This window comes from Ovis aries, chromosome 10, assembly GCF_016772045.2.
Source record: "Ovis aries strain OAR_USU_Benz2616 breed Rambouillet chromosome 10, ARS-UI_Ramb_v3.0, whole genome shotgun sequence".
In the NCBI taxonomy this organism is placed as follows: Eukaryota; Metazoa; Chordata; class Mammalia; order Artiodactyla; family Bovidae; genus Ovis; species Ovis aries.
The window spans coordinates 15,005,772-15,294,129 of NC_056063.1; the positions used below are offsets into that span (position 1 = coordinate 15,005,772).

The following is a 288,358-nucleotide window of genomic DNA, read 5'->3' on the forward strand; positions in this document are numbered from 1 at the left end:
CCAACGCAAACTGTTATATACAGAATGAATAAATGAGATCCTACTGTATAGCACAAGGAACTATATTCAATATCCTGTGACAAACCATAATGGGAAAAAATATGAAAAAGAACATATGTATATATATATATATATATATATATATATATAACTGAATCACTTTGCTATACAGCAGAAATCAATACAACACTGTATTAGTAAATCAACTAGGGACTTCCCTGGTAGGCCAGTGATTAAGAATTTATCTTGCAATGCCGAAGACTTGGGTTCGATTCCTGGTCAGGGAACTGAGATCCCACACGCCATGGAGCGACTAATCTGTATGACACAACCACTGAGCCCACGTGCTCCAGAGCCCACATGGTACAACTAAGACACTCTGCAGCCAAATAAGTAAATAAACTGTACTTCAGTAAAATAATTTTTTTCAAAAAGGTACATTCCTACCACGGTCCCCTCTTCCCCACTTGTAACCAGATTGTTGACCCTGAGGTCCTTTATTTCTGGGAATCTTGTCACAGCCACCATCTGCGTGCTCGCTTCTCAGCTATAAACCTGGGATAATGATGACGTTGACCTGGTGTGGGGGTTGACAGATCAAGCTTGGTAAAATATCTTGGAAAATAGACAAAAGAACAGGACCTACTTCCCAGGAAGAATTCAGTGTTTCCATGGGCCTGACCCGTACTGGATGCGGTGACACTTGTCACTCTTTGGCAGTATTTTGTCCTTCTTGGACAAAGGGCTCTGGAGTATAAGGCGGGGTTGAACCACACACCCTCTCAATATTATGCTCAGAGGAATTCCTGGGAATCAGTCTGGTGAGGAGGCTTGCCAACTGCTCTGAGTCACTTCCTTTCTTCCCATGGATTGGCTCTTTCCTGATTTCTGCTTCTACGTGAAAAGGGTGTTCAAGTGTGTTGGGGAGTGATACCATGGCTCTGGTCCAGGCGTGTGTTTCCAGGTGACGTGAGGGGACTGACGCTTCTAGGTGACCAGGAGGGGCTCCCTTCAAAGCTTCCTCTTCCTCTTCCCTCACCTATTTTTGCCTCATCCCGGCTCAGATTTCACTGTGATATTCAACAGCCTTGGGGCAGCCCCTGCCTAGTACTCAGTTCCACCCAGATGAATGTGGAAACCAGAATGGCCCAGAGCTTTCCACATGCAAAGTCACCCGGGGACGTTGTGTGATTCAAACGCTACTGTGGTTTCAGTGCAAACAGTTTCATCTGAATGCCTGAGCTTTCTGCGGATGGTTTACTAATCCATACCCATATCATTGCCAATAAGCTCTTAATGAAATCCTTTTTAGGTATATTAGATGTGACAAGTTTTCAGAAGCTGGGAATCTTGGTTGAATGTGCTGACATTCAGAAAGGCCGAGAGCATTCTTCATCATCCGCAAAGCTCCTCTGAAGCAACTGTGTGATGACATTATTGAAAGGACTGGATTTGGGGGGAAAAAAAAAATTCAATGTGACAGACAGATAAAAATAACAACTATAATAAGGAGTGAGTGACCCAAACCAGTAAAACATGTATATTATTCTAAATGGTGATATAACTTTGAATTTAAATCAAAGGAAACTAACATAAGCAATGAAAACAGGGGCTTACTGTTATCTATAGATGGCTGGGTTACAGTTTGGAGTATGAACTTGCTCTGCATATCTAACACAAGTTGACATGTATTCTGAACGAATGAAATACAAACTATATAATACACAAAATAGATATTTATTGTACTTAATATCCAAATCTCCCCAATTCTTTCTGTAGTCACTATTCTTTCATTCAGTATTCACTTAATCTGTCACCAGCACCCTCTGGGGATACCATCATGAACATCCATGGTCTGTGTCTTGAAGGCGCTCACAGTCTACTGAAAGCGATTTCTGTACAATACGGATTGTGCATAAATATAAGGCCTTTATCTCTAAATTGTTTAGAGCTCTGTACTAGATATAAACATGTCTTGTGACAGTGAAGCTTAAAAAAACAGAATAATGTTATTTTTAAAACATTTCCATTTTTTGATAATTCTCATCTGTTAGGAAGGGAGACTCTAAGGAAATCCAGAACTGGTCAGGAATATTGCCCATCTGTCCATCTTCTCCTCTGGTCCCTATCGTGACTCACTGACCAGGAAAGTACTAACCTTGATGAAGGGGACAACAAAGCTAACTGACTGCAGAGTGGACAAACTCATGACTGTGGCCTCATTACAGCACCCACTCTCACTAGGAAAGCCTGTAAAGCAACAAAAAGAAGTCATGCCACTCACCCAGACAACTAAGGAAAAAACACCCTGAACCCATTCACATACATTATGAAGGAAGTATACAAATTGATACAATGTCTTCTGAGGATAATTTGATAGTCTCCATACACTTCTCAACACATAACTTTTGGCCCAGTAATCACACTTCTGGGAAGTCCTCCAATAAATATATGCATGCATTTTCGCAAAAATATATCGGCAAAGCTATTCATTGATTTTTGTAGCAATAAACTGGAAACAATCTAAATATCTATCAATAGGAGATTGGTTAAATCAATTATGATTTCTTCACACCTGAAATATCATGCAATCATGTTAAAATGATAAAATGATGTGAATCAATCTCCATGATACATGAAGTGAAAAAAAATAATAAAATAAGGTACAGATCATGTTGAATAGCAGGATACTACTTGAGATTTTTTAAAGGGGAATTAAAAGGATTTTGTAACGAGTTTATTTAAATATATTATACATAAACAAGCATATATAATACATGTACACATGTTAAAATGTATTATGCATACATACTTGAGTATGCATAGACAGGTAGAAATTGTTTTCAACTTTTTGGAGTTAAAGGTAAGAAAGTGTGACTTTTCTCTATATCCCTTCAATATGGTAATGCTTGAATATTTTTTAGACTTTTGAAATAATTTAAAAGAAAAAATGACCGAGAAAGATTCTGTCTCTGAATGCAATGGCTCTTTGGGTTCATCTGGGCTTACAACGTTCAGGCCTGTTTAAGAACCTCCAGTAGACTCCAAAGTATGTGAGGGCAATGACCGTAGCTCATTGTCCTGACCTTCCTTAGGCAAGATACTTAACTTCTATAAAGCAATTTCCTCAGTGGTCCATGGAGATATTAGCAGAGGCTGACATTTACTAAGTAATGACCATGGGTCTATGCTCTGCGTTTAATGTTCTTAACATGAATAATTTCATCTAATCTCAAAAGAACTCTAATAAGCATTACTGCTATATCCCCGCTTTATAGATGAGGAGAGAGACTTATATCACCCACCTAATAAGTGGAGGGCCCAGGATTTGTCTGTTTCCAGAATCCACGTACTTAGAGGGTTGTGTAAGAAGTGAGAAGGCACAGGTAACGCAGTTAGCATTGTCTGGCCCTCAGGAAGTGCTTAGGAAATGTTAGGTATTACTGATGTTATTTCTTCCCTACCAGGAAACTCTTCCAGCCGTTAAAAACATGCACCCAACTGAACAGAAACAAGGCAGCTTTGTGCTAAATCGCGGTTGAAATCTTAGCAGGGCACGGGCAGAAGTGTGATACGCAGCACGGCTTGAGTGTTCAAACATGTGGAAAACACTTCACATCACTGCAGCCCTGAGTGCACTGCCATGGGAGGTCATTAGGGAAAATACTGTAATGGGGTACAATCCCTCCCCCCTCGGGATAGGATGGCTTTGCTGCTATTAATAACAGCTGTGAGCAGGCAATTACAGACTGGAGATGGGTAATCACGTCTTCCGTTTTAAAGCTTAATCTGATCACCTGTGGGGTCAGGGAATGACAGTTATCACAATGTTTAAAGTCTGTCTTGTGCCATCACTTAGGGCCCAAAGATCAAGGCTTCTCTGGAAGATAGTTTATCCTTGTCCTGCAGTGTGTGTGTGTGTGTGTGTGTGTGTGTGTGTGTGTGTGTGTGTGTGAAGGCTTGTCTGGAAGATAGTTTATCCTTGTCCTGCAGGGTGTGTGTGTGTGTGTGTGTGTGTGTGTGTGTGAAGGCTTGTCTGGAAGATAGTTTATCCTTGTCCTGCAGTGTGTGTGTGTGTGTGTGTGTGTGTGTGTGTGTGAAGGCTTGTCTGGAAGATAGTTTATCCTTGTCCTGCAGTGTGTGTGTGTGTGTGTGTGTGTGTGTGTGTGTGTGAAGGCTTGTCTGGAAGATAGTTTATCCTTGTTCTGCAGGGTGTGTGTGTGTGTGTGTGTGTGAAGGCTTGTCTGAAAGATAGTTTATCCTTGTCCTGCAGTGTGTGTGTGTGTGTGTGTGTGTGTGTGTGAAGGCTTGTCTGGAAGATAGTTTATCCTTGTCCTGCAGGGTGTGTGTGTGTGTGTATGTGTGTGAAGGCTTGTCTGGAAGATAGTTTATCCTTGTCCTGCAGGGTGTGTGTGTGTGTGTGTGAAGGCTTGTCTGGAAGATAGTTTATCCTTGTTCTGCAGGGTGTGTGTGTGTGTGTGTGTGTGAAGGCTTGTCTGAAAGATAGTTTATCCTTGTCCTGCAGTGTGTGTGTGTGTGTGTGTGTGTGTGTGTGAAGGCTTGTCTGGAAGATAGTTTATCCTTGTCCTGCAGGGTGTGTGTGTGTGTGTGTATGTGTGTGAAGGCTTGTCTGGAAGATAGTTTATCCTTGTCCTGCAGGGTGTGTGTGTGTGTGTGTGTGTGTGTGTGTGTGTGTGTGTGTGTGTGAAGGCTTGTCTGGAAGATAGTTTATCCTTGTCCTGCAGGGTATGTGTGTGTGTGTGTGTGTGTGTGTGCGAGCGCGCGTGTGTGTGATTCATTTCAGAGCATGTAGAGGCTACTCCAAATCTCTCGAATCTGCACGCTGGCTCCCACTCAGGTTGCCCAGTAAACGCTCCTTCTGAGAAAACAGGAGCCAAGAGGCCTCTTTGCTGCTTTCGGCTCTGCCACAACTCCCCCTGCAGTTCCAAGGCCCCTGCTCTTTTGGGAAATGAGCCTATCTCCTAGTGCTTGCTCTCTGTCTCTGCCATAAAACCTAGCGCTTTCTAAAGGCAGAAACTCTTGTATCTGTCATTTGAATCCTCAGTGTCTAAAATAGTGTCTGGCACATAGAAGACACTCAATAAACATGAAACAAATGACTGAGGTCCCTTCATGTTACAACATGATATGATTCTCTAAAATCATCATTGAAGGCGTTGATGCTAATACGTGCAGCCAACAGCGATGACTGTCAGTTCTCCTATTTTTCTTTGCCTACTGTTGACACATCATCATGAACATTCTTATCAGAACTTCACATGTGCAAAGGAGATGATGCTGAGATTTGCCAACTTTGCCTCTTCTCCAGCAGTACTGGAAACGGTGTGGAGGAAGAACAAACCAAAAACATTCATTTGAAGCATCCGCGATCTGCTAGTTTTACTTATGTAGGGGGTACCAGTCACCCTCACTCAATATCAAGAACTGGCCACCACAGCACCTGCCATCAAGATCTCTATGCCCAGGTCCCCTTGATGAGTTAGGCTGAGGGGAGGTCACTAGTTGTCAATGTCTGAAAACTTCAAGTGAGACGGCCATCATTCCAGATCTGGAAAGGGAGATGACCACGGAGGACATTCTGGGGTTTTGTCTGTTTTTGCATACATTCAGCAGGGTTTTTGGTTGTGAATCTTCTTGTTTAGTTGCTAAGTCATGTCCGACTCTTTTGCTAGCACATGGACTAAGCCCAACCTCTGTCCATGGGATTCTCCAGGCAAGAATACTGGAGGAGGTTGACATTTCCTTCTCCAGGGGATCTTCCCAATTCAGGGATCAAACTCACATCTCCTGCCTGGAAGGCAGATCCTTTGCCCATGAGCCACCTGGGAAGCCCTCTTGTTTGTGAACAACACGTATAAACTCTGGCCAATGGAAGCAGGAGAATTTATTATAAGGATTGCAGAATACATGAGATACCACCATTGGGTCCACCACCATCTTAACCATCACCCTCTCTACTAGATACTGCTGGTGTCTTAGACCTCACCGCCAAGGTGAGGTTGAACCTGGCCCTTTGTCCTTGCACTTTCTGCTCAAGCTTTAAAGTTCCAAACAGGAGCATCATTTGGCCAAGCTTGGTCACACACCCTACTGGGCTCCCATGGTGGGTGAGAAGATCCTGAGATTCACAGTGAGGAGTCCCCCCAAAAGACACTAGGTTTGCATGTTGTTCACAAAAAAATGACAGGTGTCCAGTACCTCACAGCTCAATAGAGTCACATCTGTAAGCTTTTATTATTTGTCGTTACTTAGTCACTAAGTTGCAGAGAAGGCAATGGCAGCCCACCCCAGCACTCTTGCCTGGAAAATCCCATGGACGGAGGAGCCTGGAAGGCTGCAGTCCATGGGGTCGCTGAGGTCGGACACAACTGAGCAACTTCACTTTCACTTTTCACTTTCATGCACTGGAGAAGGAAATGGCAACCCACTGCAGTGTTCTCTCCTGGAGAGTCCCAGGGATGGGGGAGCCTGGTGGGCTGTCGTCTATGGGGTCACACGGAGTTGGACACGACTGAAGTGACTTAGCAGCAGCAGCAGTCACTAAGTCGAGTCTGACTCTTTTGTGACCTCATGGATTGTAGCCCACCAGGCTCCTCCGTCCATGGGATTTTCCAGGCAACGGTACTGGAGTGGGTTGCCATTTCCTTTTTCAAGGGAATCTTCCTAAATCAGGGATCAAACCCGCATCTCCTGCATTGGCAGGTGGATTTTTTTTTACCACTGAGCCACCAGGGAAGCTGCAGCTTTGATTGTACATCATTCATAAAGATGGCTGAAACCCAGTCTCTCTAGTCTGAAACCCAGTGCCCTACATGGGGCAGCCTTAGTATTAATGGTCACAGGCTTGTGGTGAATTCTTGCTCAAAAGGTTGACAAACTTACCACCCAAAATTCAATTTTAATCAGTTAACATAACAGCTTCCTGCTTCTTTACCCAAGGCAATTCTAGAAGTCGCAGTTGAGCATTACGTACTACCGGTGTGTCATAAAACTCCTGCCACCAGCACGATTAACCCAAAGGAACTTTCTCCTCTTGATCGAGTTTCCATTCACCTCCTCAATCCTCCCACCTCATAAAAGCAAGATGACTCCAGGCCTCACTCCTTCTTAGCACAGTGGTTACTCTTGAACTCTAAGGACGCAGCTTCAGACATTGGACCCTGCTCCCCAGCAGAAGGGCTTCTGGCATGAGCCAGCTCGATCTCTGGTGTATGGCAGGCTGTGGGGCTAAGGGGGCTTCCCCAGTGGCTCAGTGGTAAAGAATCTGCCTACAATGTAGGGGATGCAAGAGATGTGAGTTCGATCCCAGGGTCAGGATGATCCCCTGGAGGAGGGCATGGCAGCCCACTTCAGTATACTTGCCTGGAGAATCCCATGGACAGAGGAGTCTAGCAGGTTGCAGTCCATGGGGTCGCAAAGAGTCAGACACAAACGAAGCAACTGAGCGTGCACGCATGCATGTGGGGCTAAGGAGAGGAAGGGACAAGACCCACGGTGAAAGGGAAAACTCTTCTTAGTAAATAATGGTTAATCCTCAGGACTTCCCTGGCAGTCCAGTGGTTAAGACTTCAACTTCCAATGGAGCGAGCTGTGGGTTTGATCCCTGGTGGGGCAGCTAAGATCCCACATGCCTCAAGGCCAAAAAAAAAAAAAAAAGACATAAAACTGAAGCAGTATTCAACAAACTCAATAAAGACTTTAAAAATGGTCCATATTAAAAAATATTTAAACAACAACAACGGTGATCCTCTAGGTCTAATAAAGGTCTGAGACTTGCAGACGGCAAAGAGGAGAATGGGCAGATATAGAGGAGGTCACGGTAGTAGTGGTGCTAGAGAAGACTCTTGAGAGTCCGTTGGGCTGCAAGGAGATCCAACGAGTTAATGCCAAAGGAAATTGGTCCTGAATAGACATTTGAAGGACTGATGCTGAAGCTCCAATACTTTGGCCACCTAATGCAAAGAACTGACTCCTTGGAAAAGACCCTGAAGCTGGGAAAGATTGAGAGCAGTAGGGGAAGGGGGAGACAGGATGAGATGGTTGGATGGCAGCACCGACTCAATGGACATGAGTTTGAGCAAGCTCCGGGAGCTGGTGATGGACAGGGAGGCCTGGCGTTCATGGAGTCACAGAGTCGAACACGACTTAGTGACAGAACAAGAAGAGACTGCCTCACCCCAAAAGAGGGCAGTAACTCCACTGAAGCCGTGAAAGGCACAGCAGCTCCAGCTCTAGCAATCTATCCCATACATACGCATGTGTCCTGCACAAGTACATAAAGATACACGTCCAGGGATGTTCCCTAAAGCATTGCTGGCAAACACACACATGTACACAAAATAACTGGAAATAACTGTCCACCTAGCAGTTCATTTCACTCAGTCGTGCCTGACTCTTTGGGACCCCATGGACTGCAGCACACCAGCCTTCCCTGTCCATCACCAACTCCTGAAGTTTACTCAAACTCATGCCCATTGAGTCGCTGATGCCATCCAACCATCTCTTGCTTTGTCGTCCCCATCTCTTCCCGCCTTCAATCTTTCCCAGCATCAGGGTCTTTTCCAATGAGTCAGCTGTTCCCATCAGGTGGCCAAACTATTGGAGTTTCAGCTTCAACATCAGTCCTTCCAATGAATATTCAGGACTGATTTCCTTTAGGATGGACTGGTTGGATCTCCTTGCAGTCCAAGGGACTCTCAAGAGTCTTCTCCAACACCACAGTTAGAAGGCATCAATTCTTCAGTGCTCAGCCTTCTTCACAGTCCAACTCTCACATCCATACATGACCACTGGAAAAACCATAGCCTTGACTAGACAGACCTTTGTTGGTAAAGTAATGTCCACCTATATTTCAATATATTACTATATAACCATAAATATGGAAGACTGTGTACCTATTAGAAAAAGAAGGGATATAAAAGTAGATGTAATCATTTGCAATAATCTGAGAAAAGCAAGTGGCAGAACAGTTGGCATATGTTGGCTTGTTTTTTAAAAGGGAGTATATAAGTAGCCTTCTATAGGAGTAAATCTTCTAGAAGGGTAACCTAGAAACAAAGGGAATTAGTGGGGAGGGCAGGGAATGAGACCTTTGCTCTATCACTTTATATCCTATTTCTGTTTGAATGTTTGCTGTGAGTATACAATCTATAATTAAAACAAACTAACTTAAAATATTGTGACATGAAGCATAGCGAGAAAAAGAGAGTAAAATTGGTCAGTGTCAAGCAGGCATGCGTGCGTGCTTAGTCGCTCCCGTAATGTCCCACTCCTTGTGACCCCTTGGACTGTGGCCCGCCAGGCTCCTCTGTCCATGGGATTCTCCAGGCAGGAACACTGGAGTGGGTTGCCATGCCCTGCTCCAGGGGATCTTCCCGACCATGGAACTGAATCCACACCTCTTGCGTTGGCGGGTGGGTTCTTTACCACTAGCCCCATATCAAGCAGGAGTCACGGGTCAAAACCCAATTATTTTCCTAAGCAAGGCAGCATACCTGAGCCTGACGGAAGGCAGGTCTCTGACCCTGAGGAATGCTTTTCTGCTCGCAGGCCCAAATGGAAGACCACCTCTGCCTGCATCTTTCCCTTCATGCTTCACGGAGCCAGGTCTGTGCCAGCTCAGGCGGGGCCCTGCCTCTCCAGGTACGTGGATGAGATCGGAGGAAGGCGAGGCATGGAGAGGCTGGCCCTGGGCCTCACACAGCCAAATCCAGCAAGTGTGACTGCGAGGGAGCAGACCTCTCACCCTTCCCCACCGAGAATCTTATTTGCAGAACAGAAACAGACACATACATAGAGAAGAAACGAATGGACACCGAGGGGGAGCCTTGGTGTGGGAGGGAGTGGGAGGAACTGCGAGCTTGCAATCCACACATATGCATTACTGATGCCATGAAGAAAACGGGGAACTAATGAGAGCCTACTCAGTGCTCGGGGAACTCTACTCAGAGCTCTGTGGTGACCTAAGTGGGAAGGAAATCCAAAAGGGAGGGGCTGTATGTGTACATACAGCTGATTCATTTTGCTGTATGGTAGAAATGAACACAATATTGCAAAGCAGCTGTTGTTGTTCAGTGGCTAAGTCATGTCCAGCTCTGGGACCCGACGGACCGCAGCACGCCAGGCCTCCCTGTCCTTCACTATCTGCCGGAGTTTGTTCAGACTCATGTCCATTGATTCAGTGGTGCCATCCAACCATCTCATTCTCTGTCGCCCCCTTCTCCTCCTGCCTTCAGTCTTGCCCAGCATCAGGGTCTTTTCCAATTAGCCAGCTCTTCACATCAGCTGGCAACGATACTCAATAAAAATTAAATTTTTAAAAAGAAAGAACTCAATTGTTACTAAAAGCGCAGCATGTGGTCATGTAATGGTGGTGGTGGTAATGGTTAAGCCAATGGAAACTAGTTTGGAAACTTAACTCATCTTCAGAGTAGAAAAAGAATGACCAGATTTTATTAATGATGCTAGATAACTTCTGGCTTCTAGGTTACCCAAAGCTGCCCCTAAACAGTCCATATTATCGTTTGATAGACAAGAAATGGTGAGAGGCATGAGGCTGAGCTCAGCCGAGGAGCCCCTGCCAGCTACGAGGGCACAAAGGGCCAGAAGGCGCCCTCCCTCTCCTCCCCTGGATACAGAGGAGTCTCACGCCGTAGAACCCGGTGGAAACCCGTCACAGATGCCCCAGAGGAAGGACTGGGGTGCATGAGCCAAAGCTGGTCTAACTCTTCTTCCCACCACTCCCCCCAGCCCCAGAACCTCCAGGCTGAGGTTTCCCCTCTTCTGATCTTCTAGGGGCTAACTCCAATCCATCCAGCAAGTGGGAAAGTGAAGGACTGGACCCCTCTTCCCATTCCCCCATCCCCCTCTTCCCCCTCCCCCACCCGTCTCCACACTAGACAGTTTGTAGGGCCTGGTACCAACGGCTGTGAGTCAGGAACGTTCCATTTGTACCCTTGAACCACAGGGAAGCCTCCAGTTCGGATGCCCCTGGACCCGGGGCGGTGGGGGGGGGGGGTTAGGGGGGGGGATTCTCTAGAGGAGAACCAAGTTGCCCCGGGTGGTCCAAGTTACCCACGTCCGGGCGGTGACCACCAAACTCCGCCTGGGCAGCAAGCCTAAGTCTTTCCTCCACGTTTCACTCAGATGCGGCGCTGTCCGTCTTCCGAGTAACCCCATAACCTCCCAGGCACGAAGGCCTCTCTCCGCTCCATCCTCACATCCCTTCTCTCCATCCTCGGGAAGATCCGGTCCTCTCTTCAGCACTTCAGAAAGCTCCTGCGGCGCCCTTCCCTGCGCAAGCCCTTCCCCAGACCCCCCGAAGGGGAGGCTCCTTCCCACGGTCCCCCCAGAAGCGCGGGCCCAGCCCCGTCCTCCCTCGTTCAACTTGTCTTTTGAAGACCGCGGGCCGCCGCCTCCAGCCCTGCCCTCGGCCAGCGGGCAGCGGTGCCCGGGAGACTGCGCGACCCCGGCTCGAAGCGCAGCCGCCCCAACCCCTTCCCCAGGGCCTCGGTGGGTCCCGGGCCGGGGAGCCCCGCCCGCTGTGAGCGCACAAAGCTCGCGGCCGCCTGAACCCTGGGCCTCGCCGCGTTCGGCCGCTGGATCGCGACTCCCCCGGGGACCCCCGACCGGAGCCGCTCGGCGCGCTGCGCTCCGGCCGCCGGGTGCGCAGAGGACGCGCCGCAGCGCCAGCCTCGCGGCTGCGCTGGTTAGGTAGCTGGGGGGACCGGAAGGATGGCGAGGAAGTAGGAGAGGGTTTCCTGAGATGAAAGATTACTTCCGTCCGGGCTCTGGCCTCTCTCTGGAGCCAGCTCGTTGGGGGTTGGGGAGCGGGGTGCCCGGGGCTCGGGGGCCGCGCCTTGCCACCTGCAGCGCCCGGGGCGGGCGGGACGAGCTCGGCCCGGTCGGGGGGCTCACGCGGGGGGCATCCTTGCAGGTGGGAGTCGAGAGCGTTTCCTGGCGCCCGAGCCATGGTGGCCAAACAGCGGATCCGGATGGCCAACGAGAAGCACAGCAAAAACATCACCCAGAGGGGGAACGTAGCCAAAACCCTGGTAAGGCGGGGGCGGCGTGGACCGAGAGGCGCGGGCCGGGCCGGGGCGGGGCGGGGCGGGCGTAGGGCTGCGGGCTCCGGGCTGCCCCCCACCCCGCCTCCTCCGCGCCCGGGGCCGTCCCTCCCGCGGGGTCCAGCACTCAGGGACGCTGAGGAATGGGCTCCGCCACGGCCGGGGCGCGCACTTGGCCTCGCGTGGGCGGAGAGGGCCCTGGTTGGCCGTGGCCCCTCTGGGAGTGGCTGCCACGGAGGCGCAGAAGGGCCTCCCGAACTGAGTCTTTGTCTCTGGGAAAGATCAAAGTCACATCCTTAAGGGAAGAGTTAAGCCCACTGCTTGACACAAGGGACAGGAACCTAGTAGATGCGAGATCGTTTGTTGAATGAATGAATGAATGAATGGGTAAAGGGAGGCCGTTTGCCATCTCTCCCTCCTAGGCTTCACCCCTGCCCGCCCTCCCCAACACACACACCCTGGTAAGGTTTTCTTTCCTGCGTTTTGTAATGCTCTCCTTGTGTACACTGGGAATTCAAAGTGTGATTCAACCTGAATTTCCTTCCATCTTCCTTCTTTGCCTTTTCTCCAGGGGCTTGTAGGCCAAATTCTAAAAGCAGCATTCCTCTTATTCATTCTGTGAATTCAGGTTCGTGTTGATAATATGTTCCAGAATTTTAGAGCCTAGTTTATTGCCAGGCATTCTCCACCTCCAAAAGTGTAGGTTAAAGCTTTATAACAATGTTTAAGTAAAATCTGTGCCTTATGCACAGGGGGGTGTGTGTGTGTGTGTGTGTGTGTGTGTGTGTGTGTGTGTGTGTGTGTGTGTTGTTCATTTGTTTTCAGTAAAGCAAATGATCTTCAGCAGAAATTGCCAGGCCTGTATTTCTGGACATTCAGTGGCAGGCCTCAGATGAGCTGTTGGATGGTGTTTGTCTCCAAGTGCATGAGCAAAGACACTTGGAATCTATCAATATTATCTCAGACACTTCAGTGGAAGTTTAGCTGAAGCTTGGAGTTTGGCTGAAAGAGTCTTCTGACTTGATGAGGCGATTGCTTTTAGCCAAAGACACAATGCTGGTTTGATTCACTAAGCAAAAAGCTAGATTTGCAATCACTAGACTAGAATTCTTGCAGAACCAAGCAGTACTATGTCAGAGAAGCCTTAGGATCAAAGCTGGATCTTTATACACAGCTACAGGCTTACGTAGGCTTCCCTGGTGGCTCAGACAGTCAAGAGTCCGCCCACAATGTGGGAGATCCGGGTTTGGTCCCTGGGTTGGGAAGATCCCCTGGAGAAGGGCATGACAACCCACTCCAGTATTCTTGCCTGGAGAATCCCCATGGACAGAGGAGCCTGGCGGGCTACACATCATGGGGTCGAAAAGAGTCAGACACGACTGAAGCAACTAAGCGCAGCACAGCTACAGGCTTAAGTTGTGCTGGAAATTCCCTCATTTGGGAGCTAGATCACTGAGTAGTTGTTGGGCAGCAAAATGGCAACATGCCATTGAATTGGAACTATTTTTCATATAGATCTGTGTTTTTCTTATTTTTACTCAGGAAAAAAAATCTTACTGTCCAAATTGATGCTGAAAAACAATTTTTAAGGATATTAAAGCATTCAGGGTTTATATCCCTAGAAGATCAGGTCTTCCAAGGATATCATACAGGCTAGTTAATTTACTGAAAATTTCTAGCTGTGTGGCTCTTTTTAATAAACTAAAAAAAAAAAAATCAGACTTCACTTGTTAATTCTCTCCAGTTGACAACTTATCTGACTGCAAAAGTAACACCAAAACAGAAACTTTTTGCAGAGCTGTGTTATCCATTTGTTTTTGTTAGGTTGCTCAGTCAGGTCCACTTTTTCACAACCCCATGGACTGTATTCCCCCAGGCTCCTCTGTCCATGGAACTTCCCAGGCAAGAATACCGGAGAGGGTAATCATTCCCTTCTCCATGGGATCTTCCTGACCCAGGGATCAAAACCATATCTTCTTCATTGGCAAGCAGATTCTTTACCACTGAGCCACCAGGGAAGTCTGTGTTATCTGTTAGGCTTGGTAAAGTCAGCATCTGCCACCTTGAGCTTTTCAAGACCACTCGAGAACAGTTGGGACCTGAAAAAAAAAATAATGATTGTCTCCAAAGTAAGAAAAGACAATGAAACAGCTGGAGAAAAAAACTGTTTAAATATCTAAGAAATGTAGTCAACTTGACTGCAGTTCAACTCAATTCAACTTTCAGAAATATTTTCAAATAATGTTTAATGTGTGGTGCGAGTAGATTTTTAATAGGTTCTGATATAGAGTGGGCCCTACAAAAGTGCCTGGCGCCTACGAGGGTATTTAAATGGTCCTACTAACTTTGTAATGAAAGATTTCCAAACCAAGCCACAAGGTATGTTTATTTTCCCTTGGTTAGAAAAGCTTTTTTGGTTAACTTTATTGTACATGGATCATCATCCAAAAAGAAAAATGAAATTCTCTTTCAAAAAAACAAAACAAAATGAAACACTTTAAATCCTAAATCTCATTTTCCTAATTACAGATCAAACATGATTATACTTAGAAAGAAGTAACTTGCAAGGGGTAACTGGTTCAGAATGAAATGCAGACACACAAACAGATTCTAAAGGAAAATCCAGACTAGTCATTTAGAAATAAACTCCTTTAATTGTACGCAGGTATTTCATTATTGGTGTACAACTATGGAGTGAATCAATATTGTTCTCCCAGATAACAGAGTAATGGGATGATCATTTCATAATTATACAGTAGTAACTTCTTCAGAATAAAGGGGCAATTTACATCTCAGAGTTCCCCTGCTGGTATCTTATCACAGGGAAATACATCCTCCAACAAAGTGAAAGTGTTAGTCGCTCAGTCGTGTCCAACTCTTGTGACCCCATGGACTGTAGCCCACCAGGCTCCTCTGTCCATGGGATTCTCCAGGCAAGAATGCTGGAGTGGTTGCCATTTCCTTCTCCAGGGGATCTTCTTGAGCCAGGGACTAAACTCGGGTCTCCTGTATTGCAGGCAGATTCTTTACTGTCTGAGCCTCCAGGGAGGCCCATTTTGGGGCCCACAGACTGTCAAACTCCTGCTGGAAATGAACCATGTCATTTGCAGGATTCTACTGCTTTTGTAAAAAAAAAAAAAAAAAAAAACACCTTTCCCAGCAGTAGACTCAGGCTTAGGTGAATTGTCCTGACAGATTTGCACTGGGCAATGTTTCCCAAAATGAAGTAACTCAAAGCTCTCAGAAAAGGATATATTGGGTTAGAGGGGTTTGTTTTCTTTCCCCCTGTGCTGCAAGTCATGTGGGATCCTAGTTCTGCTACCCAAGATCGAACCCATGTCCCTTGCACTGGCAGCATGGAGTCTTAAGAGCTGGACCACCAGGAATTCAAATCTAGAAAAACAGTATAGATGGACTTATTTGCAAAGCAGAAATAGAAACACATATAGAGAACAAACATATGGATACCAGTGGAAGAGAGGGGAATGGGATGGATTGGGAAATTGAGATTGATGCATACACACTACTGTGGGCTTCCCTGGTGACTCAGACAGTAAAGAATCTTCCTGCAATGCAGGAGACCTAGGTTTGATCCCTGGGTCGGGAAGATCCCCTGGAGGAGGGAATGGCAACCCACTCCAGTATTCTTGCCTGGAGAATCCCATGGACAGAGGAGCCCGACGCTACTGAGAGACTAATACTTTCACTTTCATGCATAAAATAGATAACTAACGAGAACAGGCTGTATAGCACAGGGAACTGGCAAGGAAATCCAAGGAAGAGGATACACACACACACACACACACACACACACACACGGTTGATTCACTTTGCTGTACAGCAGAAACTAACACAACATTGTAAAGCAACTGTACTCCAGTTTAAAAAAAAAAATATATATATATATATATATATATATATATAGGTATTATGACCAACCAAGTTGTTCTTGAGCTCTGAAAGTCCCGAAGTACTATTGATTCACTGTGAACTGTCATCAAAAAGATTTCTGTGTTATATGCTCCAAGCTCTGCATCCTGATAATTTGAGTGGAGTTTCCACAAAGGAAAAATAAAGGACTCCATTTGGTATCTGCCCTAGACCAATAATCTCATTTACAGGCTCCTGAATTCACTTGTTGACTTTGCTGGAGATAGAACTAAATGGATTTTTTAAAAAATATAGCATGAGTGGGATGACAGCAACAGACTTTGTTTCTGGTCAGCTGGGACAAGTGATTAGGAAGTTGGTGAATGGGGGAGGGGTAAATGTTACACTCTGTTCAAATAACTATTTATTTGCTCTCATATTGACTTAGTCTCAAGTGCCAAAGAATGACACAGTGAAAATGCTGATTAAAGAGTTATTCTGTGCAGTTGACTGATTTTGTCCTTGTTCTAGTCAAAAGAAACTGTCTATCCCCTTTCAGTGTGATTTGCCATCATACAAGTGTTGGTAGATACAAGTTTCTCAAAGTCAGAGAAGTGAGCTGTTTTAAACCTTAGTCAGATTCTATCTGCCCCTGACATTAATCTATACTTCTCTAGTAAGAGAAATCCTGGAATAACCCTATCACCAATTTGGAAGAATTAATAAAAGAGCCAATATCTTTTCTAGATCCTTCTTTAGGTGACCTACAGAGTAGTGAAAGTGAAAGTACAGCTCTTCGCAACTCTATGGGCTGTACCCCTCCAGGCTCCTCTGTCCGTGGGATTTCCCAGGCAAGAATACTAGAATGGGTAGCCATTCCCTTCTCCAAGGGATCTTCCTGAACCAGGGATTGAACCTGGGTCTCCTGCATTGCAGGTGGATTCTTTACCCCATCTGAGCCACCAGGGAAGCCCCTAGGTGACCTAAGATGTCATATTTAGTGAATCTTGCATGCTTATTCATTCTTTGATGAACATTTATCAAGCAACTACTATATTTAAGTTCTGGATCAGGCATTGGTATGCCCTGATACATGAAAGAGACACAGTGCCTGCCCTTGTGGGGCTTCCAGTCTAGTGGAGAGACAGACATTAAATAAAGCATCACAAGAATAAACATTGTCATACAAATCATGCTAAGTGCTATATAGAAAAAGTACTTGGTGATATAAGTGCCAAGTGAGCTCAACAGAAGTAGAAGAGAGAAGGTTCTCTAAGAATGGAACAAGTAAGCTGAGAACCAGAGAATTGTTGCCTTATCTATGATAAAAATAAGTTTGTTTTTTTTTTTAACCTCTGTTGACTACAGCCTATTTTTGGCTCACGCGAATGAGGAAATATTTACTGAGTTCTTTCTTTTTTTCACTCTACCTTCTCCCTTAGCATTTGAGAAATTCTCCACTTTCAGATGCCTCTCTCAGAAAATATTGGTTTTCCATTGATTGATTGGATTGTAAGGACCAAGCCCTACCAGCACACAGACCCAGAGGGGTTGCACAGGGACTTCCTGTTCTTTTGGTTTGAGATGAGCAAGAGGTTCGCAGGACTTATCTGTGTGGGAACCACAGGCCCCTTGTGCTTCCCAGAGAAGCAGAGATTTCTCCAAAGAGTCAGCTTCACTAAGGATTAGGAGATTTATTACAAAACGCTGCTCCTCTCACCTCCATACGTGGTTGCTGTCTACTGTTCCCCGGATTTGCACTGCAGTGACTTCCCAGGTTTTTAGCACTTAAAAATTTTTTCTTTTTTAAACCATTTTTTTATTTTGTAAAGAGTTCTCTTTATTTTTTTGGCCGCACCATGAGACACATGGACCTTAAGTCCCCAACCAGAGATAGACCCCTTTCTTCCCAGATGGCACAGTGGTAAAGAATCCACCTGCCAATGCAGGAGACACAGGAGACCTGGATTCTCTCCCTGAGTCGGGAAGATCCCCTGGAGGAGGAAATGGCAACCCGCTGCAGTGTTCTTGCCTGGACAATCCCATGGACAAAGGAGCCTGGTGGCTACAGTCCACGAGGTTGCAAAGAGTCAGACACGACTGAGTTTACAAGCACCCATGCTTTGAAGGGTAGAGTCTTACCCACTTGATCTTGGGGGAAGTCCTGGCGCTTGGAAAGTTTTGAGAATGGCTGTGCTTCGTGACCCAGCTTGGAAGCCACAGATGCAGGAATTCAAGGGGAGTCTGCTGGAGGCAAAACCCCTGGCTCTATAATGAGGCAAATCTAAACTTGAATCCCAGCTCTTGCTGAAGTTAACAAAGCCTGAGCCTCAGTTTCTCAGCTACAGAAGGGGGATAGTAAGACTGACTTCGTGTAGAGTTGTGAGTGCTGGAAATGGTAAATATCGGCTGCTTCCTAGAGTGCCTGGTATGAAGTGTGCTTTCAGCCAACAGAAACAATGATTAGTAATGGCATTTTTGGCTCCCAAATCACTGTAATGATTTATGTATTATACCTCATCTGTCTCCAGAATATTTAAGAACTACCAAGTTCATTGAGTTCAGTTCAGTTCAGTTCAGTCGCTCAGTCGTGTCCGACTCTTTGTGACCCCATGAATCGCAGCACTCCAGGCCTCCCTGTCCATCACCATCTCCCAGAGTTCACTCAGACTCACGTCCATTGAGTCCGTGATGCCATCCAGCCGTGTAAATAAGGTTGTTGACGAGTTTTTCCAAACCAGTCTTGATCCTTTAAATTGACTTTGTTCATCTGGTGAATAAAATCTGCTCACAATGTGGGCAATGCAGACTCAATCCCTGGGCCTGGCAGATCTCCTGGAGAAGGCAATGGCTACCCACCCCAGTATTCTTGCCTGGAGAATTCCATGGACAGAGGTGCCTGGCGGGCTACAGTCCATGGGATTGCAAAAGAGTTGGACATGACTGAGCAACTAACACTTTCCCTTTCATCTAGGTCTGCCCACTGGCATTAAGACTGGGTCTGTCTTGTTCACCGACGGGTCCCCAGCTGCTAGGACAGTGTCTAGCTGTACTCAGTAAATGTTTCTTGAATGAATGAACCTCATCTTACCTTCTCCCACTCACTTTCAGAGGCCGCAAGAAGAGAAATATCCTGTGGGACCATGGCTGTTGGCGCTGTTCGTTTTTGTTGTCTGCGGCTCAGGTATGGGTTTCTCCCTGTCCTTACTATCCCATGGTCTCCTCTGTCCCATAAAAACACATGTTTTATCCACAAGGTAAATATGCCAAAAATATATTGGTCTGGGATTCAAGTTAATCGCTGCCTGAAGCCTTCCTCTTAATGGGTTTTGATTTCATTTTCGTTCCAACAAACCAAATAGGAATAGAGACAGAACTGATATGTTATCAAATCATAATCATAAAGTGATTACACTGAGCAATTAAATTGGCTGGCTACACTTCAGAGTTCAGTTAAAGCTTTCTCTGAAGACCTGACCTAAAAAGGGGCATTTGGAACAGAAAGTGGAGCACCGATCTGCCTGAGATAAATTCACGTTCCAGAAAGAGAGAGAGGCCTTATGCCTTGAGAGAAGCTCTGCAGAGATTTGGGGGAGAACGGAACCTTGGACCTAAGCCTCACGGTACAATCACCTGATGCCGGAAGGTGGCAAGTTCAGAGAACAGTACTTATACTCACATTAGAACACATGCCTTCCCTGGTGGCTCAGCGGTAAAGAATCTGCCTATAATTCAGGAGACCCAGGTTCAGTCCCTGGGTGGGGAAGATCCTCTGGAGGAGAAAATGACAACTCACTCCAGTATTCTTACCTGGGAAATCCCATGGGCAGAGGAACCTAGTGGGCTAGTCTATGGGATCGCAAAGAATTTGACACTGCAAGCCTGCACGCACAAAGCTTCGTGAACATTTCTATTATAATTTCATTGTTGGTTATAAGCCATTTTTCTACAGAGTAGCCAGAAAGTCTGGAAGCATAGAAGAACATCTGTAATAAATGGCTTACTGATATTATGTGATAATGCACCATACGGTTAGTGACATTACATGATATATTCAGTGTGTTGCCCTGCGTTAGCAATGCATAGTTCAGAGCACTGGCGAAAAATTGCATTGAATACGGTGCACCGATGCAGCATTTCGCTCAGTGCCGCCTATACAGTCATCTGTGACACGTTGCCTCACATGATCTGCCTCTGATTCTCTCCCCAAAGCAAAACAAACCAAAAAAGGAAAAACACATGCTGTTAGCATGCCACAGAAAAAATCAAGAAGAAAAATCCATCTATATAAAAACTTATCTATGTTTTCAGGTTTTATAGTCAAACAAAGATTGAACCTTGAGCCTTTTATCTAATTATCTTTCTCTCCCAGCTTTATGGTTTCTTGAAAAAATATTATTCCTCCAAGTCACTGATAAAAGTCTAGCCTTGGAGAAGCCCACAGAATGTGATTAGAGACAAATCCCCTCAGGTTGATTTTGAACCTCTCAGCAAAACTCCTACAAGCAATCCCAGGAACTTGAGCGTCCCCAGTGTGCCTGGCACTGGGCAGGCTCTGGAAATAGAAACTCCTCCAGGAGGCAGCAGGCCGTGGGTAGGCAGATAAGGAAGCTGTCCGTTGTAGCCCAGGGGATGAGCACTGTGATAGCAGAGCGCTCAGAGGGCTTGGCAAGCGCGGATAAGGGACTGAGTCCATTCGGGCTGCTTTAGCAAAACACCGTGGACTGGGTGGCTTAGAAATGGCAAAATTTTATTGCTCATGGTTCAGGAGCCTGGAAGTCAGAATAGGGTACCAACATAGTCAGGTGAGGGCGCTTTGCCCAAACACAGACTTCTCCCTGTATCCTCACATGACATCTTCACACGGCAGATGAGGCTTGGGAGCTCAAGTGGGGTGTCCTTTACAAGAGCACTGATCCCATTTATGGGGCTTCCCTACTGCTCAGTGATAAGAACCCACCTGCCAAAGCAGGAGACCCAGGTTCGATCTCTAGGTCAGGTAGATCCCCTGGAGGAGGAAATGGCAACCCACTCCAGTGTTCTTGCCTGGGAAATCCCAAGGACAGAGGAGCCTGGAGGGCTGCAGTTCATGGAGGTCTCAAAAGAGTCAGACATGACTGAGAAACTAAATGAAACGACAAATCCCATTTATGAGACCTCCACCCTCAGGACCTAAGCACCTCCCCAGATCCCTACCTTCTACCTCCATCACATTGGGTACTAAGATTCCAACATGGGAATCGGATTGTGTAGCGGGGCTTCTAAATCATGCTGAGCAGAAGAGACATTTTCCCAGAGGAGCTGCCATTTGAGCTGAGTTTTGAAGGACAAACAGCCAGACAAAGGGAAGGTTAATCCGCATGAGGGAGCATCGTGTGACAAAGGCTTGGAGGCCTGAGATAATACACCAGGCTCAAGAATGGCCAAAGCCCAGTCACAGGGCTCTCTGAGAGTCGGTCACCATACAGCCTGTGTTGTTAGGAACTAAATAGATACAGAGCTGGGGTGGTTTTTTGTTTGTTTGTTTTGCTTTTTTTGTTTCAAGATACACAGTAACTGGAGCCCTTTCTGGCCTGTGCCCTTAGGTAGCATGTAGGGGGGTGTTCGTGCTTAGTTGCTCAGTCACTCCTGACTCTTGCGACTCCATGGATTGTAGCCCACCAGGCTCCTCTGTCCATGGGGTTCTCTAGGCGAGAATACTGGAGTGTGTTGCCATGCCCTCCTCCAGGGAATCTTCCTGACCCAGGGATTGAACCCAGGTCTCCTGCACTACAGGCCAGTTCTGTACCCAGTGAGCCATCAGGGAAGCTCATATAAGGGAGAGGGCAAGCCAATAGTCTGACTTATTTTTCTCCAACCCGTGCTAGTTTTCAATACCCATCCTTTTCAAAGGGATTAAAAACCTTCGTTAAACTACATCTTAGTTAACACTTTGCCAGGCTTATTGGTTCACATAGTAGGAACTGTATCTCCCCCTCCTGCCTGAGTACATTGTGATGTTTGCTGGCAATAATCTTTTGCAAACTTCCCAGTTTCCATTAGTTTTTTCAAGGATCAAGTACATTGTCTCTGCTGTCCTGTTTGTTGGTTTGTGCAGGGGCCTGAAATGGGAGCCTATAGGGCCTGGAGATTTGGACTTAAAATAGTTAACAGGACATACCACTCACGGCATGCCACATCCCCTGCCTGCATGCCTGGGGCTCTTCTAAGGATGCCTCTTTATTTTTTAAAATACTTTGGCCATGCCACATGGTAGGCCAGATCTTAGCTCCCCGGCCAGGGATCAAACCTATGCCCTGTGCATTGAAAGCACAGAGTCTTAACCACTGGACTGCCAGGGAAGTTCTTTTTTTTTTTTTTTTTTTAAATTTTTATTTATTTATTTGGCTGCTCTGGGTCTTAGTTGTAGCATGTGGGATCTAGCTCCCTGACCAGGGATCGAACCTGGGCCCCCTGCACTGGGAGCTCAGAGTCTTAGCCACTGAACCACCAGGGAATTCCCAGGGAAGTTCTATAAGGACACTTCTTTACCTCTTCCTAGTTAAGACCACTGGCTTCTATGGAAAGGCTAGACAGTGAACAGGGAGTTGGGTCATCTTAACTTCATTCTCTGTTAACATGCTGTTGTGATCCAAGCAAAGAACCTCATCCCTTTTTTAATCATAGCTAAAAATAATGTCCCTTTTAAATTTTTCTTTTCAAATTTCTTTTGCCAACTTTAGCTTTTTTTTTTTTTTTTTCCCCGCAAGCTTCATTTCAGGCCTAAGCGCTGTTCTCACAGAAATGTATCACTCTTCTCAATTCGTCCTTGGTGCTGTGCCGTTCCTTCTATCTCTGTCTGTGTCCTTTTCTAAACCAAACATGCCATGAGAAACACAATAGCTGCTTTAGCTCTGTCCCTCTTGCCGTCTCTCTGGGATTAGTCACGATTCGGTTCCTCTTGCAGCTCTCACTTTCCCTCCAAGTTCTTCACGTTCCAGAGTCACAAGCCATAGGCTCCTGCCTCTCTTTTTTCTCCTTGATTTTATTAGAGTTGATTTTACAACACTGTGTTAATTTCTGCCTCACAGCTAAGTGATTCCGTGATCTACCCACCTTTTCTCTACGTTTAAAAGAATTCGAGGGAGGGGACATATGTATACCTATGGCTGATTCATGTTGATGTATGGCAGAAACCAACACAACATCGTAAAGTAATTATCCTCCAATTAAAAATAAAATTAAATTTTAAAATAATGCAATTTCCTCAAATCTAGCCCTTCCCTTTATCATCAGTTCCTTGGTTTTATGTCATGAGCCATCTCAGTGCCTGGATGACTGAAGCCCGTCATCACTGCTCTCTCTCGCCTCTGTTCAGTTTTATGAAAGCAAAAGTGTTAGTCGCTCAGTCGTGTCCGACTCTTTGCTACCCCATGGACTGTAGCCCGCCAGGCTCCTCTGTCCACGGGGATTCTCCAGGCAAGAATACAGGAGTGGGTTGCTATGCCCTCCTCCAGGGGATCTTCCCAACCCAGAGGTCGAACTCGGGTCTCCTGCATTGCAGGCAGGTACTTTACCGTCTTTACCATACTTTACCCATTGTAGCGCAATGTAATAAAGACCCGCCACATCCCATGTCCTGCTGATCATCTGTGATGCACGCAGCAGCCCTCTCACCACTGCCTTGCCTGTCATGCTCACACAAAATACACTGGACTTTCCAGTGGGATTTCCATACCGCTGCAGACACGCCGCTTCCTGTCCCTGTCCAGCGGCTCCCTTTCCCGTGAACAGGATATACCGTAGGCCAACCTTAAGCTCCCTTTCACCAAGTCCCAGGGACGTTAAGGAGGTCATTCGCCCTCTCTGAGTTCGTATAATTAGTTATTCATATTTTGCAAAATTATTTTTGGCTACGCAGGCTCTTCATTGCGCGCACAGGCTTCTCTAGCTGTGGCGAGAGGACTCAGTAGTTTTGCGGGCTTAGTTGCCCCGAAGCATATGGGCTCCTGGTTCCTTGACCAAGTATCCACCCCAAGGGCCCTACATTAGAAGGCAAATTCTTAACCACTGGACCACCAGGGAAGTCCCTAGATTTTTATACAGAGAGGAAAAATGTGATCTGATTCTCTTATTTTCATGACCTTACTCTGATAATCCACTTTTCTGACTGATGGTTGGGCAAAGGGCTCTTTTTAGGAATAGTGTCACATAGAAAACAAACTTATGGCTACCAAAGGGGGGATGGGGGGAGGGGGAAGAGATAAATTAAGAATTAGGGATTAACAGATATTACTATACATAAAAGATGAACAACAAAGACCCACTGTATAGCATGGGAAACTATATTCAGCATCTTTATAAGAACATATAGTAGAAAAGAATCTGAAAAATTGTATATATATATGTTTGTATCCCTGAATCACTTTGCTATACGGCAGCCCACTCCAGTATTCTTGCTTGCCTGGAGAATCCCATGGACAGAGGAGCCTGGTGGGTGACAGCCCATAGGGTCACCAGGAGTCAGACAGGACTGAAGTGACTTACATACACACACATCTGTTTGTATCAATGAATCACTTTGCTGTACACCTGAAACGTTGTAAATCAACTGTACTTCAATTTAAAAAGTCACAGAAATACTGTCAGTGTACCAGGGTAAATCAATACTCAGGTCAGGCACATCATAAGCATTGCCTGTTTTATCTGTTTTCCTAGTATCTTCTGGGAAAGAATGAAGACTGGTAAAAATGTTGACACTTAAGTAAATGCTCGCTTGCTGGTCACCCTTACTCCATTTTATGTGGGAAAACAAGTTAACAAACCTCCGGGAGGTGCCGGGACCCCTCATCACGGGGAGTGACATGTCGCGGCACGCTCTTGACCCCTTCCTCCTCAGCTGCTTCCCTGTGGCCTTCCTCATTCTCCACACATGCCTTTCATGCCACCGGCGCTGGGCGCTGACAAGAGCCGGATGATGAGAAGGACGGGAGAGGACCCGGGGGAGTCAGGAGGCCACACAGCGCAGGCACTCAGAGAGACCCCTGGAGCCCAGGGGATGCCCACTCCTCACCAGGGAGGCCCCCGGGGTCCCGTCCAGCCCGGATCCATGGTTGTAACTAGTCAGAGGATGTTATCTAACACACCTCACTTCAGAGGAAGGAAATGTCCACTTTCCAGGATTGCAAAAGATCTCTCCGGCAAGACACTTCTTTGAAAACTGACCAGCTGGCCATAAAAGGATAAGAGGCTTCCGAGGGGAGGTTAGTTTGGGGTGCTGCCAGATGTGGGTTCAGAGCCTGGGTTCGCTAGGTATCCGCTGAAAACCGTTGGACCAGTTCCTCACTCTCTCTGTATTGATTTCCTTATGGATTAAACAGGGGTAGGAAGAGCCTTGCTGGAGGTTGTCCAGGCGCTGAACGGCTCCGGGGACGTACGTGCTGGCCCACAGCATGCTTGAAACCTGCAGCCTCAGCCACTGCCACCTCTGTCCCCATCACCCTCATGGGAAGTAGTGGTACCATGGATGGGACTTACATGCCAGGGGGGCTTACTCTCCCATCGTCCCCTACCCCCATCCTCCCAGGCTGTGCCTCTGCTTGGCAGACACAGCCACTCACAGTGGTCTGAACCTTCCAGAGAGCTGTAGACCTCACCTCTTCACTCCAAGGAGGAGGGGACGCTGTCTCGGTGATAACACTCCCAGTGTGTGAGACTTATGTTCCCACAAGAAAGCATCAGAGCCTTTCAGACAGACCCAGGCAGGAAAAAGGAACCACCCACAGGCAGGCCGAAATGAGTGCATAGGGGTTTGTACTTTGAAGTTGAATATCAGAAGTAACCGGTGAGTTTCATCCCTTTGCTTGTGTGTATGCTCACTCACTTAGTCGTGTCTGACTCTTTGCAATCCCGTGGACTATAGCCTGCCAGGCTCCACCATCCATGGGGATTTCCAGGCAGGAATACTGGAGTGGGTTGCCATTTCCTCCTCCAGGGGATCTTCCTGACCCTGGGTTTTTATTTTCTTAAAGCAACCGAAATACACCACTGTTTTGTTATTAAAAAAAAAAAAGTTTCCCTTGTAAGATACAAAAGCTTAGGGGAACAGCGTGTTCTAATGAGACACGGAATTGTCCACAGAGGCCATCTCAGGCCTGTGTCTTACTTGGTCAGGCTTAGTTTGGAAACTAGCCTTACTGTTGTTAATATTATATACCTTCCATCAGAAATCTATAACCTGTCTCTTAGTCACATCCCTCTTCTGAGTCCCTGCAGATGATTATTTCAAACAGGCCAGAAACTTTTCTTGTTCAGGTCTTGACCCAAAATTTTCCTGGGGCCTTTTTAACTGGGTTGCATTTGTCTTTGTTTGATTTCCTAGACCCTTAGATTGACATTGAAGTCCCAAGACTTTCAACACCCCTCTCTTAGAAACTCGGCTGTTTTATTCTCTCCCATTTTTATTAGAAAAAAAAAATTATCTTCCATTTCTGCAGGCTGGGGGTCCTCTTTCCAGATAAGCAGCTCATCCCGACTCTCAGTCCCCTGTTTTCAAAACCCTGCCTCTTTAGGGAACTGTCTGATAGCTTCTGTCTTTATCTTGAGACTCAGAGACAAGCGTGACCCGGAATGTCTGTCTGAGGCGGCAGAGATGCTGTCATACAGATACACCGAGCGCTATCTGCTCCAGACACTTGTCTGCGGGTGCTTCCCTGGACCATTGACGGAGTCCATACGCCGTTTGTGCCCACAGTTCTTGCCCCTGGGCTTCCCGCTCCCTTTTGTCTCGGGCTCTTTCAAGAACCTCGTGGAGGAGGGTTCTGAGCCACCCCCGGAGCTCTGTGGGGAGTGTGCTGCCGTGGGTCAGCAACGTCTGACCTGAACACAGCAGTGACGGCAGGGTGATCAGCCCTGACGTCTGTGTTACAGGGTTCACTGGACAACCATCTTCAGCAGTTTTACAGTAGTTTCTAGTGTACAAGTTCCACACATCTTTTGCTAAGTTTATGTCTAAACATCAACATTTATGTTTTTGACGCAATTGTACATGGAGTTGTTTGCTTGCTTGCTTGCTTGCTTTCTCTGGCTGCGTCTTAGTTGCGTCATTCGGGACCTTTCATTGTGCCGTGTGGGCTCGGCAGTCGTGGTGCACAGGCTTAGCTGCCCGTGTTCCCCCACCAGGGATCAAACCCGTGTCCCCTGCACTGCAAGGCAGACTCTCCACCACTGGACCACCAGGGAAGGCCCTGTCTTCAGCACCTTTTTACCCCTTTTCAGTCTTTTTTTTTTATATATGTAGGATCTTTCCATAAGCATTACTGTCTTCAGCATTTTTGACTGTCCTCTTGAACTAAAAGCTTCACCTGGACCTGGGAAAATGAGGTCTTTTTCCTCGCAGGCTAGCTGACCAGACAGTTGGGTAGTTCAGTCGGTGATTCCATGTTTCTTGGGACCCTGTGGTGTCGTTCACCTCTCCAGGGCCCTGGCATGTCCTTGAATGTGGGCAGGAAGCAGCAAGCTAAGAGCAGAGTCTGTCCTCTGCCCTCACTGAGCTTTCAGCCAGGTCTCTGGAGCCACCATTTTACCCCCATCGTGCTTACGACTCTCAGAAGGAAACTTACACACCAGCCAGCCCCGCTTCCTTCCCTCAGACTAATTCTCTCTCATCTGCCCCTCATTTCAATTTCATTTCTCTCTCTCTCTCTCTCTGGCTGAACCTGATACTCACTTCCTAATTAGAGATTATGCGCATTTTCGTGGTTCTTGAAGCCTGGGTTTTCTTGAAACTGATGAGTTTATATCCCCCATCAAAGGGAAACCTCCAGGGTAATAGGATTAACTAGTGACTTATTTCCTTCCTAATTTTCTATATTTTCCAATTTTGTCAATGAGCATCTATTACTTGTATAATCAGAAAAAAATAAGTGTATTTGGGGAACAAAATGTCTAGACTCTTGGTTTTAGCCTTTTCTTTCTTTCTGTTTTTTTTTTTTTTTTTAAGCAGTAGACCTCTTTGTTCAAATCTTAAAGGGAAACAAATGAAAGAAAAGCTCTTCTCACTGAGGCAGGATCTGCAGTGAGATCCTGTGTTATGTGTGTGTGTGTGCGTATGTGTTTATGTCTCTGTGTGTGTTTATGTCTGTGTCTGCGTATATTTGCACATGTCTGTATGTGTGTTCGTGTACATGTGCTTGTGTGTGTCTCTGTGTGTGTGCTTGTCTATGTGTGTTTATGTGTCTCTGTGTATTTGCATATATGTGTTTGTGTGTCTCTGTGGGTTTGTGTGTGTGTCTCTGTGTGTCTGTATGTGTCTGCCTGCTTTGTGTGTGTGTGTGTGTGCGTGTCTGACTGTGTGCATGTCTGTGTGTGTTTAGGGGATACCTCCTGTGTTGCTGGATATTCTGATTTTTTTTCATCCCCAGAGGGGAATGCACATCTGGACCCTCTTTGCCCATCAAATGGGGAATTATGTCTGGCCCAGCGCTGGCCTCTGTGATTACAGAGTTAATGCCTTTCCCACAGAGCCTGCACCATCAGTCGTGAGTAGCTGTGCTGTTTCTGGACAGGAACGTTCCCTTTGTCCGGCAGTTAACAGACTGTACTCTTCTCCTGTCTCCTGCAGGCACTCTGCCTGCTGGGGTGGAATGGAGTAGAGATAATGTATCACGGGCAGGACCGTTTTCTCAGGACACCCTATTCAGAACAGATAGGAAGAGTGATTCCCTGAGATGTTCTTGGCTGGGCTTGAAGTCTCCTGTCCTCCCAGCCTCGTTTCAGGGGGTCCAGCAGTCTCCCTTTATGGATATGCCTCTCCGTTTCTGGAAGGGCCAATTCCCCTTCCCTCGCTGGGACTGGTGGTTCTGTTAAGGATGGTGTGGACGAGCAAAAGGCCCAAGTCCCGCGTGTGCCAGCTCCAGGACCAGCCTCCTTGGGTTGAAAACATGGCTCTGCCATCTACTAACTCTGTGGCCTTGTCAGAGCTACTCACGTCTATACCCGCTCTAAGCCTCAGTTCTCCCACTGTTAAAAGCGATGATTCTATCTGAAAACTCCTAGGATCCTCATGAAAATGAATCCTGGGGATTATTAAATGAGGCCGTATGTGCACCGTGTTTAGTTGAGTCCTGGTGGTGGTTTTACAAATGCTTGTTGTTCCTGTCATTTTGATGATGCCCTTCGTCGTGCTGTGTCACCGTCTCTCAACACTCCTGGCAAGGTTCAAGCCAAGTTTCTGAATGTTTACAAGGAAAGAAAGGTAACGCTGTGACTCTGGTGAAGGTGAGAAGATTTGTAGTGGGGGAGCACAACTCTGTGATATTAGGGAAGTCAGGAGCCCCCGCTCCTACCTGGACAGGTAGAGCTCACGGTTCGCCAGCCAGAGGTCAGTGGTGTCATCTCTGCAGGGGCAGCTAGAGCTAGAGCCTCTTCTCTCCTTCCAGAAAGAACTCTTTGAAGACTAGCCCATGGGGTGAGCAGGATCTATTCATACAACTATTTTGACTACTGTTTCTTGAGCACTTACTATAATGCCAGGCCCTCCATTTATGGTTTCTTTTCATATCACACAGTGCCTACAAAGAAGCTTTGGTACTCATTTCTCCGAATCACAAAACAGGTCCATAGAGGAAATCAGCCAGCATCCCATAGCTAAAAAGAGAGCTAGTTCCCGAACCTAAACTCCAAACCCATCTGCTTTCATCACCCTACATCCTTTTCTCTTACCATTTCCCCTAAACGACCATGGAGGAAGTTTTCCACCAACTTCAAGCATTTAGCATATGACCAGGTATTGAAAAAAACTCCTGTTGAAACATCTCTTACTTTCCCTGCCAGAAAAGGTACACAGTGCAGAGTTCCATTTGGACAGACTGTCTGGGTTTGCTCCCCGGTGGGTAAAGCCCCGACCCAGCCATGGGCTGTTTCTTGACTGGGCCACCAGGCTTCTCTGTCACCTTGCTCTTTCCTGGACAGTTGCTTCAGGATAGATTTGAATTCACCATGTTTGCAGGTTGACCACATAAACACTGGCCTTTCCTGGAGACTGCCTGAACTATCTTGAAATTGTGATACCCAGAGGGTGTCACAGCCCCAAGACTGGAAAGTGGGATGTTTGAGGAGCTGAGCCGCCCCGGAGAACCCCTTCTGTTTCACCACAAAGGAAAGCTTGAGGACGTGCGTCTGCTCTGGAACTCCTGCCTCAGGATCTGAGAGGAACAGTCTGGAAAAAGATGTCTCATCACCCATTGGCTCCCTCAAGGTGATCTTCACACCCCCCTTGTCTATGCTTCCTTCTTGCCCATGCCCCTTGGGTCCTCTGGGTTTCTTTATGGGTTCCTTCTCAGAAGAATGCTTCTACTGTCTGCCATTTGACTCTAGAGAGCGAGCACCCCATTCTTTGCTAATCTGATCCCTTCTTCTAACATCATCCTCCCGCCCTCACCTGTCCCAGGCTTCCCTCTCTTTCCCTTCTTCTCCATCTCTTGAGAAGCCACTGGGAAATGGCATCTTGCCTTTGACCTTCTTTGTGCTGATTCTTTCAAAGAAAGAGCCACCTCACGATGTCTTGTCTTCTAACATTTCTGCTTGACTTTTGTGGAACCCATACTTTTCCTACCGGTGCTTTACTTTTCTAAATTTTTTAAATGAAAAAGAATAAAAGATGTGTGATTTCTAAAGCTGGCTTATCCTCCTAAAGGGGATTCCCTCTGGCCTCTCTGGATCCCGCTTCTCAGCAACTTCCTTGATATCTCTTGTTGTCAACCACTTACTTTCAATAAACATCATTTTTGGATGCCCCCGTTGTCTGGTAGGGTCCCAGCGTTCCGACAGTCTCCTAGGGGATCTACTTGTGTCATGCCTGTGTGCTTCGGCCACTTGCAGTTATCTGAGGTCAGACAGTCCCCAGGAGGCTAGTGCTTTGGACTGGCACAGCCCCCAACTTTAAGGAAGTTTATGTTCTTATGACTTGACTTCCCCTCAAGGACTAAGCTCTTGGACCAGTTGAATCTCAGGGTTGCCATATGATGCTGATTCTTTTGGTTGGCAGAGTAATCAACTGAAGTTTTTAAATGCATTTTCCTCTATGCTGTTCGCAATTTTTCATCTTTTGGTCCTTCAGTAAATTTGTACTGAGAACCTACTATGTTCCTGGTGCTGAGCTTAGACCCAGGGGTTGATCTGGCAACACAATCATCCCTGCTGTCCTAGAGCCTGTGGTCAAGTGGGGAAGAAGGATGAGTCAGTCAAATAATTATGCTGAAATGTGTAAAATTTCAGCCATGAATATGTTTGAAGGAAAGGCACGTGGGGCTTTGAAAGCATGTACAAGCAGACCTCAGAGATATTGCAGGTTTGGGTCCAGGCCACTGCAAGTAAAGTGAATATCTCAGTAAAGCAAGTCACATGAGTTTTTTGGTTTCCCAGTGCATATAAAAGTTATATTTGCACTGTACTATAGCTTAATAAGAATCCAATAACATTTTGTCTTTTTTAAAAAGTGTATATATGTTAATTTAAAAATGTTTTTTTTAATTGACGAAAAACACTAACCATCCTCGGAGCCTTTCTGCAAGCCACAATCTTTTCTGTAACAGTAATATCAAAGGTTACCGATCACAGATCACCATAGCCAGTATAATAATAATGAAAAAGTTTGAAATGTGAGAATTATCAAAATGTGACACAGAGGAAAGAAATGAGCAAATGCTGTTGGAAAAATGGCACCCTTAGACTTCAGCCATACTGGATTGCCACAATTTTTTTTTAAAAAAAAAGGCAATAAAACAAAGTATACCTGTGATGCAAAGGGATGGTGTGCGTTGGGTAAGTGGCTCTCCAGGCGTGGTCCCCGGACCATCAGCCTCAGCATCACCTAGGAACTTGTTAGAAATATACATTCCCAGTTCCCACCACAGACCCACTGGATTAGAAACTCTAGGGATGGGGTCCAGCACCTGTTTTCAGACACGTTCAGGACACTGTGATACACAAGTTAGAGAACTCTTGCTCCAGATGGTCAAAGTCAGCCTCTCTGAAGAAATAACTTTTGAATTATGAAAAAAAAACTAGGCAATAGGGTAGGATGGGGAAAGTATTTCAGATGGAAAGAATGGCATGTTTAGAAGTCCGATCGTGAGATCAGGGAGCTCCTGAAAACAGGAAGATGCGCCATAAAGGAGGAAGAGAGTGAAGAAGGTGGGTATTGACAAGACGCCCGGAGCCAGAAAATGCTCGTCATGAAGGCTTTGCAAAGGATTGGGCAATAGAGAGCTTCTGGAACCCTAGGAACCCAAGGATGCTGTGATCCCAGTTACTGGGCAATACAAAGCTTCTGGTATGCTAGGAACTCAAGGATGGCATTATCTCACTTATTTTTATCAGGAATAATTCTAGCTACAGTATGGAGAAAGGATTGAAGAGGAGCAAACCAGCTGGAGGTTGTCTCAGCAATCAGGGGAAAGATGATGGTAACTTGGACTAGGGTGGTTTCTGGAAGGATGAATGAAAGACGCAGAATCACAAGATTATTAGGTAATGCCCACAGGTCTCAGTCATCAACTAGACATGTCCAAGAATGACCCTGGTGCTTTGGGTTTACGTGCAAGATGGAGGGGGAGGATGCCAAGCTTGGCAGTGGGAAGAGGCCGTCAGGCGTTCCTCTTGAGTTCGATGAGCCTTTGAGCCATCTGTGTGCAGGTATCAATTAGACGGTGGAAGGCGTGGGTCTGGAGCTCCTAGGAGAGGTCAGGGCTGACAGCACATCTTGGTGAGTCATTGAAAGCTAAATGGCCATTGATGAGATCACCTGGGAGAAGGAATGTAATGAAGAGAGGAAAGCCAGAACACATAGTGGGGAGCTTCAGCATTCTTGTTGACTGGGCAGGAAGAGTCAGGATGACCCCCATACACCAGGTTTAGTGTAAAGAGTAGAGAGAAGGAAGAAGCCTGGAAACCCGGAGAATCGTGTCACAGAAGCCGAGGGAGAGCTCCCCCCAGGGAGCGCTCAGCAACGGTGAAGAGGGGTATACGGCCAGAGGCGGCTGAAGGATGCTTGTGGTTTAGGTGACTTGGAAGGCCATTTGTGGTTTCAGCAAGAGCTATTTCAATGGAGTTGAAGAGAGCAGAAGCAAGAGTGCAGTGGAATGAGAAATCGAAGGTAAGGAAATGGATAAAGTGAGGACTATAGACAGCTTTTTGGAAATGGTTGTGAAGAGGAGGGTATCTGTGGATGGGAGATGTAGAGTCAAGAGGATTGTCCTGGTTTGTTTGATTTTTGAGTTGCCAGTGCTTTTCGCATATTAAACCCTAAGGACTTCATTGAAAGGGAATAGTTGAATAAAAGAGATGGAGCCAGCTGAGGTTAACAAGAACCAGGGTCCTAAACAGATGGGAGAGCACGGAGGCGCTCGGATTCTGGAGTTCCTGCTCTGGCCTGGATTTTTCTAAACCTCTGTGGCCTTCCCAGGGCCGGATGCCCTGACCTCCAATGCCCGCCACCCCTCCCGTTCTTGGCATTCTCCTCCTGCTGACTCGCCTGCCCACAGCCCCTTTCCTGCAGCCCGCTCAACTGTTTTGTCTGCTTTGTTCACCCACTGTTAAGTTATTAACTTGTCAGGGTCTAGACTCCCCACTTCCTTTCCCACTTGGAACCCACTCTTGGCTACCTTCCCGTTCACCGCCTCGGAAAGTCAGCACTGGGGAAGCCTGGATTGCTCAGCGGGTTATTACTGGCGTGCACACAGAAGTACAGTTAATATAATTGGTATAAGATGGTAAAGCCTTTTTAAAGACCTTGATGCAACTGAAAAAACATCATAAAATACAACCATCTCTCCATTATCTTAACAGTGGAGGCAAATGCTGAACTTAAAGTAGACTTTATTCAAAGTAATTTCTCCAAGAGGCTTCAATTTTAAAGGGTCACCTGTAAACATATTAAAGACCATCAGAGTTTACATGTTAATTCATGGATTCAATAAGGGTCAAGAATGACCTTTCCTTAGTTTTTAAAGCAGACACAGAGATAGGTAAGTTTTAATAAAAGTGTTGCTACACTGAGGTAAGCAAACTTTGTCTAAGATTCTTAAGAGAAATTTGCAGCAGTTCCTTAAAAAGAATTCAGTGGTTTTATCATTACCCAGCACTTTTGAAATCATGGAATAACTTAAATGGGATCTGATGGACTAAGACACAGACTGCTTCCTAGTCACTGACCTACATATATACTGCTGATAACGATTTGTTGTCTAAGAATAAATCTCACAGAGAAACAACATTTTGGAGCATCTGTTATGAGCATCTTTTACTTACGTCATCATATTCATTCCTTGCAATTCTTTGGAGTACATATTATCTACAGTTTTATAAATTAGAGAAATCAGGGCTCAAAACTATTTTGTGAATTCCATAGATTCATACTCTGGCAGATGGTAAATAGCCCTTGAGCTCCGGTCTTCATGGGCATACCTAGAGAAGCCACAAGCATCATTGTAGTAATAGTAACTAGTAATTCCAATAGCTCCCATGCACCAAAACCTTGATATGTGAGGAGCCTCATCTATAGCATATGTTTAATCCCTATATTAATGCAGCAAGCAACATGGTCCTCATTTCACAGCAGAGGAGACGAGCGTGAAGAGGTTAAATTATTCATGCAGTCACACGGCTGGTCAGTGAAGAGCAGAGAGTCAATCTCAGTTCCCTCCGACCCTAACACTCTCTTCTAAAGTTAAGCCCATTTGTCCAAATTAGGGATATTTTCCGATCCCAAGAACAAAGCCTGAGGCATGGCGGATGTAAATATTTTTTCCCTAATGTGCTTGAATATACAGCTGCCTCCTAGGACTCCTATGTGAAGCCAGAACACAGAATGTTTATTTAATTTTTATTCCTTGTTAGCTTTGCTAGAGGAAGACGGAAACATCCGTATTCCAGCAAGCTTATACATTTGGGTGAGTACTTCCTCATCCATCTAGCAACTTCTCCTGTCAAAAGTCACCCCAAAATCAGAATAAGCCAAGAAAACCTCTGAGCACAGCCAGAGGTAAATATCATGACTTGTTGAATTAACTCCTTTATCTAGAAAAGAGTCCAACCTTCACATACAACCGATTGACTCTAGTTATACACGTAGTTCCAACAGTCTTTGTTTTTTACTTAGTCTGCAGCCCATAATAATAAGAAGAGGGCCCACTGCAGACTGGTGTAGTAACACCAGAGATGTGACCATGCACAAGAATCCTTGAGCCCAAATAACCACTGAGAAGCATAAAAGAGAGCCCAAGATGTATAGTTGACTGGAGGTGTTTGGGGATCAGATCCAACACTGCATCCGCTGTAACGGTATTACAGCAGAACCTAATCAGTTAGCACTTTGTATATGGTCACACTGAACATTCATGAAAACCTAATATTAAATCACGTTGGGTGTATATCCAATTTAGGAAAGTCATGATGATGTACACAGTGATTTTTTTTTTTTTTAGTTTATGAAAAACCATAAACTAAAGTCCTATACAGGGACTTCCCTGGCAGTCCAGTGGTTAAGACTATGCCTTCCATTGCAGGAGCTGTGGGTTCGATCCCCATTCGGGCAGCAGAGATCCCATGTGCCTCGTGGCCAAAAAACCAAAACATAAAATGGAAACAATACTTTAACAGATTCAATAAAGACTTTTAAAATAGTCCACATCAAAAACAAAAAAAATCGTGTAAAAAAAAAAAAAAAAAACCAACACCCAACTTCATTCGTACTTAATCTACCCTTCAAATCTAGCTGTCCAAGAAAGAGCCCCTGTGAATTATCTTTGGATCCCCAAACACAGTGCCCGGCCCATGGTATATGCTCACTAAAGTTAGATGATAAAATCAAACAGGTTGTTTTTTGAGGGTTCTGAGTCGCCTCTTTCACTCTGGTTACTTAGGATGCAGCATTCCTGGGTCTATTCCAGGAAGACTTTATGAAGGAGAGATGGGGTAAACCCCTGAAATGACCTCTGCTTGTTCTGTGTTTACAGATGATTACAGATGCTCCTCAAAAAAAAAAAAATCATTCCGTACATGTTCATTGCAGTTATCATCGTGATTGTCTTCACCACGATGAACCCATATTGTATATTTTACATCTGGGAAAGATGTGAAAGAGAAGTTGGACCTTCGTCTCCTGGGACACATTTAAACCCTTTCGACCAAACCAGACTGGGAACTATCCAATCAGCTCTAACCCAAATAAGGAGGGGATGGGCCCCAGGAATTGTTTGTTGGACATTCAGGCTATCCACCCCTTCGGTTTATCAGGAAGGAGCTCGTTCCACTTAGTGAGGACAGCGCCCTGAATAAATCAGTGTGGCTCTTGGTGTATTTCAAGTTGAATTTCAGAAAGTTCCAGGCCGCCTGAAGATGCATTTGTATAGAAAGGTTATCAGCAGCCGGGGGGCCCAGCTCTGCGTGTCTGCTCCCAGCACCTGGCCTTCCTTCCTGTTCAAGGGCAGCTTCTTTTCCAGGTCACAGCCCTTGGGAAGAGGCAGCGTCGATGACCTGTTAAACGAGCGCCCCGCCCGCACGCAAGCCCTGCTCCCCACTCCCCAGCAGCATCAGAACCTCCTGGGGACGGAGGGGGGGCGGGTGCAAATCTCTCAGCATCTGAGGGCTTGCTGGCCTCCACTCTCGGTAGAATTAGCAGGAGTTATCCATAAATCCCTGCGGCATCCATCAGCAGACAGAGCAAGACTGCCTTTTTAAAGAAGTTCACTGACCTCTTGTTAACTTAACTCCTTGTTAGGAAATCTCTAATCAGCTGTGTGCTAACAGGCCCAGGGCCCCGGGTCAGCAAAGCGGGGCTGGCGGTGGGGTTGGGTTTCCAGCTGTGTGCTGTCGGGTGTCTGAGCGACTGTTTTGTTTTCCTCGTCCAGCTATCTTCCAGATCATTCAGAGCATCAGAATGGGCATGTGAGCCGGCCCTGGGGGTTTGACACTGCCCCCTCCCGCTGGAGGGTGGAGGACCACTTCAGCTCTTAGCCGGGTATCTGTGGGAAGCCGACAAGTCACCCAGAAGAGGAAAAAACAAACAAACAAAGGCTCCCTCAGCTGTTCCCTGATCACTTCATCGTGGACGTCAGACCAAATTGCTTTCTCACAGGACATCTCGGTACATCCGTGTTCTTGAGCGGAAAGGACATTTTGCTTTGCAGTTGGCAAGATGGGGAGCTTTCTGGTGTCTGCAGCAGTGCTGTCTGTCTGGATTCGCCCTGGGTTTCACTAATGTCTGCATGTGGACCCCCCATGATCACTGCTTTACTTTCTATGGAGACAGTCTCTGCTCCATTGGGAATTGCTTTTACAAATAAATGTCTTTGTTCAACCTTATGTCCCGTGCATCTTCCAGTGAGAAAAGGTGTCAAGATAGCTCTGCAGGGGGATGGGTAGGGTGGGGGGACTTAATTATGTAATGGGGGAAAGTCAGGGAAATCTGTGGCCTTGGAACCAGGGCTAGATTTACCCACCCTCAAGGTCTACACCTGATAGGAAGGCCTGGGCAGTTCTTAAGGACTTTGTGTTTTCCACACATTTGACAATTTGCAGAGGGGATCTTTGGATCTGTCCCCTGGTTGGGACTTCTAATTTTGCCTAAAGAGGTCACAGATGCCCAGATCACCTGCAGGATAAAAGAGCCTTACCATGCAACTTTAAACAGGCCTTCGCTGGTTGTTTTTTTTTTTTTTTTTTAATTCCGTTTTTGCTTTCTTAGTTATTTATTTCATCCCTTAATAATTGGGTGTGTTAGTCACTTAGTCACTCTTTGCAACACCATGGACCGTAGCCCACCAGGCTCCTCTGTTCATGGAATTCTCCAGGCAAGAATACTGGAGTGGTTAAGCTATTCCCCTCTCCAGGGGATCTTCTGACCCAGGGATCAAATCAGGGTCTCCCACATTGCAGGCAGATTCTTTACCATCTGCACCATCAGAAAAACCCTAATAAGTGTGAGAGTTTTAAAAACAAAAATGGAGGAAACAGCCAGGACCTCTCATTACCACTTAAAGGGTCTTTGTTATAAGTGGCCCTTCGGAATAGAGGGCGGGGGCTTTTTGTCCACAAGAGTCCTTCACCCCAGACCTTTTAGTGATGTTCTTGAAAGCTTTCTTTTCTCCCATCTTCCGAGTTCCCCTCCTTCCTCTTTGTTTCCCACTGAGGAGAGGGTGTCAGGGCTGTTCTGAAATTAGCTGCTGCAGGGACAGGCTACCAATCTTGTGCCCACCTCCACCCCCACCCTAAGCCCCTCCAGAGCTGGAAAAAGACATTCTCCACCACTTGAGGGCTGTGCTTGGTAGGTGCTCTGCTAGCTGGCCCCTTCATTATCTGGGCTCTGTCTGGCCACCCTCTTCTTGGTGACTAAGATCAGTGTGAGATCAGACCCCATGGCTGCCTGCCAAGAAGCCGGCCGAAGGCCAGGGCCCTGTTGTAAGGGTTCCCTGGTCTGTGCTCCCATTTACACCCTCTCTGATTCCCATGGGGCCTAGACTTGATCTAAGAGGCTTCCTCCTCCCCGCCTTAATGCCAACAAAAGCACACCCATCAGACCATCGTGAAATCCGTGGCCGGTTCTGAGCTTTGAGGTTTATCCTTTACTGGAAAGAGTCTTTTCCCCGCCTCATTTGGTCTTTCCCACAACAATAATAATCAATAGGGTGATTATCCCCATTTCAAGGAAATGGAAACTGAAATTTGGCCAGACTGGGCTCTAGGTAAACCCAGCTGTCGCCAGGTGACAGGTGTGGCGGGCTGAGTCGTCTGCCATCCGTAAAACTTCCTGTGGTGGAGTTATCTCCCCGGGCTATGCAATTGGCTTTCTGTCAGTTTCCAGGGAACCTCCCAGAAGTTCTTGTATTTGACAATCTGCCCTCCCTGGTGACTTCTTACATGAGCCCTCTACTCGAGACCAGAGCTAAGGTAGGGTCATGGCTGTACAAGGGAGATTTATAAACATTTTTTTGCCATGACCCATGGTAGGGACCTCCCTGGTGGCCCAGTGATTAAGAATCCACCAGTTTCCAATGTAGAAGATGCAGGTTCGATCAAGGTTTGGGAACTAAGATCCCACATGCCACGGGGCAACTAAGCCCACGAAGCAACTACTGAGCCCTCACATTCTAGAATCCCTGCTCCTGCAGCAAGAGAAGCCCTCATATCAAAACTAGAGAAAGCCTGCTCACTGAAGTGAAGACCCAGTGCAGCCAAAATAAGTAAAATAGCAGAAAAAAAGAAACACATGGCAACTGGGTATGCAACACACCTACTAGAGCAATTATCACGGAACAACTCTTATCCTTAACACATATGATGCACTCTGGTTTTTATCTAGTCCTTTGTTTTAAGAAGCTGGTTGCACCCTCTTAAAAGGACGTTATAAACCATGAGTAGATTGCAACCCACAGTGTGAAAAACATTACTCTTCAGGAGAAAATCAAGCCCTTCACGGGAAACAGAGGAGCAGGGCTTGTGAGGTGAGAAAGTCAGAACCCTGAATCCTGATGAGAACCTGACCTCTCATCTCGGTCACCCCCAAGCAGTACCTCCAGGAGCACATTAAGCAGCTCTTCTCTGGAGATTTATGGTACAGATCCTACAGAGAGAGAACTGGCACCCCCTGAATCCACTGACACATTGGGGCATAAACACCAGATCCTGCTTGTCAGCATTCACTTGCTATGCAACACAGTTATTGTGGGGTGGGCTTGGGGGGGGGATGGGGTATTTTTAAAACAATATCCATATGATTGTAATGCTGCCCATCTACTCATTTAGCCTTTGGGAAACAATTCACCAGCAGACTTAGTTTAATTAAATCAAATGGGGACTCAGAAGCAATATTCCCAAACCTAACATGGCATCAACTTTGATGCATGAGAACGCCTCCCTCCTCTCACATTGGAAGCATCTGGGACCCTTTGCAGAGCTCAGCGACTCTAAGACTGTGTCTTATTTAGCTCCAGGTCCTGCGCATCTCTGTCGTTAAGAAGAACACAGACAGGGGCGCAGAGTGCTTACGACTTGACCCTCAAAAGCTCTGTAAGAGGGAAGCCATCTGCAGTGGAAATGCAAAGGGCTTTTTCCAGATTCTCACCTCCCAGGGCATCATGACAGATCAAACACTGTTTCTGGGAAGGCCATGCACAGAGTGTGCTCACAGCTTCAGACGGGAAGAAAGCACACAGAGAGACATGTGGGCTGCACAGGGCTGGAAGAGAGTTCTCATTCCTTCCAGACACAAGAGCGTCCTAGCAGCCTGCAGTTACTCCACTCTGGATCACATTTGCTTTGGAGGCAAAATATCATTTGAGTGATCTCCTTTATCATTCACAACTCATCATCAGGTTTCAGCTGCAAATTGTGAAGATAGAGCAGTAAGTCTCAGCTCCTTTCTTTGAAAATCATCCAGTCCTCAGGCTTCCATCTGCCACCTGTGGGTCCGCCTTCCTCCCTGGGGGTCAGCAGACTTTCTCGGCAGAGGCCAGAGAGCAAATATTTTAGTCTTTGTGGGCCATACAGCCTTGAGACTACTCAGCTACACATTTGCAGCTTGGAAGCAGCCATAGGTAACACATACATGAATGGACAGGCTTTGTTTCAATAAAACTTTATTTAACAAGCCAGTGAGTCTTACCAAGCCCTGCTCTTGAGTGGCAGTTCTCAGATTGTCATGTACAGATGTGAGAGTTGGACCATAAAGAAGGCTGAGTGTCGAAGAACTGATGCTTTCGATTTGTGGTGCTGGAGAAAACTCGGGAATTCCCTGGACTGCAAGGAAATCAAACCAGTCAATCCTAAAGGAAATCAACTCTGAATATTCATTGGAAGGACTGATGCTAAAGCTGAAGCAGAAGCTCCCATCATTCGGCCACCTGGTGCAAACAGCCAACTCACTGGAAAAGATCCTGAGGCTTGGAAAGATTTAAGGCAAAAAGTAGAATGGGGCAGCAGAGGATGGGATGGTTAGATAGCATCACTGGCGCAATGGACATGAATATGAGCAAACTTCAGGAGACAGTGGACAGAGGAGCCTGGAGGGCTACAGTCCATGGGGTATTAAAGAGTCAGACACCACTCAGCAACTGAACAACAACAAATCTCAGATTGTGGTACACAAGCCCTCATCCCCTGGAACACTGGATTATGTTGGAAGGTTTTGCATATCCACAAGCTTGTTGCTTATGACAGGAGGCAGATTCTCCGAAGAAGGAATTTAGAATTTAAATAATAAAAGTAATATAGGCAATTGATCTGCCTTGGCAGAGCTCTGAGGGCTCTCTCAGGATGAGCAGAAAGGATATTAATTCTATCAGTGCCAAGGTATGATTGGAGAGTTGGAGTGATAGGGTGAGACCTTGAAGGCAAAGCCAAATTTAAGATGGAGCCAGGGAGTCAAGCTGTTTCTGAGAAGTAACTGGAGATTCTCAGCCTTGAATGTTCAAAACAGAGACACAGACTATGTTTCGACATCTCGAAAGTCCCCAAGATAGAAGCCTGTACACAGAGACTTCTAGTTTATCTCACTGTGGCAGATACAAACTTTAAATATTGCATTAGGAGAACAAAGAGACCTGAGCAGAGCTGCATAGAGCTCCGGAAGAGAGTTCCAAATGAATGGCTTAAAAATTGGCCCTGGGGACTTCCCTCATCATGGTCCAGTGGTTAAGACTCCTTGCTTCCAATGCAGGGGATTCAGGTTGGATACCTGGTCAGGGAACTAAGATCCCACAGGCTGCTTGACATGGTCAAAAAATAAATTCATAAAACAAAACTACAAACATTGGTTGGTCCTATGTTTATAACCCATCCATTACTTCTTGATGGGAGCAAGATGGAGGTCAACTATGGCGGAGACAAAATATGTTACTACTAAGAAGAAAGTCCAGGATTTCCCTGCTGGTCCAGTGGTAAAGAATCTGCTCCCTTGTCCAGGAAGATTCCACATGCCTTGGGGTAACTAAGCCTGCCGGCCAAAACTACCCCAACTAGAGAATAGCCCCTGCTCTCTGCAACTAGAGAAAGCCTGCATGAAGACCCCACTCCGTTAAAAATAAATCAATAAATAAAATCTGAAAAAAAAAAAAAGAAGAAAGATCCAGAAAGAAATAAGCATTTGGAGTAATCACCCCAAATTTGCTGAAAAGCATTCTCTGTTTTTCTTTTTTTTTTCAATTTTTAATTGGAGGATCATTGTTTCGCAATGTTGTGCTGGCTTCTGCCACACAACCACAAGAATCAGCCGTAAGTACGCACATGTCCCCTCCGTGCTGAACCTCCCACCAACCCCCAGCCCATCACCCCCCCAGGCTGTCAGAGAGTACGCCGCTGAGCTCCCTGCGCTCTGCAGCCACTTCCCGTCCGCTATCTGTTTCACATATGGTGCTGTGTGTGTGTTTCCCTGCTGCCCTCTCAGTTCCTCCCACCCTCCTCTCCCTTCCCCCAACTCCCGCTCTGTCCACAGCCCATTCTCTATGTCTGTGTCTTTATTCCTGCCCTTCAAATAGGTCCATCAGTACCACTTTCCTAGACTCCATATATATACGATATTTGCTTTTCCCTTTCGCCATGACGCATTATTAAGCATTTCATAGTCTTGCACACACGTTTGTTGTCGCTGTGTTATTTCAGTCTCCCCATAAGGTAGGTTAGACTCATGACCAACACATATGGCTTACTGTGGGCCAGGTCCTATTCTGGTATCTATGAGTATCTGCTGTTTGAAGCCTCACAAAATGCCCCTTGGGTAAAAGCTATAATTACCCCTGTCTTACCCACCAAGTGAAAAATATGGCTTAAAACTCGATACTCCAAAAACTGAGATCATGGCATCTGGTCCCATCACTTCATGACAAATACATGGAGAAACAATGGAAACAGTGACAGATTTTATTTCTTTGGGCTCCAAAATCACTGCAGATGGTGACTGCAACCATGAAATTAAAAGACACTTGCTCCTTGAAAGAAAAGCTATGACCAACCTAGATAGCATATTCAAAAGCAGAGACAATACTTTGCCGACAAAGGTCCGTCTAGTTAAGGCTATGGTTTTTCCAATAGTCACGTATGGATGTGAGAGTTGGACCATAAAGAAAGTTGAGCACCAAAGAACTGATGCTTTTGAACTGCGGTGTTGGAGGAGATTCTTGAGAGTCCCTTGGACTACCAGGAGATCAAGCCAGCCAATCCTAAAGGAAATCAGTCCTGAGTATTCATTGGAAGGACTGACGCTGAAGCTGAAACTTCAATACTTCGGCCCCCTGATGCAAAGAACTGACTCATTAGAAAAGACCCTGATGCTGGGAAAGATTGAAAGCAGGAGGAGAAGGGGACGACAGAGGATGAGATGGCTGGATGGCATCACTGACTCAATGGACATGAGTTTGAGCAAGCTCTGGGAGTTGGTGAGGGACAGGGAAGCCTGGCGTGCTGCAGTCCAAGCTGTCGCCAAGAGTCGGACATGACTGTGCAACTGAACTGAACTGTACCCATGAAGAAACAGACCAGAAGGTTTGAAACACTTGCCAGAAGTCACGCTGCAAGTAAACAGATGACCTGGACTGCAGACCCAAGCAGGCCGCCCTGCATCTGCACTCTTCACCACTGCACTGACCTCACCCACCACCTGATTCTGCTCCACAGGAATGGCTGATTTTGTTTTGATTTTCAATACAAAAAAAAATTGTATTGACAATTTGTTGCTCAATATACATGTTCATGATGGAGAAGGAAATGGCAACCCACTGACGGAGCATATATGTTCATGAGGGGATTCCCTGGTGGTTCAGTGGTAAAGAATCTGCCTGCAGTGCAGGAGATGTAGGAGATGTGAGTTAGATCCTTGGGTTGGGAAGATCCCCTGGAGAGGGGAATAGTAAACCACTCCAGTATTCCTGCCTGGAGAATCCCATGGCCAGAGGAGCCTGGCGGGCTACAGTCCAAGGGGTCGCAAAGAGTCAGACACAACTCAGCAACTAAACAACAGATATGTTCATGAAATGAATGACTAAATAAGTCAGCAAACAATAGCTTCTTGGTGAGGGCATAGTTTCAGCGAGGCTGGAGCTGTAGAAGGCAGAACTGAAAGAGCCCAGGTCCAGAAATCAGGCCCCCGAGTTCCTGGCTTCTGTTTATCACTTTGTTCTCTGGTTTGATTTCCTCCTTCATCCATTTGAAGATCTCCTCCCCTCCCACATCACAGGGCTGTTGTGGGAAGCAAATGATATGATGTATGTGACACTGCTTTGAAAAAACTGTAGAATGCTATACAAATTATATATATAATTATATATACATATACGATTATATGTAATTATTGTTGGCAATCATATAATAATATAAGAGTAATTGCTACTCAGGACAGGTGGGGACTATACAGAGAAACGTTGCTACGTTTTCAAAATCCTACCTCTGCTGGGGCCCTATCTTAGAACAACATGCTCCAGCAGCAAGAATGCCCAGAAGGGGAGGCGTGGAATGGGTCAACACAATCTATCCAGGCTGTTGAAGAAAGAACTCAAAATGTATATGGTATTGTCTTTGCCCCTGTTTCCTCTATTACTACTGTTGCTCATAGTAATTCCTGGAGTTTTAGGCAAGATTCTAAATTTCTTCTGCCCTATGCTGCTGCTGCTGCTAAGTCACTTCAGTCGTGTCCGACTCTGTGTGACCCCATAGATGGCAGCCCACCAGGCTCCCCCATCCCTGGGATTCTCCAGGCAAGAACACTGCAGTGGGTTGCCATTTCCTTCTGCAATGCATGAAAGTAAAAAGCAAAAGGGAAGTCACTCAATCGTGTCCGACTCTTCGCGACCCCATGGACCGCAGCCTACAAGGCTCCTCTGTCCATGGGATTTTCCAGGCAAGAGTACTGGAGTGGGGCGCCCTCGCCTTCTCCGATGGCACCTGTGAAGAGGTTGACTTACTGCTTGTTTTGTTCTCATCATGCTTGTTATCTTCAAACCTCCTAATATGTCAGAATGGAGACAGGACACGCAATCAGTTCCCACAGCACTGGAAATTCCAAACAGACAGAGAATGGCTGGGGATGGGGGGGAGATGGAGGGAGGGGAGGAGGAAGGGAAAGAGGGAGGAAGGGAAGAGGGAAGGGAGGGAGGAGGAAAGGAAGGGAGGAAAGGACTTTCCTGACAGTTTAGTGAGTCACTTTATCATTTGCACAATATCTCCACATCTGTGGTGCCTGGGCTAGGTCACAGGGGCTCGAACATGACCCCCTTCCACACACTCAATCTCCACTCTCAGAACCACATCCCGCAGGGGTATGTTTCCAAGGAGGGATGGTAGAAATTTGTGCAGGCTTTCCTGGTGGCTCAAACGGTAAAAAATCTGCCTGCAGTACAGGAGACCCGGGTTCAACCCCTGGGTCAGGAAGATCTGGAGAAGGGAATGGCAACCCACTCCAGTATCCTTGCCTGGAGAATCCCATGGACCGAGGAGCCTGGTGGGCTGCAGTCCATAGGGTCACAAAGAGTCAGACACGACTGAGCAACTAACACACACAAGACCTGAGAAAGGGGCTTAATTTTTTCCCCTGTTTTTCTTCTGACTAGTGTTGTTTGGATAAACCATCTTCAGACTGGATAAGCTGGGGTTTGGCAGGGAACAAGTGAGAGTAAAATAAAGATACATTTTTGGTGCCAAGGTGTGAATAGGATTGTCAGGGAGCAAGACACACACAAAAGAAGCTTTCTTAGTCCCATGGACCAGGGCAATGTGTCTTGGGAACCCAGGAAGAGCAGAGACCGGGGTGGGTTGGGGGCTGCCACCCCCTGCTAGTCGCATGGGCTCCTGAAGGCTCCAGGGTACACAGTCACCTTGGGCATTCTCCATGCCCTTCCTTTCACTCAGCGGCTGGACGCATCATCTAATTTTCCTCCTGAGAATGCCAGGTGGCTGCCGGAATACAATGGCATCCACTACAAGGGTGACACGAAGCTCTGGGAGTTGGTGATGGACAGGGAAGCCTGGCATGCTGCGGTCCATGGGGTCGCAAAGAGTTGGACACGACTGAGCAACTGAACTGAACTGATGAGGGTAACCCAGAAAGTATCTACATATTAGACATACATCCACAAAACTGGCATTGTTGCTCTCTTCTGAAATGTGATTTGGGAAAATGAAAGAAGTGAGAAAGGTTGATGACATTGATCCATGGTCTGCATGTGGGAAAATGTGAGCTCTTTGCACAACAGGAAAGCACTTTATTTATTCCCTGCCTTTAGGGCAGGAGATGCTAGTTGGGTGTTTCTATTTTAGAGCAAATACTGCGAATAGGGAAAGGATGGCAGAGAAGCAGAAAGACTCCACCGTGAATTAAGGGCACTTGCTGTCAGAAGTCACCAAACCTGTATTTCCAGAGCCATCTCTACAACTCTGGGTCCCCAGATTGGGCCTGGGCCTCAGCCCTGAAAGGACCGGGCTTGGCTCCCACTCCTTTCAATCAAAACCTTTCACTCAAAACCCGCAAGGAGTCTCGCCCTGTTTTCTAATATCAGCGCTATTACCTGAGATCAACATTTATTGGTGTTGGAAAAGGTTCCTGCTGCTATCCAACCTGGCGGGGCTCCCAGGGAGACAAGGAAGGGAAAAGTCGCTGATGTAATAACTCCGCTTGGGTTCTGTTGCCCATGGTAACAGAGACTGGAGGAAGCCGGTGCATGGCCTGGCTGCTCGGCGGCGTTACTGCAGAGGGAGGCCGGGTGCAGGCCTCGGAGGACCAGCCTTGAAAATAGCCTTGAATCTTGGGCTTTTCCCTAGGAAGCTCTCCTTGACACCGCATCCCCAGTGGATGCCAGGCTGTCTCCTTATGCCTTGGTCTCTGTCTCTCTCTCAAAGGAGCAGCAATTTCTGCTCTCTTACAAGATGATGCATTCTCTGCCCTGGCTTTCGGGAATTTCACAGCATTGCCTCTGCATGCTCCTCCAGCCACTCCCCCAGCATCTTGCCCTCAGTCCTGCCCTGGGTTGCACCCTGTCCTCCTCCTGCGGGCCAGGCAGCCCTTGTGTTCTCTCACCAGGGATAGGGTTCTCTCTAGGAAGAGGGGAAATACATCCCCTCTAATACATCCCCTCTTCCTAGATGCTGCCCAGTGATCTCCTGCTGCCTGAGGAAAGTGAAAGTATTAGTCGCTCAGTCAAGTCCTACTCTTTGTGATCCCCTGGACTGTGTCCATGAGATTTCCCAGGCAAGAATACTGGAGTGGGTTGCCATTCCCCTCTCCAGGGGATCTTCCCAACCCAGAGATCAAACTCTGGTCTCCTGCAGTGCAGGCAGATTCTTTACCACTGAGCCACCAGGGAAGTCAGTTAAATGAGGTACCTAGAATTGTCAGATTCCTAGAGACAGAAAGTAGAGCGGTGTTTCTCAGGGGCTGGAGGGCAGGAGAAAACAGAGCATTGATTAATGGATATAGAGTTTCAGTTTTGCAAGATGGAAAGCACTCGAGATGGATAGTGGGGATGGTTGCACAACCGTGAATATACTTAATACCACTGAACTGGACACTTAAAAATGGTTAAGAGAGTTATATATAACATTTTGAGTTATATATGTATTACCACAATTAAAAACAATTTTTAAAATCCTTGAGTCTATTAGTTTTAAAATGGTGGCCAAGATTTGGTGTGGACTGGAGGGCAGAAGTTTTCCCTTAGTATTTCCTTGGCTCAAATCCACTCAGCTCTCTTCTCAAATAGCCCTCACTGATACCACTAAAGTGATGCTCCCATTTGCACGCGCACACACACACACACACACACACACACACAGCCTGGCACACACCTTAGCTAGATTTATGGAGAATCTCTATTCTCCATTACCACCATTTTTTATGCTGAGATCTATGCGTGCATGCATGCTCAGTCACTTCAGTCGTGTCCAACTCTTTGCGACCTCATGGACGATAGCCTGCCAGGTTTCCTGTCTATGGGATTCTCCAGGCAAGAATACAGGAGAGGGTTGCCATGCCCTCCTCCAGGAGATCTTCCTGACCCGGGGATCGAACCTGCATCTCTTTCATCTTCTGCACTGCAGGAAGACTCTTTACCACTGAGACACTGGGGAAGCCCATTGGTATCTATACATTGGTTTATTCGTTTCTTTTCTGATTCCCCTGCCAGGACATTGGCTCCACCAGGGCAGGGACTCTGTCCACGGTTCTCTCCCCGATGCCCAACATATTCCAGGCGCTGGTAGGAATTTTTGGAAAGAATGAAGACAAACAAATATATGACAGTTCGCCTGTATCACAGGCCAAGCCTCCACTTTGGAGCCCCATCTGGGCTTATCTTCTTGGCATTTTTCTCTCTCAAGAACCTCAAAGAGAGGTGATGCGGAAGATGGGGTTTGATGTGGAAGATGGGGTTTGAGGATTTGATACCAAATCACAGCTAAATAACATCTCTTACCATCTCTTAACAATAACATCTCTTCCACGAGTCCAAGTTGGTGTTACAGTCCAGAAACCAGGAGAATGACAGATGGTGAATTGAGAGGGGAGAGTCAATTTTAGAGAACATAAAACGTAGTTTTTAAAATGGAATCATACAATTTTTGAGGTGGAGGGGATCACAGACTTGGGCCGGGTTTGAAACAGGGAGACAATATCCAATTGCAAGTGGATGGCCTGTTGACTACCAGCACCTGATGGTCCGGGACTGGCTGATGGTGCCTTCTTAGTCAAGCTTTACATATGACCAAGCCTCTAAGCTGGGCTTCCCTGATGGCTCAGCAGGTAAAGAATCTGCCTGCCAACGCAGAAGACACAGAGTTGGATCTCTGGGTTGCAAAAAATCCCCTGGAGGAGGAAATGGCAACCCACTCCAGTATTCTTGCCTGAAAAATCCCAGTTACAGAAGAGCTGGTGGGTTACCGTCCATGGCGTCGCGAAGAGTGGGATACAAGTAAGCACAGCATAAGCCAGTAAGATGTGCTTTTGCTGAGAAGGAGACGGAGTTGCTGATGGCAGCAGGTGCCAGAGGAGAGGCCCAGGGACCCTAGACAAGCCTATAGGACTAGCTTTCCTTTTTACCTTTCTCTTGAGCTCCCAGGCCTGTGGTCCCCACACTGACTTTATGAGGACAGTGCTTACCATTGCTCACATACACCAGGCTGTTTTAAGAGCTCTCATCCACTCCTTCCTCCAAATTAGTCTAAACATTAAAAGGCTAACTTTGGGTAAGAATTCTTGAAAAACAAGATAAAATGGCAGTTTTGTTTGATTTTTCAAGGCAATGAAGCCAATTCTCACTAAATGCATTGTCCCTATGACGCTATTACATTGTCACCTGTTGTGCCTTAGAATTCTCCCTCTGGAATCCCAAAGTCTCCAGCAGGGAGTAAAAGTTAAATGTTACTGGAACAGTGCTTCTCAAGCCATGGTTGCAACCATTTGGGGGAAACATAAGACAGTTTAGCAGACCATAATTAGTCAATCCTAAAGAATATTCATTGGAAGAACTGATGCTGAAGCTGAAGCTCCAATACTTTGGCCACCTAATGTGAAGAACCAACTCACTGAAAAAGATACTGATACTAGAAAAAATTGAGGGCAGGAGAAGAAGGGGGCAACAGAGGATGAGATGGTTGGATGGCATCACCGACTCAATAGACATGAGGTTGAGCAAACTCCAGGAGACAGTGAAGGACAGGGAAGCCTGGCGTGCTGCAGTCCATGGGGTCACAAAGAGTCAGACACAACTGAGTGACTGAACAACAGCAAATGAGAATTTGAACTTGAAACAGAGAAGAATTAAATGGAAAATACCACAGTGCATTGCAAATCATAAAAGTAAGCATTGCTTCACAAAACTTCTCACTCAGCTAAACAAAAATATAGATGCGTCCACTGCACTCTAATCTGAGTTGAGTTTCTCTCTGAGTCTTGACCAAAAAATATTTGAAACCTATTCCCCTGATCCATTTTCAATATAGAACTCAACCCTCCTAGATCTAGCCAATGCTCAATCATTCCTTAATTCCTGAATTTATTAAGGGCCCATGGTGTGGAAGGCTCAATGCAGGGTCCTGGGGAAACAAAGATGAATGGAGCACTGTGTTAGGAATGGTCTGGCAGGAACCAGGTGTCATGCTTTAACTGGGTCATATGAGGAGAGTTTAATAAAGGAGCTATTTATCTGGTGTGGAAAGGGTATAGGGAAACCTAAATAGAGAGTGCAGAACCCGGGGCTGTGGACAACAGAACAAGAAGCCAGGGTGACAAATATCTCAGCCTCTTTCCTCTCCCCCCATCATCTCCTGCTGGTGAGATCCCCAGGCCAAACTAGGCCCAGGGGCCCAGTGATACAGTCCAGATGGGCAAGTGGGGTGAAGAGGGTGATGAGTGAGCATGGAGAGTAGACAGAAGATGGCCAGTGCAAACCAAAACCCTGCTCTCTCAGAATTTACATCTGATGAGTGAGAAGGTTATACAACCAAGAAAACCATAGTGATACAACCCTTGCTGAAACTGGTGTTCATGAGGACTTCTGAATGCACTTGGAAGAAACACTTGACTCTTCAAAGAAGGTGAGGGAAGAGAGAAGGCATAGTGGTCCATCTCCACTGCATCCCTTTCTTTGGGAACTCCTCCTCTGCTTCAGTCCCTGCAGAGGACTCTGGGTCCCAGACACTGTGCCCTGCCCCTCTCTGTTGCAGGAACCAATCAGAGTGAGTCCCCATCCCTTAAGCACAGTGATTGGCTCAGGGAAGGTCTAAAGCCCAGCCCCTCAGAGTTTTCCCGGGGTGAGGTCTTCTGCTAAGGAGGAAAACTGTCTCTCGCCTTTGAAATCAGGAGGCTGGGTGGTTGTAAAGTTAAAACTATCAGCTGCCATCTTTCCCTTCTCCCCAATAAATGTAAATATTCAACTGGAGGAAAAATTGAGTCAGAGCAGAGAATCTTCTTACTGGAAAATATTTTATATTATGGGTTACTTTATATTCAGACATATATTATATTCATGATACTTTCTCTTGTTTGTGAGCTAGAGTTGAGGTTCTGTCCCAGCTCACTATGGAGATGAAACAAGATGTGCAAAAGTGGGAGATGAGAAAGTGCATGGTCTACTGGAAGCCCTGCTGGGTCTGTGGCCTGGCCAGAGCTGAGGGTGCTTGTGACCTAGAGAGAGTAGGACGTGGCTAACAGTGTGCTTGAGTCAGGAGCTGAATGCAGGCGTGTTTATCAAGATTTTCAGCAGGGAGTGGCACAAACTGCTGTGCATTTTGGAAAGGTCGCCCTGAGAGTCAGGTGGAATACGGGCAGAGGCGAGCAGGCCCGGAGGATGGGAGCTGCCGCAGAGCCTCAGGAGACACAAGGGGCTCCAGAACTCAGCTAAGGACACTGGGGAACACAGAGCAATGCCAGAGTCCAAGAGGGGTTGAGGGAGGTGAAAAAGTCTCGATTAGTATGAAGGTTCCAGTTCGGATGAGTAGGGAAATGAAAGCATAAATGGAATCATCGTTTGGTTGTTTCTTACATTTCACAACTTGGAGCATCTTTTCTCTCCGGGCCATCATTTCCCGAATCTATTCTGGGTTTATCCATCTTCTATAGAAGACATGGGGCCCCGAACAGAATTATGCCAGCTGTGGTTTGACCAGTGGAGGGGAGGACCATACACACTTAATGAGTGCAGCCCACGGGTCCTTCAATTTCCTTGGAAGTCATTTCATAGTGATGACTCGCATGGAATATATTATTGTGTAAAATCCCTGAGTTGTTTTTCTTAAAATTGTTTTTTTTTTTTTAACGGAGGCTCTGGGTCATTTTTTTTTTTATGAGGGAGTGAACAATTATACAAATAAGTGATCCTTTGTAAGCCATCTAAAGTACAAGCCTATACTATTAAGCTTAGCACGACTTCCCTACATCTGCAAACCATGCCTTTCTAATACTTCTAATTCAGTTTAATTCAACAACCAAGTATGGTATGAAGATTCTAGGGCAGATATTGTGGGAAATGCACGAAATGGACATATTCTTACTCTTTTCAAATAACTTCGAACCCAATGATTGATACATACACACACATACGTATATATAATTTAAATAAGGCACCTACATAAACATATGCGTGTGCTCAGTTGCTCAGCCACGTCAGACTCTTTGCAACCCCATGGTCTACAGCCCACTAGACTCCTCTGTCCGTGGAATCCTCCAGGCAAGAATCCTGGAATGGGTTGCCATTTCCTGCTACAGGGGCTCTTCCCCATCCAAAGATCAAACTTGCATCTCCTGCATTGGCGGGTGGATTCTTTACCACTGTGCCACCTGGAAAGTCTATATATGCCTAAGATGAGGCACGTAGATATAAAATGATTAAATATCCAAATATCTCTGGACCAGCGTCTACTTGTGAAATGTTAGTGTGAACGGTTGCGAGTCTCTGATTGCTCCATGAAGTTCATCACAGCGTCCTCACAGCTCAGCAAGTCTGAAAGGTTTCACCACGTGAACTCATTGCCTGGATAATTCAGATTAGTCACTAGCCTTTCACCTCTGTGACCTTTGTCCTAGAATATGTCCCCTGGGGCTATGGGTTTGTACCATCCTCTGCTTTCTCTTTTCTGGGGTTGATCTTTTGTTTATTTTTAAAAAATCTCACTAATTTCTGCAGATCCACCTTCCAAGGAGTGGTCAGAGAAAGCAGGCTCCTTAAAATGGCCTCTGCAGGTTTTCTGTAAACAACCTTCAGCTCACTCTTTCCCCCTCGCCTTCCTTCCCCTGCAGGAAACTCCCACGTCAGTTCTCATCATCTGAGATTCCTACTGGAACCACCACCGTCAACCTCTTTCCATTTTTGGTAGCTCACCACTTACTGTACTCAGTCCAGCCAGCCAGGCTGTGAGTCATGCCACCAGGGTGTCCCCCACACCACAGGACATCCTCTTTCTGAAGATCCATGGGGGAGCCTGACACACAGATCTCAGGACTGGGAGCAGATCCATTCATTCTGCTGGTAATTACTAAGCATCCACTGTGTACCCAGTACTCTGGAGGGAGGGAGCCCAGGGGAAGGAGATGGGTTACCAAGAGCAGACAGACCAGCAAGTACAGAGAAGAGGTGCAGGATTCTAGGGGAGCAGACAGCAACACTCTCACCAGCCTTGGGGTCAGGGAAAGCTTCCTAGAGGAAGAGACGGTGAGCTGAGCCCAGAAAGAAAGACTATAAGAGCAGGAACACGGCTGGCCCAAGAAAGAGAGAAGGAGGGCTGCTCTTTGCCATAGAATGTGAGTGGCTGTTGGGAGCAGAGGAAGATGTGAGGTGATGGAGGAGCCTGGCTTCTACAGGCAGTAGGAGGCCACTGAAAAACTCTAACCGGAAGTGATGTGATCAGGCTGATCATATTTTCTGCTTCCCTGGTGGCTCAGAGGTTAAAGCGTCTGCCTGCAATGCGGGAGACCTGGGTTCGATCCCTGGGTTGGGAAGATCCCCTTGAGAAGGAAATAGCAACCCACTCCAGTGTTCTTTCCTGGAGAATCCTACAGATGGGGGAGCCCGGTAGGCTGCAGTCCGTGGGGTCGCAAAGAGTCGGACACAACCGAATGACTTCACTTCACTTCACTTTGATAGCTTTAGAAGCTCAGAACTGAATTTGCCGCCTACTGCTAGCAACCACAGAAGGCCATCCGTGTGCCATTTGAGATTAATTTACCTTTCTCTCATCTTATTATCCCTTCACTCCCATGTCTTTATTTGTTAGCTTCTGTTGTACTCTATACAGACTTCCCAGGTGATGCTAGTGGTAAGAACCTGCCTGCCAGTGCAGGAGACATAAAAGGCATGGCTTCGATCCCTGAGTTGGGAAGATCCCCTGGAAGAGGGCACAGCAACCCACTCCAGTATTTTTGCCTCGAGGAGAATCCCATGAACAGAGGAGCCTGACGGGCTACAGTCCATAGGGTCGCAAAGAGTCGGGCACAACTAAAGTGACTTAGCACAGCATACACATACTGTATGCATCTCTGCAAATCCCATCAAAAATCAAGGGAAAAACCCGTGTTGAGGCAGTTACTCTCATAACACCCCTTGAGTAAAATGGCTGTTTCCCCATCTTATGGAGAATCTTGAAGAGACTGAGGAATTTGCCTGTGGTCTTAGCATCATTTCATTCATTGTTGGGACTTGTTCACTATCTCACTTGCCTGACAGATTTTAAATACAACGGAGGCAGAGATAGTGTCTGTTGCGGGGGGTGGTGTCCACCTCCAGCACATACAGGGGCCGCAGCCTGAGTTGCTTCCCTTCCCAACTAGGGCTGCAGGATTCCCAGACCCCCAACCACTGTCCTCTCCCCAACTGCTTTGGCATCCTATCTGCTGTGGATAACCCCTCCCACCACATATAGATGTTTTTAAAGAAGATCCACCATTTAACTTTCAAGTACATCAAGTAACTTGTTGTTTAGTCTCTGAGTCGTGTCCAGCTCTTTTGTGACCCCATGGACCATACATAGCCCACCAGGCTTCTCTGTCCACGGGGTTTCCCAGGCAAGAATACTGGAGGGGGTGGCCATTTTCTCCTCCAATATCAAGTAACTACAACAAATAACTAGCTAGCTGCCTTTAGAACTAGACTTTTGGGACTGGAAGAAACTTGAGCGACCATTATCATCCGAGTGACTCATTTTACAGTAACTCAGATTCAGAGAGAGTGGATGTCTCCCCAAGGTCACGCTGCTGGTTAACAGCAAGTCTGGGATCAACAGCGGTTCCCACGTACCTTAGAAATGCCCTGTAAGGTATTTACAGTGTCACTTTGTTCTTCTTGCAATATAAAGAGTAAAGCTTTAATTTGGCTCGCTCATAAAACTAAATGGTTTGATATATTTAGAAGGTCCGATGAGAACTTGTTTTTAAAAGATTTTAAACCACAGCCCCATGATTTGTTCTGACCAGTATCCTGACTCAGAGACGCAGAAACAGTGGCGAAGTAAGAAAACATCCTTACGTGCTCAGGGCCACGCCGTCCTCAGCCTCACAGCACTCTCTCCCTGAGCCATCTCACCCATTCATAAGGCTTCAACCGTCTCTTAATATGCGAGGGGTCCCAGGCAGTCCGGGACACAGTAACCACCACGCTTTGGGTGTGTGTGCGCATCGCATGCGCGTGCGGCAGGCATTGTTCTACGCACAATATATAGGTTATATCATCACATTCGTACCACTACCCAATCCACTGGACAGAAGAGGAAGGCAAGGCCTGAGAGGAAAAGGACTCACCCAAGGTCACAGGTGGTAGCCCCAGCAGCCCCCTCACCAGCTCTGCAGCTGGTCTCATTGATCAGGACAGGACTGTCCGCCTCCTCCTCCCAGGGTTTCCGCCACTGCACGTGGCTGCAGGGTCCCGGGTGGACTCAGTGCCACAGAATCAATCCCAGCCCAGCCCTGCCCCCATAACCAGCCCTCCCTATGAACGTCACTCAGGATTCCTAAAGGCCAGTCTGAGTACATCAGGTTGGGCCCCAGCCCTTGGTGGCCCTGAACGTGACCTCGATTCTCTCTGCCAATCAGCTGGTCACCTCTGAGGCAAGCAGCCTGGCTCTGGCTGAACTACCTGGTTCCGGGCCAGGCAGTCTTGCTTCATGCTTCTCCGCTCCTGCTTCCTTGGAATCCCCTCTCCTCTCCTCCCTGCCCTTCCGGTAAAGCTGGTCACTTCCTCCTTTGCTCCAAGGCAGCCCCTCTGGCTGATGCTCACTCAGTCCTTTTCTAGGTTCCAATCACTGACTTCTCTGTCTTTCCTCTCAGGTGGCAGGGGCTTGTATCTGGCACTCAAGGCTGCATGGAACCTAAAGAAGGTATACAGGTAGAGAAGATATATCTCTTTAGATATATGTGGATGGATGGATCAGGGGAAGGAATGAATGGCAGAAAGCCTGCCAAACAGCGTTGCATGCAAACCAGTTCACTCCTGCAGGGCCACAGCCCGGCCCGCCCCCCACGAACCCTACATGAGCTCCTTGCCACTGTGCTCACATCAACCCTACGCACCACAGCCTCATCCACCCTGACACCCTCTCACCTCCCACAGGCCCCCAGTGAGGCTCCGTCAGCCCAGGGCTGGAATCTCTCCCCTCAACGCTCCTCATCCCCACTCTAAGGGCCTCCCTTAACCAAACTGGGAAGAATGGTTGGAATCTACCCACACGGTGACAGAGGCCCCACAGTCCTGGAGGGAGCATGGATGGTTTGCTCTTGCTGACGTGAGTACTTGGCAAATGTTTGTGGACCAAAGGCATGAGCTGTATGATAATAGTCATAAAGGGGACTATAAATATTTGTTACAAGGGAGATGCAATCAACCTCTGAAAGAAAACGCTTGTAAAGACAGAACAAAGCATCACAGATGTTCACATATTTCCAGAAGCCTAGGGTTTTGCAGAAGGAGTGTGTGTTCCTTGGCCAGAGTCAGTTGGGTCCCTGTCTCTTCGAGGTGAGAAGAGAAAGTGAGGGCTCAGGAGTAAGGAAGGGTCCATTGAGCCCAGGGGCCCCTAAGCCCCTGAGACACTCAGCACTCCCAACCCGCATGTCCATTTGCAGGTAACATGTTCACTTGTGGGTGGCCGAGGCAGCGTAGACCCTGTCTACCCATCAGCATTACTGCTTTCTGGTGAGGGGACCTCAAGGGGACGGTCATGATGCCACCTCCCTGCCAGAGAGTCCAACCATGGATGATGAGATTGGCAAACGCCTCAGACTTTTCCTTTCCCTTCTTTCCCCCATTCCTTTCCTTCTCTCTCTCCTCTCTCTTTTTTAAAGTTATGCTCATTGAATTCACACTGTTAGGAGATGTTGAGTTCCCATTTTGTCGAGAAATGCTTTTTGAAATAAATGCAGTGGTCATGAAAACAAACAAACCAGAAAGAATTAATCTATTCCCTTTCAAAGAATGTAAAATTATAAACAAAAAACAAAAACAAAACCTTGCTTTAAGAAGGGATCACTAGGCACCAAGCAGATCCAAGGCATAAAAAAGGATTAAGAGGCCTGGGAGATGAAGCTAAGATTTGGGTCCTCTGGATAAACGAAAACTTCTGTTTTATAATCCCAGAATTACTAAAGATGAAGCCCTTCCAAATCTTTTCTCAACAGTCTTTTCCATTTATTCCTTCATTCAATAGGCATTTATCTAACTTCCATAAAGTACCAGGCAAACTGGGGGAAAAAACAAAGCACCTGTTAAGAGTATCCCTGACCCTAGCAGGTGAAAGGATGAGGGCTGGGTAGACACAAAGAATCAAGGCTCTGAGAAAACACGGGTTCCAGGCCTTCCCTGCTGGCTCAGTGGTAAAGAATCTGCTTGCCAGTGTAGGAGACATGGGTTCGATTCCTGGTCTGGGAAGATCCCATGAGTCTCGGAGCTTGTGCTCGGAGCAGCAACTCCGAGCAGCACTCTAGAGTCCAGGAGCCGCAGCTACTCAGCCCACGTGCTGCAACAACTGAAACCCATGCACCCGTGCTCCGAAACAAGAGAAACCCCCGCAATGAAAAGCCCAAGCACCGCACCTAGAAAGCAGCCCCCACTCGCCAGCACTAGAGAAACGCCCGAGCATCAGTGAACACCCAGCACGGCCAAAAATAAATAAATAATTTACAGAAAACCCAGCTTCCAGCCAGTCATTGCTTTGAAATCCACGGCAGCTCCTCCCTAAGGTAGAGATTCCATCAGAGTCATTCGGAGTCCCCCACCACAGCCTCGTTTTCTCACTCTGTGACTCCCCATCCACTCTCTCAAACTCTTGCCCATGCCTCAGTATTCCTGGCTCTACAGCCCCTTTCAAGCTGGAGGTAGTCGCTCCTCCCCCAACGCTCTCTCCTGGATTTTAGCGCTGTCACCTTTTATTGGCTTTATTTATGAGTCCACCTCGCCTCCAGGATCCTGGCCCTCAGCCCGTTGTGTCTGGTGCCTGGCGGTGCCATGGAGCCGGTCCCGGAGCCCAGGGGTCTGCTCCCGAGCACCCGTTCTTAGCTGAGGGATGGAGGCAACTTACTCCCCGCTCCACTGGCCAGTGTGCGCTAACCAGGCCTCCGAGGGGCAAGGCTGTAACATGTGCTACCCTGAGAACGTTGCTCTCTGACCTTTCCTCCCAATTCCCCCGTCAATCAAAACATGATTTCCAAGGAGCGCTGGCTTTTCCAGCCCTAGGGCAGCCGTAGAACACAGCTTGCTTTCTGGCCGGGCGTCTGACACATCCTTTCCACTAGTCCACCTCATCCTGTAAGACTCAGTCCATTTGTTCCTTCTGGAAGCTTTTCGTGATACTCATCAACCACCCACTTCAACAACCCAGGCACACATGACTCCTCCTTCTGTCCCTCTGTATTCTGTGTGCTTGATTCCAAAAGCCATTGGCGGCCCCTCCCTGGCTAGAAGCTCCTTAGAGGCAGATACCAGGTTGTGTTCATATCTGTGGCCCCAGCATCTAACAGGCAATACTCATTTGTTGAATGAAAAAGTGGACAGATGAATGAATGAATGAATGCCCCTCCTGTCTTCCTCTTTCACCAAGTTTTCCCTTTCCTTTGCAATTACATGTGGGTCCAGGGTTGTTTTGTCCACTAACTGTGATCATAGAGAAGTGACTTCATGTCCCTGGGACTCAGTGTCCCCTCTGGAAGTGGAAAGGGGTTGGGTAGAGCCAGAGGCTATGTAGGAAGCCCCCTCCCCTCGATCCTGTGTAAGGTGATTCTGTTGTGTGACTCTGTAGGTGTCAGCACTGCTGGGTTAGAAGAACCTCCCAAGGCCACGCTCTCTGCCCTGAGATTCCTCCCAGGAACTCTGGTATCCAGTTGGTCACGTTGTCCTCTCAACTCTATAGCTTTCAAGCCCTCAAATCCTGTACACCTGCCCCAGAAGGGCTTCCCTGGTGGCTCAGATGGTACAGAAGCTGTCTGCAATGTGGGCAACCCAGGTTTGATCCCTGGGTCGTGAAGATCCCTTGGAGAAGAGAATGGCAACCCACTTCAGCATTCTGGCCTGGAGAATTCCACGGAAGAGGAGCCTGGCAGGCTACAGTCCAGAGGGTCACAAAGAGTCGGACACGACTGAGTGACAAACACTTTCACCCACCCCCCCTTCCACCTTTTCCTTAAACCACAGCTTGAATCCCTTCTCCACTTTCTCCCACGTGGACTCTAAGTCACTGCCCCCAGGACCTCCTGTCTCGTTCAAGTCCATCTTCTGGACAGCCCCAGACCACCAGCCCCAGAGCCTGGGCCCCAGGCCACCTGATCTGGGGGCAGAGGCTTCTTCAGGAGCCTGCAAGGTCTAGATTTCCTGTTGGAACCCAAAGTCCTCAACATCAACAATTTCCTTCCACAAGGCTGTGTGATTCTACCTCCCGTGTTTTTCTCAAACTCCCAGCATCTGCCGTTTGTACTTTCTGTTCAGACACCCTCTTCCTAATCCACAGGGGACAAATTTGGCTAGTAGGAGGGACTTTCAGCTTCTCAGCACCTGCGGATCCATCTGTATTTGCCTCCACCTTCACTCTTTCCTGCCCTTTCTCTGAGACCTGATTCCTCCCCCTGCGTTGTGGTCCAGAACAAACCTGACTCCATACTGGATCTGTTCTTTAGCTCTAACCTTTGTGCTCCGTTGCCTGTGCTTAGTCAGGCTGGACCTTTTGTCCAAAAGATGTTGCCGATAGCCTGAAATACACATGACAGCCCACTGTCAAGGCTCTGACCTTTAAAGGTATGACATTTTTCCATTCATACAGAGATAAGAAGTGGCAGAACAGAGAATACCATTTGTCTTGTTGGAGGTTTATAGGAACACAGTCACCAGACCTATATGGACAACTGTAAGAACAAAGGATTCAGGTACCAAGAAGTTTGCAATAACCAGCCACAACCCCTCCCCTTTTAGTATAAAAGAAGCCTGACTTCTAACTCAGGTAGCATGGTTCCTCGGACAGTAGCTCACCACCTTCTCCATTTGCTGGCTTTCTGAATAAAGCCGCCTTTCCTCGCCCTAACAGTTCATCTCTCGATTCATTGATCTGTGGGCAGCAGTACAGGCTTGGACTCGGTCACAAAACGACTCTTGCTCTCTTCAGCTGCAATGGACAAGGCGGGCTAAAGGCTGTAACGACTCCCCCACCCCTCTACGATGTCTGAGGCTCAGCACAGTTTGCAGTCCTCCCCACGCCCTCACCACCCTCCCCCTCCTCTTGAGGCTGCACACTCAGAGAGCGTGGAAGATCCCCTGGGGCCACACCTACAGGTGTCACACATCCCTTCTGCTTGCCGTCCATGGGCAAGACAAGGCGCATGATACAGCAGGGAGGTGGGAAGGTAGTCTGGCTGTGCCCTGAAAGAAGAGAAAAACGTGGGCATGATGAACACAAGCATCTCCACCAGCTAGCCCCCAGGCCATAGGCGAGGCTGGCTAGAGGAAATCTCCACCTGGATTCCCTACGAGTTCCCCACTCTACACATTCAAAACTGAACTCTGTAAGGTTCCCAGACTGGTTCTGCCTTCTTATTCCCATCCAGGGGGTGGTGCGATCACTCACCCATCCAATTCCCTGACCTCAAGGCTCCTACACTCTTCCCCCACCACTGGTGTGTTCCTTAGACTTCTCTCCTGCACCTGATCTATTTCAGCGGTTGAATAACAGATTTCTCTGTGTATAGGCCATCTCACCTCGATTTTTTTCTAAAAGGTACCTTACAGTGTGTTCCTTGCTGCTATTCCTTAGCGTGATTATGGGAGCCTCTCCCACAACTCAAAGGCTAGAGGAGACCTAGAGGCTAGAGCCCACCCTCTCCTGCCTCACACCCCACCAGCCTGCACTTCAGTTAGAGGAAATCAGCCTCAAGTTGCCACTCCTCTCAACATGCTCACAAGATGCCTCCAACACTGCTGCCCGCTCCCTCTTGGCAACTTGTCCCATTAATAGAAGGCACAGCTCAAGTATCACATTCCCAGGGAGCCCTCGAGGTCCTCCCCAGATGGAGTTGAGCACCACCTCCACGTAGATTATAGTTGGTCACTAACAGAGTGGACTCAACCACGTGGACCAGTTTAACATCGTGTCCTTCATCTACAGTCCAAGTAAAATTTTTACATGCTAATAAACTCAATTTGAAACCGTGGGAGGTGGTTCTTTCTTCCTTTTTCCTTCCTTTCTCTTTCTTTCTTTCCCTCCCTCCTTCCCTTCCATCTTTTATTGTGAGACAGATTTATCACTCCTATGGAATTTTAAGAATTCAAAGTATACAGCAATAATTATTTCTTCCAAAATTCAAAGTCAGTTCAGTTCAGTTCAGTCGCTCAGTCACGTCCGACTCTTTGCAACCCCATGAATCACAGCACGCCAGGACTCCCTGTCCATCACCAACTCCCACAGTTCACTCAGACTCACATCCATCGAGTTGGTGATGCCATCCAGCCATCTCATCCTCTGTCGTCCCCTTCTCCTCCTGCCCCCAATCCCTCCCAGCATCAGAGTCTTTTCCAATGAGTCAACTCTTTGCATGAGGTGGCCAAAGTACTGGAGTTTCAGCTTTAGCATCATTCCTTCCAAAGAACACCCAGGGCTGATCTCCTTTAGAATGGACTGGTTGGATCTCCTTGCAGTAAAGTATACTACAGTAATTATTCCTATGAGGAAAAGAAAAGTAAACAGAATTCCAAACTGTTGACAAGGAAACAGAGGAAAGATCTGTACTAGTTAGGGATCCTCTAGTTTTCCAAGTGGTGCTAGTGGTAAAGAATCCACCTGCCAATACAGGAGATGCAAGAGACCCGGGTTCGATCCCTGGGTCGAGAAGATCCTCTGGAGAAGGAAATGGCAACCCATTCCAGGATTCTTGCCTGGAGAATTCCACGGACAGAGGAGCCTGGGGCGGGGGGGGGGGGCGGCTACAGTCCATGGGGTTGCAGAGACTTGGACACGACTGAGCGACTGAACCCTTTGACTTTGACTTTCCCAATTTTTGTACCTTTTCTTCCCTTTCCTTTTTCTTGAAAAACTGGACTCATTCTTTCCTGAGCCCACCTTTTTCTTGAAAGCCTTCATCAAACATAGTAACAGGTTACTAACTTTCTGACTCCAGAAATACAGGCTCCCTGGGCACCTGGGTGGCTACGGGCACCAGCTTTACAAAATGCGTTACCACTTCCAGGATGGGTCTCCACCTCTCATGCCTCCAACGGTTTTATCACTGGCTGCCATCGATGCCACCGTCAACATTTCTGTTCTGACGGCAGCACCCGAGTTCAGCGTCATTTCTGTGTTAGCCTCGGGTCAGCCCCTGAGACAAGCAGATTCTCAGATGTCTGAAGGCTGACACACTCCAGGCTGGTTCCAGGTTAGTGGGGGAGGACACTCAGTCATTCACACACCCAGGCTGACAGAGGCTCTGTCTCACCCAAGGGCCCCAGATCTTCCCCACTGGGTCAGTGGAACAAGCATGGCAGATTGTGATTTTTTTTTTTTTTTTATGACACATCACGCAGGATCTTAATGCCCAGACCTGGAATCGGACCTGTACTCCTTGCTGGGGAAGGGCCAAATCTTAACCACTGGACCACCAGGGAAGTCCTCAGATTGGTTTTCTTATGGCTGAGTGTTCATCACTTCAGCTCTCAATCCATTGGCTAAGACTGAGTTCCAGGTGGCACCGAATTTCAAAGGGCTGGGAGGGATGATTCAGCTGTGTGTCCAAGTAGGGAGGAAATGGTTTCTAGGGAGCCCAGCTTCTACCAGCTTGCCTGGGACTTTCCTGGTCGTAGCACTGAAAGTCCCACTTCCAGGAATCACTCTCAATTCCCCAGCAAACCAGGACAGTGGGTCAGTCTGTCTCCATCTCTCTCTCCCCTTAAGGAGAGAAACACAGACTTCTGTTTTCTTGGTCCCCTAGTTTGCATTGCGGAGAAGGCAATGGCACCCACTCCAGTGCTCTTGCCTGGCAAATCCCATGGATGGAGGAGCCTGGTAGGCTGCAGTCCATGGGGTCGCTAAGAGTCGGACACGACTGAGCGACTTCACTTTCATTTTTCACTTTTCACTTTCATGCATTGGAGAAGGAAATGGCAACCCACTCTAGTGTTCTTGCCTGGAGAATCCCAGGGACGGGGGAGCCTGCTGGGCTGCCATCTATGGGGTCGCACGGAGTTGGACACGACCGAAGTGACTTAGCAGCAGCAGCAGCCTGCATTGACTGCAGACCACTACCCAGACATGCTTGAGTATACCTGACACAATAGGGCAGATTGTTTTACTGAAATACAAGTTATTCCTGGAAACTGTGAAGCATGTGTGATATAACGCTGTAGTACACACATCCACTAACATCTTTGTCCTTAAATGAGTCAGTTGTAAACTGTAGTGGAGGGGTCATACTCCCCTGAGGAATCGCTACCAATTTAACAAGTTCCTAAAAGAACTCCCAGAAGTATTTTTGCCGAAGGATTCATATGAAAAGAGAAGAGTGATTCAGGTATTTTGTCACATAAGGCAAATTTCTTCAGAAAACAAAGTACCTCATATCTCTAACAGGTGGATTTGGGCTGCCCTTTAGGGCTGAGACTCTGTACTCCTTTCCAGTATAAAGAACAAGTCACAGGGGACTTCCCTGGTAGTATAGCGGTTGAGACTTCATCCCTTAATGCAAGGGGTGAGAGTTTGATCCCTGGTGAGAGTTTGATCCCATGTGGAGCTAAGACCCCATATGTTTCATGGCCAAAACACCAAAACATAAAATAGAAGCAATATTAACAAATTCAATAAAGACTTTCAAAAATGGTCCACATTGGAAAAAAAAAAAAAAAAAAGCCAGGAGGGTACTCGGGAAAGGGTCTTTGAAGAAATTCACCCATAGCTCCCCAGACAGCCTGTGCCCATTTTCTCTACTCAAAAGAGAAGTTTTCTGCATTGTTTTGTGCTGAAGGGATGAGCTGCCATTTAGGGTAGGAGTCTGGTTCTTGCAGATCTAGAAAGCAGGGAGCGGACACTCGCAGCCCGTGGGCCAGATCAGCAGAGCAGCCGTGCTTCTGTTTGGTCTGCACGGTGTCTAAAATCAGGAATTTTCAGACAGACTGGATTTCTGGATCTTGAAAAACGTGAAGATCTGGCAACACAAAGCTTGAGTTCGCACACAGCAACGATTGCACTGAGTTGAGCAGCACAGGCTCCAGGCGTGTGTGGATGGAGTGTATTCTCGAGGCCACAGTCATCACCACTTCCCACTGTCTGGCCTCACTTCACTCAAGGGACTTCTCTGTCACATGCTACAGACATCTGGGTCCAAAATACCTGGATTAAAGCACAGATTTATGTTGCAATAGTGCAGTAATTTTTGCACAATTTAAAATGGCCACTAAACCTTTAAAACAGCTGTTGATAAAGCTTCATTACCGACCCCAGTGACTCTGGCCTGCCGGCCATCCATAGCACTGTTTTACCTAGAACTCCTTTCCATAAGGAAATCAATCATGTAAGACATACATTCCCCCTGTAATTGTGTATTTACTTCTACCAATGACTTTCAAACAATTCCCAATAAATTCTTTCTAATCGAATAGCTGCCTTAAGTATAATTTCTTAGATATAGAAGGATGGTATATTCCTGTCCCCATTCCAGAAAAGGCATTTTTTAGTGCATTTTTGTAATAAAATTTTAACAGCCACCACTGTTATCCCAATGCTAAATAAAAGCTAATAGAAAATAAAATGAAAGTCACTCAGTCATGTCTGACTCTTTGTGACCCCATGGATTATACAGTCCATGGAATTCTCCAGGCCAGAATACTGGATTAGGTAGCCTTTCCCTTCTCCAGCAGATCTTCCCAACCCAGGAATCAAACCGGGGTCTCCTGCCTTGCAGGCATATTTTTTACCAACTGAGCTATGAGGGAAGCTCAGAAAATAAAACTGCCACACCTCTATTCCTGCAAAAAAATACAAAATTAAATATACAAATAAATAAGGGGATGAATGACTCAAAAATAAGACAGAGGCTAACATTTCTTGACCCATTTGCTTTGAATCAATCTGTGTTTACAGCGTTCCCTTACAAAAGAAATAAAACCTATGGAGATAGCATGTCCTCATTTTAGCATGAGGAAACAGACCAGTATGTAAAGGAACCTGCCCAACGCCACCTTGCTAATAAACGGCAAAGTTAGGATTAACAACACATTAATTTAGCCCATGAAGTTAAACAAATAAATAAAACAGCACACTCTCCTCCCAAAAGTTCCAGTGAAATAAAGTCACTGGAAAAAGCGGAGGACTGTAGCATCTTGCGGCAGGACAGCATCTTCGTAATCTGATCCAGCTCCATATTTTACTGATGAGAAAGTGGGTAGAAGGTCCCATTCAAAAGGTTGAAGAGCTAGTTTCTGCAGTGCCAGGCCTGGAAGGTGGAGCTCTTCATCTCTGCTCTGTGGCAGGCGCTCTTATTTAAGAGGGAGGAAACTTCATTTTTCTCTGCCTCCATTTCTAATTTTTGGGCCATGATTGCTGTTGGAATGGTTGTGAAGTTGATGGCTAAAGGCTGCCAGGCCCCTGGTAGCTTCAGCTACTCATTTTACAAAAAGTAAGGGCAGAGCAGTGTTTGTGGAAATTAAGTTTTCATTTCTAATCTGTTTTGTGTGTTAGTCGCTCAGTCGTGTCTGACTCTTTGCAGTCCCAAAGACTGCAGCTGGCTGGGCTCTTCTGTCCACAGAATTCTCCAAGCAAAAACACTGGTTTGGGTAGTCATTCCCTTCTCCAGGGGATCTTCCCAAACCAGGGATCAAACCCAGGTCTCCTGCATTGCAGGCAAATTCTTTACCCATTTCAGTTATAATGAATATCTATACGTATCTTGTATCAATTTAAAATTGATCCCAGCATTATGTATTTATCACATAACGAAAAATAAATTTTTGTTTTTAAACTATGCAAAAAAAGAGGAACAGAATTAATGAGTTATAAGCATTGTGAATTTGAAACAGAAAGCAGACATTCATTAAAATCACATAAGACTCCTTCCCGAATGGTGGTTTCTCCTGCTACAATTGATGATGTCAGGCACACCCAAGGCTGGACAACATTCCGTCCCCCTAAAAAGTCTCTCCCGCTCCAGAGAAACTAAGTATGATATAATCAATTAAATAACAACCCACAAGCCAAGAAAGGCGTAATCAGGTCTGTAAGCAGACAGTAAAAATGCCCTTTAAAATTACTTAAAACATGTTTAGTAATAACTAAAATGAACATGCATGAAAACACATCTTTTGATTTTAATAATTCATTCTTATTTCATGTACAATATTCAGCTCCCAAACAGCATGGGAGTCTTGCATTTTTAATAAAAAAGGCCCCCAATTCCATTAAATAATGTAGAAAGTTCTGCCTTAATGATACATTGATATGAATTTTTTCAAATTTCCCACAATTACGACCTTTGCTATTGAAGAGCTTCATTAAAAATATAAAAGATGAAATGGTTAAGGATTTAGAATCAGCGTAGCTTTCTTTTTAAAGGAAATGGGATTATTACGAATATCCCTTTGTCAGTTATTAATATATAACCTTCACGTGAGTATGACAAGGATTGTTTTAAGCCCTCTCCAAGTTTCCCCAAACCATCCTCATGGCCACTAACCCCTCCCACGGCAGTTGGCAGTTCAGTGCTTCAATAGAAGCTAGGTGGCCCAGCGGGTCTCTTAGAGCCCCATCACACATGCACGCAGTCCAGTCCTTTCCGGGAACTCTGATGTTCCCTCCATCCGCCCATCAACCTCCCATCAGTTCTACATTAGAGAAGGATTCAGCAAAGTTGAGTCCTGTCCTGCAAGGGCCTGAGAAAACCTTGGAGCTGAGGATTGCTGCTTCTCTCTAGTGGAGGAGTAGTTACTGAGGTGTTGGGGCAGACTGCAGGGCTGAAAACTCACCCTGTTCATCTCTGCTCAGTGGCGTGGCTCCTGCAACAGAATGGGACCCTGCAGGCTCACTTCTCAGGTGCCAACTTGCTTTAGGATTCCATGTTTAGAACTTTGACTTCTTTTAGTCTTAAGGAAACAAGTGGGAGGGGACTCCCTTGTTCATCTGGTCCTTCCTCAAACTCAGTATAAAGGAAGCCACTGGAATTATCCTATCTTTTGTTTGGGCATCCCTAGGAGCTGGGAACTCAATCCACACTAGGAAAGGCATCCATTCTCAGAGTTCTTGAAGCGGAAATCAGATTCTCTCTCTAAGCCCCAACTTCTGATCCTAGAGCTGCTTGTTGGGATTATACATGGAGTAAGGTTCATTCCCCTCAGCCGGTAAACACTAGAAGATTAAGACTTCCACGGACTCCCAGAGTTTTAAAGCCACAGAGGCATTCAAGAGATTTCTCTCAGCTCCCTCGCATCAGCTGTGAATGGGGAACGCGGCTTGTCCAGGTCACACAACCAGTCTCAAGGACCAAGCTCTTGCCTCCTTGTCTCTTCCCTTACTCCCTGAAAGAACTCAATGTCAGATTCCTTATGTTTCTCCAGTCAAACCATGAGCATCACTACTTTGCCCAACCCTTTCACCCCCCTTCAGAATTTCACCAAATTGTTTTAACTTGGCCTGGAAAGAGTTGTGGAAATGACTACCATTACATTAACACTGTAACGTAGAAACACTTGTTTATCAACATTTTGTATGCTTTATTGAAAGTTGACAAGTGCAACAGTTAAATACAGTGACACCTTACAACTGTGTAGAGAACATGCACAGAAACATATGCAGGTAACTACTATACAGGTAATATGCAGAAACCCCTACTGGGAAATCCATTAGCTAGAACTCTGCATTTTTCAAAGTATTCAACCAGTTCAATCAAGGATTTCAGTGAACAGGGAGCGACTTCAAGATACTCAGCAGCTAGAAGATTGCAGATTACACAAAGTGACTAACTGTGCCAAATTCTTAAAATCTCTTTAGGGAGGTGTGTTTTGCTTCATGGGTTTTTCACGGAGATCGCTATATAAAAGACAATCCACACCTCTTCAGACAGCCAATGAAACATCTAAATTGCAATCTGTACAACCTAAATAGTAGTTACAGTCCTCTATTGTACAAAATAGTTACACTACATACACAAATATACAATAAGCAAAACAACCTTCATGGTAAGAGAGCTTAGGTCCCAGCTACCTGTCACCATTTAGTCACGCTAATAGTTTTGTGTCACTGTTTCGGAAAGAGGCACAGTACGATTTTTTTTTTTAATGGAGTCTGGTGACAGTCGTCGTTTGTACAATGAACTATGTTTTCCCCTCATCTTAGGTGAGACTAAGCTTCACTCTTGACCTTCACCCCCCTTTCCAGTTCCTCTCGGGGGAGGAGAGGAAAGTCCAGCGGCAAGCTCCTCTGCTTTGGAACCCCATGGAGTACACTACTGTGCAAGCAGGAAGAACTCTTGGAGGTGGGGGGGAGTGGGGAGCAGGGGCGGGGAGTGGAAAGGCACAACAGCTCCTCAGAATGAATGAAACCACTTCTCACGGTTCTGCCAAGCTGCATGAGGTCCCAGTATATCCATGCTAATTCTCTGATTAACCTTTAACTCACCCAACTAAGCAATTTCTTCAAGCCGAAAGCATATGAGTGTTTAATACTGGAAAAAAGAGAAAATGGCATATGTCAGTCTCACGTCTCTTTTGCAGCGAGCAATGAAATGGGTGACGGTGGGGGCGGACCCCTCCCCTAGTACATCTTCTCAGGTCTGTTCAGTTCAGACCACAGCAGCCAGTTCTTCGGGGGCCGGGATGGCTACGCAGTTGGTCCTGAGCCCTGGGATGCTGGCTGGGCCGGGGGCTGTGTGGTCCCCTGTGGCTGTGTGGTGGCAGGGGGCGAGCCAGTCTGCAGCTGGGCCTGGAACTGGGCAAGCTGCTCGGGACTGGCCAGTGTCTTCAGCAGATTGTTCTCCTGCTCCAGCTGGGAATTTTTCTCTATGAGTTCCTTGATCTGTTCCTTGAGGACCTCCACTTCCTCTCTAACTGCATACATCAAATGGCTTTTCACCAGATCCTGAAAGGGAGAGAAGGAAGCGGGGTGGGGGAGAAAGGTTTAACGTTCTATTGACTGTTTCCCGGACTCTAAATTGTTAAAACATTTTGCAAGTCTCTCCCTAACCACTGACATATCCTGCCTTTAGAGATTCATTTAACAGGCTCCAGGGGAAAAAGACGGAATACCACCCTAACTGTACAATACTTCAGTTTAACGTATAAGTGATCAAGGTTTTGCTTTCCTTGCAGCTGTTGGCCAGGAGTGCCTACGCTCAGGTTTCCTATTCGAGATGGCAAAACGCAGCCGGGCTCCAGCTCGGTGCAGAAAGAAGCCGGGCCCAGGGATGTCCAGCCCCGAGCAACGGGAGCCACGACCCCGCCCCCAAGCCCCTCCCTCCGCCCGCTGGACCGCCTCCCTCAGCACCGGCTGCAGCCAGTTCCTACAGAGCGTGTTGCCGCATTTTCCTCCCCCCACCCCCCCTTTTCGTGATTAAGCTGACATCACAGAAACCTGGGCAGCCGTCGCAGCCAATGGGCGCTCGAGTTATTTATAGCTCCGAATTAAAGGTTCGGAGTTTGCCTAGCAACAGTGGGCAGAGAATCCCGTGAGAAGAGCCACAGGCGCTGCTCCAATAACAAAGAACGGCCAAGGCGGAAATAAAAAATGGGAGAAATCCAGGCGCAGGCTGAGACGGCGAAACTTTTCTCCGGCTCTTCTTCATTGTGCAGGAGCCTCCACCACTGGGGATCCGTTTGGCCCTGTGGAGGAGGCTCCTTCCCGAGACCCCCCACTTCTGGGGCCCTCCCCGCTCCCGGCTCCGCGGTAAACCTTAGGATCCCTAGGAAAGCCACATCACTAGCGATGTGCCCGAGACCAAAGGACACGCTGGGCCAGCGCTTTCCCAGCAATTCCCCAGCAAAAAAGGGGCAGGCACCTCCGCCAAAATCGATGGTTGTTTGAAATCGGTCCTGGAAAGAACATCAAATACCCGCAGGGTCCCTTTCTCTCTCCTTAGCAGACCCGGTATGTGGCTTCATACTGGCAGAATAGACAGTGCCGGCATTTCTAAATGTATGGAGAGCAGTCATCATCTTCTATAGATGCGCTCCTTTCATCCCAAGACACCCTGCATTTTGTACTGTGCCCACATTTAGTACAAACGATTTTTAAAACAGTACATACCATAGCTTGCTCGATTTTGTTGTCAATAGCTACCACACTTGCACCAGATGAGCTGAAAAAGAGAAGGAAAAAAAAATCAATAAATGAGATATTTTTTTCCTATCCCAGACAAAAAGAATTCCTTAATTCTGTGGTGTTACTAACATCATTTTCTGAACATTCTTTAATGCTATGTAACATATCACCCTCCAGAAAACACCAGCCACTCTCTTCCTAACGAATATCCAGACATTTCCCTATTTTAGTGAGCCACAAAGGCTAAATTACATAATGTGGTTAAACACTGCTCTGGCCAGACCTGCAAAAACAAGGCTATTCGGAACATTTCAAAAAGCAACATCCATGTCACCGTAGCCTCTCAGCAATGGACAAAGGAATTCGCCGGGCTATCTTTCACCTGCATTATTACAAGGATCTCACGAGTAAATTTTTAAAAGTATCCCAGCCGACATTTACCTATTGTCAAGTCTCACAGAGGCGTTTTCGGTCCCGAGCAACGATGACAAGAAAGAAATTGAAAAATGTCTCAGTTGGTAAACTCCTAGATCCATCGCCACTGGTCTACACCATTGGGATTTCATGCAATTGCAGCCAAAAACACCCTCGCAGGAAAAAAAAAAAAAAAAAAAGAGGGAATACTAGCCGCCTGGTTGGGGCTAGATAAAAATCTTCTAGCTTTACTTAGCTCAGGGAGAAACAGAAACGGCGGCACTAATTGAAAGAAGCCCGGCTTCTGGGGCTTGGAGATTCCAGGAAGACGCAGATCCCACTGCTGGGCGGAGAACGCTCCCTGGTCAGCAGCCGGGCTCCACTAGGCTCTAGTCTAGGGCTCCCAGTCTCCGTGCAAAATATATGCAGGAAAGAGCAACGCCGATTGGCCAGTGCGCCGCTGGATCCGCCCCCTTCTCCCTTTCCCGCCCTCCTCCCGCTTCCCCGCCCCCTCCCCACCCCCCACCCCGCCCCCAGCTTCCCCACCGGCTCCTCGGGTGGGCTGGCACAGGCCGCAGCCTCAGGGGCTGAGAAGCGGGCCGCAGGGGCCTCCAAGATCAAGGAAAAACCGAGCAGTGCTCAGGCGGAAAACGCCGAGGGGTCCTGAAAATGCGATTAGGGCTCCGCACGTGCTTACGTTTAAGGGAGTCAGACCCCGTCCCTGGAGCTGCCTGTCCCCGTGGCTGCCGAACGGCGAAAGCTGCTTATTTGCAACCAGAACCGTCTGAGCTACTGGGCATGCCCAGTCCCAGCACTTAAAGACTCGCAGGAGCTGGAGTATCTCGATTTCAATTATCTCTTTGTAACAGGCAGCAGTAATTGGAGGACTTTAAGGGTGGTTTTATTTATAAAGATAACTATATTGTAATAATACTTTTTTTTAAGCTAGTGAATTTTAGAGGAAAAAAGTCTTATTTCCTTTTTGAGAGATTCTGCCTTTCTATGAGTTTATCAATTATGTGTAGAAACAAAAAACAGTATAGTCTTTGCTACACATATATAAATTGAGGCCAAAAGGAATCTACCAGATGAAATGAGATCTCAAAAGTTCCCATTGCCATAAACCTTAAAATTGCATTTCCTTCCGTGTATAGCTGGGGGGGGGAGGGGGGTGGGTAAAGAAAAACCCCACAGGTTGAATCCTTCCTGCTGCTGCTAAGTCACTTCAGTCGTGTCCAACTCTGTGCGACCCCATAGACAGCAGCCCAACAGGCTCCCCGTCCCTGGGATTCTCCAGGCAAGAACACTGGAGTGGGTTGCCATTTCCTTTTCCAATGCATGGAAGTGAAAAGTGAGAGTGAAGTCGCTCAGTCGTGTCCGAGACTCTTAGCGACCCCATGGACTGCAGCCCACCAGGCTCCTCCGCCCATGGGATTTTCCAGGCAAGAGGATTGGAGTGCTTCCTACATACATCTATTTTCACTTTTAAGTGAAAGTTTTTAGATGTTAAGTGCAATTTCTGTAAGAGTCAGTCCTTTGAGCCTTCTTACATCAGCAGAACTGAGATACTGTAAAGTCTGTATGTCAACGTTATAGCCACACTGACCAAATAATTCCCTTCTCTAAACCAAAATTAAAAGATCTGAGTGTGAAAAAGCTTAACCCGTTACATAATTTTCTTCTATTAACTTAAAATATTTGTAAGAATGTACCAACTGAGCTTAAAGTTTATACTATAAGTCTAAGGCCTTAGGGTCACTTGATTATTATAGGTTATAAACAGCTGGCAATTCAGTGTTTAAGAAGGTACATTTAAGCCTCTACAATACTGCCCTCTAATGGCATAATCCTATAAAAACAGAAACAAAAAACTTCAATACTAAAGACTTTCAAATAAGCAAATTGTATCATCACAAATAATTCCAACATAAAACTTGACCACAGAACATATATAGGTATGTATTCTATTTACACACACACACACACACACACACACACACATATGGTCTTTCCTCTCTCAAACATTCTCTCTTAAGCAGAATCCTTTAATTTAGCAAATTTTAAGTTGCTAGTGGAGCCTCTTAGTCTTCGTAGTTGACCCAATGTTGGCAGAGTGTGTTTGGTTTTAGACACTGTCCAAAATGGTTAGGTACCAAATCTGGTGAATGTGGAAGCTGATGAAAGGGCAATTAATTCTCCTTGGGGTTAAAACACCAAGGCAGTATCATTCTTTGTCATTGTAAGGTTTATATTGTTCTCTAAACTTTAAAGCTTTGCTTTTGAATAACAAATGATATTCAAGTGCTATTCAAATATGTGTTGGCATATTTATAATTTACAAAAATTATATATTATGATACAAATTTATTTTCAAAAGGAAAACAGTAAGTAGAAGCTCAAAAATCACTATTTGGGAAGCAGATATGTGGTCTGTATGTCTATGAATCTAGGCACAATTATTATTTACTACATTATAGTTTCTATATATTTTTAAAGTTACATACATACACACACAAACCCACATATGGTCTTTCCTCTCTCAAACATTCTCTCTTAAGCAGAATCCTTTACTTTAGGAAATTTTAAGTTGCTAAGTTGCTAGTTATCATTATGTGATTAAGTCACTTACAAATTTAAATGGAATGTCAACTACACAGGAAAAAGTAAAGCATCGCTTAAGTTGTAAAAAGAGCTTAAAAAAAACCAAAACTCTAAGATCATATATAGAAAAGAATTTTAAATTCCCACTTGTTTAAGAAGATTAATAAATTAACTGAATTTTATTTATTCGTGATGTTCTTGAAAATAGAAAGTTACAAGCTGGTCATGTTTTCATTTCATTCATTCCAACTGATCATCCACGTATTAACCTAATAGAAGCCAATATCCGAACTGCAGTCTGTTTACCCGATATCTCTACAGTGGGACATTACGGTCATCACCAACACTTCGCTATTTTAGACACACTTGCAAGAAACATCCTTGCACATATACCCTTGAACATCTGTAATATATTTCTGGAGAATCTGCTGGGAAAAAAGATAATTAGAAATCTATTTCTTTTCCTATCTTTTCTATAAATGTACTGCTGCTGCGAAGTCACTTCAGTCGTGTCCGACTCTGTGCGACCCCATAGATGGCAGCCTACCAAGCTCCTCCGTCCCTGGGATTCTCCAGGCAAGAATACTAGAGTGGGTTGCCATTTCCTTCTCCAATGAATGAAAGTGAAAAGGGAAAGTAAAGTCGCTCAGTCGTGCCTGACTCTCAGAGACCCCATGGACTGCAGCCTGCCAGGCTCCTCCGTCCATGGGATTTTTCAGGCAAGAGTACTGGAGTAGGGTGCCATTGCTTTCTCTGATAAATGTGCTAGGTTCCTTTAAGAAAGATTTTCTTTTTAATTAGAGAAAAAATGTTAATCTCTATGAATGTTATACCTTTTGTTAGATTTGTTAAGTCTGACTTTCTTTTTTTTGACTTTTTATTCTGTACACACACACACACGTGCAACTGATTGATGATGATGTGACAGTTTCAGGTGAATAGCAAAGAGACTAAGCCATACATAGACAAACAAGTATCCACTCTCCCTGGGGGAAAGGATGAGGGGAAGGGAGAGTTAGGGAGTTTGGAGTGAACATGTACACAGAGATATATTTAAAATGTATACCCTACAAGGACCTACTGTATAGAGCATGGAACTCTGCTCAATGTTATGTGGTAGCTTGGATAAGATAGATTTTAAATGGAAAACTAAAAAGACATAATTTCAAAAAGAAGGCAACGAGATTAGAGATCTCTCTAGAGGAGAGTCCACGGGTCAGGAATGTCTGAGGCCCAGAGGACTAAAATTACTTTCCAGCTATTACAGAAAGGTTCTTCCATTTGCAAAATAGAACATCTGTGAGTTTAGTGCCCTGAGTTTAACCAAGGACAGGATAAACACTCGCATGCCTCCAGGAGAGACCCCTGAAGGCATGGATGATACTGGTCCCCTTCAGACACTGGGCAGAGGTCAAGAGGTTTCACTCCAGTGGGGAATCCGATCACAGGAAAAGGCCCAGACCTTTAAGACTGGGTGGTTATCTGTTGTTGATTTTGTTCTGTTCTGTTTTGCCTAAGTGCTTTTTACCTGGATTCAAGTTCAATCACTTCTGCATATTAATAGCACATATGCTAATTCAGTGGCATGTGCTCTTCTTCCAAACTTGATAGGTACAATATAGGTAAAGACCCTGATGCTGGGAAAGATTGAGGGCTAGAGGAGAAGGGGGAGGCAGAGGATGAGATGGTTGGACGGCATCACTGACTCGATGGACATGAGTTTGAGTAAACCCCAGGAGTTGGCGATGGACAGGGAGGCCTGGCGTGCTGCAGTCCACGGGGTCACAGAGTCAAACAGGACTTAGTGACTAAACAACAGCAACAACAATATAGGTACAGTTGGTGACCCACCACTCACACAAGATAACCTGTTTGTCCCTCTATCCAAACTCCTTGCAAATCTAAACTGACTGCCGCAGAAGAGGCTAAAGCACAGAACCCCGAGCTTGACCAAACAGCTGTTGTCTATGGACTGCTCGCCACCTTCCCTTTCTGGTCCACTCTCACTAGGTGCTGGGGGTCATTTTACCAGGTTTAGCAAATGAAACTACAGGACTCCAAGTTAAAGCTGAATTGCAGATAAACCACGAATAATGTTTTATTGTTGGGGTCCTGCACACTGTTGGAACAAGAAAGAATGTCAAAAAAATTAAGAAAAATTCAACCGTACTTTAAATTTCCTTGATTTCCATTGAAAAGATAGAAGATAAAGCTGAGAAAATCTTCCCCAAAACAACAGAACAAAAGAAACAGAGATGGAAACATGAGATACAAGACACTAAACGGGTCCATCTAGGAGGAGGGCCAAGAGCAAAACAGAGTGAATTCCAAAAACAGAGACCAGAGGGATGGCAATTACCAAAGAAATAATTTGAGAGTATGTCCAGAACTGAAGGGTGCAAGTCTCCTGATTATATGAGATGACCAAATGGCGACCGCCATCAATGAAAAGAGCCCTACACCAAAGCACTCATGACAAAACTAAAGATCATTTGGGACAGAGAAAAATCCTAAAAGCTCCCAAACAGAATAAAGCAAGGTACAAACACAGGTACCAGTATCAGAATGGCTGTTCTGGCCACTGGGAAACAATGGAGAAACTGCTTATAAAATTCTAAGAGAGAAAGGTTTTTTACTTGGTGAAATCATTTAAATGTAAACGTATCACAAGAACATTTTCAGATATTTTAGAAACCGAAATGGAGGAGCAAATCAGGGAAAGGGGTTTAAAGCAAGAGGAATAAGTTCTAGAGACTGGCGGTACAACCTTGCACCTGAAATCAATAATACGATGTTGAAAATGTAAAACTTTGAGAGGGTGGGTCTCAGGTTAAGTCTTCTTACCACAATAAAATGAAATTAAAAAAAAAAAATACATTCCCCCAGAAAGAAAAGATGGCATGAGAAACATGAAGCAGGGACTCAAATGCTAGAGAGGAGGAAGGGAACCAACAGGATAATGAGGGATGCTCCTGGCTGTCCAGTGGTTATGGCTGCAGGCGGCATGGGCTCGATCCACGGTGCAGGAACTAAGATGCTGCATGATGTAATGAAAAAGCCCAAAAGAAGATGATGGGGAAGGAAATCTGGGGATGGCAGGTGCTAATAAGCAAACCTTAGCAGCAACAGGTATGTAATCGTGGGGGGAAGTGAGAGCCTTTGGGAGGCAGCACTTTGGTGCGAATAAACAGAGACATGATGTAATAGATCCGAGCATTTGTGGGGGGAGGGGGCTAAAGCCAGGTATGAACCAGATCTAATGGAACAACTAAGTAAGTTCAGAGACAGTTTTACAGTTTTGCAGAAATCAAAAGTAAAGGAAAAGAAAAGAATGCTCATAGATAAAACTTGACTATAATAATTCTTAAAATTGTTTTACTGGTTTAACTTTAAAAAGTTAAGGTTACTGGGAAGGTTGTGGGAAGAAGAAATGCATGGTAGGAAAAAACAATGTCTATTAAGAATGGTGTAAAAGTGCTAAATCCTCCTCTACTATGACTTGATTATATAATACCTACAATGCTCTTGACAGAGCAAGAAATAACAGTATAAATATATTATTACATGGACATGTGTGGGTAAATTTGAGAAATTAAAAGTGGCTGCCTGCTGAGGCATAAATTTATGGACTGAAAAAAGGAAATTGCTAACTTTTGTTTCTATTCACTCTATTTTTAGGTATGTACAGGTATTGCTTTGATTAAAAAATATTTTCAAGAGGGAGAATGGGGTCTTCCAGGAGCTGCTCTGCTCCCAGGTTTCAGGTGAGTACTTAGCACAGGTGAGGAAACTGCCTGAGGCTGGGGAAGAGCCAGCAACAGAAGCAGCAGAACAGCTTCTGGAAATCACACAGGGTTGGTGTTGCCACCAGCCTGGGTAAGAAAGAAAAATAAACTTGCAAACACAGGACGCCAGATATTTAGAAGGACAGTGCCGAAGTCATGATGAAAAGTTAGTTCTGGACTGACGGGTGTCTGCCAAGGGGAAAGGGGGTGGGAGAGGGTAAGAGTAGGAATTTGGGGTTAGCAGATGCAAACTATTATATATAGAAAGGGTGAGCAACAAGGTCCGCCTGGACGGCACCGGGAACTGTATTCAGTATCCTATGATAAACCACAATGGAGGAGAATATGAAAAAGAGTGTATATGTGAATAACTGAGTCACTTTGCTGCACAGCAATAATTAACAAAGCACTGTAATTCAACTAGACTTCAATGAAAAATAAAATAGATAAATATACAAGGAAGCTTTGAAAAGATCAAACTGTTTCCAAGTAACTTAATTTTTTCTCGAAATAAGGCTCGGAGATAAACCAATAATTCACGTCTGGCATCCAATGAAAAGTACCAGGCATACAAACAAGCAGGGAGATATGACTCATGATGGGGAGGAAAATCGATCAATCAATATGACCCAGATATGACAGAGATGATATAATTTGTAGACCAGGACACTGAAATTATTATAACCATGTTTTATATGTTCAAGAAAGTACAGGTAAACATTAGCATATTAACTGCTGAAAACCCAATTTACAGGATGAAACATATGATTTGGGAAAAAAGATGGGATTAACAGCAGATTAAACAGGGCAGAAATATTAGTGATATATTAGCAATAGAAACCAAAACAAAACAGAGACAAAACAAAAAAATTAATATTGTTCCATATCATTGAACCGTGGAGCAATTTCAAACAACCAAATAAATCTCTAGTGAAGTCCCTGAAGAAGAGAGGAAGGAAGGGGAAAAATATTTGAGGCAATTATGGCAATTTTCTCCATATTTTATGGAAAAAAATAGATCTAAGAAGCTAAACAAACCTCAAGCAAGAGAATTATGAAGAAAACTGCAGCAAGGTATATCATCATCAAATGGCTTGAAACCAGCGATAGAGACCATCCTAAAAGCTGCCCAGAGGAAAGAGCTAGATTATACACAGAGCTACAAAGATGAGACTGGAAGCGGACTTCTGGCGGACAGAAGAGTGTGGCAGCATCTTTCAAGGACTGAGAGGAAATTCTGAAAAGTCTACCAACTTACAAGCCTGTCCCCGATGAAAATATCTGTCAAAAATAAAGATGAGGGACATCCTTGGTGGTCCAGTGGCTGAGACCCTGTGCCCCCAACGCAGAGGCCTGGGTTCAATCCCTACTCAGGGAACTAGATCTTTCATGCGGTAACGAAAGATCCTGCGTGCTGCAATTGAGACCTGGCACAGCCAAATAAATAAGTATTTAAAAAAAAAAAAAAAAGAGGATGAAATTCTTTTTCAGAAAGCTGGAAGGACTCAATTACTGCCAGGGATAAGAAATTTATCACTATAAGAAATTTTGCACAAAAGAATGAAGAGTGTCAGAAGTGGGAACTATGTAGTTAAACACAAAAATATTTCCCTTAACTATTATTTCTCTTAAAAAAAAATTATATCTCTTTAAAAAAATAACTGACTGTTTAAAGCAAAATTAGTAACAGTATGTGAGTGAAGAGGGGCTATGTCATACATAGAAGTAAAATGTATGACAAAGTGGAACACAGACCAGGAGGGAAGAAGGAATGGATACTGCTGTACAGTTCTTAGATTACTAACAAGTAGATGTGGACCTTATAGGTGGACCCTACAAACTCTGAAGTAATACCTGAAATAACAATACAAAGAGTAATACCTATTAATACTAAGCCAAGAAAGAAGATAAAACGGAATCATTAGAGAAAATACAATCTAAAAGAAGGAGAAAGAAAGAAAAGAGGGCTGAACAAAAAGCAAACCATGAGACAGTACACTTAAACCCTGCAGCAATAATCACATTAAATGTAAATGTTCTCAATTAAGCACCTTACTTAAAAGGTAGAGACTGTTGGATTAGATAAAAAAGCAAGACACAACTACTGCTGGCTTTAAGAAATAATCCTTTAAATATAAAGGCATAAATGGGCAAAATAAGAGAATGGAAGAAGATCCTCTGTGTTAAAATAATCAGATGCTGAATGCTGAAAAGGCTACATTTTTCAGACCAAGTAGACTGCAAAGCTAAATCATTTCCTAATGAATAAAAGGATCAATTTATCAAGAGGTCATAAAAATCCTAAGTGTTTAAACACTGATAATAGAGCTTCAAACTGTATTAAGCAAAAACTGATAGAACTGTAAGGAGAAATTTAAAAAATCCAAAACTGTAGTTTTCAACAATCCTCAGTAACTGAAAGACAGTAAACAGAAAATAAGAATACTGAACACTTGAGTAACTGTCAAGCACTTGACCTAACTGGTTTTTGTAGAACATTCCATCCAGGAGCAGCAGACTACACATTCATTTCAAGCACACATGGCATTTTTACCAGGAGAGACCACATTCTGAGCCACAAAACAAGTCTCAATAAATTTAAAAGAATTCAAATCATACAAAGCATGCTGTATACACATATTGGAATTGAATTAGAAATCAATGACAGAAAATTAATTGGAGAATCTCCAAATATTTGGAAATAACGCATACCTAAATAACCTATGGAGGTCAAATAAAAGGGAAATTGGGAAATATTTTGAACTGAGGAAAAAAAACATAGCATATTACATTTATTTTAATAAATACAACAAGTTAGATATAACGAACAAATTCTTAGAAAAACAAAAACTACCAAAACTCACTTCAGGAGAGACAGCTAACCTAAATGGTCTCCTTTAAAACTTAATTTGTAATTTAAAATCTTCCTATGCCAAAACCCTCAGGCCCAGATGGTTTGTTTCACTGGTAAACATTTCAGGAAGAAATAATACCTATTCTATACAAACTCTCTTCCAGAACACTAAAGAGAAGAAAATACTTCCCAACTCATTCTACAAGGCCAGCATGACCCTAATACTAAAATCAGGCAATGATGCTATTAAAAAAAAGAGAAGATAGCTATAGACCAATAGCCCTACTGAACAGAGATACTAAAATTCTTCAAAAAGTTTTGGTGATAACCCTGTATGCGAGACAGCAAAAGAGACACAGATGTATACAACAGTCTTTTGGACTCTGTGGGAGAGGGAGAGGGTGGGATGATTTGGGAGAATGGCATTGAAACATGTATAATATCATATAAGAAATGAATTGCAAGTCCAGGTTCGGTGCAGGATACAGGATGCTTGGGGCTGGTGCACTGGGATGACCCAGAGGGATGGTATGGGGAGGGAGGAGGGAGGGGGGTTCAGGATGGGGAACACGTGTATACCTGTGGCGGATTCATGTTGATGTATGGCAAAACCAATACAATATTGTAAAGTAATTAGTCTCCAACTAAAATAAGTAAATTTAAATTTAAAAAGTTTTGGCAACTTGACACCAGTTATATAATCAGGACCAAATAGCATTTATTCTGAGAAGGCAAGGTAAACATCTGAAAATCAATACGATTCACTGTATGATTTAGTCAACAGACTAAAGAAAAATTACATGGCCATCTCAACTGAGGCAGGAAAAAGCAATCTGATAAAATTCAACATCCATTAATAATAATAAAAAAAAAACTCTCAGCAAAATAGGAACTGAAGTTCTTCAACCTAATAAAAACCATTCAGTTCACATCACACTTAACAATATAAGAATGAATGCTTTCCTCCTACGATTGGGAAAAAAGGCAAGAATGGCCAATCTCAGCAATACTATTCAATATGACACTGGAGGTAATAGTAACGGGCAGGCAATAAGGCAGGAAAAAAAAAAAGGAAGAAAGACCAAAAGAATGGATATCCAGATTAAAAAGAAAAAATAAAACTGTCCTATTAACAGATAATATGATTGTCTATGGGGCTTTTCAGGTGGTGCTAGAGGTGAAGAACCCGCCTGCCGACGCAAGAGACTAAGAGACTCAAGTTTGAACCCTGGGTCAGGAAGCTCCCCTGGAAGAGGGCATGGCAACCCACTCCAGTATTCTTGCCTGGAGAATCTCATGGACAGAGGAGCCTGGCGAGCTGCACAGTCCATAGGGTAGCAATGAGTTGGACATGACTAAGGCAACTTAGCACAACATTGCCTATACAGAAAATCCCTAAGAATGCATAAAAAAAAACTACAGGAACTAACAATAAGCATGTTTACCCAAGTCATGGGATATAAGTTCAATCAGAAAAATCAACTGTATTCCTACATACTAGCATAAACAATTAAACGCTGATATTTTTAAAATTCCATTTACAATAATAAAAACACATGAAATAGGTGTAAAATCTAACAAAATACGTATAAAATCTGTATGCTGAAAACTAAGAAATGCTGACAAAAGAAATCCAAGACTTTCTGTAAAGTTACTCTTGTCAGGATAGTATGGTGTTGGTAAAAGGACAGATGTTCAGAGCGATGGAATAGAACAGAAAGGTTAAGAGACAGTCTCATGCATCTATGGAAACTGATTTGACAAAGATGTAAAACTGACTCCGTGCAGAAAGATAATATTTTCAACAAACAGTACTGAAACAACTAGATGCATATGAAAAAACAAAACCCAATTTGACCCATTCCTCTTCACCACATGAAATATCGACTTAAAACGGACCACAGACTTAAATGTAAAATCTCAAACTACAATTCCTTGGGACCTTGGGTTAGGCAAAGATTTCTTACATATGGTACAAGAAGCACCATCCATAAAAGAGAAAAAAAAATCAATAAACTAGACTTTATTAACATGGAGAATTTTGGTTCTTTGAAAGACACGGTTACAAGAATGAAAATATAACTATAGACTGTAATTAAATATTGCCAGCCACACATCTGATAAAGGGCTTATATCTAGATATATAGAGAATTCTTAAAACTCAATAGCAAGGAAACAACCCAATTTTTTTAAAAAATGGACAACACTTTATCAAAGAAGATGAAGATTGGTAAATAGCACATGAAAAAATGTTAAACATTATTAATTATTACAGAAATGCAAACTAAATAATGAGATACAGCAACATAATTCCCTTCTCCAGGGGATCTTCCCGACCCAGGGATTGAATCCCAGGTCTCCTGCATTGCAGGCAGATTCTTTATCATCCGAGCCACCAGGGAAGCCCCAATGAGATATCAAAGGGGGGAAATCTTTTAAAAAGCTAACCTAAAAATATCAACTGCTGATGAGGCTGCAGAGCAGTTGGAATGCTCATGTATTGATGGCAGGAATGCAAAATGGTATAACCGCTTTGCAAAACAGTTCAGGAGTTGCTTATAAAGTTAGACTCATTCTCCATAAAACCCAATAATCCCAGTCTAAGTTAGTGAGTGCGTGCTAAGTCGCTTCAGTCATGTCCAGCTCTTTGCAACCATATGGACAGAGAAGCCTGCCGGGCTACAGTCTGCCAGGCTTCTCTGTCCATGGGTTTCTCCAGGCAAGAATACTGGAGTGGGTTGCCATGCCTTCCTCCAGGGGATCTTCCCAACCCAGGGATCAAACCTGTATCTCCTGTGGCTCTTTGCATTGCAGGCAGATTCCTTACTGCTAAGCCACCAAGGAAGCCCTTTGTCATAATCGCTCAAAAGTGGAAACAACCCAAATGTCATTCAACTGCAGAATGGATAAACAAATCATGGTACACCTATACCATGGAATACTACTCAGCCATAACAAGAAATTAAGTACTGATACACACAGGAACACGAATGAATCTCAAATATATTACGGTTAAGAAAAGACAAACCTATGGGGACAAAAAACAAACAGACAAACAAACAGACCAGATCAGAAGTTGCCAGAGCCTTGGGGTAAGAGAGGAGAGGTTTTTGTAGAAGATGGAACTGTTTCATTTCTTGATTGTGGTGATGGTATAACCACTGTTTGTGTTTGTCAAAACTTGTAGAACTGTGTACTAAAGAGAGAAACTTTACTGTATGTAAATCACACTTTAAAAAAATGAAAGAATAGTGGCTAGGTAGCAGCCAAGAGGATAAAAAGAAGGAACAGCTAATATTTTTCTCTATTAATTCTACCTGATCTTTATAAATGCATGTGTATTTTTTTATTGTGGTAAAACACATATAACCTAAAATTTATCAACTTAATCATCTTAAGTGTACAGTTCGGTATTGTTAAGAGTATATACCTTGTTGTAAAACAGATCTCTACAACTTTTTCTTCTAGCAAGTCTGAAACCATGCATATTAAATAATTCCCCACACCCATCCCCCACCCGGGCCCCAGTAATCATCATGCTACTGTTTCTATGAATTTACTTCTCTAGTTACCTATGCATGTATTTTGACTAAAAATATTTTAAAGTAAAAGCAAAGAGTTAAAAAAAAAAAGCTACTAAAAAGTTATAATACAAGGACTTGAATACTTTCACTGACCAGAACTAAAAAAAAATGTCTACTTCAGAACTAACTGCTCTATAATTATTTGAAATGTATTATTGGGCTTGAATTTTAAACTACAATTTTGCTTTGTCTTAAAGCTATCAAATTTGTTGGTAATTAACCTGCAGAAGAACAGAGGTATATTGATATTACAGGTTTCCTAAATCCCATATGAGGATTAGAAGACTCAACAAATTACTTGCTCAGAGGAAGAATTTCAAAAATCCTAACAAAATACTAGCAAATTTAAACTAACCTTTTATTTATTTATACACACACATAAGGCTCTCTATAAATATATTTTTCCTATCTCTTTCTGTATATTTTCTCTCTAAATATGTACAATTACTTTTAAATTAAAGTTCTAGAAGCAATCTCTGGTTCTTCCATACCTGTCTGCACATGCCTCTCTATATAATTTGTTTTATTTAATATAACTATCTTTTTAAGATTTTTTTTGACGTGGATCATTCTTAAAGTCTTTGTTGAATTTGTTACAACATTGCTTCTGTTCTGCATCTGTTTTTTGGCCCTAGGGCACATGGGATCTTGGCTCCCTGACCAGGAACTAGACCTGCACCCTCTGCACGGGAAGGCCTGCACTGGAAGGTGAAGTCTTAACCACTGGATTACCAGGGGAGTCCCTAACATAAGTATTAATTCCAAAATGATGCCCTTATGCTAAAAGAGTCAACAGGATTCAAATGATTAACATTCTCTTTTCTCCTTTTTATCGTCATAAAAATAAGCTCCTCAAAGCCAAGCTTCTTCATAAATCACTGCTTTTGCTAAACTGTGGTAGATTATGAAAATCAGAAGCCATGGGCAAAATGGGCATCAAAGATTTTGGAATCAAAAAACATAAAACTCTGAAGAAGTGAGAAGTTACCCTGACTATGATTTGCCATTTCAAGAACCTTGTGCAAGTCTATCAGGAATGAATACTATTTCTATTTTACCTTTGCACAGCTATGGAAAACAGATGCTTCAGGCTCTTCTTTAACTTTTTAAAAGTAACTAGTTACTTTAAGCTATTTTTTAATGTTAATTTCCCTATGATAACAACAATGATAAGCAGTAGAAAAAGAAGAGCCAGTGGGGAGTAATATTAACCATTATTCTGTACACAGAGAACCACCTAGGGCCATTAGAGTCGGTCCTTGGTGATCTTGAAACAAGTAGATGAAGCTCAATTGAGCAGTTTTATTTACAAAGGTGAAGATAAATACTAGAGGATCACATAGCTCCTGAATTTCAAATGCAGACTTAGGTAAACATTAGCAATTGGAAAAGATAATTCTGTGCTAGGGACACTATGTGTTTAATAAATACCTTCTGCTTTGATCAAGGGATGTATTTCCATATTACAGTCTCTCGGACTCCAACTCTGTGACTTCACTGGGCCTGAGGGTTTCTTTTACTGGTCTCTGCAGAATTTTAGAGCTGAAATGGCCCTTAGAGATCATCTAGTTCTAATTTCCTTCTTCTGTAGGTTTAGAAAGTGAAGTTCAAAGACACTGTGTGCTTTGTACAGCGTTTATCTCATCTACTGTAGGATGGGGCAGAGAACCACCTTCTGATTCAATAGAGATCTAAACCAAGGAATATTCATTTAGAGGGGTAGGATGGGGGAGGGCTGGGAGGGAGACACAGAGGGAGGGAATATATGTATGCTGCTGCTGCTGCTGCTGCTAAGTCGCTTCAGTCATGTTCGACTCTGTGCAACCCCATGGACAGCAAGCAGCCCACCAGGCTCCTCTGTCCACAGGATTCTCCAGGAAAGAATACTGGAGTGGGTTGCCATTTCCAAATATACGTATAGTGAAGTGAAGTTGCTCAGTTATGTCCGACTCTTTGCGACCCCATGGACTGTAGCCTACCAGGCTCCTCTGTCCATGGGATTTTCCAGGCAAGAATACTGGAGCGGGTTGCCATTTCCTTCTCCAGGGGATCTTCCCACCCAGGGATTGAACCCCGGTCTACTGCACTGTAGGCAGATGCTTTACCATCTGAGCTACCAGGGAAGACCAAATATATGTATCAGTTCAGTTCAGTTGCTCAGCTGTGTCTGACTCTTCGCGACCCCATGAATCGCAGCACGCCAGGCCTCCCTGTCCACCACCAACTCCCGGAGTTCACTCAGACTCACGTCCATCGAGTCAGTGATGCCATCCAGCCATCTCATCCTCAGTCGTCCCCTTCTCCTTCTGCCCCCAATCCCTCCCAGCATCAGAGTCTTTTCCAATGAGTCAACTCTTCGCATGAGGTGGCCAAAGTACTGGAGTTTCAGCTTTAGCATCATTCCTTCCAAAGAAATCCCAGGGCTGATCTCCTTCAGAATGGACTGGTTGGATCTCCTTGTAGTCCAAGGGACTCTCAGGAGTCTTCTCCAACACCACACTTCAAAAGCATCAATTCTTCGGCGCTCAGCCTTCTTCACAGTCCAACTCTCACATCCATACATGACCACAGGAAAAACCATAGCCTTGACTAGACGGACCTTAGTCGGCAAAGTAATGTCTCTGCTTTTGAATATGCTATCTAGGTTGATCATAACTTTTCTTCCAAGGAGTAAGTGTCTTTTAATTTCATGGTTGCAATCACCATCTACAGTGATTTTGGAGCCCCCCAAAAAATAAAGTCTGACACGGTTTCCACTGTTTCCCCATCTATTTTCCATGAAGTAACGGGACCGGATGCCATGATCTTCATTTTCTGAATGTTGAGCTTTAAACCAACTTTTTCACTCTCCTCTTCACTTTCATCAAGAGGCTTTTTAGTTCCTCTTCACTTTCTGCCATACACATAGCTAATTCAGTTTGTTGTACAGCAGAAACACAACACTGTAAATCAATTATACTTCAATAAAAATAAATTTTAAAAAATTTTAAGTTAAATAGTATAGGAGACAGTGATGATACTGAGGAGAAAAAGAATGGAAGTGGGAATGTCCACGATCAGAGAGGATAAATTTCAGATAAAGTCATCAAGAAAGCCCTCCATGAGAAAGTGACTCGAGTTAAAACCTGAAGGAAATGAAGGAATCAGTCATGGAAGAGGACATCAAAGAGACAGAACAGGAAGAGGCAATGCTCATCTGATATTCATGAATCCATACAACGTCAAGCCATCATGAAGCACCATGGGGTTGTGTGGTGAGTGGTACACAATGCAAGGGATGGCCCTGGCTTTCTTGGTACTCCGAAAGACTCCTTTCTTCTCTGGCAGAACCGTGGCTGAAATCAGCATTATGATACACAGTGCATTTAAGAAGCACTGCAGAACATTTAATAGCAATATAGCCATACATATTACATACCATTTGGTATGCTCCTAAACTAGTTTCTTCAGTGATTATTTAGGGGTGCTTTTCACCTTTCAATAAAAACTCAAAAACTTTTCCTGCCTGGAACTATACACAAGTGATGTCCTTTTGTGGAATTATCCGCCTACAAAGTTCCAGTACTAGAAATATAGTGACAGCTCTCTTCTCTGAATCTTCGTTTATATAGCTTCATGAAGCCATAAGAATCTCACAGAGTTTATTTCCTTCAGCTACAAAGCTGTTCAAAGCTACTTCCGAGTGAATATGGTAGACTGGACACAGTCAATTATATTATCCCTATTGCTGCCAACAAACCACTCTAAAGAGATGGGGAATCTGGTTTTAAATACAGAAGGATAGAGTAAACGTGAGAGATGTCGATTTCAACAGCCTGGAAAAAAGATGGCAATTCATCAAGCTGAAACCAAAGCAAGACATACAGAAGCAAGACAAAGTAAGACGTATCAGAAGATAGCTGATATGCATTGAAGAATCCAATACTTCTAAAGCACAGGCTTCTCAAAGTACAACGTACAGGCAAAATGAGAGTCTGTAAAGAAAAACAGACCCTTACCTATCCTTGCTGCTGCTGCTAAGTCACTTCAGTCGTGTCTGACTCTGTGCGACCCTACAGACGGCAGCCCACCAGGCTCCCCCGTCCCTGGGATTCTCCAAGCAAGAACACCGATAACTGAGCAAGGCCTAACTACTCTCTAATAGAACCACCACCCAAAGAAAAAGGAACCTGGGGGAAACCGAGAGAATGAAGAAGCTTTAAAGATGCTAAAAGATTACATGGATAAAATAATGGAGATGGAGAGGGGTGGAGTAGAAAACAAAAAAACACTACAAAAACTCATGGAAATTGAAAAACTGCTATTATAAAAGCACAAGTGAAAATTTCCTAGAATGTATGAAAAGTAAAGCTGAAGAAATATCTCAGAACCAGAACAAATACCAAAAAGGGAAAAATAGGAAAGAAGAGAAAAAACAGCAGTTTTTCAAAAGCTGGATTGCTTTCTTTTCTATTTTTATGTTTTGGCCATGCCACGCAGTATGTGGGATCTTCGTTCCCTAACCAGGGATCAAACCTGTGCCGCCCTCCCTGCCCCGCATCGGAAGTGAGGCGTCTTAACCACTGGACCACCAGGGAAGTCCCAGGACAGCAGTTTAGAAGGACTAACACCTGCAGCAAACGTTCAATAGAAACTCAAAATCTGTGCAAACCAAACAGAGAATATGAAGAAGAAAGTATCATAAAATAATGCAAGAAAATTTCCTAGAGCTACAGATCATGCTTTTTTAAATTAAAAGAGACTATCAAGCACAATCTGTTCTGTTGTAAAGCATATTGGGAAAACACAAATTGTTCCAATACAGCCTATACATTACAGAACAACTTGAGCATAATTCATATTTCACATTTTGCTTAGGCTTATGTGCTCAAGCAATATTAGCTGAACACAGGAAACCGCATCCAGCTGGATCAGGCTGCCTGGAAAAACAATCACACACACATCTCAAGCATATTAGCAGCTACTCATAGTTTGATATCTTACAAGACTGTTTGCTATTCTTTCGCAAATCTTAACTTTTCTAACTTTTGTATATTAAAGAAAAAAAAAAGCACTCATTCAAATCCCAAACATGTCTAACGACCCTGGTTCAAAAATACCAAGCAGTAGGTTGGGATTAACTGATACACAGCACTGTATACAAAGCAGATAAACAACAAGGACCTACTGCATACCACAGGCAATTGTATTCAATATCCTATAATAACCTAGAATCTGAAAAAGACTATAGTGTGTGTGTGTGTGTGTGTAACCGAACCAGCTTTGTAAATCAGCTATACATTAATTAAAAAAAAAAAAAATCAAGCAGTGCATGAAAAAGGAAAAACTTTTAACTAATGAGGAAGAAGCTAAGAATAGGATGTTTTCAAAGACATGAGAGTACGTGAAATCTCTCCAGAGCAACAAGCATAAAGGAACCCACATTGTGGGCCACCGAAGAGCACCTGAACATAAAAGAAACACTTACAGCTACAGCAGCTTCAAGTGATGTGAAGCCAGTAAGGACAAGCTCCTAATAAACAGAAGAAATGGAAACCTTCCTGACTTCCAAACAAAATGAAACAAAAAAAAACAAGAACAACCTTCCTCACAATCAAAGAGAAAGCACCGTCTCTACACAAAGATCTTAAATGGAAATCGCTAGATGCTGCAGAAGTTGCTTCTTTTATTAACAGTGCTACTAATGACTAGTAGTCTCAAAAATCTCTATAATTTTAATGTTTCCAGCTGTCATTCTCTGTGAAGCAGAGAATGAAGAGAAAACTGCTAAAGAATTTCCAGCAATGATATACAAGTTAATGGAAAAAGGAGTTTATATATATTATTATACGTGCACACATTTGATCTAAGTCTAAGAACTATGGCTACTGACACTGTTTTATACTATTGGATGGACTTAGAAAACTAACTTTCCAAGGATGTCCAAGTCTGTTTATATCAAAATAGAAGAATTCTAGGATCCAATTCCAATTATCAGATGGATTAGTGAAGACTGATTATTCCCAAGTCACTTCAGTTCACTTCAGTCGCTCAGTCATGTCCAATTCTTTGCCACCCCATGAATCGCAGCACGCCAGGCCTCCCTGTCCATCACCAACTCCCGCAGTTCACTCAGACTCGCGTCCATCAAGTCAGTGATGCCATCCAGCCATCTCATCCTCTGTCGTCCCCTTCTTCTCCTGCCCCCAATCCCTCCCAGCATCAGAGTCTTTTCCAATGAGTCAACTCTTCGCATGAGATGGCCAAAGTACTGTTTCAGCTTTAGCATCACTCCTTCCAAAGAAATCCCAGGGCTGTTCTCCTTCAGAATGGACTGGTTGGATCTCCTTGTAGTCCAAGGGACTCTCAAGAGTCTTCTCCAACACCACAGTTCAAACGCATCAATTCTTCGGTGCTCAGCTTTCTTCACAGTCCAACTCTCACATCCATACATGACCACTGGAAAAACCATAGCCTTGACTAGACTAGATTCTATCAAATATGAGCCTCTTTGTGTTTCTAAGGTTCTGATATCAATGAAAGTTCTCCTCATTCTCCTAATAGCATACACAATTCTATTCTTTTTAATTAACATTTTTTTATTGAAGGATAATTGCTTTACAGAATGTTGTTGTTTTCTGTCAAACCTCAACATGAATTAGCCATAGGTATACATATATCCCCTCTTTTGAAGTCCCCTCCCATCTCCTTCCTCACCCCTCTAGGTTGACACAGAGCCCCTGTTTGAGTTTCCTGAGCCATACAGCAAATTCCCACTGGCTATCTATTCTATATACGGTAATGTAAGTTTCCATGTTAGTCTTTCCATACATCTCACCAACTCCTCTTATGGCCTAAGAGAGAGACGCCAAAATGATGCTGACTTAGCCTTTTTAATTCCAATTAAAGTTATCACTTTCAAAAAACTCTTAAAAGCAACTATGATGTTATTTTAGTCCTTTGACTTCAGATATGTTATTGTAAAATTTCAAATCTACTTATTCCTTGATCGGTAATGTCTTTTTAAGGCTGCTTTAAAGATTTTATACTTTGAAATTTGTTGTTTTTGAGTTGCTAAGTTGTTCCATTCTTTGCGACCTCATGGACACACCAGGCTCACCAGGCTCCTCTGTCTTCCACTGTCTCTTGGGAGTTTGCTTAAGTTCATATCCATTGAATCAGTGATGCTATCTAACCCTACTTTGGAATTCAGTTCAGTTCAGTTCAGTTACTCGGTTGTGTATAACTCTTTATGACCCCATGGACTGCCGCCAGGCTTCCCTGTCCATCACCAACTCCTGGAGCTTGCTCAAACTCATGTCCATTGAGTCAGTGATGCCATCCAACCATCTCATCCTCTGTCATCCCCTTCTCCTCCTGCCTTCCATCTTTCCCAGCATCAGGGTCTTTTCCAGTGAGTCAATTCTTCACAGCAGGTGGCCACAGGATTGGGAGTTTCAGCTTCAGCATCAGTCCATCCAATGAATATTCAGGACTGATTTCCTTTAGGATGGACTGGTGGGATCTCCTTGCTGTCCAAGGAACTCTCAAGAGTCTTCTCCAACACCACAGTTTAAAAACATCAATTTTTCAGCGCTCAGCTTTCTTTATAGTCCAACTCTCACATCCATACATTACTACTGGAAAAACCATAGCTTTGACTAGAAAGATCTTTGTTGGCAAAGCAATGTCTCTGCTTTTTAAATATGCTGTCTTGGTTGGTCATAGCTTTTCTTCCAAAGAGCAAGCGTCTTTTAATTTCATGGCTGCAATTACCACCTGCAGTGATTTTGGAGCCCATGAAAATTCAAATTTCCAAAAATCACTTCTTTCTATATACAATGGGGAGGTAACACAAGGAAAGAACCTAGCATTTCTCACATCAATCAGGTTAATCAAGCAATTAAAGTCATGACCTCATGCTCTCAACTACTTGGTTTCAGACATAACTAGAGTTAATCGAAAGGTCAGTAAATTTCTCCATTTACTTTTTAAAACAGGAAGTTGCCTGAGAATAGCCTAATTAATAAATAGTATTGTTACAGATTATACCCAAAAGAAATTTTTTCAACTATGAGAATCCCTAACACATAAAAATTATCCCAAGAACCAATTCATAATCGTCATCCTAAAAAAGACTTCATTAAGTTGTTAAAAAGACAGCTAAAGTTTTGCCTTAATCTCTGTAATATGATGAAGCACTTCCCAGGTGGTTCAGTGGTAAAGAATCTGTCTACCAATGCACGAGATGTGGGTTTGATCCCTGGGTTGGGAAGATCCCCTGGAGGTGGGAACGGCAACCCACTCCAGTATTCTTGCCTGGAAAATCCCATGGACAGAGGAGCCTGGCAGGCTACAGTCCATGGGGTCACAAAAGAGTTGGACGTGACTGAGCATGCACATATGATGAATTAGTTCAGAGAGTGATTCCCAATACTTCTGTTTAATATCTTTAGAGAATCCTCTTTTTTTTTTTTCCCTCACCTATTTACTTGATGTCCCAAACTATGTTCCAGTCCTAATAGCCTCCTTCATAGAGCCCAGAAATAAACCCACAAATATACAGTCACTTAATCTACAATAAAGGAGGTACGAATATACAACGGGGATAAGACAGCAGCTTCTTCAGTAAGTGGTGTCGGGAAAACTGGACAACTACATGTGACCATTTTCTCATACCACATACAAAAATAAATCCAAAATGGATTAAAGACTTAAATATATAAGCTCTGAAGCCATAAAACTCCTAGAAGAAAATATCAGTAGTTCAATCTTTGAAATCAGTCTTCGCAATATTATTTTGGAACTATCTCCTCAGGCAAGGTCAACAAAAGCAAAACTAAACAGATAGAGCTAGATCACACTAAAAAGCTTTTGCATAGCAAAGAAACTATCAGCAAACAAAAAGACAACTTGAGATGACATGTGCAAATAACACATCCAATAAGGGGTTACTATCCAAACCATATCAAGAGCTCATACAATTCAGTATCAAAAACCAACTCAACTGAAAGATGGGCAGAGGGCCTGAACAGGCATTTTTCCAAAGCAAGCATACAGCTGGACAACAGGCACATGGAAAGATGCTCAGCATCACTAATCACCAGAGAAATGCAAATCAAAACCACAAGGGGATATCACCTCACACCTGTCAAAATGCGCTCATCAAAAGGACAAGAAATAACAAGTGGCAAAGATCTGGAGAAAAAGAAGGCCTTGTGTACTGCTGCTGGGAATGTAAATGGGTACAGTCACTATGGAAAATATTATGAAGGTTTCTCAAAAATTAAAAATACAACTACCAAACAATCCAGAGCACCATTTGGGTATTTATCTGAAGAAAGTGAAAATACTAACTCAAAAAGAAATATGTACCTGTGTTCACTGCAGCATCAGCTACCACAGCCAAGATACGGAAGCAATCTTAGTGCCCACTGACAGATGAACAGATAAAGGTGTGACACGCACATGGGGGGCTGGGGGAGGGAGGGCTATTACTCAGCCACAAAAAAGAAAAAATCTTGCCATCTGCAACAGCATGGATAGATCTGGAGTTATTACGCTTAGTGAAATAAGACAGAGAAGTACTGTATGTTTTCACTTATATGTAGAATCTAAAAACCAAAACAAATGAACAAATATAACAACATTAATTCACATATACAGAAAACAAACAAGTGGCTGCGGGCGGCTGGAGGGTGGTGAAGGGGTGGGGATGGGAACAATAGGAGAAGGGGTTTTAAAAGGTACAAAGCACAAGTTTAAAAATAAATAAGTCACAGAAATGTATAGAACAAGCAATATAGTCAACAATATTATAGCATGTGTAATCTGTAAAAATGCCAAATATTACTATGTGTATACTAAAAACTAATATTATAAGTCAACTATATTTCAATTAAAAAAAGATGGTGAATATTGTCAGGAAATATTTAAATACTATTTACTTATCTGTGAAAAGTAAAGCTTATATTAAAATACAAAATGTATAAAAATTAAGTTAATGTACATAACTATAAATAAGATTTTAGATGTATGTTATACACATTGAATGCTTAAGAAATTTGAAAAGTAATTCAAATTATGTCACTCTTTTCAACAAAAAAGATCCACTTAATAATTTCAGTCCATATCCCTGCTAATCTTAATTCTGAAAAAAAAAACAAAAGAAAATTGATTCTATAATTCTCAAGTGTTGATCAAAGGGTTCAATTTTACTTGATAAAGTAACAAAATTAGACATCATCATCTATGTATAAACATAAGGAAGAAAGTATAAATAACTATAAAAATTATGTATGATTTCCTAAAATTATGAAATTTCAGTTTAAAAGTCCATGGACATTTCTTTGGAGCTTCCCTGTAGCTCAGTGGTAAAGAATCTGCCTGCCAATGCAGGAGACACGGGTTGGATCCCTGGGTCAGTAAGATCCCCTGGAGAAGGAAATGGCAACCCAGTCCAGCATTCTCATCTGGGAAATCCCATGGACAAAGGAGCCTGGTAGGCTACAGTCCATGGGGTCACAAAAGAGCCGGACACGTAATAGCAATCAAATAACAACAACAGTAACCTAACATCTGTAAATCACTTTCAACTATGACACACTCACAGACTGCTCACATACCTGTATTAATCTTCATTCTACCCAGAATTACAGAAACAGTATCTTTGGCTAAACTGCAGCACTCTTGACTCTGAACTACAAGTTCAGCTGGTGACCAGCCCAAGGGTTTAACACTATGCACTTGAACTCAGAGATGGGTCAGTGGGAATTCAGATTAACTATCGAATTTCATATGGAAGTTGATATAAAGAGACTACTTCTCTCTTTGAAGATGGCCTTCTGAAAGAAATGTCTAAATCCTTAAATGTGTGGTATTTCATTCAAGGATTTCATTTAAAAAAATTATATTTGCAAATTTACATTCATTTGCTCTTAAGATTATAATAAAAGAGAAAAAGTTTAAAAGAATCCTTACCTGCAGTCCAATCACAGTAATTGTCAAAGAGCAATGCCAGGAAAGTAGGTCAATTCATGAAAGAAAAATGAAAAGAAAAATCAGTCATTTTCTGTACTGTTGACTGTGCCCATAATTGAGTTATTTTTAAATGTATGTACATGGCTTACATTTTCATATATTCAGGTATACAGTGGCAAATTTTAAATGCTTAACTAGGAAATGGCAACCCACTCTAGTGTTCTTGCCTGGAGAATCCCAGGGATGGGGGAGCCTGGTGGGCTGCTGTCTATGGGCTCGCACAGAGTCAGACATGACTGAAGCGACTTAGCAGCAGCAGCAGCATGTATACAGAAAGCACTCAATGTCTGCTGAATTGAATTTTAGAGAAAATTATGTATATTACATTTTATAATCTCATGTTTAGAAACTAAGGAGTTATAGATATCACAAATAATAGAAACTAAACGACATGAAAGTACTAAGTGAACAAAGATACAGACTGCACCTATTTACAATGACAGCTATCAACACGAATGCATACGTGTGGTACCCAGCCTTCCAGACGGCCTCCAGTGACCATCCCATCTTGATAATAACACCCTTGCTCAGCCCCCTTCCACAGTGAAGAGTGCTGACCTGGGAAAAATACTGTACAATGGTGTGTGATTTCTAAGACTCTTTGATCACTCTCTCTGGGAAAAGCCAGCTGTCATGTCATGAAGACCCTCACGTAGCCCTGTGTAGAAAAGGTCCACATGGCAAGGAACTAAGAGACATCTGGCTAACACCCAACATCGACCATCTGAGTGCCCCATCTTGACAGTGGATCCTCCAGCCCAGTGTTAAACCTTCAGATGACCGTAGCCTTGACTGATATCTTGACCATAACCTCCTGAGACCCTGAGCCAGAACCATCCAGTTAAGCTATTCCTGACCCTCAGAAACTGAACAGATAATAAATATTTATTGTTGGTTTAAGCCACTAAATTTCAGGGTAATTTGTTACAGCAATAGAAAACTGATAGAATGTATATTTCAAAAGGTCATGTAATAATAATACCACAACAATAGTAAGAGTACTCGAGTATGACTGCAGTAGAAGAGGATGGAGGATGATGTCTTCCTCAGCTTCCTAAACTTTCCATAAGGCTGTCACTTGCATTGTTCCATCTTTTCAAAGAGTATATGCAATGCTCCCATCTCTGACTGCTCCCATCACTTTCATTAGAGAAGTTCTAAGTCATTCATCCATTCAGCAAATGTCTCCCAGGATGGGAAGTCCAAATAGCCAGCATAGTCAGTCAATTACAACCTTTAGCAAGAAAACGAAGAGCTCCAGGGACTTCCCAGGTGGCCCAGTGGTAAAGAATCCACCTGCTAATACAGGAGATGTGGGTTTGATCCCTGGAAGATCTCCTGGAGCAGAAAATAGCAACCCACTCCAGTATTCCTGCCCGAAGAACCCCACAGACGGAGGAGCCTGGTGGGCTGCAGTCCACAGCGTTGCAGAGTCAGACACGACCAAGCGACTGAGCAGGCACACAAAGAGCCGCAGGCCCTGCTGCTGCATTTAACAAAACTTCAAAGCAAGTGCTTCCCCAGGAGAGCCAGCCCCCAGTTCTGTGTAGCTTTCAGCTTCTGCCAAGGAAGCTGCCTCTTGCACCCCACCCCACAGCAGCCTGCCTAGCTGAGAGCTCAATTTCCTTCTGTGTTATCTTAGCACCCACTGCCTCTGCGCTAATTAAAATGTTGCTGGCATTTCACCCTACTTGTGTGTGTGTGTGTTTAATATCTACCATGAGAAGTTCAGCTCTTGAGCTGGCACCAAATTTTTGTTTTCTCAGTGCTCTAGTTACAAAAGTTGCCTAAGTGTTGAGTGATCGGCTTGACTCGGTTTTCTCCAGAAGCAACCTTATTTTTGGCATGCAATTTTGCAAAGTGGGGTCTTTAGAAACATCCATGTCATAGTATAGAATAAATGCCTGCACCATTAAGGACAGTTCTTTCGGCTCTAGAGGACTTGGATCTAATATGGGAATACAAGTGTGAAGGCCTGAAGCACAGAGACAGGAAAACAAGGACAGCCCACCAGGAAAAACACAGGCTTCCAGAAGCTTTCTCTTTACCATCTCAAATTCTCTGCCAGACAGGAGAGCTGTTTTCACTTCACATGGCTGAGGCATTCCTTTGTCTAACAGAACTGTGCCAGGCAGGGTAGGGTGGGGTCTGTCTGTGATGAGACAGACTAATTCAATGCTTCTCAACCTTGGCTGAACCTTAGACTCAAGTGAGAGGCTTTTCACAAATACAGAGCCTCAAGTCCATCCTGATTTAATTGGCCCTGTATGAATCCTGAGCATCGGTAGGTTCTAAAAGTTCTTGCAAACTCATGGACTGTGGCCTACCAGGTTCCTCCGTCTATGGGATTCTCTAGGCAAGGATACTGGAGTGGGTCTCCATTTCCTTCTCCAGGAGATCTGAACCCAGGGACTGAACCCTGGTCTCCCTCATTGTAGGCAGACGCTTTACCCTCTGAGCTACCAGGGAAGTCCTAAAAGTTCCCCAGGTAATATCAAATGAGGCATGGGCTAAGAACCACTAGACCAGAGTAAGATACCAGCAACAATCAGAGGATCGGAGAAAAGGTATTAAGAATTTTTTTTTTTTTTACAAAAAACAAACCTGATATTATTTGATATAATTCAAAAAACTCTGCAGTTGTTAAGTGGGTTTCCCTGGTGGCTCAGATGGTAAAGGGTCCACCTGCAATGCAGGAGACCTGGGTTTGATCCATGCTGCTTTTACTCACAGTTCTTCAATTTTTGGCAGAATGTATAGCAAGATGTTCTTAACACAGCTAACCTCTTGCATCTTTCGGGTAATCTCAAAATTACAGTTAATTCCGCTCCAGCCTGTACAGTTACACAAAAACTGCCCATGGGTAACCGGAAGGGTTCTGGCTATTTCTTAGAGCATGAATCTTTTATATAATTCACAAAACCAGTTTGCAAATCTTGAACATCACTTTTACCTAAAAACGTATAATACCTTACCAGGAGGAAAGCATGTACAAGCTTAAACTACAAGGTAGGGAAGTTTATACATATATTTAGTCATGAAACTCCTACATCTACTATAGGTCGTGTCACTGAGGAGAACTGAGAAGAAAGGATTGAGAGTCTGTGCCCTGATACCTATTTCAGATAGAGCTAACTTAATGGTCATTTCCAGGGGCTTCTCTGCAGCCCTTTCAGAGTTCTCTCATTAACTCAGAAGGCAGGTCAAGGAACATTCCAGAAAGCCAGAGAAATAAATGGGTGCGGAAGGAAGCCACATCTTCTTCTTCAATGAGCTTCATCACGAGAGCTCAACAGTGCTTTCTTGGGGCTTATGGGAGGTTAAATGGATTTGTTTTGAAATTTGGTACCATGAATTTTACCCATATCTTTCCAAAGATTACAAAAAATATGCAAATAATTAGTGAAGGAAACAAATCCAAAAGAAAACCTATTTTTAGCCCAAACCTCTGCTGTAATAGATTCACGGAACAACTGGAAGTGTGTGGGAGGGGAGAAAAAGGTTCCGGCAAAAAATGAAGCCTTCAAGATACTGAAGATTTTACCCAACACTTGTTGTATCATCAGTAACGGCACAAACAGCCTTGAAACAGCTCTAGGACCAGAGCAAGAAAACAGTCACCATGGAAATACATCCATCTCTAAGTATATAATTAGAGATATCTTTTATAATCAGTATTATCTCTTTCATACACATTATGTACAACCCAGAATCTAAAACACAGGAAATACTTCTGAAAAGTTGTTCCACAAGCAGCTATACTAGTTTCTAATGTCCCTCGTAACTACAGAATCCTAGTCCTCATGGTCTGGGGTTGCTTTACCAGAGCGGTCTTTGATGAAGATTTTTTAAGGCTCATAGTTTATTTTCTTTCCTCCCCTCTGCTCTCCGCCCGACTCCTGGGAAAAAGGCACGGCTGTCTTCATTGCTGTTTAATTTTGCAGAAAGCAATTATGTTCTACTACACCAGAGTCTGGCACTCGACATGATTGACTTCACTTCGCCAGGAAAAAATGTAGATATGCAGAAAAGCAAGCTAACACAAATAGCACAAGTTTTTACAGTTCTAGCGTTTCTGCAGGGCCAAGTCCTCATTCCTCACACACCACCTTTATCTTGCACTTCATGTTAATCGCAATCCAATAACTGGTATTCAAAAGGCCTATTGATAAAGGCTAAGTATATTTTTCTGCTTAAGAATTCAGGAAAACAGGGAATGTACTTTAAAGGTTTTCCATTAGAAAAGTTAAAATTTAAAAGTTCTGGTATAGAAAATGCTTAACAGTTAACCATGGAAAACACTAATCTCAGATAACCAAGAATTTGCAGGCCATCAAAGCAAAAAGAATCTATGAAAACACACTCCTGCCACCTTGTGGTACCTATTCAAAAGACCTTCACCACTTCAAACTTTAAAACAAACTGTGACTTCTAAAACTGCTTATTTAGAAAAATATTAATCAAGATATTGTAAGACTTATTTTAAAATCTTAAATACTGATATTAATGTTCATAAAATTTGTGAAAATTATTAAATTGTCAATGTCTGATTTAATGAAGTTGTTTCTAAGGTCAAAACTAAATTGTTCTCTTCAAATACAAGATGTAGAAATTCAACTGTGAGCACCTGGAGCTCCCAACAAATTCATCACATCAATTAGGGATCACATTTTCCTTTCTGGTAATCAAATAACCATCCTGTTAAATACATGGAACTACAAATTTTTATTGCCCACTAGATAGCATTGTTTGATCAACTTTAAACAATGAAGTAGGCATAAATGAAGTATGGTAAATTTCTATAGTACCTTAACTACATACACTTTCTAATTCTTAAATTATTCAAACTCCTTAATGAGCCTAAATAATTATGAAATTTCTTAACATTATGTTGACATACAAAGACTAGTTTTAAAATAGTGGATAAAAATACAGAACCCCTGACATTTTCAGAGCACCATCTGTATTAATTCCATCTAAGAAAATTATTCAGTGAAGATTAAGTCACTTTTGAAATATAAAGGATTGGAAGTTTACTCTGTGAAAATATGACCACCAATTACAATCAGATTGCACTAAATGAAATTCTATATATGGAGGTCAAAATTATTAAATCCATAAAATTATTATTTAAAAAATAATTTATTTAATTAAATTTAAATAATTCATTTAGATTTAAATTCATAAAAATTTAAATTGTTTTTAATAATTTTAAAAATATTATTAAAGTGATAGCTCAACTGTAATTTAGTTTACTGTAATAAGTAACATTTATTGAGAGTTTCCTATAAATCTGTGCTATGTACTTCACCTTACCTCTCTCATCTAATAATCCTCATGTTAACTTAGTGAAGGAGGTAACCATTCTTATCCCCCTAAGATACTAAGAAGGTCATTGAGGCTTAGAGGTCAAATAACCTGCCCCAAGTGACAGAGCCTGTCTGCTTCCAGTTTCCAAGCACCATATCCAATAGAACAGATATTTACATAGTTAAAGCAGAATGTCTGCTTTAAATGTTTCTGAAAAGATAATGAGTATTTTTTTGGTTTTTGTTTTTCTGTTAATGATGACTTTAAATAGCATTTATGTTTCCTTTTAACAATTAAAACTCTCAGGAGAGAGGCAAACAGACTGTTGCATTTTTCAGTTCTGCTGCATCATTTGAAATTACTTAACAACAAACTGGTCATCTCTTATATCCTCACAGCCCGGAACTGTGCTTTCTCTTTTTTCCATGTAAACCAGTAGTTTCTACTTTGCATGCTGGTAGCAATGCCTCAGAAATTTAAAGCCACTGGCATTATCTGATTTCTCTCTCCATCCCACAAATATCTGAGACCCTGCTGTGTGTGCCAGGTACTGAGGAGGAGACATGAAAATGCAGTCTTTACCATCAAACAAATTACTGTTTAGTAGGACAGGCAAGGAGACAGTGTTAATGATAAGTATTTCAAGACCAGTGTGTAGAGAGAATAATGGAATTTAGCAAGAATGGCAGCTAATTTTGTTTTGAGGTATCTACTTTTGTCCACTCCTCCCATCCTCAAAGCCATTCTCCAGATAAGCTTCACATTTAATTGCACAGCTTTGCTAACTGCTTCTTTTTGTAACAGAAAGTTTTGTAGTATGTTAATCGAAAAAAGTACAAAACAAGTTGTATCAGGGATAATGATTATGCAGATAAATGTTTTCACAATCTTTTTATCTTTTCTGTTAAAGTTAAAATGTCCAAACAACCCACTGAATGGCTACAGGATACCAGTATTATATATAAATTCCATAAGCAAATTCAGAAAAATAGAAGATTAAAGAAAATTAAAGAAAGGTTTTTTAAATTTGCTTCAAATTCCTTTGAACCAAATGCCACTTTTTAAAGTTCTATCACAGTCCTTTTGCATTCTGTTTCCTCTGTTAGTTTTCTGGACAAAATAATACCTTTTCTTAACTTTCTCCCTAAATTTTCCTAAAATTGGAAATTTCCTAAAATTTCCTAAAATTCCTCTAGAAATGCTTCTTCACTGATACCAGGTCAACTATCAGATTTTAAATTGCCAATGAAGTATGATATCAGTTAAATACATATACGTACATAAGTGTATCGGAGAAGGCAACGGCACCCCACTCCAGTGTTCTTGACTGGAGAATCCCAGGGACAGGGGAGCCTGGTGGGCTGCCGTCTCTGGGGTCACACAGAGTCGGACATGACTGAAGCGACTTGGCAGCATATAAGTGTATATACCATACTATACACTATAATTATGTATTTTTAATATTTATATAGATATAGAATTATATTTTTATGTTATAATCACATACAAATAACATGTGAGATAATTTTTTTATCTTTCATCAAATGCACTGTAGATGAATTTAAAGATGACTTTTCCCTTCTAATTTCTTACATCATCCAAATTTCTTATTAAAGAAATTTCTAATTAAATCATGAATAAGTCTATTACTTTATAAAGAAATTATTTATGCGAACTCATTCAACAAACATTTATCAGGCATACTTTATTTGTACTACATACATATAAAAAGTACAAACTTAGCGGCTGAAAGACTAGGACTGGGTCTGACTGACTGGTAACGATCTCTTGACTTCAATTTCTTTACTTGTAAAATAAGGATAAGAGTATTTGTTTTAACTTCCTCACAAGTTATTCTAAGGACCCAAAAGAGACAGTTCATGCAGAAACACTTATGAAGCATTAAGCTATTTCTAAAGCCGAATCAGAGAAGCAAGTGATATGACCAAACAAGTGGGCAAAGAAGATCACTTAATGTTATAACTGAGATGAAATTCATCCTATATATCTAAAACATCTTCAATTAACCATTAATTTCAGTGAGCTATTCATTTGTAAATCATTAGTGCTATTTGGCTTAACAAAAGTATGCTTTTTTTTAAATCATCATAAACCAGTTCTAAAAAAAAATTACATCATAACAACTCTTGGTCATCTGTTTAATCAATAACTAAAATCTAAGTTATTCCAGTGATTTTTTAAAAACCGGCTTTTCGTTTGTATCTGGATTGTTATGAAAACAAGTATTATTTGACCATTAGCAGTCAGATCATGACTCTATTATAAAGTTTACACACACCTCAGGAATCCATAATCAAACAGAAATTAGAATTTTAAAAACTGGATTCATACGTTTTTCACTAAAAATATCTAGAAAAAATTGCCATCATATGTAAGAGTTAATTAAGGCAAAAAGATTGTTTCTCCTTTAAGATTCAAGGATTTTCATTTATGTTAAGCAGAAAATTTCCCTTTGTAATTTCAGCTCTGATGTGTAACTTTTCTTCAAACTTAGTACGGATGAAATCTATATATTTAATTTTAAAAGATTTAAAAGTTTCTTTGTCCATTATCTTTTTGGTTCACCTCTCTTTAAATAAAATTAACCACAATCTGTGTCTTTCTTTAGTAAAGTAGTGAAAGTCAAAGTGTTAATCGTTCAGTTGTGTCTGACTCTTGCAACCCCATGGACTTGCCCACCAAGCTCCTCTGTCTATGGAATTCTTAAGACAAGCATACTGGAGTGGGTAGCCACTCCCTTCTCCAGGACATCATCCCAACTCAGAGATGGAACCCAGCTCTCCTGCATCACAGGCAGATTCTTTACCATCTGAGTCACCTAAGCCAGCTGCAAATTTCCTATTAATTATTTCCTCTAATTTGAGGCTAGTGAACAACTTTTTTTTTGAAACTTACTTTTAAAATTAGAATTCTAAATTTTAAAAGTTAATACCAACTACTCTGAAGTACTTTAAATTTATGTAGAACTATACAATTGGATAAGGACTTTTGCCAGCATTCAAATCAGTTTAAGTTATAGAAACAGTAGAGATAGTGTGTGTGTATATATATATACACACATATACATACATACATATACTCATAAAATATACATAATACACAACATATATTTAAATTAAGCTAGAATTCACCAGCTCTAAGAAGCATTCACAACAATCTGAGCAACTCAAAAGAACCATGCAACTGACTGACATATAAATCTAAATATCTTTAATTTCAAAACATATTATAAAGTACAGCTAACATCATTTTTAAGTAGCTAAATGAAGGGATACTGACATTTTCTGATAGAAAAGCTCAATGTAAAGTCCTAAATCATCTACAATTTTAAGTCAATTCATTAGTGCTTTACCTGGGGAATCAAACAAATTAAAAGTTGTTATGCAACTAAGCTTTTAAAGATTTTAAACTAAAAAATGGACATTACAGAATTCACCTCAGTTAACAAGAGAAGGAAAAAATTATTTCCTTGATAATCTCCAAATAATCTGCCAAGTAGTTTAAAAATATATATATATCTTTTAAAATGTTCCAACCAGGACATAAAAATGGCTGAACTGAACCTCATTTCACCCTCCAATATGGGTATTTAGAAATCAACCCTCTTTCAAGGTAATAAAGAATAGGACCACTGAGGGGGCAATTCTTTACACAGTTATTTGACGACAGTTGAGTACTCACAGCAGGTCTACCGACAGACTACAGAAAAAGTTTCATGGTACACACACCACAGGGCTTTCCTAGGGCCTCTCTTTGCACTCAGGCCCAACTGACGCTCCCGGTGGACCCAGCCAAGTGTCCCGAGTTCCACCCCTCCCTCAAGGCAGTTTCTATTTAAAGGGACAGTGACCCAGTTTCTTTAGGATGACCCGGCTTCCCAGAGAACAGTAACACTATGCACACAGTGACTTGCTCTGCTTCAAGGATTTGAAAGGGCAAAGGAGACTTTCTTTATAGGTTTTCTTAGAGTGTAACAAGTCAATGCCATATGGCTCCTGTGGGAATTCTAGATCCAAAAATCAGGAGTATCGGGGGAGGGGGGGGCTTTCCAACTTTTGAAACGTGTTGGGGGGTAGGGGCAGCAATGAGGATGCAAGAATAGAAGGAAGATTTGAGGAAGGAAAAAGATGAAGGGAGGGATGAAGACAGGAGAGAAGCTGGGGAGGGAGGGAGGAAGAGGAATAAGTGGGGAGGAAGGGAGAGAGAGAAGGGCCAGAGGAGGGAAGGAAGAAGAAGGAGAGGGAAGAGAGGAACATTCAAGAGGCTTCAAAAGCAAAACTGAAACAAGCAGATAGGGAGGGCTGGGGAGAGGGAGGACTGAGGGAGAGACGAGAAAGACAGGAGAGAGGAGAAAGACAGGAGAGAGGAGAAACTTCCTGCCCAGCAGCTTCTCAATTCCCAAGAGGGCCCGGTACTTCCTACAACTTACATCCAAGATATTCTACTCTAGCCTTACAAATATACCATTTTACTGGAGCAGACATGGGGGTGGGGTGGGAAATAAAGAGGAAAACATAGTTCATTTGTTTTCTCCTACACAATGCTACTTCAGAAGGTAGAAAAGGACTGAGAAAATCAAACTGAAAGGATGTGATCATCAGCAAAACCCGGATGGTATCAATTATAAAACAGAAAATAACCAGTAAATGTCCAAGTTGGAGCTTTCAGAAAATAGATTAAACTTTAGAAAATTCAGGAACATTTGCAATAAAAAATACAAGCAAAGGGATCAACATCACAGATTTCCTATTAAATTATGAGATTAAAATGAATATAGTATATCTCAAAACTCGTAGGATGTAACCAAAGTAACAGTCTTGAACATTAGAATAAAGACTAAACTGATATGAGGCTTTATCACAGAGGAGAAAACTTGGCAAAATCAACCCAAATAAAAGAAAGGAGATAACAAAGGTAATAGCAAAACCAATTTCAACAGAAAACATATATGAGAAGATCAACACGGCCAAAAATTGGCCCTGTGAAAAAGACTCTAAAATGTCAAACCCCCAGTATGATTAAGAAAAAAAGAGAAGGCAGAAGAAAGCAAACTCAAGAGAGAAAAAAGAATACAGCCATCATTTAAAAAATACAGAACAGGCTAATTGCTAGAAAAACATTATTTACTGGAACAGACTGATGAAGAGATATGAAATCTGAACAGCCCATTATTGCCACTAAATAAAATTAAATCAACAGTGAAAAACCTTTTTATAAATAAAACTCCCAGGCTAGACAGCTTCACCATCAAGTCCTAGATATCATTCAGTGACCCAGCCCTGGGCGGTTCCTGCAACGGCCAAGGATCAGCAACAGAAACCACCAAAAGAGGCACTCCCTTGTGAACAGAACAGAACCTCAGTGGGTGGCCCAAAGAGATGGAGAAAATTAAAATTAATGCCATGTGGTTGACACTAGATAAGCCACAGGAGTCCCTGTGAGAAACTCTGTTGGAGAAGGGGGCATCAGTGGATGAAGGCATAAAAAAGTTGAAGTGTCACTGCTGACAGAATACATAAATTAGGTATCCTTCAAGATCTATTCAACTTTCTACTTCAGCAATTACATAAACTATAAACAAACTACACAACAACTGGTGCAGTTTATTTCTAGGAATACAAGTACAGAAAAAAAATACACTCAAAATATTATAAAACAGAATGGTTAGTTCTAAATCAGTCCAAAACATACATTATTTGTCACTTGAAATAAACTTTGAGTAACTGATGAAATGATCCTCCTTTTTTTGGTTACCAAATAATAATCGGTGCAATTTATAAAAACAGGGAAAAGGTGAAGTGAAAGTCACTCAGTCGTGTCCCACTCTTTGCAACCCCATGAACTACACAGCCCATGGAATTCTTCAGGCAGGAATACTGGAGTGGGTAGCCTGTCCCTTCTCCAGGGGATCTTCCCAACCCAGGGATCAAACTCAAGTCTTCCACATTGCAGGCAGATTCTTTACCAGCTGAGCCACCAGGGAAACTTCCCCAAAACAGGGATGATGTGCTCTATTTTAAAAATCAAAGTGATGAAAATTATTCATTAGCCACATGATCTGACCCCTGACATAATCAAGAATAAATTATCTTAAACTTAAATAATCTTTAATATTGAAGCACAGCTTATTTAATCAAATTTTATGACTATTTTCAATATTTAGTAATTACAAGTTACCTTAAAAACAATTTCTTTTTACATTTTCTTAAAGATTAAGAAAAGACTAGACTGTCGCAGTTATTGATTACAAATTTTAAGGCTGTTATAATACTTAGATCTTCCTAGACAGAATATATTTAACAGTAAAATACCACAACTGCAAAAAAATAAGAATTCATTACATTTAAGAACACACCTTTTTATAATGGCTCCCTTTCATCTCAAGCACATCACATCTGTGTAAAATGCATGCCCTGCCCTGTTCACTTCGTTTCTAGTTAATGATACTGATCAACCTCTGGACTTCATCTCTAAGTTCCTTCCTGAAGTGAGTCTTTTCCTGAACACTTAGATCAGGTGAGGTCTCCCTGTGAAATGCTCTCATAGACCTGAATCAGTTCAGTTGCTCAGCTGTGTCTGACTCTTTGTGACCCCATGAACCGCAGTATGCCAGGCCTCCCTGTCCATCATCAACTCCCGGAGTCTACCCAAACCTATGTTCATTGAGTCGGTGATGCCATCCAGCCACCTCATCCTCTGTTGTCCCCTTCTCCTCCTGCCCTCAGTCCTTCCCAGCAATAGACATGAATACATCTGCCTTACAGAATTTAATCGCCTGTGTAACTGAAGATAGGACCTGTATGCCCCCACGCACAGCGGACACGGAGCACAGGTGCTTTTCTCACTGCTGCGCCTGCAGCATCCAGCACGGGCGGGAGTCAGATGTGTGTGAAGCAGAGGGAAGAGGGGACTATGGAGAACACAGCAAGCGTCATTCCTGTTTTTAAATAAAGGCCTTATATAAAAGGTAAAAGAATTTCAACAGGTTCTTTGTGTAAGCTGGAACAGAACTTAAGATTGGAATTACTTTAAGTTGCTTAAATAGTTAAATCACAACATTCCCTCAGAGATGCCAGAAGTTTCCAGAATTCTTAAGTTTGAGGAAATTTTAAAATTTACATTTTAAATTTACATGAAAACATTTCACGTCTGCCACAGGAAAAATAATGTAAAAAATAATGCATGTACAAGCTGGATTTAGATATGGCAGAGGAACCAGAGGTCAAATTACTAATATCCGCTGGATCATACAGAAAGTTACAGAATTTCAGAAAAACATCTACTTCTGCTTCACAGACTACACGAAAGCCCTAGACTGTGTGGATCACAAGAAACAGTGGAAAATTCGTAAAGAGATGGGAATACCGGACCACCTTACCTGCCTCCTGAGAAATCTGTATGCAGGTCAGGAACAATTAGAACTGGACATGGAATAACAGACTGGTTCCAAATAGGAAAAGGAGTATATTAAGGCTGTATAGTGTCACCTTGCTTATTTAACTTATATGCAGAGTACATCACGTGAAATGCCAGGCTGGATAATCACAAGCTGGAATCAAGACTGCTGGGAGAAATATACAAACCTCAGATATGCAGATAATACCACCATTATGGCAGAAAGCAAAGAGGAACTAAAGAGCCTCTTGATGAAAGTGAGAGTGAAAAAGCTGGCCTGAAACTCAACATTCAAAAAACGAACATCATGACATCTGGTCCATCACTTCATGGCAAACAGAAGGGCAAAAAGTGGAAACAGTGACAGATTTTCTTTTCTTGGGCTCCAAAATCACTGTGGACAGTGACTGCAGCCATGAAATTAAAAGACACCTGCTACTTGGAAGAAAAGCTAGGACAAACCTAGTGTATTAAAAAACAAACATTTTTGCCTACAAAGATCTATATAGTCAAAGCTGTATTTCCAGTAGTCACATATGGGTGTAAGAAGAGTTGGACCATAGAGAAAGCGGAGCACCAAAGAACTGATGCTTTCTAATTGTGGTGCTAGAGAAAACTTGAGAGTCCCTTGGACTGCAAGGAGATCCAGCCAGTTAATTCTAAAGGAAATCAATCCTGAATATTCTTTGCAAGGACTGATGCTGAAGCGGAAGCTCCAATACTCTGGCCACCTGATGTGAAGAGCTGATTCGTTGGAAAAGACTCTGATACTGAGAAAGATTGAGGGCAGGAGGAGAAGGGGACAACGAAGGATGAGATGGTTAGATGGCATCATTGATTCAATAGACGTGAGTTTGAGCAAACTCCAGGAGATAGTAAAGGACAAGGAAGCCTGGTGTGCTGTAGTCCATGGAGTCACAAAGAGTCGGACGAAACTTAGCGACTGAAAAACAACAAAAGAAAATAATAAAAATAATATATAGACAATAATATTAGCACTATTGAGGAACTAGTATCCACACACTCTTCTCAGTACTTTATATATATATAGTATCTCATGTAATTCCCGTAAGAACTCTGTGCTGTGCTAAGTTGCTTCAGTCGTGTCTGACTCTTTGTGACCCCATGGACTGTAGCCCACCAGGCTGCTCTGTCCATGGGATTCTCCAGGCAAGAGTACTGGAGTGGGGTGCCTTTTCCTTCTTCAGGGGATCTTCCCGACCCGAGGACTGAATCTGCGTCTCTTATGTCTCCTGCAATGGCAGGTGGCTTCTTTACCACCAGCACCACCTGGGAAGCCTGTAAGAACTTAACTTTACCATTTCGTAGGCAGGAAAACTGAGGCACGGAACGACCGGGAAACATGCCCAAATTCATAGGCCTAAGCAGATAATTTTTTGAGTAAGGTTTAGCATCTGACTCCTAGGAAAGTCTCTGTTCCTTAGTTCTCGGCCTTCCCAGATGGTGCGGTGGTAAAGAACATACCTGCCAATACAGGAAACCAGGAGACATGGGTTTAATCCCTGGGTCGGGAAGATCCCCTAGAGGAGGAAATGACAACCCACTCCAGTATTCTTGCCTGGAAAAACCCCGGGGATACAGGAGCCTGACGGGCTACAGTCCATGGGCTCGCAAAGAGCTGTACACGACTGAGGGACTAAACCACCACCACCTTAGATCTTGTTTGAGAATTACTGACTCTTCTATCATACAGTTCTTAAAATCTGACTATCAGGCTTTCTGGGCTTCAAGAGATTAAAAAAATTAAATGAAAAGGGCAACCGGTTACCAGTTATACACAGTATCAAGAAGAGGTAACTTTTCTGTCTTGTTAGGCTAAGAGGTAAGTAGTCGCATCCATAAAGACAAGTCATGGCCCTGGACCTGAGCCTGAGTCATCCTCAAACAGTAACCATCTCAGAAGGTTAAAATAAGATTAGGCATCTCAAAGTTTGTCTCAGTTAGCCTGAATACTTCTCTTATGTCAAACACTAGAACGACTGGAAAACCTACATGAATAAGTTGTAACTGTTTATAGAGTTTGGAACATGCCATCTTCTCATGTTATTTATTTAGAACTAAAATGGGAAAAGTTTACACCTCCAAGGCTGGCCCTGAAAGGATAATGGGGACAGTTTACTTTAAAAATGGCAATAAATGGGAAGTACAGTATACATTTCACAAAAATGTAACTACTGAACTACTGCTGGAGAGCATCTAAGGAACAAAAATAATACTGAGTAATATTAAATGAGAAGAACTGGATAATAACATAAGACTCATAGGGAGTTTGAACTTCATTTTTTTAAACTGAAGCAATCAGAAGTGTGCAAGTTCTAGAAAGTATCGGCAACATAAAAACAACTCTTTTAGACTGAGAAACTACAAAAGAAAACAACCTTAAAGTATTTCACTTTAATATAATCTTAATATTTTTTAATATAACATTTGACCAAATCAAGATTAAAAGGCCTATTGTTTTATGGTACGTTAGTGTTCTTTAGTGGAGCTTCCCTGGTGGCTCAGCTGGTAAAGAATCCGCCTGCAATGCGGGAGACCTGGGTTCTTTGGTATAGGAGGGTGATGCTATTAAATAGTCCTTGGGATTTAGGGATTGTTGCTAAATGTATTTCTACATATAAAAATATTATCATGTGAAAATATGCAAGGGACTTGGGACATAAAAATTCTAGTGAAATAAACAGACATTGATCAAATAACTTTAACAAAGTAAATTCCACTGCTAAGGAAAAATACTAAAGCAGTAGTTACCCCAGGGCTGGCTGGTTACATACGATAAGAGCAGCAGCAGCTGAGTCTAGGATGATTAGGGGTTTGGCTCATCCACAGAGTTTATCTTGGTCCTGTTAACTGGCAGAATACAGGAGGAGCAGACCGTGTAAAGGGGTGATAACTGAGGAGCGCAGCCTGGATGGGACACGCAAGGAGATGCATTCACAGGGAAACTGAGGCCCCTCGAATGCAGCCCCAGAATTTCTACAGAGGAGTACATCAGCAGCAGAAAGGGTTAGAGACACTTTTGAGGCTGAGTTTCCACACCAAACACACTACTTGTCCATGTTTCCGTGGTTTTCAGTTGCTTGTCTCATACAGATTGTATGTTCACGCAGGGAAGCTTTCGTGCGTTGACAGGTGGTGGAGGGTTTCCTGGGCTAAAGCCCACCGCCCTCCGCCCCCTGCACTACCAGAGGTTGACCTAGGATCCCACAGATAAAACTCAAGTGGAGGCAGCCGATCATCACATCTGGGCAGGGTCCCCACAGTGCAAAGAAAATCTGCAGAGTAAGAGGAAGAGAACCTTAGGCAGAACCTAAGGAAACACCAACAGTTAAGAGGGCTGGGCGAGGAAAAATTTTAAAATAAATACATGAGACTCAAAACCAGAAGATGAAAAGAGGAGAACTAGGAACCAAGGGAGGAGAGTATCAGACAATGATGACAAAGACAAGAGACTGAAGGAGGTAAGACTGAAAAGCGTTTCTCAGGCTTCAGACTGGACAGTTAGGAAGTCACCGGTCATGTGTGCAAAACGAGTCTCAGGAACCTGTGCTGTAAGGGGGTGAGGAAGAGGGAAGAGTCGGCCCACAGCCACATTGATGATTGGGGATCAGGAAGACAAGGTCTGGGGTTCGGGGGTGGGCAGGGGGGTAGATTGCTGATCCACACAAGTTGCCAGTAAAGAGGAAAAGATGAAAGATATCATTATGAAGTAAAGACCCAGAGAACACAGGAGGGAATTAGCTGTTTATAATTATGCACAGAAATTTAAACTAGAGTGTGATAAGAACACTGGTTTCAGCTGATGTTACTATTGTGATGCAGAGGCTTTCGTTCATTTGTTCATGTATTTACAAGCACATACCCAGTAGAGCCGTACACACACACACACACAAACACACTCACTATGTTTTCAGCGTTCATCAGTAACCACCACATACAACCCCTGCCCTACCTTGAAGACTTGGTCCATAATGCTGCTAAACAACGAGCAATTGGTTACGTATTTCTATTAATCCATGAGTGGATTTTCTTGTTTATGTCCTCTTAGAATATCCAAGGGGCAACAATTACTAAAACAATGATGGTGACTGATGATGGTGACAATCACGATAATGGGAAGGGGGCAGGTCAGCTGGGTCCAGCAGAAAAAGGATTCCTCCTTTGAATTCCCCCCAAATATTTCCTGTATAATTTATTTAACAATGATGCACACATATTACATTATTCAAATTTAAAAGAAAACCTTCATATATTTAGATCCTATCTCAATTAGACACCTCAAAGATGTCACAATTTCTTTGTATCCCCTCAAACTCCATGTCTCTCAAACATAAAGATGCTTGAAGTGAAGTGAAGTTGCTCAGTCGTGTCCGACTCTTTGCAACCTCATGGACTGCAGCCTACCAGGTTCCTTGGTCCATGGGATTCTCCAGGCAAGAGTACTGGAGTGGGTTGCCATTACCCTCTCCAGGGGATCTTCCCGACCCAGGGATTGAACCCGGGTCTCCCGCATTGTAGGCAGACACTTTACCATCTGAGCTACCAGGGAAGCAAATCTCTTCTTATTTTAGCGTAAATAATGCAAAGAAAAATTAGAGAAATAGGTTCATGTTAGCAAACTTGTAGTAGGTTGTTTTTGAAAGGGAGAATGAACATTTATTGTCTGCTAGTCCACAAAAAGGAAATGAATAATGGTTCCATATACACACGGTGTCATTTAATCCTCATAACACCCACCCCCCATTTGTCAGAAGAAGAAGCTGAGTGTTTTAGAGAGGTTAAATAGTTTACTGCAGGCTGCACTGCTAGCAACTGAAGGTCCAGGACCAGAGACCCAAAAGGCCTTGTCACTTTCCACCCAACCACACAGCATCCTCCATTATAAGTGATGCGCAGAAGCAGTAAACATTTTGAACATTTGTATTCTTAGGCAGCAAGTTACATTCAAACATTACAGGTGTTTTTTTTAAAGGTATTAGTTACTAAGATAAAAAAAAATTTGTTGAAACTTTGTATTTACTTTAAATATATAATCAGTGATAAAAATACTAATGACAAATAATGATAACAACTAGTATTTATTATTATAAGGTGCCAGAAGCTATGCTTAGTGCTTTAGAAGGTATGTCTTATTTACGCTCTACAGTAATCTCAAGAGATAGGTAGTGTTACTGATATTCTCATTTACAAATGAGAAAATTGAGACTCAGAGACGTTAACTGTCTCAAGATCCTAAGTGGCAAAGTAAATAGTATTACAGGAACCTATTTTTGCAATGTGCTTTCCAGTAACAAACTCCAAGAAAATTAATATATTATTTAAACACAGCTTTTCCTCTAAATGACAAACACACTCAATACTGTGCTATGCAGATTTGGACATTCATTATAAAACAAACAACATATGGAAATATAGTATTCCATGGACAGTCCTTCAACTACAAATGGCACATTCAATTTAAAATCTGACTTTTAATCCTCCAGTCTTTTTATAGCAATGGCCAATCAATCAGTAAACTTTAAACCAAAGATGCTATATGGAAAGCTAGAATAACCAGCTAGTTTCCTTTTAAAATCCTTAACTGTTAAGAATATTATAGGAAATTTGCTACTGTTACTTTGATGAGAATTATGAGCAAGATCTCCAAAAACTGGTCAACTCTGAACAAAGAATATCATCTAAATATTTCCAAACATCCAGAGTTTACAGAGTGGTCAACTAAATGAGGATACCTACAGTAATAGGTAGGACTTAATAGGTAGGGGCTGGGAAAAACCCAAGTATACACAAAGAGATTATTCTTACTCAACAGTAGATGGCGCTAACACATCGTATTCTTTTTTTTTTCTTCAATAGCGTCCATTCCCTTCTAGGAGAATATTTTTAAATAGACAACCCAGGTTAATTTAAATTAAGTATGATTCTATATCATTTAATTTCTAATCTAATTATTTAAACCTGAACACACAGGCATCTTATACACAAATCTGGACAATTTTTTAAAATGTATTGATTTAATATACGATTAAAATTTATAAAATTTGTTAACAAATTTAACAGATACACTATCACAAAATTTGAAAAACTGAGAAAAAATGACAGATAAAAGAAACTCAAAAATAGTATGTGAATGTTTTGAGGTTAGAGTAGCCAGAAAGTGAAATTACTTTTACAGTCAACCAACCATAGGAATGTTCAAACAGCCCTCTAAAACCTCTAGTATTTGCAATAATCAGTTTTTCTATCTGTTCATGAAATCCTTTAAAACTCTGCAGAATATTCTAACTTCCTTGACAGGAAAGGGAATATAGTTCTTCCCCACCCCTTCATATACTAGCCTACCTTTTATACATCATAAAAGACAACAAAGGATGAGATGGTTGGATGGCATCACTGACTCAATGGACATGAGTCTGAGCAAACTCCAGAAGATAGTGAAGGACAAGGAAGCCTGGAATGCTGCAGTCCAAGGGGTCACAGAGAGTTAGACATGACTGAGCAACTGAACAATAATAGTGCCAACCCAATGGTAAATAATGTCTCTGAATGCTGGGCATACTTAGGTATGTAAAAAGTTATTTTAATTAGCCTGGAAGAGATAAAATGCACAGTTACTTATTATTACCCGCCATGTTAGTCTAGAATGGGAGCTGGGATAGGGGAAGACAGGGAATGACAGAAATTATTTTAAGTACAAATGATGCTCATGATAAATATATTAAATGATTTGTGGCGTAAGATAGCAGTCTCAAATCCTGCGAGGAAATCTAGTTATACACCCTGATGCAACACGAAACAGTACAGCTCTATTTTTAGTTGAGGGGCTCTGGCACATGAGCATCAAGCTACACAGGTGGTTACTCAGTCTGCCCACTGATCTGCATTAGGATGACTGATTATCGCAGGGTATCTTAAGTGAGACCAGAATTGCAGACAATACCTGAGTGCTTGTGTCTTGACTCCTAGTCCCAACATTTACATGCTGTGATACCCCAGGAAGTCATTTAAACAATTTTCAAACTCAATTTCCTCATTTATAAAATGGAAGTATATAAATCCCCTTTATAATATAAGTATAAAATGGGAGTATAATAAGAACTAAAAAATAAAAGCTATGTAGAATACACAGCATAAGTGACATACAAAGATACAGAGAACGTAAGACTGCATTTTCCTTCTAGCATATTACAGAACCAGTAAAGAGCAGGCAGAAATAATGATAAAATCACTTCATCAAGGCAATAATCAGAAAATAAGGCTTTAAAACACTGAAATCCAGACAACCTGCCCTCTTATCAGCAAAAACTAATAAAGTAGGAGTTTCTGAAAATGGGCACATAGTATAAGCAAATAAAGCCTTAAAGTCATAAATAATAATAGTATAACTAGTGACTCCAGCTACAAACCTAAGGGCAGTCCCCATACATATGTGTACAGAAATTCCTGTTAGTCATATTTTAATCTTTAAATGTATAGCAATCCTGTATATAACCTAATGCCAACTGTGTACATAGTTATTAAGATTATTTTTATTGAGTCCACACATATTAAATATTAGATTACATTTTTCATTAGAAAGACATTTCAAAAATGTCCTACTATTGCAGAAAGAACAAATGACTGGGATAGCTCTCAACCTAGAACTGGGTACCCAAGACCTTTCAAAAATTAGAGTTAAATAAAGTCCATTTCAGATAAACATAAAATAAAAATTTGTCACCATTTAACATTCACTAAAGAAACTCCCCAAAAATATTCCTTTAGGGAAAAGAAAAATGCTCCCTTTAAAAGGTCTGAGTTATAAGAAGGAACAGTAAGAAAAGAAGCTGGTAGACATGTACATAATACTAAAGAAACACTGTCTACTAGATAATAAATAATAATGTCAATGTCTGCATAAATAATAATGTCAAATTTATGGAACTTTAAAAAAATGAAATTAAAATTGGTCAATAACAATGTCTGACTAGTATAAACTAAAAGAATGTAAGTAGAATATATAGCTTTCAAACCCAAATGGGGAAAAAAACACCTCTCCCCACACACATCAAAATTCTACTATACAGTATTTACAAGAGACACAGTAAAATACAAGGGCATGGAAATACTAAAAGATGGAAAGTGGAAAAAAGAGACATCACTGGCAATATCGACTCAAGAAAGCTGGAACGACCTTATTAAAATAACACAAAATAGATCTAAGCAAAAGGCATCATTAGGGATAAAAAGAATCAAGACATAATAGCTTCAATGCACCAGAAATGCACAAGAATTCTCCTCTTGTATTCACCGAATACATATAAATCTATAAAGCAAAAATGATAGAATCATAAGGGAAAATGCGTCAAATCTCCTCTCTTTACAATATTTAGATCAAGCAGACAAAATTAGTTAAGGTATTAAACACCTGCTGCTGCTGCTGCTAAGTCACTTCAGTCGTGTCCGACTCTGAGCGACCCCACAGACGGCAGCCCACCAGGCTCCCCTGTCCCTGGGATTCTCCAGGCAAGAACACTGGAGTGGGTAAAAGCAATTAAATAACTTGACTCAATGGACACAAAGAGAATTCCCAACTTCACAATTAAAGAACACACATCCTCTACAAGCATCCATGGAATATCTACATAAACTGTTCATGCACTAAACCATAAGGCAAGACTAAACAAATTTTAAAGAATCTGTATCACACAACCAAGTTTGTAGATCACCATGTATAATTCATTTATACATAATTTGTTAACAAAAATGATAAAAATGTAAAAGCACCTACATTTTAAAGCACTCCTAGATCATTTCTGTGTCAAAATAAAATATAGTGGTGATTTAAAACACTGAAAATAGGGACTTCCCTGGTGGTCCAGTGGTTAAGACTCCATGCGCCCAATGCAGGAGGCCTGGGTTCGATCTTTGATCAGGAAACTAGATCCCATATGCCACAACTAAGACCCAGCATGGCCAAATAAATAAAAACAATTCAAATGAAAAGAAAATGTACACTTGTAAGATATGCTGCCAAAGCAACAACCTGGAAGAAATTTTAAAGCCTTAAATGCTTCCAACGTTAGAGAAGAAAACTTGAAAATTAAGAGCTATTCTAAATTTAAAAATAGAAATTTCAACTTAATAGAATAGGAACTAAAATAAGCCTAAAGGCAGAGAGAAACAGAAAATGAATATAAAACAAAAATTCGTAAAACTTTAAAACAAGATACAATTCTTACACATTTGGTTCTTTGAAAGGCTAATAAAACAGGTCCGTGGACAAAGGAGCCTGGCAGGCTACAGTCCAGGGGGTTGCAAAGAGTCAGACATGACTGAGTGACTATAACTCACTCACTCACTGAAAACATTAATGAAGAAAAGGGGATACAAATATAAATAGCATGAGGAATTAAGGATATAGTCAAAAATTAAAATATATTAGAATATTATAAAATTTGAGGCAACACTAAGAAACATCCGACCTAGAACCTTTTACATGTGAATTTCTATCAAACAGCCAAGGCACAGAAGATGATACTCTTTACAAAATACATCTAATAGTGAATAAAAAGATATCATGACCAAGTTGGGCTTATTCTAGCAATAAAAGACTGGCTAATCATTAGAAAATCTTAAAATTATATTTATCACCTTAAAAAATTAAAAGAAAAAGATTATCTCAAGAGATGAAAAAGATTGACAAAATTTAATAAAACTTAGTAACTAAAAATGTAAGAAAGCTTCCTTAACCACATATAAGATATCTATCCAGACCTACAGACCATATCCTTCTTAACAGTGAAACGTCAGAAGCATTTGTTTCTGAGTTAGGAACAAGTCTGCCAGTATTAGCACTCTACTAGAAATTCTAGCCCTATATTCACCAATACAGTAGCCACTGGCCACATGCAACTATGAGCACTTGAAATATGGCTAATCCAAATTGAGACATGCTATAAATGTTAAACATATACTAGCTTAAGAAGATTTAATAACTCCAAAAAGTTAAATATCTCATTAATAATTTTATACTGATTACATTCTGAAATAACAATATTAGATTAAATAAAATATTATTCAAAGTAGTTGCACCTATTTCTTTACATTTTTAATGGGACTACTACAAAACCTATATACCTTATATCTATTAGAATGGCTATCAGCAAGAAAGACGAGATACCACATGTTGGCAAAGACGTCTAGAAAAGGGAATGCTTGTGCATTTTGGTAGGAATGTAAATTGGTGTAGCCACTGTGGCAAATAGTACAGAGATTACTCAAAAAATTAAAAATACAGCTACCATATGACCCAGCCATTCTACTTCTAGATATTTAAAAACATGAAATCAAAAAGATACTGGCACCCCTGTGTTATTTGGATTTATGACAAAGACAGATTTGCAAAGAAGTAAAAGGACGGTTTTTTCAAATATTAGTACTGAGCTAATTAGCTGCCTCTATATGGTAAAACTTGATCTCTATCACAAATCATATTTTTTTAAAAAATTAAATAAGATGGACTATAGCTCTAAATGTTAAACAGTTTCTAGAAAATAACATCGGAGAGTATCTTGGTGATAAGCAAACATTTCTTAAATAGAACACAAAAGCATTAACTACAAAGAGAAAAATAAACAAACTGAACTACATCAAAATTGGGAAAGACATCAATAAAAGAAAGAAGACACATTGCATTGTGAGAGGAGATATTTGTAATACATCAAACAGCTTACTTCAGGAATATTTAAAGAACTTCTAAAATCAATAAGAAAAAGACAGCTTAACAGAAAAAATAAACAAGAGACTTGAACAGATATTTTACAAAATAATATATCCCAATAGCATGGCTGTCTGCTTTCTATCTATGCTCAATCTCATTGTCCATAAGGGAAATGCAATTTAAAACCACAATGAGGTAACACCACACACCCACCAAGGTGGCTAAAATTAGACTGATGAACAGATTTAAATGGGATGGATGGAGTTAGAAGCAAATAGAGCACTCATACATAGCTGGTAGATGTACAAATAGGAAACTTGGTAATATCTACCAGAAATCAACATACACAAACCAACCAGCAATTTTATTCCTAGGACTACCCCCAACAGAAATGCAAAGATATGTGCACCAAAAGGATATACATGGGAATGTTTATAGCTGAATAATCATGAAAGTCTCCAAATAAAAACTATCTAAAGTCTATCCATAGAAAAATACAATGTCATATACTCATACAGTGAAATACTACATAGTTAATGACAATGAGCAAATTTCTGTTAAACTCAACAAGGATGAATCTCACAAATACAACTAGAAGTAAATGCATATATAGCATACAATTTCACTTATATAAAGTTTGAAATGGACAAAAGTAACTGATACTAGACTAGTATCTTTACCTAGATGAATGAGGGTAGTAATTAGGAGGTAGTCTGAAAGGAGATTCTAGAATGCTGGTAATGTACTCAACTTCAAACCACAATGAACTAACATTTTCATGCACTGTATTAGCAAAATTGAAAAGGTCTGTAATATCAAATTACAATCGGTGAGCTTTTTATGCACAGCTGGTGGGAGGGCAAATTGGAACAATAGTTGTGGAAAGTCCCTTTACAAGCTGAACACGTGTCTCTTCCATGATTGGGACACTCCATTCCAGCTGGAAATACTATACAGGTCTGGGCATGTATGTAAAAAAATATTCACAACATCCCTGTCCATGCTGACAAAAAAAACAAAGATAAAAACAAAACACAACTGAAAACAACCCTAAAACAATGCTGAGCAAGAGAAGACTATATAAACTGTGGGCTTTCACACATCTAAGTTTCATGTATTCATGAAAATGAACAATGCAGTTATACATGGATACTCTTAAAACAACACTGAGTGAAACACATAATCCAGATAAGACTCCCCACAGGATTCCATTTTTTATAAGGCTCCTAAAACAAAACTAACAACACATTGTTTAGGGAGAGTACCTATCTAGATAAGCTGATGTGGGATCTATTTTGATGTAAAACACAGGGGGAAGTGGATGCTGGGGGGAGGGGGAAGCGATAAAAAAATAGCTTCAAAGATACTCTAATGTTTTATTCCCTGGTGGCTCAGCAGTAAAGAATCTGCCTACAATGCAGGAGAAGCGGGTTCAATCCCTGGGTCAGGAAGATCCCCTGGCAACCCATTCCAGTATTCTTGCCTGGAGAATCCCATGGACAGAGCCTGGCAGGCTACAGTCCATGGGGTTGCAAAGAGTTGGACACAACTTAGTAACTAAACAATAAAGTAGATTCACAGCTGTTTATTTTATTTCATAATTAGCTTAAATGTTATGTAATTCTTTTACATGACTCCCAGATCCAATGACCAAAAGAACTCCTTAAAATATGAAAATATGAGTTCCATTTCATTTCCCTTGAAAACTGCTCAAGAGATATACTCTCACTGGGTAGCTACCTACATCCAATATCTCTCAGATACTCTTTACCTCTCCCATCAAATATATTCCTCAAAAGGCCACCTGTGGTTGTAGTAGCAGCAAATATAGCAAAGTAGGTGGTTCCGAAGGCACGTCCCTCTAAGAACCGTGCTCCAAAATGAGCAAAACGAACAGAATCAACTTTGTAGGAGTTCTGGAAAGGAGTCAAAGGCTTATAAGCAACCAAGCAAATAGTGAATCATAAGGGGGAACACAAAAACGGTAGATCAGCTTGGCAGCGTTTCTCCTTGCCCCCCAACTCCCTGGTTCTGCTGTGGTCTTGATGATGGAGCCTTCATTCACAGTGTGGCACCGGCAGCAGAGCAGGCCTTGTTCTCAAAGAATCGTGTCTGTGTTGACCTATCTGTGGACAACCTGAAAGACCAACTGACATTCACTCACTCCAGGTGGAAAAGTAGCTAAGTAGAGGGCATTCCTAGAAAACACGAAAAGATTACAGGGAAAGTGCACAAAAGATAGGCTGACAGCCCGGGGAGAGAGACGCTATGGAAAATTAGTACACTGGAAAGGTACCATCATACTGGGCAATCAGAAAGCCAGCATGCACACCCGGGACAGGATGTGAGAAGATCCTGAAATGTTACTCCTGGCAGACCTTGAGGTTCAGCGCATGAGGAAGTAAAGGCTAAGGGAGAACTATAAACAGCCTAGCTCAGCTTTAAAGGCTGTCCCAGTGGAGGGCCAATCTGCAAAGAGTGGGAGAGTTGGGGTTATTTGGCAGGGGAGGGGGCGGTGCGTCCAGACACTCAAGGCAATCTCTGCCAAAACACTGATGTTGCTGCTGCTAAGTCGCTTCAGACGTGTCCGACTCTGTGCGACCCCAGAGACGGCAGCCCGCCAGGCTCCACCATCCGTGGGATTCTCCAGGCCATTTCCTTCTCCAATGCATGAAAGTGAAAGTGAAGTCACTCAGTCGTGTCTGACTCTTCGCGACCCCATGGACTTGCAGCCTACCAGGCTCCTCTGTCCATGGGATTTTCCAAGCAAGAGTACTGGAGTTGGTTGCCATTGCCTTTTCCACTGCCAAAACACTAGCTGACCTCAAATGAATGCTATAGACACTTCAGAGATCACCTACAGCAAAGATACCGAAATAAACCCATACGACTCTCACCAACTGATTTTAGAAAGGGGTGCCTTCTTCAACAGGGGAAGAACAGTCTTCAATAAATGGTGCTGGTACATTGGATACTGATATGCAAATGAATAAAACTAGACTTCTATTCATACCATCAACAAATTCAAAACAAACCAATGATCAAAATACAGGAGCTGAAACTAAAAAATTTCTGGAGCAAAACACAGAATAAGATGCCATGACCTTGGGTTTGGCAACAGATTCTTAGATATAACACACTGAAAAGCACAACCAACAACAACAGCAAAAATAGGTAAGTTGGACTTGGTCAAAATTAAAACCTTTGTGGATCAAAGCACATTATCAAGAATGTGAAAAGACAGCCTACAGAATGGGAGAAAATACTTGTGATTAATACTATCCAATAAGGGTCTAGTATGTATTGAACAGACCTTTGGGGTATATACCTAAGAATGGAATTAAGAAGACATACATACTGATGGTTACTAAGCACATGAAAGATGTTTAACATCTTTTAGTCACTAGGAAAATGCAAATCAAAACCACAGTAAGGTACCACTTCACACCCACTGCTGCTGCTGCTAAGTCACTTCAGTCGTGTCCGATTCTGTGCGACCACATAGACGGCAGCCCAACAGGCTCCCCTGTCCCTAGGATTCTCCAGGCAGGAACATTGGAGTGGGTTGCCATTTCCTTCTCCAATGCATCAAAGTGAAAAGTGAAAGTGAAGTCGCTCAGTCATGCCCGACCCTCAGCGACCCCATGGACTGCAGCCTTCCAGGCTCCTCCGTCCATGGGATTTTCTAGGCACTAGGATGGCTATAATTAAAAGTATAGAAAATAAGTCTTGGTGAGGATGTAGAGAAATCAGAACACGTGTACCTTGCCGGTGGGAATGTGAAATGGAATAGCAACGGTGGAAAATGGTTGGGTGGTTTCTCAAAAACTTAAAAGAAAAACCACATGACCCAGCAATCCCACTCTTAGGTACACATCCAAAAGAACTGAAGACGTGTACTCAAATACTTACACACCGATGTTCACTAACGTGCACTATTTACAAGAGCCAAAAGGTAGAAACAATCAAATGTTCAGGAATAGATGAATAGACAAAATGCGGCAGACACCCAAGGGACCCACTTCAGCCATAAAAACAGTACTGATTCATGCTATAACGTGGGTGAGCCTGGGAATCATGATACCAAGTAGCCAAACAAAAGAGGTCACATGTTGTATGATGCCATTCATACCAAATACTCACAACAGGTAAATCCATAGAAACAGAAAGTAGATTGGTGGTTGCTGGGGCCTGAGAGCAGAGGCCAACGGCAAGCACTGCTCACTAGGAATGAAGTTTTCTTTTGGGGTGATAAAAATGTTTTAGAATTTGACAAGCTATACAACACTGTGAATGTACTTAATATCACATTTCAAAATAGTTAATTTGTTTTAAAATAGTGAAAGCACCGTTCACCACAACTCAGCTCTTCTCTAAACTGCTGCCAGGTCCATCTTTCCAAAATGCAAATCTAATCATGTAATTTTTCTACCCAAAATCCTCCCATAGTTTCCCTATAGTTTTAGGATAAAGTGAAGGTCCTTATCTTAGCACAACAGGTCTTCCCTATTGTAGGCCGCTCCTAGTCAGACACAACTGAGTGACTGGACAACAGCCTAGCCCTCGGGCCTCATCTCCTGCTGTCCCTTGCCTTTTAGTCGAGGTGGTGGTGGTCAGCTGCTAGTCACTAGTCTATCCAATTCTTTGACACCCTATAGACTACAGCATGCAAGGCGTCCCTGTCCTTCACTGTCTCTCGGACTTTACTCAGATTCCCGTCCATTGAGTCGGTGATGTTATCTAACCATCTCATCCTCTGCTGCCCCCTTCTCCTTTTGCCTTCAATCTTTCCCAGCATCAGGGTCTTTTCCAGTGAGTCAGCCCTTTGTATCAGGCGGCCAAAGTACAGAAGCTTCAGCGTCAGTTCTTTCCCAATTACACTCTTATTTCCCCAATTACACTTCTGCTGAAGGGGGTCTGTGCTTTTCTAACTGGGAAACCCTTTCCCAAGTAACTTCCCTCAAATTTCAACTAAAATGTCTCATCCTCTAGAAAGGGTTATTTCACTGTTTCACAGCATATTTTTGAAGCATTTATCAGAGCACTTACCACTTGCCTGCTTTCCTATAGACCAGATAACCCTCGACCAGACTCTGAGGGCAGGGGCCGTGACTTTATCATATTTATATCCCAGGTACCTCGCTTAGCGAATGCGCATGCATTAGTCCTTTACTTGGTCAGACAGAAAATAATTCACAGCTTTGCTCACCCTTTGCTACTTGGTCGTTAGGTCTTCATGGCTGGCCAGTATCTGAGGGAATAATTAGCAACTTGTTTGTGCAATGTTTCTGCCTCGTAATCCATCCTCAAACTAATTAAAACAAGAGCTTCTGAGTTGATTAATGCATTTAATACACGAAGAAATATTTTCTAATCCTCCTTACTAAAAAAAGAAAAAACTGCTCTAAGTTAATCTAAGGAAATGTAAATCTTTTTCTTATTAAATAAGGCCACAGTCAAGGTAAAACCCCTTAATTAGTTCTGAGATGAAAAACCTAAATATAAAAATCTAACTAACAGAACGGTTCTCTCCCTCACTGGAAATACAGTTCGGCTTGGGCCTGCGGAGTTGGACGTCGGTTTCACTCACTCTGGCATCACTGGCTAGCAGCTCCCTGGGCACACTGCCACGCTCTTAGCCTCAGCAAATCATCTGGATGCCATTAGGTACTATGCTAGAAACTAAATGCTTGCATAGTATTTTTCAAAGAAAGTATTTTCTTTTTACTTGTTTCTGCTGAAAACACTTGATATCTAAGACTGTTTCAACAATCTGAATTTGAAGGTACCCAGGGTGAGCAGGGCTGTACCTCTAGACTGCCTTATTAGGTATAAACTGATATTTTGAAATATCTATAATTTACAAATACTTCCCAAAAAATAGTACTTGCATGACAAACTACAGTTCTGTGTTTTCATTGGTAATGGGGTTAGTTTTACTCTAACTGTTCTAATTCAATCGAATTCTGTCCACTTAACATCTGTAGATTTCCTACCCTGGAAAGACTGAAATGCTGCTGTTAACTAACTTACTTTCTTATGATCAAGACTGACTTTACCTAGAGCTATTTCTGCTGACCCCAAACAAGTTCCCTGTTTTCATCATTTTATAAAATCCCAAAAAAGACTTTGGGAAAATATTTTCTCAATGCCAACAAGTCTTGTGTTTTGCCTAATTAGCTCATTTGTTTTACATCGTACAGAGTTGGAATTAGCAATTACTATTTCCATCTTTAGATAGGCAGCTAGAAAGCCCTCAGCTAATTTATGCCCCACTTCTAGACTTCTGTGTATGTTGTCTGGGTCACATTTTCATTCTGAGCCCCATCTTATCCTTTCTAAATGTGTATACTTTCATAATTCTGTCATGCTGGATATATTTTTGTAAGCTTCCTTTAACTCCTTATGGAATATACTGTTAGGAAAACTTTACATATCACTTGACTAATTATCAGCCAGTCTGCTTCTGGGCTTCCAAATGTTATAGGAGCCAGACTTAATCATACTTATTTCACAGCTTTTCGACAACCCACATACACATTCTTATTTGATTATACATCCATACTCCACATAAACCATTCTATATTTTGTTTTTCATTTTTTTGGAGCCATTGCAATTTATCTCACTATCAACAAGCAACATCTCTACCTAAATTTCAGAGGTGATAGAGACAATCAACTAAATTCCCTCACTGTCCTCCTCAGACTGCATCTTAAGAATGTGTAAATATAATCACAACCAAAAGAAAGAAGAGGCTTCCCTCTGGGTTCTTAATGCTAAAACCTGCTCAGTATTTCCCTATGGCCTTACTTTATCTCAGATACTTAATGGTGTCTCCTCTGCTGGCTTCTTCCTTTGCTAGAAAAGTTTTATTAAACAACATCTCACCCTCTGCCACTGTTCTGTTTTAGGCAGTACCTACAGTTCTGGTTCTTGCCTGGAGAATCCCAGGGACGGGGGAGCCTGGTGGGCTGCCGTCCCTGGGGTCGCACAGAGTCGGACACGACTGAAGCGACTTAGCAGCAGCAGCAGCAGTGGTTCCTGCAGTGAGAAGCTAGAAGGGATAAGGATATGGAACTAGAAGCAGCGGGGTGGGGACCCAACCATGGGGAGCAATGGAAAATTTAGCAGAAGGAAAACAGATAAAACCCTGACAGGCAATAGGTAATAATAAGGTAAGAGATTAGTCTTAGGGAGTTTCAGTATCATTTAAGAGATGACTCAGCAGATGGGACACTGCAAATGTCACACATCAGAGAGAATCAGCCTCTGAGTTTCACGAAGAGGCCTAGAGTTATCAAACTACTCTTCGAAGAGAAATAAAAGCAGCCCAGGTACACAAAGTGGGGTGAAGGCGGGGAACTGGTTACTGGAACAAAGCAGTACGCTGATTATGCATACTACTACATGATAAAGAGTTAAGACAGCAACAGCCATCCCAACTGCTGAATCCTCCAGTGTTGAGCTGGACCTCTTTACTGCTGCTGCTGCTAAGTCGCTTCAGTCGTGTCCGACTCTGTGCGACCCCATAGACGGCAGCCCACCAGGCTTCCCCATTCCTGGGATTCTCCAGGCAAGAACACTGGAGTGGGTTGCCATTTTAAATCCTCCCTAAGGTCAGACTTGTTCCCAGAGGCTCAGGCGGGGAAGGGGTGCGCATGTTAGAGGGAGTGAAGTGGGACAGATGAAAGAAAATGATCAGAGGTGTGACATGACGGATGAAATATAAGAAGAGAGGCTATGAATGTGGGATGACCAGTCTAGGGTAGTAAAAACAACAAACTTCTGAACACGCATATTAACTGTATCAAAGTCAGGTGAGTTTACAAACATACGGAAACTCTGTGTGGGGGGCAGGGGCGGGGAGAAGAGTGAGTGGCGCACACGCATGGTGGGGAGAACTCCATTGAAATGACTCTCTTCCAGGGTTAACAATGATCTTTATACTCAAGAGCCAACTGTACTTAACCTACCTAAAGTTGTGCTCCAACAGCCCTCTAGCAGATCAAATGAAAATCTCTCTCTGACTTGTCTTTATATGCAACAAAAAATATATGTAACCACCCCCAAAAAAGGTGTCGATTTACCTTTTTGGTACATGGTTATTTTCCATTTGCCATCTCTTGCTCACTGAAAACTTGTATCTCTCTCCTAGTTTCAATATGATACTTATAAATTTATATGACTGATTCAACTAAATGTTTATTAAGAGGCATTTTTTTTTTTTAATACACAATCCTCCTTTCAAACACTCCATGCTTTTCTGACTGATAACTAAGTTGCTGATTTTTCCAAGTCCCATCTTGGTTCCAAAGACACAAGTAATCGGATACTTATTTGAGATGGAAAACACCTTCAGATAACCTTGAACTTCTCTCAGCCTAAAAAACCCTTTTCCTCTAATTAAATTCTCTTTTTTTTCTTTTCAGAGGCCAACAACAATGATAATTAACACTTTCAAGCCCTGTTCCATATGACTGATTGCTCATTTAATCCTCAACCAAGGTTCCTTACTGGAAGCACTATACACAGAAAATTATCTGATGCCTGTTTTCTCAAATCTCCCAATAGTGGTTCAAAATTAGTGCCATTTCAGATGTGTCGGAGACAAATCAATATATAAATAGTTAACTGAGGTCATTATTGCTGAATTTTCTCAAGAAATTCCTGTTTAGAAAACCCGTAAGTCAACAATCCCAGTAGGTAAGCTATATTATTATCCCCATTTGACAGATGAGGAAACTGAGGCAGAGGTTGCATCACCTGACCAAGGTCACATTGCTAGTGAAGTAAGCGGAGGCACCAGGATTCAGAGTAAGGAATCCAGAGTCCTTACTATTTCAATAACTCCAAATCTACAGCTCTGAATCCACTGAGCTCTCCCTTCATATATGTTGTTGTTTAGTCCCTAAGTCATGTCTGACTCTGCAACCCCATGGACTGTAGCCCGCTAGGCTTCTCTGTCCATGGGATTTTCCAGGCAAGAACACTGGAGTGGGTGGCCATCTTATCCTCCAGGGGATCTTCCCGACTCAGGGATTAAACCTGCATCTCCTGCATTGGTAGGTAAATTCTTTACCATTGAGCCACCAGGGAAGCTCTGCCTTCATATGTAAGCAACACCTTATGAACTAATCCTTAATGGTGTACTATTTTTATAGTTATTTTACAAATATACACACTTATCACAACAAAACTGCAAGCTGTTTAAAATAAGGACCACAACAAACTTCCCTTGTATTCCTATAGCCCCAGGCTCCTGAAAAAAGTCAACTAAGCGTAGGCTTACTGATATAAGCCTCACTCGAGCCAAAGTACAGTCATCAGTCATTAGAGATACACCAATATGTACATACTGAACATAATGAAATTTGAAGATAAAAATATGGGGAAAATGCACACAACACAGACATATCTACAATTAATTATTTTTAAGTTATCATATAATTACTAATATGAAGGTTGCTTTTTCAGCAATTTTACTTTCTAGTTCCTTCAGACAGCTTCTAATGTACCCACACAAATACCCTGAAGGACACGGGGAGAACAGAGGGCAGCCAGGCAATGTAGTACATGATGAAAGGTTCTAGAAATCTGCCGGGGCTCTATTTAGGAATATATAAATCTAGACTAAAGTTAACATGGCAGAAGAGAAAGGAAAATAAATGACTGCCACCAAACTCCGGGATGCCAACATAAATACCTTTGAATTTTCAAACTGCCACTGCCACTAAGTTTGTAAATGAGCTAATACTTTTCCAAGAATTTTCATCAGGTTTTTTTTGGTGGGGGAGGAGAAGGTATAATCTAGAATATAAAAATCAGTATTTTCAACTCTAAAGCAGAGAGAGACTTTACAGCATAAAGCCTCAGGGTTTCAACACAAAGGTTATAAAGACAAATGAAACAGAAACACAGGCTAAGACTTGGCTAGTGGATAAATACGGCATTCTACAGCTGATGAATGTTTCATTACAATTACCTGATACCATTCCTCCTTTTACTTAAATACTGATCCATTACAAAACCTAGTTATACAGATTCTTGAGTATATTTATGTTTTTATTTGGACTAGAAATACTTAGAACACTTAAACATTAAAACTTATTTCAAATAAATTCGTGACAAAATTAGGAGACATTAACTGAATCCATCTTAAGAGCATATTAACATAAAAAGATGGAAATTTAGTCTTTTACTCTGTTTAATATCCAAGATACTATACCTAGATTTGACTATAAAATGATGATTAGTTGATGCAAATTTGAGATCCAGGGTTACATGGCATTTCAAATGGTTCTTCTGCTGTTGCTTCTGTTGTTATTAAACCACAGAAAAAAAGCTAGTTTATCACCAAATGGAATGAAATATTTTAATCTGAGGCAAATAATTTTACTTTCTTGGGGGTATTTAGACAGGTTTCTATTTACTGGTGAAAATTCAATTTTTCTTATCTTGGAGCCAGAAAAAATTAAGCCCATACTTAATGGATTTTTTTCCCTTTTTCCCATCAGAACCAAACATTACTCTGTGTTTTACCTGCAGTCTCGTCTTAGAGCTTCTCAAGTTCCCATTAAAAGTCTCAAATGATAATGTTTACTATTTCTTTAACACCATATAAACAAAACTACTACATGATACACCTTCACATATTTAAGCCTGAAACATCACTACCCCAATTTACAGTCAACATACAAGACCAACAGCAAATGTTAGCCCTGGCCATCTCTTATTCAATACAGCACTCAAAAACACTGTTAAATATATGTTGGAAAAGCCAAATACATACATAAAAAATGCCAGGATGGAGTCTAAAATTATATGTAACCAGCCAAGTTCTACTCTGGGGTGTTTTCACTTAGAAGGTTGTCTCTGTTGCATGCTAATTGTTATCCAAAATGATTCTTAGTTGCTGTTGCTACTTTTTAAAACACCAAAGTTTATGTCTTAAGAGTTTTAGTGTTCAGTGGTTCACTAGTTCATCATCTTCGTATGATTTTGTTTAAAATCTATTTTTTTAAAGTACATAGTTGGTTTACTTTCCAAACCATCTAATTAAACAAGGAAACCATATACTTTGGTGCTAAACCATCCCAGAAAAACTCTGTGACCTCACACTATAACTGTTGAAACTCCCCTGGCACAAAGTTTAAAGAACCTTATTTCAAAGAAAAAAAAGTAGCTGTTATTAGACAACTAGATCTTTCAATAAGTTTAAACTTCATTCCATAAGTAATTTACTGAATGCCTACTAAGTATAAGGTACCTTAATAGTTTCTATGGGGCATTCCAAATAAGAATAAGACATCCCCGACCCTTAGGGAGCTGATGGAATAGGATAAATCTTTTGGAAACACGTAATAATAGAAAATATCTATATGGTACTAGGCCATGTTTTAAATATGTATTAAGTTGCTTATTAATCACATCAGCCCTGTAAGCCAGGTACTATTACTGCTCCCAATTAACAGATGAGAAAAATGAAGCTCAGAGAGGTTAGGTAATCAGCTCAAGGTGTAGAACTAATAAGAGGTGGAACTGGGATTAGAATGCAGGCAGTGCAGCTCCAGAGTCCATTCTTTTAACCACTCTGCCCATGACGACTCAAAAAAATAATTAAGACAGGTTGTCAGTGAGTGATAATTTTTTTTAAAGTACAAGACACACATATATGGACTGAGCTTCCAAAAGATCACATCCAAATGGGTAGAACTCAAAATGTGGTCCCAGGACACATAAGCCTCAGGGGAAGAGTGGAATGGGAATTCTTGGTAAAAAGGATGCATATGAATAAGCATATGCATTGATGCTTTTTAATTGTGGTGCTGGAGAAGACTCTTGAGAGTCTCTTGGACAGCAAGATCAAACCAGTCAATCCTAAAGGAAATCAACCCTGAATAGTCATTGGAAAGACTGATGCTGAAGCTCTAGTATTTTGGCCACCTGATGCAAAGAACTGACTCACTGGAAAAGACCCTGACGCTGCTGAAGGCAAGAGGAGAAAGGAGCGACAGAGGATGAAATGGTTGGATAACATCACTGACTCAATGGACATGAAGTTGAGCAAACTCCGGGAGACAGTGAAGGACAGGGAACCTGCAGTGCTGCAGTCCATGGGGTCGCAGAGAGCTGGACACGACTTAGTGATTGAACAACAACGAATAAGCAAGCGGTTATGTAAAGGTGATATTTTAAAAGTATGAGTGAGTGGTCAGCTAGAAGAAAACAACAGGAAGCCACTAAAGATGTCTGAACTGGGTATTGGGAGGGGATGTTTCAGTGAGATTAATCCTATAACTGGGAAGGAGGTGGGAAGGCTCAGAGGCTGGGTAGTCAGTAAGGCGTCTCCTACAAATAGTCCAAAAGAGTTGATAACAGCCAAGAGTATGGGGGTGATAATAGCAATGGGGAAAAAAAAAAAGCAAGATGTTACAGAATAAGAAATTCCAAAACCAGATAACACAGAGTGTCCATTATGAACCAGGCACTGGGGATTCAGAAGCAAGCTCAAGCAGGAGAAAGTGGAGTCAAAGTGACTAAGCTTTGGAGTCTAGCTGATGGGAACTCCAGGGTGATGGTTAATAGAAGCTCCAAGCTCATGAGAAGGAACACATACAGGATACAAGGCAACTGGTCAGCAACACCGGACAGGGCAATGGGAAAGAGCTCAAGGTTGAAGACAAGGATTTGGAGTCATCTGCAGTATTTAGAGTTTAAGAACTGTCACAGATGTTCCAGGAGTAAGTTGACAGAAAGGAACAGAACTAAGGACAAAGCTTTTATATATTTCTACATAGCTTATGGGAGGGGAGGTAAATAGCCAAGAAATGAGATTTTTAAAGTAAGGAGCAAACCAGGGAAGTGCAGTATCAAAATAAGAAATATTCAAAAGAAGTGGAAGACCAAGTTTAGAGAAGTCCAAAAAGGCAAGGAGTCAGAGGAATATTGTACTGAAGAACTAAGCATCCGAAGTCCTTCCAAAATTTTACAAAGTAAATATCTCACATAGGGAAAGGGGATTAAGAGGCACAAACTACTATGTATAAAATTAACTACTAGGATATATTGTACAACACGGGGAATATAGTCAGTATTTCATGGCAACTATAAATGGAACATAAGCTTAAAAAATGTGAATCACTATATTGTACACCTGAAGCTTATATTATACATCAACTATACTTCAAAAAAAAAGTAAAAATATATTACTTTCTAAAGCCTACAAGGTCCAATCAGGTATGTATTGATGTTATTGGGCTTCCCTGGTGGCTCATTGGTAAAGAATCTGCCTACCAATGCAGGAGACACAGGTTTGATGCCTAGGTTGGGAAGATCCCCTGGAGGAGGAAATGGCAACCCACTCCAGTATTCTTGCCTGAAGAATTCCATGGACAGAGGGGCCTGGCGGGCTACAGGCCACGGAGTCACACAGGGTTGGACACGACAGAGTGACTAAACAACAGCAATTGATGTTATCCCCCTAAAGCCAACATAAGAAACTTAAAAGTTCACAAAATACTATAGAACTTAATTCCTCACACTAGAGGAGACAATAGTATGCTGAAAACAGATAAAGCCACGGTGTAAACAATACATAGCTTCTTGTCATGTCAACCTCCCTCAGTGTTTGCTAATCTGAAATGCAGTTTCAAATAACAAACCTGTAGTATGGAGTGAAAATGAATATTCACAAGACTTCACAGAGATTTCACACTTGCCTCAAGTTCCTTCACGTTTGTTTCTCCAGTTCCCCCATTTGTCTTCATTCTCCCCAATCTTGACCTTTGTTCTCAAAGAGCCTTATAATTAAGTAGAATAAATGCTTAACATAAGGGAAGGTATGCTGCTATTGCTAAGTCGCTTCAGTCGTGTCCGACTCTGTGCGACCCCAGAGACAGCAGCCCACCAGGCTCCGCCATCCCTGGGATTTCCAGGCAAGAACACTGGAGTGGGTTGCCATTTCCTTCTCCAATGCATGAAAGTGAAAAGCGAAAGTGAAGCTGCTCAGTCATGTGCGACTCTTAGCGACCCCATGGATTGCAGCCCACCAGGCTCCACCATCCATGGATTTTCCAGGGAAGTATACTGGAGTGCGTTGCCATTTCCTTCTTCAGTGCATGAAAGTGAAAAGTGAAAGTGAAGTCCCTCAGTCGTGTCTGACTCTTCGTGACCCCATGGACTGCAACCTACCAGGCTCCTCTGTCCATGGGATTTTCCAGGCAAGAGTACTAGAGTGGGTTGCCATTGCCTTCTCTGATAAAAGCACATAAGAGGGGCCTTTCTCCAGTCTTACAGATTCAGAAGCAAATACACAGAGGAACTTCATGACCTTTTATCTGAGACATCACAATAATAAATGCCAAAATTGTGTATAAAACAAGTTTTATCCATACTCTGAAGTTATAATGGATTTGGAAGGAATTAAACTAGAAGGATGATGTTGACAAAATGTTGCTTGCAGTTAGGAGAAAGTGGCAAATGTTTTGGTTTTACTTTAGTACTACTAATGGCACCCCACTCCAGTACTCTTGCCTGGAAAATCCCATGGATGGAGGAGCCTCATAGGCTACAGTCCATGGGGTCGGCTAAGAGTTGGACATGACTGAGCAACTTCACTTTCACTTTTCACTTTCATGCATTGGAGAAGGAAATGGCAACCCACTCCAGTGTTCTTGCCTGGAGAATCCCAGGGACAGGGGAGCCTGGTGGGCTTCTGTCTATGGAGTCGCACAGAGTCGGACACAACTGACGCGACTCAGCAGCAGCAGCAGCAATGACTAGTACTACTAAAGTCCTACGTCCTGTTCTTCATGTATAAAATAGGCACGTTTATTATCTTTCTGAATTCACTAACTCCTACATAATTAAAGTTCATTTAACCTCAGTGGGATGTTCAAAGATAGCTGATAGCGAACTTCTGAGATTCACAGGCAAACTATATTTAGCCTGGGGTTAGTTAGCGTGATTAAGGTATGATACTAATGAACCCATTGCTCTGATATTTATAATACATCCTTATCGATAAGCCTCACTTTACGATGGAGTAAACCTGCCAAGTTATCTTCAGATGTGCTGCAGATGGTCACAACATGGATTGTTTTAAAGAGAGAGAGACTAAAAAAGGGAAGTATATCAGGGTAAGACTGCCACCTGGACTATACATCCCACATCCCAACACAATCTCCCTGCTTCTACTCTTCTCCTAGAATCCATTTTTTCCCACCCAGTAGCCAGTATGTTCTTTTACAAAACACAAAGACTATGTTGCTCACTCCACTCCAGCTTCACTTACACTTCTTCAGCAGAGTTCTACTCACAGGGCAACAGGAAGCTAACTCCTATGGGGCCCATAGTATCTGGCCCCTGCATCTCACACCAATGTCCTTGGGCTCCTCACGCCCAGCCACCAAGCTGCCCTTCTGTCCGCTGAGAACATCAAGTTCCTTCCCCATCTGAGCTTTTGTACTCCCTGTACCTTTTGCCAAAACACAGAGAAAGAGAGACACACAGCCCAAAGTGTCTAACTGAAAAGAACAATTATAGAATTATCTCAGGAGGTTCCATGTGATAAGCAGAAACTGGCAGATTGAGCATCAGTCTAACCAGAACAGAGTAAGTTTAGGGAAAACTGAAATTCATGTCAGTCAGCCACATTCACGGAATGATGGACTCTAAATCACTAGTAGTAACCAAGACTCAATATAAGCTAGAAATCTCAGCTTCTGTACCCAGACACTATGCTTCCACACCCAGAGAAGTGACGGAATCTACACAACATTTTGATAAAAACAGTAGCCAAAAGGATGGTTCACTAACAATAAGAATGCTACAGGCAACACCAGTGAGATTTTTTTTTTTTTTCAACCAGTGAGATTTTAAAGCCAACATTACCTTTTAAGCCAACTGAATTAATTATGCTAGCAGAGCAATCAAAATGGCCAAGAGGGCAGGATGACAGTGATTCACAACGTAAGTGTACTCAGTGCTACTCAACTGAACACTTAGAAATGGTTAAGATAGTCAATTTTATATACTGTGTAGTAATGTAATTACGTTATGTATGTAATATGTGATGAAATACTACAATTTCAAAGGCGGGTGGTCAGGAGTAGGAAAGTATCAAATACATCTTTAAGGCTAAAAAGTCTGGAACTCCTTTCTCTGAGAAGTCATAAAAGCTAAGAAGGTTATGATCTATTAAATCACAACCGATCAAGTAAGAATATGCAATTGCTCACTGAATTAATTACCAGAACTAAAAGAGGGGAAAAAAGATAACTAAAAAAAAAAAGAGATGTAACTGTACTTCTAACATGTTTATCTTCATTAGCCAAAGTTCACATTAAAACATATCAAATTAGAAAATTAACAAAAAAGTTAAAACAAGAGTAATCTGTGCAAGGGGAATGAATATGCTCATACGTTGCTAGTCAAAAGTATAGTAGAGGCTCTCTGGGCTCCAACAATCTAAAACCTCAACCCAGAATTATACTGTCTGACTACTGTGCTTCCTTCTGGTCAGGGATAAATGAACTGTTTATACACACAAATATGTATGTGTGCCCATGTGTCTGTATGCTTACACACATACATGTGTATTAATATAAGTAGATCCAGACTGTATGCAAAACACACAGCTTTCAGTCTTTAGAGGCAACAACTGAAACGGAAGCAAATTTTCAAAACTTAATTCATCCTATGCCATGGCCTCTTAAAGAGTGTGCACTGATCCACAAGCATTACATTTTAAAAAATCAAGAGCAATGGTCGCATCATTACAGAAAAAAAAAAAAAAATTGTTGCCTGCTCACTAAAATGTCAAGTAAAAATTGGAGAAAATGAACAGTGAGCATAAATTAGAAAACTTTTCAGAAGACTTGATTATCCCTTATAATTTCTAAGACACTAACAGAAAACAAGCACTGAATTTCACACTGAAAATGTGCAGAACATTAAAATCTATCTTAAATGTGCAGGATCTATCAGGACCTCAGTGTATTCTCCATCCTAACGCTGTTGTTTTCTTTAAATGTCTACCAATTAAATCAATCTCAAGAATATGTTAGCACCTTCAAAAATAATTTTGTCAAAAAATGAAGTTAAATATCCCAAAGAAAGGGATTCCCAGGTAGTTCAGGGGTAAAGAACCTGCCAGCAATGCAGGAGACGAGGGTTTGATCCCTGGGTAGGGAAGGTCTCCTGGAAGACAAAACGGCAACCCACTCCAGTACTCCTGCCTGGGAAATCCCATGGACAGATGAGTCTGGTGGGCATCTGTTCATGGGTTCACGGGGTTGCAAAGAGTCGGACATGACTGAGCATCCCAAAAGAAAACAAATATCCTCCTTCAAAGTAGAGGTAAACAAATTATATGTTAACTCACAGAGAGTATTTCTAAACAAATTTTCTCATCCCATCCCAAGGACAAAGTTAAAAACAGATTGCTTATTTAATTCACAGACATTCCTAATTATAACATTTAACTATCAACATATCATGGACACAATATTATTACTTTCATCAAACTTTGCTTTAACATTTATCTAAGACTATACAATGGTCTAATTAGAAAGATTTCAGTCACCTTGGAAATGAAAAGCTAAGGTGATAGGAATAATCGTGGACTGTCAAATAAGGCCAAAATTTACTTTAATGGACATGCAAACTATCTCAGTTTTAAAGGACTATCAGAGAGAAAAATCCCAATTTTTAAAACCATACTTTAAACCAGTAAACTCCAGAATCGAGTATAAAAGATGATCTACTTGGTGCAGGAAGAAAAAAGTTTTTCATTTTAGAAGTCAGACATTGAGATGCGCTGACATTTCACATATAGATTGACACTGGTGACCCCGGTCTATCCTTTGGTTAGATGGTCTCATCAACTAGTGTTCAAGTTGTGTTCCCGTTGAGGTATCCTCAGTTGTATTAATAGTTGCACAAAGGTATAGGAATTTTCAGTAGCACTTTTACTTGATCACTTTCAATGCTTTAAATTTTACTGCAGTTTATGGGCATTTGATTAAGTGAGTTATATTAACTAAGTAATCCACACCAAATAAAGAAATGGCCTTAAAATATTTCTTCAAAGGAATCTAGGACTAGGATGATAACAAATAACATGTACATGCATGCTAAGTCACTTCAGTCGTGCCCAACTCTTTGTGACCCAATGGGCTGTAGCCCGCCCGGCTCCTCTGTCCATGGGATTCTCCAGGCAGGAGTACTCAAGTGGGGCTGTGCCCTCCTCCAGGGGGTCTTCCCAACCCAGGAACTGAACCCCACATCTCTTACATCTCTGGCAGGTGTATTCTTTACCACCTGCGCCACTGGGGAAGCCCACTGATAACACAAACAGGTAAATAAAAGGAAAATGGCAGAGCTGAATAACTCTCTAAGCACAAACATCATATTAACCACAACAGTTGACAAACGCATCACGCTAATCAGATCTGCAAAAAAAGAACCCCACAAAACTATTCATTTGAAATACAGATTTATGTCCCTTGCCAAATAATCACAGTCCTAAATATATATTGTGCTTAATTAATGAGAATATGAAGCCATCAATGTTCACAAGACATCTAAAATTTTAAAAATTCAGAACCAAGACAAATATCTGTATTTTTTCAAGATATGTTTAAAGCCATGCAATACTCAAATCCAGTTGGCTCAACATTTTACAACTCACTAAATATCCTTAACAAATAGTTATGTTACATTAGGAAAATACTTTGCTGTGGCAAAACTGAATTTTAAAAATAAAAGTCTAGTGACAAATTAAAATGCAATCCTCAATCAATAAATATTGTCAGAAGGGGTTATAAGAAAGACTGCATAATGTCTGAAGAAAGCAGCACTGTTGCAAATGATGTAGTCCCAAAAGGTCGGATAGAAGATAAAAAGACGACACATTTCTTACGTGGCTCAGCCTGTGGTGTTTGCTAGATTCTGTTTCCAAAATAAAACACTGTGTTTGTGTATATGATGAATTAAAGAAAAATTTTACTGGCGAAGATGTAATCTCAACCGCAAATTTTTTCTTTTATAATTGCAACTTCCGATGGAGCAGCTGCTTTAGCTAGAAAAGGGATTTGCAGATAAATCAGAGACATCAACTCATGTGAAAATCAATGAGTCATCCAGTCACAGGCAAGTTATTGCAGCAAAGAAGTTGAAATTATAAGTTTGCACTAAATGCCCCAGGATATCGTTGTAATTCCATTAAAAAAAAAAAATCATTTTAAGTAGAAAGATCATTTGTTGTTGTTGTTTAGTCACTAAGTCGTGTCTGACTCTTTTGCGAGCCCATGGACTGTAGCCCACCAGGCTCCTCTGTCCACGGGATTTCCCAAGCAAAAATACTGGAGTGGGTTGCCATTTCCTACTTGAGGGGTTTCTTCCCAACCCAAGGACCAAACCACTGAGCCACCAGCAAAGCCCAGAAGAATCATAAGGGTATTTTCAATGAGACAGAGAACAGAAAAAAAAAAAATCCTTTTTCCTCTATTTGGCTTGCTAGCTATCTATTGTGAAAAACTTAGAAGAATTGTTGAACTTAAAAGATGAGCTATGGATTTTTCTTTTATGAAAAAAAAAACATTCACAATTGCTGAGCTTTCCTGTGATGACAAGAGATTAATAAGCTACCAAGCAGAAATCTTCAGTACAAACACACTGAACCTGTACCTTTGATGTGAAAACGTTTCAACAATTCATGAGAATGACTGCTTTCCAGGAATAACTTCTATGGGAATTTTAAAGATGGATGTCTCAAAACAGCTCATCATTGTGTGATCGGTACTAAAACTATTGAGAGAGATAATTTTTAAAAACCTCTCATTTAAAAGCTTGGAACCATGTTTAACCACCTCCAAAACCTTCCAGAAGAACATCAGGTTTCTAATCAATTTCTTAAAATGATGGTAATTAAAATCCATTCCATCAGGTGCAAGGTCAGACTACTAGGAACCAGCCAAGTATCACCAAAACCTCTGCTTAACTGCTGGATGATATTAAAATCTTAGTATTATGATTTAGGAATTACTGTCAATTCAATCAATGTATCTCTGTGAACTATCTCTGACAGCCATTTTATAAGTGTCGAAATAATGACCATCGAATCTGATTCATATTGCTGTCAAAATAACCAAGATTTTTAAAAAATTATGAAGCATGTTATAGATGGATGTTCAGAAACATCCTCACCATTTCGTGGTTTGTACTGAAATGTTCAGAGCTATTTTAAAAATCTCTCATATCTGCACATTGAAAATATGTGCTTAAATTAAGGCTGAAAGAAAAATTAAGAGCTTAAAAAGAAATTTTGATTTATAGAGGTAAAGAATAAAACTCTAATTTATATGACAAATTTCATCCCCCTTTTCCTATCTTAGAAGCCAAACTCAGAAAGAAAATATAGGCCAAAAATATAGCCAAAAAAAAGTATCCAATTTTTCACTGAGAAATTATGAAACAGAATTTACATATAAATATCTCCATTCCTAGTGGAGTTTTCATGTCACAACAATTCACTATATTTCCCAAGAATGTAAGAGGTGTTAAAGCCTTTAGGATAATCCCTTCTTCATTATAGTATCCTGACTTATTTAGTAGATTGAGAAATGTCATCTAAATTTGCGAATACTGATACAGGCCTATTAGAAACTCTATTATAGGGAGATAAATATATTTAAACAAAGGTTTCAGAATTTAGAGTACTTAATTAGAAAACATACACAAAATGTGTCCTCAAATAGTCCTACATTCACCACCAACACAAACAGTTCAGAGAACAAAGACAACTGCTAGGAGATGATTATTGGTTTGTTTTTGTCTTTAATGCACTGAACTGTGCAACTAAAATATCAAAGCTCTGGTTCATGCGCAAAGTTGCAACAAAGCTGCTCATTTTTAAAACCCTGATAGCCGTCACAGGATTGTTTTTAATGACTTTTTAAAAGACAACATTGAAAATACAAGAGTTCATTATTAAGTCTCATTTTCCATTAATAAAAGGCTTTATATTTAGAAAAGTAGAATGTCCCAACTTAAAAACAGTAATACTTAAAATGTTTGAATTTACTCATGTAAAAATGACTAGGTCCTTATTATTAAAACTAGAAATTTTAGAAAGCATTTAATAAGCTACTTTATACAGATATATTTTAATTAATATGATAGTCGTAACTGATTTTCAGAGAAGGCAATGGCAACTCACTCCAGTACTCTTGCCTGGAAAATCCCATGGACAGAGGAGCCTGGTAGGCTGCAGTCCATAGGGTCATGAAGAGTCAGACACAACTGAGCGATTTCACTTTCACGAGTTGGAGAAGGACATGGCAACCCACCCCAGTGTTCTTGCCCGGAGAATCCCAGGGACAGTGGAGCCTGATGGGCTGCCGTCTATGGGGTCGCACAGGGTCGGACACAACTGAAACGACTCAGCAGCAGCAGCAGCAGCAGTAACTGATTTTAACTCTCAAATATGAAGATTATTCTATGCTTTCAAAGAACTAGTGTAAACAATTTTGAAAATAAAGAACTGAAGTTCCATTCTTAGCAAAGAAATGTGTATATAAATTTTTAAGATGCCTGTGTTGGTGTTAGTCATTCAGTCATGTCAGACTTTGTGACCTCATGGACTGTAGCCCTCCAGGCTCCTCTGTTCATGGAAGTCTCCAGGCAAGTCTCCAGGCAAGAATACTGGAGGGGGTAGCCATTCCCTTCTCCAGGGTATCTTCCTGACCTAGGAACTGAACCCAGGTCTCCAGCATTATAGGCAGATTCTTTATCATCTGAGACACCAGGGAAGCTGAGAGATAATTAGTTCCCTATTATTTCAGACATATACACTTTCTTATAAGTACTTGACACTTTCTTATAAGTACTTCAGTAAGAAAAAAAAGTTCTGTACTTTGCTGTACTTTTTGCTCTACAAAAGAACATCTTACTACCAACTTGATGTTAAAGGAATAAATTGTTGTCCTGCAACGTACTTTGGCACCACTCGATTTTCAGAAAATAAAAATGTATGCTAAGCTCATGACACAAAGCTGTTCTTAACACTGTTAGGCATTCAAGAAAGAAAAACAAAAGGGATATAATGTACATTATTTCAAAACAATGACTCACAGTTAATGAGTATTTCAAGTGATTGCAAAAGCCTGAAGTGATTAGTTTATTCCAACTACCAAATGCCAGGCTACCAGGAGTGCTGATTATTCAGCATCTAACAAAACAAGGCCCCCAAAATTACAAAAATTTTGGATAGATTTAATTTAAAATTTAAGTTTTTTAGATTTTTAAATTTAAACTCCTTTGAGAAATAATACAATGTTAAATGACAAACTGAATTTTTTCCATTATAAATTTCTCTAATACAAAGCATACATTGAGTCAAGACAAAAATTAAGTCTGTTATAGAAATTATCCTCTTGGACCCCCTAATAGAACGGTGCAGAGAACCTCATGAACTAAGGAATGGAGACAAATGCTGACAGTTGATCCCTTCCTATAAGAAACAAAAGTATGAAGAAAAAGAAAGGGCAAACTAATGAAATGAAGAGCTAGACAAAGACTCATTTCACATCACCCTACAGTTAAAAAGTTCTTGCTCTTGAACTCAAATTATGACCAAGTATCCCTTCCCAGAGATGACCACAAGGCAGCATCAATTGGGAGTTCAGGAAACCTGCACTTAAAGACAAATCAAAACCAGCTTGAATATTTTATTTCCAAAGTTAGAAACAAATCTAATTTCTCTGTTTTGGAAGGCCTGAAGAATGGAACTATGATTAAGTGCCAATTATTTTCGTATGGTATCAAGAATCTAGAAATAAACTCTAGGATATTTTTCTTAAATAACATTCTTTTATTATCTAAGAAAGCCAGGGGGCTGGGAGAAAATGTAATAGTTTAAGCTAATTTTATAGAAAATTCTTTCAATAACATTACTGTGAGCTTATCTTTCATTATTTTCCTTCCTTTTTTAAATTTTTTATTCCTTAGTGAAAGAAAGATAGCATCTCAAGATCTGATGAACCAAAGGGTATAAGCCAGTTACTGGGCTAAGTATCCACAAATGGTAAGCAAAACCAAACACAATCCTTGGTCTCTCAGGGGTTTTTAGCTGGAGGGAGAGGTGGGACACAGAAATGTAAGACTGTGACCACTGATACGATATGAACATGGCATTATGAGAGCAAAGAGGATGGTGGTCTAACCTGGTCAAGAACATCAGAGGTATTCCTGAAGCAAGGTAATGACCACGGAGTGAAGGCAAAAAAAGATGAGGGAAAGGCAGAGTATATTAAAAAAAAAAACAAAAACGAATAAATAAAAAGCGGCCAAGCATGAGCGGAGAGGTAAACAGGAACTTTGGTCTGTTGGGATTTCACAAATTACAAGGATTTTGTCTCTAACCTACCCAAGGATTGGAACTAAAAATAGAAAGCTGACTGTTTTAATTAACGATATAGGACCAATAAAACTTGTATCTTGAGAAACATTATTCTGGCTGCACTGTGGAAAATGAATTCGATTAGCACAAGGCTGTATACAAGGAGACCAGTTAGAACTGTTATAGTGCAAGCTAGGAAGTAATAGACTGAGGACACTGATAACAGAGAAATAGATGCTGAGATCTCAGACACAAAAGTCAACGAGAGGATGACAGATGGAGTAAAGGAGGTGTGAGGAATACACACACAGAGAACGTCATCTAGGTTTCCGGCATGCATAAGTGGATGCACGGGGGTGCTAGTCACTAAAAGGAGGAACGCTAAGATCACATTTGAGGGGAGACAGATCAAAAATTCAAAGTGTGTTTGAAGTGCCCTTGGGGCACAAAGAAAGGGAAAGAGATGCCAAGTAGGTTATTCTGTCTCTAAAGCTAGACCACTATGACTGAACCTGAATCATCAGTATAAAGTTAATTAAATGACCAAGGATCCAGCCTCAGAAACTCTCAATATATAAAATAAAGCCTGGGAAAGAATGGGTCTGCAAATCAGACTCAGAATCAGCCAGAAAGGTAGGAGGAATTCAGACTGAAGACTCTCAGAATCCAAATGTTAGAAGAGGGTCAATTGTGCTGAATGCTGAGAGCACTCGTGGCGAGGGATGGAAAAGGTCCAGTTGATTCGGTGATAAGGTCACTGATCACCTCAGCGGTATCATTTCAATGAAGTTAAGAGGGAGAAACAAGTTTGGAATAGAGAGAGAAATGAGTGGCATTGACAGAAATGGAGAGAGAATGTTATAGGGAGTAAGTTTGCCTACACAGAGGAAAAGGTGGGCCAGTGCCTGCAGTTACTTATTTTTTTAATTGGAGACTTGAATGTGTTTGTATGCATACGAGAAAGATTTGTTTGAAAGGAAGAAATATGCGAGGGAATTTAAGTCATAAGACATCTGAGAAAGCAGAGGTGACTGGATGCAGAGCATAGATGGAGGAGAAAGGATGGCTGCTTGCTGAGAAGGTTAAGATTTATGTTTGGCATCGGAACGAAGTCTAAAGAAAAAGTGGGAACGGAAGTGTCTGTTGAGAAAGCTGCATATTACTCAGGGTACTCTAGCATCATAAAATGTTAATGACAGAATAAGCACTTTTTCTTTATCTGGCACATGAAAAAATGCTTTACGTATTAGTCTATTCATCCCTCATCACGACCCCGTGCAGCGTTTATTAGCTCCTTCACAGATGAGGAAACGGAGGCACACGGAGGTTAAACTTGCCCGGGTGAATGGCTGCACTGGGCACTCAAAACCAACACTCACCCTATAGGCCATGTTCAGTCAGTAGGCTGGACAATCTCTCGGTGGGCTTGGGATTCTCCCTAAAGCACCCATACTGTCAGTACCCATGGATGATTTCTGGGATCGTACTGCTAGGATGAAAGTTATGTTGACCCTGCATTACCAAATATTTAACTCACTTATGGCCAAGGCAACAAGGATTCATAAATAAGCCTCGGCAATAAGACTGCAGAAACTGATTACTGTAGTCACTAGTTCACACTACTGAGAAAGAATCCCAAAGATTTTTAAGTCTTCTGTTGCTTATTTTCCAGAACTATAACAATTGTCCAACAGCACTGAAGTGGCCCTGCGATTCACCTATTTCTGTGTGGATCTCCCTCACTAGATGTGGACATCTCAAAAGTTGCCTACCTCTTCCTCACTGAAGTGTCTGTTCAGTGCCTACTGTGTGATAGCTACTCTGCCAAGTGCTATGAAACAGTATGAATAACAGAAGCCAGGCAATATATAAACAAACTATATATTTTAAAGTGAGAAAAATACTAGGAAGGAATTGATATCAAAGAATGAAGGTTAAGAAGCAAAATGGGATGTTTAGATCTAGTGACTAGAGACAGCATCTCTTAAAGGGAACACTGAAGCTGAGACCTACAATCAGAGGAAGGGACATTCCAGTCACTGGGAATCCCCTAAAGTAGAGGATAAGCAATTTAAAGACTTCATGAATAAACCCAAGGTTGGTTAGAGAGCAGGAATTAGGGCAAAGCTGGAGGCAAGATCACAGGCCATGATGAAAGAATTTGGATTTTATAGTTTTAATGAAGAAAAGCAACTGAGTCTTCAACAGGAAACAGATACGGATGGATGTAATAAATCCTATTCTATAAAGAACACAGAAGTCAAGGTGACCAGAGAGGGCTACTGCAAGAGTCCAGGCTAGCAAGAGCCTGGAGCAGAGGCTGGTAGATGGAAATAGTGAGAAGCTGGACAGGCTTGAGACAGATTTAGGAGGGAAATCTGATCTTTGAAAAAGGAACCAAAGTGATTCAAAGGTGGAAAGGACAGTCTTCTCAAAAGCTGGTGCTAGAAGAAATAGACATCCACATGGGGAAAAAACAGACCAATCTGAAAACACTGGCCTTATCCAAATACCAAAGAGGACACAGAAATGGAAAATAAGCAAGTGAAAAGATGCTCAACACATGCCATTAGGGGACTGCAAATTAAAACAATGAGATACCACCACACCATCTATGACCTTTTTCACTTAGTCTACGAACTAGGATACCTATAATGAAGAGGAGTTTATCCTAAAGGATTTAGCACCTCTTACATTCTTGGGAAATACAGTCAACTGCTGCGACATGAAAACTCCACAGAAGTGGAGATATTTATATATTATTTATATTTATATGTAAACTCTGTTTCATAATTTCTCTGTGACAAATTGGATACTATTTTTTGGCTCTGCTTTTGGGCTGTATTTTATTTTCTACTTGACAAAGACGTAAAACAATAGGAATTCTCCTTTACTGCTGGTAGGAATGCAGAACAGTACAGCTACTCTGGAAGAGTGTGGAGGTTTCTTGCAAACCTAAACAGAGGCTTACCGTTTAAGATCCAGCAGTTGCACTAGTAGGTATTTTTCCAAGTGTCTTGCAAATGTGTCCTCAGAACACCTGCACACAAATGTTTACAGGAGCTTTCTTTACTCGTAAGTCCCCAACACTGAAAGCAACCAAGATGTCCTTCAAAAGGTGAAGAACAAACAAACTGCGGCAGATTTATAGAGTAATAAAAAGAAATATGCTATCAAGCCACAGAAGGGTAAGGACAAACCTTAACTGCATATGGCTGAGTGAAAGAAACCAGTGGGAAATGCTACAGGATTCCAACTCTATGACCTTCTGGGAAAGACAAACCTTGAGAGACAGTAAAAATACCAGTGGGTGCCAGGGACTGTGGTGGTGACAGGATACCCTAACGATGGACAGGTGAAATTACACGTTCAGCAAAATCCACAGCACCGCTGACACAAACAGCAAATCCTTATGTAAACTCTGGACTTCAATGCACCAAAACTGGTTCAACTACAACAAATACACCAAACTAATGCAAGATGCTAGTAAAGGAAACTAGGGAGGGGAAATTAATATAGAAGCTCTGTATTTTTTGGCCAATTTTTCTATAAACATAAAACTGCTATAAAAAGAAAAAAACCAAAGTTTTAAAAAAATCCCCAAACAACTGGACTAACAAATAACAGACTGCATATGGGAGATAAGGGAGACCACTCCATTGTTTTTGATGTGAGATCAATATCATTCTTTACTGTAACGAAGATGACACAGAGAAAAATAGCCTGGGGGTTGGGACTTTTTTTTAATGTAGTTTAATCCACTTGATTTCCAAGTGGGTATCAAGACCAGAGCTTTGAGGAGGTGGCTGGGCAAGAGATAACCATTAGGGGAGTGAAAAAGAAAAAGAAAAGGCATTAAGTCATGGGAAAGGATGAAGGCATCCAAGTGCAAAGGAAGAAGAGACCAAAAGAAAAACTCAAGGACTGAGAAGGGCATTTCAGAAGATAGGTTCAGCTACAGTGAACTCTGCTAAGAGGTCAGAACGCACAGGTAAGCACTGAGTAGGCCTGCTGTTGCCACAGAACCTGAGAGACTCTGATAAGAGCAGCCACATGATGTTAGATGCAAAAGCCACAATGGGACAGACTAAGAAAAAAATGAAACTTGCGAAATTACAACAATATGAGTAGATAATTCTTGGTAATAAAAGTGAGTAGAGACTGTAGTAGAAGTTAGAGGGTGAGGGAAAAGGTCAAGATGGCTTCCTTAAGATGACATATGAAAGCATAATTAGATGGTAATGGGAATGATCCAGTAGAGAGGGAGACTGGCTCAGAGAAAATACTAAAGCCATGAAGTCTTTGACAAGACACAATAGATCGATCCAGGCTCCAGAGAACAAGGGGGGGAAGCCTTTGAAAAGATGGGTATAGGGTAGGAAGCATCTTATCTTCAGCACTTGAGAGATGCATGAAATTTAGTAAGTGGATGCTCAAAAGAATTAATGAATCAAATTAAAGAAGTGAAATGATTCAGAAGGCTCCTGGCAAAGCATATGTACATGTTAGGACCCTAGGCTAGAATTATGCCAGAGAAGGCAGAAATAGAGTATAAAGCAAAACACATTTTAGAAGGACAAAGGCAATAAACAGTTACAAACAAGATAGATATAAATGCAACTTAAAAACATTGCTTTAAACATCAATGGTTGAAATACATCAATTAAAAGACAGAGACTATCAAATGGATTAAAAAAAAAAAAGACCCAACTGTATGTTGTAAGAAAAGTTCACAGTAAATATAAAGATACAGGAGATTTAAAGTAAGAGGATAAGAAAGATATACCATAACATTAATTAAAAGAACACTAGAATAACCACATACATTTCAGGAAACCAGATTTCAAAAGAAGGAAAAGTTCAGGGCTAAAGAAGGACATTACACAATGATGAAGGGGTCAATTCTCTATGAAGAGATGACAACCCTTAGTATGTATCTGGTTAACCACAGAGCATCCATATATGTGAGTCAAACACTGACAGAGCTGAAGTGAGAAACGGATGAACAGACTAATATACTGAAAGACTTCAATGCTGCTCTACCAGGAAGCAACAGACCAACTCAGCAGGCTGAAAATCAGGAAAGACATGAACTGAACAGCACCATCCATCAGCTGGATCTCACGGACATCTAAAGACTACTTCATCTAACAACAGCAAAATATACCTTCTCAAGCTCACATGGAGAATTCACCAAGATTAAAGGCCATAATACACACCACAAAATTTTGAAATAATAGAAAGCATGCTGAGTATGCTCTCAGATCAAAATAGAACTAAACCAAAAATTAGTAAGATACCAAATATTTACAGACAGATGAAAATCCCCAAAATGGAGATTAAACAACACTTCTAAATAATACATTGGTTTTAAGAGGCTCAAGAGAAATCTTTAAATATTTCAAACTGAAGAAAGTGAAAATACAATTTATCAAAATTCTGAAACACAGCAAAAGCAGTGCTGAGAAAGACGAGCCATATAAACCTAAGGCAAGTGGAAGAAGAGAAATAAAAATTAGAGAAGTCAATGAAACTGAAACTGAAAACAATAAAACAGAAAAATCCACAAAGCCAAGGGTTGGTAATTTTATCAATAAAACTGATAAATCTCTAACCAGGCTAACAAATAAAAAGAAGGAAGACACAAATCACTAACACCACAAATGAAAGCGGAGCCATTACTACTGATCCCATGGACATTAAAAGGATAGTAAGGAATACTATGAACTCTTATCTCCACAAACTTGTTAACTTAGATTAAATGAATTTAAAAGATATAATCTACCAAAACTTACAAGAAACAAGCTGGAAAGGTTGTATCTATTGAAAGAAACTGAATTAACAATTAATAACCCTCCCAAGCAGAAAGCACAAAGCACACATGGTTTCACTGATGAATTCTACCAAATGTTTAATAAAATAACACCAATTCGCTACAATCTCTTTCAGAAAGTAGAAACAAAGAGAACAATTCCTGACTCATTCTATGAAACAATTCCAGTATCAAAGTCAAAGACATTACAAAAAAAGAAAATTACAGACCAGTGTTTCATTAACCTTGACACAAGAATACTTGACAAAATATTAACAAACAATGCAATAGCATGTAAAAAGAATTATACACCATGGCCAAGCTCCATTTAACCCCCATATGTAAGACTGATTTAGCATTCAAAAATCAATTTTAAACACTAGAGAAAAATCATAAGATCCTATCAATAAATGCAAAGCATTTGACAAAAGGCAACATCAACTCATGATTTTAAAAAAATACACAACACTCAAACAAAAAAACCTGAGGAACCAGAATTAGAGGGGATCTTCCATAATGTGAAAAACATCTACAAAAACCTCCACCTAACATCATGCTTATTGGTAAGAAACCAGACGCTTTCCACCCAATATCATGACTAAGACAAGGAAGTCCCCTCTCACCATCCTCACTGAACTTTGTACCTGCAAGACCTAACCAGTGCAATAAGCAAAGGAAACGAAAGGTATAAAGACTAAGAAGGAAAACATAAAATTGTCTTTGTTTGCAGCTGACATACTGTATATTGAAAGCCCCTAAAGAAAGAAAGAAAAAGCACCTTTAACTAGTAAGCAACTATAAAAAAAGTTGTAAGATAAAGGTAATGTTAACTGTTTTCCTATATATCAGGAATGAACAACTGGAGTTGAAAATACACCATTTGCATCAGCACCAAAAAAAAAGAAATATTTAGGTATTAATTTAACAAAATACATACAGGATCTATGTGAGGAAAAAACTACAAAATGTTGATGAAAAATCAAAGATCTAAATAAATGGAAGACTAATTAATGATCATAGATGGTCAGATGTCAGGTCTTCCCAACTTAATCTTTAGATCCGATGCAATCCCAATGAAAACCCTAGCTAAGTCATTTTGTGGACAATTTGATTCTAAAATTTATATGAAAGACCTAGTTTCAGTCTCAGTAAAAGACCTAGAAAATTAGAGAACTGATAACCAATTTTGAGATGAACCAAAAAATCTACAGTATTCAACACAGTGTAGTATCAGCAGAAAAGACAGGTCAATGAAATGGGATAAACTGCCCAGAAACAGACCTATACAAATATAGTCAAGTGATCTTTGAAAAAGGAACAAAGAAAATACAAAGGAAACAGGACAGTCTTTTCTTAAACTTTTGCCTTACAATTTTCACAAACGTTAACTGTGATCCAAAATGGATCACAGGCCTAAATGTAAAATTCAAAACTGTAAAACTTCTGAAGGTAACATAGGAAAAAGTGTAGGTGACCAGGGGTTTAACAGTGAGTTTTAAAAGATGCAACATCAAAAGCACAATCCATTAGAGGAAAAAAAATTGATGTGGAATTGATTAAAACTTTTGCTCTCTAGGAGACACGGTTAAGATAATGAAGACAAGTCACAGACTAGGAGAAAATACTTTCAAAATACTTCTCTGGTAAAGGCATGCTATCTAAAACTTACAAAGGACTTTTAAAACTCAACAAAAGGAAAAAAAAAAACTTTTTAAATGGGCAAAAGATCTGAAAGGAGACCTCACAGAAAAGGATATACAGATGGTAAACAGTATCATTAGAGAATTGCAAAATAAAACAGTAAGAAGCCACTATACACCTACTGGAGGGACTACAATCCAAAACACAACCACCACCACATGCTGGCAAGGATGCAGAACAGGAACTCTGGTTCATTGCCAGTGGGAAGGCAAAATGGTACAGCCACTTTGGAAGAAAGACAGCTGGGCAGTTTCTTACAATGCTAAGCATAGTCTTACCGTAAGATCCAACAATTGCACTGCTGGGTGTTTTTCCAAATGAGTTGAAATCTTCTGTCCTCAAAAACCCTACACACCAATGTTTACAGCAGTTTTGTTCCTAAGTGCCAAAAACTGGAGGCAATCAGGATGTCCTTCAAAGATCAGTGGATAAACACACAGTGGTAGATTTATATGATGGAATACCATCCAGCAATAAAAAGAAGTACATTAACAAGTCACAGAGACACTGTACATTGCTAACTGGAAGAAGGCAGTCTGAGGCGGCTAGAGGTAAAACTACAGAAAGAAGGAAAATATCTGTGATTGCCAGGGGTGGGGAGGGAACACAGGAATGAATGCAGGCGTGCATCATGTGTAGGCTGGTGAAACTTTTCTGTATGACACTATGATACACGACATTATGTACGTGGGGAAACTTGCAGAACTGTATGACAGGCGTGAACCCTAAACTATGCATTTCACTTAATAATGAGGTATCGACACCAGGTCATGAATTATAAAATACACCAAACAACATGTCAATAGAGCAAACTATGATAAGCAGAAGTGTACCTGGGGAGGAGGGAGGTATTCTGAACTTTCTGGTGAATTTTCCTGTAAAGACTAAAACTACTCTCAATTTAAAAATGCATACTAAGTAAAATATCCCTTTTAAAAATGAAGTTTCCCTAAGAATACCCATTCTTTTTGGCAAAGATGTTTGACAATCAACAGCATGATAGAATTCTTTAGATTTTGACAAATTTTCTTTTAAATGCTACTTTTGTTGCTTATTGACTATGTGCCCTTGGGAAGATTTTGTGATTTCTGAGTTTGGGCATTTTTGGATGTAAAATAAAAAATTACCTCAAAGGTCAACTGGATTTAACCACATAAATATACGTAATTCACCTAGCAAAAGCTGCACAAAGTAGGCATGTAAATCATTCTTTTCTTTCTTGCTCATTTGTCCTCAAATTCTTTTTAACTCAGGTAAGGTAGAACACACCCTGAGTATTTCTCAAAAACAGGTAACACATACCCTAAAGGTACATGAAATCAACCATTAAACAAACCATTAGGCTACTCATACCTTAAAGGTATTAAATACATGTCTTCCTGGAGCTCAATTTAAAATCTGGAGGGGAGGGGGAAGCTGTTTAACTGGTAACTTAAAACACTGTTATACCAAAACAACGTTGCTGAAGTATTTGCACGCTATTTCGAGAGGCAACAGGAAACCCTGCTTGCATGAGAATTCTGGCCACACAGGCTTCCAGGGCACTTCTCCACCATCTTCAGCCGTTTGGGATATATCTCCAATTCTTCCACTAAAGCACTGCCTTTCATTTCCAGTTTTAATTATGTTACTAAACACTAGTTCATTTTCGTCTCAATGTCAGTCCTTGTGTCAACAATTTAGCTCCAAAGGGCCTGCTTCCCCTTAAATTACTAAAGGACAACCTGAAAAATAACATTTTGCATTAAGAATTAATGCTTTTGAATTGTGGTGCTGGAGAAGACTCTTCAGAGTTCCTGGGACTGCAAGAAGATCAAACCAGTCAATCTTAAAAGGAAATCAACCCTGAACATCCACTGGAAGGACTGATGCTGAAGCTCCAATACTTTGACCACCTGATGCAAAGAGCAAGGAAAAGATGTTGATGTTGGGAAAGACAGAGGGCAAAAGAAGAAGGGGGCAGCAGAGGATGAGATGGCTAGATATCATAACTGACTCAATGGACCTGAGTTTGAGCAAACTGGGAGATAGTGGAGGAGAGGTGGGGGGTGCTCAGAGCCTGGGGGTGCTCAGTCCATGTGGTCGCAAAGAGTTAGACAAGACTTAGCGACTGAACAATAAAAACTATTTAATACAGAATTTATAGCTCTGTGAGTCAGAATTAAGCAAGCAATAACTGAAATGAAGATTACACTTTTTTGATTGCTTTCTCAAGGTCTTGGCTTGACTTTGAGTCATTTTCTTTTCCACTGAACTGCGCATGTTAGTCTGTAAGAGACTACTGTCCTGATTTTTTTTAAACAAAATTTGCATATCAATATGAAACTCTTTTGTCCAAGAGAATCTCATAAAATTAAGCACCTGACTGGATAAATACGTAAGGATAAACAAAGCAGTATGAGTGTCACAAGGTCAAACAGAGGCTGAGCACACCTGTACTGTGTTGTGTCACACAATAAGAAAAATATTCTGAAGCATGTTCAGAGATCTACAGAACTCTTAAGGACTTCAAAACCATGCTACCTAAGAGCAAGAAATGGAGGTATGCTTAACCTGTAGGAAAAACAAACAAACAAACTACATTTGAAATTGATGCAGTATAAGAGCCATCTTAAATCACCTGCAGGCTACGGTATTTGAAGGGAATCAGACTTGCTCGATGTTCCCAGAACTGGGACTAACATGAGGCAGCAATAAAGTACAGGATAAGTATAGATCTCGGAGCCTTCAAGAGACTCAAACCCTACAGTAGACCTTTAATAAACTATGTGATATTAGAAATACATGTGATATTCTCAGACATCAATTAATCTTGTACGTAAGATGAAGGCTCTAACTTGGCTAATTCCCAAGGTAATCTTCAAATAAAAAATGACATGGAAGCATATTCTGGATCAGCTTCTTACCATCAGAGCATCCTGAACATGGAATGAGCTATCTCACTGAAGTCATGAGTGCTATCACTAGTTCATAGCAACACGATCATGTGCTCTGTATAAAGGAAAAAGCACAGCAGATAGCACAGTATTTTAAGTAAAAGCCAAATATCCACAAGCTGGTATTCTTATAAAAAGAATTAAAATGATAGGATGGAAGAGTATTATTTTTATGTTGCCATCTACTGAGTAAATTATAATAATGTAATTTTAGAAAAAAAAATCCTGTCATATTTCTAGCTCATCTGTACTGAATATTACATTTTCCTTTGTTTCTAGATATATTGAATATTATGCTAACTTTTGATTCTTTGAACCCACTTAATATACCTTATGGGATAACCTTATAAATATCTTGTCTGAACAATTCTGTATATACTAGCCAACAATATTATTTCTTAAAGACTCCTCTGAGTTACAGTGAAAGTGAATGCTTACAAAACTCAAATTAAATTCTCAAACCAAAGTTAAAATTACTCAGTACAGCTACAGTTTTCTACATTTTAGGTTTATGTAATAAAAATAGGCATACACCACCAACAACCAGGGAATAACCTGTACTCAACTTTCCATGTATAGTATTTTAACAGTGCTCAGCACATAAGAAATACTAAATTAAGTATGGATCATAAACATTAAGAGAACAAGGGTAGGAGATGCTTGGAATACAGTAGGCCAGGTACAGAGAGTACAATGTAGATAGATGTATGTTCCTAAATTCACTCCAAACAAATTGGTGGTTTATCCATTGCTCTTCTCTCAGGCAAATTTAAAGCAAAATTCTTTCCCTAACTCTACATCTGTCTGAAAATCCAAGGAAATCTGTTGTAGGTCACTTTATCATCAGATATTACACTGAAAATATTTTGAACATTTTCTACCTACATGCCATACCTTACCTCTTGAGTAGAGATCACTTTGATCACAATTCCTGAAAACTCCGATGCACACTTCAAAGTTCCCTAGCATTTTTTTTTTCTTTTACTGCAGTAATCTGATTACCTTAGATGTACATTTAAGTGGGGAAAACCTTTAAAGAGCACCTATGTGCTTATTTTGAAAATACAAACCTTTCACATTTCAAGACTAAGCTAATGTGAACTTTTTTAAATGGGAAATTAAAATATCTGAATTTTTAAAATCAAGAAATTGCTTAGGACATCTAGGCACTGACATTTTGCTCAAGTGTTTCAATACAGCAAAATCAAGAAAGATTTATGGATATACTTACAATAAGCTACAAGGTCAGTACTTGTAGTCACACTTCTTATTGACATTTATCTTCTTTAAAACAGAAGTTATTAAACTTTCTTTACTCAAATTAAAAAAACTATTTTATTTTATAGTTAGTCCTACAAATCATAGTGAAACAATAAACCTAGTTCTTATACCTCAAACATAAAGCCATGTTCAATATTCATAAACATTTTTATTTTGAAGCTACTGATAGTATAGGGAAGAGTTCATGTAATGAAAATTATTTTTTAAATTCTCGTTTCACCACTGTTTTTACAATATGTCTGAAATTTCTAGTGTAATGCTTTTATTTAACACTCCCTGCCCTACATCTTTTAAATACACATAGTTAAGTCTTCTAAATGCTTTTGTACTCAAGGAAATATAGCCTCCCATCTTCCATAGAAATACATTTTGTCTGTGAATCTTTCAATAGCTTTTATTCTAAAAACAAAATTTTATCCACAGTATTTTTACTCATCTTTTCCAAATTACTAGACTAATAAAGCCAAGAATTTTAGCTCCTCTCCCATATCCTAACTACAGTAGCTACTCTAAATCATAATTTCCTTTTATAATTCTTTTTTTCAGAGTATAATTTCTTTAGAGAGCCAAATTAGGTCATTTTAATCCACAAGTTGTCATTAACTAAACTTATTTGTCACCTAGGAACCCACCATAAAGTTTTTTAAGTTTAGCAGTCTGCTTACAAATTTTCATCAATCCAAAAGGGAAATCTCCTCTTGTTTCTAGCAGACTCTTCATAGAAAAGTAAACTGTTCTAATGGCTCTAATTAAGTTTATGTAGATATAAAGACAAGAATCATAAAAACCAAATTTTATCCTTTCCCATGTTCTCTTGATAAAAGAAAAGAAACTCTGTAAGTTAAGATTTTCCCTTCTACAACTACTTGTTCAAGTAGAACACCAAAATGTAAAATACCTTCTTCTCCTATTAACAGCACCCACTAGTAGAATAGTTCTCCAATAAGTCATTATTCTCAAATATTCTTTTTCTGACTTGAAGAACTGTCTTCTGTATGCAATTTTCTAAGGGTCTATGTTTAGCAAGATCTCACTGTAAAAGACGTGAGCGTATTACTCCTGATATTTCCAATATTAACTCAAGAGTTTTAATGGTTTGCAAAATTGATATACGAAAATGGCATCTAAAAAAATCCAATTCTGGAAACAAAGCTAAGGTGAAGCTAATCAGTAAAGTGCAAAAACAAGACTAAATAGATCATCTATTTCCTTAATTTGGCACTGTGTGACCCAATGAAAAGTCATTTTAATTCAACAGTTTAAATCATTTTTTTCTCAAAAAAGTTTAAGACATACAAGGATATATATTCAGAAATACTTAGAGGAAGACACATAAAATTAAAATACATTTTAAAATACTGTTATAGTTTCCATTTTCTACTCCTGAAAGAAAAATAAGCCATTTATCAGTAAGTGCATTTTTTTCATGGAGAAAATATTTATTAGTTTTTCAAATGATCACATAATACAAATGTTACACAATTAGTCATTCTAGAAAAAATTAGCTTATATTAATATTCATAAAATAAACACTGAAAATTATAGGACTGCATATTGTGACATGAAATATTTTAAAATCTGAAAGAAAATGAATCAAAATAAAAGTTTAAACAAATCAGTTCACATTAATATACATGAAGTTTCACTTTTAAAAAGCTTTCAGTGGCATGAGATGAATAGAAATGCACTTACATTTCTTTTGCACACTTTAAGGAACAAAGCTAAAATTTAATCAAAGCATGAGATGAATGGGATTAAGAGACTAAATCATTTCTCTTCAAACTGAAACAAAAGGCCATAAACTGGCCTTCAGGTCCCTGAGTTCTTTCTAAAACGTTGAGTAGTTGTTTTTTAATTTATATGTGTTTGTAAAAACTATCTTATTAACTTTTAACAAAAGCAAATCAAGAGTAAAAAGTTGTCATCGTTTATGGGAATTCAGAGCTCTCCTGGGAAATTTTAGCTCAAACTGATCTTTTAAACTTACTTTTAAGTACCATATATACAAAAGTTTATGTATAATTAATGAGGGGAAAACGGGTCCCACACATAGCCAACAAAGACTAAAGGCCAGGTTATAACCTAGCAAGTGTGGTTTCTAAAGCCTCTTAAGATTCCTAAAACAGTTAAGATGCTTCCACAGTGTTATCTCTAGAATTTCTATTCTTAAAAGTTTAAACCAAATAAACTGGCAGCATCGCGTAACTTTAAAAAACCTCTAGAGTAGCTTTCAACTGACTAGTTTAATAGATACTAAAAAGAGAAATAAAACATTTTGATAGCTACTGCCATCAATTTATCATATCCATAGTTTGGATAACTTTCTTGCAACACTTAATTCACACACAGAGGCTTATTCTACTACTACTACTTGCCTTTGCTCTATAAAATACCTCTTTGTTTCAGTATCATTCAACTTTAGAATGCCTGCAAACGCAGAATAATACCTCAAGTTTAACAGGTATTTACTTTGAAAGACTTAACTTAGAAGGTGCCTCTACTTCTATACTGGAATCTGTTGATTGGACAAGAATAAGGCTCAAGGCTAGAAAAAGATAAACCAAAAAAGTACATTCTAATATTAAAAGTAATTTAGGAATAATTAAGATTTTCACCCTTTACTTCCTAGTTCTTTTCAGTGTTGGGCAACAAAAGGCAAGTTTCATTAAGTTTTCTGGGTCTCTGAGACTACCAAAAAATCTGCCTGCTTCATTAGGGTGATTTTCAATCCCACAAATCTTTTAAGTGAAACAGATAGAGAGCTGTTTTTTTAAAGAAAGGAGTCTCTCATGCTTCCTCTAGTTCAGTCTTCTGAATAGAAAGGAATAGTTTCATGGTCATGTAAAGTTCCAATCTGAAAAAATTACGTCATTATTTGAGCCTTTCCATTTCCAGATCAAGAGTACACCAGAGAAAATCTCAAAGTTTATCAATGACAAGATCAGGTGGCTCTCTCATCCTTGTGTCTTCTAGATATAGTGCATGGCTCCGTTCACCACTGCCTTCCAAACTGCAGTTGCTGCATGTGTGACAGATATCGTCCATGAAGGCTCTGCTAGAGTTCCTTTGGCTGAAGGAGGATGTTTACCAGTTGAAAGAAATCTGGGCAATTAGAGAACAAATAAACCGGTCTCCCATTATCAAGATACCTGGAGTCACAGAAGGAATCCACCAAGGAAAAAAATGAAAACTTGCCAAAGGCACCAAAGTTCACGTTCTACCCACTATAGATGATAAGAACTTCCTGAAATCAAATCCTACCCTTGGCATCAAAGATACTAACAGAAAACTGTATTAATGCCATGGGGAAAATCTAGGACAAGGTTCTTTTGCCACAAATAATATTATTCCTAGGGACTGGAAAACTACTTGTGAGTATATTTAACAAAGCTTTCAGGGATAGTATCTCCTGAAACATATTCATTTATTTGTATCGTATTAAAGAATGAAGCCTAGCTTTGACAGTAAAACCATAATGGTACTATCATTGCATCTTGTTAAAGATCTACCTGATATGAAGTCCTAAAGTTCAACATAGGAAAACAGACCAAAAAGTTCTCACTAATAGGGTAGGATAACACCTGGACATCAGATGTGTGTATCAGGAAAATTCAGATGTCCAGTTTGCCCAAAGACAAAATAAAGAAACTTCGTAAATAGTGGAATATAAAAGAACACTGAGAAGTACACTACTACCAGTAAAGGTTAAAATGGGCCAATATTTCCTTTTAAAAATTCCTGTGGACTACACAGGCATTCACCAAATCAGTGCCCCCAAATCAGCCACTGCTTTAATTATCTGGAGAGAAAATTAAATACATCTTAAGTCTCTTTTCTGAAAGGGCACTAGTTAGCATTCTTAGAAAAACAAACAGATTGCAGCCCCACTTGGTTCTTCTATGAACCCAGGGAGTAAACAACAGAATTATATGGGCAATGGAAGAACACTCCAGTCTATAAATAAACCCAAGTAAATAATGGAAAGCACCCACTTGTTTATTACCCTTTCCCAACTCTCTCCAGAAGCTGGATATTCTGCCTCCAAAGGTTCAGTGGAGAAAGTGGACCCCTGACGTCAAAAGCTCTCCGTGGTCTTGGCTGTATCTGTGGTTCTAGGATCACTCCTTGCACCTCTGGTAGGAGAGAAGCACTGAAATAGAGAGCTGAATATAGATTTAAGAAAAAACTCTTATTAAGAAATTACATTCTCTGGTCATTGAGCTTGTAATGACTTATCCTCAGGACAAAAAGGGGCTGCCTCTGGGCACACATTCTTCCTGTGCCTTCTTAATTTGAATTTTAGAAGCCTTTCACCAGGAATGATTAATTCCTCAGTAACTACTAAGAAGGGAACTAGCTTGGTCTAAGTCATAACACAGGGTGTGACAAACCACTCAATGTCAAGTGGAAGACCAAATACAAAAATGATAAATTAGGACTGGTAAACAAGATCATAAGTGTCTTAAAGGGACAGGCAAAGGCACTTGACCTCAGATATATTAAAGGAGGAGTCCCAATTAATTCTGCTGTCAAAGAGAAGACGATGGATTGAAAAGCAGAAATAGAATAATCAAGCATATTAACAGGAATACCACTAAACCTTGGGAATTGCCTTAAGAAGCGGAATTTGTTCTCAGTTTTTTAATTCTTCACTAATTTAAAGAATTAATCAGACTACAGTCCCTTATTATAGCAGTATAAAAATAAACCTGAATTTTATCAAGCTATGCCTACTGTCACTGAAAAAGATTTATTCTTCAAGCACTCATCCTTTAAAGTGGGAGGGCAGAATACTGGACATAGGCAATACGGACTAGAAGTCCTTTTCAAACATATGATCATTTGGTTTGGGGTCAAGAAGGACCAGGAACTAATCATTAATGGCTTCAATGCAGAAATTAAAGTAGTTAAGACATACCCAAATAATAGATGATGATAAAGATACTGGAAAATAGTTCACTTTATTATAGAAATAAGGTGAACAAGAGAAGGAAGTTCAAAGCACATAGTATCTGATCAAGGAAAAGCTGAAAGGAGAATAAGATAGGCAGATATATAATATTTAAAGTTAGAGGGACTGCAGGATAAATTTTAACAGTGGAAAACAGATCAATTGTATTTTGTGGTACAGAGTGATACATCCCTATTAAATTTCAGATCTTATTCTAAATAGAAAGGTGCTGTATGCTCCTGCTGTATGGAACATGGGCAGTCACTGTCCGACTTCAGGGACATGTTGTATTTAGGGATAAATTAAGAAAAAGTGCTATCAAATAATTTCTCTCACTCTCACCCCAACTGGTCATCACAAGGGTTCCTTACCTGGTAGTGGAACGAGGACTGCGCTCTCTTGTTCTCTATCAATCAACTCACAAAGGTTATAGGTTCAGGACTAAGAAGGTAGCAACCAACCAAAGTTAGTTTTAATGCCTTCACTTCCTTCTGGCTCTGCCGGCCAGTTTGGAAAAATGCCAACAGCTGAAAAGGAATGGTTATTCCATTACCTAACAACAATTAGAGTAAAAAAAAAATTTTTTAAGCCTGAAGATGAAGGAATGAGGTAATAACCCTTTGGTACCTTAGGAATATATTCAATTCTGTACAAGTGAGAAATAAAAATGGTTCGGATTTAGAAAACCTATAAATTTAACCATCAAATCTATAATTTCCACAATTTAAAGAAATGAAAAAAGAAGTAAAAGGAAGTCAAGGGGGTGAAACTGTCATCTAACAAGATATCAAATAAATAACTACAACAGTATTTTATGAGTTTATGTGGCAGCTATCTTTTCATTTCAAATTTCCAACAGACTTTAAATCCCAGGGTCTTTAAACAGTACTTTACAGTAAAATCACATTAGGAGGAATGTGAGGGATAACAAGAGGAAAAGAGCACCAAAAGAAAAGATCTGAATATTCAGTCTCTCAAAAAAACAAAATCTAAATAGGTATTTTCAAAGGTCAAAAATCACAAATAGATTAACAAAGTATTCCACAGCTGGAGTTCTTAAGGAGTGGCTCTTTAACAGATGAGAAAGGCTTAAAACTGATACATCAGAGGTATCTCATTTGTTTACAGTGGACCTATACCGTGGAAACAGGTATGACAAAATCACTTTTTAAAATTATTAAACAATCAGCCTCTACCCTTTTCTAATCAATTTTCTTGACAAGTTATTTTTCATATCTAATAATATTTCAATATTAATCATGAAAATTTAAAGACTCCCAAATGAATGAGAACTAAGTAAAACTTAACTAAGATACAGTTTAAAATATATTCAGAAACTATAAAGATATGATTTTCCAAATTTCTTAGTTTTTCTTCATTTTATAAATACTAATCAGTAGTATAGCAATATACCTGATCGAAAATACATGCAAAAAGGAAGCATTCCATTATGGAAAAAATTTACTCAGGGAATTCCATTATGGAAAAAAATTACTCAATTCTAAATTTAAATTTAGAAGCCCACTTCACTTTGAAAATGAGAAACAACTCCCAAGAAATCATTATCTTGCTCAGATTAATAATGGTCTAAATTTATAGTTTCTCCTTAAGTAGGAACTCCAAATCCTTGAATTACCAGGCCCCACAGAATATATAAATTAAAAAGGCAACAAACTTAGATTTAAAACCACCCAATATCCTTAGGTTAAGTTATAGGGTAAGTTAAATAAGAGAGCTGGCTGGAGAAATAGATCCACTTATGAAATTCTCCTAAGTCAGATTACTTTCAAGATATCACCTCTCTATTTTGCTTAAAGTATGCCAAAACTTGTGGATTCAACATATTCATACTCAAAAATGAACTAAACAGATTTCCTTAAATAGGAATTATTTGAATCACTGAGGAGAACTGTATCTCTCTTGCTTCAGGAATTAATTTATGAAGACTATGGGTTGATAATCACTTACACAGAAAAATGTAAAGGCACTTTCAAAATGAGACCATTATTCAAACAAGAAAGAATAGCCTTTGCAAGACTACTACTGATTGAGGCTCACAAGAAAGACACAGTAGGACCTAACCTAATTCTGTTTTAATAGACAGCATTCTTCAATGTGATGTTTCAAGAGGGAAAAAAGAAATTACTCCGCTTCAGGATTTACAGTTCAACCAGTAAAGAAATTCCAAACCAAAGCTAAGAAAATCAGCAATGCTGAAATGTCACAAAAGAACTCAAACAAGGAGGCAGAAGGTCTATTCATCTATCATTTTAGTATTTTCCATTATTAAAGTTTAAAGATTCTTACTGAATATTAAGTTACATTCAAATTGGAAACAACCTAAGTATTTTATATATAAATACTACTCTTAAGAAACTCTCCTGAAATGTACAGACTATTTGCAATATTTGTTCTCAATACTAAATTACTAAATAAGCATATAATATTTATCAGGTCTAACCATTTCTAATATCAATGAAAAGAGAGAAAGATTCACCAAATCATTTTTAAGCAATGAAATAGAAGGTAACACATTTCTACAAAGACTATGATTTCTATTCTCTTGTGTCATAGAAGACTAATTTAAGTCTAAATTATAAATTTACAGATAATTCATAAAACAAAACATCTAAGAGTCACATGGTGGCTCAGATGGTAAAGCGTCTACCTACAACTCGGGAGACACGGGTTCGATCCCTGGGTTGGGAAGATCCCCTGGAGAAGGAAATGGCAACACACTCCAGTACTCTTGCCTGGAAAATCCCATGGACAGAGGAGCCTGATAGGCTACAGTCCATGGGGTCGCAAAGAGTCGGACACGACTGAGCGACTTCACTTTCACTCTAAACTGGGAACGTGACACAGAAATATCTTCTTTTTTCATTTATTCTTACTAGTTCTAAGGCATTTCTGGAAAGAATAAGAATTTCCCACAAATCCCTTCACATATCCAAATCAGGCCCAACTGGCATTAAGAAGAAAATGAAAGAACATCTTTAAGAGAGGCAGTGAGTCTTTGCAACTCCAGCCCCTATATACACTTGAGTTAAATAAATTCAGTCAAGGTTTTATAAATGAATGAAGCCCACTGGTCAAAAAACAAAAAGTTAAGGAGAACTCTGTCAAGCAGCTGATGTCTAAAGTTAGGCTTTTTTATCCTAAAGGGAATAAAAATCATCATAAGTATTAGTTTCATGGATTCTCTTTTTTTTTTTTTTGCGGGGGGGTGGTGTCCATCGGCTTCTAGGGTTAATTTCTACATATGATCAATCACCTGAAACTTCACAGGTACTATCCTGAGGTGACACAAATTTTACCTAAATTATAAGACCCATTATAAATTTTCTAATGTTCTTTTCCAGACCAAAATTAGTAAGAAAACAAACTGGATATTGCCAAAACATCCAATTTCACTTTTAAATTTTAAAAAGTGAGAGATCTTGTCAAAAAGGCAGACAGACAGACAAAGCCCAGCTTCCTAAGAATTAGTTAGCCACAGTATTGTGTTGTATCTGGAGGAAAAGGCGGTATTCCCCATCCAAGTACTAATGATGCCTGACCCTGCTTAGCTTCCGAGAAAAGGTTATAGCTAAACCACAACCCTGTATATATTATCAAAGGGGATACACCCTATAAATACTAAAATAAGGAAGAAAGCCTGGAAATTGAGGAACATACAGCATGGAAAGCAATAACCTAACAGAGAAGAAAATATAATGAGAAAGAAACCTATTAGATTATTTTAAGAATCTAACCAAATTCCAAGATTTATTTTATTTTTTTCTTCATCCTTTTGGAAAAGATACTAATCCCAAAATTTGGGGCTCAAGTTACTCTATTTTTAGGTTTAAATATTAAGTATTTGTCAAAAGAGAGAAAAGCAATAGCTAATCCAACTGTGTCTTCAGGTTCTACTAGCTATAAGATAGGGAAGTAAAAAAGGTAAAAAAAAAAAAAGGAAAAGAAAATGTGCAATATATTTTTAGAGCAGTTAATGCACTATAGAATGAAAGATAAAAGGCAATCCTAAAACTATATATCAACTATAAAAAAAGTCAAATTCAGAGTCAAACTGCATTTAAAAAGGCAACTTCAGGGTCAAGACAACTAAACACAGAAACATTTAAATTTACCACTGCCTCCTTTAAATAAAAAAGGCTTCTATATTTCAAAAAAAGAAAACCTTAGTGAAAGTAATTTTATGTTAAAATTAATGGAAATATGATGAGAAACAATATTGACACAGTATTAAAATATCTCCCACAAGACACTTATTATTTACATCAGAAAAAAGTGAATCAATAGTGTAGAAACCTGACAGACGCTTCCTTAGCCAAATTAACTTTCATCACCACCAGCAACAGCACAAATCGGTACCACGTACCTCCTGATACAATGTACTGATAAGGACAGAACATCACTTTGGTGGAATCTTTTCCAAAAATGTTTAATTCTCAATCTGATTATGAAAGAACATCAGACACACAAGTTAAAAAATAGTCTAACTAACCAGTACTCTTCAAAAATGTCACGGTTACAAAAGGCAAAGAGAATGAACAAGCCCAGACTGAAGAAGATTAAACAGACATGACAATTAAATACACTGTGAAATTCTAGATAGGATCCTGGACCAAAACAAGGTCATTTAATGGACTATGATCAAAATGCAAATAAACTTACAGATGGTTAGTATTAACTCCTGATGTCTACATTTGTTCTACAAATATTAGCAAAAGCTGGGTGAATTCTATGTACTATTTCTGCAACTTTTGGTAGACCTAAGTTTGTTTTAAAATAAAATTTAAAAATATAAAATAAAACAAAAGGTTCTGAATAATTTGACATAAAGTGCACTCCAATCTTTCTTTAAAAACTAACTCTAGTAGAAATAACAGCATTAATGTTCTGTACTAACATCAGAATACTAATCAGATAGTGATAGTCTTGCTTATGCTTTTTAATTTTTTTGATAAACAGTTCTATAGAGAGAACTCTGATTTGGAAGAAATCAGAGATTAAAAAAATCTTCTACAAACAGAGAAACTGAATTATGTTTATGTTAAACTAGCATGGAAATGAACTTTGGACTAAAGCAAGCATACAGGAGTAATTGGCTAAAAAACAAAAGTCTTCAGATTTTGAATTACTACACGGGAATTTTTATTCCTCCATAATAAAAAATGCAAGGAATAAAAATTTGTGCTCATTTTCTTTAAAATTTCCATAAGAAAGTATAGTGCCATAAATATCCCTCTTACAATTTTTTTTCCTAAAAATCAAATTACAAAATTCTCAATAAACCTTCACTTAAAAAATCAGTTACAAGTAAATATTCGTAACCTGTTTGTTTTTTTTAACACTTATGGAGAGCTTAGTATACAGCAATATAGTACGCATTTTATACATATGGCCTCACTCAACCTCACAACTCAATGACATATAATACGTACAACCATCACAAGTTTACTGAGAAGAAACTAAGGCACAAAGCAGTAAAGTTAACGCATCCTAGATCACAAATCTAGTAAGTTGGAGACTAGGAAACAGAGAACCAATTTGTCTCCAAGATCCTGAGTTTTAACTAATTTTATACTTTTCCAAATTATATTACTTTGATTACCAATATTTGTTTTTAAAATACTTGGAATGTGATAAAATGCTAGAATAAATGCTTTAAGTAGAACTGAAATTTTCTCCTATTTGTTTTGCCATTTCTACCAACCCAGGAAAGTCTGCCAAGGCAAAAAGACATAGAAATAAAGCATAGCAAAACTCAGTATCAGCACCATAAATAACCTAGAAACAGATGTTTCTACAGAACCTAAAAGGCCTATATCTAAAATCTGTTGAAATGGTAATTCAAAATTCTTCTCATCTTCAAAGGATCTCCAAAAAAGCAAGATGCAGAATTTTAATTTCTAGTTTATATGTCACATGTATCTATTAACCTGCCTAACAAATATATAAGACAGCCTCTTAAATGTATAAAAATCTCATAAAAAGTTCAACGAGTTTAATTATCTTAATGTACTTTAAACATTATATTTAAGTCAATAAATATAAACATTAAATTAATAAACATTATATTAAGTCATCACTTATGAGCAATGTAAGAATAATGATCCAGCAGTAACAATTGGATTTTATTCTCTACTAATTCAGAGCTCAATTCTGCTACTTAGAGAACAGTCTTTCGTTTGTTAGCGTATATAATATTTTGTATGGCTGTTGTAGCTGTCCTAAATTTTAATGTATTTTAAAAATTATTTACAGATGGCTTTCATTATTTCTACTCAAATTCTTCTGTATATAAAAACAAGATCAAAGGAAGGTCATTCCCTTCCTCATTCCAATGAAATCTAATAAAAATCAATATAATATCTAATTGTGAGTATGATATGAGAAGCACTCAGTAGTTTATACAAGAACAAGATGCTTTCAAATTCCTTATCAACAAAGCGAGGAAGGTTTTTTAAAAGACTGGAGAATTATTTAATTATAAATAACACCTTTAATCTACTCTTATATAACTTGTCTGGCCATTGAGCCTGCAGTGACAGAAAGGAGTCATAGATGGTATCCTGAACTTCCAGGCTCATATCAGTCAGTAAACGATCAGAAATTAAGAAAGCCCAAGTTTGCCAAATACTCATGAGGCATTCAATACCTACACAGTAATGAAACTACAAACCAGGAAAATAAAGAATGCCCAACCTGATATGCTATACTAAATTTATATTCTGGGGAAAAAAAACCACATTAATCTAGATATTTTACCAACCATTCACAGCTTTCACAGACAATCCTACCTTTCAAACATTTTAGAAATAAGATTTTATAGTCACGATCCAGGTCGTGAAAATGAAAATACTGCCAGAAAAGAAAATGGTGAAATGTTATGAAAGGAAAAGAACATCATTACCATCAAATCAACTTTAGAAATGTGATTTGACATAAAAGAGATACATGAAGTTTAGTTAATACCATGTGGGTTATCCATACAACTTTCTAAGTGAAAGTGAAGTCTCTCAGTTGTGTCTGACTTAGTGACCCCATGGACTGCAGCCCACCAGGCTCCTCCATCCATGGGATTTTCCAGCCAAGAGTACTGGAGTGGGGTGCCATTGCCTTCTCCAACAAGTTTCTAAAGGCCACCACAAATCTTGGATGAAGGCCTTGTAAGTGCCACTATTACCACAACTCAAGTTTTCAGTTTAGTCAGTGAGAAAACAACAAATGTGAATATAACTTCTTCAAGAAATAAAATTCTTGTACACCCCTTCACATGTTTAAATAAGGCACTTCTTTAAGTTTTATTCAGAATACCAGATTATAGTGTTTGAGTTGGAAAATCTTTTTCTATTCCTCCTTCAAAACTTGAATCAAGTCTGATAAATACAGACAGCACTTTAAAAATTCTGACTTCCTGCTGTTTTATGGTGGTCTATCGTCAAAGTTATTCCCAAAAAAGCCAGAAAATACCTTAATCTACCAACACATCTTCAGGAACATCTCCAATATCCATTCTTTTCACCTCTTTGATAAATCTTTTAGTCTCCAAAAGACTTTCATTATTCTCAGAATTTGACACCTTTTTTGGTACTACTTATTCCATTGCTGAAATAAATGTTTAACACATGAAATAGATAAATGGGAGTGCAAATGTCTATTGGGTCCTTTAGTTTGTTAGCAATGTCAAGTTTTAACTCTAAAACCTAAGAAAAACAAAGTAAAGTAAGTAAAATGTTCTATGTTTTACTAACTGAAGCACAGAACAAATTCTGATTAGCGTCCCTATCTCTGAGTTCATGGAGTTAACTAGTTTTCTCTCTCCTATTACAGATTTCCCCTAGGAATATGCTAACTCATATGAGGCCCATCCTTAAGGTCTGCAAACCATTTACAACGACAGGGCCAATTAAATGAGGCTACAAACATGTCAGCCTGTACTTTTCACAATATGTTCTTAAACTTCTGCCAGATGGTATATATACTTGGTATATACTTTCACATGACAACAATTATACTTTTATTTCTAATATAAATCAAATACTTAAGAGAAAACAAGGTGGTATAGCAGAAAAAGAACCGCTCACATAGAATAAATGAAGGGACGGGATGCACTTGAAGCCTGCCATCACTTAGCTATACGACCCAGAATATTCCTCACATGTAACATTTCCCAAAGTATGTTCCAAAAAACACAGGGTCTACAAGACACTAATAGGTGCTATATGTTCAAATGAGTCGGAGTCAAGAAATAAAACTGTCTTCCTTCTGCAGAATCTCTGTCTTCAATAAATTAAAATACAACGTCAGTCTCCAAGATGTATACAACAAAAAGCATTCTCCCCCAAATTCCAGGGCTCTAGAACATTTTTCTTTTTACTTGAAGAACCAGCATTCCCAAAACATTAGTTTTGAAACTTTTAAACTAGATTTCAAAATCCAGTTCAATGAATCTCTGAAACTCAGAAACCAGGTACTGACTCATTATCTTATTTAAAATAAACTGATTAATTCCATTCATTCTAAGCAGATAAGTCTTCAGTTCCATATGGGACTGAGTATGGAACAGATGGTCTTCAGGACATTATGCCCGTCTAAAACAATCTTACAGTGAAAAAGTTTCAGAACCATTTGATTAGGGAAATGGTTTCATTTCTGGAGTATCAACAATCTGCCACATGACACTACCTTCCTTCCACATATTCCCTGCCCCCATTAAGAAAGAGGGAAGTATGCTTTTAACAACTTTTATTTCCATGAGTTCCAGAACTCTGAAGCACTTCTCCAATAGTCAAGCTACAGTCCAAGCACCCTGGGATTCAGCAAAAGAATTCATTTCGATGCTTTCATTATAAATCACTTTTCTCTATGTATCTGGAATGGTGACACTAGATATACATTGTTCTTAAGAGAATTGAGAAGGGATTCACTCCTCCTGCATACATTAATTCTCTAATGGAGCTCCAGGTGAGAAACGTTACCAAAAAATGTCACAAAGGCGCAACATCACTTGTTTCTAAGGCTGTAGTATGAAGAAAGTCTCTAAACACGTAGACAAGTTTGTAATTTCAATTTACAGTAGGTAAGAAAGGAATCATTCTTATCTGGCACAGTAAGAGCAGCAGCTACCGTTTACCGAACAAAGACGTGAACTTGCTGCACTACACTGTCTCCTCTAATCCTCCCAGTAACAGTGCAAGGGCAGCTAGCACTCCCATTTAACAGGTACAGAATTTGGGCTTACAAGCACATTTACAAAGGTCAGACAATGAAGAGATAGCATAAACAAGATTAGACACCTGATCTGAGGCCAAGGATAATGCTCGTTAAACTCCACCTCATTATGCTCTATGCTCATTAGTCTACAGCCTAGATTAATCAACCTGTGTGAACAGAAGAGCTGTCATGCACATCACACGCAGAATAACTAAGCATAATTTAACGTGGAATAAGTCAGAAGACGTACAAGATTTTAGGATATTTCTTCGGGGTACAAGACAAAACTGTTCAAGACCAAAATCATGTATTTTTCCCTTTGCATCCTTACTAATGTTTGCTCAGTGTGAACATATGTGTATAACAAGCATTTAATAAATATTTCATAAATAAATAAATCATCACAAATATCAAGAAAGAACAGAAATATGATAAATATAAAAAGACTTCTGGGCTAACAGACAATTGCTTAAATTGCTTATTTTTCTAAAATACTTCATACAGCTAAAAACTATCACCAGATTGTCCTCTTGCCTGACCATCCCTTTTACTGGCCTTTCTACTTTTGTCCGCCCCCCTTTTCATGTTTTGAACCTCTAACTCAACCATTTGTATTAACTGCATTTAAGTTATATATTCATAACACAACCAGGTTTTTGCTAAGCCGATGTGTTCACTTTTTTTTTTTTTGCATATGGATCAATTTCTTAAGCAAACTGAAGCTACTGGCAGATTCTCATGAGCTAAGAATCTGAATGTAACTAGAGACATACCTAAAATTTTATATAAAGAAAAAACAAAGTGAGTCTGTTAGCCTATCTATTTCAGAAGGGTAACCTCACTGATAATTTTCTCTTTTTCAATGTGACTGCTTCAAGGATTGGGAAGAGTGGCAAATTTAGGCTCTTGAAAGCATATCAATAAGCAAAATGTCTAGAAATGCAATCAATTGTACAAGATGTGAAAATTACTGTACAAGATGTGAAAATTACTGACTTTTAGCAGCTTTGGCTATTTCATATTACTGGAAAGTGAAATTATGGAACATGTGAATAAGATTTGTACTATGTTACTATTAAATGATAAATTACTACTATATCCTTTAAGATCTACTTTAAGATAAGATATCCTTTAAGATATCCTTTACTGTTAACTACAATTTTAAAAAATTCCAATTGTTTTCTATAGTTCCACTGTTTATAAGTGAATCAGGAAAATATAAAAATTAAGGAAAGCAGCTTTACTATAAGACATGTGAATTAAAAGAATAACTAATGCAACTGTCTAAGACTTAAAAATAATACTCTCCTAGGTTAATGAGCAAAAAAGACTAGTAAATCTTTTTTTTCAACTTAATATTAAAATGTTCATGTAAATTAATAATTTTTATTCCAATAATCGTACAATGTGAACATAAGCTGTCACTGTACAAAATTAAAGATCTGAGTCACAAAGTGCTATTATAATTGGATTAGAGTTTTCTATTTTGAAAAGTACTGTAATTTGATCACATGAAACAAAAAATAATCTGAAGTATCAATAGCTTATAAGCTTGTATTTAAAGCTCACTGAGATCAATACAAGGCTACCCATCTGATCTATTAAAATGTTTGTCATAAAACTACCTCTATATCAATTTATTTTTCAGAAATTGGATTCCACTTAAGCAGATTTTCTAATTAAAGGCTTATTCTTTAGCAAAAACTTGGAAAAGTTAAATAATTTTGAACAGAAAATGCTTTCAAATGTATTAAGAAAAAAAAAACAAAATTAAGATTGAGAGGATCATTTGAAATACCAGTCACTGTACCACTCAATAATGAAGAACCATCAGGAAGTGTATAAGGCCAAAGAGCTCCATACTCATACGCTAAAGACTGCTTTTTTTGTGGCCTGCACTTGTGCTTTTTTTTCAAATTTTAAACTTTTTATTAGTGAAAGTGAAGTCACTCAGTCGTGTCCAACTCTTGCGACTCCATGGACTGCAGCCCACCAGGTTCCTCCATCCATGGGATTCTCCAGGCAAGAATACTGGAGTGGGCTGCCATTTCCCTCTCCAGGGGATCTTCCCAACCCAGGGATCGAACCCAGGTCTCCTACACTGCAGGCGGATTCTTTATAATCTAAGCCACCAGGGAAGCCCTTTTATTGGTATAGCTAATCAACAATGTTGTGGTAGTTTCCGGTGAACAGCAAAGGGATTCAGCCATACATATACATGTATCCATTCTCTCCCAAACACCCCTCGCATCCAGGCTGGCACATTACATTGAGTAGAGTTCCATGCGCTATACAATAGGTCCTTGTTGGTTATCCATTTTAAATATAGCAGTGTGTGCATGACCTGCCCAAACTCCCTAACTATCTCTTCCCCCAGGCAATCATAAGCTCCTGTTCTAAGTCTGGGTCTCTTTCTGTTTTGTAAATAAGTTCATTTGTATCAGTTCTTTTTAGATTCCAGGTATAAGGGATGTCATAGGATATTTTTCCTTCTCTGACTTACTTCACTTGCTATGATGACACTCCCTAGGTCCAAAGTAGTATTAAGTATCAATACTACTGGCCCTCCCCATCTGTGGATCCCATATCCTCGGATTCAACCCACCAGAGAATGGCCAAATCCATGGATATGGAACCCACAAAGACAAAGAGCCAGAGTGGTACATGCTCTGGAATCAAATCACCTAATGGAATACTAGCTCCATCACTTAGTTATGTGACCAACTTCCTTGACAATATTTTACCTGTAGTAGTATGTCAGCCAATAATATAATGAAAGAAATTTTAGAATCATCTGTCATACAATCCTCAGGTCCCCTATGAATTTATCATCAACCTTATACAAATTTACCAAAAAAAAAAAAAAAAACCTTAAAGAAGTTGCTACTTCATATATTCTTTACCTTCAGTAAATATTAAACATACTTGATACTGGGGCTTCCTAGGTGGCTCTGGTGGTAACGAACCCACCTGCCAATGCCAGAGACATGAGACGGGTTTGATCCCTGGATGGGCTGATCCCCTGGAGGAGGGAATGGCAACCCACTCCAATAATTCTTGCTGAGAGAATCCCATGGACAGAGGAGCCTGGCAGGCTACAGTCCACAGGGTCGCAGAGCTGGATAAGACTGAAGCACCTGAGCACACACCCAAGTATGCTTGTTCCTAAAAGGACTGGGAAGAGGGGATATATGTATACTTACAGCTCATTCACACTGCTGTACGGCAGAAACCAAGACAACACAGTAAAGCAATGTCCCCCATTTAAAAATAAATTTTAAAAAAGGACTGGGATGCAGTTTAACATTTGGTTTATTACTATGGGATTCAAGAATGGAGGCAGAAAACTAGTTAAGATACCTAGCTTGGACTCTCCCTACACCTCCTCATTCTAGATCTACCCTTTCTCCCTAGAATTTCAAAACAGGTAAATTCCTAATAAGATATATATCCAGTTGTACAAACATAAATCCTGATGTCACATAGGAGGAGAACTGGTAAGTAATGTTTGATAGATCCCGAAAGAAGAAAATAACACAGTGAAAATGAAGAATAGCTTAGGAATCAGTGAAATCCCTTATGTTAAGATTCTATGATATCATGGAATATCCACCAAAGACAAAAGATAAGGCTCCATGCTTGACTCTGGAAGAGAAGTTAAGATCAACTGTAAGTGATCAAGCCTTTTAAAACAGGACAAGAAGGAAAGACTCAGACATGTGATGGCTCATTAGCACCTGATCAGCAGACAGCACTGGAGCCAAAACCAGAGATTTACTCAATTCACCTCATCACCTTGCACCCCAAACAATACAGTTGAAAAAACAAAATTCAAGCAAAAAAGGTTAACTAAAAAGTAGCATTTTTTCCAAAATAAATTTAATAAGGTAAGTTTCACTGAATCAGTTCAGTTCAGTTACTCAGTCGTGTCTGACTCTTTGTGACCCCATGGACTGCAGCACACCAGGCTTCCCTGTCCATCACCAGCTCCTGGAGCTTACTCAAACTCATGTCCATTGAGTTGGTGATGCCATCCAATCATCTGAACCTCTGTTGTCCCCTTTTCTCCTCCCGCCTTGAATCTTCCCCAGCATCAGGGTCTTTTCCAAAGAGTCAGTTCTTCGCATCAGGTGCCCGAAGTATTGGGAGTTTCAGCTTGAGCATCAATCCTTCCAACACCATCTCTCAAAGTAAATTTTAAAATAGGAGAGTATTTCCCTCAATAAAGAATCCTAGTCATTGTTGAAAATAGCACACCAGAAGGATACAACCAAGAAAACAAAACTACATTAAAAGCATAAGCAAATACCTCCTTATGAAAGAAAGTGGTTGTATTATCCATTCCTAAAATAGAGATTCAAAACATCTAAAATGAGAAATCAGCTTTGATACAATTATTTGATTCACTGCATTGAAAAGATGATAAAAATATTTTAAAGAAAAAACTGAGGGGGAAATAACAAAATATCCAAATAAGTAGGTATCTACACAATACCTTAAACTGATAGGTAACTGACATGCCATTTATTCATCAATAATTTCACTAATATAAATATAAAATTATATAAAAATATATATAGTATATGATATATATTTTATAAAATATAAAATTAATATAAAATATAAAAATCGTTGATAATTACTTAAATCATAGCATGTATTAGGGACTTTTTAGTACTGAAAATATTCTCTGTAATATCTGTCTGTAGAGGCCTAACATTTATTTATAACACAGTCTGAATTTCTTACAGAAGACTCTGACTAGGAAAATGTGAAGCACTTCCCTTATTTGAGAATGGGAAAAAAAAGCAACATAGAGCAGCACATTAAACAGCCCATGGTTAAATGATACAATGGTGGCAAATACAACTAAAAATACCATCTCTTTATACTTATCCATAGCTCAGTAATTAACACCATTTGGAATTTATTCAGGTTCATGCTTGCTTAAAATAATATACAAAACATAACCTAACTTTCAACTAGTGAACATTCAATACGGTATCAAATTTCTCTGGGGTTTTCTTAAAATTTCCAGCTCCGACTTTGCTGTCAGGTTACGAACGGCTACTTTCTTACTGTCATCCTACATACGACCCTTCCCCTCCCCTCATCTCCTTTAAGATGACAGAGCTAGCAAAAGTCCAAAAAAGGACCAGAGATACCATGCAAGAAGAGGAAACAAAAAAAAAAAACCACAGAGCTTTATTTTATGATGGCAATTTCAAGCAGTTTTGGAAGCCAGAGCTGTGTTCTTAAATGATTAAGTTACCCACTCTGGATACGTGGAGTGTTACCGTGTGTGGACTGGGTCCTTACCTTCTTAGCTTTCCTAATGAGGCCAAGGTCACTGGTTCAAACCATTATCTCAGATTGCAACCACAAAGAGAATGTGCCTCTATCTTCATCAGTGATGGAAAGGGAATTACTGAACTTCTCATACCCCATTAAGAAAGGAAGCAACGAGACATCCAAAGTAAGGATGTGTTTCCTAAAACACAGCATTGATCAGGCCACTACACAAACACAAGAAGGGCCCTCCATTCCAAGCCCAATTAAGTCCAAACTTGGCAACCCTGCCTTTAAGACTTTTCAAAGTTAGCCTCATCTGCCATGTTCTTGTATACAGACACTATCTCCTACCAACTCAGACTATGTCCTGTGTTCTTTTCTATAAAACACTCTCCATACCATGAACCTTTGGGGCTGTTTTCTCTGCTAATGTGACTTATATTACAATCCCCACAGCTATCAAAGTTCTCTCAAAAGCATGTGATCTTTACATTCTGTCTCTCACCACTACTTTAATAATATCTCTCATGACACACCATATCCTACCTTGTCATACTTTTCCCATTTACTGGTTTTCTATCTCAAGTCATTCCCTAAAATGTTTCCAGAAGCTTGCAAAAATAGATGTAAATATTACAAGATAAAATAAATTATAAATGGGTAAAAAAACTAACACAAAGGACCAAAAACAGGAGAAGAGTAATATATATTGAATCTGTTACCTGTTATCTCTTCCTTTCATGTATGTGTGTGTGTGTGTATATATTTATTTATTCTTAAATTCAACTGCAGGCTCTCCTTAAGGATATAAATAGTGCTATGTATATACACGTAAATAAATTACATCCTTTCAAATACCCAGGAGATTCTGTAATCTAAGGACTATTTTAAAGTGTCCTCTTAAAAAAGCATATACCTTTGTATGTGTGAAGTCGCTCAGTCGTGCCTGACTCTGTGACCCCACGGACTGTAGCCTACCAGGCTCTTCTGTCCGTGGGATTTTCCAGGCAAGAGTACTGGAGTGGGTTGCCATTTCCTTCTCCAGAGGATCTTCCCAACCCAGGGATCGAATCCAGGTCTCCCGCATTGTAGGCAGACGCTTTACCATCTCAGCCACCTTGTATACCCACACATATATGCGCATATTCCCAAATTTTTGAAATGGCAAACGAAAATGAAAAAAGGCACTAACATACAAAGGAATAAGTTTTGTGGCACTTTAGATGTCAATAAAATAATCAAATTACATTTACTGTCAATGATAGCCTTAATGTTTTTGTCACTTTAAATAAATCTATACCATTTCCTTTTTGGTAGAGACTCTTGCCTGGAAAATTCCATGGATGGAGGAGCCTGGTGGGCTACAGGCCATAGGGTCACAAAGAGTCGGGACTCGACTGAGCAACTTTTCACTCACTAGGAGTGCTCAGGGGATAGGAAGAAATAATTTCATCTCTTTCCAGTGCCTGTAAGAAACTGGCAATGGACTCTGGTTAGTACGCAAAGAAAGCACCTATGATCAATAATGTAAAGAACCCGTCCTAGATATTTAGTTCACAGTTACTTGGATTTCCTTCCACTACTAAATATATTTAGGACACATCTGCTTTGGATTACAAACACAGATAAAACCTATGGAGACATTAAACTGCCAAAATCGTACCTGAAGGTTAGAACCACTTATCCTTCAGATCTTTAAAACTGCAGCTATAAATCAATAGCTTTTCTGGAAAATCAGGGTTGTCTTTTTCCTTTTTGACATAAGAGAAATGAAACATTGCTTTGAGGGAGGAGAAGTTAGAAAAGTGAATACAGTATTTTTATAAGTTGAGAAATTTGCTAACCAAAGGGTTCCTGAACTGAATCATCTTACAATGAAAACCACAATCCCCCTAATTTCCTCCATTCATTAAGACTGCCTTAAGACAACTTTAAGACTGCTATGACTCAAGAGCACATAATCTATCTCAAATGGTTTTATTAAACCCTTGCCCCACAAAAATAATACAAGAGTAAGGTTTTATTACTATCACCACTAGAAACATATCATACCCATATGATAGCAAAAATGTAATGCTAGATATCATTTCAACTGTACATCTATATGTTGTTTGACCAGCTAGTCAATATGCGGCTTGTTGACATGGAGATATACATTAACCCTAATAACCAAAGAAATTAGGTAACTAGGAGAGCTGAGAGAGAATAAAGTCTCATCAACAGTGAGCAATTTTATAATCAATCCATCCATCTACAATTACTCAGGAAAAGAATACTCAGACACGTACACTGAGTACCAGGAGCTCCTCGTCTAGGTAGTAAATCAGTATTATAAAAATAATCTGGGCCGCCTGGAAAAACAAGATGCTATCTCATCTGTCTTATCCCCAGGAAGCTCAGAGTACTCTTTACTCTATGGCTCCCTGTATGAGAAAAGGCAATACCATTCACCACGATCTAATCCTTGAATAGAATCAAGCCACAGTGAATCTTCTCCCCAGTAAACACAAATACAGTTTTAAGCCACACAGCCAGTTTTAACACCAGTATGTTCACAAAAGAATATGAAAACCTTTAAAGACTCTCAGAACTAGCCTCTGATGACCCCTGAACTATGACAGATTTTGTATTTTCCCTTCTGTTTTTAATAACCCCAAATCTTAAAAGGCCTCATCTCTTAATACTTTTTTACTACCATTTAATATCCATATATAATCAATTAAACTTATTGCTAATTCTAATCACTGCCTCATATTTTTCATGATTCTTTGCCCTTAACAGAAACCATAACTTACTAGTTTAGTAACAAGTAACTACATTGACCATAAGCAAAACAGAGTGGTTAGGAATTTTAAACAAGTAATTAACTCAATGCTTAATACACTAACAAAGCAAACTCTTAATACAAACAAGTGGCATTTTGCCAGTTAAACGTTTATATTTTAAACAGCTGAAACTGCTAAGAACTTTCAAGGTAATACTTAGATATTCGAGAATCATTTATGTTAAAGAGTGAACCAGTCAAAAGGAGATAAAGAAAAATACTGACACAATGTAGAAATAAATGGGTTTAAGTAGGAGAACTCATCATAAACATACATAAATAAAACATATGAGCAAAAATAAACAGAGATGCTTGTTAAAAGCAGCAAGTAAGCATTGCTTTTTTGCTCATAAACACAAAAAAGTAATCAATCAATCCTCAGTCAACTCTCTCTCAATCACCTCTACTAAAGGAGAAAATAGTGTTATCACATGATGTATCAAGAACTTATTTACCTTTCAAATATGCCATAATAGTGTTTTTAAAAAGAAGTTGTCCTTATGCCAACATTAAATTTTTTTTCTTCACTTATTAAGCAGATTTTTACTGAGTACCTACTGTCAGATACCAACATATACTTTGTATATATAGGAGCAAACCAAAAACTTGTTTGTGAAGCTTAAAATCAAACAGATAATCATACACAAATTAAAGGCTGTACTAAGCACTATAATATAACAAGGTGATTTTAAACAGTGTTAACAAAGAATCTAAGTTTAGACTGGTGTATCAGAGAAGGCCTCTTAAGATGACAGTGAGGCTTTAGGGAGGAAAGGAGGAAAGATGACATAGAACACGTTCTGGCTAAAAGAACAGCCCAAGTCAAAGCCTGGAGGAGAGAGCAAGTAAGGATGACAACCTGAGGATCTGAAAGGAGGCAGACAGGACTCAAAAAGTGAGGGGAAGGAGCGTATGAAGCCAGAAGGGAGCAAAAGCAAAATGGAATCACCTTAAAAGAAATGGAAAGGCTTTAGGGATTTGGGACAAGTGAGTAACTGAAACAGATTTCCGTTTTAAGAATGTCATTCTGACTACAAGACATAAAATCAGAGAAAGGCAAGAATGTATGCAGAAAGTTGGTGAAGAAGCAACTGCAGTACTTTTTAAGAGTTGAGTATGTTATCTTAGGCTAGAGTCGTGGCAACAGAGATAGCGAAAGAAAAGATAAATTCAAGATATATTTAGAAAGTAATGGTCAGAATGTAGAGGGTGAGAGAAAGGAAACTATCAAGAAATAACTCAGGCTCCTAAAGTGAAGAACTAGAATGAGAAGTAACATTTATTAAAATGAGGGTGACTAATACATTTGAAAGGTCAAGTAATAAGGAGGTTAAGGTTAAGATCTGTTGAGACTGAGAGGCTGTGAGAACGCAAGTAGAGATAACATTAAGGCAAAGGACCACATCAGTCTAGAGCTAAGAAGAAAAGTGTGGTCTAGGGATATGCACTCAGAAGTTGAGAGCATACAGATCACATCTGAAGCCACAGAACAGCCAACTACCTAGGGAAAAGGGAGGGGATGGGAAGAGGACACAAACCCAAAGAACTCCAACGATGAGTCTGATAGAAGAGCTGAACTGAAAGTAAAAGAGAATGGGTGCTTCCAGGAAGGAAAACAAAGCTCAACTAGACCTAACGAGAGGTCCAGTAAGATTTTCGGGTCTAGCTGATAGGTAAGGAAGAAGTGAAGGGTTGGGGATGCGAGCCTAGGAAAAATGTCAACCTGGAATCCAAAACTCAGTACAGACAGATCATTCTTTTAAAATAACATAAACATCCTTTATCATTTTCCCCCTCGTGTCATTTCTTTTAATAAGCCACTAAAGCATATTCTTACCATCATAGTCAACCCTAAAGGCACAGTGACACAGCAAAAATCAACCACTATGGCTCAGATAATGCCACACCAGAACAGGGCATGCTCTGCAGTTTCATATTTTTAAATTGAAGTTTCTAAACAAAAAATAAAATCGATTTGCTTTGCAATACTGAAGTCAATGTTACAAAGACAGAATTTAGATTAGAAAATTAAAATGGTTTTCCTGAAAAGATAATTTTCATACAACTTTCCCCCCAAAATGTTAAAACTAATTCATCTAACATTTGTCTGTCTACTGTATTTTCCAGGTACATCACTCTTATGACTCTGCCCACTTTTTTCCTCATCAAAGGGTCACAGGTAAATGTTGATATGTTCTAAGGCAATCCCATGATTTGTACTAAGACACAAATCAACGAGGCCTGCCTTCTTTCGGGTTTTCAGTCACTCTAATATTCCTTAGGGGCTTACCTCATGTTGGCTTTAGGAGCAGTAGAAACAGCACCAGATTCTGAGCTGGAAAAACGACTTTTAATCCTTACTCTGCTTTACTGTTATGTGTGTAACCTTACACAACTCACTCGGTTTCTCTAATAAACCAAATAAGCTTCTGTTTATGCACCAGTAAATTAGAAAAAACTTAATTCACAAGGTTGTTTAGTGATTAAATGCGATAATAAGTATTAACTGAATCTAATCCTAACATTTTAAATCACTTCTGTGAACTAAAATACCAAGTTATATGCCATTCTTATTTCTGCTGAATATAAGCCAAGCAATTCCACTCAAAATTTATGTACTAATTACAGATCAAATCTTGGAGCATGAATCATTAAAATTAGCATCCTTCTTCAGATTTAATAGCATAGCATTCTACAACTGAAATAGACGTGTAGTTAAACACATTTATTTTACACTCCTTTCCTAAAAACCTCACAAAAATGACAGAAAAGGAATTTTTAAGATATAAAAAGCCATGAGCCCACAAAAATTGAGAGAATGGGTGAAAAGACAATAGCAACAAAAATTTGGAAGCTGGAAAGCAGATGGTTGAGTGACAAATGACTTAGCAAACACTAGGAAATCAAATCTTTAGCAAACAGTGGGGAAAGCCAAGAACAAACCCAATTTAAACTGTAAAATCCCCAAAAGACTCAGGAATTGGCAGTACCACATACATCTGAAGTGGGATGTGGGGGAGAGAGAGTGCTAAAATAAGAAAGATTGTTTAAAAGTCTGTTTAAGAAGCAACCAGCCCCACAGATACCAACCACCCCTCCCCAACCCCAACAAAAAACTGAAAATATATTGTCTAGTGAATATAAAACACAAGATCCTGGGACTGAGAAAACGAGGCGCAGCAATATGCAGGAGAGCATACCGAAAACAAGCTGACTGAGTGAAGAAACACATACGGAGGTGCCCAGACAGGTTACCATAGGGTGAAGCTAACAAAACCTCTCAGAATTTCAAATCAGCATTTTACTCCCCTACTCTCACACACAACCACCACCTAAGGAAAGGCTGTAACACAAAAAATAAAGACCAAACAAATAAAAGCTATGAGAGTAAAAAATGGAGGACACAGATCACACATGGAGAAAAAACCTTAATGAAAAAACAAAACAAAACAAAACTAACACTCAGCTAAGAGAAAGTACGATTGCTACTAGAACAGGATAAATACTATTCACAAGGACCAAAGACAAAAGCCCTTGGAAATTTAATATATGATAATTTATGATAATAGATGAAAACTCAACAGCAGTAGAGCAAAAGAAAAAGATGGAAAACAGCAAAGAAAATATGAGAAAGTCAGAAGATTGGTCAAGAAGGTCTATCATCCCAGTAAAAGGAATTTGAGAAAGAAAAGAGAAATGGGAAAGAAATAATCAACAACCTCATTCAAGAAAAAGTCCCAAAACTAAAAGGCGTTTCCAGACTGAAAGGGCACACCAAGTATTCAGCACCCTGTATGAAAAGAAATCCACATAAGGAACCCTCACTGTTAAATTTCAGAACGCTAAAAACAGATATACTCTTAAAAGCTTTCAGAGATTTAAAAATATGAGAGAAGGGAAGAAAAGAGAATAAATAAGAGGACAGGGGTAAAAAGGAAAAACAAAACACACACAGGCCACATGTAATATCTGTAAGCCATCAGAACAGCTTCAAACTTCCCAAAAGCAACATGGAAGCTAGAAAGCTATGGAGCAAAAGTATGAAATAATACACTTTCCAATCCAATATCCTTTACCTAACTGTATAAGGGTAATATAAAGCCATTTTAAAATATCGAGCAAGCCAAGGAAGAATACAATGTGGATCACTGAAAAATGCAGCCCCAACCACAGCACCCCACAATATTAGTAAGTCTAAAAGGCAATTAGTCCAGAATGAAGATCAGAGAAATATGAGAGACTTCCTCAGAAAGATAAAAGAGGTAACAATACCTGATATGTCTGAACATCTCCAGGGACATGTGATGAAACGCTGAGTCAGTGATTACTACAGAGAAAACTAAAGCAGCAGGGAGGCGTGGAGACAATGAATTCCAGCCAGATCAGCCTATGGAAAAGCTAACAGTCAACAAGTCACATTGAGAACTGCTTATCAGCTCTTAAGTCTCCTACATTTAAGTACACCCAGAAGATCAAGAATTGCCAGACATCTGAGGAGAGGCTCTATCACAAAAGGTTAAGCCCAAAACCCAAAAAAGTGGGAAGAAAGGCAACCTGGAGGAAACAGATGATGATGGAGGAAAATTTGGGGTAAGGGAACCCACTACTAACATTTGTAAATGTTAAACAATACACAGAAATATACATACAAGTATACCATACATACTAGATGGCTGGGATAGGAGGAAGGCAAGTGCAGGACATTAGACAGGCTAGGAAAAGTTATATTTTACAAGAAAACTGAATAATCAACAGTGATGCGATCATAACTATTAAGATGAAGGGGGGACCAGGAGGAAGTAGGACCACCTGAGTAGATCATGACAAAGTTAATCTTCATTTTCTACCCAGGAAGTTACCAAAGCCAAAAACAAACGTAAGTATTTTTATCTAACACATACTTATACAAAGCAAACCTAAAGGAAATCAACTTTGAATATTCATTGGAAGGACTAATGCTGAAGCTCCAAGATTCTGGCCACCTGATGGGAAGAGCCAACTCATTGGAAAAGCCCCTGATGCTGGGAAAAATCAAGACAAAAGGAAAAGAGGGCAGCAGAGGATGAGATGGTTAGACAACATCACTGACTCAATGGACCGTAATTTGAGCAAACTCTGGGAGACAGTGAAGGACAGGGAAGTCTGACATGCTACAGTCCATGGGGTTGCAGAGAATTGGACACAACTTAGCAACTGAACAGCAATATAGAGCATAGGAGTTAGAGACATTTCAAAGGACTTTCCAAATTCGTTTCATTCTTACAAAATCCTATGCGGTAGGTAGATACTATTCTCCCCACTTTCTAAAGTGAGCAAACTGAGGCACAGAGAGGTTAAGCAGCTGGTGAACGACAGAGAGGGTAGCTCAGACCTAAGCAGTCCACTCTCCTAACCACCTGGCTGCACTGCACAGCGAGTAGTAATACAGGCGGTTATTTAGAGACTAGGAGATAAATATCACAATCGTCATCTCCAAGAGGTGAAAGTGACTGCTTCCAGGGAAATAAAGAGGGCAGGAAGCTTTTGTTTGTTTTGATAAGCATGCAAACTATTTGGCTCTTTAAACTGGGCAGGTACAACATAAATAAAAATTAGATCTTATAATCTAGTATTTCACAGTTAAAGTATTTTATCTGATGCAACCATCCTAAGAAGTTGGCAAAAATGAGTATTACTCCTATTTGATAAGAAAACTCAAATTCCTCATTAATATCTATTTGAGGAACTACTCTATATACAGGTACTGTATTTAGAAGATAAATATCAATTTACCTTAAGGTATGAAATTTCTTTTCATTTTGTGGCATTAAATTATATGATCCTGCATCTCCAACAGTTATGCTTAAGGTGAGAGACAATACAAGTTTTAAACGATACAAAAGGCAAAGAAAGGTCTGCTCATTAATTCTTTCAAAAAACACTTAGCTCTTGCCCTTGAAGAATTCACGGTCTTGTGGGGAAAATGGGTAAACGTAATTTTAATTGAATGTGCACAGTGCCTTGAATAGAGGACCACTAAAAAGGGCTAAGGCAAACATTTCTTGAAGAGAATGCTACAGAGGGAACATCTGAGCTGAGTCTTAAAGGATGAATGGAAGTTTGACCAATTTCACAGAAGAGGCTGTATTAACAATCACAAAACACTGAAAACATCAGTGTGAAATACCGGCATCTTCCCTGTGTTGTAACAGTAAGTTCACATTAAAGGCTAACCTAAGACATTACGTGTTTTGTTTGCCAGCCACCCAGTTGTGTCCAACTCTTTGCAACCCCGTGGATTGTAGCCCACCAGGCTCCTAGTCCATGGAATTCTCTAGGCAAGAATATGGGAGTCGGTAGCCATTCACTTCTCCAGGGGATCTTCCCAACCCAGGGACCAAACTCAGGACTCCTGCACTGCAGGCAGATTCTTTACCATCTGAGCCACCAGGGAAGACATTAAGACCTTTTTAATGAGAATGATTTTTTTTTAAAGATCATACATAATCTTAAGGCCTGATCATGTTTTCTAATCTTTATAGTCTCTGCCAGTAGCCAACACCAGTAGACACGTGTTACCAACATTTTAAAATTTACCGTGTCAATATTATTTCAAAAGATGACTAAAGAACAGCCAATCTTCATGTATCCTACCACCTAAAAGTTTTATTGCTAATGTGTTTTCTAAGTCATAACACCGACATTACAATGTATCCTTTTCTCCCATGAGATCCATAGGTGAAGCCCAGAAGACACAAACGACACAGAAACTAACATGGGAAGAAAAAGGTAAAGACAATTTTTTAAATCATTATCACTTAATTTTTTCCAAACTACAGTGATAATCTGCAGTAAAATGCCAAGAAAATAATACACAACTTTACCAGATCTGAACTTTACAGCTATTTTAGGGGTCATTTTGATATTACAGAATTTAAAGGATGTTAACAAAAGCTCAAATATGTGGTTAATTCAAAACAGGTACAGTCAACTCAAGTTACTGTACACCAATATTTAATATTTCTCGGTATCTGTTTTGCCCCTTTAATTTCAAACCATTCTACATAATTTGCCCCTAATTAGTCCTCATCTCAGCTGCTATATGGAAAAATTTATTCTGCTCTAATATCTTAAACTGGGACTCTAGCTCTATAGTTAAAAACCGAATTGTAAGTAGCAACATCTGACTTTAATCGTCTGGAACACCATGTTATGGAAAGCTCTATCATGCCCTACCACCAGGAGGAGAAAACAAAAAGGAAAAAGTCATGCCAGGAGACCACAATGGTAATTAGTAAAAATCATGGCAGGTTTGAATTCAAAGTATGTGGTTTTCATTTGTGTATCCACCCATCTTTTACTTCTCTAAATTTAGCATCCACATAATATACCTGTTCTTATAGGGGTTTTACTCAGATCACACTCACTAGATTTAGAAAACCTGAATATCTGAGGTAAGTTAATTATTTAAAATTATAGATGTGTATTAGCATGATTTGATAAATTTAAAGGTTTAGCAATAATTATAATACAACTATTAAGGAAACCACCTCCTAGAAGAGGTCTCTCTTTTAAAGTATAGCCTTGTATACATGATACAGAATACATGTGGCTAGATAACAAGATTCTATATATGACTTAGAAAAATAAGAATCTTCAAAGGCAAAAATTTAAATTATTTCAATTAACCATGCCTTTAGCTTATATCTTTTAAGTAATTAAAAAAAAATAAGGCCTCACTGAAACATTTGGCTTTTGTTTTTCTAAAATGGCAATTCTTTTGAAATATGCTCAATTTTTCCAAAGTAAAAATCACAGATATACATTTAGAATGTAAAGTTCCAACTGGCTTAATAAAAGTTCAATAACAAAAATCTCCAATACTAAAATATTTAAGTATCTTTCACATTTATTCAAGGTTCCACAGTGAAAATGAATAGCCTCTGTCAAAACTCCTTGATCAAAACTATTATTTTGATCAAGGTTAGTAAGGCAAATCTGTGAAAAGAACATTCCTTTAAAAATCGACTTAATTTAAAGCCATGTAGTATCATGAGAGATTTCACAACTCTTCTAGCTGGCCAGCTTCAAAGACACAATTTGATTCAAAAAATCACCATATTATTACCAATCCTATTAAGAAAACAATGGTCTAGTAATGTTATTTTAGGCTTTCTGTATTTCTCTGGTCAGAGAAGAGAACAAGTGGAGTAGATGAGCAGGAGAACAAAATCAGTTTCATGTCTCTATAAATTCAACCCTCCAAGACATTCTCTTTCTTTACTCTTTAAAACAGCTACCATCTTGATCTACTATGCAAAAGGAAAAACATACTGCATACTACTGTCAAAGATAAACTGGGCTGTTTTTAAGTGTATGCCCCTCCTCCCCCACAAAACACTTTACCATTCCCATTTCTTTACTGCTCAGATAAAACCACCATTAAATAAGTACACAAAAGTCGGTCAATTAGTTTGAGAGCAACCTGTATAACCCAGCTTAGGTCACCTTTCCTATAATATCTGACTAGGAAAAGCAGTAACATGATCTTTTTCAGACTAATAGCAAACACAGTAGAACTTTGGGTCATCCAGTTCAGTGAAGGAGAAACAAATGTGGGAACCACAACCTCCCCTCCTGCCCCCAAGAGATGATCATAACGATTTTAGTAAGTCAAAAGAAGATATGAACTATTAAGCTGGGTTAGCAAAAATTAAGCTTCTGTTCATAATTAATTCTAAAAAACCATCTCGTAAATAACAAAATCCCTTGGGGCTCCCATACCTACTCTTAATGTTCAAAAACTATTTTGTCAAGTACTGTTTACGTTTTACTTGGACCACTTCCTAAGCAGTTTGAAACCATTCCATCACACTCCTGCTCTAGAAAACTTACCAGAAAAATGCTCGTTCACCTCTAAAGAGGAAAAAAGTAGATAATGCTTTTAGACTAACCCTGTGCATATGCAGTGACTAAATAGAGGAACTCTTGATCTGTCGAATGCCTGCAGAAACACGGCGTGAGCTTACCTCTCGTCCTCGCCATCCACCAGGGGTGTCGTCAGCGGTAGCACCTTCAACGGGAAAAGAGAAGCAGAGGCTGCAAGGCTGCTGCTACTGCCATCTGAAACTGCTGACACTCCCCCACTGTCACCACTGATGGTCTGAGGTAAGCCAACTAAGGAGGGTTCCGCTGGGCGCCTGGCATCTTCGATTTGGCTTCCAATTGCCTGAGCTAATGATTGTGCGGAGAATTGAACAGAACTGAGTGGTAGCTGTTGCGCCAAAGGCAAATTTATATTAGATGCTAGCAAGGGAGGCTGACTGACACTTTGAACCAAATTACCATTCTGAGTGGCAGGGGCTTGTGCTATATTCTGTGACGGAACCAAGTTTGTCGGGGCAGAAGGCAGTCCAGAAGGACCAGCTGAACTAACCTGATTTGTAACAGAAATACTACTAGCAGAGGGCAAAGGACTAACTGCAGGCAACTGCTTCGAAACCACTCCTGGAGCTACCGACTCGACCCCCTGTGGCTGGGGAGGCACAGGTAACAGGGTACTCTGGGGTGCAATGACCAGTTGCTGAGGAAGGCTTGAAGCGCTGGGCTGAACTCCCGGATGAAGGATCGCAGCTGGAGCAGGTGGCACTATCTGTGAAGACGGAGGAGCACCTTGCTGGATAACTGAAGGTGTGACTTGGGTGGAGGGCTGCTGCAGTGCCGATGGTAGGCTTGTCTGTTGACCAATATTTGCGATTTGACTGCCGGGTGGTACCGCAGCTACTGTCGTGTGAGCCTTGCCAACAGGTTGGCCAGCTGCCCCTGCAGGTTGTGCCTGGACTGCCGAGGGCTGCACTGGGAGCTGGATGCTCTGTGGCTGAGCCATAGGAATCACCGTGGCTCCCACGGCCACCCCTGCAGAAGTGGGCTGTCCAGAGGATACCGCTGTTTGGAGAAGCGGTGAGGGCTGAACATACTCGGAGGGTGGGTTCGGAGTTACTGATGTACCGTGGCTTGGGGCCATCGGAGGGGCCACAGCTGGCGCCGGCTGGCCATATTGTACCTGTTGGGGTGGCGCCCCTGACAGGGGAGCTTGCACTGGGGGGGCGGCCTGGGAATACGGCAGTTGGGGTTGAGCCAGGCTGGCGATGGAAGGCTGCTGACCTAAAGCCGAAGTGACGCCCACCACGCCAACAGGTGACGGCTGAATACCGGCTTGCAGAGGTACTGGTGGAAGACCTGGCTTCGGCTGATAGCCCAGTTCTTGAGATGGTAACTGAACCTGCGAGATCTGCGACTGAGAAATACTCTGCGGGATGCTAACTGCTGAAATGCCCTGTGGAGCGGTGCTGCTGAAGTCCATCTGCGGAAGGGCCACCCCTGGAAGGGTCGGGGGCGGCTGCGGCTGCACCGGCGGGGCCGCCAGGGTGCCCATCTCTCCGCTGCCCACACTCTCCGTGTAGTGACTCAGTGTGCTGACGCTGCTGCTCACGGAGCTCCCACTCGTGCTCTCCCTCTCGGAAGTCGCTTCCGTCGTGTTCTGTCTTACACTTTCCACCACCTTATTTACCACCACCCCTTCGGTGGCAGGTACGGCGGCGTTTTCTTTTTCATAGAACTCAGTGCAAGTCCATCGACCTTTTCTGAAAGGCTCAGAAGTAGAATCTAACTTCACGACTCTGAACCTGGACGTGTTAACGGTTGGCTGTTGCTGCTGACTCGAAACGGCCCCCACTGTCATGCCCACTGCTGCACTGGCAGCGCTGTTAAAGGCCGCGGAGGAAGCAATCGTACCATTGCCCATGCCACTCAAGATATTCACATTAACCCCGCTGCTCACTGCAGGCCCGACACTCATACTAGCAGCACTGGGGATACTGCTCACACTTATATTAGCGTTACCAAGCATGCTGCTGGTCACAGCAGGATTAAAACTACCCACAGCAGTGATGTTAACGTTATTCATCGTATTGGTGCCCGTAACAGAATTTATACCTAGGCTGCCGGTAGTACTCGGAGCACGGATACTAGTCATGACAGATGCCGGCGAGCCACTCGATGATACAGCAGAAGTTGGTGCAACTGGCATAACACCGTCAGAGCTTCCCGCGGCCGAGAGTTTTCTGGACACTGGGCTTGAGGGCGGCCCTCCAGGGATGGATGTACTGGCCACACCGGCATGGGATGGATGGTGGTGCCCGTGGTGCAGGTGGTGGCCATGAATGGGATGGTGGTGATGGAGGGGGTGTGGATGAGCACTCCCATTGATCACAACGTTCTGTTGTGGAAGGTGAGGCAAATGAGGCTGAGGAAGGTGGGGCTGGTTAGGAGAGACCGCCCCAGGTGTCTCGGCTTCCTGGAAGTTATTGAGAGTCTCTTCCGAGGAGCTGCGTTCAGGCTCCCCTAAGTCCGTAGCCCTGGAAAGCGACACATCAAGGATCTCGGAAGACGACAGATCTTCCGTATGAGACTCATCCAAGTCGTCGTAGCTCTCCGTGTCCTCTGCGATGCTGTTGTTCGAGCTGATGCTAGCGGAGATCTGAGCCGGGGTCACGCTCGTTATCTGGAAGCCACTTTTCTTTTTCATCTGCGTTCCGCCTGGCGCAAGAGGCTGTGCCTGCAGCTGAGCCTGCGAAAGGAGGTTCAGGCTTTGTGGAGGCGGAGGCTGTGGTCCCGACAAAGATGCTGCAGGAGGCAGCGGCTGGAGCAGCGACGGAGGCGGAAAATCCTCGGCAGATGGGGCACTACTACCGACGCCGGTACCTGCTGCACCGAGAGCTGAGGCGCTGCCCCCGCCGCTGCCCCTTCGAGGGAACATTGCCGGGTGCGCCATCTTCCTAGCACTCATGTCTGCAGCGGCCGCGGCCGCCGTGGACTCGGGCGGCTGGTGCATTGTGTTGGGTACCGGGGCGGGGGGCGGAGAAGGCGAGTGCAATTTCCTTCTGCACCGTAATCTTTGTATTCAAGACGCCGAGGAGGAAAACGGGACCTGACGCTCCGCCCGGCGCGATTCCCCCACCTCCTCCTCCTCCTCAGCCGCAGGCGCCGGCCGTTCCTGCCTTCGAGGGCGAGCTTCGGGAAGGGAGGATGGACGAGGGTGAACGGGGCGGCCAGGGACCCGAAGGGGGGCACCCCTTCAGTCCTTCGCCATCCACTTTCCCCTCTGGCCTCACACCCCCTTTATACTCTGCTTCACGTGGGGTGCGGGGCGGGAGGGAGGGGGTGGGGAGGGGAGCGGGGAGGCGAGGGGAGGGGGGTGGGAAAAGCCAAGAAATGCCCACCTTCTCCGGACAACTCCGGAGCCACCTCCGCCCCTCCTCCCGTCGGCGGCGGCCGCTGCAAAAAGCCTCCCGGTCGCCCTGCACGAAGGCGGCGCCGAGCGAGTGTCGCCTTCCCCTCGCCGCCCCCCAGCGCCGCCGCGGCTGCCGGCGGCGAGCCCCGAGCTCAGTCAGTGTCGCTCAAACCTCCGCTCCCGGCCCCGCCGGCCCGGCTCGGGCCTCCTCCCCCCACGGCCCCGCGGACCCTTTCAAACCCCCTGGGCTCGCGGCGGCTGCTGCTGCTCCGTAAGGAAACGCTGGCCGCGACTGGGGCCGGCGCGGCGAGGCTCGGGCGGCGGGGCGCCCGGTACGGTGAGCCCAGCAACGGGGCGCGGGCGGGCGCGCAGAGACGCCGGGTCCTCGCGGAGCACGGCCGGGGCGCGGCGGCGGCGGTGGCAGCGGGAGCCCAGGGACCGCTCCATCACTGGCAGCCATGGAGCCCGAGCATTTTCCTCCCTCCGGGCAGGCGCCTCAGCTCGGCACACGTCCTCGGGGAGGAAGGGGCCGGCGCCCGAGCCTCCCCGGAGGGCGGCGGGACGTGCGCTGAGGAGCGCCGGCGGTGGTGCGAGCCGCTTCGTCCTTGTCCTCCGCAGCCGGTTGGTCCTCTCACCCCCGCTGCTCCCGCGGCCCGGGCGGGAGGGGGCCGCAGGCGACGGCGACTCCTCTCTCGGCGGCGTTGGTGGCCAGACGGGGCTGGTGCAGCGACTGCAGCCGACGCCGTTCAAAGGAACGAGAGGTGGGGTTTGGTCGGTGTCGGCGAACGGGGCGGGTGAGTGGGTGGGTGCCGAGGGAGGGCGGCGGGCGAGGAGGGGGCTGTGGTGGTTGTTACTAGTGCTCTTCTCCGGCTCCGCCGTATCCCCCGGTCTCTCGCGGCATCGGGAGAGGAGGGACCAGCGCCCGAGCGCAGGAGGAGGAGGAGGGGCGACCGCGGGCGAGAGGAGGCGGAGGCGGTGGCAGCGGCGGCGGCGGCGGCGGCGGGAGGGGGCCGGCTGAGGAGACGGAGGGAAGATGGCGTCTGCGCATGCGCCCCGGCGCCGCAGACATAAAGCCGGGTCTGGCGGTAGAAGGAGGCGGCGGCGGCGGGTCTTCGGGCCTCGCCGAGCGCCGGGTGTCCCGGCGGAAATTGCCGAAGGTTGACTGAGGCGCCGGCGGTGGGGGGGTGGGGAATTTCGGCCGCGGGGGAGAGAATCCGGGTCGGCCCATGGGGGGGGTGGGGCGGGGCGCGGAGCGCGCGCGCATGTTAGGCGTGTCCGCTCTTTTTTCCACACGCGGCCGGCGCGCGCGCGGGCACGCGGCGGGCGGAGGGGCCCGCGGAGGCCGCCGGGTTCCCGGGACTCGGGTGTCCGCGCCCCGGGTGGTGTGTCCCCCGCCGGCCCCCGCCTGTGGAATGGGTAATGAGGCTTTTCTCCGCAGCAAAAGCATCACGAGTTTCAGTTCCCAGGAGTCCGCCGCCGCCACGACATGAGTCAGGCGTTCCTCCTAGGCGCGCGGCTGGGCCCTCCTCTTCGCCTCGCCGCACCTGGGCTTGCCCCCCGGGCCGCGCCGCCCTCGCCGGCTCCGAGGGTACCCCCGAGCCGTGGGGTCCGCGGAAGGCCGGTGGCTACTCGCGAGCGGCGCCCCCTTTTGTGCTGCGCGGTGGCAGCTGCCATGCGGTCCCCTCGACCCCTTCGACGGGCAGGGGCGAGCGAGCCGGCAGATGTTGCTGCTTTCTGCCCTCAACGGCCGGAAGGAGCTCATCTCCAGAAAGGGAGCGCTTGCAGTCCGTCGTTACCTGGAGGGAAGCAGCCCGGCCCAGTGGGGGGGGGGGGGGGGGGGGGGAAATGACTTCAACAGGTGGAGCTAATCGCCCACAGGGATAGCTTTCCCTGTAATTGTCCAGGCTGTAGGCCGCATAGGTTTTGACTTGAAAGACAAAGTGGCCTGGTCATGGTGGCAACGCGAGGACAATGATCAATGAAGACCACCTTTGCGATTAGAAAAAGAACTGTCTGCAGTTCCAGTTTGGAAAAAAGAAAGGAAAAAAAAAGAAAAGAAACACCTGCATAGTTCTACAGAAGCAGGGTTAGGTTTGATTGGAGGCAACTTAACTGGAAGTTGCTGCTCTGGCCATTACAAGTCAAAACGTTCTAGCCCTAAGCATATTTGACCACTAAACAAAATGTACTTCTCACCTAGGAACCAAGAAAACAAAAACACAGTATAGGAAACCTCAGAAATGTTTTTTTTTTTTCAACTTAGTGTTAGGGGCTAAACGTTTATGGTCAGACCTCTGATTCACTAAATCTCACAGACCAGATCTAGCAGTCCTATTTCAGGAGCTTGTTAAAAACATACATGGCAGGGTTTGAAAGATGCATAATAGTAGATTCAGCATGTTACCTTTTAGCTTTCTCTAAACTCGTCCCCTCTTTCAATCCCCTAAAAGGTTAGGAACCTCACCATTCTATTGCAGTATAGAGAAGCACATGCTCAGCACCCCTGTATGGCTTGTACCAGTTTTGATATATTGCTTTTTCTGTGCTCTCCTTCACTAAATTCAAAAGTAGGACTACGTGTTTTTAAGGAGTTCTGAGGTCAGTAGGAAGTGCATGCCTGCTCAGAGGCAGCAGACTTTGTGATCGCATGGACTGTAGCCTGTCAGGCTCCTCTGTCCATGGGTTTAACAGGCAAGACTACTGGAGTGGGTTGCCATTTCCTTCTCCAGAGGATCTTCGCCACACAGGGATCAAACCCCCAAGTCTCTTGCATTGGCAGGCAGACTGTGCCATTAACCACTGTGCAACCCAGAGGACATAGATACAAAGTTCAGTTCAGTCGCTCAGTCGTGTCTGACTCTTTGTGACCCAATGAATCGCAGCACGCCAGGCCTCCCTGTCCATCACCAACTCCCAGAGTTCACTCCAACTCATGTCCATCAAGTCGGTGATGACATCCAGCCATCTCATCCTCTGTTGTCCCCTTCTCCTCCTGCCCCCAATCCCTCCCAGCATCAGAGTCTTTGCCAGTGAGTCAACTCTTCACATGAGGTGGCCAAAGTATTGGAGTTTCAGCTTCAGCATCAGTCCTTCCAATGAACACCCAGGGCTGATCTCCTGTAGAATGGACTGGTTGGATCTCCTTGCAGTCCAAGGGACTCTCAAGAGTCTTCTCCAACACCACAGTTCAAAAGCATCAATTCTTCAGCATTCAGCTTTCTTCACAGTCCCAACTCTCACATCCATATATGACCACTGGAAAAACCATAGCCTTGACTAGGTGGACCTTTGTTGGCAAAGTAATGTCTCTACTTTTGAATATGCTATCTAGGTTGGTCATAACTTTCCTTCCAAGGAGTAAGTGTCTTTTAATTTCATGGCTGCAATCACCATCTGCAGTGATTTTGGAGCCAAAAAAATAAAGTCTGACACTGTTTCCACTGTTTCCCCATCTATTTGCCATGAAGTGATGGGACCAAATGCCATGATCTTCGTTTTCTGAATGTTGAGCTTTAAGCCAACTTTTTCACTCTCCTCTTTCACTTTCATCAAGAGGCTTTTTAGTTCCTCCTCACTTTCTGCCATGAGGGTGGTGTCGTCTGCATAATAGCGTTTTGCCAAGAGAAGGCACTGGTCATAGCAAACACCCTCTTCCAACAACACAAGAGAAGAATCTACACATGGACATTACCAGATGGTCAACACCAAAATCAGATTGATTATATTCTTTGCAGCCAAAGATGGAGAAGCTCTATACAGTCAGCAAAAATAAGACCAGGAGCGGACTGTGGCTCAGACCATGAACTTCTTATTGCTAAATTCAGACTTAAAGAAAGTAGGGAAAACCACTAGACCATTCAGGTATGACTTAAATCAAATCCCTAATGATTATTCAGTGGAAGTGAGAAATAGATTTAAGGGCCTAGACCTGATAGATAGAGTGCCTGAGGAACTATGGACTGAGGTTCGTGACACTGTACAGGAGACAGGGATCAAGACCATCCCCATGGAAAAGAAATGCAAAAAAGCAAAATGGCTGTCTGAGGAGGCCTTACAAATAGCTGTGAAAAGAAGAGACGCGAAAAGCAAAGGAGAAAAGGAAAGATATAAGCATCTGAATGCACAGTTCCAGAGAATAGCAAGAAGAGATAAGAAAGCCTTCTTCAGCGATCAGTGCAAAGAAATAGAGGAAAACAACAGAATGGGAAAGACTAGAAATCTCTTCAAGAAAATTAGAGATACCAAGGGAACATTTCATGCAAAGATGGGCTCGATAAAGGACAGAAATGGTCTGGACCTAACAGAAGCAAAAGATATTAAGAAGAGGTGGCAAGAATACACAGAAGAACTGTACAAAAAAGATCTTCACGACCCAGATAATCATGATGGTGTGATCACTCATCTAGAGCCAGACATCCTGGAATGTGAAGTCAAGTGGGCCTTGGAAAGCATCACTAGGAACAAAACTAGTGGAGGTGATGGAATTCCAGTGGAGCTGTTTCAAATCCTGAAAGATGATGCTGTGAAAGTGCTGCACTCAATATGCCAGCAAATTTGGAAAACTCAGCAGTGGCCACAGGACTGGAAAAGGTCAGTTTTCATCCCAATCCCAAAGAAAGGCAATGCCAAGGAATGCTCAAACTACCATACAATTGCACTCATCTCACACACTAGCAAAGTAATGCTCAAAATTCTCCAAGCCAGACTTCAGCAATATGTGTACCGTGAACTTCCAGATGTTCAAGCTGGTTTTAGAAAAGGCAGAGGAACCGGAGATCAAATTGCCAACATCACTGGATCATCGAAAAAGCAAGAGAGTTCCAGAAAAACATCTATTTCTGCATTATTGACTACGCCAAAGTCTTTGACTGTGTGGATCACAATAAACTGGAAAATTCTTCAAGAGATGGGCATACCAGACCACCTGACCTGTCTCTTGAGAAACCTATATGCAGGTCAGGAAGCAACAGTTAGAACTGGACATGGAACAACAGACTGGTTCCAAATAGGAAAAGGAGTACGTCAAGGCTGTATATTGTCACCCTGCTTATTTAACTTATTTGCAGAGTACATCATGAGAAACGCTGGGCTGGAAGAAACAAGCTGGAATCAAGATGCCGGGAGAAATATCAATAACCTCATGTACAAGGTAGGTGGTCACAAATACTGAAAGGGAGATGGTAGTAAAAATCAAGTTCACTTGAAAACATCAGACTTGTTTTATGATATTCATGAATTGATAGGTGAATAATTGGATTTTTTACATAACTATGGCCATTGAAGATGGGAGGAGAAGGGGATGACAGAGGATGAGATGGTGGGATGGCATCACTGACTCAATGGACATGAGTTTGAGTAAACTCTGGGAGTTGGTGATGGACAGGGAGGCCTGGCGTGCTGCAGTTCATAGGGTCACAAAGAGTTGGACACGACTGAGCAACTGAACTGACTCACTGACTGATGGCCATTTACAAAAATAATTATTGTTTTAAGGCTACAACAGCCTTTGCTTTAAGAGATACACCCAATTAATGGCCACCATTCATTGCTGAAATGAAACTCTGACATGCTTTTTAAATAGTTTTTAAACGGAAAATAGGAAGTAAGTATCCCAGAAAATTGAAAGTGCAGTGGAATATAGTGGGGCTAAATGTGTCTCTGAGCTACTATATGAAAGAAAATACTCAGTCCCTCACAAGTTGGCTTTTAGGTCAAAGTTTTAAATTACCCCCAAACAACAACTTAACATGCCTGGGGTCACCTAAATACCCACCATGATTGTGCTGATAGAGTTTGAAGCAGAAGAAACACATAATCAAGTCTTTCAAAGTTGGACAGAATGACTCATTGAGATAACCCTGTAAAAGCAGATATTTCTAATAACTAGTAATAATGAATATTGTTATTTTGTGCTGTTTTGATATTGGGGGTGCATGGGTGGGTGTACTATTTTTTTTAGAAGAAACTTGTTTTCATTTTTCCAGGATAACAGTAAGACCTAAGAAAATACGGTCTTTCGAAACGTGTTTCACTTTTATCTGCCATCTCACCTTCAAATTCCTGGTGAGGCAGCCTCAAGTCCCACTGAGATATGACGAGCAAGTCTGCAAATATGGAAAACCTGAGTTTGAGAAATGTCTCTCTCTTTCTCCAGTAGCCAGCATTTCTATGACCAGTGATACATAAATATGAGTCCCTAAAAACAAACAGAAACCCTTGAACCAACCTGGTGGTGTTACCATGTTCCCACCTTTCAATTTGAAAAGTCTGGATTTTTTTTACATTATTATCAAATGCCCACTGCTGTGTGGAATGAAGTCATTAACACTCCTTCGAATCCAGTACTTGGACTTATCCTTTGTCTTTTGAAAGCCTACATTTCACCTATTTACATTCTGAAGGTATAATTCTGAAAGGGAAAGGGAATTCCCTCAGTCGTGTCCGACTCTTCGCGACCCCATGGACAGCAGCCTACCAGGCTCCTCCGTCCATGGGATTTTCCAGGCAAGAGTACTGGAGTGGGGTGCCATCGCCTTCTCCGAAGTAGTTCTGAATTACTCTCTATTGTTCATATTAGTCCCAGGTGCAGTGTTCACCTAAATCTCGTTATCATAACATTGCAAACAAGCACATAAATTTCACTATGTCAGGAGTTTTTGGTGGGCTTCCCAGGTGGCACTAGTGGTAAAGAACCTGCCTGCCAATGTAGGAGATTGGATTCAATTCCTGGGTTGGGAAGATCCCCTGGAGGAGGGCATGGCAACCCACTCCAGTATTCTTACTTGGAGAATCCCAGAATTTTTTCTACCATAAAATAGAAAGTTTCCTGACCATTATAACTTAATTTACCTATTTGTGAGAACTGTGAAATAGATGTGCATTTAAAACCAAGTAACGGACCCTCTTGCACTGAAACTGTGGAGCCCTCATGCCCTAGAGCCTGTGCTCCTCAATAAGAGAAGCCACCACGATGAGAAGCCTGCACACCGCAAGAAAGAGTAGCCCCCTCTCACAACTAGAGAAAGCCGGCACAAAGCAAGGAAGACCCAGCGCAGCCAAAAATAAATACATTAAAATAAATTAAGTTAAAAACTAAAACCAAGAAGGGACTTCCCTGGCAGTCCAGTGGTTGAGACTTCACCTTCCAATGCAAGGGGTGCAGGTTCGATTCCTGGTCAGGGAACTAAGAGCCCACATGCAAGGAAACTATATGCTGCATGCACAGCCAAAAAAAATATTTTTTTAAATAAAATAAAACCAAGTAATTCTCCAAAAGAAGTGCCCTTGAGGAATAGGAAGAGAATACTTGCACTCAGAATGGCTGTGAGTGCAGAGATAAATACTAAAGAGAAACGGGAGCAGAAAATACACCATTGATTCACTCCAGTAAATTATTCTGGCTAACCAGGGCTTCAGTCATGCTGTAGTTATGTGTAACTTTTAAATGTCATCTTAAAAAAGTCAAATTTTTTAATAATGAGTTATAAACATGAAAAAAAAGTCATACATTTTTACATATGAAATTTATGCATGGGGATAGTACAGCATGTTTATTAAATCAGTTTGCTCTCTAGAAAATTGTTAATATGAGACCAGAAGTCATATGTGCTCTTTGACTTTTGCAAATTGCACAAAATACTTATTTTGAAACTTTTCATTCACATTTCACTGAGTATAGCTTAACTTATAACTGATTCAATTTTGTAGCACTTGTTAAACTTTTAATATAAATATGTTTCTGGTCAGCTAAACAATTTTATATCCTCAAAGGAGACATTTTTTTTTTAAAGTATAGAAATTTGAATTTATGGTTCAGTGGGCACACTGATATACATTAGCTCGTTAAATTCTACCCTTTGAGGGAGAAGGTTTTATCATTCTCATTTTAGAAGTAAGTGATCACAGAGAGATTAAATAACTTGTCCAAGGTTTATGCCTAAATCTGGGTACTCAGGTCCCTCCTCATTGCAGATTGCATGCCTCTGTGCTGAGGATTTTCCTGCAAACACAGTATGACCTCTAGAGACTAATATTTTTCAAAGCTCTTTTGGAAATTAATGAGTGTTCTTTTAATGCTTTTGAATGCCAAGGAAGATAATTCAGCATACACACTAATTGCACACAGCATTTTTTCTACATGAAGGGGATGAAAGACTGCTTCCCTGTTTGAAGCAACATAAATGATACAGACGCTTCCACAGTCAGTCTTCTCTAAGGAATGTGTTAATTTGGAGAATTTCCTCACAATTAAAATAAATTAAAAAAAAAAAAACATTTCTAACTTCTGCTACAGAACTAAGTAACATTAAAAAACAAAGAAATAATTTGTTAACTTCATTTTTTTTCTAAGTTTATAATCAAATAACCCTCCAAATCTCCCCAGATGATAGCTAATATTTATTTAATGACTACTCTCTACCACACATTTTCTAACTGCTTTAAGTGTTTTATCTCTAATTCTCACAACTGTATAATGTACGAGCTGTAATTACCCCATTTTGCAAATGAGGAAAATGGGGTTCAGAGAGTTTGTGGTCTTAAAATTTAGCAAATGTGGGGCTAAGATAGAAATTTCCTGCAGTGTAACCTTCTCTTCCTTCAGGGCTGCATCTGAGACACATTGTTAAATCAGGTTTCTGCCAACTCTAGCTCCCAAGTTAAATTTCCACAGAATACTCATGTTTTAATTTGTCCAAAGACTCTGGGAACACCATTTTCTCCTGATGTAGAAACATTCTAGGAAAGAATGTACATTTTAGAATCTCTACTACAGCTGCCTAGGAATTGGACATAAATGAACAGAACCACGGCTTGATAAGTTGGATGATCCTTCACTGATCAAAAACAGATGTCAAATGCTTGGGAGGGGGGGAGGCATTAATCACACATAATTGGGGAACACTGTCTATGCAGGACAAGATAAATGTTTTCCCATCCCAGCAATTAGTGTTCATTGAACATGAGAGCCTATAAAATAGAGACAATAATAACCTAGTCTTTCCAACGCGTTCTAAGGACCAATTTGTATTTGCACATGTTTTTGAATACTGAAGTTATTGAAATAAGCAAATTCATTATTTTTCTTTGTGTTACAATTCTGAGAAGACCTCTGTCCTTCCACCATATGTGAACCAAAACCAGGTCGAGAAGTACAAACAGATCATGGCAGCCAATATTTCTTTGTATTTAAAGATAAGGTCCACAAACACAGGTCTATTTCAAGTCTCAGAGCTCAAGGAAAAAAGAATGGCTCTTGAAGTCATTCCTGAGTGTGGAATTTTCCTTTGGTCATTCATTTTCTCCTACTCTGAATTATCTTTCAGGAGAAAAACAACAAAATAGTTTTCAGTAACTTATGCTTAAATTGACATTCCCAGTTAATTTCATTGTGGAAGGAAACAGGAAATCAGTAGTCATAAAGGCCAAAATCTTGTCTGATTTTTATACCTTTGATGGAAAATAAAAGAAAATCTTGGATATGTGCAAGCTAAATTAGAATCAGAAGCACAAGATAAAATCCTTTTAAGTGTATGACCACTGACTGCTAACAAAACCTTCCTATGTGAGTGATATAATTAGAACAATTAAATGGGAAAGGTTGGAATTTCAGAGAAAAACATGAGATAGGATTTAGAGAAAAGAGCCTAACAAAACTGATTTAATACATGCAGTGTATACACACTTGTCAAATTCAAGAAAATTAAATGTATAGCTGACTCAGCCCCTTCATGAAGTTAAACATAAAGTTAATTGCAAGGATGCCAGCAAAGCTTTCCATCAAAAACTAGAAGTGAAGGTTCAGGTGCTTTCTTGCTCCAGTTATTTATAGACAGGAATGGGATCATGCCATAATGCCAACTCAGTGGTTTAACTTTGATGTTTTAAAGGGTTTCTAAACACCCCTTTTACCCAAGGCATAAGTAACACACAAAAAAATAGTTGTTGGATTACACTGATTAAAATGTATATTGGGATAATACTGTATGGGATAGTACTGTTTTACCCCAGTGTTGATCCTAAATTACTTAATAAAAGGAAAACAGCATTTTGAAAAGAATACTTCCAGTGAAAAACATCTTGAAAAAGGATGTAAGTTCTCTTTATTCTGTCAAGCATATGATAGGAACTCAATAAGAACTTGTGAAGAATTTCTTAGATCCCACATTTTGCAATAATATTGTCAACATAATTTATCACATGAACTTTCATTACTGAACTTTTCACAGGATGTTTCTGCAGAACATCAGGTTCAGAAATTATGACAGTAAGAAACAAGCTCACTATTAAAATTTCAGTCAAGGGCATCCAATGGTATTACATTTCCTTCTCTATTCTTTACTTGATCTCTGTAAAATTCTCCTTGCCCAAACTAAACTTATGATAATTTGCTGACTACTCCTTTTCATGGAATATCATGCCCAAAGCCTTTTTTTTTTTGTAAGAAGCAAAGTTCAGTGAAAATGGTAAGAAGATACAAGTTGAATCTGCATCTCCGTTTCTGATAGCTTTGCATTTGTTTAGGGATAGAGCATCACTGAAGCGACTTAGCAGCAGCAGCAGAGCATCATGTTAAATACTGTTGAGAACTGAGATCCTTAGTCTCTGGATTCTGGAGATTCATTCCTTACATCCTGGCTTCAGGATATGGAGAATTCAGGTGCTTCTTCTAAGATGAGCTCCAGAACTACTGTCTAGGAAACCTAACTTGGCATGACTCATCACAGATCTCACACAAAGACTACAGTGAATAATTTCAGATAAAATGATTAATTTTTAAAGCTTAGTCAACACATCTAAAAAACTTACTAACTGTTCATTGGTCAAAACTTCTATTTGGGGGACTTCCCTGGTGGTCTAGTGGTTAAGAATTTGCCTTGTAATGCTGCAGACTTGGATTCATCCCTAGTCGGGGAAACTAAGATCCCGCGTGCCACGGAGCAACTAAACCCGTGCAATTACTATGCACCACAACTAGAGAGTCCATATGCCGCCACGAAATAGCCAACACGATGCAATGAAGATTCTGTGTGTCGCAACTGACCCAATGCAGCCAAATAAATAAATAATAAAATAGTTTAAAAAAAAAGAAAACCTTCCATTTTGAAGTATTAATACCAAATGAGGGTTCTGCTATTATTTTTGCATTTGCTGCCATATGAAACACTTTTTCCTTTTATTTATGATTGTGAAGTGTAGCATGGCATACCACTCCCAAAATGTGCTGCTTTGGTATATTAATATTTTGTGATGTAGGCACTTAAAAAACAGCAAGTGCAGGAAGAGGCTTTCTCTGAACTCCCCTTATCTGCCTAAAGACAGATCCTCCAGAAGGAATTCCATTGTCAAAAATCCCCTCCCCGGGAGTTTCTTTAATTCATTAACCAGGGAAGATGGACTTATCACAGGAGGAGAGTGGAAGTCAGCACCACACTCAGACAAAAGTTCTTCACAAGCTATCATACTTCCAATGTGTTCTTCTGAGGGTCCACTCATCTTTCCTAGAAGTCACTGACTCTGCCTTAAGAGATCTACATCTCCCCTACCCTTTCCTAGTAAGATGATATTTAATCTTGAATTTTAAGCCACCTGGGAGAGAAAAGGGAAGCTCTCCTTAGAACTAGAAATAGGAAATAATAAGATTGCCTGAAGTTCAATATCATTAATTGAATATCTACTACCTGTTTTTTAAGGAGACAAAATTGTCTAGGCGGTGCTCTTTTATGTATCAATAAGGGCACAAACGAAGGCCAGCCTTACCATGGACCCTCACCTCCAGCTCAAAGGTGTATTTATATAACTTTGCTGTAAACAAAGAGCAAATGGGAAGCAGCAGGAGAACAATTTGGTTCACGTTTCACCAAAGATATTTTTCCTCCAGGTTGAAGGTAACCAGAGACTTCTAAGTCATTGCAAACATGTCTTAATCCAGCAATTCCATATAGGCACCATATGAATCTTCGGAAATTAGATTTAAAAAATTCTAACGTAACACAATAGCAACATTATAGTTTAGAAACCATGATGTCTCACTGATGCATACATCTGCTGGGGAATGAGCATATGGTGGTGCCCAGAACAGAAGTAAAGAAAACCTGCAGTTATGGCTCTTTAGTATGATAATTGATTCTGAGTAAACGTATGAGTTTTGCTGCTTGTCTAATATTCAGTTGTTGGGTTTTTGCTTTTGTTCATTTTTTTAATGGCAGATGTTTGGGAGGCAAAAAGCCTCTATGTTCCTGGTGTAATTGAATCTGGCAATATTACTAGTAAGACCAGGGAAATATACTAAACTTAGCAGAAAGCAGAGACAATAACAACATCCAAAAGTGTTCTTTGAGGCTACTTATCCTCTGACAAATGACATGATAGCCAACAGCCAAGCATAGGAAAAAACTATGTCTGTATCTCATATGTTTAACATTAATTGATTTTATTCTATGGCAGCCCATTATCTATATGGTGACAGATAGAACATTCCATAAGTAGAAAAACTAGAAAGGGGGATTATATTTAAAAATAAAGAAAAACAATGTTATCAGCTTCACCTTTAAAGCACTGAAATGAAGTTTTTCATTCCTTTTTATGGCTACTATTCCATTGTGCATAAGTACCATATCTTCCTTATCCATTCATCTGTCAATGGACATGTAGGTCGCTAAAATGAAAATCTTGAAACATGAACTTGAGTCCCATTTTCAACAGGGAAACAGGATGAGAGCAGAAGCTGAAGTCGATTGCACAGATTAAAGTGCATTTTAATCAGTATTTCAGGGACAACTACCGCCTGAGTATCTGCATATGCTTGTCCCCTGGGCAGTTTGCATTCTTCAACCATCTCAAACCTCCCAGTCAACCCCACTGGGTTCCCCCATCCCCACACTACAATGTGTGCGTGAGGGATGGCAAATCATTTGCAATTTGGTCTAGACCAAAAGAGAAAAAGTCTAGGCATGTAGCTCTATTGAAGTGGACGTCTAAGTCTGCTATACTTTATCTACTATTTTGGAAGAATTCTGTCATTGCTTTCTTCTAATAGCAAAGATAATGAAAAAGCTATTGTTTCAGTGAGGTCTCTCAGCCCGCAAACATTTATTAAGGACTTGCCTAAATTGTAAGTCATTTTAGTGTGGAACAGAAAAGACATGTTTGTGCCTACATACCTTATAACAGAATATTCTAGAATGATTATAATATACATTTAAGTCAACTCTATCACACTTATACAACCAGCAGAAATATGATATAATCAAGTTATCAAAAAGTAAGGGGGAAAAAGAAGAAAAAAAGTAATAGAGTGAGTCGTGGAGCAAGAACTTATTTAAGGGTACTGAGATCACATACAGAATTCTTCAAAGGCTGCATGAAAATAGAAATAACACAGAATTCTTTGGTGCCTATGTGTGGTTGGAAAGCACCTGGGAGAGGTCTCTGGAAGAGTAAACAGATCTTTTTGTCTCTAAGGGACCCACCTCTGTCCCTGAATTGGCTGCCTAATTCTTATTTATTTGGGGTGAGGAGAGTAGGTAGACAGGAAGTCTCGTCTTCTTCAAAGAAAGAGGAAGCCCAGACATAACAGAACCTAAACTCCTGAACATCATTTTCTATCATTACTGTCTTCTGCTGAAGTCTAAGCTGATTTCCTAATGGCAATAACCCTGATACAGAGTTGAGCGGTTTGAATGACAGATACAGTCAGAACTATATTATGGAGAGTCTACCATCAAAAGTACATTAGGGGGAATTCCCTGGTGGTCGAGTGGTTAAGAATCTGCCTTCGAATGCAGGGGACAAAAGTTCAATCCCTGGTCCAGAAAGATTCCACGTGCCTCGCGGGGAACTAAGCCCACAGCTTCAACTACTGAAGCCCACACGCCCTAGAGCCGGTGCTCCAAAACAAGAGAAGCCGCCACAGCAAGAGGCCTGTGTGCCACAACTAGAGAACGCCCGAGCGCAGCAACAAAGACCTAGAGCAGCCAAAAAAAAGAGTCCTTTGTTGTGTGTAATTATCCACTTTTCTTTATCCACTCATCTGTTTATGGACATTTAAGTTACTTACACCTCTTGGCTATTGTGAATAGTGCTGTAATGAACATGAGTATGCAGATATATCTTTGAGATCCTGCTCTGAAATCTTTTGGATATATGACCAGAAATGGGGTTGCTAGATCATATGGCAATTCTATTTTTAATTTGTGGAGGAACCGCCATATTGTTTTCCGTAGTAGCTCTACCTCTGGTCACAATGTATTTTTCATACGTTTTTTACACATGATTTGTTAGTAGTCAGTTCAGAAAGTTTGCGTCTGAATTTGTAAATGAAATTGACCCATTATTTTCTTTCCATAAATTGCCTTGTCTGGATTATTTCCAAAAACCAGCCTTTGGAATTATTGATCATCTATATTTCTATTCTTTTCTACTGTTTCCTTAATTTCCATAGTTAATTTCATTATTTTTCTTTTCTACTTTGTTTGACCCTAATTTTATGAATTGAACATGTAGCTCAAGCTGTCTTATATTTTAAATAAATTCATTTACACATATGCATTTCATTCTAATTACTATTTCCCTTCTAATTACCCCAAGTTTTGATATGTTGTTGCACATATAAAAATGTTATCATTTCCATTGTGATTTCCCCTTGAGTCCATGAGTTCTGTAGAAGATTTTTTTTTTTCAATTTGTAACCTCCAAATTCTGTTTTATAAGTAAAGAAACTAAAGTCCTGAAAAATTAAATGTCCTGATCAAAACTGTATCACTAATGCCTGGGCTGAAAACCAAATCTCCTGATTAATACTCCACTTTGCTTTTCCAAATTTTTAATTCATATTCTTTACTCTATCAGAAAGCTTCTTGAAATTAAGCCAACATCTTTAACTCATATTACAAGTAGAAATCTACTTTTATATTAGCCTCATTCATTATACATTTTTAAAATATTTGCCTAAGCCTTTTTCTAAATATATTTAGACAATTTTCTTACCTTCTCATCCAGCCAGGATTTATTAATTTCTAGCCACATCATTTGGCATAGTGCTTAGCACAATGTTAGACTTTCAATAAAAAGTTTATTTAGGGAACTTTTGTGTAATGAATGTTTAAAGAGTAGTATTAGTGCCATATCTGAGCTTTATTAAACATCAAATGACAAGGATGGAAGGATACTTTCCAGCTTACCATAACACAAGTCCAGTGAATTTATAATAAAACTGAAACAAAAAAACAAGAAGCCAGAATCACTGTTGAACTACAATTCCATGGTCAAAAAAGGGACAGTAGAAATATGTGAAAACGTAAAAAATAAAGTATAAATGACAGTAACCAACTTTCATGAAACGTCTGTGAGAAATAGATTTTATTAGCTCTACTATATAAATGCGGATGGAGTTGCAGACAGTTTGAGCGACTTACTCAGGTGACATAGCTACAAGTGACAACTTCGCATTGGAATGCAGTTGTCTCCACAGCCCATCCTCTTAGCAGTAAACCGCAATCTTCTCCAAGTCGTTATCTGAGGTCTTTCCTCCCAGCTGTAGCCCAGGTCCAGCCCACCCCCTTGGCTGTAATTGGGAAGTGAGAGATAGCTCTGAAGCAAAGGGAAAGGCTGGTAGTATCAGGATCAATCTCCAGTGAACACAAAATATTTTGTGAGAGGTTAAATATTACCACTTTTTTTTTTTTGTCCTTGAGAATACTCTTTGGTGATGTCCAGGGGGAGGAATTGGACAGTTCTGCTGTTAACATCAATTCAATTCAGTTCAGTCCCTCAGTCGTGTCTGACTCTTTCAGACCCCACAGCCTGCAGCATGCCAGGCTTCCCTGTCCATCACCAACTATCAGAGCTTGCTCAAACTCGTGTCCATTGAGTTGGTGATGCCATCCAACCATCTCATCCTCTATCGTCCCCTTCTTCTTCTGCCTTCAACCATTCCTAGCTTCAGGGTCTTTTCCAATGAGCCAGTTCTTCACATCAGGTGACAAAAATATTGGAGTTTCAGCTTCAGCATCAGTCCTTCCAATGAATATTCAGGACTGATTTCCTTTAGACTTGACTGGTTGGATCTCCTTGCAGTCCAAGGGACTCTCAAGAGTCTTCTCCAACACCACAGTTCAAAAGCATCAATTCTTTGGTGCTCAGCTTGCTTCACAGTCCAACTCTCACATCCATACATGACTACTGGAAAAACAATAGCTTTGACTAGACAGACCTTTGTTGACAAAATAATGTCTCAGCTTTTGAATATGCTGTCTAGGTTTGTCATAGCTTTTCTTCCAAGGAGCAAGTGTCTTTTAATTTTGTGGCTGCAGTCACCATCTGCAGTGATTTTGGAGCCCGAGAAAATTAAGTCTGTCACTGTTTCCATTGTTTCCCCATCTATTTGCCATGAAGTGATGGGACCGGATGCCATGATCTTAGTTTTTTGAATGTTGAGTTTTAAGCCAGCTTTTTTACTCTCCTCTTTCACCTTCATCAAGAGGCTCTTCAGTTTCTCTTCACTTTCTGCCATAAGGGTGATGTCATCTGCATATCTGAGGTTGTTGATATTTCTCCCGGCAATCCTGATTCCAGCGTGTGCTTCATCCAGCCTGGTATTTTGCATGATGTACTCTGCATAGAAGTTAAATAAACCTTGATGTACTCTTTTCCCAATTTGGAACCAGTCTGTTATTCCACACCTGGTTCTAACTGTTGCTTCTTGACCTGCATACAGATTTCTCAGGAGCCAGGTAAGGTGGTCTGATATTCCCATCTCTTTAAGAACTTCCTATTAGCGTAATGCTATTAACATACTGTCCACCTTTTTTCCCTAAGTCCTTATAAAGCTCACATAGGAGATCTCATGTCAGAAGTTGCAGTGCTCTATTAAAAATATCATACTCAGGACTTCCCTGGTGGTCCAGTGATTAAGAATCCACCTGCCAATGCAGGAGACATGGGTTTGATCCCTAGTCCCTGAAGATCCCACAGGCGTGGAGCTACTAAGCCTGTGCACCACAACTATTGAAGCCCATGAGCCTACAGCCAGTGCTCCACAACAAGAAGAGCCACTGCAATGAGCATTCTGTGCACTGCAACAAGAGTGGCCCCTGCTCACCACAACTAGAGAAAGCCCATGCAGCAACAAAGACCCAGCACAGCCAAAAATAAACAAATATACTTGTCAATTAAAAAAAAAAAAGAATACCATACTCACAAATAATGAGATCCTTTATGCATATTTTCTCTAGGCATCTTTTCAAAATGTAGGCATTTCCCTTTCATTATTTAATGTGTGCGTGCTAAGTCACTTGAATTCTGTCCAACTCTTTGTGACCCTGTGGCCTGTAGCCCACCAGGATCCTCTGTCCTTGGGATTCTCCAGACAAGAATCCTGGAGTGGATGCCATGCCCTCCTCCAGGAGATCCTCCCAACCCAGGGATTAAACCCACATTTTCTCTTATGTCTCTCCATTGGCAGGCAGGTTCTTTACCACTAGCACAACCTGGAAAGCCTTTATTATTTAATAAAACTACCTTAATTAACCTTACCAATATAATTTGGTGCTGCACAATAATAATTATTTTCCTGATAGTGTTGCAGGAAGGGGAACACCTTCCAGGGCCCAGAAGTGGGCTCTTGTCTAACACTCAGAAATGTATTGTCTGCGGAGACGCATGTGCTGACAAAGCAAGAGATTTTATTGGGAAGGGGCGCCCAGATGCAGAGCAGTAGGGTAAGGGAACCCAGGACTGCTCTGCCACAGTCCTGGCTTGCAGTCCTGGTTTTATGGTGATGGGGTTAGTTTCCAGGTTGTCTTTAGCCAATCATTCTGACTCAGAGTCCTTCCTGGTGGGGCATGCATCACTCAGCCAAGATGGATGCCAGAGAAGGATTCCGGGAGGTGACTGGACACATGGTGTCTCCTTTTGATCCTGAACTCTCCCTATGACCAGTGTGTTCTCTTGGCAAAACTCTATTAGCTTTTGCCCTGCTTCATTCTGTACTCCAAGGCCAAATTTGCCTGTTACTCCAGGTATTTCTTGACTTCTACTTTTGCATTCCAGTCCCCTGTAATGAAAGGACATCTCCTTCAGGTGTTAGTTCTAAAAGGTCCTGTAGGTTTTCATATAACCATTCAACTTCAGCTTCTTCAGAATGACTGGTCAGGGCATAGACTTAGATTATCGTGATATTGAATGGTTTGCCTTGGAAACGAACAGAGATCATTCTGTCATTTTGAGATTGCATCCAAGTACTGCATTTCGGACTCTTTTGTTGACTATGATGACTACTCCATTTCTTCTAAGGGGTTCTTGCCCACAGTAGTAGATACAATGGTCATCTGAGTTAAATTCACCCATTCCAGTCCATTTTATTTTGCTGATTCCTAAAATGTTGATGTTCACTCTTGCCATGTCCTGTTTGACCACTTCCAATTTGCCTTGATTCATGGACCTAATATTCCAGCTTCCTATGCAATATTGCTCTTTACAGCATCAGACTTTACTTCTATCACCAGTCACATCCGCAACTAGGTGTTGTTGCTTTGGCTCTGTCTGTTCATTCTTTCTGGAGTTTTTTCTCCACTGACCTCCAGTAGCATATTGGGCACCTACTGACCTGGGGAGTTCATCTTTCAGTGTCCTATCTTTTTGTCTTTTCATACTGTTCATGGGGTTCTCAAGGCAAGAATACTCAAGTGGTTTGCCATTCCCTTCTCCAGTGGACCACATTTTGTCAGAACTCTCCACCAAGACCCGTCCGTCTTGGGTGGCCCTACATGGCATGGCTCATAGTTTCATTGAGTTAGACAAGGCTGTGGTACATGTGATCAGATTGGTTAGTTTTCTGTGATTGTGGTTTTTAGTCTGTCTGCCCTCTGATGGGGAAGTATAAGAGGCTTATGGAAGCTTCCTGATGGGAGAGAATGACTGAGGGGGAAGCTGGGTCTTGTTCTGATGGGTGAGGCCATGCTCGGTTCAGTTCAGTTCAGTTCAGTTGCTCAGTCGTGTCGACTCTTTGCGACCCCATGAATCTCAGCACGCCAGGCCTCCCTGTCCATCACTGACTCCCGGAGTTCACTCAGACTCACATCCATCGAGTCAGTGATGCCATCCAGCCATCTCATCCTCTGTCGTCCCCTTCTCCTCCTGCCCCCAGTCCCTCTCAGCATCAGAGTCTATTCCAATGAGTCAACTCTTCGCATGAGGTGGCCATGCTCAGTAAATCTTTAATCCAATTATCTGTTGATGAGTGGGGCTCTGTTCCCTCCCTGATATTTACATGGGGCCAAACTATGGTGAAGGTAATGAAGATAACGGCGACCTCCTTCAAAAGGTCCCACGCAGGCACTGCTACACTCAGTGCCCTCAACCTCACAGCAGGCCACCACCGACCCACGCCTCTGCCAGAGACTCCTGGATGCTCACAGGCGAGTCTGGGTCAGTCTCTTGTGGGGTCATTGCTCCTTTCTCCTGGGTCCTGGTGCACAAGGTTCTATCTGTACCCTCCAAGAGTCTGTCTCCCAGGCCTGTGTAAGTTCTGGCGGCTCTATGGTGGTGTTAATGGTGACCTCCTCCAAGAGGGCTTATGCCATACCCAGGTCTGCTGCACCCAAAGCCTCTACCCCTGCAGCAGTCTACTGCTGACCCATACCTCTGCAGGAGACACTCAAATACAGTTCTGTCTCAGTCTCTGTGGAGTCTCTGGGTCCTGGTGCACACAAAGTTTGAGTCCTCTGAGCATCTCTGGACACTTGCTCCTTGGAAGAAAAATTATGACCAACCTAGACAGCCCATTAAAAAGCAGAGACACTACGTTGCTATGGTTTTTCCAATAGTCATGTGTGGATGTGAGTGTTGAACTATAAAGAAAGCTGAGCACTGAAGAATTGACGCCTTTGAATTGTGGTGTTGGAGAAGACTCTTGAGAGTCCCTTGGATGGCAAGGAGATCCAACCAGTCCATCCTAAAGGAAATCAGGCCTGAATATTCATTGGAAGGACAGATGCTGAAGCTGAAACTCCAATACTTGGGCCACCTGATGTGAAGAACTGACTTAATGGAAAAGACCCTGATGCTGGGAAAGATTGAAGGTGGGAGGAGAAGGGGACAACAGAGGATGAGATGGTTGGATGGCATCACTGACTCAATGGACATGAGTTTGGGTTAGCTCTGGGAGTTGGTAATGGACAGGGAGGCCTGGCGTGCTGCAGTCCATGGGGTCGCAAAGAGTCAGACACAACTAAGTGACTGAACTGAACTGAACTCTCCCTGTTGGTGATGGCTTATTAGTTCTGTGTTCCTTACCAGGACTTCCTGTTGTAAAATGACTCATGCAGATGATTACTAGGATGCCTGGCCAGGGTGGGCCGTTTCAGTCAGTGTGCGTCCCCTAACAATAATAGTATTACTGAAAGCTCAGCCTCTTTGTACATCAGAGCAAATCAATTTCTGGAGACAGAGTTTTGGGTGAAATGGAAAAAATAGCTCTACTACTTTGCCAGGCAAAGGGAAATACATCAGGCTCCTGCCTCAAAAAACTATGTGTCCCAACCTGAGAGGATTTGAAGATGGGTTTTATAACAATGATTCATAAGTGGGGCCTCTGACAAGATTAGTGCGTGAGCAAGGCTGAAGCTGAAGCTCCAATACTTTGGCCACCTAATACGAAGATCCGACTCACTGGAAAAGATCCTGATCCTGGAAAAGATTGAAGGCAGGAGGAGAAGAGGACAACAGAGGGTGAGAGGGTTTGATGGCATCATTGACTCAATGGACGTGAATTTGAGCAAGCTCCAGGAGATGGTGATGGACTGGGAAGCCTGTTGTGCTGCATGCAGTCCACGGGGTTGCCAGGAGTTGGACTTGACTGAGCGACTGAACAACAACAAGGGCTTGCACTCCCTCAATCTTGTCTCAGGTGGGGGTGTCTCCCAATCTTGAACTTCTCTAGTCCCTTTAATCTTGCCTCAGGTGGTTTCTTGGCTGCTCCTCCCCTGATTAGCAACTGTTAGAATCTGCCCTTTGGAAATTAGGGAAAGCAATGGCACCCCACTCCAGTACACTTGCCTGGAGAATCCCATGGATGGATATTATATATATAGTAGTATATATATTATATTATATATATATATACTATATATATTTAATATATATAGTATATTATATAAGTATGTAATATATATAGTATAGTATATTATATACTAGTATAATATTTATACTATCTTTTCATTATTTGATATGTTGATCAAAGTAACATCATTCTTATTGTACTAGTTTCTAATTTTTTTCTTGAACATTTTTCTCCTTTAGGATTTGAAAATTAGTAATAGGAACAATCATTCTTTCATCTTCAACTTTTAGATCGTTTATTTTTTCCCCCTTTGGCTTTGTGGTATCTCCTTGATCTCTATAATCAGTATTTTTTATGCACTAGATGTGTGTGGTGATTACAAAGAATGCTTTATGACACAGAGAAATGCTCACAATATAAAGTTTCCAAAAAATAAGATAAAGCAGAACTCAAAATTGCAAGTACAGGGATTTCCTGGTTAAGAATCCGCCTTGCAGTGCAGGGCAGTGTGGGTTCAGTCCCTGGTTGGGGAACTAAGATCTCACATGGCTGCAGGGAAACTAAGCCTGAGTCCACAGCTAGTGAGCTCGAGCCACAAGGAAGATCCTGTGTGCAGCAACTAAGTCCCAATGTAGCCAAATAAATAAATAAAATATTAAGAAGAATTCTAAGTACAGTGGGAACCCAAATGACTATTGAAACATGTTTTGTTTTACACTATCCCAAAATATTGACAGACATCACTCTGGGTAGTGAGATTATGAATAATTTTTTAAAAAAAGATTTCTGTGTATTTTTTATGTTTTCTGCAAAACATATATGTTTTATATATTTATCTGAATCAGAGCCAAAAGTTGGAAGTGAAGCCAAAGAGATGATTTTGTTGAAAGGTTCCTGCGGCTGCTAAGGGTTGCCCATCCACAAGAAGCCTTCCCTTCCAGCCCTGTCTTGAGGCACCTGTTTCTGGTTTTCTGGTGGGCAGCTGGTAGGTTTGTGTAGAGAGCACGAGTGTAGGGGCTTGTGTGTGCAGGGGGGTACCGGGGGCACACAGTAATCCCAGGGAGAGGTCCTGGGAGGTACCAGAGCTCTCTTAGTCTATGGTTAAAGGCAGTGCTATTTAGAATAGGATGGAAATAACATCTGGATCCACATGGAAGCTATCTGGTCCAGGTCACTCTCCATCTTAGATTCATTTTCCCAAACAAGTTTATTTGAGCAAGTTCTGGCCTTTTAAATCAGATTGGTAGTGTAATATCAGATATATTTTTCAGCCTCACTTTGCTTAATTTTCCCAATCATTAAGGGCTAAATAATATTATTATTATTTAGCAGAATATCTCCTGCCATCTCATTAAAGTGTCCTGAGGATTTAGCAATAAATGTCTCCTGTACACTTTTTTGGGCCACTTCATAGGCCACAGTCGCTCTTTGTAACAAATTAAGTTGCAAAGACATATAGGTTAGAAAGAATGTGTGTGTGTGTGTGTGTGTGTGTGTGTGTGTGTTTGTAATACACTTTCCTTTTTCTTTTGCCTCTCCAGGCTTTATTCCACTATTCTTCCTTCTGGGAAATGAGACGCAATGACTGAAGGCCTATCGTGTCGAAAGGTTTGTTTAATGACTGTCCCATGTGAAAATATGCAGTGTTAACTGAGAAGCATGACTGATGTGACTGTGGAGGCCCATCAGACTGACTCATTTATCAAATCCTAAAGAGTTGTTTCGTAGATTGGCTTTTCTAGTCATTTTTCAATAGAATTAAAGCCTGAGCAGTTATAAGAAAAACAAAGAACTCTTAGGGTTATTTTTTGGGGGGATAGGGTCGTCTAACCATTTGGGAGCCCTGACATAATAATCTGTGATTTTTCCCCCAAGCTCATTTTTGTCACACAGAGTAAAAATGTGTGAGTGAACGTAAAACAACAACGAATTTCCATGTCAAATAAACATAAAGGAAAGCCATTTTCAAGGGACTGTTTTAGAGAGTTAATATATAGAGTGCAATTCTTGTCAATTGATCATATTCTGTTTTATTCAGCCTCAGGCTTTTGGTGAGCTTTTGGGTTAACAGACAGAAAATGAGATGATACAGTTCTGATAATATATCATTCTTGTATGAACCCCCTCATCATCATGTCTAAACTGGCAATCTCTTTAGTTGAGTTGGGCACAACTTATAGCTCCACACACCAATTACAAGGATATGAAATTAATGTAATGGTTCCTCCCTGGTGGTCCAGTGACTAAGACTCTGTGCTTCCAATGCAGAAGGCCTGGGTGCAATTCCTGGTCAGGGAACCAGATCCCACAAATTGGAACTTAGAGTTTTCATGCCACAACTAGAGATCCCACATGCCACAAGGAAGATCGAAGACCCAGTGCAGCCAAATACGTACATATATATTTTTTAATTAAAAAATAATATAAAATTAATAGAAGATATTTCATATGTGAGGTGGAGAGAGTGAAAAAAAGGGAAAGTGTTAGTTGCTCAGTTGTGTCTGACTCTTTGTGACCCCATGGACTGTAGCTCACCAGGCTCCTCTATCCATAGGATTTCCCAGGAAAGAATACTGGAGTGGGTTGCTGTTTTCCTTCTCCAGGGAACCTTCCCAACCCAGGGATCAAACCCTGGTCTCCTGCACTTTAGACAGATTCTTTACCTTCTGAGCCACTGGGGAGAGTCAAGACTGATAAAATAACAAGGTAATAGTTCAGATCTACAGTGTGTCCTGTTGGCCCTTTTCATTTGTATTCATCACATCTGATGTTTCCACATTGCTAACAGCACTGTGTCTTTCATGCGTGTAGTTTGAGGAGGGAGCAATGGGTCTGTGCTGCTGTAGGCATGGGAGGTTGTGTTCTGATCACCAAGCTATGACCCAATAAAACCAGCATCTCAGGCAGGATCAGGACGGAGTTCTAATTTAGCCTTCTGTCTCGAATTGCTCACCCATCAACACAGTTCAGTTCAGTTCAGTTCAGTCGCTCAGTCGTGTCCGACTCTGCTCTATCTGGGCTGTTTTGAAAGTCTGGCATGCTCACCAGAAACTGGCAGCAAGCCATTTTCTATGGATATGTTTGTTTGGTGTTTAAAACATGCAAAACGTAGCATCTTTGGTAAAGCAGAAGAATAATAATTTCTTATTCATAAATGATACTTTTCTGGACCAAAAAAGTTGATAAAAAACACTGTTTGAAACTAGACTTTTTTTCCAGTATAAATAAGAGTTCGATTATTTTTCTCACTCAAGCTTTGGGCTTGCGTCTCTCTTTTCGGACAGTTTTGTGTCTCATTTCTCGTACAGATTTCTATTGCCTTCATGGCTTTCACAGAGAATTTAATCCTTGGCAGTGAAAAGAAAGAATCCCAGGGGGCAAGTGGGGGGAGGTGGGAGGGACTAGCTAAGTTGAAGGAGTTCGATTTGAATTGAAAAATCCTTTAGTCATGCCAAAGATGTGAAATCATCAAAGACAGAAAGATCATACACAGTAAAAACAGGTAAACCTCTGCCTTGCAGGAAGCACATTCTCTTTTCACTGCTCAAAATTGTGATGTCAGTCTTGCAGCAGGTTATCCTTGAAAGAGAATATTACCCTCACCTTTTAGAAACCCTTTGCTACTTTACAGTGTGATTATATGTGCTAGAGAGTTGCAGTGATTGAATACAAATTAGCACATCTTTTTCAGGTTTAAGCTAAAATTGTTTTCCCCGGTACCTGTGGATTCAGGATGTGAAAATATATTCTCAGTGGAGCTCACTCAGATCTTATTTTCCACATGTATTTTCACTTATCTTCTTCCTTGACTATACCAGGTAGAGTTCTTTGGTTGCAAGCAACAGTAATTGCCTCTGGTAAATCTAAGCAAGAAAGGAATTTATTGGGATTTCCCTGGTGGTCCAGTGGTTAAGACTCCATGCTTCCAATGCAGGGGGCATGGGTTCGATCCCTGGGCAGGGAAGTTCCGTATGCTGAGTAGCAAGGTTAAAAAAAAAAAAAAAAAAAAAAGGAAAGAAAGAAAGAAATTTATCAGGCTAAGTCGGGAAGCTGAAAGGATTGAAGAGAGAATACTGAAGATCCAGTGTTGGAAGGGACTGAACCAAGCAGCTCACATGAGTCTCCACAGCAAGAAAGTCTCAACAGCTGCATCTAGAAGCAATGGTTCAGATTCCAAAGAATCTGGCTTAACTAGGGTCAACTCTTCTTTCCTTGGTTGGGGGAAGGCACCTCCCTTCTGAACAATAGTCCCACCAGATGGTATCCAAAGGGTAATCGCAAAGGGTAAATGGAGGATGCTATTACTGAAACAACGTGGACTGAAAGCTAAAAGAAATAAACCCCAAATAACAACAATGACAACAATAACAAAAAAAAACAAATGAGTACCATTCCCTCCCTTCCCATTCTATTCTTTTTCTTCTCCTTTTGTATGTTTTCCTCTCTTCATTTCTCCTTTGTCTTCTCTTTCTTGTCTCTTCCTTTTCCTTGCCCTTTAAAACTTGTTATCTTAGCTGGAACTTTTCTCACTGCTCTTGCTTCTTTAGCAGAGACCCTAACATAAAAATTGTATCACCCCCCAAATGGGAAGGAAATCCAATATACACATACATGTATGTGTATGTCCCCTCTTTTATGTGTATGTATATATCCCCTCTTTTTTTGATTTCTTCAATGAACAATGCAAAGAAGTTGAGTTAAAAGAATGGGAAGACTAGAGATCCCTTCAGGAAACTTGGACATATCAAGGGAACATTAAAAGGATGGGCATGATAGAGGACAGAAACAGGAAGGACCTAACAGAAGCAGAAGAAATTAAGAAGAATACACAGAAGAACTCTAACCAAAAAAAAATCCTAATGACTTGGATAACCATGATGGTGTGGTCACTCACCTAGAGCCAGACATCCTGGAGTATGAAGTCAAATGGACCTTAGGAAGCATTATTACAAACAAAGCTAGTGGAGGTGATGGAATTCCAGCTGAGCTATTTCAAATCCTAAAAGATGATGCCATTAAAGTACTTCACTCAATATGCCAGCAAATTTGGAAAACTCAGCAGTGGCCATGGGACTAGAAAATGTCAGTTTTCATTCCAATCCCAAAGAAAGGCAGTGCCAAAGAATGTTCAAACTACTGAACAATTGTGCTCATTTCTCATGCTAATAAGTTTATGCTCAAAATCCTTCAATCTAAGTTTCAGCAGTGCATGAACCGGGAACTTCCAGCTGGGTTTAGAAAACGCAGAACCAGAGATCAAATAGCCAACATTCGTTGGATCAAAGAAAAAGCAAGGAAAGTGACAGTGTGGATCACAACAAACTGTGGAAAATTCTTAAAGAGGTGGGCATACCAGACCACCTTATCTGTCTCCTGAGAAATCTGTATGCAGGCCAAGAAGCAACAGTTAGAACCAGACGTGGAACAATAGACTGGTTCCAAATTGGGAAAGGAGTACCTCAAGGCTTTATATTGTCACCCTGCTTATTTAACTTATATGCAGAGTACATCATGCAAAATTTTGGACTGGAAGACTCATAAGCTGGAATCAAGATTGCCAGGAGAACTAACAACAACCTCAAATATGCAGATGACACTATTCTAATGGCCAAAATTGAAGAGCAACTAAAGAGCCTCTTGAAGAGGTGAAAGAGGAGAGTGAAAAAATTGGCTTAAAACTAAGCCATCATTCAAAAAACTAAGATGGTGGCATCCAGTCCCATCACTTCACAGCAAATAGAAGGAGAAAAATTGGGAGCAGTGACAGATTTTATTTTCTTAGACTCCGAAATCATGGTGGACGGTGACTGCAGCCATGAAATTAAAAGACTCCTTGGAAGAAAAGCTTTGACAAACCTAGATACTGTGTTAAAAAATAGAGACATCACTTTGCCAGCAAAAGTCACAAAGCAAAGCTATGCTTTTTCCACTAGTTGTGTACAGATAGTGAGAGCTGGATCGTAAAGAAGGATGGGTACCAAAGAATAGAGGCTTTTGAATTGTGATGCTGGAGAAGACTCTTGAGAGTCCCTTGGACTGCAAGGAGATCCAACCAGTCCATCCTAAAGGAAATCAGTCCTGAATTTTCATTGGAAGGACTGATGCTGATGCTCCAATGCTTTGGCCACCTGATGTGCAGAGCCAAATCATTGGAAAACACCCTGATGCTGGGAAAAATTGAGGGCAAGAGAAGGGGACAACAGAGGATGAGATGATTAGATTGCCTGATCGACTCAATGAGCATGTATTTGAGCAAACTCTGAGAAATAGTGAAGGACAAGGACGCCAGGCATGCTGCAGTCCGTGGGGTTGTGAAGAGTCAGACATGACATAGTGACTGAACAACAATAACAACACCTCAAGGAGGGGAACTCTTAAGCATTTTCTGTAAAAAAAAATCTACAGCATCTGCCTTTAAAAATAAACTTCTCTTTACCTTGCTATGGAATTTGGAAGAAAGGATAAGTGCTTCTTCAAAGATCCACTTTATTATTCTTCCGCAAGTTTTCTAAGATGTATTTTTAATGTATGCTGATTACAGATGTTCTCTTTGGCCTCAGTAAATGCAGTCAAAACTAAGTGGCTGCATTTTAAAGACAAGCTGGTGATATATATGCACACACATCTGTGTGTGTGTGTGTGTATATGTAAAGTACAACATTAAAATTTTTTTTTAATCTATTTGGTGTGCCAGGTCTTATTTGCAGCACATGGAATCTTTAGCCACACACGCAGTCTCAGTTGGGGCATGTGATTATCTACTTCCCTGACGAGGGATTGAACCCAGGCCCCCTGCACTGGGAGCACAGAGTATTAGCCACTGGATAACCAGGGAACTTCCCCCAAATTGTTATATTTTAAATTATCTCAATAAATTTTTCTAATACAAGATTATCAAATTATGTGACTTTAAGGACAGTATGTAAAATTATAATTATTTTTGGCCAAATTATGAATGAATTTTGCCTAAAGCTGAAAAATAGTGATCTTATTGCTTCATAATAAACAACGATTTTTGTCTAAGCACATAAGCTGAAGGAAGACATATTTTCAAAGTTTACTTTACATGTGATATTACACCTATAAAAAGTTAAGTAAGTGATATTTTCCCACATATCATGAAATAGAATATAATACCTATCAACCTCTTCAAGGAATCAGATTTCCCTAAAAGGCATAATAGGATGAACTGAGCTCTGAGGAAACACAGAAAAGCTTCTAAATTCAGACACAGTCAGGAGAGTTCCTTCTTTATTGTCTCTGTCCACTTTTACTGTCTGAAGTCATTATTCCTTTTTCTTTGTCCCTTTCTGGAAAGCAGAAAAAAACAGTGCTTCCTAGTAGCCCCCGAGGGAGACTTGGTTTAATTAAAGTCTGAAAAGCGCATTTGAAAATGAGAAATATTAAACCAGAAATAATTTGTGAAGTGTTTTACCCCAATCTGTATATGACATGTAGTTGAAAAGGGGGAGGGAGTGGAATGAGAAAAGTAAAGAAATTGAGAAAATATTAAACCTAGTGTCAGTTATCAACCACAATCAGGAATAGGGGTTCCCTGGGCACCACTCAGTGGGAAAGGGTGTGAGGCCTTGTTAGCCATTAGACTGTTGTCCTGGAAAATTCAAATTAAACATTCTTATAGACATTGCTATGGAAAAAGCACATCGTCATCACATGTAGCGGAGAAGGCGATGGCGGCCCACTCCAGTACTCTTGCCTGGAAAATCCCATGGACGGAGGAGCCTGGTGGGCTGCAGTCCATGGGGTCACTAAGAGTCAGACACGACTGAGCGACTTCACTTTTCACTTTCACGCACTGGAGAAGGAAATGGCAACCCACTCCAGTGTTCTTGCCTGGAGAATCCCAAGGATCGGGGAGCCTGGTGGGCTGCCGTTTATGGGGCCGCACAGAGTCGGACACGACTGAAGCGACTTAGCAGCAGCAGCAGCAGCATCACATGTAATTGACTGAGTCCTGCAGGGATACCAATAAAACCATCATTAAACAAAAAGCTTTTGCACCCAAGTCACGTGCATGTGCGAGACGACATTGCATGCCAGTCAAGGCAAACTGATGAGGTCGTCTTCTTATGTCACCTGCTACATTTCTGGAAATACCTATTTCTTCTTATCCTCTTCTATAGGAGAGGCTACAGACTATTTCTTTGAAATCTGTATCTTGTGCTATTGTCATTTCATTTTTGTTTTCTCTTTGATTTTCTCCTTGTTTTCCATTCCACACTGGAAATTAAGCCTCAGAATTAATTTATCAAGCATAATATTCATTAGTGAGATTACCGCTTGAGAGCAGCCCAGTTTTTCAATATACCCGTCAATCTGTTAATTGAAAAGTTGGCAACCATAGTATTTGAAGCCATTGTAGTTTTGAATCCAAGGAAGATGTCATTATCTGATGAAATTTTGGAAGCATAACGGGTTGCTATTACTTCCATGTTTAATTGCTGGTATCCAGCGCATACTAGAGGGTCCCAGAGACTTGGTTCATGGATACTTTTCTGGACTTGACCTTCTTGTTTTGAGAACAGTCCCACCCTGTAGCTGGCAACTTTGCCTTGGCAACATATCTTGTCCATCGTCTAGGACTGTTTCCATGAGATTTAGCAGGCATGTATGTTTATTTCTATTTATTTATTGTGGCTGCACTGGATCTTCATTGCAGCATGCAGACTCAGTAGTTATGGCACACAGGCTTAGCCACCCTATGGCATGTAGGATATTAGTTTCCTGACCAGAGATCGAACCCATATCCCCTAGATTGAAAGGCAGATTTTTTTTTTAATTTTTTTTTTTACTTTATTTTACTTTACAATACTGTATTGGTTTTGCCATACATTGACATGAATCCACCACGGGTGTACATGCGTTCCCAAACATGAACCCCCCTCCCACCTCCCTCCCCATAACATCTCTCTGGGTCATCACCGTGCACCAACCCCAAGCATGCTGTATCCTGCGTCGGACATAGACTGGCAATTCGATTCTTACATGATAGTATACATGTTACAATGTGAAAGGCAGATTCTTAACTGCAAGAACACCAGGAAGTCCCCATGTATGTTTAAATTAACATAGATATTAATAAGCAAGAATGTATTTAGAAATTAAGGGCGGTCATGAGTTAAAACTCAGTTTATAAGAAATTATCTAAAATAGAGATTCAGTGGTGCTCTAATTGTTCCTCAGGTGTCCTAAGCAATAGTATTTGGCTTGGAAGAGAAGGCATAGGAATGATACAGAGAAGGTGAAACTAAAGTGTACATTTTGGAAGTCCTTGGCTCATCTAAATGTCTTCTACTTTATTCTTCCTTCAAGCTAAGGGAATCAGAGTTTTCAAAACCTAACCTGAGAGTTTCAGGTTTTCTATTTTACATGAAAATATTCTCATCTCTCACTTCCTTACCTAAAAACCTAATACAGCTGGCAAGAAACAACCTTTCACGAATTATTTACCCTTTAAGAACAGAGAATATTCCTAGTCCATACAAAAGTACCCCTGATTTATCCTCATATGCCTTAGGGACATTGATAAAGTATTAGCAAATATCAGTAAAATATTGTTGGTGATGATAATAAATGATGAAATGCTGATGAATTTGTATAAGCTTCTGGATAGTCTATCTGAATTCAACTTGGAATGATGGTTAGAAAGAAGATAATATTATGCATCTTCTTACTTTAAATCTGCAAAAGCATAAAATGATTTATGCAATCATAAAATTTGAAATCTTGTGACCATTTGAAACAATGAAGAGCAATGAACAATATACACATATTATAATGCTGTTTATTTCCTGTATACAGCAGCAAACAAAAGTCTCTAAGAAAGTACTTAAATGTCATCAAAAATGACTTGTTGTGTTAGTGTTAGTTGCTCAGTCATTGTGACCCCATGGACTATAGCCTGCCAGGCTCCTCTGTCCTTGGGATTCTCCAGGCAAGATTACTGGAGTGGGTTGCCATTTCTTAGTGAGTCTCATACAAACGCAATTTTCATTTCTGTTCAAGGAACAGTTCTGTCTATGACTGTGAATTTGAAAATGATTGTGAAGTGGACAGAAGAGTATGATTTACCAAAATCAAATAGCTTTATTTTCATTGGCTTAATCTTTATTTTTTTAATGAAGCCTCTCTCTCTCGCTAATGAAATAATTGACTCATTAGTAAATTAGACAACTAGTTTAGAAAACTAGAAGCAAATGGTAACTTTTTTTTTTTTCCATTTAAATTGTGCCGCAGGAAAGGGAAAAGAATCTCCCTGGTTTACAAAATAAATTTCTCCTTGATTCCCTGGAAAATACAAAGCTAGAAATAGGCAGTGTCAGGGGCAGCCAGAATTGGTGTGTCACAGAAACACAAAAATCCTGGCTTATATTTCTAGTTACAGCATTGACCTATCTCCCAAGAATCTCACCCTGCCTGACTCTGTCTCAATCAAATAGGGTTATTTTCACTTGTTCAGATGTAGTGGTTTAAGCTTAAGTCCTGGAAGCACCGAAACAGGAACCATGGCAACCTTGAGCAATGACAAGATTAACATGTCTCAAACAAAAATGGAGCTCCTTCTTTCAGCTTTCAGCTCCTAGAGGAAATATTTACATCTTGGATTTTCACCCTATGAATGCAAATATCGTCCAGTTATTTACAGGGTGTAACGCATTTCTTTTCTATTGTTATTTCAACCAAAATAGGTTGTGGAATACGAAAACACACAATTGCACAAGCAAGAGCAAGGAGGCAGAAAGGAGTGTGGTGTATTTCCCAAAGGATGAACACTGCAGGCCACACTTATAGTTTGCATAGACTTTGTATTGAGGAGTGATAGAACTTGAGGTTGGAAAAGCAGATGGGAGAGATTATTCATACAAAAAGCCTTTGAAAGTTTATGCAATCATAGTGCTTAGACTTCACATGGGTTATTTCATTCATAGTTCACAAGCAGGGCTGTGAATCAGTAAGTATGTACCGTTACCATGAGAACAATTGTTGTTGTTGCATAGTCTCTAAGTCGTGTCCAGCTCTTTTGCAACCCCATGGACTGTAGCCCACCAGGCTCCTCTGTCCATGGGATTTCCCAGGCAAGAATATTAGAGCAGATTGTCATTTCCTTTTCCAGGGGATCTTCCTGACCCAGGGATCGAACTCCCGCTTGGCAGGTGGATTCCTTACCACAGAGCCACCTGGGAAGCCCATGAGAACTATTACCATCCCCTTTTCACAGAATTTGGAGAACTTAGAAAACTTGCCCAAGGTTACATAGCTGGTGAATGGCAAAACTAGGAAGGGGAATCCAGGATTCTGACTCCATAGCCAGGAGTTTGGGTTTCATGCTATTCTGGAAAATTTTTTTCTAAGTTTTTGTTTTTGTTAAAACTGTGTGTGTAGGACAAGAATCAAACAGTTCTACAAAGCTTATAATGAAAAACAATAATCTTTTCCTTGTTTCTACCATTAATTTTTTCCTCCCAGACACAAGCCTTTTAACTTTCTGTTTTTGGTTTTGTTTTTAACGTATTTATCTTTAAATCTTTAAATAACCTTACTGGCATGCTACGGAAATAAATACCATTACTTGATTTTTCAGTGTTGCCTGTTATCCGTATTTCTATTTATTATACAAGATAAGGGTTTAGCTCTTTCCCCACTTCTTGGCCTGCACTGCAAATATAAATCCTCTAAACAAATATGTCATTTGGTTAAACAATGTTTAATATTTACATTATTTTAACTAGGTAAATACTGTTTATAATTGAATCGAGTAGTTCTCAGTGACATGATTGCTTTTACTTTCTTCAATAACCTTTTGGTTTTCCTGGATTTGATAATTTCTTGGTTTTTTTTTTTTATTTTATTGCTTAGTTTTCTGTCTCCAAATTGTTCCAAGAGGTATAACTCTCCTTTTAATATGTTCAAACATGCCAAGTGCCCAATCAATTTCTTTTTTTTTTTTTTAATTAAAAAAAATTTTTTTCCATGCTGGGTCTTCATTGCATCTAGTGGGCTCCTGTTGCAGAGCACAGGCTCTGGAGTGCTAAGGCTCAGTCGTTGCTGTGTGAGGGCTCAGTTGTCCCATGGCTGCAAAGAGTTGGACATGACTAAGTGCACACACACATATGTGGGACCTTAGTTTCCAGACCAGGGATCAAACCTGTATCCCCTGTATCAGAAGGCAGATTCTTAAACTCTGGACCACCAGGGAAGTCCCACCAATCAATTTATTCTTGGAGACATTTCTCCCAGAACCCTTTGATCTTATTCAGTTTGGACTGACTACTCTGTGTAGTAGTAGTCTCTGTGTTCTGAGATCTCCCCTCACCATGTCCCTGAGTATTCTTTTCCCCTCTCTCTTTCCTTACATCCCTTGATTCCTGAATTTCATTTCCTCCTCTTTCTTTATTTACTCCTTTATTTGGGAGGAATATATCCTTCACTCTTTGCTGAGAAAAAATGGTTGGGAAGTGAATTTGTGGAGCACTTTAATTTCTGAAAATATCATCCTTGCGCCCTTCAGTTTGCTGGGTTTGGTTGGGATTAGAATACCAGGTTAAAATATTATTTTCCAGTTAGAGCTTTGAAGGCATTTTTCCATTGCTCTCTGCTGATGCTGTTGAGAATTCCGAAGTCAGCCTGATTTTTGATCATGGGTATGTAATCTGTCCTTCCTTCTCACCCAGACTTTACTCCCTGTCTTCTTCAGTTTCATGATGAGGTAGCTTTGTATAGATATAGATTTAACCCCTGAGCAGAACTGGGTAAACCTTTTCAACCTGGAAACTCATGACCTTTAATGCTTGGAAACTTCTTTGAATTGTTTCTTTGATGTTTTCCCCTCCTCCATTTTCTCTGTTCTCTCTTTCTGAAAACCTCATTTAGGTATCAGTTCCCCCAAACTGATCTCTCTCTCTCTTTTTCCCTTATCTGTTTTCCATCTTTTTGTCATTTTGTTTTACTTTCTTAGTGATTTCCTTATCTTTATCTTATAAACCTCTCGCCAAGTTTTTCATTTGTGTTATAATTTTTGTAATTTCTAAGAGCTTCTTTTTGATCTCTGAAGTCATTTTTTTCTCCGGTAGCTTCTTTCTTGTTTCATGATAGACTTGTCTTCTGTTATCTCTCTAAAGATATCCAGGATAGTTTTTCAGTTTTTTCCTTCTGCCTGAATTGTTTTTATTTCCACAGATGACTTTGCTCAGATGTCTACTGATTCTTGGTTGACTGTTCTTTCTTTAGCATGGGACATTTGGAAAGGGGGACTGAGAGGCCTCTTCCATAAGTGGGCCTTTTTGATGGCGGGCTTTGGTGTTGGGCCCATCTGGATGGAAAGTTGCTTCAGGGAATGTGAGCACTGAGTTTTATGTGTCAATTTGCCTAGCCCAGTTGTTTCATCAAGCACTATACTAGACATGATGTGAAGGTATTTTGTAGGTATGAGTAACATCTACAGTCAGTTGATTTTAAAGATTACTCTCAATCATGTGGATGGACCTCATCCAATCAGTTGAAGCCCTTAAGAGGGAAAAAAACAGGTTTCCCAAGAAAAGTGATGTTTCTTCAAGACTGTAACAAAGAAATCCTGCCTCACTTTCTAGCCTGTTGACCTGCCCTATAGATGTTGGATTTTCTGGTCCCCATAATTGCAAAGGCCAATCCCTTAAAATAAATCTCTTAATGCAAATATACCTATATCCTATTGATTCTGTGTTTCCCTGGAGATCCTTGACTGGCACAGGAGCTCCTGTTGTCTGTATATTTAGACTTTTCCTCCTAGCTTAGTCAGATTTATTTTTAAAAAAAAAATTTTTTTTTTTTAATTTATTTGGCTGCAGTGGGTCTTAGTTGCAGCCCTCTTGGCCTTCAGTCTTCACTGTGGCAGAGGGGATCTAGTTCTCTGACCAGGAATCAAACCCAGAACCCCTGCAGTGAGAGCAGGGAGTCTTAGCCACTAGACCACCAGGGAGGTCCCCAGATTTCTTTAAAAAGCCTCTTGTGGTCTCTTGACTAAAAACGACAGCCTGGCTACTTGTGAGGTAAGAAGGCTGCAGAGTTTTTCTTATTCCCCTAAAATAACTTTGTGGTACCCCCAAACTTAAACTGTGCCTGTGTGTGCTTAGTCACTCAGTCGTGTCCAACTCTTGCGACCCCATAGACTGTAGCCTGCCAGGCTTCATGGAATTCTCCAGGCAAGAATACTGGAGTGGGTTGCCATTTCCTTCTCCAGGAAAACTATGCCTAGTAACTCCCAAATCAGAACCCCTCTGATTTACTCCCTCCAGAGAATAAGATACCTTTTCCTAAAAAGATGTGACCTTCCAGTGGAGAGAGAGAGGACATCACTTCCTGAATCTCTGAGGTCATTCGCTCCCAATGTTACATTTAGAAGTTCTTGAATATCTATCCCAAATATCTTTAAACAAGCTATAATTTAAGGGCTTCCCTGGTAGTCCAGTGGTTAAGAATTTGAATACCAATGCAGGCAATACAGGTTTGATCCCTGATCAGGGAAGATTCTGGACCACTAAGTCCATGTGCTCCAGCTACTAGAGAGTAGCCTCCTCTGGCCACGACTAGGGAAACCCTGCACACAGGAACAAAGACCCAGCACTGCATCAAAGAAATTAACTAATTACTTTAACAAGTTTGATGACTTTTGGCAGAATTTCTGTTACATTTTAGTTGCTCTGAGAAAACATACTTTTTCCTCATTCTCAACACTTAGACCATTATAAAAACAGAAGCCAGGAACTGCCTCTCAAAATTCTTCCATGCTTCTTCTTCCTTATTCCTTCTCATAAATTCCATGGATTCTTTCAGTCATCCTCTCCCAAGTACATGGACTCCTCTTTCTTTCTTGTAGTCAGTTGGTCAACAAATTCCTTTCTCTTTTTTTCAAAGGTTTGGCTCTTTCTTTTCATTCTCCTTGCCATAACCACGTTTTAAACCTTTAACTTTCTCCCTTTGGGATTTTTGTGGGGCCCTCCTAACTCTGTGACTTAAGTTTCTGCCCATCTAATTTGTCCTGCATTTTATAGATGATCTGAGCTGCCTTAAAATAATGTTTTTACAATATTGCTCTCCTTGGCAAATACTCTCATACTAACTTCTGGTTTAAGATGATGAACTAAGGGCATTTTACTTCAGTCACTTTCCCCAGCCCCAAAACTGACAGAAAAAGGTTAAAAATAAATAAATTTAAAAGATAGGCATATGTCCACGAAGACAAACATCATCAACATTTTGAAAACCATTAAGCAGGTGGATGAGCCATAACTGACTCAGGAAATTCATGAAAACTGAACCTGAAACCAGCAGTGAAGGAAGTCTAGGAGTGATCTGACTTACGGCATAATATCTCTGAAATGCCTAGGAACTGGAATCACAGCACCTTGGGCTTTGACAATGAACATGCAACTGAAAAATGAGTCAGTTGCTTTAAAGTCCACATAAGAAGCCTCTAGAACCTCAGATCCTCTCCCCAACTCTCCCCTCTATACCCATCCCGGCAGCCTTTCAATCTTGCCAGGACTCTGAAAGGCTTTGTTCCCCTCTCTTTTCTACACAACAGCATCAAAACATAGGATGCCTTCCCATCTTAGAACATGGCTTCTGGTAATAAACATAGTATCTTTCACCAGAGCTTGGTGAGGGTTTTAGGAATATCAAGAAGAATGCTTCAAAGGAACAACTCATCAGGACAGAGCAGGACCCTGGGCAACTCTGGCCTGGAAGGAGAAGTTCTGTAGACAAGCCATCGTACATAAACTGGCACTGGCTTAACCTTCATGTGGGCACGAGCTGCTTCCAAGTTTCACAGTCAGGCAAGTGGAGTGAGTGGACCAAATGGCCAAGGGTGCATGTGGAGTTGGTTCTTTGGGGGCCAGAACTCCAACCTGTCAGGAGCCACATGACACCTCGAGCTACTTTAGCAGCTGGAGTTGGTTGTCATGATGCCCTGTTAACAGGAGTCATCTGGCTGCCAACGCAGGAGAGCCGGCTTTGATCTCCGGTCTGGGAAGATCCCGCATGCCACAGAGCAACTAAGCCCGTGCTCCTAGAGCCTGTGCTCTGTAACAACAGAGGCCACTGCAATGAGAAGCCCGTGCACCGCACCTAGAGAGGGGCCCCCTCTCGCCGCAACTAGAGAAAGCCTACATGCAACAGTGAAGACCCGGTGCGGCCAAAAATAAAGAAATAATTAAAAACAAAAACAAAAACAGGAGCCACACTCAGGTGACTAATCTCTAAGGCTCTTCTTTGGCTTCCATTGCAACCTTCGTTTTTGGCTCTTGCATCCGGAGTTGGCCTTTCTCGGTGAACGTGCCTTCCTGGTCTGTTACATTTTGCCTTCCCAGCTTCTGTTTCCTAAGCATGCCAGCTGTCCATCCCAAAGTAACCATGACTTGCCTCCTTTCTCCTTGCCCCTCTTCATCTTTTTTTTTTTTTTTTTTTTTGATGCATGGGCCGTGACAGAAGTCCGCCGAGGTGAAGAGGAGTTGAGGAGGGACTCTCTCTTTGCGGCCAAGTGGGTAGAGCTTGAGGAGAACTGGGAAGATGTCCATTAATCCAATGTAGTAAAAAGGAAATGCGACAGATTTTAAAACATTGCCAAGCAGTGTAAGCATCCAGGCAAAGTCTGACAACTAAATTTGTAGTGGGCTCTAATGAGATGGTTCTTAATTTATCATGTGGGGAAAAGACTGGAGGAAGCAGACAAAATGAGCCAGAAAATCCCTTGTATATACAAACATGAAAAAAAGAGTCACCAAAATGTTCATGTTATCCCAGAAATGAGATTTCAGGTATTTTTCTTTCTCCTTTATACTTTTATGTATAGTTTAATTTTTTTAATAGGCAATTATTGTATATAATGAGGAAAAGCTATTTCTGTTGAGAGACAGGAAAGAAGAGTCTATTAAAAGAGGAAGAGGGGGAAGAGTGACCCAAGAGTTGGATTAGGCACAATGATTTAAGGCATCAAAGATGAAAAAAAAAGAAAGAAAATGGGGTGAAGGTAGCATTGTACACTGAATATGCAATGAAATATCAGCAAAGAGAGCTGATACTGGAAAATTTGAGAGACTGACCGCCTCAGGCAGGACAACCAGTAGGCTAATAAAACATTTATGTAAACTTTAAAAAAGACTTATTTTTCAGCCATCACTCAACTTTTGGGCCTGACACCTTTGTGCGGTGCACAACCTCCACAAAAAAGTCTTGATCCATCACCCTGGCTGGGGACATGACTGTAATAAAACTGGAATTCTCTGCACAAAGAAGAAGGGAAGAAATACCGGGCAGATAATTAAGAATTTGCCTTATCTTCAGCACTGGAGTTGCTCGTCTCACTCCTGACCTGTACAAGGACAAAGGAAGGAGTTTGAAGGCCTGCATTGTTCCAGCAATAAATGATTATTGAGTAGAACTATTTTCCTGCACAACTCGAGGTGCTAGGTTCTGGGAGAAACAACTGCTAGTCCCTAGCAGAACTGAAATGGTGCAATTACACAATGCCTAGCAAAGTGCAAATATTTGTTCGAAAATGAATGAATACAGCAACTCTAGTGCTACCATTGTATAAAACAAGGCAAAAGTATAATAATAAGAACTCCTTATTTCCCCCCTTTTTCCTTTAAAAAATAATTTTACATCCTCATCAAAATCTATCCTTTGCCAGAGTCTAGAGCAGCCACGTTCAGCAGACCTTTCTGCAAAGATGAACTCATGTCCTATGTTTGCACTGTCCAATATGGCAGCCAATCACCATATATGGCTATTGAGTATGTCAGAGGTGGTTGCTGCAACTGAGAAACTGAATTTTAAATTTAATTTATAATGAATTAAAATTCAAATAGTCACATCTAGTGGACACTGACTACTGAAACAGAGAGTTTTAAAGGGCCTGAGTACATATCATGAATTCTGTGGATTAGTAAAGGTAAGTGTCTGTTGTTAATCCATTTCCTTCACTTTAGTTGATAATGGGGCAAACTGAGATTACCCTAAATCTTTTTTCCTCTGATAGTCTCACCATCTGTATGTTTTTGCTTTTCAAATGAAGTTAGTTTATCAAAGTTTTCACACTTAGAATTATTTACAGGTGCCAAAAGTAGGTACCACAGATCTGATAAGAAACATGGATTTGATTTATGCATTTTTTGCTTGTTTGAAGTTAACAATAGTTTTTATATGATTACATCAGATTCCACATACAGGCTGTTAGTCCTTGTGTGGTAAAGATTATTTTCCACTTGTAATAAACATACACTCTGCTTTCTCCATCAAGAGTGATATGTTCCTCCTGAGTGATCCTTGCTTTCTGCCTTGCATATTGACCATTTAACCACTTACTACCCCATAATATTTTCCAAATCCCTATTTTGCACTGCTGTCTAAATCTTATTTTTTTCCTTTTAAATGTGTGGATACCTCCTCTCCCAGACTTGAGATCTAAAGGCAAGGTACAAGGGTAAGATACAGTTCATGTTTTGGTGGAAAGAACCCTGGACTTGGAATCAGGTTATGGACATTTGGACAATCATTTTGAGCCTAAGATTTGTCACTGGTAAAATGGGAATGATAATACTCATTTCAGCGAATTCTTGTGGGCCTCAACTAGTGTGTGTAAAGCTCTTGCCAAATGTTGAAGAACTAAGTCACTGCTGGATATTCTGTTTCATTATGCCCTTCACCACAAGACCATAGTAAAAGGTAATGGAACAGTCACTGAATGACCCAATGAATGGATATAGAAAACAGATATGGGAACTCATGTACACCCGTGGCGGATTCATGTCAATGTATGGCTAAACCAATACAGTATTGTAAAAATAAAAATTTAAAAAAGAAAGAAAACAGACATGGTTTTCAATAATTTTGAAAATTCAGATTTAATAAAAATGTTATGAATTTATTTATTTATTATTTGTTTTATTTATTTTTATTTTGGGCAACTCTGGTTTCCCTGGCTGGGGCACTAAGATCCCACATGCCACAGGGCAGGGCCAAAAATTTAAAAATTAGTAAATAAATAAATAAAATGAAAATTAAACTTCATTTTCTAACCTCCAGTGTACCTTACTCCCCTTGTTTCTTATTTAAGTACCACTTGGCCTAGGGGAGGGAAAATATACCTTACCAAAGAAAATATTGGTCATATGTTCCAAATTAAACTTTCAGATTTAGCCATTTTGAATTATTTTGCATAAATCATTTGTATAATTTGCACAATTATATAAGAATAATATTCATAGGTTTGGAGCAGTCCCCTTTGTAATGCATGCAATTAATAAATCCTTAATAAAATAAATAGTAAAATTAAAAAATAGTTCTCACTGGGAGTCAGTCTCTTTTGGTATAGCCATCGTCAATGCAATTATGTATTACATAAAATTTTCTAATGAGTTTTCACTCCTAGAGTTACATGTACCACAAATAGAATGGAATTAGACCCCCCAAAAAAATGGAATTAAAAATCCTGAAAATCTATGCAATATGAAGTATTCCACCATTCTCTTCTCTAACAAGCCAAGTAGAGATTTATCTCTTATTTTTAAAGATTTTTCTTATCAGGACTTAAAATACCTTTAGACCAAATCACACCTTTATATAAAGCTATTTACTTCGACACAGTCTGTGTCCTTGGACTTAAAAATACACACACCTGGATGTAGATTTTCTTCTGTTCCTCGCTGTTGTTGTTTAGTCACTCAGTCATGTGTGACTCTTTGTGACCCCATCTACTGTAGCCCGCCAGGCCTCTCTGTCCATGGGGATTCTCCAGGCAAGAATACTGGAGTGGGTTGCCATTTCGTTCTCCAGGGAATCTTCCCAACCCAGGGACTGAACCTGTGTCTCCCGAATTGCAGGCAGATTCTCTATCATCTGAGCCACCAGGGAAGCCCCTGGTCCTTGTTAAGTGATTGTAATTTCTGCCTTGACTCTATAAGCCCTCTCCCACATCCCTTGCCTCATTTTGACCATCTCTCAGACACCAGCTTCAAAATTGGGGAAGTGAGTGAGTGAGAGTGAATGAAAGTCAGTCAGTCGTGTCCGACTCTTTGCGACCCCTGGACTATACAGTCCATGGAATTCTCCAGGCCAGAATACTGGAGTGGGTAGCTTTTCCCTTCTCCAGGGGATCTTCCCAACCCAGGGATCGAACCCAGGTCTCCCACATTGCAGGTGGATTCTTTACCAGCTGAGCCACAAGGGAAGCCCTCAACTGGGAAAAGAGTATGTCAAAGCTGTATATTGTCACTCTGCTTATTTAACTTATATGCAGAGTACATCATGCAAAATGCCAAGCTGGATGAAGCACAAGCTAGAATCAAGATTGCCAGGAGAAATATCAACAACCTCAAATATGCAGATGATGCCACCTTTATGACAGAAAGCAAAGAGGAACTAGAGAGCCTCTTGAAGAAGGTGAAAGAGGAGAGTGAAATTGCTGGCTTAAAACTCAACATTCAAAAAACTAAGATCATGGCATCTGCTTCCATCCCTTCATGACAAATAGATGGGGAAACAATGGAAACAGTGACAGACTTAATTTTCTTGGGCTCCAAAATCACTGCAGTTGGTGACTGCAGCCATGAAATTAAAAGACATTCCTTGGAAGAAAATTTGTTATAAACCTAGACAGCATATTAAAAAACAGAGACATTACTTTGCCAACAAAGGTCCATCTTGTCGAATCTATGGTTTTTCCAGTAGTTGTGTATGAATGTGAGAATTGGACCATAAAGAAAGCTGAGCACCAAAGAACTGATGCTTTTGTGGTGTTGGAGAAGACTCTTGAGAGTCCCTTAGACTGCAAGGAGATCCAACCAGTCCATCCTAAAGGAGATCAATCCTGTATATTCATTGGAAGAACTGATGCTAAAACTGAAGCTCCAGTGCTTTGGCCACCTGATGCAAAGAGCCGAATCATTGGAAAAGACTCTTATGCTCGGAAAGATTGGAGGCAGCAGGAGAAGGGATGACAGAGGGCGAGACGGTTGGATGGTATCACCAACTCAATGGACATGAGTTTAAGCAAGCTCCCAGAGATGGTGAAGGACAGGGAAGCCTGGAGTGTTGCAGTCCATGGGGTGGCAAAGAGCTGGACACGACTGAGTGACTGAACAACAACAGACGCCAGGAGCAAAAGCTTCAGAAGGAAAATGATTTTTATTCAGCTTGAGTTTTCTTGTGCTGAGGATCAAAGAAAAGGCTGTTCCTATGTGGGGGCAGGAACCTGTCATCTGTGTTTGTGGTCTAAGAGTGGAGAGTGGGGATTTCTTTTCTCCCCTTGAGAGAAGAAGAGCACTTCTTTTCATTGCTGCCTTCACTGTTAGGATTTCTATGGTACCTCCTCCTCAGTGCCCAGAAGGGAGCCATTGACCCCCAAGGGTGATGATGTTCCTTTTGAGTAATGTCTCTGAACTCTGAAAGATTCACCTCTTCTGTAACAACACCTAGTTACACCCTGTGTCTTTCAGTGAAGGAATCCAACATGTGCCTCAATAGCGTAAAGATTATTTTAAGCTAAAAACATCTGAACAAATAGCCACAGAAAGTAACCTTCCCTACGCTTCTTTTGGGGACTTAGCCAGCACTCTTGAAAAATACAGCTGTCATCAATTCCCTGTCCAGGAGACTTACAGCCGGAAAGGAGACTAATCATTATCACTGGGATGAGTAACTGCTTAACAAACTTTATCTGAAACTGTCAGGCCTTCCCTTTGTTCTTCCACAGAACCTCTTTCTCTTCCCTCCCTCTCCCATTTAGTTCGTTTATACACTCCTATCTCTCCCTGCTCTGGGAGTCATTTCATTTAAAACCTCCACTGAACGTAAGCAAGCTTTGTGTTTTCTCCTGACAAGCTGAACTCAAGTTGGAAAAGGAAGTTTTTCCTCCAAATAACATTATCTTAACTTAATACTTACAACAACCCTATTGTATTCCCTTTTTCCAGGTGAGAAAAACTGAGCCTTGGAGAGGTTAAGAAAGTTTCCAAGGTCACACAGAAATGAAACAGCAGAGGTGGGCTTTAAATGCTGATGACTTGAAAAAAAGAAAAACACAGCCAATTTTCTTGGTGTGCTATGTACCCAAGACTGGTGGATTTTTTAACAGATGGGTGGGTGATGGAGTCTGTTTCCCCATTCCTCCGTAGATGCTTGGAGCTGTGATGGCAGAGCTGGACAAGTTGGAGGGAGCAGCTTGGTCCATGAGAACTTGACGAAAGGTTTCAGAGGAAGCCCACGTGACGTGTAAGAACCAAGCAAACACTGTATTGTGTTAGTACCTGGGGTTGAGCTGCAAGGTGGGAAGGAAGAGGGAGAAAGATGCCACGTGTAAGCACAGTCGTTCACCAACTTAGAGGCCCAGAGGCCTCCCTGAGAGATGGTTGGGACCAGTATTTCTCAGCCTCATCTAGTCATGGCGCCCAACACAAAGGAGGTCCTTGGGCACGAACCACTGGAGCTGCCGTAGAGTGACCCCTGTGTCTCATTAGTAACTCATTAGTAATCTCCCTCCCTCGGCTTCTCCCCCAGGAAAACGCATTAGAATGGACCTGAGTGAGGAAGACATTTTTTATTATTTTTATTTTTATTTTTTTATTTTTTTATTTTACTTTATAATACTGTATTGGTTTTGCCATACATCAACACAAATCTGCCACAGGTGTACATGTGTTCCCAATACTGAACCCCCTCCCCTCCCACCTCCTTCCCAGCACCCATTGCACCAGCCCCAAGCATCCTGTATCCTGCATCAAACCTAGACTGGCAATTCCTTTCCTATATGATATTATACATGTTTCAATGCCATTCTCCCAAATCATCCGACCCTCTCCCTCTCCCACAGAGTCCAAAAGACTGTTCTATACATCTGTGTCTCTTTTGCTGTCTCGCATACAGGGTTATCGCTACCCTCTTTCTAAATTCCATATATATGCTTTAGTATACTGTATTGGTGTTTTTCTTTCTGGCTTACTTCACTCTGTATAATCGGCTCCAGTTTCATCCACCTCATTAGAACTGATTCAAATGTATTATTTTTAATGGCTGAGTAATACTCCATTGTGTATATGTACCACAACTTTCTTATCCATTCATCTGCTGATGGGCATCTAGGTTGCTTCCATGTCCTGGCTATTATAAACAGTGCTGCGATGAACATAAAGGCTAACCCTTAATCCACTCACATTTCTTGAGCAATAATAACCATTGCTACTAAGAAAACTCTACCACTTTATTATTAGTAATGTGTTTGTGACACACATTTCACAACTGATCCTGACACCCAGGATCATGTTGAATTGACCAAAAACTCTGTTTAGGTGTTCCTGTAACGTCTTATGGAGAAGCCCAAATGAACTTTTGGGCCAACCCAATAGAAAACCGAGAGTTTGGTTTAACTGGCAAAGTGCCCCTTTATCCTAGGGTTAATCCAGTACTCCAAAAGATGATGTTCAATTCAGTTCAGTTCAGTCGCTCAGTCATGTCCGACTCTTTGCAACCCCATGAATCGCAGCACGCCAGGCCTCCCTGTCCATCACCAACTCCCGGAGTTCACTCAGATTCACGTCCATCGAGTCAGTGATGCCATCCAGCCATCTCATCCTCTGTCGTCCCCTTCTCCTCCTGCCCCCAATCCCTCCCAGCATCAGAGTCTTTTCCAATGAGTCAACTCTTCACATGAGGTGGCCAAAGTACTGGAGTTTCAGCTTTAGCATCATTCCTTCCAAAGAAATCCCAGGGCTGATCTCCTTCAGAATGGACTGATTGGATCTCCTTGCAGTCCAAGGGACTCTCAAGAGTCTTCTCCAACACCACAGTTCAAAAGCATCAATGAGTGGCCCCCAAAGGAGGCAGTTGCATCTCCTCTCTTCTCCATGGTCTGAGCTCTCTGGGGATCCTTTCCCAGCTCTTGTTCTTTCCACTTTAACACATGAAGATGAAGACCGGCAAAAAAAGACAACCCTGGCCTAGAGCTTTTACCTGCTTCTCTAGTTTTGAATACGGGAGGAAAATTACAGTCAACAAATTAAAGTTATCAAGCTACTGATGTATGACTATGAAACAAAGATCAGATTTCAACAATCAGGAGGGAAACGGGGAGAGTCTTAAATTGAGGAAGGGCTTTTGTAGCCCTCAGGGCTGCCTCTGCAGAGGCAGTTAATCATCTGCCCAAACCATCGGATCCATTTCCACAACCTTTTCCATAAGCTGTCTTTCTCCTGCTGCCCCTCCTCTCCTACAGGCAAAAGGATGGCAATGGGATCATTGCCTTTAGAAAGTAAACAGTCATACAAAGCAAGTATAAAACTGTTACTAAATTGACCTCCTTGGGGACTTCCCTGGTTGTCCAGTGACTAAGACTCCCCGCTCCCAATGCAGGGAGCCTGGATTTGGTCCCTGCTCGGGGGAACTGGATCCCACATGCTGCAGCTAAGAGTCCACATGCACAACTAAATATATAAATATATATTATATTTTAGCCAAATATATATGTAATGTATATATATTTTTCAGCCAAATGTATAAATAAATAATTTTTAAGTAAAATGATATCTTCTAGGGAAATTATGTTTAGGTATCACAATTAAAAGGTATCATTTGTAGCTGACAGCATCTTCTTGTGGATCAGTTTATCTGATCTACTATAGTTTCTCTTACATTGTCTCACAGAGCATGTGGAGTAAATTTCTTCTGAAAGAAGGAAAATGTTCATTTCTACATCCTGGATGGGCTGAGGTGGAGGAAGGATAAATTAGCTGATTAAACTTCCACAAGTCAGTTTACTGAGCAAAATATCTACTGTCCTTCAGAGCATTTTGTAGTCATATCTCTATCAACATGTCCAGAAATTGAACTCAAAATACCCCAAATCTGGGTGCTTTCCTAAAGTTCTTTGATATCCTTGAAAACTGAAATCGACTCTGCTGTTTCTCAGACTCATCTAGAATGCACTGTACCTGCAGGAGAGGCCCACACTGTTGGCCTTCTCAAGTTTCTCTTTGAAGAGACAAGAAACAATCCCTCCCTGAAGAGAAGTGAGAATGCCTCTGCCTCTCAAGTTAAAAGGAGATGGGAGGTGTGAGGCGAGGTCAGGGGGCACCAGGGCAAAGGCCGTGGCTGAACTTGAAGGCCAGCCAACAGATACGTGTCAATGTCAGCTGTACTTGAAAGACAGAAATCCCAAACCTTAAGATCCTCACATTTCAGGGAAAATGAAGAGTTCCTTCTTTGTCGTCAACAAATCACTGTTTTCATAGCAGCATGAAACTTCTTTCCAACTAGACTTTTCCTGGCCATGAGCAGCCGTGACCGAGTGAATAATTATCTTGTTAAACGGGGACTGGTGAGGACTTCCTTGGTGGTCGAGTGGTTGAGAATCCGCCTTGCAGTACGGAGGACGTGGGTTCAATCCGTGGTCAGGGAAGAAAGGTCCCACATGCCCCGGGGCAACTAAGCCTGCACACCTGCACACCACAACTAGTCTGTGGGCATAAGAAAGATTCCCCACGGTGCAGTGAAGATCCTGGGCGCCACAACTAAGACCTGGCACAGCTAAATAAATAAATATTCAACAAAGAAAACCAGGGACTGGTCATCTACTCTGTGATTTTTTTTTTTTTTCAGGTGACTTCGTCTAGAAAGTCTTCCTTGTATTTCCAACAGAGGCCCATCATCACCTGCCTGAACTCTTGAAGTATTCAGAGCTCAGCTTTAAACTGCACTATGTCACGTGGAGATGATTAGGTCATGAGGTCAGTTTTTTTCTCTTAATTTTCCGTCGGAGGAGAATGGCTTTGCAGTATTGTGCTGGTTTCCGCCATACATCAGCATGAATCAGCCACAGGTCCCCCCCTCGTGAGCCCCCCTCCCCTCGCCCACCCCATCGCACCCCTCTAGGTTGTCACGAGCACTGGGTTGAGCTCCCTATGTCACGCAGCAAGTTCTCACGGCTGTAACTTCACACATGGTCGTGTATTTGTTTCCATGCTGCTCTCTCGATTCATCCCACCCTCTCCTCTCCCCATGAGGTCAGTTTTGTGGAGGAAGCTTGCTCTGTTGGCAGCATCATGGGAAGATGGTGGCAACGAGGAGACCAGCAAGATATAAAGATCTTACAACAGAGAGGGTTGAGGGTCTAAACAAAGGCAGCAGCAGTAGATATGGAGAGAACTGACCCACAAATTTAACAGAAATGTAGGACCTAAAATGCACAGAACTTGGTTCCTGGTTGTACATGCAGACGTGAGGGAAAGGAAGGGGGTGACTTGGATGACGAGTGGATGGTAGGACCACACTGAGGCAGGGGGTGTAGAGAATATGAAAAGGACGAGGCCCTCCGAGGAGTTCAGTGTTGGATGTGCTCAGTTTGAGGTGCCATGGGGGGAAGGATGGACACAGAAGGCAAACAGGTGGGGTTAAGACTGAAGTTCAAAGACAGGTTAGGGGACTTCTCTGGAAGTCCAGAGGTTAAGACTCCACACTTCCAACACAAAGGGCACAGGTTTGATCCCTGGTCTGGGAACTAAGATCCCACATGTCGCATGGTGCGGCCAAAAATAAAAAACAGAAAGAAACAAGAATAGGACAGAAACTGGGGACTGGGGCTTGGCAGTGATTGGAAATCGGTACTGCTCAGATTTCCCATCAAGAGAATGGGAGCCTAGGCTGGCGGAATGCCCTCTGCTCCTTCACCTTCAAGAGGGACAGTGTTCACACCCTCCACTCTCCTGGGGCGGCTCCCAGCCACCAGTGACCGAGCCTGGCCATGGCCTGCAGGCTTCTCTAACACAGGCTTCCTCAGGGCTGTACTGGGAGCTGAGGCTCTTCCTACCCAACCTCCTTCCTTCTTATTCTTTCTTGCATTGAAGTCCATCAGCACAAAGGCCTAAGGCTCTCCCTCTCTCCTTTAACCCTTACAGGCATTTCTTCCAACAGATTTATTGCACATCTAATTCTATCTGAGTGTGTGCTTCTTGGAGGTCCTGCAGCAACCTAGGAGTCATCAATATATGTGCATGCTAAGTCGCTTCAGTCGTGTCTAACTCTTTATGACCCCATAAAGAAGCTCCTCTGTCCATGGACTTCTCCAGGCATGAATACTGGAGTGGGTTACCATTTCCTTCTCCAATATACAGGTAAGTAATTATTAAAAGAATGGGAGTGAATTAGACATATCTGGAAGAACCTACAGAATGAGGGGTAAAAAAAAAAAAAATCATTGAAATGTTAAAATGAAAGAAAGGGTTACAGAGAATACTAACCTTTAGGTAGTGATAAGAGGGGCTCTGGGGCTAGGCTGCCTGGGTTTGAATAAGGCTAGGAAATGGCAGGCCACTCCAGTATTCTCGCCTGGGAAATCCCATGGACAGAGGAGCCTAGCAGGCTACAGTCCATGGGGTTGCAAAGAATAGGACATGACTTAGTGACTAAACAAGAACAACAGTGACCACTTATTATTAGCATGACCCTCTAGGCAGATTGCTTAGCCCTTCTAAGTTCCTCTTTCCTTGTATATAAAAGGAGAGGGGGGATATTCATATTTGTTAAAGATTTGTTGTGAAAGTAGTTAGAAAACTACTTTTATATATTGAGGTCTCTGTAAAAGTTGTTAGCCTATATCGGAAAAGAATCTGAATAAAAATGAAATTAGGTATAACTTAATCACTACGCTGTACACCTGAAACTAACACAACATTGTAAATCAACTACACTCCAATAAAAGGTTAAAAAAAAAAACCTGGCTATTATCATCAGGCATAATGGATGAGGAGCCCCTAGAGTAGGCAGTAGCATCCAGGAAAAGAGGAGGACCAGAATCTTGCACCAGAAAGCCAGGGGAGCAGCAGTTTCAAGAAGGAAAACAGCTTCAAAAGTCATAAACAGCCATGAAGAATGAAGTGGAAAAAAAAAAAAAAATACTGGACTTCCCTGGTGGTCCATTAGTTCGGAATCTACCAGCCAGTATGGAGGATGTGGGTTTGGTCTCTGGTCTGGGAAGACTCCACGTGCCGTGAGGCAGCTAAGCCTGTGTTGCACAACTAGAGAAGTCACTGCAATGAGAAGGTCTCATACCGCAACTGGAGAGGAGCCCCCCTCTTGTCACAACTAGAGAAAGCCTGCATGCAGCCAAAGATACATATTTTTTTAAAGAAACCGTTAAAAAAAGATGAAAAGATATTCAGTAGGCTTGGGAATGACTGATGACTTTGACAAGAGCGCTCTCTGTGGTGTGGGGAAGACAGAAGTCAGAGGAGGAGGGCTTGAGAAGTGAATGGTGGTTGAGAAAGTGAATAGAGGGAGCCATCTTCCATCCTTGACTTGGCTTTGACGTCCAAGGGAGAGAGACCCGTGGATACAGGGGGCTCAGGCCAAGAAGAAAGTCAAGTTTGTTTATATGCAGAAAGTACAATGCCCAAGGACAGGAAGAGAAAGTTTTGGATAGCAAGATGTTTTCAGGAACTGGCAAGGAATGGGCTAAGTGATTTTTGGGTTAACTCATAGAAGGGTGAGTTAATCAATGGAAAGGATGGTGATACTCTTGAGACCACTGAAGTAAGGATGAGGATACACTGAGGAGGGGTCACAAGACAGAAACGTGAAGGCAGTCCCAAGCAATGCCCTCTATCTGTTTTGTCTCTAATGAAGACCCCAAGATTGCAGCTATTAAAGATGAAGAGGGCAGAGGTGAAGTAGGGAACTTGAAGAAAACATGCATTTTCCTCTTCTCCCCTAGCAGTGAAGGAAATCCAGATTCACTGAGCACCTCCCCTGGGTGGGCCCTGGGCTGTGGACTTTCACCTGGTTGCTGTCCTGAATCCCCAGCACCATCCTTTGAAGTAGATATCATTATTCCCATTTCACAGATGAGAAAAACTGAGGCTCTAAGAGATGGAGTCATTAGTCTAAGATGTAGGTCTAGCGGAGTACTCATTATTTGTTGAATGAATGGACTGCCCTTATCATGCTCTTTTTCATCTCCAGTGGACTGTGTACTTGTGTGATGTTTTTGCCAAACAGCCTTTTCCCTGTTGAGACTGTCCTTATGTCGTTGAGTCATGGGTCAGTCATAACCCCCCAGAATGTCACACTACTGAAAAATGCAAGAAGTGGCTGGACAAGGACATGCATATGCTTTATTTATCCTCAAACAGAAAAGCTACTTAAAAGATTATGACTGATTGGGAAATGAGATTTCGTGGGGCAGGAACATTCGAAGCTGCAATTGCTAACATTCCCATCAGGGACCTCCCTGGGACACAGAACTGATGCACGGATTGTTTTCGTTTTGTTGTTACTAATATCTGGATGAAATGCCTGCCAAAACATTTCACTGGAGGATTTCAGATCTGCTTTCCAAGTCTACAAGTGAAGGGCAGCCGCCGATGTCACTGTGCTGGCTTTCACTGCTTCATCTGGTTGAATGAAAAATAACCAGTCGTGTCCTCAGGAACATTGTGTGTTCTATATGCTTTTCAGTTAAAGTCTAATTTGTGTTCTTCTTGTGATTTTGCTAGTCAGAAAGAGAAGGGTACAAATAATCATTTAAGGCAGTAAGTGAATAGACCACTGGACTCCAAGTTCCTGTGGGAAGTGGGTCTTGTTTCAATTCCCCGATATTCATTTGGAGGATGGACACCATGCTTGGCACTCAGTGTGTGCTGAATAAATTCTTGCTGAAATAAACTGAACTGCATCCACACACCACAGACAGCAGAGTGGGAGGGGGTCGGCGAGCCGTTTCAATCCATTTCCGTTTTTTTCTAGAGCAGGGCACAGAATTGTCTCACAAAGATGTGTGAGTGATACTCGAATTCGTTATTGAGGTTTGAAAAGAGTTATGAATCCCTGCGAATAATCCAGAGCCAGGGTTGTCTGTCACTGTAGCTGGAGGAGAAAGGGTCATTTTCCTAAATTGTATCCTTTTCCCTCGCCTCTTTAAGTCTTTGTTTTTGTAGCTCTTTGGAGCTGTGGTTCTAATTCCCGGTCTATCCCAGATTTACTGTTTGACCTCAAAATGAGTCACTTAATCTCAGTTAATAGCTTAAGTTTCCCCTTCAGTGAGAGCCAAAGGGCCTTGGCTATAGTTATAGTTAGCAAATATCAAGCCTCAAAAATTGGATATATTTAGTGCCATCCATCATCTATGTAAGGCTAATGGATATGAATTATGAGTACAAAGCCCCATTTAAACACTCTCAACTCCTCCCAAATTCCCCCTTGGAGGTTGTTAAGTCACTGTGTCATGTAGGAAGAGGGGAAAGACAAGCAAGCTGGGGATGGTTGCCCCAAACCCAAAGGAAATATCCTGGCAACAGAGGGCAACAGGAAGAAAGCTCAGCTCACTTGTCAGGGCGACTGTCATCTCCTGATCAACAACTTGCCATCCTGGGAAAGAATGAACTAGTTTCTGCTTTTGAAAATTAAATGAAAAAGACAGCTGTTCACTCCAGCCTCGTGATAAGTGCAATAAGATGCAAGTTTACAGAATAAGTCAATAATGTTGTAATTATTCATGTTTTTCGAGGATTTGCCACTTGCTTTCCTCCAATCCTAAGTATTCCCCAGGGACTTTAAATAAGCTAGACTTTAAAGATTAGATTTGTGCACTGTCGTTCAATAACAATCTGAATGAAAGAGGAGTGTGTATCTTATCAAAGAGAGTGCTGGGTTAAGAAGTGAAGCAGATCTCTACAAATGACTGAATTTCATTCCATGTTATATTCCTCTGTATACATCCATTCATCGAGATATGGACAGACCTAGAGTTTGTCATACAGAGTGAAGTAAGTCAGAAAGAGAAAGACAAATATAGTCTATTAATGCATGTATGTGGAATCTAGAAAAATGTTACTGATGAACCTTTTGGCCAGGCAGGTATAGTGACACAGACTTATAGAGCAGACATTTGGACATAGAGAAGGTAGGTGTGGGTGGGATGAACTGGGAGATTAAGATTGACATATATACAGTACCGCGTGTAAAACAGATCACCAGTGGGAACCTGCTGTATAGCATAGGGAGCTTGGCTGTGATGATTTTAAAGAGGTAGGATGGGGAGGTGGGTTGGGAGGAGGCTCAAGAGGGAAGGGATATATGTATACATATAACTGAATCACTTCTTTGTATTGCAGAAACTAATGCAACATTTTAAAGCAACTATACTTCCCCCCCAACCCCCTGCTCCTTGGAAGAAAAGCTATGACCAACGTAAATAGCATATTAAAAAGCAAAGACATTACTTTGCCAACAAAGGTCCGTCTAGTCGAAGCTATGGCTTTTCCAGTGGTCATGTATGGATGTGAGACTTGGACTATAAAGAAAGCTGAGCACCAAAGAATTGATGTTTTTGAACTGTGGTGTTGGAGAAGACTCTTGAGAGTCCCTTGGACTGCAAGGAGATCCAACCAGTCCATTCTAAAGGAGGTCAGCCCTGGGTGTTCATTGGAAGGACTGATGCTGAAGCTGAAACTCCAGTACTTTGGCCACCTGATGCAAAGAACTGACTCAATGGAAAAGACCCTGATGCTGGGCTAGATTGAAGGCAGGAGGAGAAGAAGGGGATGACAGAGGATGAGATGGTTGGATGGCATCACCAACTCGAAGGACACCAGTTTGAGTAAGCTCCAGGAGTTGATGATGGACAGGGAAGCCTGGAGTGCTGCAGTCCATGGGGTGGCAAAGAGTCGGACACGACTGAGCAACTGAACTGAACTGAACTGATACTCCTCCCCCGCCCCTGACTTTTTTTAAAAGTGAAGCAGAAAAAGGAGAAGCTACTATTTCCTCCTGCAAGTGCTGTCCTACATTTCCCAGGGAGGAAACAGATGCACAGAGGTGAAAGCCCATATTTCTGTGGGAAAGATCTAGAAGAGCCCTGGTGGATGACCCACCTCTGCTACGAGAGAACTTAGAGCGGTTTACCTCATGGGTGGGCTCAGTTACAGTGGTCACGGTCACAGTGCAGCTAATGTTCCCTTGGGGGCACTGATCAATCTAAAACCTTGAAGACAGTGTATTGCCGCACTCCTCTGTTGAACAGGATCCATGCTGATTGAAGGGTCAGACCTCAAATTTGGCTGCGTTCTCTTCTCCTACTCTGTTCACAAGCACACGCGTTGACCTCTGCAGACACCAGGAGAGTGCCTTTGGGTCCCCACTCACCTTGCCACTCAGCCAACAGCACCATCTGTACAGCTATAATGGATGGACACATATGAAAACCTCTAAAGCTCCATTTTCAAGGGCTGTAAATCTTATATATAACATTCCTGAGTGACTGATGAGATGGGTTCTCCACACAGCAGAACGCTCCAGGAATCTCTGTGATAACATGAGTTTATAAATTTGTTTTCTTGTGACAGTATTTACAAGCTCCATGATTTATTGTAGAACTCAGTAAATATTCAACATGATAAAATTGGAAGTAATGACTCGCACATGGATAGAGTAGAAGTTGCTGTTTCTTAATGTGTAGAGGGAAAAAATCAACCGTTAATGAGTCTATTTGAAAATGACAGTATACTATTTAAAAGAACACGGTGGTGTGTATGTCAACATTACTCTCTCAATTCGTCCCACCCTCTTACTCAAAATGTTATATTCCATTTGCTTTTCTATGCTTTATTTGTGTGTTCTGTGCTTAATGAATGTATTCAGGAAACTCTGAAGTTCATTCCTACGGTATTTTGACCTTAACCCCATTAAAGTTTGAGTATTTCTTTGCTTTTATGGAACTACTAGATGTTCCATGTTTACCTTAAACTTCTATTGTACAGACTTGAAATGAGCCATTTCTTAAGAAACCCTGGTTCTTTTTATTGGGGAGTGGTAATTAGAAAAAAAAAAATCTGAGTGTTAGATTTGCTTATTTCTACCAGGAAGTCATTGTTTTTAGCCCCTTTCAGTGGACTGGGCAAATCAGGAAATCTCTTTCAAAAAAAGAGAGGAGGGGAAAAAAAAAAAGAGAGGGAGAGAGACATTATTAGTAGACATTTAAATTAATTTCTAGTTCATTCCTTCTGTGTTTCATCGTGGGAAAAACATATTTAAAATCTTTCTTCCTTTTATAGACAAAAGTGACCACATATATACTTTTGTTCCTTGCCTCCCTTTCTCTCTTAATATTATATTGGAAATCACTTCACTCAATGTGTAATGATCTTCCTCAGTCTTTTTAGGTAGATAATCTATTCTACTAGTCTTCTAGGGGTGGATTGTTATGTTGTTCCCTAATTTTTCTACTACAGAATTGCCACATTGAAAAACGTCGTACGTATGTTGTTTCATGTAGATGGAGGTCCATTTTTAGGGTGAATTCCTAGAATTGGCATTGCTGGGTCGGGGGTAAAGGTATTGTTAGATATTCTCAAATTCCCTTCCACAGGGACTGGTAAAATGTTTTGACATGCAATAGTCTATCTTGTCTCTTAGAAATTTTATTCTTATTTTATGTTTCCCATATTGTTTTGAATACCCTCAAGGCACAATCTATGTATTTATCTTCATGTGCTCCACAATACCTAACACAGTGTGTTGTTCATAGAAAGTTCTCAATTAAGTGTCGAATGAGTGAGTAAATGAATGAATAAATGAATTAATGGGCTATTCTTTTCCACCATATCAACATTGTTGACCCACTTGACAAGAACCTGGGACCCGACTAAGGTAACAGCATTTTTCAATGCCACTCTACATGTTAGCATAGAAGACGTGAAAGACTGATGAAAGTGCAAGCAAGCAAGAAGTGGTGGGATGCTAACCTTGAACCTCTGAAATAGCGAGCAAAATACATTTGATTAACATCTATAGTGTACTAGGCCAGGTAGATACAAAGTATATGAAGATATGGCAGTGATGTCATGGAACTCAAGTTGTTTACAGCTTAGTTATGTCTACAGGGATAAGGGATATACATACACACACACAAGAAAGGGCAGTGGGTCATAAAGATCAAATGGATGGTGCAGACATTTTAATGCAGTAGGAGTTAAGAGGATGGAAAACAAAATCTACAGCTTGGAATAAGGAAATTGGGACACTATGGACACATTTCATTGTAGCCTTGAGACTTGATTCCCATGAAGCAGGGTTCAAATCGAAAGGGCTGAGGAACAATGGGAATTTACGGTGTGTTCTTCCTTGGTGGCTCAGATGGTAAAGAGTCTCCCTGCAGTGCAGGAGACCCAGGTTCGATCCCTGGGTTGGGAAGATCCCCCAGAGAAGGAAATGGCAACCCACTCCAGTATCCTTGCTTGGAAAATCCCATGGATGGAGGAGCCTGGCAGGTTACAGTCTGTGGGGTCACAAAGAGTCAGACACAACTGAGCGACTTCACTTCTTCTTCGAAAAACAGTAAGTAAATCAGTCTGACTGAATCAGAGTGGTTATATAGGAGAACGCTGGGTATTGGAACTTATTGTTTTAGGCCAGATTTGCGGGAAGCCATGAATATCCAGTAGAGAAATACGATAGATCACGGTAGCTATAGTTTTAGATGGTAGTAAATTTTCATGCTTTTTATGATCTTCTATCTTATTTCTTCCCTAAACTCTGGGGAAATATGTCCTGGTGAGTCTGTGAAAATAGGGTCAGTACCCTCCCCAACTCCCAAGGGCTGAGCAATGTCAATCAAAGGACCTCAGTGAATAATCCAATATTGTTTAGGGATGGATGCTCTACCTTAGGCAGAAGCACTTAGAATCATCGTGGGGTTGGGATATGAACTTGGGGAGAGAAGTCTTTACTTCACTGGTATTGCTGAGCTGGGAGGATATGATGGGGGGCAGTCAGTAGGGGTACGGCCCACCTCATAGTGAGAGCCAGCATGCAGAATAAAGCTGAGCTGTGATGGACACAGTGGAATGCTGAAGGGACAGACAGAGGTCTCACCATCCTGAGAGCTCCTGCGTCCATCCTTGCCTGAATCAAAAGCCTCTTTCTGACTCACAAATTATGTGAAAGCCAGAATTTCTCCTTTAGCTTGAGATTGGTTTCTGACACTTTCATTTGAAAGAAGGTTGACTGATAGAAGAGGTTTGGATTTCATCCCACCTATTAAAGCCTCCCAATTTGGTTTCCTTTGATCACTGGTCCTAGGAAGCCTTCAAAAATGGAATTTTGTGATAAAGCTAATAAGCTAGTTTAGGAATATTGCCTTCCAAAGCCTCCTTTGTAGGGTCATTAACATATTAAATATTCAAAGAAGTCCTCTTGCCAAGTAACTGTGCAGGAAAGCTCCCATTTGCCCTCGCTTGTCCGACCCTGCCTCATGTATTGTCCCCACTCTGCTGTGTGCCCTGGGAGGAAGACTTGACTTTCTCTATCGGTGAACTCCCTTGCCTTTGGCCTTAGCTGGGATTGAACAGGAAGCTGGGGAGGCAGGAGAGTGAGGTGGGAGACTTTATCCCCTGCTCTCTGCCTGGTGACCGTGGGCTGCTGTATTCCTCAATTCAAGGATACAGGTCCTGTCCAGTGTCCCTCTCCCGGTACAGTAACCTCCCTCTCTCCCTCTCTTCAAGCCTATGGATAGTTTTTATTTATTTATTTTTAAAATACTTAGTTGGCTACTTCGGGTCTTAGTTGCTGCACCTGAGGTCTTCATTGAGGCACCCAGGCCCTTTGTTGCACAGGCTTCTCTCTAGTCGTGATGTGGGCTTTAGAGAACTCGGCCTCAGCAGTGATGGTGTGCAAGCTTAGTTGCCCTGAGGCACATGGGATCTTAGTTCCCGGGCCAGGGATCAAACCTGTGTCCCCTGCGTTGGAAGGCAGATTCTTAACCACTGGCCTACCAGGGAAGTCCCCAAGCCTCGGGATGGTTAATGACCCAGCCCTGGACTACTCACCTCTCCTTTGTGGCTTCCTCAAACACTGCTCAGTCATTTACTAACCCTGCCTTAATTTTGAGTGTGTCGTCTGTTTCCCACCAGTACCTGAGGACCTGACCTAGTATAAATGTTAATTATTCATTACCTCCTAATTTATTAAGCCCATAACTTTTTTCCTAAGTTGAGGAGCACCCGCAAGACTGCGGAATCACAGATTTTGACCATATACTTTGGTAAATGCCTTCCTAGGCAAGGGCTTTGGTACAGGATTCTGAAAAGATAAAGGTAGCCTAGGGACTTCCTGGTGGTCCAGTGGTTAAGAGTCTGCTTTCCAAGGCAGGGGACTTGGGTTCAATCCCTGGTCAGGGAACTAGGATCCCACATGCCGAGGAAGAGCTAAGCCTGAGAGCCACGACTACTGAGCCTCCCCAGGCAGCGAAATATCCCGTGTGCTGCAACTAAGCCCTGATGATGCCGCCAGATGAGTAAATAACTTAATAAAGGAGACCAATAGGGTGAATTTACACGTTGAATTGAAAATTCAAAGAAGCAGGTTTAATTCCGCTGGGGCTTCTCCCGCCTTTTCCACTCTTACCCTGGAGCATTCCTGTATAAGAATGTGATTTTTCCACCCAACTGGCACGGTCTACTGGCTTTTAGTTAGGTCTCAGGCTTTACAACCTTGGTGTACAGTCCCTTCTCTCCCTGGGAACCCCTCTCCCTGCTCTTCTTCTATCCAAAGCCCGTTCTTAAAAAAAATATATATATATATAACGAAAAACAGTTCACATCACCATGCACCCCTGCTGCCATGAACATTCCCCAAAGTGCTGGAGCTCACTTTGTCACTCACGCGGCCGTTGCAGCTTGCTGTATTGCGTGACTACTCACACGTGTTGGTGAAGGTCATGTTTTAAACTTTTGTCTTGATAGTTAACTTCTCACAAGTTTGATCTGTATTTCCAGAGCTAGATTGTAAGCTCCTTGACAACAGGGACAAGATCCCTACACAAAAACACACCCCCTCCTCCTTCTTATCTCTACTGACCCCAGGGATACATCATTTTTTCACAGCCAGTTAAAATCCCATCATGGTATAAAGCATTCCCTGGTCATCCATACCAAAGGGGATTTCCTTAGGCTTCTGAGGGCTAGCGCTCATTATCCACCAGAGAAAACACTCATGCACTCTGAAATCAAGTGTCACCTGGAACTATTACTCATGACCGATTATTAATTACTTCTTTGTATACTTCTTTCTTCGGAGAAGGCAATGGCACCCCACTCCAGTACTCTTGCCTGGAAAATCCCACGGACGGAGGAGCCTGGTAGGCTCCAGTCCATGGGGTCGCTGAGAGTTGGACACGACTCAGTGACTTCCCTTTCACTTTTCACTTTCATGCATTGGAGAAGGAAATGGCAACCCTCTCCAGTGTTCTTGCCTGGAGAATCCCAGGGACGGGGGAGCCTGGTGGGCTGCCATCTATGGGGTCGCACAGAGTCGGACACGACTGAAGCGACTTAGCAGCAGCAGCAGCAGCAGCATACTTCTTTCTTGGAGCTTTAACAAGTTTAAAAACCCAACCGGAAGGAGGGAACATGTGTGTACCTAGACCTGATTTACACTGATGTATGGCAGAAACCAACACACTATTGCAAAGCAATGATCCTCCACTTAAAAATAAATACATTAAATTTAAACCCCCAACTGTTATGGGTTGAACTGCATCCCCCAACCAAGTTCATATGCTAACGCCCTAGTCCCCAGTCCCCCTAAATATGACCTTACTTGGAAATAAGGTTGTTGCAGATGAAATTAATGAAATTGAAGTCATACTGAAACAGAGCCGGCCCCTATGGTCCTTGCTCCCCATGTCCTCGGCCTGCCTTTTGTCTGTGGAAAACTTCAGCCAAAGAATAAGTTTAATGAGAGAAGTAAGAAACTGCAGAAACAAAGGGAAACAGCCCCACAAGACTAAATGATAGTTCAGTCATCAGGCAAAGTCAACGACCTTTAGTTCCTCTTCAAGGGCTCTAGGTAAGATTCTAAGCCACATCCTTTGAGCTGTATTGTAGATACTGAAAGTCCCACCAGGTGGAAGAAGTTACATGACAACCAGACCACAGTTATGACATAAGCTGCCGCAATTCTAAGAACTGACCTCAAAGAAATGGGAACATACTGACCCTGGAGCTAAAGACTAACTGTACTTAAAACAGCCAAGATGACGTTGATCAGAGCACCAATGACTAATTTCAAGATGATGGTCAGAGTTGACAGTGCTCTTCCTCCATCTACAAAGGCTCTTACCCACTGGCTGCCAGTGGGGGCAGTCAGCCTTTGGGCAGGAGTCCACACTCCTCCCTGGCTGCTGATGCCCAAAATAAAGCAAACTTTCCTTTCCACCAACCTTGCATTTTTATTGGCTTCTGAGAGGTGAGCAGTGGGACCCCACTTTCAGTAACAATCCTGGAGTTAGAGTGGACCCCAAATCCAATACAACTAGTATCTTTATTAAAAAATATGTGTGTATTGGGTGGGGGAGCGAAGAATTTAGACCCAGACACACATGCAGGAAGGATGCCACATGAAGACCCTAGTTATCCTGGGCTTCCCTGGTGGCTCAGTGGTAAAGAATCCACCTGCCAGTGTAGGAGACATGAGTTCAATCCCTGGTCTGGGAAGATCCCACATGGCATGGAGCAACGAAGCCCATGACCCACAGTGACTGAACCTGTGTCCTAGAGCCCGGGAGCCGCTCCTGCTGGAGCCCGCCTGCCCGAGAGCTTGTGCCCCGCAACAAGAGAAGCCATCTCAGTAAGAAGCCCACGCACCGCCAACAGAAAGTACCCCCTGCGTACCACAACTGGAGAAAAGCTTGTGCAGCAACGAAGACCCAGCACAGTCCAAAGGAAAGCATTTTAAAGAGAGCGTAGCTGTTCTGCCACAAGCCAAGGAATGTCAAAGACGAACAGAAACCACCAGAAGCTAGGAGAGAGGCATGGAACCGTCTCTCTCATAGTTTCAGAAGAAACTGACCTTGCCAGCACATTGACAGAGCACAGACTTCTGGCTTCCAGAACAGTGAGACAATCGATTCCTGTCATGTAAGTCAGTCCATCTGTGAGGCTTTCTATGGCCGGCCCTAAATAAATGAGTGCAAGCGCCTTAGGGACAAGAACCCTATCTTGGAGCCTCTTGGAGTAGGGTTCCAAATACAGATCCATCACTGGTTACTAATGTCACTTCTGGAAAGTTAATTTACCTTTCTGAGCTTCAACTTTCTCCTCAGTAATATGGATGCAGTAACATTTATTTTGGAAAGTTGCTTGAAGAATTAAAGATGATATATTAAAATGTCAGGCACAGTGGTTGACACTGTGTTCAATAAGCATTAGGTCTTACAATCATAAACCTCTCCTTTTCCAAATGGGGAACTTGGATCCAGACATGACAAGTGCCTGTCTAAACCCACATAGTTAAATAACAACTTTCCGCCCCAAACCCAGATAGGTTCATGTCTAGTCCTGTGTATACAATGTCTCGCCTGTCATTGCTTAGGAGAACAATTAGGGTGATGGCGTTAATTTAGCGGTGCTTTGTTTCTGTTTGTTTGTTTTGCTTACTGCTGTTCTGTAGGCAGAGACTTTGAATTTCAGGAGTGGGACCTCTGAAGTTTTTTCCATCCACAGGTAACTAAGCCATATCTTAAAGTAAACCATCTCTCCTTTTTAAAAAAAATTTTTTGGTACAGAATTTAATTTCTTTGCTTAAGAATGGTATAATTATTTGTTAACAACATTATAATTAAGAGCACTAATTACTGAGCAGAATATATATGAAGAGGCTACTGGAACATCTCTGCTTTGTGTGCACAGATATTCTCTGCATGCTATTATGAGATGATGCTTGGATTAATTTTAAATCCATATTCCTCCCAAATGCAGAATCCTCAGCTTATGTACATCTCTTGATGCCTGCGATTCTTATTGCAACTTGTTTCCCTCTTGTTTTGAAATGATAGTGTGAATTCTGCATCAGAATGCTCGGTTTCTTCCCAGGTTTATCAGATGAAATGCTTTCTCTTCCTGCCCCCAGTTATACCTATTCTGGTGGCGTTTAAGTCAAAACCGATGATGTCTGTTAAACCATGATTTTATTATATAATTGATCATCAATGGTTGTGCTTTGTATGCAATAACATGCTGCTTATCCAACTCGACGTCTCTAAACACGTTGAGAAATCAGTCATGAGCTGAACAGGTGGAGCCCAGGAAAGGTTACGCCCACTCTATAAAGAGACCGAGGATCTTGTTTCAAATACTGGCTGGATCTCGGGGAAACCGTCACTTTAAAATGGCAGATTACCCATGAAAGGGGAAGGCAATGGGCACCCCACTCCAGTACTCTAGCCTGGAAAATTCCGTGGACGGAGGAGCCTGGTGGGCTGCAGTCCATGGGGTCGCTAAGAGTCAGTCACGACTGAGCGACTTCACTTTCACTTTTCCTTTCATGCATTGGAGAAGGAAATGGCAACCCACTCCAGTGTTCTTGCCTGGAGAATCCCAGGGACGGGGCAGCCTGGTGGTTGCCATCTATGGGGTCGCACAGAGTCGGACACGACTGAAGCGACTTAGTAGTAGTACCCATGAAAAGAGTGAAAAGAAAAAAAGCATGAAAGGGTGAGTGAGTTCTGAGATCTCAGCAGATTTTTCTGTCGTCTTCCATCACGCCATGACAACCTACATCAGAGAAATCTCTTATTTCAAAATTGCAAAGGATATTGAAATCTCTCGAAACAGAAATTTAGAAGCCCTGTTTCTGGGATAAAGCTGCCAGGAAATTAAACTGGAATCAACCTTTGACAGATTATTTTCTTTTTTTTTTTTTTTTAATTTTTGAGGACCTAATCACCCTTCTCCTAGCAAACTTTCCCAGGTGTCAGATCCACACACAAGTTTGAAGCTGAAAGAATGAGGAAAGGAATCTTCAAAGGAAGAAAGGGTTCCTCAGGCTCAAAAGCAGCCCTTGCTATCAACAGATACTCCAAGGACAGCTAGGAACTCCCAGGGGCCAACGGCATTGAATGGAAGTAACCCTCTGTCTTCTCTTTCATCAGCTGGCAACTTCAAAAGCACCTGTCTATTTCTCCTGGCTTCAAGAGTGGCCATCCAGCCAATCCATGCTCATCTTCCATAATCCCAGGATAAAGACCCTTGTTGAAAAGAGCACAGAATACATGGTGCCCTGCCTCCTGTGTGTTTTCTGTTTTTGATCTCAAAATGGGTATTGATGGACTGGTCATCTGTGTTCCTAAGGACTAGGTAACAGGGCTGGGGACAGAAGTGAGAGGGAGGAATAGGGTGGAATCTCGTGTCTGACTCTTTGCAACCCCATGGACTGTAACCCACCAGGTTCCTCCGTCTCTGTTCATGGGATTCTCCAGGCAAGAATACTGGAGTCGGTTTCCATTCCCTTCTCCAGGGGATCTTCTTGACCCAGGGATTGAACCCAGGTCTCCTGACTTGCAGGCAGATTCTTTGCCATCTGAGCTACCAGGGAGGCCTCTCTCGTAGCTGCAGAAAATCTTTATTCTTCTCCAGCAGAAATTCCAGGCTTGACTTCCATCAATATTCAGGATCTCCTAGGGGCTTCAGGGAATTCCTAAATCCCTCGAAATCATATTGTGCATTCATGCATATGTGCATTTGTGGGGAAGAGGTTCAATAGCTGTCATAGAGTCTGCTACTAAAAAAAAAAAAATGAAAATACTGCTTCATAAAAAGTTCTCTTAAAAAGTATGAATTTAACCTCAAAGTCACAAATCTGATGTAAAATGAACGCAAAAGTTTCTATGAGATAGACTTTATGAGGACATTTTAGTCGCGTGTAACTCTTGAGTGTCTGAATATTAAAAAATAATATGGAAAGGAAGATATTGCTTTAAATGTTCAGGGACTCCCCTGGTGGCCCAGTGGTTGGGATTCTGCCTTCCAGTGCAGGAGCCATGGGTTCGATCCCTGGTCTGGGAGGATTCCGTCTGCCATGGGGCAACTAAGCCTGTGTGTCGCAACTACTGAGCCTGAGCAGCGCAGCTGCCGAAGCCTGTGCCCAAAGTCTGTGCTCCACGAGAGAAGCCACTGCAGTGAGAAGCCTGCGCACGGCACCCAGAGAGCAGCCCCCTCGCGCCACAGTTAGGGAAAGCCCATGCCTATCAGCGAAGGCCCAGCGCAGCCAAAAACTCAAACAAGTGTTTGTCTTAAATGTTCAGGACATTGAATCCTCATACTGGCTTGACATATGACTATAATGATTCGCTTCAGCAAATATTTCTTCACAGCTAGCTATTTTGGACATAGAAAACTTGGTAGGACACCATTTCTAACCATCTCGAGGGACTTACTTTCCTTGATAGAACAGAATAAACAAATAACTAACTTACAAACAAGAGGACCGAAACTGCTGCAGTCTAAAATATGAATTGAAATTGGGAAAGACTGGCGAATTGGGGAGTCGTTTTGGTTTGCTTGAGAAATAATGAGAATATGAACTTGGAGAGCGGCAAAGAAAATGACGAGAACAGATAAATTACAATTAGACTTGTTTTATTCATCCATTCATTTGTTCTTTCTTACTTTAATTCATCTCTTTCATTGTATCAGACACTTGTTAGAGATACTCAGCAAAAAGGTGAGTAATGTAGAGTGTCTGTGCTCACAAAGCTCTCTGACCAGTCCTGAGTAGCTCCTCTAATCTAGCAATTCAAAAATTAGTCCCACCCCAATGAGGGATGGGCCTCCCTAGTGGTTCAGACAGTGAAGAATCTGCCTGCAATGCAGGAGACCCCAGGTTTTATCCCTGGGTTGGGAAGATCCCCTGGAGAAGGGAATGTCTACCCACTCCAGTATTCTTGCCTGGAGAATTCCATGGACAGGGGAGTCTGGTGGGCTACAATCCATGGAGTCACAGAGCAGGTCACAACTGAGTGACTAACTCTTTCCGCTTCCTATGAATGATGACAGCCTTCAACCAGACCCATTCACTTGACATCCTTTCAAATTCTGTTTCCTAACCTACCAATTTCTGGTCACCTCTCGTTTTCTTGACTATGGTTCCACCTCACTCCCTTGACAACACTCCAGCTTTCATCTCTGGGTTCACTTCTTACATTCACTTCCTAGTTCCTGTTTGGCGTTAGGCTGATTTCATGTACTTTGGGGAAAGCCTTGCCCAGGCCAGCCAAGCCCTGCAGTCTCAGCAACTTGGCACAATCTTCCTGGCTGCCTCCCTTCCACCCAAAGGGTCCAGACGCAGACATCCAGAGTCCAGCCATAAGGACAAGTGGGTGTAAACCGATGAAGATGCGGAGCCATTGCCCTATTCTTAAGGGGCGAGTGGTATGCTCCTGGGAGCACAGAAAAGGATGAACTCAGCAGAACCTGGTGAATTCAACAGGGTCCTACATTAATAGGACTACCTCCCCAAAGGAGCATCCATTGGTTTAAACCAGTACAGATTCTTCCAGATGATTAAATGACTAACTCTTAGAATCATAAAGAATGAAAGCAGGAAGAGGCTTTCAAATTCAGCCTTGGCATTTTTCACTGTGAAGGAAATGGAGGCACATGATCTTAAGACCCACAGGGAGTTTTTGACAGATTCCTACCTGCCCAACACATTTTTCCAAACAGTGAACAGCTGCATGACAGTTCAATTATAAAAGGAAAGGAAAAATAGACGTGTGTCATTTTCTGTATAAACTGCCTGGAGGGACCACATCATGAACATATTCCTTGTGTGATCTATCAGAGTCCTACACCCTGATGCTGGAAAGACTGAAGGAAAGAGGGGAAGGGGATAACAGAGGATGAGATGGTTGGATGGCATCACCGACCCAATGGACATGAGTTTGGGCAAGCTCCGGGAGATGGTGAGGAACAGGGAGGCCTGGCGTGCTGCAGTCCAAGGGGTCGTAAAGAGTCGGACATGACTGAGCTACTGAACAGCAACAGACACTGATGTGTGTCCTTAAGGATTCCCGAGGAAATAGCCACAGGTGCAAGGATAAGTATGGGTTTGAATAGAGGTGAAGCAGGCAAGGTAAATCTGAGCTGTGCTTACTGTATGAAGCAGATAGGATGGAGATGAACTTGTATAGCAAACCTAAAGAGATGAAGTCTAAATTCACAACAGGAAGAGTGAGGATCTAATAGTCTAGACATGGGGTCCCTAACCTCCAGGACCTAATGCCTGATGATCTGAGGAGGAGCTGATGTAATGATAATAGAAATAAAGTACACGGTAAGTGTGATACACTTGAATCATCCTGAAACCATCCCCACTCTCTCCCACCCCCAACCCTGGTCCATGGAAAAATTGTCTTCCATGAAACCAGTCCCTGGTACCCAAATATTGGAGACCACTGGTCTAGATCCTTCTTACTCAAATTGTGGTCTGGAACTAGCAGCGTCAGAACATCCGGGAGCTTTTTGGAAATGCAGCTTCCTGGTCACCTCCTCAGACCCACCGAATCAGAACTTGGATTCTGACGAAATCGAATCAGAACTTGGATTCTGATGAAATCGCCTGGCGATTTATCCGCAGGCTGAAGTTTGAGAGGCAAACAATGGATCGCTCACTCTGGCTCTTTTCCCTGACTAGTTTAAATCACGCTGAATGTTAGCAGAAATTGACAAGCAAGACAAATAAAATTTCATAGGTACAGGGATGGGGATGGGGGAGATATAAGAAAGCACAAGAGAGAGTCAAAGCTAAATTGCAGCAAGAGTTTTACTTCTTGAGTTAGTATATACCTTTAAACAGCTACTTTCCTCCAAGCTTTAATTAATTGTTTTGCATTGGTTCACTGTGCTGCAAGAGGGCCTGTGTTTGCAATTAAGTGGCTCTGACAGATGGGACAGAATGATTAGGTGTTTCTGCCCAAGAGACAAGAAAGTTACCTGTGCCCAAGAGTATATTTCTCCCATATGACATGCGAATTCATTTTTTTTTTTTCTAAAAGAACATAACAGTGTACTTTTCTTCCTGATGAAATTCCTGGCAAACTGTTCAAATCTTTTGAAAAAAATCATTTTAAGGAATAAATGTAAAAATGAGATCGTGAACAAGCAAACGAAAGTTGGATGTTAGCCACCATCATTCACATTGTATTTTCCACCAGTAATTTACACATTTACAGATTCCAGGGAGGGCATGGAGACAGGAGTTCCAATCCTGGATGTCCCTTTGTAAACCCGTAGAGTTTAAAACTTCTAAATCCCAATTAGGCTGCTTGAACCAACTGAGATGCCACAAATGCAACCTAGTGGCTTTTCCCATGGGAAGTCAGAGAAGTGGAAAATATTTCAAGCAATTTGGGCATGCTTGCATAACCCTTTTGTGGAAATTCCTGCACTAACAATTTGCAATTAAAGTGAAAGTGAGTAAAAATAGAATGACCTCTCATTTCAACAATGAGTATATTTTGTAGACTCTGGTCTATGAATGTGCTTTACATCTGACCCAAATGTAATGATCAAAAAACTCCCAAATCACACATTCTACACTCCTCGCTATATACCTATCAGGGTATACCTATCAGGGAGCAAGTTGCTGGTGTCACCTTAATGATCATTTTTTGTTTAGACATAAGATGTGACTGTATGAAAGAAGTAAATCAACAGTCAAGTGGGGACAGAAAGACACATTCTCCGTCCAAATTATAGTTGTAAACTTATCTGCAACTAAAGTAGTTCTCCCAGTTAGCTTGATGTTTGAAATTCCCATACATTTGAGTCACTCGCCAATTTAGCATTAACTGCTTGATATCTGAGATTAGGAATTAATTTTTTTATTCACCCAACTTTAACAAAAGCTTCCTTAGAAAAGTCACTCTGCAACTTGGGAAAAAGCATAATATATACAACAAAATGGGTGTATTTCTATACTTGATGCTGTAAGTTATTTGTGCTATACTCTTCCCTTAGCCTGGAAAAGAAGAGAGTTAAATGTTAACTAGAATAAGTGTTCAGAATTGCTCTGCTAATATCATTATTCCATGATCCTTTCAAATATTTCTGAGATGCCATCAGATTGTTACAAGTTTGCTCTAAAATTGCAGATGGTGATTGCAGCCATGAAATTAAAAGATGCTTACTCCTTGGAAGAAAAATTATGACCAACCTAGATAGCATATTTAAAAGCAGAGACATTACTTTGCTGAATAAGTTCCATCTAGAATTGATGCGTTTGAACTGTGGTGTTTGGGAAGACTCTTGAGAGTCCCTTGGACTGCAAGGAGATCCAACCAGTCCATTCTGAAGGAGATCAGCCCTGGGATTTCTTTGGAAGGAATGATGCTAAAGCTGAAACTCCAGTACTTTGGGCACCTCATGCGAAGAGTTGACTCATTGGAAAAGACTCTGATGCTGGGAGGGATTGGGGGCAGGAGGAGAAGGGGACGACAGAGGATGAGATGGCTGGATGGCATCACGGACTTGATGGACGTGAGTCTGAGTGAACTCCGGGAGTTGGTGATGGACAGGGAGGCCCAGTGTGCTGCAATTCATGGGGTCGCAAAGAGTCAGACACGACTGAGCGACTGAACTGACCTGAACTGATGACTAATGTGTAGAGTATTTATATCTTTTTTTAAAATGTGACCAACAGTATAGTCTTTAATTTCAAGTTAGTTACATTGAGTGATGCTCATAATTCTTATTTCTCTCTTTGTTGAAGACAGAGGCAAAGAGTATCAAGGGTAGGAAGAAAGAGAAACTGTTGAGTTATGTGCCTTAGAAACACAGCATTGATCTGGCATTTGTATCTTTACAGAAAACAGCAAACAATGGGTATATTTGCAAGTCAGACCACTTAAAGCCATCCATGTAAAAAAATACCTTTCATGTATATTAGGGTGTGTGTGCGCTTAATCGTGTACAATTCGTTTTCAACCCCATGGACTGTAGCCCACTAGGCTCCTCTGTCCATGGGATTTCCCAGACAAGAAAACTGGAGTGGGTTGCCATTTCCTACTCCAGTATTTATATCATTTGATGACTAAAAATATCCACCAAAGAAAGTTTCCTGGGATTGAATCACCTACATATGCTAGACAATTCAAGCAAAGCTGGGCTGTTTGGAGGAAGAGGGACCGTGTGAGTGAAAGTGATCAGTTGATGAACTGAACTGCAAACTAAAAAGAAGCCATACAGGCCCTCACCTGAGTCCCGGGGACGTTCAGCAAGGGGTGAGCATCAAAGGACAAATTGTGAAGGAGGTGGGACTCTTCACTGATGGTTTTGGCAAAGGACATTTGTCAAAGACTTAGGCAAGGCAGCAATGTGAATTCTCTATTTGAAAAAGATTATCTCTGGTCCAGGAGGGAGGGCGGCTACAAGAGAGATCAGTTTGGAGTTTATAAAAATTGGGTGAAGCAATGTGAGAGTTTGAACTAAGCATAGTGAAAAAAAAACAGGGAAGACGTAAAATGGATAAAATGGAGAGTCAGATGGAGTGAGAGTTGGGAGGGAAGCAGGGGACTGCAGGGTCATGGTAAATGAATTTCCTGTTTTGGGTGTCCCTGGTGGGGTGGTGGGTTCCATTCTCAGAGCTGGGGAACGCACAAGGAAGGAAGGGAGCAGGAAGGACTTCCCTGCTGTCCAGCGGTTAAGACTCCACACTTCCATTGCAGGGGCACAGGTTTGATCCCTGGTCCAGGAACTAAGATCCTTCATCCCAGAGCAGTTATCACTAACAAAAGTAATGTGCTTTTCATGTGGTTTCGTATCATTATCTTTTTTCATCTTTTGGACACCTTCTCAAGGTACCGCTTGACATTGAGGAGACTGAGGCTCGGAAAGGTCACTTGCCTGTCTGGAGCCAGCAGGATGTCAGAGTAGATTTGAACACTTGTGGAGCCTCAAAGCCCTTGTTCTTTCTCCACCCCCCCACTCCCCGCCACCTTGTTCTTTCTTCCGTCATATTCCACCTTACGTCAGGGATCTGTCCTCAGGCAGCAGGCCTTTGCCAATGGAATTAAACAGAAGCAGGGTCCAGGCCTAGGGAGAAAGTCCGAGAAGGCACGTGAGGCCACAGGGCATCCAGCCCCAGCATCAGCTGCTTCCCAGAGACGTGGGGACCCAGGTCTGATCAGCAGCAGTGACAGGTGGGGGCAAGTGGCAGTTGCCATGAAAAGGTGGCATGTTCTATTTAGGGCTGGTGGAAATGTGTGTAGTATGTACATAAATTAGAGAAATGCCAGCAAGAGAGAAAAGAGGTGAGTTATAAATGAAGGATCAAGACCACGGGGAGATGGATTGGCCTGGAAGGAGTTAAAGATGTAACCTCCTCCAAGACAAGGAGGAGGGACAGATAGGTAAAGACACCATTCATTTTGATGATGAAGGGGAAGGAAATTGATAAAGTTTTGACAAAACAACCTCTGTTTGTTTTGTTTTGTTTTGTTTTGTTTTTTCTGGAGGAGAGGCAGTGAGATGTAGAACACTTAAGGAAAATGATAAAAAATGCAAACCAAAGTGTCAGGGAATGTGAAAACAGAGCAGGAGAACATGCATCGAGGAGCCAGCAGTCAAGAAATGAGTCGCCAGGGAAGAGGTAGCACAATTTCAGTATCTCCCTGCACCTCCCAGCAGCTCAGGGGCCACATAGGGCGGTAACCAAGCCTTAGGTAAGAGAGCTCGTAGGGAAAGAGGTTATAATACAAAACCATTAGGTGGGTTGAAAGCATCTGAATTACTCCATTGACTTTACAGACAATGAAACAGATTGCAAGGAAGTTAAGAGCTTCCCCCAAGGTAGCCCAAGATCATCCAAGGTCATCAAGGCAGCAGCTGGACTTGAACACAGACCTTCCGGCCCCAGCCTCCACGTTCCCACCATATCCGCTTCTACACAATGCATCAATCAGTAAATGAAATTTGTGGCAGCAGGGTAAGGAACCTGCCTGCCTGCAGAAGGCATAAGAGATGCAGGTTCCATCTCTGGGTGGGAAAGATGCCCTGGACGAGGGCATGGCAACCCACTCCAGTCTTCTTGCCTGGAGAATCCCGTGGACAGAGGAACCTGAAGGGCTTCAGTCCACAGGGGTCACAAGAGTCGGACACGACTGAAGCAACTTAGCACACACACACGTACAAGGTGGAAAAACCCAAAACAAACAAACCCCCTTTTCTTCCTTTTAATTCTTGTTCATAGAAAAATAAAATCATATTTATTTCCTACCTTCAGTATTTAAATTTTTCCCTTTCTGGAGTAGTCCCCAGTAACCCAGAGAACAAATGGGCTGTTACAACAGGGTGAAATGAAAAATGGTGGAAAGGGACAATGACTTGATTTAGAGGTAGTATCGTTACAATATTGATTTCAAATTTAACAAATTAAAAAAACAAAAGCTAGCTCAGAAATAGTCGATGGAAGCAGATACATTTAGCTTGGAGAAGAGACAGCTCAGAGAATGTAGCAGCACTTTCTATAGTTTTTGAAGGGCTGTATATGGAAGAGGGACTAGATTTGTCTGCATGACCTAAGAAAGTATCGAGTTGGCCAAAGAGTTCGCTTGTGTTTTGGTAAGATCTTACGGAAAATCCCGAACAAACATTTTGGCCAACCCAACAGTTAGAAACAAGTAATGTAAGTAGTAAGAATTTGAGTTCAAGATAATGAAGTCTAATCATCTAATAGTCTTGATTCGAAGACAGAGTAAGGTACTTTTTCAAGTGGTGAGTTGCCCATCACTGAAGGGTTTCAAGTACAGGCTGGACAATAACTGGCTGTGGCAAGACTGTTGTAGAGCAACAACAGGGTAATTTTCTTGGAGCTGGATTTCCCCGTTTGTGAATGAAAGGCCTCCAGGGATAGGCTGGTGAGCAGTTGCTGCTGCTGCTGCTGCTGCTAAGTTGCTTCAGTCGTGTCCGACTCTGTGCGACCCCATAGACGGCAGCCCACCAGGCTCCCCCGTCCCTGGGATTCTCCAGGCAAAAACAATGGAGTGGGTTGCCATTTCCTTCTCCAATGTATGAAAGTGAAAAGTGAAAGTGAAGTCGCTCAGTCGTGTCTGACTCTTAGCGACCCCATGGAATGCAGCCTACCAGGCTCCTCCGTCCATGGGATTTTCCAGGCAAGAGTACTGGAGTGGGGTGCCATCACCTTCTCCGCTGGTGAGCAGTGGAGTTATTATAAAAGAGTCTGAAGCCACAGAGACAAGTTTTGCTTTAGATGCAATGAAAAATATGTCTGGCAAGTATATATACTATTCTTTTTCAAATTTTGCAGTTGATCTTATGATCAGTGGTGGGTTGTTGCTATTTAGTTGCTAAGTCATGTCAATAGAGTACCAATTGATTATGAATTGTCAATAAATCTATAAAGTCTTTTGCCACTTTGCATTTTCTCAAAGAACAGGTATTAAAAGTATAACCACTAGTACATGGAGGTCCTTGAAGCTTTTTTATTTTTATCTTTTAAGGTTGAAAGGAGCCCTGTTTCTCAAAAAAGTTCAGGAAAGACTTCACTGGAGAAATTTAAAAGTCTTTTCCAGTGCAAAGAGTGTGATTTCACAACTCCTAGGGGTTCTGAGGGCCACAGTTGGATTTCGGAGGAAAATTCCCCAAGCCCTAGCAGGTGGTTACATTCAGCTCCCAACACTTTAGCACATGCATGCACACATACACATAAAAATACTCTGAGATACTATCCACAGAACAGAGTCACCAACCAGCTGTATCTCATCAAAGTAGTGTTTAGAGATCCATCATTTCCTTGTTCCATAAGCTGACATATCTTTGCTGCTCCAAAGAACAAGGGTATATTTTTGCCACTGTATGTATTTAGGCAGTCATCCCATTTATGTCATTTCCAAATATCCTGACACTACCCTTTCTATGCTTCTTTCAGTCTTTAAATATCTGGTTCATACTCTTTTCAATTGCTTTCCTAGTGAAATGTTTTTTTGTTTAGAAAGAAGTACTCATGTCTTCACCGCTATCACCATCATAAGCATTTACTAAATGGGGACATTTTCTGTTGCTAAGTATAGCAGAAAGGTTGGGCCCCAAATATGCTCTTTTTGAAAAATTATTACATCAGATAATTGAAATAAAATCTGATTTTCTTATGCATTTTTCTTTTTTATTGAAATAGAGTTGACAAAACAGGAAAATCTGATTTTTTATTCATAATTTTATTTTCTCTCCACAGAAATGATAGTCTTTACTCTCTGAAAGTATTTTTTTTAGTATTTATTTATATCTATTTATTTACTTTATTTAGCTGCATCATGTCTTAGTTAGGGCATGTGGGATCTAGTTTCTTGACCAGGGATCAAACCCAGGCCCCCTGCATTGGGAGTGCAGAGTCTTAGCCACTGGACCACCAGGGAAATCCTCCTCTGAAAATATTTAGTGATAGAAGATATTGGGGTTCCCTCCAAGGAAAACAGAGAGGTAGATTCAGTTTTTCTGGGAGCTCCTCACCTCCTCCTTCCATGCTATTCCCTTGTCTCCCTACCCTTCCCACTACCCCAGACACTTGTGGTATTTCAAGCTATTCCATGGTAAGGTCCCTCATGCAGCATTTTTTTGCTCATCCTATGTGGGTGTTGCCGTGTCTTGCAAAAAACTGTTGAAGAAGGCAGACTCAGCTCCATCCACGCTGTATGCTTTAAGTGGCCCAGATCAGACTCCCTGCCTGCAACTCTTTCAATACAGATGCTCCAAGACCTGAGTCCTTTACAGACAGGGTCCTATCTCTGGATTCTTTCCCCTTGTCTCCTTTGAAATACCTCTAAACGAACAACTCATTGGCCTTGCCTGGTGGTCCAGTGGTTATGAATCCGCCTGCCAATGCAGGGGATACGGGGCCAGGGGGCCAGGGGGTTGATTCCTGGTTCAGGAAGATCCCATGTGCCTCAGGGCAGCTAAACCTGTGCACCACAAATACTGGAGCCTGCCCGCTCTAGAAGCCGCTCCACAACCAGAGAAGCCGCCACAGTGAGAAGCCTGCGCGCCGCAAATAGAGAGCAGACCCCACTCGCCACAACCAGAGAGACACACACAGCCACAAAGACCCAGCGCAGCCAGATATTCAAAGAAAGAAATATTTCAAAAGAGCGTATTCAAGTAAGTCTCAAAAATATGTTGTATATTTGTCGCTGTTTAGTCATTCAATTGCCTCAGACTCTTTTCGACCTCAAGGACTGTGTAGCCCACCAGGTTCATCTGTCCATGAGATTTCCTAGGTAAGAACACTGGAGTGGATAGCTATTTCCTGTATTCTTCCCAACAAAGACCCAGTGCAGTGAAAGATAATAAATAAATCGTTAAAACAAAGAATAACTCATTCAAGTAAATCTCAAAACTATGTTATATATTAAATATATTAAAATAATTCAATATAGTTAATAATAAATATGTAAATTTTATTAATTAATATATATTGATATTAACATATTAATGTGTTTCTTTTATTAAAGCTATAATTGCATGATTATAGTCTAATACTTCTTCAGTAACAGAGGTCCTTAGAAACAATGAAAATAAGGTTGGAAATATGGTTACCTATTTCTCATCCTGTTTGAGGCTGACGTCTGGAGGTGGTAGGCACCAGGCTAAAAATTATAATCTAGAGCACCAGCATCCTGTATGGCACCACCTGAATTACTGATACAAGTAAACTAAGAAATCCATTGATAGTTCAGCCTCACATCGTAAGAGCAGTCATTCAACATCTCAGTTCTGCAAAAAAAAGATAGCAGTTGCAGAATTCCTAGTAAAATTGGAAAACAGAAGTCTCCCCTAACACACAAATGCATAGCACCCAAATTGCTCCTTCCTTAGAAAGAGTCACTAAGAACCCTGGTGTTTAAAAACAAAAATTGAAATTAAGGATAGTTAAAGCCAAGAGTCTCTGGCTAGTTCAAAACAAATTACTCAAATATGCAAAATTTAATGTCACAAACTACTGTATCATATCAACGGATCGAAACAAAGAGGAGGTAAAGACTGAACAGGTCCTGAAATCTTTGCAATGTTCTTTCTTGGTTGCATAATAATATGGGCAGGCAGGAAGAGGGGAGGCACTGCACTGAGGTCTCCAGCAGTAGGCAAACCCTCTGGGAGCAGGGACTTGCTGTGATAAGACCAGGGAAGGACAGTGCAGCCAGAGACAGGAGCTCTATACCATTGCATTCCACTCCGTTTCACTTCTGGAAGTTCTCATTCTAGAAGCTCCAACACTGCTCTGAATAAAAAAAGAAAATCTTCTCTGCTAAATTCTGTAATCTTGGTGACAGATTTAGGGGGATGAAACCATAAGAATGCTTTGAATTTGATGATGACCCAATGACCTTAGGGGTTGGTCCCACATTCTTAGAAGGTGTGCCAAGTAAGGGAATTCTTTTATGTTCCACTTTTCTTGTCCATCAGAAATCTCTGGACTCTGGTTCCTTTTGGAAATTCGTGTATCTGTCATACTTTATAAATCATCACAACTTCTGCCAACAGAGAGGTACCCTAAGAAGGAGATAAACAGCACTTTGTTTTTCAGAATTCTGCCTCGTCACTGGGAGTTGGGGAGGGAGAGGTCTCGTGACATAGTTTTGGCCAATGATGTGTCAGCCAAAGTCTGCAGGGGGCTTTTGAGAAATGTTTGGCTTTCGTGGTTTAATCAATGTATAAGGCTGATGCTTTTAGATCTTCCTTCTTCCTTCCTTCAGTGCAGATTTGATGTCAAAAACAGAGGCAGTCATCCTGTGATGAGGAGGAAAAGACCAGGAGAATCGCCAAGACAGGACCCTGACATCACTGAGTTGCTCAACTGATGCTAAGCCACCTACATCCAGGCTTCTTGGCATGTGAGAAAAGTAATCTACCATCTGCTAAGCTCAGTAAGCTACCATCCAAATCACAATGGGTTGAATTGTCTGTCACTCACAGCCAACTAACATTTATAACTGACACAGGAGATTTTCATAGGCTTCACAGAAGGGAGATAACTTGTCATGAGTTTCTTCTAATACTGCAGAACATTTAATTAAAAATAAGAATACTTCTTAACCATGAATATCAGTCTGGGAGCAGGCTGATATAATAGTATATGAAGGCTACCCAGCAGTCACTGAAATCCAACAAGAAAGGAAAATAAAATCACTCAATTCACTTCTAAATTGTTCCAATTTTTGATTTACCACTAAGTAGAATTAAAATTAATTCAGAGTTTCTAGAATTATCTATATTGAGTCTTTGGTAATTAACCTTCTCATAGTGAGTGAGGTCACTCAGTCGTGTCTGACTCTTTGCCACACCGTGGACTGTAGCCTGTCAGGCTCCTCCATCCATGGGTTCTCCAGGCAAGAATACTGGAGTGGGTTGCCATTTCCTTCTCCAGGGGATCTTCCTGATCCAGGGATCAAACCCGAGTCTCCCGCATTGCAGGCAGACCTGAGCCACCAGGGAATGAAAAATCCCTATAATAGAAAGATCCTTTGGGTGGGCTGAAACATTCTTTCTCTCAGTTGAAATGAGACTGTTGTAATCTGTGAAATCTGCTTAGCAAGTCTCGGCTCCATTTATAGAAGCTGAAATGCCATAGTCCCAGCAAAAAACATAGGTTTAAGACAACTTTCCAGTAACTTAGAGTCAATGACGGAAATTTCACATCCTCTAAGGGCCGGCAGGCCTTAGACTCAGGCTTCTCGAAGCTTGGGCCACAAGTCAGGAGCATTGGAGGGATCCTGGGAGCTTGTTAGAACTGCAGTTTCAGGGGACTTCCTTGCTGATCTAGCGGTTAAGACTCAGCCTGCCAATGCAGGGGACGCGGGTTCGATTCCTGATTGGGGAGCCAGGATCCCTCATGCCTTGGGGCAACTAAGCCCAGGAGCTGCGACTAGAGAAGCCTGTATCCTGCAACAGACTCAGCGTAGCCAAAAAAAGAAGAAGAAATGCCCCACTCCAGACCTATGGAGTCAGAGTCTGCATTTGAGCACAAGCTATAGGATCTGCCTGCATGTTCAATCATGAGCAACACCCCCGGAGGGCTCCTCAGCCCTCTCTCATCAGATCCTCCAGGAAAGGTGGACAAGGAGCCCTCTGCATCCAGGGCAGGGGCTGATGGGCTGTGGGTCGCCCATCCACACACGGGGACAAATGGTGAAGAGGGAAAGAAGGGAAGAAACCTGGACTTGGTGCTTGGAATAGCTTTTCTGTCTCAGCCCAGGGATGTTGCTGTTCTGCCGCCCAGGAGTCAGTCTGATGTAGAAGCATTCTGCAAGGCAGTATTTCTCCAGCTGTAGGCTGCGCGTGTTTCTTTAGGGTCTTGAGTCTTTTTTTTTTTTTAATACTACATTTTAATTTCATTGATAATCTTAAAAAAAATCACAGAATCACAAATTCATTATCAGAATCACATGGAACTCCGAACATCTCCATGCAGCATGTCTACTTCCAGTGAGGATGCTATGCGCACAAAAATCCTGCAGGAGTTTGAAAAGAGGAAAGTGCTGAGAGAGTCAATTCATTAAGCCCATGGTCAAAGTTTTACATTCAAAAGAATCTGCTCCACTGCAGTCGGTATATATTCCCCTTGTAAGCAGATCCCCTCATTCTATGTACCAACTTGCAAAAATTCATTAGTAGCCAGCACAATACTAAATATATAGTGAAGCATTTTCCTGCTCCTTAGTCAAGCAGTAACTGGTTTTTTTACCCATTTAACACATATTCCAATTTCTCTGTGATGGTAATTGTATCTTCAACAGAGGTGGATTGTTTTACAGAACTGCTCTTTTTTAAAATTAATTATTTTACCTGGAGGATAATTACTTTACAATATTGTGTAAAGCATGCTTTACAATATGGTTTTTGCCATACGTTGACATGAATCAGTCACGGTTGCACGTGCAATTTGGCATCCATGGGATTCTCACTGACAGTTTTGCTTCTGTATGGGATAAGATTTTATTGAAGTAAAAACTAAAGTTTTGAAAATATTAATACTGTCATGAAAAATCTACTTAGGTGAACAGTTATTAACAGTAGTATTATTGAAGCCACGTTAGTACTGCTGAAGTCACAGGAAGGAAACCAAAAAGATATATAAATTAGATATAAAACTGCACTTGAAATTTAATTTCTGCAAATGGCATTCTTCAATCACAATCACATTAACATTGTTACTATTTGAGGTGTGTAACTTTGCTTATATTTAATTAATATATTTGTTCTGGCTTTATTATTATATACTAACTATATAACTGAAGAGCTTTTATCTCATTGTATGACTTCACATATTTAGGTAATATTATAATAAAAATGTCAGTAACAAAAGTTTATGATAATGACTTCCTTTCAAAAGAGAGGCATCTGTTATTTAAATTTGAAAAGCATTCCTATAAGAGAGCTGTTTATCTGATTTGCCCATTCTGGGATCTAGAATCTAACATCTAGAATGAAGAGTGAGGCAGGTTCTACCTGGTGCATGTATCTACCTACAAGGTTCCTTCAGAGAGTTCTTTCATGGGCATTTCATTAAGAGAACAAAATGCATTGGCTATAATAGCTGACCTCATCCTGTAAAATCAGAACTGTTCTTTCATTTATGTTCTGTCTTCTTCCAAAAGGGATTTAGCAGTTTTCAAATGTAGGTAAAACACTGCAAGATAAAAGTAAAATAGATGAGAAGAGTAAAGCAAAAAAAAAAAAAAAAAAAAGAGCATGTGAGAGCCAGAGGGAGCCTGATTGAGGTTGGTTGAGTCCTCTCTCAGGGTCCTGGGGATGCTTCCAAGACCCCCATGGATAGCAAATTCTGTGGATGCTCAAGTCCTCTGTGTGCAATGATGTAGATTTGCATATAACCTACAACATTCTCCTGTATAGTTTAAGTCATCTCTGTATTACTAATAGTACTTGATACAATGTAAATGCTATAAAAATAGTTGCCATCAAATGGGCAAATTTCAGTTTGTTTTTGGTACTTTCTGAAATTTTCTTTTTCCTTTTTTTAGAATATATTCACTGTGTAGTTAGTTGAATCTGTAGATGTGGAACCTGTGGATAGAAGGCCACTGCACACAAATATGTGCCCTGAGGTCCTAATACATGCATAGACTAGCTTGTTCCAATGTGGCTTTCTTGATAGGATATGTCTGAACCATGTGGTCTTTACCCACTTATCCCTAGTATCTTTCACAGAGCCTTTTATTCAATAAGTTAATGAATGAATCAATGAATAAGAGAGGTGGGTCACAAAAGAAAGATGAGATAAGTTGTCAAGATAGAAATCTATCTATTGTTCAGCAGATGTATGTCTGAAATTGAGAGGGAAAAATTTTTCCATGGATGACTATCAGTTCATTTCAGTTCAGTGGCTCAGTCATGTCCGACACTTTGCAAACCATGGACTGCAGCACACCAAGCCTCCCTGTCCAACACCAACTCCCAGAGCTTGCTCAAACTCATGTCCATCAAGTCGGTGATGTCATCCAACCATTTCATCCTCTGTCGTCCCCTTCTCCTCCTGCCTTCAGTCTTGCCCAGCTTCAGGGTCTTTCTAAGAAGTCAGTTCTTCACATCAGGTGGCCAAAATACTGGAGCTTCAGCTTCAGCATCAGTCCTTCCAATGAATATTCAGGACTGATTTCCTTTAGGATGGACTGGTTTGATCTCCTTGCTGTCCAAGGGACTCTCAAGAGTCTTCTCCAACACCACAGTTCAAAAGCATCAATTCTTGGTCCTCCAGCTTTTTTTTATGGTCTAACTCTCACATCCATACATGACTACTGGAAAAATCATAGCTTTGACTAGACAGACAAGTAAAGTAATATCTCTGCTTTTTAATATGCTATCTAGATTGGTCATAGCTTTTCTTCCAAGGAGCTAGTGTCTTTTAATTTCATGGCTGCAGTCACCATCTGCAGTGATTTTGGAGCCCAAGAAAATAAAGTCTGTCATTGTTTCCATTGTTTCCCCATCTATTTGTCATGAAGTGATGGGACCAGATGCCATGATGTACTCTACATAGAAGTTAAATAAGCAAGATGACAATATACAGCCTTGACATACTCCTTTCCCAATTTGGAACCAGTCTGTTGTTTCATGTCCAGTTCTAACTGTTGCTTCTTGACCTGCATATAGATTTCTCAGGAGACAGGTAAAGTGGTCCAGTATTCCCATCTCTTTAAGAATTTTCCACAGTTGATTGTGATCCACAGTCAAAGACTTTAGCGTAGTCCATGAAGCAGAAGTAGATGCTTTTCTGGAATTCTCTTGCTTCTTCTTTATCCAACAGGTGTAGGCTGGTTCCTGTGCCTTTTCTCAATCCAGCTTGAACATCTGGACATTCTCAGTTCATGTACTATTGAAACCTAGCTTGGAGAATCTTGAGCATTACTTTGCTGGCGTGTGAAACGAGTGCAATTGTGTGGTAGTTTGAGCATTCTTTGGCGTTGCCTTTCTTTGGGAATGGAATGAAAACTGACATTTTCCAGTCCTGTGGCCACTGCTGAGTTTTCCAAAACCATTGATCTCTATATCACTTTTAAATCGAGATCAATAGCTAAATTTAAACAACCTTCCAGATATACAAAGAGGCCTGGCGTTCTGCAATTCATGGGGTCGCAAAGAGTCGGACACGACTGAGCAACTGAACTGAACTGAACTGATACCTAGTGAGATAAGAACATATAATTTAGACTATAGCCCAAATTATATCCACATATTGAAACTTGGGACTCTATTTTTTAACTTTTTTTTTTTTTTTGGCTACATCATGAAGCATATGGGATCTCAGTTCCCCAACCAGGGATGGAAGCCCTGCCCCTGCAGTGAAGCATGGAGTCTTAGCCACTGGACCAGAAGGGAAGAATCAACCCGGGGATTTTTGACTAAAGAAGAATATAAACAATTTTATCTAATTTGAGAAGGGCATCCATTATTTTCAAGCTTTCCTATTGGGATGAGTTTTGGTGGTGAGCAGTATATGGGTTATAGAGTCTATAATTGCAACACACTTTCTTCCTCCTTACTTAAAGATGTGCTCTTCCTTGCCTATTCCTTACCACCTATCTCCTCTTATCCTACAACCTTAGCCGCATATACCTTTCCCCAGAATGTGACCTCTGCACAGGATGGAAATTTACATAGCACCAGCCCACGTACAGGTTGGCTCGGTATGTCCTGACGATCTTGTGCTCAGTGGGTAATACGACCGAACAGTTACAAAGTGCTTGCAGTTCCCCTTTGTCATTCCATGAGGTTCTGCTGGGACTGTCAATCACAGTAATGGGCATTTCTGGGCTCAAGGATAGTCCTGGGATAAAAGTATGACTAATCAGAGTCTTTCCTTGAGATTTGTCTGGATTCTAGGAGAAAGAAGATGCTTTATCTTCCTGAATTGCTAATTTGGAATACTAAGAATTGTTGGAAGCCACCTGTGATGATTAATTTCAGGTGCTAACTTGGCGGGACCACAGTGAGCAAATATATGGTCAGATATCACTCTGGAAGTTTCTGTGTGGGTATTTCCAGGTGATATTAACATGTAAATAGGTGAACTTGAGTAAAGCAGATTACCCCCCAGAATGTAGGGGGTACTCGTCCAATTAGTTGAGAGGCTGAATAGAAAAAAGACTGACCTCCCCCAAGAAAGAGAAATGTGAACTTCAACATTGGCTACCAGCCCGTCCTTCAGATTCTGAACACACATTTCATTAGTTCTGTTGCTCTGGAGAAGCCTAGCACACCATCTTTTCCATCTCTTGAAGAAAGAGCATTGGTAGTGGAAAAGAAGTTCAACAGAGAGAGAGGGGCCAAATGATACGTGATTGTGTCCGTGGGCCTCGCTCTCCTGGACTTTCACTTTGACATGAGCCAATAAATTCCCCTTGTGCTTGAGTTAGTTGGAGCTGAATTTCTGTTATCTGCAAATAGAGTCCCAACTCATACAAATTTTAATTCCTTTTCTCCTCTCATTCTTTTTCTTCTAATTCAATGGCAAAGGGCAAGGGTGCTGTTATTTTCATTTAGAATAAATATCCCTGGGATTTCATGTAAAAATGAATCCCAAGCTCAGGCCGTACGTTCTCATTCTCCCTATATTTGATATAACATAATGCTTTCTTACATTCACATTGCATTTTTAACAGTCAACGTATTTATCACTTGTGTTTTGTTATTTGACTTTGGAGTTCATTTTTAATGGGCTTTGACCTACATAAAGTAAAAATGCTACCCAGATCTTCACTAGCTAAAGGTGTTGATGAGTAATCCTAACATTGATTGCATCCACTCAGTAAGGTCTGCTACATCTGTGCACTCAGAATGCCTTCTTAGAAACTCCATTTTCCAAAAGTTTAGAAAATTACCGTGAAGGTGAGGCTCAGTAAAATGATCCACTTTACATTTCAGGTTGTAGGATTAACAATAGCTCTTTTCCTTTAATAGTTTAGTTCCTTGTTTTGCACTAGAAAGAGATCTCAGCCTTTTTCTCCCATGGTTGTTCATTTATTATTATGAAAGGGTTTATCTTCTTTGTTGCTATGCTCCTGATCTTGCTCTTAAGAACAGATTTCCCTGTATAACATTTCAAGCCACTTGTGTTCATTAATGATGTAGATAATCTTGACAGTTTTGAAGCAAAACACACTCTAGAGAGGCCATTGTTTTCCCATAGAAATAAAAATAATTTTTTTAATTACTTATGACTAGTGATTAAAGCAAACTCTCAAGGACAGTAACACAGAGCAGCAAGAATTACTCTATTTTCATATGGAGAAGGAAAAAGACATATGAATCATGTAGTTGTATTCAGAAAGAAGAAACTCAGCTTTGAAAACCCTCTTGGTTCCTTCTTAACTTAAAATTTTTTATTTCTTATATATACTTGCGACCCCATGGACTATAGTCCACCGGGCTTCTCTGTTTATGGGATTTCTCAGGCTAGACTACTGGAGTGGGTAGCCACTCCCTTCTCCAGGGGATCTTCCTGGCCCAGGAATCAAGTCTGTGTCTCCTGCATGCAGGCAGATTCTTTACTGTCTGAGCCACCAGGGAGGTGTATGTGTATATATATATACAGTAATGCAATTACTTCTGATGTATTTAGCATCAGCTGTAAAATAAATGAAGTTTCCCAACATACAGTAAAGCAAAAGAGTTTTGCCAGACTTCCCATGTAGCAATTTTTTTTTTTTTTAAATTCTGGTGGTCAATTTTAAGGAGTTTGCTTTGCTACACTCTGAAAGGACATTCTATAACAAAATCTGTTGGAAAAGTTACAGTAATATTTTTAACTGCATTGTGGTTGACCTTGTAGTTTAATAATCTGAATTACTTTGAGGTATTTTTGTTTCCAACCTGAAATCTATGCTGTCCTGATTCACTTTTTCCCTAAGAGTTTAGACAGAGGCATTTGAATTATGTATATATGCATAGGGGATTTGACTGAAATGGGGTTTTGGTGAAGTACATTTTTATGGAGCAGAAAATGGTCATACATGGGATTTTCCAGGCAAGAATACTGGAGTGGGTTGCCATTTCCTTCTCCAGGGGATCTTCCCAGCCAAGGGATTGACCCCAATGTCCCCTGCACGGCCGGCAGATTCTTTACAGCTGAGCCACCAGAGATTCAATCAGTAATCTACAAGTGTACAAAGCCCTCTCCCAGTTAAAAGCATGAGTAGTTTATGAGAATACCATCCACGTAATAATTTGATGTTCTTTTTACCCTACAAGGGGTTCTCTCCACTCTAACCTTTAAAATTGATACTTCCGGGAATTCCCTGGCAGTCCAGTGCTTAGGACTTGGTGCTTTGACTACAGAAGCTCAGTTCCTGGTTGGGGAACTAAGATCCCATAAGTGACACAATGTGGCCAAATAAATAAACAAATAAAACCTACTTTAGACCCAAGCAATTTCTACAGTGGCAGAGCCCTCACTTTTGTTCAGGGCGATTGGTGTCCCAGCTGTTGTGGATTCTGGCTGCCGTGCTTTAGACATCACGCCACACATGGTCATAAACTTTTCTTTTTGTCATGTCCTAACACAAAGTGTAACATAATTTTGTATTAAAAGTGAGAACTGTTGACACCATTTTATAATGAAAGGACTGAAATTTGACCTGAAACTTAATCAACATCTGATTTCTATGTAGAATCAGATATTTTATTCAGACAGCCCACAAAAGAATAAATGAAATAACACATGAGTTTCATTAACCCTAATGCAAGTTTCTGAATGTGGGTGAGAATGAAGTCGATGATATTCACATTTAAGAATTCTGTTAACTCAGCAATGGGGCTTTTCTGAACCATGGTGGGTGGCCAGAATGACTGCTCATTCCAAGCCAAATGGTACCCTGGAATGCCTCCACAGAGCAGAGAGAAGAGATGCAAAGTTTAATTAAAAAGAGCTCCAAGATTAACCCTGTTGTTTAATCAAGTTGTAGATATTTCAGAGGACTGAATATTCAAGTGATCTGTCTTATCTCTCAGGCACACTTTGTCTGATCTTGGACTCTCCAAAGTTCAAAGCCAGTGAGATGGTAAATGTGTTCTCTCTTCCTGAGGACCCTGCTCAGTGTCTACAATTCCACCTCCCATTTGAAAGAGAGGGAGCGAGGTGACATTTTCCTCCTCATTCTCCTCCATGGGGCTTCTCTCCAGACTATTTGCACGTTTGGAAATGACACCACAATCCAGCCTTACAAAGGCCACAGGAGTGATCCTGTGCCAAGGAGATGCAGTGAGAAGGATAGTGGTGGGACTTATAAATCCTTGCTTTTGATACGTTTCCTCTTATGTCATGATGCTGATGCTGGCAGCCTCTGAAGAGCTTAGATATCCCTCTGGATTTCACAGAGATGGGAGGATCTTTCTGCCTTCTGGGAGCTAGAATACAGGTGCAATGTCTGGAATGACCTTCCAATTACCTTGACTCTGCACCCTCATCCATGGGAGAGGACCCTAGGATGGTTATTCTTAGGCCAGTGGAGCAGGGGGTTCACAGTCACTTAATTGCAGCCTTTCATTTTTCCATCAACTGGTCCCCCTCTGGAATGAGACATAGCCCATGAGCCTGAAGAATGATGCTACTTTAGTGGATCGTTCTCACTGACCTCTCCCCAAATCCCTTACTGGTCCTCACAGTCAGGAGTGCGATGGATGCAAATGAAGAAGGTGGCTTGAAGACCACTAAAGGCCAAACCACCTGAGATAATATACTCCCACAGACCTGCCTCAACATTTATATACAACTGATATTGAAAGAAACCTTTTGGAATAAAGGAAGACAAAATTCCCCAGGACACCTCAGGTAAAGTTCAAAAATGTGACCTGGAAGAGGAAATGTGTTAGCCCTGTTAATACCCACTAACAGTTTTTTACACGAGTTCTATCCCTGGGTCAGGAAGATCCCCTGGGAGAAGGAAATGGCAACCCACTCCAGTATTCTTGCCTGGGAAATCCCATGGAACCTGGCAGGCTACAGTCTATGGGGTCACAAAAAATCAAATACTACTACTACTAATGCTGGTATATGGACTCTAGAAAAATAGTACAGATGAGCTTATTTGCAAAGCAGAAATAGAGACACAGATGTAGAGAACAAACTTATAGACACCAAAGGGGGAAGGGAGGGGATGAATTGGGAGACTGCTGTAGACATACTTAAACTGCTGTGTGTAAAACAGATGACTATTGAAAACCTACTGTAAGCACGGGGAGCTCTACCCAGCGCTCTGTGGTGACCTAAATGGGAAGGATATCCAAAAGAGAGAGGGATATAGGCATACCCATAGCTGATTCACTGTGCTATACAGCAAAAACTAACACAGCATTGTAGAGCAACTATACTCCAATAAACACTAGAAAGAAAAAAAGACATAAAGTGGCTCATAATCAATGACTCTCCCACATTTTTGTCTAGAACGGGGTCTGTTTAAGTCATATAATAAAGACTTGGAATGAGCTCGCAGGATCTGAATAAGAGCCATACTGAACCCAGAACTGGGTATGTTTTGATATGTTAACATATGATGCTAAACACCTTAAAATGGTAAAGCAAAGCGTGATCTGTTGGCTCTTCTGTGGGATTTTTCACACAATCTTCCTGTGAAATACGTCAGAAGTATGGATTTCAACTTATAGACAGAAAAAGAGAGAGAGAGAAAAAAAAAAAAAACAGTGGCTGAACAACTTACCCAAGAACATGAAATGTTTGAAGGCCTGCCGTGGTCTATACTTCAAGTCCTGAAATCCAGACCTTTATCCGTGGCTAAAGCATAGTTGCGAGTGGAGTTCTGGTAGTTGTAGGAGACTCTGCTCTTCTATTATTGTGTTACAAAATTAGGTTTTTTTAAGTACACAATAAAGCACATTTTTTCATTAAAATTCTTTTTTTTTTATTGAAGGATAGTTGATTTACAATGTTGTGTTAGTTCCTGGTGTACAGCAAAGTGATTCTGTTTTATATATTAATATATATATATTCTTTTTCATGTTATTTTCAATTATAATTCATTACAAAATAGTGTATATAGGTCCTCATGCTATACAGTAGGACCTTTTTGTTTATATATTTTATATATAATAGCTTGTATCTGATAATCCCAAACTCCTAATTTATCCCTCCCCTGTCTTTTCCTCTTTCCCCTTTTTGTAACCTTAATTTTTTTGCTATGTCTACGAGTCTGTTTCTGTTTTATAAATAAGTTCATTTGAAAATACTGTAGATTCCACATATAAGTGATATCATAGGATATTTGTATTTCTCTGTCTGACTTATTTGACTTAGTATGATAACCTCCAGGTCCATCCATGTTGCTGCAAATGGCATTATTCCATCCTTTTTTATGGCTGAGTAGTATTCCATTTGGAGAAGGCAATGGCACCCCACTCCAGTACTCCTTCCTGCCTGGAAAATCCCATGGATGGAGGAGCCTGGAAGGCTGCAGTCCATGGGGTCGCTGAGGGTCAGACACGACTGAGCGACTTTACTTTCACTTTTCACTTTCATGCATTGGAGAAGGAAATGGCAACCCACTCCAGTATTCTTGCCTGGAGAATCCCAGAAACAGAGGAGCCTGTTGAGCTGCCGTCTGTGGGGTCACACAGAGTCAGACATGACTGAAGCGACTTAGCAGCAGCAGCAGCAGTGTTCCATTGTATATATTTATACCACATCTTCTTTATCAGTTCACCTGTGGATGGGCGTTCAGGTGGCTTCTATGTCTTGGCTATTGCAAACAGTGCTGCTATGAACACCGGGGTGCATTTATCTTTCCAATAAATTTTTTTCTTTCTTTCTCAATATTTCTTTGAACATCACCTTATCTTCCTGCCTCACAAGCTGCTGCTTTGCAGTCAGCTTTACCAGCCCGTTCCTTCTCTTCAGACTTCAAAGCCTTGCCCTCCAGAGCACTAGCCATATTCTCTTTTGGGTGATCTGGTCCTGTCCTGTGACTTTATGGATCTACTGTGTATTCAGGACTCCCAAATGTAGCTCTCCAGCCACTTATTCCCTTTCCAAATCCCACACTCATATCCAACTCTCCACTCAGTCGCTGCACGTGAGTGACTAATAGGCATTTCAAATTCAACACGTTCAAAAACACCTCTTGGTTTCACAGTCACCTCAGTCCCCACTCCCACACCTATTCCTCCCCAGCCTTCTCCATTCTGATGAGTGTCACTGTTTTTCACCTATTTGCTCTAAACCTCGGAGAAGGCGATGGCACCCCACTCCAGTACTCTTGCCTGGAGATCAAATGGACAGAGGAGCCTGGTGGGCTGCAGTCCATGGGGTTGCAAAGAGTCGGACATGACTGAGTGACTTCCCTTTCACTTTTCACTTTCATGCATTGGAGAAGGAAATGGCAGCCCACTCCAGTGTTCTTGCCTGGAGAATCCCAGGGACGGGGGAGCCTGGTGGGCTGTCGTCTATGGGGTCGCACAGGGTCGAAAACGACTGAAGCGACTTGGCAGCAGCAGCTCTAAACCTAAGAGTCTTTGCCCTCACACACCCACATCCCACCAAATTCTGTTGGTACTATTTTCAAAATACTTTACTCATTGGACTTCTTTGTGGTCCAGTGATTAAGACTTTGCCTTCCAATTTAGGGGGTGTGAGTTCTATCCCTAGTCAGGGAAACTAAGGTCCCATATGCCTCATAGCCAAAAAACCAAAACATAATACAGAACCAACGTTGTAACGAATTCAATATAGACTAAAAATGGTCTGCATAAAAAAATCTAAAAATTTTAAAAATTAAAAAAATACATTCATCATAGCGACTTCTTTGACCACCTCCACCTCAACCATCATCTCCCAGCTGCCCAGCCTGTTAGGATTTCCATCCAGGAGGCCACTCTTCACCTCAATAATCTCTTTCCCACTCGGCATCCAGAGTGACCTAATACTTAAATATGTTGCCTCTTGGCTCGGATGCCTCTGATAACTTCCTGTTGCCTTTATCTTAGAACCTCAACTCTCCACTGTGGCCTATGAAGCCCTCATGACCTGGTCCCCACCCACCCTATCCAGCTCCACTACTAAGTCGTGACTTCACTCTAGCCACACTGGCCTCCCTGCTTTCTGTTAACACCTGAGTTCTCCCCCTTTTCCATGCCATGGATCCCTTCAGCAGTCTGGTAAAGCCTATAGATTTGCCTCTCAGAAGAAAGCTTTTCAGTGCATAAAAGAAACTCCAGAAGATTATGAAAGATAATATTGCATTGAAATATGGTTATCAGAATATTAAAGATCAAATTTGTGATATAGAATATTAAAGATCAAATCTGTGTTTCTTCGTCCACCTGTTAAATAACAGGATCTAGCAGCAGCTCTGAAAATGATCGTAATTTCAAAGTGATGTGCGCAAATGACATACGCAAACCTCAGCAAGAGCTGTAACGTGATATGAAAATGTCCGCACTTTCTACAATGACAGGGTCACAGATGCTGCTCATACTACTGCAGTTCATTTGTCTGTATTCATTAGTGGAGGAAATGCTACATTTCAGTTAGAAGTTAGTAAAAATAGTGATATAATTTTTCTCCTCCCATTTGAGTCAGGGATCCCTGATTCTATCCATGGGCCCTCCTCAGTGAAGAACCCTTGCTTAACATGTCAAGCTCCTTTATGCCTCTGGAACTTTATTAACTTATTTTTTTTTTTTAAGGTGATGTTCTGTATCTGTGTGTGTGTGTGTTGAGGGTTGTTTTTTTTGTTGTTTTGTTTTGTTTGTTATTTTTAATTTTGGCCACACAACTCGTGGGAACCTTACTTAGTTCCCTCACCAGGGATTGAACCCATGGCCCCTGCAGTAGAAGCATGGAGACCTCACCACTGGACCACCAGGGAAATCCCTGCCTCTGGGACTTTACACTTACTATTTCCTCCCCTGGAATGCTCTTCCCCCAGATCTCTGCATAGCTCACTCTCACCCCATCCAAGCTTCAGTCCAAAGGCAGCTTTCTCAGGGAGTCCTGGCCTCACCCCCTAGGGAAGACAGCACCCCCAGTCCACCAGTCACACCCCTTCCCCTGTTCTGCTCCATCTTTTCTCACCTTATCTATCACCCTTTGAGGCATGTTGCATATGTGCTTCTTTGCTTGTTCACTGGCTTCCTGCAGGTAAGGTGGAACTTGTTCTCCAAGGTCTCAGCATCTAGAACTGTGCCTGGCACAAGAGTTGTTGGTTTTTAGTCTCTCAGTAGTGTCTGCCTCCTTGGGACCCCTTGGACTGTAGTCTGCCAGGCTCCTCTGTCTATGGGATTCTCTAGACAGGAATACTGGAGTGGATTGCTATTCCCTTCTCCAGGGGATCTTCCTGACCCAGGGATTGTACCCACATTTCCTGCACTGCAGGTGGTTTCTTTACCACTGAGCCACCAGGGAAGCCCCCTTTTTTAAGAGAGCACTTAGCAAATCTCTGTGGGATGAGTAAATGGTCATCAAGGGATGAACATGGTCTAGACTTTGATTTTATTTTAAAATATTTATTGATTTTTATTTATTTGACTGCACCAGGTCTTACTTGTGGCACATGGAATCTTCGTTCAGCATGTGGGATCTTTTTTTTTAAGTTGCTGTGTACACACTCTATTTTGCTGACCGGGGATTGAACCCTGGCCCTCTACACTGGGGGGAGTATGGAGTCTTAACCACTGGACCATCAAGGAAGTCCCACAGTCTAGACTTTCAGACACAGAAAAGTATATCTCTCAGACAGAGAGGTTTGTTCCAAACTCCAATCAAAATAAACATATCTCTACAGGTTTTCAATCTTTTTTTTCCCCCAAAATCAGATTTCTAACAGAAAATTGTGTTCCTTATTTTATAGTCTTATAAATATGGTTTATGACACATGTGGGCATGTGCCTGGATCCTTAACCAGAGGATTGACTGTTAGACTACCAGAAAGTTGGCAAACCTTCATCATAATGAGTAATGACTTGGTTTGATTACCTCAATTCCAGTATAACAGCTTACTTCTAATAATAGCTGTTTTCTTTTACACTTGCTCTTACCATTTTGAATTTGGTTGACCTTGAAAAGGAAATTTCATGGACTTGGTATTATGCTTCACTCAAAAGAAAGTAATATTAAAGAGCAAGCATGATGGTTTTTCACATTTTGTGGAGGCAAATTAATCCTTTATCACAAGAAGAGGCTTAGTATTAGACATATGTTTGAGGCTCTGGAGGACTTTGTGGTGATAGCTCATGAGCCATTAAAAATATGGATCTCAAGGAACTTGCCTGGAAGTTCAGTGGCTAAGGTTACCCTCCCATTGCAGGGGGCCTGGGTTTAATCCCTTGTCAGAGAACTAGATCCCACGCGCTGCAATGCATGCTGCAATTAAGACCCCCATGCAGACTGGTCTTTATTTAAATTGTTTGTGTTTTGTTTGTTCAGTCACTAAGTTGTGTTTGACTCTTTGTGACCCCATGGACTGCAGCACGCCAGGCTTCCCTGTCCTTCACTATCTCCTGGAGTTTGCTCAAACCCTTGTCCATTGAATCAGTGATGCCATCCAACCATCTCATCCTCTGTCATCCCCTTCTCCTCCTGCCTTCAGTCTTTCCCAGCGTCAGGGTCTTTTCCAATGAGTCAGCTCTTCGCATCAGGTGGCCAAAGTATTGTAGCTTCATCTTTAGCATCAGTCCTTCCAATGAAAGTCAGAGTTGATTTCCTTTAAGATTGACTGGTTTGATCTCCTTGCAGTCCAAGGGACTCTCAGGAGTAGTCTCCAACACCACAGTTCAAAAGCATCAATTCTTCAGTGCTCAGCCTTCTTTATGGTCCAACTCTCATATCCATAAATGTCTATTTAAATAAACAATTTTTCAAAATAGACCTTGAACTCAGGAAAGTAGGCAGAGCCTTAGAGATCAACAGCTGTCATCCTCAAGCTATGATACTGGAGCAATGGTTGTAGGTAGGATTTCCCAGGTAGGAAGGGTAGAATAAGAGAAGGAACTCAAATTAGATCCCAAGGAATCCACAGAAGAGAAAAAAAAAACAAAAACAGGAAGGAAAACTTGGGATCAGAAATACCAAGTTGTTCAGGTAGCTATCTGTTCATTCAAGTCTAAATTGACTTACTAATTGCCCGAGGCATGTAATTCCTGATTAGTTCTTGAAGATAAAAAGAAGAAAAAGAGAAAGGTAATACATGTACTATGACCTTTATAAAAATAGAGAATAAGATATAGCATAAAAGTAACAAACAATATCTGAAAAATGCTTATCATTACTCATTCGCAAATAATCTTCCAAAAGCAAACACCTAAATGGGAGACTTGGCAGAACGTAGAGTTTGATAAAGAAATCCAGAGAAAAATACTAGGGCAAACCTCAAATGAATACAAGAATAACTCTGAGAGCTAAAAAGGAAAGTTAAAAAAAAAAAAAAAAGCTTATTAAATGCCAGCCAGTGGATGTGTCCCCGCTGTACTGAGAAATTGCTGGTATTCCCAGAGAATTTGTGTTAAATAACTGAAAAAAAATGTTTTCTAGTCAACCAATTGCCTTTTGAATGGAAAACTGAAAGTAAGGCAGAAATAATGCAATCCTGAAAGGAACTGACATAGATATTATGTGAATATGTAATAGTGAAACACAAAACAGAGAAAAACATTATTTAATTGCATTTATGTAAGAGTTTTGACTAGCAATCATTGGCAAAGAAGCTGATGATATTTCTAAATGGCAAAGAATACAAATCAGGGATGCATAAGATTGTTCCTAATGAAAATAAGCTGATTGGAAAACATTTTCAAACTTCTTTTAAGCAGAATGTTTTCATTGAATGGAAATCTCTCATAGAGCCTCAGTACATAAAACAGTTGAATCTGATGGAATCTGGTTGGGTTTGGAGGGGGACAGGGCCCTTCTCATAAAGCCTCCACACCCTCCCTGAGTATTTCACCACCTTCCCCGCCTCCCAACTCTAGGCAGCCTCTAAGGAACTCTGTGAAAACTGAGGGGTCTGTGTTTGAAAACCGCTCATTCAAGGAGAGTGACGTGGCGAGCGTGACACCCCAGGAACTTTCATTCATTCCTAACATTTGCTTAGTGACTTGATCCAACATAAACGTATCCTCTTATTAACTGGAAATGCCGCGAGCATCCCAGAGAAGTCAGTTGGGACCCCAAGTCCAGTTTTTAAAATCTCTCCACAGTAGCCATGCACCCTCACACTCTAGGTTCTAGCTTTATCTGAGCAACCTTTGGCCTAGTGGAGGGAGGGGTGGGAAGGAAATGGGGGATTTGGTGAGTGAGCAATTTTCTACTCACTTCCCAGAGTAGCCAGCGCTGGAGGGCCAGGAGGCTTAAGCTTCAGGACCCTTCACTTGCATGGAACCCTCCCAGGACCCGCCCCCAGCACAGCTGCCTCCTGGACGTTTTTGGTAGATTATTCAATAAAGAGCAAATAAATGTCATCAAGTAACAAAAGTCGAAGTCTCTCTCATGGGCCCACGCAAATAGGCCCTGCCCTGGGTATCCATCAATATAATAAAGATGTGATTCTTTTTCATCTGGGCTTACCATTCATTGCAGCATCTAGAAGTTTGAAAAGTATCTACCTGTGGCCAAAGACAAGATCTATGAGACAATGGTACATTGAAACCCACCCTCCCCCACTCCCACCTCCACCCTACCCCAGGAGAACAAACCTATACGTACAGAGACTGCTGATTTCTGAAGACAAAGACAATCCTGATTTACAGCTTATGAGTTCTGGTGAGAGAGAAGAATAGCTTAAATGATCATATTTTATTAAAAATTTATTCAAGTGTAGTTGATTTACAGTGTGGTGTTAATTTCTGCTGTACAGCAAATGACTCAGTTATACATACGTATACACTCCTTCATATTCTTTTCCATTATGATTTATCACAGGATATTGAGTATAATTCCCTGTGCTATATTGAGGAAGGCCTTGTTATTTATCCATCCCATACATAGTAGTTTGCATCTGCTAATCCCAAACTCCCAATCCATCTCTCCCCCAACCCACCACCTTCCTTGGCAGCCAGAAGTCTATTCTCTATGTTAAAAGACCACATTTAATTGTGGATATTTAGATGATCATAAAGAGCTGAGCATGGCTGCTCTTTGAATGATATAAGGAGATGTCTTATAATGGAGGTTTCTTCCATTTCTGAGGGACTTCCCTGATAGATCAGTTGGTAAAGAATCCACCTGCAATGCAAGAGACCCTGGTTCGATTCTTGGGTCAGGAAGATCCGCTGGAAAAGGGACAGGCTATCCACTCCAGTATTCTGGCCTAGAAAATTCCATGGATGGAGGAGCCTGGTAGGCTATAGTCCATGGGGTCACAAAGAGTCGGAAATGACTGAGCGACTTTGACTTTCATTTTTCCATTTCTGAGAGATACTGGATCTTCATTTGAATAAACTGGGACATGGCTACAGGGGATTATCAGATGGGCAAAACAGAGGGCCAGAGGGAAGAATCCAGCCTCAGATCTGGCTATTGATATCTTCAAATTAATGTTCTCTTTATTCTACCAGCAAGATTATACACAAATTATTTCAGGCATACAAATAGCTGGGCCCCCACATGCTGCCTCATTTGGTGGCTCAGATGGGAAAGAGTCTGCCTGCAATGCAGGAGACCCTGGTTCAATCCCAGGAAGATCCCTGGCAAAGGGAATGACTACCCAGTCCAGTATTCTTGTCTGGAGAATTTCATGGACAGAGGAACCTGGTGGGCTACAGTCCACGGGGTCAGGGAGAGTCAGAGACGACTGAGTGACTAACACTTTTGCTTTCACACACCAAGAGAAAGTGACATTTGAAATCATGCTGAGACCTGGAAAGCACCTATCAATTTCTAAATGAACGAAGTGAAGGCTAGAGAAAGCAAGGGACTTCTCTGATGCTGCGTGTCTCAGAAGCACAAGCGCCACCCAAATCTGGAGCTGCTGAAGAGGTGAAATTCAAAGAATAGCGCTTCTGCCACAGGTGCTGAGTGGGGCAATGGAAGGAGGCGGCTGTAGTCACTGTGAGCAAAGAAAGAGTGCCAGTGGCTTGCCTAGTCTTGGGCTGCGTGTCACCTGCCCAGCCGCACATGGCGGCCCTACTCTGTCCTCCTTCTCCCTACTCAGAGTCATTTACTTCCAAGTCCTAAGACCAGCAGTCCCCGGAGAAGGACGGGCGGAGGCACTGGAGTGAAACTCTGCCCTTCCCACTGCCTTTTCCTCTCCCAGGAATGCATTTTTTTTTCCCCCAAGTTGCTTATAAAGTGGAGTTGATGGTTTTCCCAGATGTCCTGCAATCAGAAAAGACTGCAAACACCCCAGAAAACTCCAGTGGATTTTAACGCGTGTCAGCAAGGTTAGAAACGACAGCAGGAAGTTAGGGAATCATGAAGAAAATGGAAAAATCCTCAGCTTATTTAGGAAGAGAACAGGCTGGGATTTTCCAGTCTCCAGCTTCTCAGCTAAACCTAGCTGCTGCTAAGGAGAATGTGGACCAAAAATAGCTCAGCCTCTTTCAAGGTGGTGGCCTTCAGACAGCAGGGGACTCAGGTGGAGGGTAGGAGGAGCAAGCCAAAAGATCACTCAGAGAAGACAAGGAGTCAGATTTCTTGTAGAAAAGCATGCAACAGACCAATCCATGCTCACTGACTTCTTTGGCTTCTGTTGAAGTTACTCTAAGATATGGTAGAAAATGGCTCGAAGATTGTACATCCCAATCCACCCCGCCCACATGGTTCCGCTACTGATGCCCCGGGGCTTGCTTTTGTGTTTAGGCTCCTGCTCTTTCTCTGGGAAACCTCACCCCTATGGACCTTGCCTTCAGTTTTTCTATGTTCCCTTCTGTACAATGCCTTGTCCAAGGACTAATTGATAACAAAAACTCAGTCAAGTGAATGCTTAGACCATTGAATATCTCAACTCTTTACTGCACAACGGAATCATCTGGGGAGCTTTGTAAAAATGCCCATGTCCCACCCCACTTCATACCAGATAAATCATCATCCCGGGCTGAAACCAGCATGGAGACGCACTAAAAGCTAGCACAGTTCGAGGCAGCCTCCAACTCTGAGTGAAATCAGTGATTCTCAAATTTGGCTCAACTTCAAAGCTCTTTTCTTTGAATTTCAACTCTTTAGGAGCCCAAGATTTGGTTGCATAGCTTAGAGAGGTTTAATAAAACCCATTGCCCATAATTAAAAAAGACTCATGTACCCCAGTGTTCGGGCTTCCCTTGTAGCTCAGTTGGTAAAGAATCACCTACAATGCAGGAGATCCATGTTTGATTGCTCGGTAGGGAAGATTCCCTGGGAAAGGAAATGGCAACCCACTCCAGTATTCTTACCTGGAGAACCCCATGGACAGAGAAGCCTGGCAGGCTACAGTGCATGGGGTTGCAAAGAATCAGGCGTGACTGAGCAACTATCGCTCAGTGCATATATATGGAATCTAGAAAAATGGTACTAATGATCCTATTTACAGAGCAGACATAGAGAACAGAATTGTGGACCCAGTGGGGGAAGGAGCTGGAGGTGGGGGATGAATCGAGACAGTAGAACTGAAATATGTACGTTACCATGTGTAAAATAGATAGCTAATGGGAAGCTGCTGTATAGCACAGAGAGCTCAGGCCGGGGCTCTGTGGCAACCTAGAGGGGTGGGATGTGGTTGGGGGTGGGAAGGAGGTTCAGGAGGGAGGGGACATGTGTATACCTATGGGTAATTCATATTGATATCTGGAAAAAACCAACGCAACATTGTAAAGCAATTACCCTCCAATTAAAAATTGAAAAAAAAAAAAAAAACAAAATAAACAATGCCTGGATTGCTCCCTGTATCCACTAAATTAGAATTTTGGGGAGAGGGAACCAGGCACTGGTATTTTTCAGATTTCCAAGATGCTTCCAAAGCCAAATCTGAGCACCAATAAATTAAACGATAACAATCCAACCCAAACACCAAGGGTCTGTGTAGGGCACCCAGAAGGTAGAATGCCTTCCAAGCCAGGGCCAGGAAGGCAGCAGAGTCTGGCTGGAGCTTTCTGGGTGGTATTAACAAATCTAAAGATAGAGGGTGTCAACCAGAGGGGGCTGTCTGCATGGAGAGAGAACCTGGGAGTCAGGGGGAAGGACTCGCCAAGGGGAGAGGGCACGGGTGAGCTGACAGGAACATCCAGTCCTTTCTGTTTGGCAGGTCCATCTCCAAAGAGTGAGTGAGAGCATGGGCTTGAGAACATTTGACACCTTTGACATGACAACCATCCCTCTACTATCCCCGCTCAGGCTGTGTACTCAAGCTGCGTGCTCATTACCACTTGCCTTCCTATTTAGTTTCCTGCTGGGAGAGAACGTGTTAGTCAAGGTGACACAAATGTCCACTCTGCTTAGATGTGCTTGTTTCTCACTGCAAAGTAATAAATTGTGACTTGGGTTCATATGGCTGTCTCTCAGAGATTTGACTTACGTGTATCTGTCCCTGAGATCCACTCTCGCTGGTTAATAAGTCTGCAAATCAATGCACCAAAGCGACACCACCTCAAAATTCCTGTTGCTTAGCAGAGAACTTAAAAATATATGCACATATATATATTTAGCTGCTTCAGGTCTTAGTTGCAACACAAGGGATCTTTCACTGCAATGCATGAGCATCCCTCAATTTATGGCACGGGGGCTCCAGAGCTCAAAATCTCGGTAGTTGCAGCACACACACTTAATTGCCCCAGGGCATCTGGGATCTTACTTGTCTGACCAGGGATCAAACCTGTGTCCCCTGAGTTGAAAGGCAGATTCTTAACTACTAGACCACTAGGAAAATCCCTAGAACCTTTTTCATGATAATCTCCACCAGGTGATCCTGGCAGACAGAGATCAATATTGTCTTCTCCTGTGTATCCTCTATACCCAGATCAGTGCCGGGACATTATGGTGAAAAGTGAAAGTGTTAGTCACTCAGTCGTGTCCCACTCTTTGCAACCCCAGGGACTATAGCCCACCGATTCTCCAGGCATGAATACTGGAGGGGGTAGCCATTTCTTCTCCAGGGGTTCTTCCCAACCCAGGGATCCAACCTGGGTCTCCTGCATTGCAGGCAGATTCTTTACCATCTGAGCCACCAAGGAAGCCCTGGGATATTATAGGCAGGGGTGATGGTCTAAATATTTACACCCATGTCCGTGGCACTGTCCTTGCCACAAAATATGAGTCTTGATGCTGGAGCAGAGTCTTGAAGGTCCCTGTGGGGCCAGGTGTGAATTTCACAGGTCCTTGATCTATGAGGTGTGAATCCCAGGTCCAGAATCCTGGGGGGTGCTTGGGTCTTAGGGAATTCAGGAGGTATAGCGGTCTTGGCATGTCTGGAGCAGAGGGGGACACTGGAGAGGTTTAGGGTAGTGACATTTTACCAATCAGTATGAAAGTATTTTGATATTTCGGAAACTGGTATCTGTGGCCATCCTGGTGCTGAACAGCTAAATAGCAGCCTTGTTTGTAGATAACAAATATTTGCTGATGAAATGAACGTCTCTCACTAAAGCATCCTTCTCATGGTGGTTGGTACTCCATTATCTGTTCCCCTCAACCCCCAGCAAATGCCAAAGACTTTGCTTCCCAGAGCTCCTTGACATTGGACCTGTGCAGAGTGAGTAAGCATGGTCTTAGCTTCAGGACACATAACCTCAGGAGCTGATTGGTCTGGTGACTGGGATGTGAGGGGGCAGAGGAAGAAGGAGCCCTGCTCTCCTTTTAATTTAAAAAGAAGTTATAGGGGCCTCCCCTGGTGGTGCAGGGCAGGGACACAGGTTCAATCCCCGCTCTGGTTTACTTACTGATTTATTTACTTATGAGGTGCACCGAGCAGCTTGCAGGCTCTTAGTTCCCTAACCAAGGATTGAACCTGGGCCCTCTGCAGTGAGAGCACAGCGTCCTAACGACTGGGAAGCCAGGGAATTCCCAGTCCCTGCTCTCAGAAGATCCCACATGCCATGGGCAACTAAGCCTGCATGTCGCAACTACCAAAGCCGCCAATGAGAAGCCCAGTCGTCGCAACTTGCCACAACTCAAGAAAGCTCACGCAGCAATGAAGACCCAGTGTAGCCAAAAATAAATAAGTAAATTTCAAAAAAGAAATTATAGGGACTTCCTGAGAGTCCAGTGGTTAAGACTTTGCCATCCAACCCAGGAGGTAAGGATTTGATCCCTGGTCAGGGAGCCAAGACTCCATTAAAAAACAGAACATAAAAATAGAAACAGTATTGTAACAAATTCAATAAAGATTTTTAAAATGCTCCAGATTTTTAAAAAAAAAAGCTTATAAAAAAATAAGTTACAGAAGCTCATATCTTTTACAGTTGTGAAACTCCCTGGCAAAACCCCTGTTCTTTGTGTGATATTCAAAAGCGATACTCTAATACAAAAGCAAAAAAAGCCCATTAGTCTAACATATATGGCTTGATCAGATGTCAACAAAACTTCTGATCCCCTTGAAAGTGGAATCTACTGTAATTTCCCAACAAAGTGACTAAGAACTTTCTCTTTAGCTTTCTGCTCTTTTTTCCTACATTTGATCTTCTACAAGTGATCGTTAGTTGGGGGTCGGGGGGTCTCACTGGGTGAGAACACTGGAAAATGCTTGTTTACCATATCATTCTTGCTTTGTCATCTTCATGGGGATTAGTCCACTTCCCACCTCGGGTCACCTTAAAGGGACATGAGCAACCAACGAAACAGAAAGATCTAGAGTTCTTTCTTAAAGATTTTTAAAAATTGAAATAAAATTGATTTCCAATGTTGTGGGTTTGCTTATTTATTCATTATTTTTTGGCCACACCCTGTAGCATGTGGGATCTCGGTTCCCTGATCAGGGGTTAAACAGGTATCTCCTGCACTGGAAGGTAAAGTCTTAACCATTGGACTGCAAAGAAAATCCGAGATCTAGAGTTCTTTATGGTGAATGGTGTTGTCACTGCTCAATATAAAAATATGTCCCTTCATGGACATGTACACACCACTATATTTAAAATGGATAACCAACAAGGACCTACTGTGTAGCACATGGAACTCTGCTCAATGACATGTGAATGGGAGGGGTGTTTGGGGGAGAATGGACACGTGTGTATGTATGGCAGAGTCCCTTCACCTGAAGCTACCACAACATTGTTAACCAGCTCTACTCCAATACAAAAAAACAGTTTAAAAAAATTTATTAAAAAAAAAGAAAAAATAGATATGTCCCTTCGTAGTTCATCATTCTATCCAAAGTTTTGGCTTTTCAGATCATTTCCTCAGCTATTTCACTTTGCTTATACTCCCCAGCCACCTAAATTTTAGTGAACTGCATGTGGTCATGCTATTGAGAAATGTAGCCTAGAAATGTATTTAGAGAAGCTGAGTACTCCTCCTAAAATAGTTCATACTGTCACTCATACATAAATTATTTCATACCTTCTGAGTGTCCACGATTGGAATGAGGGTTATTCGGTGCCCATTAATGATGCTTTAAAAAAAAACAAAGATGTCTAAACAGATGGATATCTATCAAATTACAGCAGCAGAATTTATCTAGAACAACTCTGAAGATGGGCCCCAACAACAAGACATTTTCCCCCCAAGTTGCTACTTTGGTGTCATCTCAGAAAGCTCTCGACTGAGAAAGGAAGAGGAAAGGTTTTGTTATCCAAAAGGAAACATCTATTCTGTTTTATAAGCCCCGAATGAAACCAGCCCGTGAACTTGGGGCTGCCAGCGTAGCCTCGTGCCAGCTGGTTCAATGGGCAGAAGTGAGAATGTTAATAAACACTCTAATGAAAGGAAGTTGTTGGATAGTAATTAACATATGCCATTAGTATCTGTCCCTTTGGCCAGACGCTGCAGACAGGCTGAACCCATACATACAAATGAGTGTCTGCTAGCGCTGCACAGGGAAGAAAAAGGGGACCCGGGCATTGTGAGCGGCTGGTGTTGTCAGCAGCTTTAAATCACAGGCCACTTAGTAACAAAAACAGAGAAGGCTTTTGTGTTCTGGAACAATCATGGGACTGAAAATTTTTTTAATGTTAATAAACATTTTTTTATTCTTGTTTTCTTTCACTTCAAAACATGCTGTGTATACTCTTTTTTGAAAATGAAAATACTGACAGCTTTTTTCTTTGGCAAATCAATGAGAGCAGGAATGCAACTTAGGGCTTTTTGATTTTCAACCACAATTTCCTAATCTCTCCAGGAAAAGACGTGATTACAAGAGTCTCATGGGCACCCTGGTCATTGTACTTCTCAAGATTTACATGATCTCTTTCTGATTGACCTAAAACGGCCTGTAAATCATACCCACTACTTCCAAATGCTGCCTCTCGCAACACAGTGGAAAGTCAGAACTGAAAACAAGGTGACCAGTCAGCTTCAATAGCCTTTTTTTTTTGGCCAATGGGAAAGTGAGACTTGGAAAGGTATCCCATGTCCTTAAAGCACAGGCCTGGAACTTTCCTGGTGGTCCAGTGGTTGGAACTCTGCAGTACTGAAGGGGGCATGCGTTCAATCCCTGGTCAGGGAACTAAGATCCCACATGCCACAACTCAGCAACAACAACAAAAAAAAAGCATAGGCCTGCTCTAGTGACCATCGGTCAAGCTTGCTCCCCCTCTAGGCTGTACTACCCTGTTGCTCAGTTCTTTCTCACTTTGACCATGACCCAAAGAGGCATTCGAAAGAGAACAAACTACATTTGATCCTCCTTCATGTGTCTTGATTTTCTGGGAGCACGCAAGTGTAGTGAGGAGGGGGGACTTGATGTTTCAGAAATACCAGGAGCATAGAAGCTTGGTGCCACTTGCCAATGAAATATTAGGAGTTAAAACTAGAAAATCTAGCAAGAACAAGGATTAGCAGGAAAAGAAAAGAAATTGAAATCAGAGAGTTTCCAGAAAAATATGAGTTGACACAGACTGATGTCACAAATCAGTAGGAGCTTCTGGAAGAATCAGATGTGAAAGCTAATAATGATTCTAACAGGTTTATTTGAATGACTGAATTTAAGGGTTTGTGATCATTAAAATGGTGATGGACAGGGAGGCCTGGCGTGCTGCAATTCATGGGGTCGCAGAGAATCGGACACGACTGAGCGACTGAACTGAACTGAAAGTTGGCAGAACTATTTACCACAGCCAAGACACGGAAGCAACCTAGGTGTCCCTCAACAGATGAGTGGATAAATAAGATGCAGTACATCTATGCAATGGAATATTACTCAATAAGGATGAAATTTGCAGCCAAATGGATGGATCTGGAGATTATCATACTAAGTGAAGTATTAGACAAGGACAAATATCACGTGTTACCACTTGGGTGTGGAATCTAAAAAAGATGATACAGATGAACTTATTTATAAAATA

At 41.6% G+C, this 288,358-nt stretch overlaps 2 protein-coding genes across 19 annotated transcripts; one reads left to right on the plus strand and one right to left on the minus strand.

Annotated features, from left to right (window-relative positions):
• The first annotated feature begins 11,439 nt into the window (after positions 1-11,439).
• Positions 11,440-37,298, plus strand: SERP2 (stress associated endoplasmic reticulum protein family member 2). 2 transcript variants are annotated; one of them, XM_027973536.3, is made up of 4 exons: positions 11,440-11,733; positions 11,957-12,074; positions 19,068-19,140; positions 36,845-37,298. In XM_027973536.3, exons 2-4 carry the CDS (start codon positions 11,991-11,993, stop codon positions 36,883-36,885), a joined length of 198 nt encoding a protein of 65 aa, XP_027829337.1. In that variant the 5' UTR covers positions 11,440-11,733; positions 11,957-11,990; the 3' UTR covers positions 36,886-37,298. The 2 variants fall into 2 exon arrangements, with proteins under 2 accessions (XP_027829337.1, XP_042110599.1); XM_042254665.2 differs by lacking the exons at positions 11,440-11,733; positions 36,845-37,298 and adding an exon at positions 29,944-30,191 and having other exon boundaries at positions 11,802-12,074.
• Positions 37,299-67,588: 30,290 nt separating this feature from the next.
• TSC22D1 (TSC22 domain family member 1) lies at positions 67,589-187,419 on the minus strand. 17 transcript variants are annotated; one of them, XM_027973541.3, is made up of 4 exons: positions 184,700-187,419; positions 184,293-184,336; positions 70,140-70,191; positions 67,589-68,975 (listed from the first exon to the last, which is right to left on the minus strand). In XM_027973541.3, exons 1-4 carry the CDS (start codon positions 187,154-187,156, stop codon positions 68,718-68,720), a joined length of 2,811 nt encoding a protein of 936 aa, XP_027829342.2. In that variant the 5' UTR covers positions 187,157-187,419; the 3' UTR covers positions 67,589-68,717. The 17 variants fall into 17 exon arrangements, 13 of the variants coding, with proteins under 13 accessions (XP_027829342.2, XP_042110604.1, XP_060250287.1 ...); XM_042254670.1 differs by lacking the exons at positions 184,293-184,336; positions 184,700-187,419 and adding exons at positions 93,997-94,351; positions 103,424-103,513; XM_060394304.1 differs by lacking the exons at positions 184,293-184,336; positions 184,700-187,419 and adding exons at positions 71,266-94,351; positions 103,424-103,513.
• Positions 187,420-288,358: the final 100,939 nt, after the last annotated feature.

Coding starts and splice junctions, on each gene's coding strand:
- SERP2 (XM_027973536.3), top strand. CDS start 11,991: ATGGTGGCCAAACAGCGGATCCGGATGGCCAACGAGAAGCACAGCAAA. Junction 12,075..19,067: donor GGAACGTAGCCAAAACCCTG/GTAAGGCGGGGG, acceptor ACTCACTTTCAG/AGGCCGCAAGAAGAGAAATA. Junction 19,141..36,844: donor TTTTGTTGTCTGCGGCTCAG/GTATGGGTTTCT, acceptor TTCCTCGTCCAG/CTATCTTCCAGATCATTCAG.
- TSC22D1 (XM_027973537.3), bottom strand. CDS start 187,156: ATGCACCAGCCGCCCGAGTCCACGGCGGCCGCGGCCGCTGCAGACATG. Junction 70,192..184,292: donor GTGGATGGCGAGGACGAGAG/GTAAGCTCACGC, acceptor TCTCTTTTTCAG/CTCATCTGGTGCAAGTGTGG. Junction 68,976..70,139: donor ACAAAATCGAGCAAGCTATG/GTATGTACTGTT, acceptor TCTCCCTTTCAG/GATCTGGTGAAAAGCCATTT.